Here is a 288358-nt window from a genome sequence, read left to right on the forward strand (position 1 = left end):
CTCATTAGGACCTTTCTTCATCTACTGTTTCCTCTTTCTGCAACTTTTGTTCCCACTTGCTTCACCAGCTGTTTTAGTCCGTTTTTTGTTGCTGTAACAGAAATACCTGAGACTGGGTTATTTATAAGGAAAAGAGGTTTATTTGGCTTACAATTCTGGTACAGCTGCATCTGGCACGGGCCTCAGGCTGCTTCTACTCATGGCAGAAAGTGGCAGGCAGCCGGTGGGTACAAGCAGATCACATGGCGAGAGGAAGCAAGAGAGAGAAGGTGCCAGGGTCTTTTTAAGCAACGAGCTCTCATGGGAACTAAAGAGCGAGAACTCACTCACCACCCCTCCTCCCCCAGGGAGAGCATTAATCCATTCATGAGGGATCCGCCCCCATGACTCAGTTTCCAACACTGCCACATTGGAGATCAAATTTCCACATGAGTTTTGGAGGGGACAACACATCCAAACTCCATCACCAGCTGAGTCACACCCATCTTTTATGCCCTGTTTATCCATCCCATCCCCCAGAGGCCTCTCCTAACCCGCAGCCCCCACAGTCTGATCAGCTCATCCTCGTGGTATATCCCGACAGCTCCCTGTGCTTCTCCCTCACTACATGTAGTTGCTTATGTAATCAATTTTGTAATGTTTGGTTTAATATCAACCTTCCCCCATACACCTGTGGTTGTCAGCAGATGGTAACTTTTCTCCCAAGGGACATTTGGCAACATCTGGAAACATTTCTGGTTGTCACAACTGGGAGGTGCTATCTCTAGGTAGAGACCAGGTATGTTGTTAAATGTCATACAATGCACAATACAGTCTCCCCAACAAAGAATTATCTGGCCCAAAATGTTAGTCGTCCCAAGGTTGAAAAACCCTGCCATAGACTGTGAGCTTTATAAGGGTGGAGACCTCAGCTGTCTTATTCATAACCTTATATCTTGCATTGGGCCACATTGTGAGACTGTGCATTGGGCTGCATTGTACATACATTGACAGACTTATAGGTAATGCTCAATCAATATCTGTGGACTCATACAAACACACCCTTGGACCAGTTTTGTGCACAAACCCATGCTCTTACATGCCTTCCTCCTATTCCTCCATATGCAAGACCTCAAACCCTTGGGTTGCGATTCCCACATAAAGACACACCCTATGTGTACACACCTGCTACTACCTAATATACTTGTGTAATTCACCTCTTCCTCCTCAAATAAGTCCAGTTAGCAGTTTACACCTATGTCCATAGTCATCCGACACCCCCACATATGATTACGTGTGTGTGCACCTACACAGAGACCTGGCACACTCACCCACACCTGCACCTCTTCTCATCAAACACCTCAACTTGGCCACAGAGGCTTTCTGTTTTATCTCACATAAAACAGGCTCGAACCAACAGGCATGCACACACACATGAACACACACTAGTATAGGAGATGGGGGCAGGGCCGTGCACTTAACAAAGCCTCACTGTGGCTGGATCATCCAAGCCATGGGACTGTGAAATATATGCCATTAAAACCAGATCTGAAACCAGACATCAAGCAGAGGTATCAAATCCACCTATTGAAATTTCTCTCATTCTCTCTCTCGTCTCTCTTTCTTTCTCTCATACACATGCAAACACACACACACACACACACACACACACACATCTCTACAGATTTTCTTTGAGAAAAAAAGTCAAACTGCAGAAAATAATTTTAATCAACGTCACGCTAGTGTGGGCTGAGGGTGAAATAGGATATTAATGCTTTTATCTCTGCTGGGGACATGGCTGACTTCACCATTGATTCCATTCGAAGTTGCACCCCAGGTGTGTTCCCATAGCATTTCTGCATTAAGCAGCTGCGAGACCAGGTCTAACATCTTTTATTATCTCGGCAAAGCTGCACACACTGAGTGGTGGGGCCGTAATAGGAAGATCCAATACCCCATTAGCACAGCTAAATATTTGACTTCTAGACTCAAGTGGAAAATGAAACTCAGAGCCTGGAGAGGAGCTGGTAAGGGTTGCAATGTCTGAGAACAGAACCACAATTCTTTCTTGTTTTGTAACACATCACCGTTTATGAAGCCTTGCAGATGCATCTTTTCATTTAATTTTCACAACTGCCAGCTGATATAAGCATTATCATCCCTATTCATAGGAGAAGGAACTGAAGCCCAGAGAAGTCAAGTGACTTATCCAGGGCCCTTAAACCTCGGTCTGACTCCCAGGCAGTTGTGGTCTGTAAAGAACAAGGCACAGTAGTCTTCAATCCATGTTGGTTCCCTTTTCTTCCCCATCCTCTGGCTCAAATTTTCAGTGATTTATTGAAATTTTTCTAAACAGAAAATATGATTTTAATTTTACATTAGGGGAAAACTACCTTCCTTCCACCCTTCTTGCCTTCCTTCCTTCCTTCTTTTCTCTTTCCTTTCCAACAAAAATGTATTGAAACCCCACTACCTACTATGTGCTAGTCCTGTGCTGGATACTTGAGAGGAAGCAGTGACATATCATGTCCATATAGTCATGGAGCTTCCCATCTAGCAGGAAGGATGGACTGGAATTTCTAAATCATAACAGAAAATGGAGGAACAGAGAAATGCAAGGGGCTAGAAAAGTTGAGGGGGTGTGAGCAAGGATGGGTTATAGAAATGACTAAGAAAATGAAATCAAAGCTGTAATACAAGTAAGACTCAGTCATGAGAATGGAGAGCAGAGGGTAAATTGGTGATAAATTGGCCAGGAAAGTAGGGGATGACCACATCTCTCCGAGTCGTTAAGGGATTGAGTTAAGAGGCTGTTATGCTAGTACAGATGAGAGTTGGCTGTAGCTAAGGGAAAGGATAGGACTTTCTCAAGCTTTAATGTGTAAACAGATCACCTGAGGATCTTGTTAAAATGCAGATTCTGATTCAATAGGTTTAGGATGGAGCCTGAGATTCTGCCTTTCTAAGAAGCTCTCAGGTGATACACAAGGTGAGGTCCACACACGACTCTTGGGTAATAAGGCCTAGACCTGTGCTGTTCAACTTAGTACCCATGAGCCACAAGTGGCTTTGAGCAATTGAAATGTGGCTGGTTGAAATTGAAACGTAATGTGAATGTAAAGTACATGTGTCTGACTCTGAAAACATAGAAAAAAAAAAGAAGAATGTAAAAATGTCTCAGTAATTTTTAAAATTGTTTACATGGTGAAATTATAATATTTATATTGGGTTAAATAAAATATATTATTAAAACAAAGTTAACCTGATTTTACTTTTTGAATGTGGCTACAAATATTTAAATCAAGATAGGCTTATCTATGTGTTGGTTTAAGTAAAATAAATTGTTATAATTAATTCTCCCTGTTTCCCACTTTTTAAAATGCAGGTGGTAGGAAATTTAAAGTTACATATGTGGTTCTCTTTATCTGTCTGCCTGACTTCACCGTCCTGGACTGTCTCTCTGCCAAGGCTAATTTGCTCACTGTTCTTTCAATATAATGCACCTTCCTGTCTCGAGACCTAGGTCCACTGCTTCCCCTTCTTAGAATGATCTCCCAGCTATTCATATCAGTAACTAGTTTATCTGAAAGTGTTGGTTCACGTAGAGCAGAGGTCCCTAACATTGAAATTCCCAGAGGAACCAGTGACCTCACCCTAATTAGTTCTGATTTAAATACTTCATCTCAGGTTGTTCAATTCTGTATTCTAGACTGAATACACTAAAAGGGAATTTAGATATAATTTAACCCTTATTTTGCAAATAGTTAAGCCAAGGCTCAGAGACAGAGATTTAGTTAAGGTCACAAAATGACCTGGGTTTCTAGATTCTTATCACTACTCAATCTCTCCTTTGTAGCCTAGTGTGAATGTCATTTACAGGCAGCTCACCTTGGTGTTCCTCCTTCAATGGCATTTACATTTGAATGCCTTCATCACACCTGGAAGCACACTCTAGACTGTAGGCAGCCTAGAGAGGTGGGAAAAGACCTCTTCTAGGACCAGCACCTGTGAGAGGTAGTGAGGGGCCAAGACCATATATACCAAAGAGATAAATGCCCAGTGTTCAATCAAAATGGTGACCTGACTAACAAGTGTAAACACTGCTGGCAAAGTCAATGCTTTACACACACACACACACACACACACACACGCATGCATGCACTCAGATGACCTTACATATAACTTCATCTGTAGATAACGTAAAAATCCTGAGGCCTTCCATGAACGTGAAGCTGCTTGCTGAAGAGCCTGTTGGGCCTCAGGGACAGACCCTGCCTGCGCCTCCTTATACTGTGCCTTGCAGGCTGCCACCTGGTTTGCCAAAGCCCTGCTTTGGTTACCGCTCATACCCAAAGCTTGTCTCTTGTGGGCTAAACGAGAATTCCCCTCAGCTCCCTTCTGTGATCTCTGAGGGATGATCCTAATTATAATCTCCTAAGGAATTTCAGTAGGAGATCACGAGGCAGCTTTGGTGGCAGTTCAGCCAACTTGCACCTGAAGGATGTTTCCTTCCCCCTTCCTTGTGGGTTCATATTTTAAAGTTTGACATTATGTATTTAGGGGATTCTCCATTATTCTAATTTTTCCTAAACGCCCTCCGGGAAGGAGTAGGGATTTATAAAAATGCTGCCTAATGACTTCTAATAAATCAGAAAATAGTTCAAGGCTGACGCTTGATGGGACAGTTGGGCCTGAGCTTCATCATTCCAGCTTCACAGAATTCCAGACCTAGAATGGGCCTTAAAAGTCCTTGTATTTAATCTCCTTACTGTATGGTTGGGGGATGTTGGCCCAGAGGTAGGGTGAATTAGTCAAGCCTACAAAGGCAGTTAGTGGCTCAGAGAGAACAAAAACCAAGCTCAGATGCAATTGTGTTGACATGAGGCCCGGCCAGAGATGACTTCTTTGGTTCTCGACTGACCAGACACACCAAAGTGAGCAAAAGCACTTCTCTTGCCCTCAAAGGGCTTCAGTTCAGTGTGAATTTATAAGCGTAATTGAGGCTGTGGTTGCCAGTGCTTTTTTCTCATCTGGTTATATGGGCTTCCATCCTTAAAGGATTTTTATCTTTTTTCTTTGTTCACTGCTATGTCTCTATACCACCTCTGTCCAATAGAAATATAATGTGAGCCATATATATGTAATTTTAAGGGCCGGCTGGCTAACTCAGTTGGTTAGAGCACAGAGTTATTAACACCGAAGTCAAGGGTTTGGATCCCTGGACTGGCCAGCCACCACCAACAAAACATATATATAATTTTCAATTTTCTAGTACCCACATGAAAAAAGTAAAAAGACACACATGGACACAATTTTAATAATATATTCTATTTGTATAAATGTATCCAAAATTGTAATATTTTGACATGCTATCAATAGAAATCAGTATCAATTAAATATTTTGCATTCCTTCTTTCAGACTAAGTGTTTGAAGTCAGGTCTGTGTTTTACACTCAAAGCACTTCAGTTTATGATAGGTGTATTTCAGTGTGCCGAAGCAACACGTAACTAGAGCCTACCATATTGGACAGTTTAGCTCTGGAACTTCTAAAAAAAAAAATATAAATGAATGAATGATCCGAAAGAGCTCACTTCGTAGAACACCTAATAAAGCCCACTAGTATGGGGGGTGGGGGGAAGAAAGGCCAGAGAATGACAGTGACCCACTCTGTAGTAGCTCATTTAATTACTTTCCTTCCAGGCTAAAATGTCAACACAGTGCCCAGACAGGCAGCAGGCAGAGCCTACCCTTGACCACGGTTTCTCCAGGGCTCAGCACAACCCCTGACACATAACAGGTGTCCAGTGAATGTGTGTTGAGGGAAAGGTCACCTAGCTAATTGGTAAGAGAGCAGGGTAGAGGACCTGGGCCTCCTGCCTTCTGCACAGGGCTCTTTTCACTATACCCTGCTGTCATGAAAACCGATTTATGTTCAGGACCTGGAAGAGTACATAACAATCACATCAAGGACATGCGGGTGGGGTGCAGATGCTGAGGCACTGATTACTGTTTAAATTTCTTTGTGAATAGGTATCCAGTGGGCACAGTTGGAACTCATTGTGTTGGGATCTGAATTTGCCTACAGTAGGGATGCTGGATGCCGTTTACATAGCAGAAGACAGGTACCTGCTTTCCTGTTTCCTTTTAAGCAAACACAGGCTTTACTATGTGCCTGGGGTTCACTGGTCTCCCAACCTTTATTATTAAATCACGGAGTATCAGAGCTAGAAAAGTATATCTCTGAAGTTCTCTCCCCTTTTGCTATTATGTGTCTACATTCTTCCTATTCCCTAGGGCCCAGCAAAGAGTAACATCTAGGATGCCTTCCCTCATCTTCCCTGTGCATCCAGGATCAACCTCTTCTTCCTCTGGCTAAGACAGGGCAAGAGTACCATCCCTCTACCTGTGGTTACAGCTTTCTGTGTTGTCTCACAGACAGACTGCATTCCAAGGGAGAAGCTGTCTTTCAGAATCAAATAACTATGAAATATCTGAGCCCCAAAGGACCTTGCAGGTCTTCTAAAGCAGTTTCCCAAACTTCAGGTATTCGCATACCACCTCATGATCTCTGTTGTAGCTATTGCTGCATTCATCGTGATTTATTTTCTTTAAATCTTCTGCTTTCTCTCTCTGCATATTCTTTTCCATTTGCAGCAGCCAATGGTGTGGTCCACGCATCGGTCTGATATTTCAGGAAAACAGGAGATTTCAAGTCATAGGTTTGAATCCCAACTGCACATTTGTGGCTGCACGAATTCATGCCAAGTTCATGCTTAATCCTCCAGTCTATATTCTTCCAGGAAATGGATATGACGTATTTTCTGGAGTTGTGGAACTTTAGTTCACTAATGGCCCTATTCCATAGACTAGCCAGGAGCTGTCTGATAGGAATATAATGCAAGCCACATGGGTCATTTTAAATTTTATAGTAGCCACATAAAGGAGTAAAAGTTGAAATTAATTTTAATAATATATTTCAATGTATTATTAAACATATTATTTATTAAATATAATATTAAATATATTACTATTAATAATATATAACTCACTATATCCAAAATACTCATTTCAACACATATCAATATAAAAATTATTAAGGAAATAGTTTTTTATACTAAATTTTCAAAATCCAGTGTGTATTTTCTACTTAATGATAACTCATTTCAAACTCTGAATTTTTATCAAATAATTTGATCTTAAGATTTCATAAAATTTAAACAATTTAAAAAGTAGATTCACATACCCACGTTTTCCAAACATACTTAAAATTGTTCTATTAACTGAATTATTGGCTTTTAAATTTAAATTTAAATTAGTTAAAATTAAATAAAATTGAATACTTAATTTCTCATCACACTGGCTGTATTTCCAACTCTCAGTAACCAAAAATAATGTGGCTAGGGGCTACCATATTGGACAGCATAAGTGTAGCATCTAATCTTGTTTTTATGTTTCTTTCCTTGTAAAACAGTCATTGTGTGTCAGTTGAACTTAGACATCTTTAAAATATTTGCACCTGTGATGGTTTATTTGATCATCACAACGATCCACGAGACAAGCTGGACAGATGTTAATAACCCCATCATAGAAATGGCAAAATCAGTGTTCAGTGAGGTTAAATGGCTAATGCAGCAAATGACAGCGTTGGGTCTGGAACTCAGGGTTGCCAGTTTCCTGAACTGGGCTTTAGAATCCTTAATGAAAATTTCAAGTTTACCTACTATCTAAAGAGCAGTTAGATTTGAAGATCAATCCACCAAATGTACTACTTTAAAATACTAATGTTGTTACCTGCTTGGTGTTATAGGTTAATAGTTTGAGCCCATCTCTCTTTGTTTTAATTTTTTTTTTTTTAAGCTGAAGGGTCGGGAGATGAGGTTATTGGCAAAATGCTGAACTAATTAGCTCCACTGTAGATTTACTTAGAAGGCTCATTTTAGCAGCTGTATTATTTAAGCATCAGATAACTGATTTGTTAATAACTCTTTTTCTTCCTCTAGTGAGTATAATTTTCTTCTCTGGGGTTCAAAAAGGTAAAACTTTCCCCACATAGAGGCCTGATTGTAGTGTTCAGTCTTTGATAAGGTTTATTCTTATGCCAGGTTTTCTAGTTTCCATTCTCTTTTCTTCTTTCCCCTTCCAGGTTGCAGGGTGTGTGGGAGTGATAATCTATAGAGGATCTTTCTTTTTTTTTTTTCTTTTCTTCTCCTCTGTTTGTCTTCCTTTGACTGTTTTCTCATGTGAAGGCAAATACAATAATAACATCTTATTTTCTAAAGCTCTTTTCATCTTGATTGAGTTCCGAGCGCCACAGAACACGCTGCATTTCAAAACTTATGGAAATGCAGTCTTACAGGTTACAAATCTAGACAACATGAAAAGTCACACACACACAGGGCCCTCGAAGCACATTAATTCACTCACAACATGCCCTGTCCTCTGAGAAGCTACAATTAATTGTCTCTGAGCTAAGCCAAGCCTTTTGCTAAAGGTAGCACAGACCTTATTAAGAGAAGGGGAATGATGTTTATTTATGTGTCTACATTTCCATGTGATTATTGGGAGCCCACACAGATCTGTTGGGTTTAAACCAGCAATGTTGGAAGAGGAGTTTGTATGCTTGCTGCAGTTTTGCTGACAAACCAAGCGTTTTCATCTTTTGCAAAGCTCACATCTCCAGTCCCTTCTTTCTGGGGCTGAGGAGTCCATGTTCCTTTAACAACTGTGCAAAGGCTACCTATAACGATTTAGAAGAATAAAACCCAGATTCCTACCATCTTGTGTGAGGCCCTACTCAAGTAATAGCCTGCCTCATCTCAAACTCTGGGTTTTTCTCCTAACCTAACTCCCTTAGCTGTTGTGTGCTCTACTCTCATTCACACTGGGATTTTTGTCTGGACCAAGCTACTTCGACCTCTGGGTTCTATCAGAATGTTTCCTGCTGGCTGCTGCAAATAAATCTTCTCAAATGGACCTGCTCTGTCCACCTGCCAATTTTTACCATGTTTTCCTGTATTAGTGTTTCTCTCGCAACTCTTCACTATGTGCCTTTGGTTTTGTTTTGCTAATTCATTTGTGTAGTGTTAAGTCCTGCCCATCGGAGTGCAATTTTAGCCATAAAATTGAATGTATAGGGGTAACCCCAGGAGATTGTTCTCTTCAAATGCAACACCCTTGCAAAAAAGAGAGGTTGGGGATACTTCCAGTGGTCTTTAGTAAGTGCAAATATCAGTGTTTAGAGTCTAAGAGTGATTTTTAAATCCATTATCTGTGCTGGAAGGAAGTAACTTAAAGAGCAGCAACTCTATCCATGTCTCTTCCAGCTCATGGCTGGATGAAATCACTGCTCTGCTGGTCAGATTGATAAGGAAAGATAGCCAGGAGGATTCTGAACCACTGATTTTTCTATCCAACTACCTGACATTATTTTTTCCATTATTATTTTCTCTGGGAGCATCTAATTCATCTCTAATATTTATAGCTAATTTCTTTTAACTGTATGTAATGGAAAGAAAACCCTAAAGAAAAAAGGAATCAAAATAAATTCCTTGCAGCACACATTAGTCCTACATCCAGACTCAAGCTGATTTTTGGCAGAAGAAATGAGTTAGTACTACACTATAGCCATGTAAACTTTGGGGGATAGAGGGAAATGAAGAACAGACAAAGAGAAGAAAATTTGCCATTGTTTAATGTCAGAACTTCTAAAGTCCTTTTACATATATCGTTTCATTTAGTCTTTAAATAAAGCTAGAATAGGAGTTATTTGCATTTTCCACATGGAGAGAGTGGGACGCAGACGGGAATGGAAAGGCTTGTTTGGACAGACGGATGGGTTGCTGTATGTACCATAAGGAGTGTGTTTGTTTGCTTGTGTGTATTTCTGTGTTTCACTTGGGTTTCAGCTCAAGTGTTTGATCTGTTGGTTGTAATTGGGGGGAGAACTGCTAGGAAGGATTCTGAAGCTGTGTCAGGTTTTAACCAGAAAGTGTGCTGATTGATTAGATACATGGCTGTGGTGGTGGTAAAAGGCAGCACACATGCGATATCATTTAAAACCTTGGTAAATCCAAAGTTCCAAACTACTAGCCATCTGTGCAATCTGAATTTTGAGTCATTGAGACACCTGGATTCTATTTCTGACTTCTCCAATAATGACTAGTATGGTCTTCAAAAGGTCCCTTACTTCTCAAAGGTTATTAGGAGTTTGGAAAATCAGAATATTGTGATAGATGATTGATTAAGTCTTCATCCAGCTGAAATAGTCTGTGATTTTACAGGAAGTTTATAATGACTGTATTATTAGAACTAGCATACTCTTATATAATGGTACATTCCATCCTGATATACCAGCACATTTTTTTTCTCCTATTTTTCACTCAAATAGATAACCTAAATGGGGTATTTACTTCTATAAATAATGTAACTGTTTAAAATACCAATATTGACTCATCTAGTGTAAAATTTGAAGTACGTCATGTGTTTGTTCTAGAACATATTGGGAAGCAGTCGGTTTCACATTTCTTCTTATTTTTCATCGTGACAGCACTTGACCTACAAAAGGCAGTCTGTAGACAGAACATATGCTGATGATCACGAAAGTAGTGGAGTAGGGAATCAGAGAAGCAAACTTAGAAGAAAGGATTGAAATACCCTATAATTCACAAATTTATGAGGATTTTCTTCTTTGTATGACAAAATGAAACATGGCCATTATGGAAAGATTAGTAAATGCAGAGAAGAAAACAGTCAGCTTGTGTATATAGCCTATGATAGCAGGAATTATGTCTATCCTGCCAACCGTTGTGTTGCCAGTGATTTTTAGAGTGTTGGGAATTAATTAACAAATAGATCCTGAATATATGAATAAATAAGTGAATGCCAGCAAGAAGTCAAAAAAAAAAAAAAAAAAATCCCACCTAATCCTGAAACACAGAGATAACCAGTGTTAACTAATAGTATACCTCCACCTCGACTTTTTTATTGGCAAACATATACATATTCATTTTTTAAAACCAGCTTTATTGAGATATAATTTATATCAGTGATTGTCATCAATTTTAAGTATACAGTTCAGTGAGTTTTGGCACGTGTATACAGATATGTAACCACCACCACTATGAAGATTAGGACATTTTCCAATATTCCTTGTGACCCTTTGTAGTGCATCACCTCTTCCCACCCCTGTCACCATGAAATCACTGAGCTGACTTACTCTGGTTTTGCATTTTCTAGAATTTCATGTTAATAGAATTAAACAGCATGTAGTCATTTGTGTCTGGCTTCCTTCATATAACAGAAAGCTTTTGAGATTCATCTGTGTCATTATGTACCAGTAGTTTATTTCTTATCCTTTTTTATGATTATACAACAATTTATTTATCCACCCATTGATGGATATTTAGTTTGTTTTCCAATTTTGTCTACTGTTATGAAGCTGTTATTAACATTCCTGTACAAATCTTTGTGTGGATATGTTTTCGTTTCAGTTGAGTGACTCTCTAGGACTGGAAATGCACAGTTATGTTTTAACTTTATAAGAAATTACCAACTGTTATGCAAAGTGTTTGTATCATTTTACAGTCCTACTAGCAATGTGTGAGAGTCCCATTTGCTCCATATTCTTGACAAAACTTGCTGTAGTAATTCCTTTTAATTTTAGTCATTCTCGATGTGTGAATAGAAGTATCTCATTGTGGTTTTAATTTGTATTTGTCTAATGACTAATGATGCTGAGTATCTTTTTCTGTGGTTATTTGCCATCTGGATATCCTTCTTTGGTGAAGTGTCTGTTCATGTTTCCTGGCCATGCCTGAGTTCATGCTAATGAGACGATTCACAGTGGGTTTCTAGATAGTTTTAGAATGGTGGCTGGCCATGATTGAAAAACCCACCCAGGTGATTAGAGACTTAGGGTTTTGAGTTAGGTGGTATCAGCTTGACCTCCAGGTAGGAGATGAGGACTGAAGATTGAGTTAAATCATGTGGGCAGTGATTCATAATACATAATAAAACCTCAATAAAAACTCTGGACACCAAAGTTCAGTTGAGCTTCCTGGTTGATTAACACGTTGATGTACCAGGATGGTGACACATCCTGATTTTACAGAGAGAGCTTGTTGGAAGTTATGAGGGCCAGAAGACAAGGGGACCATGTTTTATTTTTTAATTATTATTTTTTAATTGAAACATAATTGATTGTACATATCTGTGGGGTATAGCATTGAAAAAATGACCAGCAGTTTTCAAATTCAGAGGTTTTCACTGCCCCCTTGGGTTTCCTAATTCACTAGTATGACTCACAGAACTCAGGAAAGTTATATACTTATGATTACAATAAAGGATACAAATCAGGACCAGTCAAAAGAAGAGATCCATTGGACAAGGTCTGGAAAAGTGCTGCACCTGGAGATTCTGTTATTTATTTTATTTAATTTTTATTTTAACATTTACTTGTACGTGCAATGGGATGCAGTGTGTTGTTGCAATACATGCATATACTGCACAGCGATTTACTTTAGGTAGACAGCATAATTTTGTACCCGATGGTTCACCACTTCCCACCACCCCCCTCTCTCCCCTGCCAGCCTCTGATAACCATTATTATATTCTCTACTTTTATGAGAACAACTTCTTTTTTTACTTATTTTTTATTTAAAAAAAATTTTAAGATTCTACATATGAATGGGATCATGCATTATTTGTTAAAAGGCCCTTTTAAAACAGTGGTCTTGGTGGTACATTTGATCATGCATCCCTAGAAGTAAAAATATTTTAAATATATACTTTCTGTGTAAGTAATGTATTTATTCATAAATGTTATACATTAGTACATATGCAGTATATTTATCATTGCCTACATACATTAGAAAAATAAATTATGAAGGATGGGAAGGATGAGGTTATTATTAACATTTTATACATAAGGAAACTGAGGCTTAGATAGGTAAGAGACACCTAAGATCACATATAAGGTAAGTAGAAGAGTCCGTTATAAATGCATGCCTCCTCATTCTGAGTCTAATTAACTTCCGCTTGCATCATTGTGTCTCACCATTTGAAAAATGATACTTCATGCCTAATATATATGGACAACATGTTCCAGTAGCCTACCACCACTACCTCAGAAATCCTTCATGATATGATTAAAACCTTAGTGTCCAAAACGAGTCACATAATATTTTTATTAAATTAATAATGCAATTTAATGATGATAATAGTAATCATATTAGAATATGTAGGAGATGACATTTAATCCCATGTTTCTATGTTATTTGCTCTTCATTCTTTCTCTCATTTCAGGTATGGGAGGAAGTGAGGTCAGTGGGAATTAACTTTTCATTTCCAATTAATGAGGGGAGGTTTTTGGAGAAAAGTAGGCCTAAAAGAATGTCATGGAAATGGGCTAGAAGAAGGGAGGGAGAGCACTTGGAGAATAGAGGAATCTTTGGGGGAAATCCCAAATCCCGGCTGCTATCCCCCAAGAAATCATATGGAGCAGACAGTGAAAGACCGGACCAGATTCAGTCACTGACCTGGAGATGAAATTCTCCATTTTCCATTATCAACTCAGCCAGAAATCTACTCCCCCTGGAGCCATATTTAGCCAACTTGCTATCTCCCTCTACCCTGCCTGGTTCATAAACACAGACACAGGCATGGAGGTGCACAGACCCAGCATTCTCTTCCCAAAGGGCAAACTATTTTTGTGCTGCATCAAGCAGAGTGTAGGGGCCAGAAATGATTGTAGTAAATAAAATAACAATATTAAATCCTGTTTGCAGTCCTGCAAGTGATAGGTAAAAAGAGATAAGAAGGGAAGACGAAGAATCAGACTGAAAATCTTCAGCCCACTGGCTATAGTAAAGTAAATACATTTTAGAGAGGTGCAGTTTGGTATCAGAGAAAGAGCATGGGTTTGACAGTTGAAAGACCTGTGTTTATGCTCCTTATTCTACCATTTCCTGTGGCTAGATTTTTAGTACACCACTTCAACCTTACTGACTTCATTTAGATGACATTTAAAATGGGAATGCAATTATTGATGTCACCATAGAATTGTTATGGATATTAATGTGAGAGTAAACATGAGAGTGTTCAGTTAGAATTTTTCATTTACCTTCTACTCATTCTCTAGGGTCGTGACTAAGTCATTCTTCCTTCCTACTCTCCACTACCTGCATCTGACGTGACCATTACCTTTTCTGAAGTCCTTTGGAACAGCTAGTAGCCACATGACAGAGAGTAAAATAAAGTGGATAAAATTAGTTATAATAGCATTTTATTAAGTCCCATATATCAAAATTACCATCATTTCAATACTTAACCAATATAGAAATTATTATAGACACTTTGCATTCCTTTTCCACACTCAGTCTTCAATATTTAGTGTGTATTTCATACTTACAGCATAGCCATATTTCACATTAGCCAAATTTCAGTTGTTCCATAGCCACATGTAGCTTATTGCTGTCGCATCCAAGAGCTAGTTCAGGTAGAGAAAGGCTTTTCTCTTTCCATGGACTGGATGCCTTCTTAAGGTTGCTCTTGGGTGGCAACAACCATTCCATGGCCTGGGAAACACTTCATAATGCCAGCTCAGTTTTGGAGTTTTAGCCAGTTTAACCATTTTTTCAGATATTTGAGATTCAAATGTCAAGTTGAAAATGGGATGAAGTAGAATGCAGGGTTTGACTTTTAAGGAGTATTTTAGCACTGATTCAGTTCCCCATGGATACTTTTAAATGCATCTCCTGTGGTTCAGATAAATAAAGCTGAGAAGAGAGTGGACCAGACAAGACTAGAGTCCCAATGCCCTTCTTTACCCATCCAACAATGTTCAGAAGTAAGAATGCCGTTGGGGTCCATTTGTGCAGCATGAATGCAGATGTACTCAAATGTGTAAGACCCTTGCTCGGTCTACCATGTCCTAAAATTGGCAGGCTCACTAAGGCATAGAGGATTATGCAGTTTAAATTGGATGAGAATGGTGATGGTTGTTAAAAAACAACATCAACAACAAAAAGTAAAAAACAAAATCAAAACAGAGACTCTCTTATCCACTTATAAAATAACATTTTATCCTAAGTCTCTAGACTAGACCAAAGATCTAGAACCGGACAGTCTCAATTAAATCTATTAATCCTGAGATTTTGTAGCTATTAGTGTGTGGAAAGGTGCCCTTGTATTTCTAAAGGCATAGAAGCCTTGGGAGGGATCTGGATTCCCTTAAGTTTCTGCAGAGGCCTGTGGGAGGTGTCAGTCCTATGATTATTTAGTAGGCAGTTAAGTCACACTGATCTTATCTAAGGTAGATGGCAACTTCCCAGGAGACAGATGTTTGTGCAATGAATTCTGGGCACAGTCAGATAGGATCACCACTTGAGGGGTATTTGTTTGCACAGGAGAAATGCAGTTCATATTCCACTAGAGAACTAGAGAGCAATGGAATATCAACAAAGCTCTCCAGGAGCACATTCAACCCTGTTTGAGCTTGTAAAAAACAGGTATAACGATTCCAACTTGGAAACAATGCATGCTGCAAGTGCTTGAAAATGGGTTGGGAAAAAAACAAACAAACAAAAACAAACAACAAGCAAAAAACACCTCCCTCTCTTCCCTGCTCATAAGCTGCGTTTTGTGAGACCAGCGAGAGGAGCACAGAACTGGGTCTGATTCCAGCTCATTGACAAGAGAATTTGCAGCAAGTCTTGTCTATAGAATATCAATGGGAAATAAAGAGTCCCTTGCTCAGGGAACCCCATGGCTGTCTTCAAAGCTTCTTTGAAGAGCAGGCAGGACATAACTTAGGCCACCCTGCATGGCTTCTCTGGGACTTGGGGAACCAGCCAGAGCTGAAGCACTTGCTGGACATTTTTTCAGCTCCCAGGTGCATTTCAGCTTACAAGTAATTTTTTTTTTTTTTTAGAGTAAATGTAAAAAAATAATAATAATAAAGTGTCTCCTTTCTCTCATATACTTGATCTTCCTCACTGTATATGGTAAAATGGTAAAATTGTATATAATAGGGAAACATTTTCCATTGTTTAACTAGCTGTCATAATCCAAGTTAATGCACCAAGCAAGAAAATATGTTCTGGTTGCTTGCTATCTTCTAGAATTTTTTGGTATCTTTGTGTGCGGAAAGAAAGAAATAAAAGATTGGATTAGGTGTTGGTGAAATTAAGTGTGTGTCTTTTTTTTTTTTTTCCACTCAGCAGACATTTACTGGATGCATGCTCTGTGCCAGATAATTGATTATGTTCTGGATTTTAATCCTGAATGTACTGCTTACAAACCTTGAGGTCTGAAGTACTTTCTGAATCTTAATTTCCTTGGCAATGATATAATACACAATCTGATTCAGTCATACACTAAAATGAGAATTAAGTGTGTCAGGCACTATGCCAAGCAGTAATATTTTAAATTCTTTCTCAGTTCTCTAAGCTAAATATTATTGGGCCAATTTTACATATGAGGAAAGCGGGACTCAGAGAAGCAAAGTATCCTGGACTAATTGAACTAATGGCAGAGGTGGGATTTAAACACAAGTTCATCTGGGTCCAAAGATTATGCTCTTAACCACTATGTGAAAGTCTTTATAACCAGACAGAACTGTTCTCCTGTAATGTTTTATTATAATATAGCTAATTTCATGTATTAACCCTAAATGTCTCTACGGGATCTTAGGAGCTTTGTGACCACTTTTACCAGCCAGCTTTTAGACGGTTGGAGATGACCTTGGAAGGTAGAAAGTGGATCACTGTCCTCCTTAGGCTCAGTGCATCACAGCAATGTTTCAGCCAGCTTGTTATTGCTATAGAGCTGAGACCTGGGCAGCAGAGTTTGTACTGCACCTGGCTCTGGATCTATAGATCTTGGATGCAATACAGCAGGCTGCTGGGCTACAATTAGGTCCTGAATACACACTAAGGCTCACGGACTCAGCAGCTGGCACAGACAGAAGGTACTTTCGAGATGTTTCATTTAATCTTCTCAAAACTGAGGCCCAAAGAAATTAAGCAATATTTTTAGAGTCTGTATTATTCAGAGTTCCCCAGAGAAACAGAACTAATAGGGTGGATAGATAGATAGATAGATAGATATTATTAAAAATGGCTCATGTGATCATGAAGTCTGACAAGTCCCAGGATTCCGCAGGGTGATTTAACAAAACTAGAGACCCAGGAAGGGAGCTGAAAATGTAGTTCCAGTCTGAGTCCAAAGGCTGAGAAATAGAAGAGCTGATATTTCAATTCATGAATGAAAGCAGGGAAAAGCCAATAGTTGGAAGGCTCTCAGGTAGAAAGAATTCTTTCTTACTAGAGGAGTGGGGTGGAGGGGTTTGAGGAGGAAGGGTTGGCCTTTTTGTTCTGTTCAGGCCTTCAGTTGATTGAATGAGGCTACTCACATTAGGGGGGTGAAATGCTTTATTCAGTCTAATGATATGAATATTAATCTCATCTAAAAACATCCTCATCGAAATGTTTGACCAAATATCTGGGCATTCTGTAGCCCAGTCAAGTTGACACATTAAAAATTAACCATCACAGGGTTACACTGTTGGATAAAAAAGTCACGAAGAGAGTGTGGACCTTTGTATTTAATTCTTGGGTTCTTTTATGCACTGATTTTATAGATCTCTCAACATATTGATTAGAAATAGCTACCTGTGTGTGTTAAAGAAACCAATACATTAAAGCTGCTGGTATAGATCAAGGAGTGGAAAAATGCCATATACAGGTTATTGCCAAGTATTTTATTGATATTTTCAATACACAGATAACTGAAGTATGCTCTGTAGTCTACTTGAGCCAGGCAAAAGAGGCAATTACAAAAACATGTTTTTTTAGCTTTTACTTCCTAATCCCATTCTCTTTCTGCTGTTCATTGTGATGCTTGTGAATTTGGGCATGTAAAGTTTTTTAAAAAAAATCAATTATTTACTGTCTTTGGTAATGTTTAAAACATCATTAAAATATTTCAAGATTAACTGTGATCATTGAATTGTAAAATGTGTAAGGTTCAGCAGTATTTAAGAATCTTTCTGAAAATGTGTTCTGGGATTCTTAATCAACCCCAGAGAAAGATGTAAGAAAAAATATTATCTCCATATTGATGATGATACCAATTCTAATAGGTTGCTGAGAGTCCCTGAACTAGTGGTGGAGGTGACTATCCCAAGCTTCACCCAGTGCTTTTCAGGTGAAAGTTTAAAAATCATATTTTTAAAAATTAAAATGATTTGTTTGTAAGTTTGCCTAGGAGTGACTAATGGGAAGATTTGATAGGGTCAAAGGGTCTGGTGATGTAGACATTTGTTGTCTTGTAGGCCTTATCTCTTCTCCATATTTCTGCTAATAGCACTCTAATTTTTTGCAGAGGAGCCACCTTTTCCCTTTAATCCGTCTGTTTGAGATGATGTTGAGTCATTCCCTGGATTTGGAGCATCAGAAGACCATTATGGAGATTCAGTTCAGTTATGGAAACAAAACCCTAACACAGTCAGGTGGACACAATCTTTGGACTTTGATTTGGAATGTATGGAGCAGTTAATATTGGCATTCAAGCTATGGGTGGATAATGTCCACCTGGGGTCAAGGCAACCCAGAAGGAGAAAGAACTGAGGGAGCCAGGATGGGTCCTGGAGACATGGAGCCAAACTTGAAGCATGTTCTACCTCTGGATTTCTCAGTTAGAGGAAACACCACATTTCTTTTTGCTTCAGCCAGTTTCATATGAGTTTCCTGTCATTTGCAAGCAAGAGAGTGCTAATTGATACAGTAAGTTTGATTCACTACTCCCTCTCCAAGTCTGTCTGATGTTATTGAAGCCCCCTGGAGTGTGTAGCGATCTTTCAAGGTGATTAGAGCAGAAAAGTATAAGGCTTGGTTGTATCATGGTCTGATTATTTAATAGTGTTGTTATCAGCAAGATGTAGTATGGGCAAATGTTCTAGCACAGGAAAACAATGAATGACTAAATTTATTAACCATGGCTTAGCTTACCTTCTCATTGTCAAATCAAACAAACATTAATTTGTTTCTTGGGATACCTAGCCCTAGTAAAGCAAGTGATTACATATTAATGAAAGAGGGTTTGATATCTACAAATATGTCTGAATTTTATAAATGTTATACTCGCATTTCACACAGGCAGCAAGAGGGACTCAGGCTCTGTAAACAATTTTCTGTGCTGACATCTGTAATAAAACACAGAGAATAGCATAATCTACTTAGCTCTTGACTTTCAGGGTAGAAAGGTAAAGATAAACTTCGCTTACGATTTAGACTATTCTTTCTATTTGATATTGCCATCAGATGGACATGCTTTTATCCCCAAAATCTACCGAAGGCCTTCATATGTTTCAAGGGGAGAACATGCAGGGATGACACATCTCTTGTGCCAGATCTAACTGGTTAGTAGTTGTTGCTCGGGGGCTGTGCTAAGAAGTGTTTAGGGTTTTGCAGGAGAGAGTTCCATGATCGGTTAGTAATGGTTACCCCTGGCAAGAGATAGACACCAAGAGATATTGAAAGTCTAAGAATATGAGTATGTGATGGTTTTAAACAAAATAATTATTAACCAGCTGAACTCAAGCTTTACAATAGAGCTCAATTATGAACAGTGACAAAAAAGGTACATTAATGTCATAAAATAAAAAGCCAACTATATCTCCTCAAAATAGTGAGCCTGAAACCGTAAAGAAAATGTGTTTATATGCCAGCTTGATGTCGCTTTGGACTTAAGTAGATGAGGCTTGCACTCTTTGTGTTACATCGTGTAGTTTAGAAAAGTACAACCCAGCCAAATGCAGAAGAGCACAGCAATTAACACACATTACAGGGTTGCATCATGCCTAGCTTCAGCTCTTGCTAGCTGTGTGTTCGTAAGCAAATCATTTTACCTTTTGGATCCTCAGTTTCCTTATTTATGGTAATAGGGATAATCTGTGACAGTTTTTTTGAAGTATATTTTAATTTACTTAATGTATTAAATTAAACAGTATTTCTGAAGCACTTAGCAAACTTTCTGCAGCATTATAAGCATGAAACAAATGGCAAATAAAAACAAGGAACAAGATCAGTACTAGTAATATCACTTTGTGTAGCCCTTCACCAGTGGTGGTAACTTGGCCAGAATTTGTTGTATGTGGTGTACCCACGGTACGGAGATGGCATGTGTGATTGGGTTGTAGGGCAACTTTCACCATTAAAAACAACCAACCAACCAAACAAGAAAAACTCTCTACACTGTGTCATCCCTTTTGCTTTAAAGGCATCTAGTGAGAGTTGGTAGAAAATCGTTGTTAAATACACTGACTTGTGAGCCCAACTACCTGAATTTAAATCTTAGTTTGCTACTTAACATCCTTTTCTCAATGGGGATGATAATCATAACATCTGTGTCTTGAGATTTTTGTGACGATTACATGAATGAATACATGAAAAGCACTTAAAGAAATGCCTGAACCTGTGTAAGTGCTCAATAAATGCTGTTATTAATAACTATATAATTCCTACTGGGAGGCATTATAACTCTAAGCACGGCTTCCATTGAGACTGACAATGTATCTGGTTCCATGTTGAATGTTTATTTCATTAATCATCACAACCTTATGGGGATAAATATTACTTCCTAATGAGACTACGTGTTTCAAAAGAGAGTGGTCTGTTCACTGCTATAGATGAGATATTTGTCTCAGAGAAAGTGCTCAAAACATAAGTTCTGGATAAATGATTGAATCCCCATTTGCCAGATGAAGACACTGAGTCTTGACAGAGTTAGCATTTTGTGTGTAGGGTTTGTGGTAAGGCTTACTGAGTATCTTCCTGGCACGTGGTGATGCCAGGTTGGGGCTCAAATCTACTTGATTCCAAAGTCTGTTTCTCATATCCACTATTCTCACTGACTTGAAAATAATTGGTGTTTATTCATATCTCAGAAGAAAAATGATGTCACTGGGTTAGAAGATCATTTTACTGGGAGCGAGCTGTGGGAGCAAAGGGAACTCATTTTCACATCCCCCGCCCCCGATAATCCTATTTATCCAAATGGAATTAACTTCAAAATTATAAAACAGTAGGATAAGGCTTCATGTAGAAAAGAAGTCACTGGATGGCATAACTTTGCAAGCTAAGTGGGAGGGTTTATTTCACTCTCTAGCCTAGGAGGTATTTATGAATGGGCATGGGGTAGGTTATCAGGGATTAGGATGTATGATAGGGATCTGTACATAATTTAGCACCGGTAAGTATTGCCACCTAATCAGGCAATGTCAGAGCTAAAAGGGAAGACTACAGAAATAATTAGACCCAACTACCTTATTTAGAGAATATATTAATTTCCTATTGTTGTACAACAAATGTCCACAAATGTAGTGTCTTAAAACAAATATATCTGTCATCTCACAGTTTCTGTAAATTAGAAGTTCAGACGTGGAGCAACTGAATTCTTCACTTAGGGTCTCGTCAGAGTGAAATTAAGGGATCACATAGGACTGTGGTTATCATCTGGGATTGGGTGTCCTCTTCCAAGCTTACTGATTGTTGGCAGAACTTATTTCCTTTTGGCTGTATGACTGAGGTTTCTGTTTTCTTGCTAGTAGTCTGTGAGGGACACCTGCTAGCATCCAGAGGCCATCTGCTCTTCCTTGCCATATAACCCCCATAGGCAGTTCACAACCTGGGTGTCTGCTTTCTTTCAGACTAGCTGGAGCATCTCTCAGACTTCTTCTGCTACCAGCCAGAGAAAACTCTCTGCTTTTAAAAGCTAACAAAATTTAGCTGGTCCACCCAGGATAACCTCCCTTTTACCATATGATATAAAGTAATCACATTGTGATATCTCATATACACAGGTTTCACCCACACTCAAAGGAGAAGGAATTATACAAGGCCAGGGGTCATCTTAGAATTCTGCTTACTGCATAAGTTAAAAACACATGACCAAGAAGGACAAATACACTTGGCTTGTCTGGGATACAGGGCTTTCTACAAGTAGAACTGGGTTAATGGCTGTTCACTTGGCTCTACATTTATTTCTTTGCTCTACTTCTGGTCTCTCTAAATCAGATGCTTCACAAAAGTTCTGTATCTAAAACCCACTCACCCTGATTTATAATACTCTATTAGGATACATTTGGTAGCAAGTGACAAAAACCCAAATCAAATTAGTTCACGTACAATGGACAGTTGTTAGCTCATAAGTTCAAGGGTCTATCTACGACTTCAGAAATCTCTGGATCCATTTTATGGTTATGTATTCTTCCTTGTGGCTATCATTTGGTGGCAAAGGTAATCACCAGAATTCCAGGCTTGAATCCAGCTCAGTATGTCCATTATTATTGTTTTGTTTTCAGGAGTACTTTGTAATAATAATACTTCTAGAAAACTTTCTGGGGCTGCCTCTGATTGGATCAATCTGTGCCAATATCCATCTGTATTCCAATCACAGTGATGATTAGGATAGAACTCCCTGACTGGTCAGCCTTGTCCGTATGTCCTAGAGCCAGGGCATGGGTTCAGCACTCTAGAACCAAATTGAGTGAGAAACTTAGAAGGATGGTTTCCCAAAGGAAAATAAAGATGCTGTTGGTAGAAAAGAAAAATGGATGTGAGGAAGCCAAAAATTAAAAATAGCCTACATAGGGATCCCCCTAGTTGAATGGGGCCGAGAGTGAGAGCTTGGGTAGGTCAGACCTCTTAGAAAGAAGGTGCTAGGAAAGAATAGAGTGGAATACATCAATCATAAAACAACCTAAAATAGTGTTTAAGAGAGAAATAAACAGAGAACCAGTACACCAGCCTCGATGAGCTTGAATATCTGATTCAAAGTGTGGGTCCATCATTACAAAGTGTTCTTATGCAAGTCATTCTGTTTCTGAGCCTTTGTTTCTGTTTCTGTAATGTGTAGCTACCTGCTATGCCTACCTCATCTTTCAGTCATTGCAAAAAAGTAAGGTTGCAGAAAACAGAGCAAAACAAGGGAGACACTGGGATTGCAAAAGGGCTTCCATATGCTGAATTATTAATCCAAGTAGGATATTGAAGGATTTTGCAATAGGGATATCCCTTGAGCCTCAGCCAATAAGATGATATTTTTCTGGATACCTTTTCTGAAACCCTTTTTAGAAATCATATGCCACTGGGGAAAAGGCCTGAGCAGGCTGAGATTTAAAGAAGCTAGAACTTTAGCAAGATGGAAGAGAGCAAGAGAAAGCTGGGCATGTTTAGTGAAATCAGTCTGCATGTGCTGGTATTCAAACACATCCATTCTCATGGCCGGAGGAGCCTGATGGGAAACCAAGAAGGGAATGGCTGCTGGTTAAAGAGTTAGTAGGTGGTAGTATGGCTCTGGAATATCAGTATGTTTGCTGAAATATCACAGCCAATAGCTGGGAATACCAAGAGCAAGGTTTATATATGCAAATAACCATCATGAAAGGCAGAAAGTGAGAAGTGTCACAGAGTAAGAGGGAAAAGAATATATTTAAAGATTGAAAAGTCTGGAAAGAACTTCTGTTTATTGAATAAATATGTACTGGGATCTCCCCATGTGAAAGGCTATGTATCACAGTGACCATATGTTTAGCTGCTGTTGCAGGATGGCCTGGGTTTGAATTCTGATTCTGATATGTGATAGAGGGCAATTTGCTTAACTTCCCCATGCCTCAGTTTTCCTCATTTGAAAATTGGAATGATAATCACAATAACATTAGTGACATCACAGGGATGTTTAAAGGATAAATAAATCCATATTTGTGAAGCACATAGAGTAGTTCCCTGGACATAAGGCACAGTTAATATGTGTTCATTGTGCACCAAGCTCTTATCATGAAGATGTCTTTTTTGTTTAATTATGCTGATGATCCTTGTTAGGTAGGAGATGTTAAGGGTTGTGAGAAAGCTGATAGCCTTGGTCTGGGGTTTAGGAAATTGACATTTACACTGATACTTGAGTAAGCAGGACTTGGCTAGGAGTGGAAAGCTAGAACAAAGTCCTAAAGGCAGAAAGGAACTTGGTAAATTCTATACATTGGAAAGGAGCCCGCATGGTTGGAGTGGAGAGGGGGATGTGATATTAGAGGGGAAATTAGGGGCAGATCATGCATATCCTTGTGCACTTCATATTAAAATGTGTTTTATCCTAGTTGGAATGGTAGAGGAGTTGGCATGTGAACTAAATATTTAAGGAGAGGTCACTCATTTGGTCATGAAGAAATGAGGGGTGGAGTAGAGGAACCAGCATGGGTAAGGGCACAGAGAGAGGGAAGATGAGAACCAAGAATGAGTGAGCAGTTAAGTTTTGCTGACAGAGAAGGTACAGGTGATAACTAGGTATAAATAAGATTGTAAAGGACACAGGGGCCAGATGATGGAAGGCGATGAATTCTGGGCATAATGTTTCTGACTTTGGTATGCAGTTAAAAGTCTGTCATGTTTTGGGTAAGGCGAATGATGGATTAGAATTACATTTTAAGTGTACTGCCCTAGCAGTATGGGGTGGGATGAGAGTGGGAAAGGGAAGAAAGAGAGAGAGAGAAAATAGCATTTTTATTCAATGAAGAAATGCTCATAAGAACCTAGATGAGAGACATGGGAAGCTTGAATGCTGCTCACACATAGTAATCACTCAATAAATATTAGTTTTTATCAATTCAACTGCTTTTAAAACTAAATAAAATAGCTCTTGATAGGTGAAAAATGTTATACCTTGTATGAAGGAAAACTTTTCCTACTCTTAGCTTTTGCAATGTTTCCTATAGACCCTGAACATGACTGCTGCATTCTATGATGCATTGTTATTGTTTAGGCATGAGTATGGCTCTGCAGTGGACTTCAGACAACTGGGAGATGAACACCTAGCAAGACATTCATCTCTGAATCTTTCACACCTCCTCACAGTCAGTAGGTACTTAAGAAAGGTAGGCATCTTTCTGTGGTTATTTAGCCTGTTCTGAACCCAAAGCACCCTGGATTAAGGCATTTTAACTCCTTTGAGATTTGAAGAGAGTAGTAAACTTAAGCTTTCAAGGCAGCAGCAGGTGGCTCAGAGTCCTGCACAAACAGGGCAAATCTTATCTTTATTTAAGGAGGGGGAAGTGGAACCTTCATTTCATCACTAAACACTTATCTATATTTCTTGTCTGTTTCTAAAAAAAAGGCTACTTACCTGCTTATTAATTTCCCTGTTGGCTTCCCCTTTCCAATTTCTTAAGCTCAAATCTAAATGAAGAAACGTATAAAATCTAAGGTCAGGCTGGAAACCAGAAAGGTCAACTACTCCAGAGGTTTTGAAGCTGGAGTCAGGGGGTAGACATTCATGACTGTGAAATTCCGTGCAAAATTCTGTGGGTATTTTTTGTAAATACATTTTGCACAATGGAGAGGGTCCATAGCAATTGTATGGTTCTTAAAATGGTCTGTGATCCTAAAAATATTGTCCATTGTTTGTCAAAATTATCATACTATGAATGGGATGCTATGAAACACCACATTTTCTTATTAAATGAACTTGGGGAAATATCCTATTCTAGTATCACCCCAAGAACTATAGACTGGAAGTTCTTTCTTAAGTCTACCCTAATCTGTTGGCAGCTCCTCCCATGCAAGCCCTTGGTAAATTCAGTGGAAATAGCAAACAGCTGCTCACCAACACCCACCCCAAAGAAAGAACAAGACATTTCTCACATATCTCAAGCTGCCTTAAATGTTCTTTCTTTGGCAAAGAAGAAAAAAAAAAGAAAGAAATATATTTTTGGCCTCTAAACCTTTTCCCACCCGTGTATATTTCTACAGAAATGTTATCCATATGGTTCTGATTGCTTTCTCCATAAGTCATTAGGAATGCTTTGCACTGAGAACTTTTCTGATGACCGAGGAGCCTTTGGAGACATTTTAAAATGGCCCCCTTAGCCTTTACTTATAGAAACAGGAAAGCTAAACAGAGCCAAATGCAAATGAACCAAGACCTGGAAAGGTTGGAGTTTTATTCAAAACTCAGAAACCATAAGACTCGGATGAGCTTTAAATCTGTCCATGCAAAGTCTTCACCTTCTTGTACAGGGACAAAAGCTACTAAATCCTTCCTTGGCACAGATAATTCAATGGTCCCAGCCATTTAATCTGATATTTAGGGTTGGGTGTGGTGACCCCATTAAATTCCATGATCTTCTAATTACCCCAAGGCTTCCCCATTATTCCCTGAGGACACAATAAAGAGTTCGAACCTGGACTTGAGTGTGGAATTCCTGACTCCATCACCTACTAGCTGTAACTGGGCATGCTACTCAAGTTTTGCAAGGCTCAATCTTCTATTACCTAAAAATGGGGTAGTCTTATCTAACTCATACCTCACAGCATTTGAGAATTATAAGTAATAATATAGAAAATTTTCTAAATGAAATGCTTGGTGCATGGTAAAAGTTCAACAATTCTCTCTCCTTTTCACTCTCTCTGTCTAACAGTAGCTGAAGCTAGGAAGCGTTCTATGTTTTCTGAAGGAAATATTGACTGTGTGTGGCGGGGGAGAGGAAGATAGGAAATGTTCTAAAGCATTGAGTCCCTTCTTTCTAAGGCATCTGGTCTGCAACTCATATTCAAAGATTGACTATGAGGAAAGAGCTAAGAGGAACCAGTCTGTACCTCGTTCCTCCTCTGACGCTGCCTGACTAGGTTGTCTCAGACTGATTTCAGAACTGCATTACCAGCAAGATTGCTGTTGCCTACTATCGCTTAAGGAGACATAGCTGAGCTGGGAGATGATGGAGAAACACTGAGGAAGGGAGGGAGGACTAAAGGAAGGGTTGAAGTATGGACAGACAGAGAGAAAGAGGAGAGAAAAGTAAGGCGGGAGGAAGGGATAGGAGACAGCAACCTGGGGCTTCACACTGAAATGAGTGGGAGAAGCAGTGTGTGCGCACAGTGATATTCTCCGTGGTCGGATTCAAAGTCAGGACTGCCCTGAGAACCACTGGCCAGGATCTGAAGCTGGGACAGAATCCACTAGGCAGAGAGAGGAATAGCCGCGCCGGTCAGTGGCTGGAGAGCTGTCCGTGGTGCTGACCCCCTCATTTGTATTAGAGAGTAGAAGCACTGGGGCTCCGAACTGGCTGCTGCTCCCTTCTCTTCTTCCCCCTCTCCTCGGTCCTGCACTCCTGAGACCTAGACTCATCCTGGCTAGCTCTCTCTCTCTCCCCCTCTTTTTCTCCTTCCCTCTTTGTCAATTAAATAATTTTTCTCAGATTCCCTGTTCATCACTCAAGCATTTCTTTTCCATTTTGTTTCATGTCTCCTCTTCCTCCAGTAGTTCACTGGCTCCTATATCCTTATAGGCCTCCCTCGTGGCCACATCTCTCTCTTCCACCACTTTTTGGATAATAAAAAAAAAAACATTAATGACAGTAGCAATCATAATAGCAGGTAACGTGTATTGAGTGCTCACTAGGTGCCAGGGAGCATTCTAAGTGCTTCCCCATACTTTAACTCGTTTAAATTCCAATCAACCCTGTTAGATAGATAGTTATATTGTTCTATTAAGCAGATCAGAAACGGAGGCTTAAGGGGTAAGTAATTTGGCTAAGACCACATAGCTACAGGATTCCAACCCCATCTAGAGCCTGCACTTTTACTGAATTTGGGTCCCTTTAAATTTCCTGTTACTTATTTTTCTTACGGCTTCCTGCCCTTCATCCGCTAGCTTCGCCAATACTTCCCCCCTTGCCTAATCTTCAAGGGACTAAGAATCTGCATTGCTGATTTAGTTTAAGTCACCAGGGAAGCCAAGTAAGCAAATATACAGAATATGCACCGTGCGGGAATTTAGATCATGCAAGGGCCTTCTTTTCCGCTTCGGGGAGAGGCCCCGTGTCAGCACCCCCAGCCTGCATCTCAGGCTGAATGCGGAGTCTTCGGCTGTCTATATTCGTGTCTTAGTCCCGTCCTCCGTCCCTTCCCTGCCTCTGGTGGCCTCAAGAGAACTTTGCGTCCGCTCAGCCTCTCACTCCTACATCCTAGAGAAGCACTTGCTTAATTCTGGGAGGTTACTTGGGCTCTCGCCTACGCCCACAGAGAAACAAACAGCCTCACATACAGAGAGACACGCAGACACGAGCGGACCCGCACGGGCACCTCCCTCCCCAGACAAAACCCACACGACAGATACACACCGCCACACAAGCAGCCGCACGCCCAGCGACACTCAGATGCTCACGACGCACACAGCTACAGACAACGCTTAAGAACACCACGATTTGGGGGTTGCGCACACACACAGGTCCCTTTCGATGCTCATACACGAGAGACGCGCCATCCCATCCCCAGACCCACGAGACTCCCCGGTGGCTCAATCTCAGCCCACCCAGGTCGCGCCTCCCTCGGAGGCGACCTCCGTTCTCTCCTCCTCCTCCGCCGCCGAAAGACGTGCAAAACACTTCTCAGAATAAACCCGGCGCTCGGCTCCGCCCTCCCCGCCCCCCGGCAGCCGCTCCCCCATTCATTGTCGCCCGTCGCCGGCGGAGTCCCGCCCCCCGCGTAGCCCGGCCCCCTCGCCTCCCCGCCCGGAGACGTGGACTTCCCTGTCCATTCGCCAGCCGCCTCGCTCCCGGTCCCCACGGCTGCAAACTGATCCGGCGCGGGGAGGGGAGGAGGAGAGCGCAGGCGGACGAACCAGCGAGAGAGGGAGCGAGCGAGCGAGCGAGCCAGCCGGGAGGCAGAGGGAGTAGTGACCGCCTTCCGGAGCCGGGATTCATGCCTGTCCTCGGGACCAGCCAAGGGGACTTGACGGCTGAGTATGAGCCAGGCTGCTAGGAGCCAGGTACCCCCACGCCTGCAGTCCCCGCGCCGTCCCCGGTATGCGAGCTGGACGCAGGGCTCTCCCAAGTTCCCACCGAGCCGAATAAAAAGCGCCCGCCCGCAGCTCTCCGCCAGAGACGGACATTGACTCCAGGTAAGGCGGCGCCGGGTGCAGAGCCCGGCAGCCCCGCCGCCCTTGGAGCGGGCCCCGGACCCACCGCATTCGGGGCGCCCCCGCCCGCCCCCGCCCCTCCCCCTCCCAGCACCCTCGTCCTCTCTTCCCTCAGCCACCAGGCTCCGGGGACGGGGGGGGGGGGTCCCTGTACTTGGGGCTCAAAGGTTTAAATGCGGGATTTAGGAAGTGGCGTGTGTCCCCGCGCGCTCCCGACGTGTGTACCATGGTGGGAACTTGATGTGTTGCTAGTGTGTGTTTGCGTGTGCGGCGTCGCTGGCGTTGGATGCGTGTGTTTCTGGGGTGTGTGTGTGTGTGTGTGTGTGTGTGTGTAGGGGAGGGGTGAAGAGAGAGGTCCTATAACCTACTTACGGCGCGATGTGTGTGTGCATGTTTGTGCGTATGTGTTTGTGTGTGTGTGTGCCTTTTTAATTAGGTCTCTCCAGCTTACACGGAATGGGATCCTTACTATAGGATCACGTAGCCATCGGGAAACCCGCTGTGGACTTCCTCTTGGGGGCTCTGGGCTTGGGGTTTGGGGAGGATTATGGGGATATGGATAGCATCTTATTTAACCCAATGTTGGTACCCTTGAAGGAAAATTCCTCCAAATGATGGAGTCGTGTTATGCTTGGACCTACCTTTAACATGAGAGAAATGACCAAACCCTGAGGGAAATGAGACGCTGTCACTTTAAATTCCACACTGGGCAGACTCCAGGATTCTGATGGGAATTTGGAGACATTGGGTAGTGGAACGGAGTGGGTAGAGGAACGGAGAAGTCAGCGGTGGGCTCCTTATCCGGGGCTTGGCAAGTCTGGGGTAGAGATCGGCCCTGCTTCTCCGTGTGTAATCCTAACAAATCACAGCACCTCCTGCTTCTGGTGCTCTGGGGGAGGATCTGGGCAAGTTTGCATGGATCCCCCTTCGGGGAAAGGAGAAAGCGTCCTCGGGGACTTGCTCATCCATCACAGTTACACAGGGTCTGAGAGGAAATTTCATCTGGGTGATATGGAAGGAGATGGATGGGGGCACTTCCCTAAGACAGATTTCCTCTTTCCTTCCCCATTTCAGGAAGGCTTGGGAGCCCCTAGAGAATCTTTTCCTAAATGTGCCTTCCGATGGCTCCACTGGAGTTAGGAGAATATTGGGAGAAGGCAGAGGTGGTGCATATACGTATGTGTGTGCTTCAGTACTGAGGGGGACCTACAGTTTGGGAAGGGGCTGTGGGTGGGGAACCTACGATAGAATGTGGCGGAACTGACTTAAACTGCTGTTGGTTTGCACCTCACATACATCTCTTGCTTGGCTCCAAAATACTGCCAAGGGCAGGGGAGCCGTGGAAAGAATCTCAGGAAGGAAGACAGTTTGGGTCAAGGCCATCTTTCCTTTTTACCTCCTAGAAGGCTCTATAGGTAAGTCCCTTGGCCACCCTGGCTAGGTACTGTTGGTTTTGGGCTCTGGGGCCAGCCATTGATTTGATTCCCGGCTGCCTGTTAAAGGCTTGCCCTACTCAGCAAAAATGCTGAGTTTTACTGCTGTTAGCATGGCTTCCAGACTCGGCAGCTGTTACTTTCTCAAGGTAAGCGGCAGCCGTTCTGCTCTCAGGCAGTGAGGTTAGGAGAAGACAAGGGCTGAGATGCTGGGACACAGCCTCTTGTATACCCTGGCTCGAAGGGGCCACCAAAAAGGCCTCTTGGGAGAAAAAAGCAGAGATATACTTGGCTTCATATATCGACATATACAAGTATATATATATATATATATTCATACATATACATTTTCTAGTGAGAGATAAAAGCAAACATATGTTTGCAGGAACCTGCCCTGGCGGGTGGGTGACTGTTCTACCTGCAGGCACTTGCAGATGTGCCATTCTCTGGCCAGAAGCTGATACCTCAGGCTGAAGACTTCCCACAGCCACAGAGACTCTTGTTCAGGAAGCTCACGTCAGAGCAGAGCTCCCTAGTTCAATCTGGGTAGGGGCTGAGAAGGCAGAGGAGGAGAGCCCATGTTGGCAATTGATGTCATTTTGTCTTTTCCAATTCATAGACAACCAAAGCTGAAAGGCATATTAAAAAGCAGGCAGGTAGGACTCTGTGGCCCAGAGAAGGGATGAGAATTCCCCAACATTCTCTACCAAGTTGGTAGCATTCCCAGGACTAGAACCTAGGTTGCCTGTCACCCAGATCAATGTTCTTTCCACTCCATCACATTACCCAGGGTATCTATATATTGCTCCCCACCCCTCCCCCACCATCATGTTCCACCCAAGGCAAATACTTGTCTTCCCTCATCAAACTTATTTCAGAGGTGCATTTCAAAGCTTCTCCATCTGGAAACATGACCCTGGAGAGAAAGGGATCAATGCCTCAATCACTCTCCTCACTAGACACAAACACACACACACACACACACACAGAACATAGGTCTTTTCCCCAGTGTCTTCAAAAATTACACACAAGCAGGGACCCAATACTGACGGTGACTGGTAGACAGAATCCAACGAAGCATCTGTACTGTACTGAGCTCTTTACTAAAGAATACTTTACTTTCCAGAGAGCAAAGTGTACACCAATGCAAATACTTCAGGCAAATTAACTTCCTTATATTAATTAGAATCTTATCCCTATACATTTATATATATTGTAGGCACAGGAACATATGCAAGCACACATATATACTTGCATTCATACATACATTTGCACACACAGATCCAGAAACCTTTCTTACTTGTTACATTGTCCAGAAAGAGAATTGTAGCCTCTGCACAAAATTGTGTCCCACATATAAGGGCATCTCCCACATAAAGATGGGCCTCCTAAAGCACCAGGGAATGGGAAATATAAAGCCCTGTGAAAGAGTTCCCTTGAGAAGTCAGACTTGAGCTCACTCAAAAGGATACTCCCAGACTTCTAGATGCTTGTTCCAGGTTGCAAGCAGGTACTGAGAAATATCAGGGTTTTAGGCCCATGTACAATGGAGCTTTTTCCATGTAGGCTTTTCCAGGGCTGGATGGTACTTTAGCTCCCAGAAGGGGGAGCTGTGACTCCATTTCAACCAAGGAGAAACAGCTCAGAGATTCCAAATCAGCTGTTGGGCCCCTGTTGAGTTTAGACAGCCCAGCTCAGGCTGCAATGAATATATTTGCAGAGGTACAGGCAGGGACCATAAACATACTCTTTGCTGTTCAGTCCAAATATGGCATCTTTTTATTAGTGCTTGCAAAAGTTTATGTTATTGACCACAAAGCCCTCTATTTCTCTGAAAAGGTCTTTGCCCAAAGGTCCTTTAGTTGTGTGAGGAGATATTTTCTGATTTGTATCTTCTCTCTTTTCCCCTCCCAGTTCCTTAGACAACGTCACCAGTACATGTCACCTGAACAGGCCAGTAAAGTTAGACATACCCGACACTTCTTCTCTTTTTACTTTCCTTGCTAAAATCCACATCTTAACAAATTAGCTATGGAACTACTGGTAACCATATCAAAGACAAGATGGGGGACATGTGGAGAAGACAGATTTTCAAATGTCATACTTCAAGTCATTCTCCCCAGTGTTCTCCATTCTAACCCTCTGAGGAAGATCTTATCATTATTTTCTCCATCTCCCGTATTCCACCTCCACTTTTTAAACCCCACCCATATTTCAACATCCAGCTCAAATGACCCTTCTCTTTCTACCCTGTTTTTCTATATTATGTTATCTGAAACTCTATTTCAGCTTGTGTCACTGTTTTCCCTGTTTTACAGCACCAGGGGTATAGATCTATCTTGCCCTGTTCAGTATGGTCTTCTCAGGAGCACCTTTGTATCCTCAGTGACCGACACATAGTAGTCGCTTTGTAAATGTTTGCTGTTGCATTTCATGTCCAGTCCCAATAGCAGCTGTCATCTCTCTTTCTCTTTCTCTGTCTCTTGCTCTTTCTCTCTGACAATTGCTTCACATTCACTAAAAGCAAAGCAATTATGCTTTCAAAATTACACCACCTATACCAACAATGTAGGGATACTGATGATGACGCAGACAGATAAAATTGCATCTTACTTGGAATTGAAGATTGCCCTACCGTGTTCTGGGGTCTTTCATTTTAGTTCTCTTATTTAATCTTCCTTCTCACTCAGTGAGGCAGATACAACCCCTCTATAAAAGAGGAAAGTGCTGGGTAGGAGCTGGTTAGAAGCTCATCATGGTTAGGTCCCTTGCCCAAGGTCACATAATTTGAACCTAAGTCCTCCTTATCTCAGCATCTCTACTCTTTCTACTCTGCCATGGAGTTAATGGTAACTGTTATGGATGGTTGGTGGGATTGGGTTGTTCAATAGTTGCTAGAAATACCTGGCATATTATTATTCACTTTTTAAAATTGATGGTATGTAGGTGGCATGAAGTCATTGGATCAAAGAATCTCAGTGTTTTCTCTGAAGAAACTTCTGAGGATTTCTCAATGACGAAACCTTTCTCCTTATTCAGGAACCAAGAATTACTTTTGTAATATCCATAATACATGGCCACTCAGTCTCAGTTAGAGTACTGTTAGTGACAGCAAGTGCATTACCACACAAACCAGCCTATATGGCATTTAAAGAGTTTTGTTGGAATATTTTCTTACTTTGACCTTAAATCTGCCTTCTATCCATAATTCTCTGATACCACCTAAGTGTAATTCTCTTCCAGTCATTAGATCGTCACGTATTATGGATGCATAATAATATCACTACAGGTATTATCTTCTAGAGGAGAAAGGCCCATCCCATAGCCCTGTCTTCTGTAGCACTCGTTTGGAGGCTCTTCAACATGGTGGATATCGTTCTAGGGGCATGCCACAATTTATATCATGTTTAGGGTTTAGAGGCCACAAAAGAGGAGAGAATGACTTGAAATTGAGTGGGGATTAAACGGGATATTCATTCATTCATTTAACAGATATCTACTGGGTGTCTGCTACTTGCCAAACATTGCTCTAGACAAGTGCTGTCAAATTGAACTTTCTGTGATGATGGGAGTGTTCTCTGTGCTGTCCAGTATGGTAGCCACTAACTACATATTACCACTGAGCATTTGAAATATGGCTAGTGTTACTGATAAACTGACTTTTTAATTTTATTTAATTGGTATTAACTTTTTAATTTACATAGCTACATGTGGCTAGTGGCTACTCTATTAAACAGCACAGGTCTAGATATTAGAAATGTAGCATGACCATGGTCCTGTTTTCATGGAGCTCATACTGTAGTGGGGAGAGATGATGATTAATAACTAAACCAATAGATAAGATCACAATATATCACCACCAACAGGTAATAGATCACATGGTATTAAATGTCACACACATAATTGAGGTAATATGCTGGAAAGGAATGTGGGTGGTATAACTTTAGGTAGAGTGGTCAGAAAAAGCCTTCTTCTCGGAGTATGTGATATAGGAGCTGAGATTTAAATAAGAAGGAACTAACCATGTGATTATGTGGGCTAAGTGCATTAGAGGCAGAGAGAAGAATAAAATGGAGTCACTACATAGGGACAAGCTTAGGAAATCTAAGGGGTGGTGTGGCTGAAGCTTTTGAATGAGATGGTGAATGAGATGAGACAGAATAAGAAAGGCAGGCAGGATCCGGATCACAAAGGCCCTGTGCAAAAGAGTGGAAGGTCTTGACATCTCAGTCTGAGGACTGAGGAGAGTTTGGGAATTGACAGAAGGTCATTGTCAAGTGCTCTCGATGGGCCTTTATCATGCACATTTTTAATCAGTCTTTTCAATGAGTTCTTGTAATCTTAATTTCTAGTCCTGGTCTGAGTGCCATACCCTAGAAATACCCAAGCTTAAAAGGAAGGGGAGAAACAGGAGTAGGGAAAAGGAGAAAGAGAATGAATACCTGGGGAGAAGGTAATTGAAAAAGTCTAAAAAAAAGTTGAAGTCTGAAAAGGGATGAAAGCTGGAATCGGTTTTGGATCAGCAAATATTTATTGCGTATTTTGCCTGGGAAAGGCTTTAAAAAAAAGTGACATAGAGGGTATGGTGATGAATCCTGCTAGATGCTGGCAATCTAATAGAAGAAATATGTAAATCTGTAAATAATTATTATTCACGAAAGACTGATAATCGTCATTTTAGAACCTCTATAAGTGTTTGGGGAAGGAGGAGACTGAAAGAACGCATCACTAGTGAGAGTGGTGAGCAAGAGGATGACAGTGCTGTAAGGTCTTGGAGATCATAGACTGTATCTTTTCATTTTGCAGCTCCATTAATTCCAAATTTTGCATGCTAACAACACAGGGTTTCAGGGCACCTGATTCTAGTCCTGGCTCCTACCACTGTATAGCTGGACCTCCTTAAGAACATATCTTTCCCTCTCTGGGCTTGTCTTCTGTAAATTGAGGACAAAACTGTGGCTTGCCTCACTGAAGGGATATTGCCCAGCTGTATGGAAATGCTGCATGGCAAAGTTCTTGTAAAAGCAAAGAGAGAGAGAGACACACGCACAGTGGTCATGCTTCATCATAAGGTTTAGATGTCTTCTTAAAAACAAGCCAATCTAAAAGAAGTCATACTTCAGAACACTGATTGTGACTCAAGACAGGGTTGCTGAGTGGGATAGATGGTGATCTTGTGCAGCTGTTGCAACTCTTAATATTAAAGTGATAAAGTGTTAACATGAAAACCACTGCCCTCCTGGAACACAGCTGCCTAGAAATCCATAGACAGTCCTTGCTACTGAGGGGGCAAAAAAGACAATTAAGGAGATAATGAGGCTGAGGAAAAGTGAAATTAATTTTTTTATATGAAGGTGAAGGGGGATCTTTGTCTCCCAAGGGAACAGCCTTTTGGAGATTGCAGGTGGCCTTAATGAAAATAGACTGAATAAGACTGGGTGTGAGAAATTTAAGAGTGGTAAATTACTGAGCCTGCTTGCTATCCACACACTAGAATAGAGAGCCTGGCTTGGACACAAAATATATCATTCTGAACAAATTCTGTTCTCAGTTTGCAGGGGGTTTCTCACAGGGTGTGGAGCAGTATACGAGGATGTTGAGGCCATCTTGGGAATAGCTAAGAGACTGTATACCCCCAAGGGTGGGAGGAAGATTCATAAGGCAATTAACAAAAGCAAGATGCAATCGTTTTTGTGTAAACTGCAAAGGTCAGAGCAGTGGGGCTCCAAGCAAATGGCCCATCTGAACAGTTAGAACCCTTTGTAAGGGTTAACCCAATACTGGCCCTGAGAGTTTTCTGAGATATAATTTCTCTATCCTTTGAAAGGTCCTGCAAATGAGCCAGTGGGAACCTCGATGAGAAATAACGGATCCTGGGGGTAACATGGAACAGGCTGAGTTAGATTACAAGCTGCTTCCGATGGAGGAAAGGCAGACATCCAGGATATGATTACTTTTTAGAGGACCCACCCTATAAGTGGTCAGTTCTCAAGTCTCCTTTCTAAGACTTAAAAGTCTGCAAAAGTGGATGAAACTCCAGTGGGCTGTGGGATTCCTAGAGTCTCCAGAAGCCCCAAGATAAACCTGGAAGAGCGTTCTGAAAACAGTGACTGAGAAAACTGCCTTAAGTAAGTACATTTCTGTGTACACGGTAGTAGATAAGCTAAATTTCTCATGGACTTTGATGGGTTCTAAGTTTATAGGCACATCATAGGGGAAAGATCTATAAGGAGCCTTGGCTGGCACTATAAAAACATCTGCACAAGCACAGGGGCCGTTAAAAAAAGAAAATCAGCACTTTGGTATGTTTAGGAGTGTAGAGGAAAGATTGAAAAATAGATTACCTGGCAAAGGTTAGTAATATGGGTTTGCTGCTGGGACAAATTTTAGAGACATGACTCTTTTAGATGAAGTGGTCCTCGTCAAATGACATTACCAGTGGTGGCCAAGGCTGGGGAGGGCTGAGAGGGGTCATAAAGAATTTTATTCTGAATTCATATCAATAGGACAGCAACATTCAAAGTCCAGTGAAGCCTTACAAATGATTCCTGAAAATACTACCAGGTTAGCCACAATTTGCATGCCCTCTTTTCTCTTTCCTGATGGTGAGAATTATACATTTAGGCAGAGCATAGGGTGTAATTTGAAAGGGTTCTGGTAAGAAAGATCTTCACCCACAACATTTAGAGTTGGCTGAAATGTCACTGTTATAAAACCATTCTTGGGGTGAGAATGTGTATGTGCCAAGCACATCACATATTCTTCTTGCTGTAGTGAGTATTTGATATAGATATTCTGTTGAATATTCTCAACAAGCTCATGCATAGGTAGTATTATCCCCATTCTAGGAATGAGGAAACTGAGGATCTGAGTAGTGATGGCACTTGTCCAAGACCATATATTGATTCAATGGTGTGTTGTTGAGTATTTGAATTTATTTCCATCTGACTTGAAAGTATAGTGGTTGAAAGCTCAGGTGCTCGAGTTTGAATGCCTTTTCTGCTGCTTACTAGCTATCTGACCTTGGCCAGATTATCTAATGTTCTTGTGCTAATTTCCTTATCTGTAAAATAAGAATATCTATAATAACTCCACGTGGAGCTAATGTGGGAGTATAATAAGTTTATAAGATAGGTGCTCTAAACAACGTCTGGCAGATCAACACTATATAAACATGAACTATCATTACTTTTTATAATTGCCACACCCTGTTGTATTAGATTAAGCATTGTCCACACTTCCAGGCATATTTTCATACTGGAGATATGTAGGAAAAAGATTATTATTAGGTTTGAGGCACTAACTTGCATATGAGCTCACTCAATCATTTTTACCAGTCCCCCCCCACAACCCTCCCATGTGGCAATGTAATAGCAGCGATTAAGGGCGAGATTGTGAAAGTAAGAAAGGACATGAAAAGATGCAAAATGACCCAGGCAGATTTTTTAATTCTCCGTATTACTATGGTCTAGAAGCCAGATATGGATATAGAAACCAGATAGTGACCCTATGGTCATCTGCCATCAAGCTGAAAGTCATCTTCAACATAGTCCAGTTCAACTTTATCTCTCTCTCTCTCTCGCTCTCTTTTTTTAACATACGGACTCTTGCCTCTTTAAGGTCAAACTGTATCTGTGTTGGTTCTAGAACTCTAGCTTTCTGCAGTCCATCTCCTTTTACCTTTTGATTTGGTTTTCTAATCTATATGGCCAGGGTATTCACCAGGTGCGTATGAGGGAGTGGCTGATTGACAGCATGCTGGGTGTTCTTGTGTGAACCATGTGTGTCATCCTCCTGCCCATGATTACCCTCTTCATCATTATTACCCTTTATTTTATCAAGTGCTTGCATGTCTTGACATGTTATATCTCATTTAACCTTTACAGTGACACTCTGAAGTTGGAATTATTCTCTCCGTTTTCCTGATGAGGACATTGTGCCTCAGAGGTGAAAGGATTTGCCCCAAGATATACAATAGGTGACAGCATCAGGTCTCAAGCACATGTGTGCCATCAGACACTAATGTTCTTTTATTGAACTGCCCTCTCTCCTTCTACCAGTCTAAGGTATTGTTCAGCCTTAGCAGCTTGGTGGCCTCCCAAGGTTGAGGTTGATTATTGCCATTTGGTCTCTATTGTCTTGAGGCAGGTCAGTCATTGCAAAGCTTCACCCATTCCGTCACACAGGCCCTGCCCTCAGTTCTGGTCTTGTACATGCCTAAATGAGAAAGGCATCTATCTTCAGTGTTTCAGGAGATTTTGTAAATGGTGCCACAGGAGGGAGGCTTTTTAAATCTCCTTAACAATCTACATTTTGCTTTCTCTCCTTTTTTATCTATCAGTATCATGAGTATCTTACAGTCTTCCTGTGCTTTCTGGCTGCCGACTTCATAGCCTCTTAAAATAGTAATTTAACTTCGCAATGCTTAGGCAGGAAACCTTAGCTTGGCATGTTTATTTTCACCCTGCAGTTGTGGAAGTTCAAATGTTGCTGAGACCATGACCAGCAGTCATAGAATAAGCTACTGCCCAACTCTGGGCCAGAACCAAAAGCCAAGATCCAAGATCTTACTTTTCTTGGAATAGAACCACCAATGCCACCCCTGGTAATAGTAGCACTCTTAAAAGCAGCTCAGGAAATAGGGTGGAGCCAGATGTTGCAAGAGAAATATGCATATATATGTTTCCTTCTTTCTGTGTCTCTCTCTGTCTCTGTCTCTCTCTTGCCCTCTCTCTTCACTTACATACACACATGTGTATGTATAAAGAAAGGAATACTGAACATGGTTGAGAACAGATAGGAAAGAGGAGAGAAGTAGATATACCGAAAAATGTCCAAGGCAAATTTCTCTTTCCCTAGCAATGGAGCATGAGCCCAGATATAGCCTTGAGATCACCTCTTATCAGAAGATGATCTGGGGGTGGAACTCCCAACTAAAAAAGGAATGTGGAACAAATGTGGCCAATAAATACATAAAAAGCTAAATATTCAGGTTCCTTAGTAATCAAATAAATGAAAACAGTAATGTGATGCCATATAGCATCATCTTTTTTTTTTTTTTTTTTTTTTTTCCTTTTTTACTTAATGGAAGCATCTAGTTTGGGAAACAATGCAGGAAAAAGGATGCTGTCATGTAGTGTTGGTGGAAATCTATACTGAACACAGCTTTTTATGAAATGTGACTCTCAACTTTCATTTAAAGAACAAACAAAAGAAACCCAGGCATTGTTTATTGAGCACTTATTCTATGCCAGACACCAGGCCAGAAGCTGTGAATATAGCAGAGAACAAAACTGACTAAGCCCTGCTGTCTTGGAGATGTCATTCTAATTGAGGAAAAAGATGATGTATAAATAAACAGGTAAACATACAGTGTATCAGATGGTGATAAGTGTAATAGACAGAAATCAAACAAGGTTAGGGACGTAAATCATGTGGAATGGATGGCACGGCGAGAAAGGGCTTGCTGTTTCATATAGGGGGGTAGGGGAAGCCCTTGCTGAGATGCTGACATTGGAGCAGAGATCTGTAGGAAGTCAGGGAGAGAGCCAGGTGGGTATCTGGGGAAGAGCATTCTAGTTGGAGGTAGCAAGAATGAGGTTTCTGAGTTAGAACTGTTCTGGGTGTGAGGAGACCAGTGTGACCAGAGTGGAGTGAACAGCAGGAAGTAGGGGGAGATGGAGGAGATGCATTGATGAGAGAGCAGAGGTTAGATCTCTATCATTTCTATCTATCTCTATCTCTACCCTTATCCATATCTCTATCTCCATCTCCATATCTCTATCTCCATCCCTACTTTTAAAAAGAAGCACAAATGTTTCCATTTTAATAAATTCCTCATTCTAAGCACTTAGTTAATGCAATGTGCCTGTTTTTGAAAAAAGAAATTATCAGAGGATTTGGGTAAAAAAGAAAAATAAAACAAAACAAAGCATATGATGGAATTCTCTACAGTCCTCGAGAATGATATTAGAGAAGCACATTTATATGTTAGAAAGTGGAATGAAGATATGGAGTATCATGTGTAAAATGGGGCTAACAGTGGTACTTTCCTTACAATTTTGCTGTGAGAATGTACATCACATATATCACTTAGCAAGATGCCTCACATATAGTAAGTGCTCAATAAATGGTGCTTATGACATTGATTGGCATCAACATATTTTGCTAAACTATTAGGTTAAAAAAGCATGAGGTGCAAAATGTCATGTATAGCACGACTGTTTTATAAGATGTACCCTAATATTTAAGATGATGTGTTATGAGTAAATTTTATTCTCTTTTATGCTTACCTGTATTTCCTAGTATTTCTTTAGTGAATGTACATTACCTGGGCAATCAGCATTTTAATTAGTATCATGTGGGGTATCGGTGAACAATCTACAGTAGAAAAAGAAACTGAAGCAGAGAAGCAAGGTTTAATTTAGTTTTCTAAATGTCTAGGTCACTCATCCATCCTAAATCAAATGGACTCTGTTTTCTTTTCTTTTTTACCCGACCTTAGCCTGAGCAATAATACTCATAAACACTGAAGATTTGCTAAGTGATTTATACTTTCTAATGCACATTAAAATAGCTATTACTATTACACCCTTAAAAGAAAAGTTATACCATCTTTGTATCACCTGGAATCATTTCAGGTACTGGTAGTTCTACTTTGTGTATCACAAATTGGAAAGCACGAACTAAGTGGTTCCTGCCTTCGCATCAGAAGACTTTCATTCTTATGCTATCTTTGTTTTTAATTTTGGGTAAATCACATGCGTTCTCTGAACCTGAGTTTGCTCATTTGTAAAACGAAGGCTTGAGATTCTGTAGAGATGCTAAGGAATCCTCTGAAATCCACCATAGGAGAAAGGGGAGGTTAGTAAGTGGGAATGGATCTGAGACCATCCCCAGTTGCTACTTGTTTCAGGGCAACTTTGCTTGATCTGCTTTGCTTTGGTACACTTTTGTAAAAGATTTGAATAAGGGAAGGGGTTCCAAGGATTTAAAAAATGATTTGGAATCATTGAGTTTGCCCTTGAAATGGTCTCTAAAGTGAATTTAAGAGTGACAGATTTTGTCCTAGATTAAGCCATTGTACTGAGCTCTTTGGGAGACCAAATGTGACTATGACACATCCTGAGGGACTAATGGGAAGAGAAGGCATATGTAAGACTATGCCTTAGTCACCTTCATCATCACAATGCATGGAATTTAATTGCCATCAGCAGATGAAATGAATTGAAGAAAGTTTGTGCTATATTCAAGGCAGCCTCTTATAGAAATGAAGTGTTTGCATAGGAAACCTTAGGAATGAAAGCGTGTTGGTTCAGGTTGCTCAGGAGAGGCTGGAAATAACTGGGTTCATGGAAGTGGAGAAAGGGGGCATTTCAGGTACAGGAAATAATGGATACAAAGACATGACCTCAAGCTTGTGTCTGCCTTTCCTCACAGACCCATAGAACATTAGAGCTGAGTTAGAAAGGGTCATAGGATTCATCACATTGAAGCCCACTCTTTTTAAAGATATAGAAATAAAGACTCTGACAAGGGGACTGTCTTGGCCAAAGCCATAATCTTTATTAGTAGGGACACTAAATCTAGAAGCCCAGCCTTCTGACTTCTAAACAGCAATCATTCTCATGGCAGGGCATCTGTATGTTATTTTCCATGGAACACTAGTTCTTCAAAATCTCTGAGAAAAATGTGTTGCACAGTCAAATAAATTTGGGAGATTCTTCATGATCTTCTATTTTCTTGGAAGTCATCATGTATGTAAGCACATACATAATGTATATAAACCTCAACAAGTCCTGTAATACAAAGAGCTTTAAAAATCTTTAGTTTTTAATTCAAGCTTTCTCAAAATGATTTGACCTCAGAATTTCAACTTTCTCTCTATATATTTTAATTCTTATCAATATCCTATATAGGATGCTTCAGGAAATTCTACACTAGGTAAATCTGTCTTCCACAGAAAAATCAGGATGTTATATACATGGAAAATTTTACATGAGCAATTCTGATCATGTTATTTCAGAAATGATGGTCATACTAAGGAAAATTTCAACAACTAGTAAGAGGGAAAGTTTCCAAGGTTTAATGTAAGTTTACCCTCTCTCTTTCCCTTCCTTCTTCCCTCACTCCCTTCCTTCCTTCCTTCTGCCCTTCTACCTTTATATCCTATTTTCCTCTTTTTCCCTTTCCCTCTTTCTTCCCCTCCTCTTATCCTTCTTTTAGTTTATTCCTGCTCTTTTCCTATCCTTTTCCCCCCAAATACTTTTTTTTTTTGGAGGAGCTATTATGTTCCAGATTCTGGAAATCTTTGGAGAGTAGGACATTTTCCTGATCTGAAGCTACTGCCAGTCAGATAAGTCTGAGATAATACAGAGTAGCTGGTGCTGAAGTTGAAGTTGACGTTGGGGAGCAGAGAGGAGGCCTGTCGGTGTGAGCCATGAAGGTTGAGTAGCCAGTTACATGGGTGTAGGAAGGTCATTACAAATGGAGAGTGGGAGAGGAAGTGGTTCAGTGTGACTGGGGAGCATGCTGTGGGTGAGGCGAGAGAAATAATCTAGCGGGGGAGCATGTAAGACTTCAGAACTCATATTAAGTAATCTGTGTTTAGAAAATCACTGATGATTCTTAAGATGAGAATTGACTTGATCAGATCTGGGATTAAGAAAGACAAGGAGGTAGGTAGGAAGAAGGGAGAGAAGAAGACTTGTGGTCCTGTAATAGGTTATGGTAATGGTTCAGATGACAGGTAGAAGATGTCCTTCTAGACTAGACAGATGGATTGGAGAAACACTGTGATGGTGGGACAAGAGAAAGGCAAGGGTTAAGGATGACTTCCTCCAAGGTTGTGCCAGAGCTAGGCCTGCTCTCTAAATAGTGCTTCCAGAAACAGCAGGGTCTCAATTATCTCACCGTGGGCTGTGAAATTCTAAAAAAAGTTCTCAAAACAAAATTAAGTTTAATTTACTTTAATTGAAAAATAAACACATGCCATGTACAGCCCTCTCAAGAGGAGGAGAAAGGGCTAGAAAATGAAATGAACAGTTGGGTGTAGAAGGCCCTCCATCATTAGATATTTGGGAATGAGAATTGGTATTGATTGGGAAAATGAATTCAGAGTTAAATTCAGGAACAGAAAGTATAGGCCTCCTCTCTAAGCACCGGTTTACTGAATCTCTCACGATGTTGTTATTTTTTATTATTAAGGACATTATAAGAAAGTTGAGGAATAAAGGAAGGAGCTCTAGACTTGGAGTGAGACAATTTGAGTTTGACTCTTTTTCAATCACTTTAATTATGTGATCTTTGGTAAGTTGTTTCGTTTTTTAGCCTCAGGCTCCTTATCTGTAAATTGGAGATAATAATCCATGTATCACTGGATTCCAATGAGGATCAAATAATTAACGTACATGGAGTTCTGAAGTACTTTTAGAAGATAATGGAGAAAAGTAGAGGAGATGGAGGGAAAGAAGGAGGAAGGTTAGAAGGAGGCAATGGAAGAGGAGGAAGTGGGGGAGGGCTACGATGAGTCCAATTGACCCATGCAATCATATGCTATTTATTGAGTGCCTTCTATGTTCAAGCCTTGTTCTAGATGTCGGGGATAAAATGGCAAAGAACAGCTGAGGCTTCCTCAATGACACCTATATTCTAGCAATAAATATTCTCAATCTTTAAGCCATAGAATGGAATCAAGGAGGACAATTGGGCTAAGGGAAGTGTGGGAAAGCCTGGAGGTGTGCTGTAAGAGCTCTTCTCTCTTGAGCATTCTTTCTTTTCACAACCACTCTGTATGTTCTCCCATTTCATTATAGACACCTTGACCTTGACTTAAGCACCTTCCATCTCATAGAGAATAGTCTGACAACCTCATTGTATCAAGGTGATGGTGACTTAGAATTGTAAGCTCTAGTGTCAGAGTCTTATAATATTGACATCTTAGAAGCATAGTTGCAGAATTTTAGAATCTATCAAACCCTGCAATCAGAGAATCTTAGAATAAAAAAAACCAAGAGTCATAACCTTATAGACTCATAGAATGTAATGTTCATGGGTGTAAAAATCAAATCTTGTACCACCAAATCTTAAAAATCATAAAATCATGAAATTAGAGTCTTTTGAAAGAGAATGGCATTTTGTGGTTATCTGGTCCACCCTCTTTCTCCATTCAGGGAAAATACTAATATAGCAATAAAAATGTAGATATTCTTGAGCATATATATTCAGGAAAGAAGGAAATATAATGCTTATTAACCCTAATGGTAAGCATATTGGCTGAGGCACACTGGTGGTGGAGACAGTTGGGGCTTCTGAACATCATAAAAGTTCTTGGAATGCAGGTGATTGACACCTAAGACAAACACTTATCTTGAGTCATAGAAAGCCTGAAGCAAAACAGAATTAATGACTTTGTTTATTGACCATCCCTGCTATAATTCTTCATGTTGGCTAAACTTATCCATGCTGTCATTTTAGAAAAAGGTCCCCTGAATATTGGTCTTCTTTCTTAGGACTGTAAGCTCCAGGATGGTGGGAGAGATGCATGGTTCTATATGATTTCTACAGGGTTTCCAGAAAATTGCTTTGCATAGCTGGTTGCTTCAGGCAGCTGGTCTTATCTTTTCCCTCAGAGCTTCTTCTTGTTGCACATGATAAACTATTGTTGATCTGTATCCTTGCTTATGTTTCCTCTGAACCATTGGCTTGTATGGCCAACATTTTTTTTTTTTTTTAAGAACCTGGCATCCATTTCATGTGTGGTAGTTGTTTCCTCCACATTCCACATTCTCTCACAGGACCTCAGATCCGATGGCATGTTTTGACAGGTACAAGGAAGACCTGGCTTAAAGCAGTGTGTAGAGTGAGTAGTGCTCTTTGTTTGATACCATGGAAACTGTGTATGTGTGTATGCATTTGTGTGTGTGTGCTGCTCACAATAAATGTGCTTAGATGTTTTTCACTTGAGTATGCAACTGAGCTTGAATGTATTCATGGATTTCTAAATGCATTCATATGTGATAAACTTGTGTGGAAATAAATGTCCTCATGAAGAGGTCAGATATGTAAATATATATTTGGTTCTTGACACACGTTTATTGAGCATTCACTATGTTTCTGACAATAAGGTAGGTGCTTTCATGGATGCTAATATATTTTATTTCACAACTATCAAGTAGGTATTATAGGTTTTACTTTGAAGATGTGTCAGCTAAGGTTCTTAGAACTGAAATGATCAGGGCTGGTATTTGAAATGGAGTTTATGTGTTTGACTATGTCTGTGTGTATGTGCAGGCATATACTTGTGTACATGTAGATACACATGCAATTATTTACTTCATATGCATTTCTTAATACATGTGGATATATACTAACATGCATACTCTAAATATGTATGCACCAGCTGAAACCCTAATCATCCAGAAAAGCAAAACTGTGTGGTTGTTCTGGGGGCCAAGTGAATGTACTGTGTAAGCTGTAGGGAGAAGGCATCCTAGAGAGAGAGGATGGCAGCTTAGTATAAATTTGTCTACGTTACTGACAGGACTATGTGCTTTTCAGGGATTCTATACCACAAGTTATTAACCTCCAAGAGCTTTTTTTCGACATCAGTATATCCAGGTGCCTCCCAGACCCACTGAATTCTGTTGTACTTTGTAGGGTTCTGATGCGAGTGTGTATAGTTTCCCCTGCAGTTTCGAAGAGCATCTCTAACTAAGAAGCCCTGCTCTAGCAGCCTTCATCCACAGCAGTAGTTCCCAAATGCTGGTGTGTGTCCTCAGCCCTGGGAACATTAATTGGCAGGCAGTACTCCTTAAGGCTCTAAGGTCCTCAGAGCCTTACTCAGTACTTCTCTGTCAGGACCCTAAATCCTTTGAAAAGCATCTGGGTGTGTCCATTGCAGGTGATCCTGAAACCAGTTTGTGAACCATTCATCTACCTGTTAAAGTAGACTTGAAAGATGGAAGAGGGAGCAAAAAAAAAAAAAAATGCAAATTCCAGAGGGTGTTCATGATATGGAAGCTGGAGGAAGAGCAAGAGATACAGAATTGGGAGGAGGGGAATGAGGAGGAAGAGGCAGGCAACAGGACACTCTTGTGATCACTTTGAGAGGTGCAGGATGAGTGAAAACCTGCGCGGATTATTTTGCCAGTGTTCCATTAACATTATGTCACTTAGAACCTGCAGGAATCTCTGAGGCAGTCCTTGTTTTTTTGTTTCACAGGTGACGTAATCGAGGCTCAGGGTTAAGTGATTTTTTCGAAGTCACACAGGGACAGGGCTGGGATCTGAATGCAGATTTTCCTGCTTATGTGCTTTCCCCTCCCCTGCATTTCTCCTTTGCAATCTCCTGTGCTGAGGTTTTTCTCTGGCTACGACCTGAACCCACATAAATCTCAAGCAGTCTGAGACCCAGCCAAGTCACATAAACATTCTGTATTCACTGTGTCGATGCTTGGAGGGGCTGAAATAGAACTTTGAAATTCTCCTTCACTTTTAATTAAAAAAAGATTTAGGCCAACCCTGGGTTCCCAGTTCTATTTAACTGAGACTGCTTTTAACCGTCGCTGTATTTTTATTGTTGCAAATGTGACGCACTGATCCATCTTCCTCGTAACGCTTCTCAGTTGCTGCTCCATCTGTTAAAGAGAAAACATTTGCAGAAATTTCTTGGCTTCTCTCCAAGGGCTGAAACTTCAGTTGTAGCAAGGAATGTAGTGCAGGAAGTAGGTCTGGTCATCTTTGAAATTAGGAAATTGGTAAAATCTGTTTCCAGTGTCTTTTCGATTATGGGCTTACCAAACTTATAGCTGTCCTGTGCATCCAGCCAGTGACATCATGTTCTCCTGTGTGTATCTGGGAGTACGCTGGACACCTTACATTTAGGGTTTTCCACTCCCTCTTACAAAAGAAGCATCAATTTTATTCTCATTTTGGCCTGCCCTCTATTTTTAGCATGATCCTACTTTGGGGCTTTTCTAATAAACTGTCATTAGTTCTTAACAACATAGCCTTTGTGTTGATATGGAAAGGGCATTGGAAGACTTGGGTTCAAGTCCTTGCTTTGCTGTGCTTTAACTTGGCAAATCACTTAAACTTCTGAGCCTGGATTGCTGCAAAAGCTCCAGGGGGTTGTGAGGATCAAATGGCTTGATTGAAGTACAAATGCTTTGCAAATTGTGAAATGCTGCACTCACACTGCACACACCCAGTGGTTAATTCATTTGTTACTTCATTTTGTTTGTTTGTTTAGTTATTTATTAATGGGTCATTTGCTGGATGAATACTATGCAGCAAGCCCTGCCTCACTGTGTGTGCTATTGTGATGAATAAGGCAAAATCCATATCCTCCAAAAGCCCATGAGTATGACGTCATTAGTAAGTGTTGACATACCGTCATGAACAGGCTGTGAAATCAGGGGGACTCTTCAAAGAAGGTAAGGCCTTGATCTGAATATCAGAGAATAATGGGTTCCCAAATCGAGTTCGCTGACAACACCAAGTGCTGTTAAGGATATGGAGCAACCGGAACTCTCATTCATTGCTGGTGGGAATGCAAAGTGGTACAGCTACTTTGGAACATGGTTTGACACTTTCTTACAAAACTAAACATACTCTTACCATAGAATCCAGCAATTGCTGCCCTTGGTATTTATCCAAAGGCATTGAAAACTTATGTCTACACAAAAATTTGCACAAAGATGTTTACAGCAACTTTATTCATAATTACCAAACTTGGAAGCAACCAAGATGCCCTTCTGTAGGTGAACAGATAAATAAACTGTGGTGCATCCAGACAGTGGAATATTGTTCAGAGCTGAAAGGAAATGAGCTATCAAACCATGAAAAGACACAGGAGAAACTTAAATATGTATCACTGAATGAAAGAAGCCAATCTGAAAAGTCTACATACTCTATTATTTTTAACTATATGACATTCTGGAAAAAGTTGAAACTGTGGAGACAGTAAGAAAATCAGTGGTTACCGGGGGTAAGAGGCATGGGGAGATGAATAGGTAAAACACAGAGGATCTTTAGGGCAGCAAAGCTATTCCGCATAATACTAAACGGGTGGATATATGCCATTATGCATTTGTCCAAACCCATTGAGTATACAACACCGTGAGTGAATCTAACGTAAACTACAGACTTTGGGTGATTATGATGTGTCAGTGTAAGTTCATCAATTATAGCAAATGCACCACTCTGGTTGGGGTTGTTGATAATGGAGGAGGCTATGCATGTGTGGGGGCAGGAGTATATGGGAAATCTCTGTAGCTTCCTTTCAGTATTGCTGTGAACCTAGAACTGTTCAAAGAAAAAAAAAAAAAGAAAGAAAAGAAAAAAGAATAAGGGGTTCATTAGGTTTGGGATAGTGATAGGGAAGTGAGAGCATATAGCAGAAGGAGCAGCTTGGGAAAAAGTGTCAGAGGGGTGAGACAGATTGAGGCTCGCAGAAAATATCTGAAGGGAATCTAGAAAGCAAAGGCAGAGATGCTGGGAGGAAGGTGGAGCGGGAGAGGTGGAGGGCAATGGGGTGAAGTGACAACAGATAACAATTTACATCTAGAGGTGGGGGCCATTGATCAAGGAGTTATCAAGGAAGTAGCTCAATAGTAATGATAGCTGCCTTTTACCAGACATTTCCTATGTGCCAGACACTGGGTTAGTAGCTTACATTCGTCACTTCCTCGAAAGCACAAAAATGTAAGACCCTGTGAAAGTGGTACGATCAGACTGAATTTGGAACAGAGGTTAAAAGAGTTGATGTGATTTGACCTCATAGTGGGCCCCATGGCTGGAGCCAAAGCCACGTCTGTCTGCTGGTAGTCTCTGCTCTTAATCTGCTCACTATCCACATTGGCATTCTAGGAATATCTGGATAGCTTTGGGAAAAAAGCTGGTAAAGAGGGAGAGACTCTGGAAGTAACAGATAATAGTTACTCTTGAGGGTAAGAAAATTCCTTAGAACTGTGAAAAAGAATTCACTGTGATGGTGAAATTCCAGCCATAATTCTGAGCCTTTACAGGGCGATATTTTGGGTAAAGAGGGGGAATTTCCAAGAAGTAAAACTTCATGGGCAACTTCCTGCTGCACTCGAGGAGGAGATGGAAATCTGTGAGGGAGTTGGGTGCTCTGACTTCTGTTAATTAACATCGTGTACGTCAAGTCTAGTGGGTTCTGCAGAGATCCCTAACGTTTCTGGATAATATCAGGGTAGCTGCCTTCCTTGGCAATCCATCAGAGACAGAACCCCAAAGTGGAAAGGCCATACAACAACCTATAACCTTCATTTTTTTCCATCTATAATTATATTTTTATAGCATTTTAAGTTCCTTGAAGGAAGAGTCATAGAATCACAAACTCTGTGGTCTGAAATGTCTTTGAGATTTTTAGTCTCTTTTTCAGTCTGTGAATGCCAGTGCTGATTCCCCTTAATTCTACCTCTTTTATTGCTGCAACCTCTGTCTTTGGGGCTTTTCTTCCCTGTGTGAGCCTCTCTGTGCTATCTTCTTTTGGCTAACTCTTAAGTTTGATAGCTCTTAAATGCTGGTCTAAAATTTGGTGTCAAAATTTGAAGACCAATCTTTTATTTTGAGATTATGTCCTCCCTATTTTATGTTGGTAGTTCAATGGACTTTCTCTTACAAAATACTGGTAATGGTAATTATAATTTCTGTTAAGTTAAATGCCCTTTCTTATAATAAGAAAATGTTTATAATTTCATGTTGGTCCAAAAGATCTGTTTTACAAATTTAGCTTAGCTATAGGATCTAAAAGGCTAATATTGAGGCTATAGGTCACACAAAATAAGTCTGTTTCTTATTCTATATTTGACTCTAGAATACTATTATTATATCATGGTATATTTTCATTATCTCCTGTATCAATGCCTTGGTAATGTCTTGCCCATAATAGGCTATCACTAAATGTGTGATGAGTAAGTGAATCTCCAGACAATCAAAACCATATTAAGTACCTTTTCTATGTTCAGGCCTATTTGACGTGGTAAAGAATGAACTTATAGAATAAATAAATTTCAGCCTGATATGAATCTTACAATCAAGCCTTCAAAGTTGAGTAAGCTTAATGGGTAAGAGCTCAGGTTCTGGAACCAGCCTGCCTGGGTCTGAGCTCAGGCTTCCCCACTAATTAGCTGCATAACCTCAGGCAGGTTACTTAACAATGTAGTGCCTCACTTACCCTGTCTGTGAAGGGGATGTAATAAAAACCTCCTAGAGTTGTCGTGAGGACTGTACACATTTCAAGATCTTAAAGCAGTGCCTGATACCTAGTAAGTGCTCAGTCGATGTTAATTAACACTTATCATGAGGCTGACATGTCAGAAATGATGGGGTAGGGAGTCCAGGTTGACCTGGATCAGGAGACCCAGGTGCAAGTCTCTGCTCTGTCATTTATTAGCTGAGTAAACTTGGAAGAATCACTTAACCTCCTTGGATAAAACCAAATTCAGAAATGACTGTCAGTAAGACTTTAGAGAAATCTAATGTGCGTAGGATGGAGAAGTTCAAAAAGCCTTCATGAAGAAGGACTTTAAAGGATGAAAGATGAAGTGGGATATTGCTATGAACAAGGCAGCGAAGTGGGTGGCCAAAGAGGTAAAATTGCTTACAGAAAAGGTCTGAAATCACCTTGTTTCTTCCTTCTGGAAAGTTTTTTGAGGAATTAACAAGGTCATTCTTTTCTTTTGGGATGGAGAATATTGAAACTATTACAGCTGAGAGGACATTCTTTTCCACAGAGACACCAAGAAATAGTATTTCCATTCTTGAGGAATTCACAATCTTGATGAAGACCTTATCATAAAGGGGTTGATGAAAAGATGAAAGTAAAGTTGAAAATGGAATTAAGGGAACTTAAGTTGTTAGAATGATGCTGTTCAGTGTCTGGAATTGTTACCAAGTATACTCAAGACAGAATCAGTCTAGAAAGTTCTTCTGCATGACGTGAGTGAAATCTGATGTGTGTGTGTGAATATTCAATGAGACAGGAGTTGTGGGTGCTTTTGCCTCTCTGGATTTCGCTGTTGCTGGAGATTAGGCTGCCATCTGGATACTACCTTCATTCAAGATGTTTCATGAGCTCTTGCTGATTTTCAGAAGTTTTTCAACAGCACCTTTTATTTATTTTCATGCAGAGAAGAAATAAATGCAGGAACATTAAGTTTATAAGAAGAAGCTGATCATGTTGGGGAGAGGCAAGATGTCTAAGGCTCCATTTTTTTTTTTTTTTTTAATATATGTTTGGGAAATCTTGGTAAGCCTCAGCAAGAGCTGAATTAAAAAATATATCAGGCACGAGCAGAAGATGCTGAATGGATAATGTGATTGAATATGGCTCTTAGCAAAATAAAGATATTTGCACGATTGGATGGCGGCTGTGGCATTTGAGGTTGAATGTTTGGTCTCAGAAACAGGGAGGCGGAAGTAGGTTCATAACCTGAGCACTGGGTGTCAGATAAGCATTTTAACTTATCTGGATCAGTCTTATCTCCAGCGTTTTGGAAATCCATCTGTCCGCACACATCCATCTATTCATGCAGTTAGCAGGTATGGAAAGGTTCCTCTTTGTGCTACAGGCTGTGGTTAAAATGAGAAAGTAGGCATGCTCTGCAGTGGAGGGGTTTAATCAGTTAATAAAAATAAGCGGTGTGCCTACTGTGTGCTAGGTTCCGGTGATATAAAAGCAAACAAGATAGTGTAGTGTAGCCTTTACTTTCTAGGATTTTACAATCCAAGAGAAGTATTAATATGAAGCAAATAGACTATAATATGAGAGTGCTAGAATACGTGTGTATATGTATATGTCAATATATGTTTTTCCCAAATAATAATAACATGTATTTACTGAGCATTTACTATGTGAAAGGCACTGTACTAGATCATTTTATATGCATTGTCTCAAATGATTCTCCCTGCCGCCCTCGGAAGTTGGCAACATACAGTTATTGTCTAAATTTTATAGTACATGGATTAAGGTATGTTAAGTAAATTACTCAAGGAAACAAAAAGAATCGCAGCAGAGTGGGAAACAGTCTGATATCTTCTGACTCTGGCAGCCTTCTGCTTAGCTTTGCTTCTCTTGTACCATCTCCCCAACATGATGTAGGAGCTCCGGAGGAAAGAGTAACTAACATAATTGTGATTGGGGATGGGATGGAGGCAGGAAAAATGCTTAAGGAAAGGCAGGAAGATTAAGCTGGGCAGCATAGGTCTAGTACGTGTTCATCAGAAGTCCACATCGGGAAGAGCCTTTTAGGCTGTGGAAACAACACACGCAAACACGTGGAGGTCGAAACAATCACAGACTGTTGAGGAAGAATAATTAGCTCTGTGTAGGTGGTTGGGGACAGCCAGAGAGTTGAGGTGGGAGAGGGACATTCTGTACAGCACAGCCTCAGGCACATACCAGCATCTCGGATTTCAGTATCAAGGATCACCTAATTCTCAGGGAATAAGTGAGGGAGAATTATTCACTGGTCTGATTAGGAAACACCCTCTAAAGATGGAGATAAAGAATGAAGAAGCAGACATTAAATATAGGAAGATGGACTTCCAGGTTTAAGAACTCCTTTAGGGGCAGGGATGGCTTTCAGACAGGGTGCTGGTGCTGTGCAGGAGAAGTTAATGTGTTGAAGAAGCCAGAGCCACAAAATTAAATGTAAATGGAGTGAATGTGGTGAATTCGAGTGGATGCGTCAGGGAGAAAGGCTGCATGGTGCCAGGCAGTGAATGGAGAGTTGTTCAGTTCAGGGTTTATGACTTGAAGAACGTGACCCATATAGCCAGCTTTCTCTTCCTAATGTGTTTTTAATTTGATGTTCTTCTAAAATTCACCCTTCATTGACTCCATATCTCATTCCCTGGAAGCAGTGTGGAGCAAACTGTTTGCATCTGTACTTTATACAGCTGTGGGTCCTTCTCCCGTCACACCTGGTAGGTCACATCTTGGACACAGCCAAAGTACCATTGTGCTGAATGACCTGGAGGAAGCTTGGCTTGACACTGTCGTGATCATAATGGAAGCATTTAGTGCATGCTTCCTGTGTTTCTGGGACTCTTCTAACCACTTTATGTGTGTTCATTGATTTGATCCAGGCAATAGCCCAATGTAATATATTAATCTCTATTTTGTAAACTGAGGTAAAGAGAAATAAACCGACTAGTCAAGGTCTAATAGTTAAATAATGGAAAACTTAGGATTTGAGATGGGGGATGTCTCAGTTCCAGAGACTTGTGCTTAGCCTCTCTAGTATATTGCTTGCGTGACGCTGTGCATGGACTCTCCAGCACAAGTGTAGGTAGGGGTAATTTCGTGCAGTGTTATAATAGTAGTTATGTCTTAGGAACAGGAATGAAAGTACTATCTGGCCATCACAAACTATTGAGTTAATTTTGCTCACAAGTCCCCTGTTACCCACAAGGGGCATCTTCCTGTTCTCATATCCAGAGGTCTTGCAGGTGCTGTATGTATGAACTATGGATCTAGCTCCAGGCCAAGGTGCAAACACTAGTAAGGTTCCCATTTCATGGAGACATAAATGGAGGCTTAGACAGATGATGTAATAGTCCCAAGGTAATTATAGTTGGCAGATTTGGGCTTCAAACTGAGGCTGATTGAGCTTCAAAGTCCTTGTTCTTATATGAGATTTCACGCAGGCTATTTCTTTTCTCTTTTTTTTCTGTTTCTTTGTCCATAAAAGAAAGGAATTGAATTAGATCAATGTTTCTGAAATGTCAGTCTTTCAAATACTACCTTAACAATTTCTGTTGTCTTTTTATTCCATCTATACTACTTAATATTTTTATTTGAACCAGTTTGCTTCTTATTTAAAGGCACACATTTCCATAGGAAACTCCACATCATTACCACAAACTGGAAGAAAACAAGTATTATCACACTATATAGATAGCAACTGTATGAATAGTAGATAGTAACTGTACTAAATACAGTAACAGATAGTAACTGTTACTAAATAGATAGTAACTGTATGAATAAATGCAACAAAAACAAAAATAGTGCAGTGATATTCTAGTTTGCATTCTAGTTTACATGTTCAGTTGTATCCTTGTCTACTCAAATCTCTGATCTTTAGGCCTGCCCTCTTTGTATTAAAAGTAATATCTATAAATGTTAGAGAGAATCTAAAGATGTAATAGTACCAAAATTAGTCTCTCTCCTTGATACAATCAGGATTGACAGAGAATTATAAAGATTTTTTTTTTTTTTTCACTATGTGATTTAAAGTGACTTTGTGAAAAATCGGTCTCCATTTAAAGCCATGTCTCCTGTTCAGCATAGACAGCCCTCATTTTGCGGAATGCTGGATGTGGAGATCTGTTGCATCTTTCCAGGTTTTGCATTCTCTAACTAAGAATCCTTTAAGGACCTTGATTGGATGATGAAGTGTAAAGTAAGAGTCTAGACTGAGATATGAAAGAAGGAAGTAAAAAGAGAGCTGTTGCTATAACTTAGATTTTGAAACATCTACCAAGAAAGCAGGGATGGGAGCCTATAAAATACTCAGTGATGGAAATTTGTTTCCAGAGCCACAGCCTCCTATTTGAGCCTTTCCACCATTTGTCATTTTGTCATTGGGTGCCCATTAGCTCCCTATTCTGTGGACCTTCACAAGATTCTTGCCTACTTGCCTCTCCCTGGTTTGCCAAAACCTTATATCAATTTACAAAGCCATGTCTAGCAAGGATTTGCTTTTTAACAATTCAGTAGGAGGAATCTCGAGTTTACTCTGTCCCCATCACTGATTGGGCATTTAGCATATATTATTCTACTTCTCCAAACAACTCAATGAAGTAAGCAAGGGTTAGTGTTTCATTGTACATATCAGAAAATAAGGTTTGGAGAAAAACAGTAACTCAATTAAGTCCTACATCTTCTGCGGCCTATAGTGTGCATCTGTCTCCAAATCTCACACTCTCTGTTGTTGTGATATGCTGAAGACTTGGCTGGGATGGAGAAGAGGTAGATCTTGGAGTAGGGGCAGTTCCTGGATCTGTTCCTGCACCCTAGGGGTGGGACACACTGTCACACCTCTCAGTTCAGCTTTTCTTTGTTCAGTAGTAGAATATGATGCTAATGAGACCCTACTCATGGATTTTAGCCCCTTGGGGGCCAATTAACTTCACTTTATTTCAGCTGCCAGGAACCTCAGAACTAAATCCAGATCAATTAGCTCATCCTAGGTGCCTGGTAACATCTATTCCTTCACTCGTTTTAACTATTCTTTGTTCCATTTTTATTTTTAATTATCCTGATTTATGTCTTATTTAACTTTGTAATATCACTTTAACTGTGTGTCTTGGGGGTACGTGAAGTATGAATTCTAAATAAATAAGTAAAATAACTTTAGATGTCATCTCTGGAGAGAAGAACAGCTCCTCTTCTGGATGAAAGCCGAGCTTGTACCTGAGACTATGGCTTGGGAAGGTGCATCCTTTCTGGAACACAGGAGCCCTTGGGGAGGAGCAGGCTGGAGGAAAGAGTGTGGGAGTAGCTGGGCAGAGAAACCATGTCCAACGTGGAGTAGTAAGTATAGCTTAATAGTGGAGCAGGATTGTTTGTGAAAACTTGTTGGGGAACCAGAACCCAACCAGGATTGTGGGGCCATGTAGGATGTAACCCTGAAGGACGTAAATGAAGCAAGTTACATTTGCTGTGATGTGATGGGACAGCCTTAGAGTTGAGTTCTTTCTCTTTGACTAATGAGTGAGTTGTACAACTATGGGTGAGGTGCTTAACCTCTCTGAGCTTGTATCCTCATCTGTAAAATGAAAAAAGTAATTCCTGTAGAAAATTTAAAAGGTAACAAAGTCCAGTGCCTGCCACTTGCTTGGCGATACCTGATGGTGCTCATTCATGTATTCATTTACTCATTTTTATTCCAAAGAATAAATGTATGTATTGAGCTCATATTACGTACTGGACACTGTACTAGGAACTGACGATACAGGGTTGACCCAGACAAAGTTTTTGCTCTCTTGGTGCTTATATTCTAGTGGAGAAGACTAATAATTGCTAATCAAATAGATTTAAAACATAACATAAGGTACTTGTAAATTCTATGGGGAAAAAGAAAAAAAAAAAAAAAAAGCAAAGGAATGTTTCATTTAGGAGTTAACAAACTATGGCCTGCAGGCCAAATCTGGGCCTTTACGTGTTTTTGCAAATAAAGTTTTATTGGGACACAGCCATGCTCATTTTTTTACTGATTGTCTATGGCTAGTTTCTTGCTACAATGTTAGAGTTGAGTAACTGAGGTAGAGACAATGTGGCCCATAAAGCCTAAAGAATTTACTACCTGGACCTTTACAGAAAATATCTATTACTCCTGGTCTAGAACAAACAAGATTATTAGGAGTTGCTGTCCAAGTAAAAAGGGAAGTGATCATTTTCTTTATCTTCCCTCCTCATTTAGGACCTCTGTTTTTCCCTCCCTTATTTATTCTTTCTGCTACTCCCTTCCTTCCGCTCTTCTTTTATTCCTTTTTTCCTTCTTTCTTCCTCTCCCTCCCCCCATTTTTGAGCTGAATAATTCTTTCTTAGCCCAGTCTTTTTCACTTATGAAGACGACACTGAACCACAGAAACTGGAAGTGACCGTCAAGATAAGATGGCCAGGGAATGGCCAAGAAGGTCAACCACTTCCCAAGTGGTATTCTCTCTGCGTCTTTCACTATGTGCTCAGCACATTATTTGGGGATAAGAGATATAAAAGCTGCAGGGGAAGGATTTAGTACAGTGCTTGGCACATAATAAATGGTCAGTGAAACTTAGCTGTGTTCAAGAAAAGTCCAGTCAGTCTGGTTGCAGAGGCAAAACACAAAAAGTAGGTGAGCTATAGAGATGGGTGTTTTTCAAGGCAGCAGCAGGACTGGGCTGGAGAGCCTCCCCCGCACCTCAACACCCCTCCCCGCAGCAGGGCCACCTCTGAGCCCACATTAAAAACTGCTGATTTAAGCCAATATCCTTATTCTAAAAGTGGTGAAAACTGAGTATCAGAGAGAGAGCAGATAACTTGCCCAAGGCTACACAGCAAGGTGGGGGGAGAGCAAGGATAGAACCCAGATTCTCACCCAGTCAAACACTCCTTCCACTGTAGGACTCTGTAAACTAACCATAGAGTGTTGGCATATGTTTCAAAAGGCAAAGGACAAGTACTTCTTCTTAAAGCTGTAGGATTTGAGAAGGGGCTGATGCAGTCAGGAAGGGCTTCCTGGAAGAAGCAAGGCTTAGGTGCGACTGGACCTATGAGTTCGAGATGGGGAAATGGGCAGAGAAAATGCTCTGCATCTATAAAGACAGCAGTAAGTCTCCTAATATGTCAAAATTTGACTGACAGAGGTCACAGGATCAATTTTGGGTAGAAAACAAAAGCAAGACTAGGGAATTAGACTGGATCTAGTTAAGGGAGAAGCTTGGGTTTTTAATGAAGATGTTTGGACTTTGTCCTACAAGCCTGGGGTCACAAACAGATGCATCTGTTGGCACATGGATGTGTTGTATTTGACCCTCACAGGGCAGGGTGTGGGAGAGATTATTTGTCAATGCTTAAAAATGGAGAGATTTCATATAGAAATCTGGATTTCCTCCTGGCTTCTCCTGAGAAACCATGTGACCTGGCAGCGTAGAGATCTCATTCCTACATGGTAGCAGTCTGCTGTGCTTTCAGACTGGGATGTGTGCCTACCACTTGGTTGACATGCTTCCTTTTAAATCTGTACACCTGGCCACTTCGTTCCTGCATGTTTACTGCCTGGACACCGCAGTCTTTTGAGTTTGCATCCCCTGCAGAAGTGGTGATGCACCAAGACTCCATCATCATTAATACAATGAAATCAATGTTAGAGACTCTTTATTTGCTCATCAGACATTTATTGAGCATATACTTCCTACAAGGGAAAGGGAAGGATTGAGTTCAGGAGCTGAATTGGGAGGATGGCCCAGTCAGATGAGAAAGAATGAAATCTGCTTAGGAATGGAGCCATCGTGATGAAGAAGAGGTTGGTTCCTTGTCCTTCGACCTCTGAAGTCATCCCTTTAAAGAGAAGGTTGCCCCATCCCATTTTCATAAAATCAGACATCTGTCCCTTCAGACCCTTTCACCTTGTTTCTTTTATGTTCTATTCATCTCTTTCACTCTCCTATTCTCTTTCTCTCTCACTTTCTCTCTTCTCCGTCTCTTCCTGTCGAGTGAACACATTCCATCTGGTTCCTGTTCCCCACGATTCACCCCCTGCATACAGAGTAGATGGTTCTGAGCCTCCAAGGGTGGGTGTGCGGCTTCACAGACCTGCCGAGAGCAGACTGGGAAGAGCCAGGCTGGCAGCAGCAACTCAGTGAGCTGCCTTTTCAAATCAATACAACTGCTTTGTTTCCATCTCTGCATCTGACTGCAGCATTCTTGTTCGCTCTGCTCCCAGCACATGTTCTCTCTCCAGCCTTTCCCTTCCACCCTCACAGCCCACCCTCTCTACAACCTCTGCAGTGTGTTCCCCAAAGGCCCCAATGTCTCTCCATCCTTCCACACATTGCAGTGTGATTGCTCTCAGCCTAATGAGAAGCTGAATGTGGGAAGCTGACTTCACTGGAGATGGTCCTTATGCTAAACAAAGCAAAACAAAACCTTACCACCCCCCCCCCCAAAAAAAAAAAAGAAAAAAAGCGATGTCTGTAGGAACAGGAAAGGATGCTTGGAGTAGTAAAAGTAGTATGCGGGGGAAGGGGATCGGGTATGAAAACATCGTCTATACTCTTGGTTTTCTACCATTAACTAGCTGTGGGACCTTGGGCAAGCCTTGGTTTCTTTTGTTTCCTTTCTTTTATTTATTTTTGTATAAAATGAAGCAGCTTTATTTGATTCTCTTTAAGAACCACTAAACCTAAAATATTTCAGAGCACTAGGAGGAAATATCACCCTTACATTTCTGATTTTTTTTCAGTCTATACCTGATATTATGTATATATGTGTGTTTGTGTGTGTGTGTGTGTGTGTGTTTGTGTGTGTGTGTATACTCACACCAATAAGGCATAATAAATGTGCAAGCCAAGAGACTTTTACCCATATGTGTCCGCCTTAGGAAGAACTGCCTCCCTGGAGAGCAAGCAAAGCTCAGGTGAGACCCAGAAGAAGAACTTCCTGACTGCATGAGATCTTAGTGGTTCTTAAGGAAATCCCTTTCCCTTCCCTATGGATTGTCATGAATGAGATGACATCAAACCATGGAATGCTAAGTTTCTGTACTTCCTGAAGATAGAAGGCTAGATTGGATGGTGCCTGTGGGCCATTGCCCACATTAGGAGAATGTTGATAATCTCACAGAAAGCTGATTTTAGGTTTGCAGAAGTCAGTTACCTCTTCTAGCACATTGCCTGGCACACGAAAGGTGTCCATAAGTTCCTGTCGAACGAAAGTCACTGACACTTGATCACAGTATGTCACAGAATGCCTGAGTTAGAAACGTTCTTACAGATCATTTAAAATTTCCAACTGTTTCCTACACAGGCAAGCTGAAGTCTGTGGGTGAGTGAGGCTTGACCTAAATCACACGGTGAATTAGAAATCAAGTGGGATCTTGAGCCCAGACCCTCTGACCCCCAGACCCGTGCCTTTTGCACTGACCCCCTCTCTTTGCACCTAACAACACAACATGGCTCAAGCAGCCTTAGGTTAACCGTTTTCAGAGGCCCTTCTGAGTATTATGAAAATTATCTCTTTTTTGAGGGGGGAGGCTCAGCTGGTCCCCTCTCTCCTCCCCGTGGTCTGGCTCTTTCTGTTGGTCTCAGTCGGGAGAACATTGTAATCTTTCTCCCTGCTCTCAGCAGCTCATGGCCACCCCATCACTCACTCTAACAGACCCTGCAGAGCTCCCACAGTATATCTGGAAGCCATTTCTGTTTGGAAGTCAGTGGCGGTCAGCCAACATTTCAGTAATATTTGCTTTCTTAAGGCTTAGACAGATCAAATCCATTCACTTGCTCAGGCGCGATCTCTAGTTTCTGGCACGATGTCCCCTCATCCACAGTGAGTGAAGATTAAGCATGGTTTTCTCTCTCTTTCTCCTTCATAAAGTGCAAGTTTCTTCTTTATTTCACCAGTGCAGAATCATAGCCTGAGACAAGATTACATTTGGACGAAACCTAAGAAAACACCTTAGTCACCCTTCCTGGTTATAAACGTGCAGAGACCAAGTTCCAGAGATGTGGGGATATCAGTTGGCCCCAAGTATTGTCCCTACCAAAGTAGTAAGAATGGAACTAGAATTTTGGGCATCCTAACTCAGTTTACTCCAGTGTCAGCTAAATCTCATGGCATGTTCCAGTTTATCCTCCACAAATAACCCCGCTTCAGACTTTATCTCTACCTTGATGATTTCCCTATGGTCAGATCTAGGAAGTCGCGTTAGAGTATGTGTGGGTAATCTTAGGCACACTTCCTCTACTCTGGAACTCGGTTTCCTTGCCTATGAGGTGAGGACTCAGTTTCCCTATAATGCTAGCAACACAGTGTTGTTGTGGGAGTCAGATAAGGTGATATGCCCCCTCAGTACTAAGGAGCTAGATAATATGTGCACTCCTGCTGCTTGTCATTATCAGCCTTCTTTCTTAAGCCAGAAGATTCAATATTTCAAAGCCGTGTTTATTCTGTAATGAGCATTTGGGGCATTCTGGCAAGGAAGCAGCTATGATATTTTGGGGCAAAAGATCTCTTTTAAGAACTCTTGCATTCATCTAACTGCCTACTGTGTGCTAGGCCCCACTCCCAGCAGGGAAGCACCCATCTTCTCTGACTGCATTTAGAGCTGCCTCTGTCACGGAGTGTATGGGCTTGAAATAGTCCAGGCATTTCCTTTGGAATTGCATCAGAATGGATCCTTTGGGTCAAAGGTCCCTTAATCTGCAAAACACAAGCTGTTTGCCTGACTTGAGACCTCAGCAGACTTCCTAGGCTTGAAGGGGCTTTGGTATGGAAAACGATTTGTGTTTTGAAGATTAAGGGTCCTTTCATCCAAAAAATGCAGTTTTTTTTTTCTTTCCTCAGGCTCCTGTGAAACACCTTGCTCTTTTCTGGCTTAAAACGTGTGAGCTTCCTTTCTTATGCATAGATGGATTAGGTTGGACTGTATGTCCACAGCCTACAAGATAGAGAGAACCTCAGTGAATATTCAGGGCTCCCCTCCTTTAGGAAAAGTCCTTTTTTATATCTCCAAATATGGGCCAATCATCCCCACTAATGCATTAAAATAATTTGTAAGTGTTTTAAGACCGCAGATTCTGGGACCTCACCTCCAGAATTTCTGATGAAATGTGGAGGGAGAAATAAATTTAAAGTTAGAGACTGCTTGGGATTCATAAGCCACACTAACTTAAAGACACCTGGCTTGGGGACCAGAGTCTTCAGCCCAGTAGCTGACAGTATAGTATGAATTCAGAGCCTAGGTGTTGGATAGACCTAGCATCAAATCTTAACTTTGATTCTTACTATTCATGATGTGATTTTGAACAAGTTACTTATCTTTACTGACCCTCAGTTTCCTTATCTACAGTATGGGAATAATAAAATGAGTGTGTCTGTTAGCTATTAAGCTATTACCACAAACTTGCTGCATAATGACTTCTACTCCCACCGCATCTCAATTCAGTGGCTTTAAACAACTGGCACTTATTATAGCTCATGCATCCATGGGTCAATCTTACTGATGGAGTCTGGGCTTCTCTTGCTTCTGCAGTTCTAAGCTTGGTTTGGCTGAGGTGTATTAATGGGACAGTCTGCTCCATATGCCTTTCACCCTCCTTCTGAAACATCAGACACATAGGTTAAGCAGAAACCCACAAAGTCTCTTGAGGTATAGTCTCAGAAATGGTATATCATCACTTCTGCAGCATTCTACTGACTATAGGGAGTTATGAAGCTGAGCTTGAATTCAAGGAAAGGGGAAATAGACTCTACTTTTTCAGTGTAAGGGCTGTAAAGTGCCTGATTATAGGGAGGGCTGATGATTTGGGGCCGTCAGAGTAATCCACCACAATTATCCCATAAGTTGTTGTGGAGATCAATTGAAATGATGTTTATAAAGTTCTTGACACAGCTCCTGTCATACACTGTTTATAATATTTTTGTCTCTATTATTAGTATAATAAGGACTCAAAAATGGTGGCTAGAATTATTAAATCCAAAGTTCCCAAATCTAGCAAAACAGATGCTCAGTCAGAGAGATGATGTCACTTTCTCAAAATCACACAGATGGGACTGGTTGGGCCCTTTTAAATTAGACAGTGCAATACTTTTTTATTCAGGATTTGAAGAGGAACAGGAAGAGCCCTGGTTACAGCTCATCATGTTGCTTGACATTCCAACAACAATGAGGCATTTCTTAGAGTTCAGCAATGGCCTCAGTTGACCCTATCCAACTGTCTCTCTCCAGCTACAACAGTGGGTCCTTAGAGTACAGAACATTTACCTGTAGCATTTACTAAAAATGCAGATTCCTATCCTCTTCTGCCTAGAGATAGTGTACCTCAGTAGCTCTGCTGAGGAGTATAAGAGGTTGAACATTTATTAAAAATCTCTAGTGATTTTGACCTAGGTGGTCTGTGTACTACTCTTGGTGAAACCTGAGATAGTGCCAAGGTGAGGGAAATATTGAATTCCTTGTATCTCTGTATCTTTGGTTGATTCTTGCATTAATAGGATTGGAGATCTGGGACAGAGTAATAGCTCTGACATCTGTGGGGCATTAGAGGAGGCTAGAAAGAGACAATGGTGATGGAAGAAGACTGACATAGTCATGTATCATGCTTATCAAGGATCACTCATGGTAGCAGGAACACCCCAACTCCAGAACTATAGGGAAGGTCAATCAAATAATACTAGACTCTAGCAAATTTTATATATGTATGCAGATATGTGCTGAGAAATTGCTGCTGTTTGGGCTTTGCATGTTGCCAGCAACAGAGAACCAAACTCACTGATATAAGATAAGAAAAAACAAACAAAAAACTCAAACAACAAAACCATTTGATTGACATTATGCAACTAAAGCACATGACCTGAACTAGGCAGATTTCTCCAAGGTTCTTGTGGTCTTGTCATCTTACAACAGGTCTTAGTCCTACCTTTCCCAGGCTCCTCCTCCTATGATCAAGTGGCTGCCAACACTGCAGTCTCTTATTCTTTTAGGTTCAGGTCTGGCAGCAAAGTCTGGCTTTCTTGGTTCCAGGGGCCCCATCAGAGACTTTTACATCTTATTTCTGCAAGTCCAGTTATAAACGGATTACTGGAACTATTCATAACCCTGCAAGAACTGAAAATGGGGAAAGAAATAGATCTCCAATTAAAAATTGATGATTGTTAAGAATGGGGAATGGGCTCCTGAGAGGCAAATAGAATAGGTCCATCACAGTTATTGTTCACCAGTTTCCATGTTAAACCTAAGGATACAGAGATGTCTTAAAACCTGGGGCTTATCCTTAGGATGCCCTTCATCCAATGACAGAAATACAAAATGCCAACCATAGAATGAGATCAAAACACAGAGGTATGGACAAGTCTCACCAAGTTCCCAACAGAAGAGAGCTCACTCCTTACTAATGTTCATTCCCATTAAAAAAAAAAAAAAAAGTCCTCCAGAGGAGAAGACACTGGAGATGAATTTTCAAGGGGGCGTAAGAATCTGTTCTTTACCTGGAGATGTGGAGGCATTTCAGAGAATTAACAAAAACATCAGGATAACTGTAAGATACAGGAAAGAGCACAGGATGAGTAGAGGGATGGCAAAAGGAGTATGGAAAGTAAGCAGAGCAGAAGGAGAATACCTTGTTAAAGAGTTTGGACTCTATCTTGTAGGCAAAGGGAAGATAAGGACCAGTTTGAACAGTAAAATGAGATAGCTCTGGTATAGCTAAAGGCAGAGAAGGAAAATGGTGATCACTCCTAGTGCCTTTCCAGATCCCGAGACCTGTAGAAAAAGTTGGCAAAACTGGCATCCTCTTTAATATGCTCACTCCCCTCACTGGTAGACCCTGGCTGTATTTCCGTGTCAGAAATAAATCATTCTTTGTCAATGTGCAGAATAGATGGGAAAGTGTAAGACTAGAAGAACAGATGGGGACCTACTGCAGGAGTTTAGATCCAAGTCTACTCTTTGTCTCAGTAGAACGTGGTGGAGGATTCTGCTGCTGCCTCCCACTAGCTCTAAATTTCTGAACTTTTCTATGGGTAAATTTCTGAACCATTCTGGCTTCCTTTTCTTACCTATTAAATAGGAATAATAATCATACTTTCTTCAGAGGCTTGTTTTGATGACTAAGTGAATTATGTGTGTTTTATTGAAATGATTTACTGGTGTTATCTCTCTGACTGTTGGCTTTCTCATCTATGGAATGAGTGGTATAAATCCCTGCTCTGCATATGTTAAAAGTGGCTCTGAGATCAAATGGGAGCCCTACAAAGGGTTGCAGCATTAAGTTTTGCTGGAATGCAAGGATAGTGTGAGGAGTGGCTTGAGAGAGTGGGAAGAGGCTAAACACTCAGTCTCCAAACTGATCACACTTTTGGAATCTGTGATTGCTAACCCTGGCACACCCAGCCCCTGCTTAAACACTTAGATCTGTCCCCTGCATTCTTCCTTGGACTCAGTGATTGTCATGGATAAGCAGCAGCTGTAGCTATTGTTTTAGTCCATCATTTAAAAAGTGCTCTATAAAAGGATGAGGCCATTGCACAAGAATGAGCCGAGCCTGGGGGTTTCTATCCAAATGGGTCCACCAGGAACCTTTCAGCTGATTTCATTAGTGACCTGCTGGAAATATCAGGCCAAGGGTCAGAGCTTTTGATGAGTAAATGCAGGAATTTAGATACATATAAGATTTTAAGTGTTTTATTTATTTGCTCCACTGAATATTAGGAATAGAATAACCATGGGGAAGAATTTATAGCCATTAACTCACCAGAACACTCTGTTTCTTTTTTGTGCAATTGTATTTTGAGCACCTGAGTAGTGCTATTTCCCATCTTTGGCCTCCCTTACTCAGTCACAGCTCTTTGCTATGCCTCTGTGGAGAGAGCAGCCTTTTCATACTCATCACTGAATTCCCTGAAGCATCTAGTTTGGTAGTTTGCACAATTTAGGTGGGCTTTTGTGATTCCATGCAGTTTGCTCACACAGATCCCACAACTTGGAATGCTTTCTCTGAAGCCCCCTTTTTACTCCCTTCAGCTGGCAAATCCCTGCTGGTTTAGAGCCCAAGTCAAATCTCAGCTGCCCTGAGAAGCCTTCTTAAACTGGCTTTGTTTGAGTTACTTTTTTCTTCTTCTGTTCCAACAACACTTTGTTCAAGTCTCTGATAAAGCTCAATCCATTGTTTTGCAATTTGAGTTTTACAGATTTATCTTCCTTATCAACCTATGACTCCATGAAGCAATGGACAATATCTTGTTTCTTTTAGATTACCCAGTGGCTGGTGTAAAGTTTGACATTCCACCCTAGTCCCAGATCTCATCCTGCTCTTTCAATAAGTACTGAATTCCTTTCTCTCCCATATATTTATCTTCCTCTTTCATTCTGGGTCTGTCCCAGAATTAAATACACTGAAGTCTTTCCATAAAGAAGAAAAAAAAAAAAAATTCTCCACTGACAGTTGGCTTCCCTCTCCTTAGGAGAAAGGAGAGGTATTGTCTCCTACTCTTTTATTCTTTCTTTCCTAGCCAAGTACTCTACACTTTCTGTCTCCATGTACTCATGTCCCATTCGTGCCTTAATCTCTTTCAATGAATCTTCAGTTCCCATCAAGCTGTTGAAAACTGTCAACCACCTCTGTATTCTTAAGTCCAGTCAGCATTTTGAGTCTTTATTTTCTTGTACCACTCTACAGCTTTTGAAACTCAAGACTCTTCTCTTCTTAAACATCCCTACTCCCCTGACACTGTTAACATTATTCTCTCATAGTCCTTCTCTTCTCCCACTTACAATCTCTTCTCAATCTACATCACAAGATTCTCTTTCTCTTCATGCTGCCTAAATATGAACACTACTTATTATCTGTTTGCATTATTCTTGACTCACATGTGTTCACTGGGTGGTCTCACCCACCCCCAGAGCTCTGACCACCACTGGTACATAGTGATTTGGAAACCTCCCTTTTCATTTGGACTCAAGGATTATATATAATCTACTGGAAATCCTGACTTGTGTGTTCAACAGACACCTCAGACTCAACATATTCAAGAGGTATTCATCATTCAGTATAAATCCATTCATTTTCCATTATTGTTTATCATCATGAGTGGGACTGTCATTAATCTGGTCACCAAACCAGACTTAGCAGTCATCATAGGCACCTTCCTTTCCTCACCTCACCCACCCAATCACCACATCTTGCTAATTTTTCCTCTCAAGTTTTTTCTCTCCATGTGTCAAATATTAGATATCTTGTTCATAGCCTAGAGTGTCGTAATAACTTCCTCGAGTTTATCCTTAGCCCTCCTTAGTCTATCCACTGGCCCCTGCAGTCGGAGCAATCCATCTGAAGCGAAGCTCTCACACACAACTCCTCTGTTTAAAAGCCTTCAGTGGCTCCCTGTGATCCCATGGGGCTCATCGTAGCTCTTGATTTGTACAGTTCATTCATTCAATAAATACTGATTTAGGACCCATCATATGATTTGTTCCAGATGCTGGACATAGATAGAAGGGGAAAAAAGAATCTCTGTCTTCAAGAAACTACCAGTTATGTGTAAAGATATGATTATAAAAATAAGTGACCATGTTCAGTTCTTGCTTCATCTCCTGCTGTTCCCTGCCTCAAAATTCCCATTGCAGTGACTGTGAAATGTTTGTAGATCCTATACCCACACCACACCCCTTTTTCATTCCTTTTCACATGCTTCTCTTCTGCACTGAAAAGAAGGGCCCGCTTTTCATGACCTCAAAAATGCCTCCTTGTCTCCTAAGGCCTTGCCTGAATGTCACCTCCAGAAAGCATTGCCAGAGACCCTACTTTGGGGCGCTGTACTCCACAGAACCCGGGACATACTGTGTCTTTGCCCTGTTATTACCTTATATCAACATTACCTGTTTCTCTGTCCGTCTTGTACCCCGGACTGTGGAAGCCAATTTAAATAGCAAGGGCTCAATAAGTATTTCTGGAATTTTACTAAATTGGCCCAGATTAAACACTCTAAAAGGTTTATTCCACTTTCCCTTTTGAAAGATCTTCTGCAGAGACTGCTGATAATTGGGGTAGAAAGCAGTTTTGGGGAAAAGGCAGTTTCCCTGAATTTAGATCTTCACATCACTAAATGTGGCTCCAAATGAAATATTTATGAGGAAAGAATTCTATACATAACTTACGCTTATTTTATTAATGAAAAAATTACTGAAGATCTCTAAAAGTCACAAAATAAGTATTCTAAATATTTTAAATTTTATTCAGGTTTCTATGACCTTCTACAGACTTAACGTTTCCAGGAGTTTCGTGCCTCAGGTTGATGTACCAGCTGTTCCTTTCTTTAATATCTTTATAGTTGATTTGTGGTAGTTCATGATTGTCAAAACAAGAAAACTGCAGTGAGGGATAAGGTGGTTTCTTAGCTTAGTGTATTAAAGCCCTGAGTCATACAACTTAGAATTGGCTCAGGTTGAAGTTCAGTTCTGCCATTTTTAGATAATGTGACATTGGAGAAATAGTCAGATTTTTTAAAAGAGCCTCAGTTTTATTACAGCAAAATGAAAATAATGCTATTTATCTCATAGAATTGTTGTGTGGATTTAATGTCATAAGGCATGAGAAAGAGTCTGGCATAGTATGTATCAAGTAGTAGATGCTCAATAGTCTTTCACCCACTCTTACTAAAACTTTTAAAATATATTGTGAAGCATGAATAGACTATTATAAAGTTGGCAAATGGGGACGGATATTGCAAGGAGAGGGAATGGCATAAACAAAGGCACTGAGGCATGAAGACTGATAGTGTGCATAGTCAGTGCAATTGGGGAAGGGTTCTGGAAAACACTGTGAGTTGAGAGTGGGATATCGAGATGTGGGAGTAGGAAAAGGATTCAGCTCATTGCAGAATGCGAGACGAAGGGGTACGTCAATCAATAGGGTCTGTTTAATTAAGGGAGTGCCATGGTCTGTCTGTATTTAGAATGAACACTCTGGCCACAAGTGCTCAGGATGGAGATGGTTGAGTTGCATAAAGCTCGAAGACCCGTAGGAAAATGATTGTTATAGCCCAAGTGATAGTCATGTTCCAAACAGAATGACAGACGCCAAGAGAGGATATGCTTAGAAAAGAGACATTTCTAAAGTAAAGTGTATAAGGCAAAGGGAGGAGAAGTTTGGGATCACTCTGAGAAGAGGTATGAGAAGGCTAAGAGAAGACAGGAGAAGGCTAAGATGGGCAAAGGAAGAGGATAAATATGTTGACAAAGTAAATTGACAGAACGTGGAGATGGTGGTGGTGGCGGCGGCAAAGTCTGCAGAGGGTGAAGGAGGAAGTTAGGAAAAATCCCAAGCTTTTTGCAGGCATGAATCAGGAGATCGCGTGGTTCAATGGAAGTTGAATAGTAGGACAAAGGGAAGCTTCAGAGGGGGATGATATGCTTACTCTGGGATAGTTTGGATTTGAAAAGCCTGTGGGATTCCCTAAAGATGTTGACTATGTGGCTAAAAATAATAATATAAGATATACAAAGTATAATGAACACTGATTCCAGTGGTTGCCAGACTCTTTTTCTGCAATAAATACACATACCAATCAGTAAAAGTCTTTGACTACATTCCTTCCTATGAATATACGTATGTAAATTATTTACATGTATTACCTTCACTAGCTGATATCTTACTTCTCCAGTTAGAGCAAGTGTCAATATTCACTTAGAGCAAGGGTCAGCATTAATAATAGTCGATGTAAATTTAAATTTAATTAGTCTTCCTGATCATCCTAGATCAGATTCTTGACAAATCTGATTAGATCTCAATGTTTTGATTTAGCATTTTAGTGTGGCTGGTCCTCTGACATTTTTATTCATGTTGCCTTGAATTATTAGCATTATTGTCAATCCACAGTTTCTTTGCAGGAATCTTTTTTAAGCCACTTGCTCATTTTGTGAGAGTTGGTTTAATTAAAATCAGATAATATAATCTTAATCCACATATCACTCAGCCCAGATAAACACCAAGGCATCACAATACCCTGGAAGCGAAGGGAAGATGGAACCCAGCCTCTGCATGCTGTAGGGACCCCCCTCTTCACTCGAGCACCATTGGTGATTTGTGACTGGCATTTGGGCTGACACTTGTAAATAACGCATAAGCAAGTTCCCTAGAAATTCTAATATTTTCTCTTGCCTTGTATGCCCTGATTAGTAAATTCCAGCTGGACTTAATTGAACTTTTACACTGAGTTGGGCACTGAGTTAAGTGTTTTAATACATAAAATTTTCACTTTGTCTAAACAAGATTTGTGGAGTATGATCAGAAAACAAAACAAAACAAAACAATGGATTTTTGTTTCCCACTGTTTAAACTTACTCCCGGATCAGGTTTCCCCCAACATTTGGATAAACGTTAAGGTGAGGTTACTTTCAAAAATGTTTCTGTCTCCTCTATTCTCCAAACATAGTCTCTGTTCAGCAATTAATACGTTCAGTTTAGTATGTTACAACAAAAAAATTATATTTTACTTAAAGTAGAAACATTACTCTTTCTCCAGATTCTCCCCTTTTCCCAAGTTTAGCAGCCATTTAGTGCTAACCTTTTCTTACTCACAGCATCTTTTGTGGTATTTTCGAAACTTTCTTTCTTCTCTGGGATCTCTTGTGATTCCCTAAATGCATCTCTTTTTAGCTGCCTGTCTGCTATCATTTCGTGGTAAATGGCAGGACAATTTTATTTATTTATTTATTTATCTATCTATCTATTTATTTACTTATTTAATTGAAGCATAATTGATTATACATATTTTTGGAGTACATTGACTGTCATCACCTGTGTACAGCATGTGTTGACCAAGTCAATATTATTACCATGTTCATTATTACAAATCATAATATGCCCCTTACCCCATATCTCCCCACCCGCCTCTCCCCCGCTCCAACCTCTAGTAACCATAGATTTGTTCTTTCCTTCTGAAAAATCAATGCATTATTGTGGTCGTTCCTTTTCTTTTTTCCTTCTTTTCTTCCCTTCTTTCTTGACAACCACTTATGAATGAGGGCATGCAGTTTTTTATTTCTGTGTCTGCCTTATTTCACTTAACACAATTTTCTCCAAGCTCATCCATCTTGCTGCAAATGGCATGCTGCAAATGACAGAATTTCATTCTTTTTTATGGGTGAATAGCATTCCATTTTGTTTATACACCACAATTTCCTTATCCAGTCATCTGTTGATGGCCATTTAGGTTGGTTCTTTTTTGTTTTTTGTTTTCATTCAACAGGTGCTGTATTTATTAAACAACTCATCTGTCTGTCAGGCATTGTTTTAATGCTGGGTATATATTCCAGTGGAAAAAATAGACAAAGCATCAATGAATGAACAAGTAAATAAACTACTTATTTAGTAAAATATAATTTATTAGGAAAACACATAAGTCTGGTGGTATGTGCTATGAAGAAAGATAATTGACAGAATGAGAAGGGGCAACAGAAATGGAGTGTTGATATTTTAAAGTTTAGTGGGAAGAACTTACTGACAGTTAACATTGGATCTAAGCCATGCAGTTGAGTAAAGAGTGATCCAGACAAAAGAACAAGTACAAAAGTTCTGAGATGGGAGAGCTAGATCCATAAAGAGGAGGCTAGAGTGTGTGGTGCAGGGCTATATTTTGGCTATTTAAATAGAGCTGCAATGATCATTGGAGTGCAGGTATCCCTTCAACGTGATGATTTCCATTCCTCTGGGTATACACCCAGAAGTGGGATTGGTAGATCATGCGGTAGTTCTGTCTGTAGTGGTTTAAGGAATCTCCATACTGTCTTCCATAATGGCTGTGCTAGTTTACAGTGCCACCAGCACTGCAGTAGGGTTCCCCTTTTTCCACATCCTTGCCAGCACTTGTTATTCTCAGTCTTTTTAATACTGGCCAGTCTAATTAGGGAGAGAGGGTATCTCAATCTGGTTTTGCATTTGCAATTCCCTAATGATTACTGATAGTGAGCATTTTTTTCATGTACCTGTTGGCCATTTGTATGTCTTCCTTTGAAAAATGTCTATTCAGCTCCTTTGCTCATTTTTTAATTGGATTATTTGTTTTTTTACAGTGAAATTGCTTGAGATCTTTGTATATTCTGGATATCAATCCTTTGTCAGATGTACAGTTTGCAAATATTTTCTCCCACTCTCTACGTTGTCCTTTCATTCTGTTGATTGTTTCCTTTGCTGTGTAGAAGCTTTTTAGTTTGATATAATCCCATTTATTTATTTTTTCTTTTGTTGCTGGTGCTTTTGGGCTCTTACTCATAAAGTCTTTGCCCTGTCCTACTTCCCAAAGTGTTTCCACTATGTTTTCTCTTAGTAACTTTATGGTTTCAGGTCTTATACTTAAATCTTTAATCCATTTGGAGTTGATTTTGGTATATGGCGAGAGGTACAGGTCTAGTTTCATTCTTCTGTGTATAGATATCCTTTTACTGGGATCCCCCCTCCCTCCCATTCAGGATTTAGGGCAACCTCACCTGGCTTTCTTTTGCATGTGGCCCACCTCTGATCCATGGGGGCAGGGGGCATGTTTCTTTTACCCATGAGCTAGGCAGGTGCTTTCCAAATTGCAGCCCTTGCTCTGCTGCCGGGTTTCAGCCTGCCTCTAGATTTCTCTCTTTAGAATTCTTTTTTAGATTTCTCTGGTGTGAATTAGGCACCAGTCCAGCATGTTCTCACAAGCTTCAGAGAACATTTGTCATGCTCTTTGAGTGGTCTTGTTGAAGCTTGAGCTGAGGGACTTCTACCCCCCACATTCCCCCAGAGGAGTTTAGGGGGTGTGTAGGAAGGCTCAGCACTATCTGTTTCCACTCAAACTTCATTCCTAGTCCCTAAGTCTTGAGGTGGGCAAGAAGTTAAGAATCCCCAAAAGTGCCTTTTGACTGCCTTTTTTGTAAGCCCTGTATGGTGATTGTGTACCTCACTTTGGAATATGGTATTGATAGCTTCAGGCTGCAGCTGAAACCAAAACTAAAATTGTTACTTTTTAAAATCCTGTTTAACCCTTATCTGAACTCTAGGAGATGCTCATTCTTCTGTTATTGCTCGCATTTTACAGACGTGGAAACTGAGGCATAGAAAGGTTAATTACTGTTCCCCAAATCACTCAAATTTGTAGATCTGCATCTCTGATGAGAAGATTATTTGGAAATCCAAGTTTGGAAGTTGAGGCCTCTGTGAGACCATTCATTTGGCCCAGGTCCAGGAGGCAGGTCCTGTGGGTTACTCGCTCAGATCTGATCATCAGCCCAGTTCCGCAGGGAGCCCGGAGGTGAGCGAGGGAAGAGGCGGTCCCTTCTACCTGGTGGCCCAGGATGTGGGCAGTGGCTCAGCCTTCCATGTAGAAAGCTCCAGAGGATGAGCTTGGTATCAGTGCTCTGGAAGGTTGTTCTCTCTCATCTCTTTCTCCTGAGTGTGTGCCTGGGACGTAAATAATTTACAATGCAACAATTAGAGAATGCACTCTGTGTGGGATGAACCCGATTCCCTTAATAACACTGCAGGCTTATATATAGCACAGTTCAGCCAAAGGCCCCTCATGTTCTCCATGCTACAGCTGGTGTCAGTGGCTCTGGTCAGCCAGAGCACGGCTCAGCAGTGGGCCTGTGACTCACTGAAGGTCACAGGAGGTCAAGGACAGCGCTTGGAATAGAACCAGCCTCTCTTTCACAGGCTCTAAATCTCAGTGGCAGGAAATTCCCTTTGTGAATCTTTTGGATGAACAACAGTTCTGAAATGCATAGTGGTGGACATCCAGAGCTATCTCCAGGATATGGGGTTTGGGAGCTGTGGCCCTTAGTCACGAGAGTTTTTATTTGTAGTGTTTTTATTGTTTGTTTGTTTATACATTTTGGAGGCAGGAGGCAAGTGCACAGTGTCTCAACCAAAGAGCTGCAAGGGAGAGCAAGTTGGGCTCCGCAACATTAATAAAAATGTGGAGATGGATGAATGACCTTCCTGAGTGATGTCGTAGAGCATGAGGGTTCGTCCCAGTCTCCCACTGCCCAGTAGAGACAGAATACCAGCCACATATGTAATTTTAAAGTTTCCAAAAACCATATTAAAATAATTTAAAAGGAACAGGTGAAATTCCTTTTAATAATGACGTTGATTTAACCCAATACATCCAAAATAGTAGTATTTGAACATGTGGTCAGTATAAAATATTTTAGATTCTATTCTTCCTGATAAGTCTTTGAAATCCCGTGGGTGTGTATTTTATGCTTGTAGCACATCACCATTTGGACTAACCACATTTAAATCACTCGATAGCCACATGTGTCCAGGGGATCTGGAACTGGATGGCACAGCCTTCAGTTCTGACTCTGCTATTGTAGCTTTGCGTTGGGACAGTACTTAACTTTTCTGAATCTCAGTCACCCCTCCTTGCCGTATGTAAAATGGGGCATTTCCTCCCCCTCACAGTACTGCCACAAGGTCACATGTGTAAAGCAACCAGTGCAGTTCCTGGTAGGTAGTAAATGCTCATTTAATGCATTTTTGCTCCCTCAAAATGACTTTCATGGCAACTAAATTGTAATCTCCCTGTGGGAGATTGAAATGCAAACTGGTCTCTGACTATGTCCACACATAAATCGACCCTGACCCTTTCTCTTTTCCTTCCTTCCACTGGCATTTCTTCTCTCCTGAGATCTGCACCACCCATGTCCTCTCTCCCTCAGGTCTCTGCTCAGAAGCCCCTTTATCAAAGATGCTTTTCCTGGACAGCCCGTGTAACAGGCAGCAGCCCCAGTCTCAATCTCTGCTCACCTGCTTTGCTTTTTTTTTTTTTAATTCAATTTTATTTATATTTAGTTTTGTGGGATACAGTGTGTTGTTTTGATACATGCATATCTGCACAATGATTCACTTACAGTAGACAGTATTGTTTTGCCCTCATTAGTTCACCCCTAATCTTTCCCCTTCCACCCCCACCCTTCCCAGCCTCTGGTAACCATTATTGTACTACCTACTTTTTTTTTTCAAACACACAAAGATTAAATCCTTATTGCAAAAATGAACTCTTAAAAATGAATTAGAAAAATCTAAGCAGAGACTTGGTTAAGGACATGAGCAGATAAATCACACACCCCGAAGAAATACACGTGGTTAATAAGTACATTCCAGGATCCGGTTGCAGGCAGGGGCAGGGCTGGCCTGGCCCCGTCTGAGGATACCGGGCTCTGGCTGGCTCCATTGCCAGCCTGGATGTGCGGTAGGGGCAGGGTTGAGGCCCAAGGCCCCTGCCTCAGGACCCCTCAGGGCTGGCTCTGTTGCTGGTGTTGCTTTTCTTTTGGGCATTCCTCACGTCCTCTCATGGAGTTATGGCTCATTCACTCACTCCTTCCCCCACCACAGTAGAAATAAGCTCCCTGAGAGCCTGGGCTCTCTGTCCACTAGTGAATATCATCTTCTAGAACAATATCTGACTCATAATAGATGTTCAGTATGATACTGGCTGAATGGATCAACGTATTCAACACCCATAATGCTTTCACCCTTATGTACAGCACAGAAATGAAACACACAGTTCTTGCTTGGTGAGGGGCAGAGGGAGAGAGATGGGCGATCAACTGCCTCAGGACATGTGTTCTCATGAAACACTGCCACCTTGAATGACACCCTCAACACATATCCATTCCACTCTCCGCCCCCTCGCACCACAAGGCTTTTTGTATGCTGCACACTCTGCTGAAATTTCCTTTTTCCCAATCTCTGCTTAATGAAACCTTACATGCTATTTAAGGCCCTGCTCAAACACCACCTTTTCTAAAGGGCCCTTCCAGAGTTCTTGGTTGAAAACACTTTCTCTGGCCTCTATTCCTCCACTGGACTTTATTTCTTCGTTATAGTACTTATGGTGGCATGCTTTATATTAGAATGGCTCAAGCATGTGCATAACTCCCCTTCTATATTTCAAATCTCTGGAGGGCAGGATCTAATTTCAGCTGGGCTGAGAGGGTGGGGAATGTTCTGGAAATTGTGCAGACTTTGTAATGAGATATGTACAGGTTGGAATCCTGAATTTAACACTTAGGAACTATGAGTTTGGGAGAGTTATTTAAATGTCTCTGAGTCTCAAGGTGCTCATCTGTTAAATGGGATAGCTATGCCCACTTTGTGGAATACACCTTTATTAATACCTACTTTGGACTGGATTCTTTGACTAATACAAAGAAAACAGAAAATTTTAAAGCCAAGCACATAGTAGATGCTCAATAAATACCAGTCATGTGACCTTTATATTATTCCAAGTGTCCAGCACTGTTATTGCTAATATGGTCTTGTGAGTACAATGGGAGTCACAGTGCCTGTCATCATATCTCATGTAACAACATTTGGGTGACATATGTGCTATCCTTGTTTTAGCCCAACAAAATATCCATTTCTATTAAAATGCACTTTACAGAAACTTTCATTTTCATTTTTAGTGCTCTGTGGATTACTGTAATTTTCTAAGTCAACAGAGACATATTCCCACTTCTTCCATAAAGCACTCATCTCTACTTGCTGAAATATAGGTTGTATCACAGACCCCAACCACAAAGCAGATTCAAATACAGCACCCACACACATCCACTGCCCTGCCAAGACAATGTGGCAGAATGAGAGCTCTTAACCAGGAGCCAGAAGATGGGAGTCTAGCTCGATCTACCACTCAGGTCATGATCTGTAGAAAGGAGTTGGATTAGGGCAGGGTTTCTCAACTTTTGGGCCATTGACATAGTGGGTCCGATATTTTTGTTGTGGGGGCTGCCCTGTGTGTTGCAGGATTGTTAGCAGCATCCCCAGTAGCACCCCCTCAGTCATGACAATCATAGATATCCCCACTTGTGAAGCATTGGATTAGATGTTTCAAATTTCAGCTAATTCTAGGACTGTAGGCTGTGGTCTCACTCTCCTACACTTGTGCGTTCACACACAGACATACACACACATCCACATCCATGCTACTGTTCCACGTGTAGTCTTGTTCTACTTTTGAAAGCTGCAATGTTCTGAATCCTGCTTCCTGGCAAACAGTCTAACAGCTAAGCATTCTCTCACAAGCTCACAATAGAAGCCATGTAGAAGGGCTGTTTGGATGACATGCTGTGGTGTCACTGTGCTGTAGCTCACTCCTGGGATCTCTGAACAATTGCCTCCATCCCCTGCTTGCCATTCAGGTGGGCTCTGGCAGACAGTTTTGGCTGCTGCAGCTGTTACAGTTTTGCACTCCACATGTAGGGTTTTGTTTTAGGATCTGAATAAAACTTCAGGCCACAGCTTTCACCAGCCCTCTCCTCTGCTCGTGTGCCTTTCTCCTTTGCCCCTGACAGCTGGGGCTTGCAGCAACAAGTGGATTTTGTAGCATCTCAAGATAAAATGCTGCAACTGGATAACAGAGGGCAATATCCTACTGGCCAGGAAACCGACATCTTTCTTTGATTTTTTTCTTTCTTAGCTTTACTTTACCTTCCGAATTCAGGTGAAAAGAGTAGACAAATAAGATATTGTACTTAATCATGAATATGTATGGTCTTACAGTTGACACAATGTTTGTGTCCTCACCACATTTTTAAGTGGACATAAAAATCTGAGATCTAGAGAGGGGACATGACTGTCTAGAGTCACGCAGCTAGCCAAGTGGAGAAACAGTTTTCTAAAGGTTCTTGCCAGATGAAGGCTCACAGCCTAATGAACAAGACAGACATAGAAACAAGTATAATACAAAATAATAAGTGGTAACACACAGCTACAGAAAATGAGCAGTTGGAGCTGAGTGGAAGGAACAACTAACACGTTTTTAAAGGAATAGAAAAGGGAAGTGACTCTTGAGGACATGACCTCCATTGGCTACTGAAGGATGGACAACAGTTTTCTGTGAACAGACACCTCCCTAGCAGGGAGTTAGTTGACAATATCCAAGTCAACATGTATCACCATCATTATCCACATCACCATTCATGCTGTTTATTGAGCACTTAGTATATGCCAAGCACTGCAGGGAGCACTTTATTTAAACTATGTCATTTACTTGTCACTCTAGTTCTGGGTGTAGGTGCTATTATTAATCACATTTTACAGATGAGCAAACTAAGACTCAGGGGAGCTGAACAACTTGCCTGAAATAATATTGTTTATAACCGATGCAACCTGGATTCAAAGATCCTGTTCAGTATAGAGTAAGATAGCTTTTCCAGAATAAGTGGGGTTGGGGACATAAGTACAGTGTTAAGCTAGTAAGTAAACTGACGAGGAGATGATAAGAGCAAAACTTGTAAATTTTGCTTACAAAATTGGCATGGCCTTGGGATTTCTCTTCTGTCCTCCGCTCCAGGAACTTTTACGTAAGCCATCCCTTAGTCTCAAGCATTTCTCCAACAGTAAAAGAAGTGTGTAAGACCCCGCTCAGCCCCTGGGCCTTTAGTTCCCTTCTGCACATCAGGGAACCTTGAGGCTCAGAGGCACCAACAGGTGGATTCTCCGGTCACGTTTCCTTGGGTTTGGGAGACATTCCAATGGTCATTGTAAAAGTGGAATCTAACAAGCTTTGTGAACTCTTCATGTCTTAAGGGATCCAGCCCAGATAGTCATGATAATAATCCATCATAAGACTTTGTGCATTCACCTGATCATGAAAAAGCAAAGCCTGTGCTCATGCCTGTGTGAGAGGAGAAGAGAAAGAAATTTTTGGTTATCGAGTCCCCGTCATGAGAGGCAGATGGTTTGTGAAGAAAATAGGAGGGACGGACACTTGAGTTTTATTTCCATATCGCTTACTGGCTGTATGAGACTGTGTATCTGCAATAATTAATTTCATTTATTTTTCAACACATATGCCTTGAACATCTATGATGTACCAGGTGCCAAGATATAGGCACTTAAGCCATCCTCAGTTTTACAGTTGAGGAAACTGTACCCCTAAAAGACTAAGCAGTTTGTACCTGTTCACACGACATATGAGAGAAAAGCAGGAAGGTGGGCCCAGCTCTCCATAGATACTATACTTTTAACCAGAAAATGTACCAATTTTTGTAAACCTTAACGTACCCTACTGATACAAGGTATTATTATGAAGATATGTTAATGCCATTTTTTTTTCTTTTCCTTTGTCTCTTTTCTTCCTTTTACTCTCCTTCCTTCCCTGTCTTCCTCCTTTCTTTCTTTTTTATTCTTTTCTCTATAAGACTCCACAGAATGGAGCAAGAATGAGAGGAAAGAGGCCGGCAGAAAAGCATGAACTGGAGGTTTGTTGAGCTCCTCTACTTCCTATTTATATGGGGCCGTATCTCAGTGCAGCCCTCCCACCAGGAACCAGCTGGGACAGACCAACATGTCTCCAAGGAATTTGATTGGCTTATTTCAGACAGGGGGCCTTTCCACCACTCCAGGAGCTACCTATCCTTTGTGGAAAGACACCGTCAAGGATTTACAACCAGATATAAGATATACAGGTAAGATCTGGGCCAAGATAGCCCTTGCCTTTCATCCCTATTGTGTTTTGTGGGACCAGGCACTGGCATGGCACTTGCTCTATGGAGAGGTGTCTGGCTCAAAAAATTACACCCCCTTCACAGGCTGCTTTTCACTTTTCTTTTTTTCATTTTGCACAAGAGATTAACAGTGATGAGCAGATCAACTAGCTAATATTTATTGAGTACTTATTGTGTGCTGGGCATGGGGTTTAATATTTATTCTGTATATTATCTCATTTAAATCTTCTAATAACCATCAGATGTTGGTTTTGTTTTCTCCACTTCACAAATTAGACCTAGGTTAAATAACATGTCTGAAGTCACAGGGAAGGACTAAGATTCAGACCCTGCTTTATCTGCATCTATAGTCATGGTAATTCTACTCAACCACATCAGGAGTAAGTTGTGTTGTTTTGCAAAGGCTGTTAATGTAAACAATATCCTACCCAAACCTATTCACACGTTTGGAAAAAGTGGGGACACTCATTAAACTACCTTTTCCTGAGCAGGTCTAAACCAGTTCTTGGCCTATTGAAATCCTATTCACGGAAAGAGGATTTAGCCCAAAGTCCTTTTCTCCTTGAAACTACTATCTTAGATTCTCCACATTCCACTTAGTTACCATCTTTTTGACATATCCACAGCTCTACACACCTATTCTTTTTAAATTTTAAACATTTGGAATTAGAGTGCCTTCCTGTATTTCTTTCTCACCTAACTGGAAACTCTTTGAGAGAAGGATTTATTTATAATTCATTTCTGGATTCCCAGAGTGATTTTTGCCCTGCCTTGTTATTATAAGCACATAATAAATGTTGTGGAATTAAATGAATTGCAGAATTCAGAAAACTCTCTGGAGGTGTAGTCTTTGTCTTCAGATCAAGGAAGAAAGAGCAAACCCTAACAGTTTGAGGCCAGTTAGAATAAGAGGGCCAGAAAACATGGTATAGGACAGAACCTTGGCCTGCAGCTGAGAAGGCAGGAACTCAGGTCTTAAATCTTCCAGATAGTTGATATGAAAAATGGGCATGTCTTCTTTGCACGATTGTGGTCTGGGAATGAGTGATTTGTAAAATCTCTACCAGCTGCAAATGCCTGTGATTCTATACTAAATATTGAAATAAAAGTTGGAACAACTTTCAAACTAGTTGACCGAGGTCTTGCAATGGTTCCACTTGTGCATCCAAGAGTTCATGGATGAACTTTCTGTGAGGCTTGAAGAGTGGTAAATAGGCAGAGAGTTATTGGGGAAAAAAAAAGTTGCTTCTGAGCACGATGAAATGTAGGAACACAAAGGAAAATGAACATAGGGTGTGTAAGAAATGGAAAAAAAGCAAAAGGATGAGAAATATGGGGCAGTTCTTCCCTCAAAATAAAAGAATATTGGAAATTCAAAAATAAGATTATTGATTAAAAGGGCTACTCCTTGGGAGAATTATTCCTAAATCACACGTGAACAGCAGCTATCTGGCTTCTTAAAATAGTTTCTGGAAGAATACACCATCTTTGTTTGTTAGCATGCATAAACTAAATATGGATGGTCATTGACTATTTAACAGAACATTCCAATATCTCAATCTTCTGGTACCGGGGAAGATCCGAGCTTGAAATGTTGGGTTTAGGGGAACAGAAGTAGTGGAGATTCAGATATTCTGCTCTGTGTGTGATTTGTCAAATAATAACAACCTCTTGGTTTTATGTATAATTTTCTCTTCCATCTGAGCCTTCCAAGGATGCTTTAAGGTTGAGATGACTGGGATTCCTATTTCCATTTTAAAGTCAGATAAGGAAATAAGTGACTTGAATAAAGTCATCTAGCCAAGGAGAAGTGAATCCTAAACTGGAAACACAGTATAAAACCACACTAATGAATGTGCTAGAACTATAGGTGTTCGTTTCTTGTTCAATAATGTTTCTTAGCAAATGCTGTATGCCTGACCCTATGCTAGACACTGAGGGTAAGTGGGCCTGAGGAAAAGGAATCATGATATCACATGGCGGTGGCTGTTTTTATGAGGAGCTACCGCTCATGTTAGACGATCAATACATGTTTGTTATTGCTGTTGAAATAACTTACATTTAAATAGAACCACAGATAACAGAGTGCTCAGTAATAGCACGTTTCTACTGAGCACTTCTAATGTGCCAGGGAGGACATTCAGTGCTCACAACATCCTCTGTGAGGTGGGTAGGGCCTTACCACATAACAGATGAGAAAACCAGGACTTGGGGAAGATGTTGGTATTGTCATCTATCATCCATCTGATATGAGGTGGAGCTAAGGTCCAGACACTGATCTACCTGACCCCAAAGCCCTTCTTTCAAATGCTATGCTAGGTGCCTCCCGTATTCCTCCCGCATTATGGCTTGCAAATGTAGAGTGTTTCAGAGCTCTGAAAGGATTCTTCCAAACATTCTTTCTTACAACCACTTTGCAAACATTTTCGGGATCTTTTTAGAGATGCTGAGAAGTGAAAAGTTGCTAATGAGTTTGGAGATGAGGATATCTGAATACTAGTTCCAGTTGTCCATGCACTGGCCTTGCTGCATTAGGTAAGCCCCCTCCTGGACTGGATCCTATTTCCCTCATTTATCAAATGATTAGGGTTGATGTAAATCAGTGGTTTTCGACCTTTGTTAATTGAAATCTTGAGGATTAACTAAAATATCTGTAGAAATCACTGTTATGTGGGGAGAGAGGCAAAGGGGGTGATCAGGCAGGATTCCCACCCCTAAAGCTCCCTTATACAAGGAAAGACTTGCATCTGCAAAGTTCGGATTTCACGTATGCTTTACTTTGGACTCCGCTGCTAACACAAAGTTTGTCATCATCCAACGAGCTGATCTCTGAGATTGTTTCTAGCTACAAAATTAAGTGTAAGATTTAGCCAAGGTCACATGGTTAATTAAATAATGGAGTTCAACCCAGAAGTCAGGCCCCTGGCCATCTAGTTTTCCCTTCCTTCCTTCATTTAATCCTCAAATAATTATTAAGCACCAGCTACAGGCCGCACTGTGTTTAGGGCAGATGATACAATGATGAGTAAAACAAACATTGTCCTTGCTCTCATAGGAAAGACTGACCTTAATTAAACATGCTCCCACGAGCACATGCACAAAGAAAAAAGTGCAGGATAGGCATTACTGGGAGGTCATAAATACCACAAATATTGATTTGGCACCTAGGATGTGCAAAGATTAGGTGAGGCCCTTGTCATAATCTGCACATGTGCATACATGAAAATAGGTACCCAGAGACATGTACTTATCTAGGTTCAGACCAGAGCAAAAGCCAACTAAGACTTGCTCACTGGGGCAATTGTCAATTGTCAATTGCTGCTTTGTTGAAACTCTACAGCATGTCCGTAGGCAATTTCCAGCGCGTCCCTTGCTGCATGCCAACATGGGCACAACACATGAGAAACTTGACATTTACATCATGAAAGAAAGGCCTTCCTACCATACTGTCATATTGTCTGATACTAGAGAGCCAGCTTTACTGAGATGTCCCAGACCTCAAGCCTTGGCTAGTTCCCTTCTCCCTAGAATCCAGGCTGGAACCTGGGTTAATCTGGAAGCTTCAGAAAGAAACTGGGAGAAAGTCTTCCTTTCTCACTTAAGTAGGTTAAGACAATCTTTTTCCTCTCGCATATGCACACAGAGGCTGGCTTCAGCTCATAAAGTTATGGTGGGGAGTGATTGCCACGGGCAACGATGAGAACCTTTTATACTAAATCCCAGCAGAAGCTCCCTCTCATGTTAATTCACAAGCCATGCAGCAACATGTGCATACACAGTGGTTTGGGTGCATGAGGTACGCACTCTCACGCACACGCTTGAGTTGCCACATGGAGGCTGGGGAAGTTTTCTGCTGTTGAATCTGTCAGGGTGTGGTGGCAGCACCATTAACCTCAGTCTGGGAACCTAGGCCCTGGCCCAGCTCACCTACCTCCTTGCTGTGAGGTTTTGACCAAATTATGGAACTTCTCTGAGCCTCTGTTTCCTCATCTGTAAAATGAGAGTGCTAGCTGAGGTAGCCTCCAAGGTCCTTCTCATCTCCAAAATTACATGTTTCTGCGAAACATTGTCATTGGAAAATACAGCGTGGGGTAGTGCAGAGGACTCTGGGTTTGGAGTTCAGAGACTCAGGTTTTGTTCATTTTAGATCCTCTTTCTAGCTTTTTCATCCCAGGCAAATCCATTTATGCAGCATTCACTCACTCATGCATTCATTGTTTTAGAATTTAACACCAAGCATATGCCATAAGCTGTGCTTTGATTTGGTGATACAAAGATGACCAAAATAGAACAATAAAGCATACACCTCCCTCTCCGCCACAACCCACACCCCCTCCTCCACCAGGCTCAGAGTCAGGGGCAAAAATATATATAAAATAAAAATTGAATAAGCAGATAATTATCATTCCATGGATAGGAATGCCCCTTCAGATACTCAATTTTGTCCCTGTCAAAAGGGATAATAATGTCTGTCCTACCTAGTAGGTCAAATGAGATAGTTTGTGTAAATTTAAATGATACTTTGTAAAATTTAAATGATCTTATTTCTGCAAAATTTTTTTTCATTGGAATCCTGAATCATCAATATAATAGAATAATTTATTTTTACTTTCCGTTAAGTGCATACATACATGAGTCATCAACTACTCATAGCCATTCTGTGAAGGAAATGCTATCATTGTTCCATATTATGGAAGAGAAAACTGAGGCACTGAGAGACTAAGCATATTCTTTACATTACATAGCTGGGAGGTGGCAGGGCGGATTTCAAAGCAGGCTTCTGAGACTCCACATGTAAGCTCTTAACTCTATGCTGTCACGACTCACCCTGATTCTCAGTTCCCTGGTTTATTTCCAAATACCAAGAGATTTCCTTTGACCAGGGGCAAGTTGCAACCTCTCTGAAACTCAGTTTTCTCATCTGTAAAATGGAGATGGTATTAAATACCTGTGTAGTCGTGGTGTGAAATAATTTATATATCAAGTATATAGAGCTTGTGATTTTGCAGGAGTTTCATAAAAACAAGTTCCGTTCTTCACCCCAGGGGCTGATTAGATTATGGAAATTATTTCTTTTCTTCTTATAATAATTTAAAAGTCAGTTTGGCCCAGAGGTTTTTCTGGTGTTGTGTACTGCCTTTCTGTGTTTTATTTTCTGTTAATTTTTATCCTGACTTGAGATCATCAGTAGTTGCTGTAAACTGCTGGAAATTTAGCAATTATTTCAAAGGTGGATTTAATATGAGAATTATGATACTATTTGTAGGCTTTAGTTCTAGAGTCAGAGCAGAGGGAAGATACTGGTAACACTCACAAGAGGTGGCTTCCTACTGTGTGGTTTTCCCTGCAGGTTTCAGAGCAAGTGGTTTGTGGCTTATGTTGCACCTCCCGATGAATTCTAAATTTATATCTGAAAGTCAAGGGTAAATCAAATCTTGGTAAACCAAGTCTAATTGCCTAGTTGTCTTGCGTATTTATTTCTGAGTTGTTTGAATCAGAGTTATAATCTGTCCTGATGGTTCTTTCATGTGTTTCACAAAAATATCTGTAGGAAGTTTTGTGGAAAGCTACTTGGCTCAATGAATGGAGCTGGGGGTAGGTGGACAATTCTACAAAGGTGGACGAGATGTGGTCCTTCCCCGGCAATCATTCAAGCGTATGCATTGGGCACCAAGATATGCCAGATGCTGTGTATTGGAGAGTCAATGATGTATAAGATAGGTAAGTTCCTTGCCCTCAAGGAGCTTACAGATAAGTGGGGATAAGAGAGAAGCCCAATACCACCACCTCATTCAGGAGACTTGTGGTTGATCTCAAAAGAAGTCTCCAGCCTCTTGATTGCAGATGGAATCTTGACGTCATGCAGTGCAAGGATTATATTTTTCTTTGTGTGGCTAGAATTAGTCTAAATCAGCATTTCTTAGTGTATACTACTTGAACCTCTAGTTCAATGTGATGTTAAAAGGTGTTTTCTAAGAAAAAACAAACAAACAAAAAGGATCCCACAGTCAGATAAGTAATAGTAACAACAATGATAAGTTAATTGCTAACATGGAAATCTTTTCTTTTCAATTTTTAAGGAAATTTTAATGATATGAAAAATGCTCACTACTTATTAATTTTAAGATTTAGGATGCAAAAATATGTATCCAACATAACATTGAAATCTTAGATGACTAGCATTGTGCTGTACACGTGTAGAAATTATTCCATCTGCTTCTTATATTAATCCGGTGTAGTATATATTGCTATTATCTTCATTTGCATAACTTGTGTAAAGTATTAATTCATGGTAGAGTAGGATCTGTCATAAGAAAGCTTGATTCCAGAGTCTGCATCCTTGACTATGTTACATTGCCTCAAGTGATAAAAATATACCTATGGGAAACTCAGATAACGTTACACAAGCCTCCATACCATAGGGCTTTTATTAATATTAGACTATTTAATCATATTTGACCAAACCTCTTTGACCATATAACCTCTTTTTCACAGAGGGATTGAAATTCTGGCGAGCAGGTTTAGGGAACTGTTTGCTGGCTCTACCTGGCTTTGAAGGTTGAGTGTTGCTTCTTTGGATTCTAGCTTATGTCAAAACACTCTAAAAGGGACACTTCTGCAGTTTGGGTAACTGGCACCTGGCTGAGAAAGCCAGTCTTCCTGTTGAACTTTTGCTTTGAGTACTTTTGTCTAAATCCACCTCCTGGTTTATGATTGAAAGGAATAGAATCAGCAGCTTCAGTTTTCCTGTCACATGACTTTGCTTTTTTCTTTTTCTCTTTCTCTTTTTTATTTCATATTTCTAAATTTCACATTCCAACCCATGGGATAGATATTGGAACTTCAACAGAGGGTAGAGCAACAATTGAGGAGTTAGGTAAGACCTTGATTCTATATGTAAGGACGTCGTTGAGCATTAGAATTACACGCAGAGCTTTTAAAAAATACCAATGCCTGGATCCTTCCTCAGATATCTAGAATTAATTGTCCTAGGACAGACATGAGCTAGAGCAATGATTGTCAGTCAGGAGTGATTTTACTACCTAAGGGAACATTTGGCAATGTCTGGGGACATTTTTAGTGTCTATCTGGTGGTGGTAGTGCTGGTGGGGTGATCTCCTGTCATTAGCTAGTAGAAGCCAGGAATCGGGGATGCTGTTAAATATCTTACAATGTACAGGGCAGCCCTCTGCAGCAAAGAATTATCTGGTACACAGTGTCAGCTGTGCAGAGGTTGAGAAACTCTGCTTTAGTATTTCTGGAAAAAAGAAGAAAAAAGCGATGAGAAGGATATTAGAACAAATAATCTTAGATTTTGGTCCTTGTGAGTTTGAACTGGGGTGGCTTAAATATAGGTACCACTGGGATGGCTGGAATCTCAAAGAGTTTGGCTGTAGGATCAAATGGGAAGGGATTTTCCATGCTCTTAGTTATAGCCTCAGAGCAGGGTGGCAATTGATACATCCAGGGAAGTGAATCAGTCTTTGCTTTCTGCTGCACAGAGGGAGCATTTGAAGGAAACTAGTTCTCCACTCTGGAAAAAAAACGGTCTCCATTCTTCTGGGAATTCCGGTAGGTTTCTACTCTGACCACAGTACTCCCTAGGAAGTAAAATATTTAGGGTCTGTTGTTAGCTCCAGCTTAGATCAGGTGTTTTAGCAGGTGCTTTTTCTTTTTTTTTTCAGAGCATGCCTCATAGACCCAAAATAAGATGAGACTAGGATGATATCCCAATTGTATTTGTCAATTTCAGCCACTTAGAAGTTGGCAGCACTGGGGAAAGCTGTGAACCTGCCCTCTTCCCCTCACTTTATCCCTCACTTACTCCAAATTTCTGATCAAGGTCTCCCTGAATAGAAGGGAGTGGAGACGCACATCCGGCAAACATCCCCCGGGCCACTTGGTGTCAACTCAGAGATAATCTTCAGTGCTCTTTATTTAAAATTGATCTTCCAGTTCCAGGAATGATAGCTTTATTGCCACCCAATTGGTGCCTTTGCAGTAGTTTACTTCCTTGCTCCCATGCCATTACCAAACTGACTTTTGTGAGTGGAAAACCATAGTGTGCTACAGTCTCCGCAGAGCCATCGTTTCTCTTTAGTTAGGAGCAGTGTCTGAAAATGGACCTACTTGCCCACCCACTCATATGGACAGACTGACACCATGTCTTTATACTATTATGATGTGGGAAATCGAGAGAAGAAATGAAGACAAGCCCTAAGGGATTCAGACTCTGTGCTCTAAATCTTGGCTCAGGAAGAAAGGCAGGGACTGGATCCATGATCTGGAGCACCTACAGCTTCCTTCTTCATTTGAAAAACGTTTACTGATTTCCAAAGTCCTACTGGTCAGGCCCTGCACTATTTTCTAGGGATGGGGGGAGACAAGTCTGGATCTCTGCTCTCCAGGAACTCATGGTGTCTTAAGGAAAAACTGACTGAAAGACAAATAACCACAGTGCCTTGTGCGAAATTCCCTGACTGAGCAATCCCATGGGCGCTATGTTTGTGCAGGGGAAGAGAACTTCTATAGCACTGGGGTGGGGAAGGTGGGGAAGAATGAGGGGAAGACAATTCTGGGAAGGCGTGCTAGAGGAAGGAGCATGAGCACAGTCTTCAAGGAGGGTTATAAGTTCATGAGAAGGCAGAGAGGAGAAAAGCGTCTCAGGCAGGGAGGCAGGAAAAAGCCTAGAACTAAATGTCTTGGTGTATTGTATGTGTATTTTGAATAGTACTGATGGTAGGACATAAGTCTGGATAGAGGTTGGGAGCCAACAGTGAAAGGAATTTGATGAGGCAAATTGATTTCACCCAACCTTCAAACTCCAGTTAATTGGCAGAATACTACTAGATAGCTATTTAGAGCAGTATTTCTGCTGTTGATGTATTTTACATTTTTTGACTTTAACTGACGTGAAGAAATACATTTTGCATTGACACTCAGTAAACCTAGCAAGAGACATAGATAAAAATATGTAATTGAAATGAAAATTCATGAGGAAAAACTTAACCTTACTACATGTGATGCATCTTGATATTTTCTATTCTATTCTATTCAAATTTAATCTATTCCTTTCTGACTCATTTATTCTTTTAAAATGCTGGTGCCTGCCAGCTACATTGATATCAGCCTCCACTAATGGGGTGGGCCTTAACAGTTTGAAAAACACTGACTTTGAGTCTATATTGTGGTCATGTTTTGGCTCAGGGGAAAATTGTGCCACGTTTGATTAGCAGAGTTTGCACTGGGTTCAGGTTAAGTAGGTTAGAACCTGTGCCTTGCTTGATGTGGACAACAGGAAAACAATGAAGCGTTTAAAACATGAGACTGACCAAGACATTTAGAATTCCTCTGACTGCAGTGTGAGAAGTGGGTGGAAGGAAGAAAGAGAAGGGTTAGAAATCCGTGGCAGTAATTTAAAGGATAGAAGGGAGTGATAGAGCTAAGACAAAGGCAATGAGGGTGAAATTCAGTAACTCCCAAGTACCATTCAGTGCCACCAACCACAGGTCAGGCAGCCCTTTTCCTGTGCTTTTCAGGCTTACCTGCCCCAATTCCATTCTTGGCACCCTGTGGCAGGATGCATTCTTTTATGCAGAGTTTTGCAGCTTCTGAATTCCTTTGTATCGCTAATGAAAGAAACCAGAATGCCCAGGCTTCTGCCTCTGGGCAATTTCTTTATCTCTCAAGGCCTTCCTCCTGGGCACAGGAATCACAGTGTCTCATTAACAGTGTCTTCCCAGTCTGGCTTTGAATTTCACCCTTGATCTGTGTCTGACTTTTTCCTGCTCAAGTTGATGGAAACTTCTAGCTGCCAAGTCAGTATTTAAGCTCATGTGAACCCTAAAACAGTTGCTATAGCTACGCAAGTCTTTAGACTCAAGCAGACCTTGGTTTGAATCCTGGCTCTGCCACTTCCCACCCATGAAGTTGCAGGCACATTGCTTAAACTATTTGAGCCTCAATTTCTCCATCTGAAAAATGGAGATAAATTTCCAGATTGTTGAGAAGGTTTAAGAAGACAATATATGATAGCATTTAGCACAGAGCAAGTGCCCGAGGACTGGTTGCTAAAACAAATATCTGAAGCACCAGCCCCCAGAAATTCGGCAACAGGTACTCTGAGAAGTCTTGCTAGAACCTCCAAGATGACAGGGGCAGTGACTGGCTGGTGTGCTCTGTAGCATAATTACCCTATGAAGATAGCACTTGCTCCACCGTTAGACTAAGAAGACACTTTTTAGGAGGAAGATAAGAAGGAGGACTAGAGAGAGGAACATTTCTTATGCCCTGAGGGAGGCACGTGTAACAGGAATCCAGAGGCCAGCATACTTACAAGCTATCAGCATGCATTGATTCATGTATACAGTACATACCCCATGATTTGCAGATGTCTAATTTATTAAACAGACCAAGTGATGGGAGAAGTCTGCCACATCTTATCTTCTAGTGCCTGCTGCATGGTGCTTACCAGGCTGTCTTTGATGTGTAGTGCTTGGGTACATCAGTCCCTCAGGGATGACTTCTCATCCAAGCACCTTCACAGCAATCGGCAGCATTTCAGGACAAAGTGTGTGGGGTGGGGTAGGAGGGAAACTACTGTTTTTCAAAATGCATATTTGTTGTTCAGAAAAGGCCAGCAGGGTGCAGCCTCCATCTCTGAGCACTTGTGGCAGCTTCTCTGCGACTCTAGCGTGACACCCATTTTACATCACATGGATGCGGGAGTATGATCATATGGGAAAGAAGGTAAATACAAATGATATGAAAGTCTCTGTGTTGTTGACTCATTTGGGAGTGTCTGACTTTATGGAAGGAAGAGCTCACCCGTGCAGTAATTCAACAAATATTTGAGTCCCTGCTGTGTGCAGGCACTGTGTTAGTCTCTAATGACTCCAAAGCATTACTGATCTTTGCTCTTCAGGAGCACTGTAGGGTAGCTGGGGAAAGACAACAAGCAGCCAGATCTACACCTAGTATGAAGAGTGCTGGGAAAGAAGCTTGAAATGGAGTGGAAATGTAAGGAAGGAACATGAAAGTAGGTCTTGCAAGATTAAAGAAGAATATCGAGAAGACTTTTTTAAGTAGGGGTATATGATTGTGTGTATGTGTTTTGAGGGGGTGTCCAGAGAGTGACAGACTTGTTCTGGGTCCTGCAAGTAACTCAATATGGGTGATGGGCAGGGCAATTGTTTCCATGCAAGCCAGAGAAACCAGTAGTAGAATCAGGTCATGAAGCCCTATGAGATAGAGCTTTGGTAAGTTTGCTGACCATCAATTTAGAATGGCTATAATGTGTGAAGCTGGGATATTATTCACCCAAATAACTGAAATTTGGGGGTAACAGCAAGGATGGTGGAAGTGTTGGGTTCAACAGGGCAAGGGTTTGGCAAGTGGATGAAATGGAAAAACAATTGGGCAAGACAGTTGGCCCCGAATTGAAAATAGATCTCGCATAGAGTCCAACAATCCTGCTACTGGGTATATATCCAAAGGATATGAAATCAGTATGTCAAAGAGATATTTGCATTATTGTGTTCATTGCAGCATTATTCAAAATAACCAATGTGTCGAATCAACCTGTGTCCATCAACGGATGAATGCGGTATACATACACAATAGAATGCTATTCAGCCATAAAAAAGAAAGACATCCTGTCATTTGCAACAATGCGGATGAACCTTGAGGACATTATATTAAGTGAAATTAGCCAGGCATAGAAAAACAAAAATCCACATGTTCTCACTTATATGTGAAATCTAAAAAACTTGAATTCACAGAAGCAGAGAATAGAATGGTGATTACCAGGGGCTGGGAATGAGTGGGTGTGGTAAAGATGTTGGTCAAAGGATAAAAAACATGTCAGTTAAATAGGAAAAGTAAATGCAAGAGATCTGTTCTTCACCATGATGACTATAGTTAATATATTCTTGAAAAATCACTGAGAGTAGATTTTAAGTGTTCTCACGCCCCAAAATGATATGTGAGATAATGCATATGTGAATTAGTTTGATTTAGCCATTCCACAATGTATACATATGAGAATATTTCAAAATGTTTGTGGAAAACAGAATCAAAAGATAATATGAATCTTTCGGTGAGCTTTTTGAAGACCCTCAATATATCAAAACATCAAGTTATGCAATAAAAAATGTATACAATTTTAACTTGTCAGTTAAAATAAATTAATTAATTTAAAAAATGAGTAGTGGTCAAAAGTAAATGTCTGCATGGATCATTTGGAACTAAGTTGGATATGAAAGGAAGCAAAGACAGTAGGTAATAGATAAAGGGAAAGGAGAGGGTCATGGGCCTAGAAGTCTTAAAGAGGTGGAAGAGTAGATAGACAAGTTAGAGACTGGGATGTTTTAATATAATATGTTAGTTAGAAGAGCTTTCAGAGATGACAGGTTCTAGAGTATCCATGGGAGAAAATAGAGGGGTGGAAGAGGGCGGGAATGAAGGAGATGGAAATGGTCAAGGGGCTGAGAGGTTGGAGGTATTTGATGCTGGCACATGGAATAAAGACAGGACTGGGGAGTGAAGACACAGTCTGAAAGTCATGTACTGAAATGTTCAGTTCACATAAGCCAGGACTCTGGAAGTTGGTTACTGAAAACAGCAAGGAAGAAGTGGAGGAAGAGGATGGGGTGAAAGAAAACTCAGTCTGTAAAAGATTTGCACTCGAGTCTTGTTCCTTTCTCCATTAGGTCTTTGAGTGTGATCTGTTCTCTCTGACCCTCCATTTCTTCCTCCTTAAAGAGGAACTAATAGTCCTTACCTCCTGCACAGAACTGCACAATGTGATGCTCAAAAGAGAAAGTGAAAGTAAATGTGCTTGGTAAATCCTGCACCATCATGTAAATAGGGACCTTCTTGTTCCTGTTTACTGGTACCCGGGGACGGACTTTGGATTCCTTCCATTGCTCTGACGGGAGATAGTGCTTTGGTACCTAATGATTGCATTCAAATGGCTTGATTTCAGAATGTCATTTTAGGATAACAAAATGAATGGCTGCTGTATTATTGGAGAAGGGCCGTTAGATGTCCTGTCTTTTACATGTCCAGAATAAATGTGCAAGAGCAGTTGACCCAGGCAAATTGACCGATGAAAGGATAATTTGTGCTTCAACATAATGAGTTCAATATTCTTTTGATTTACAAAAAGGCACTGGGGCACCCAGGCCTGGGATGCTTGTCAGCAAAAGAAAAATGGAGGTTGTATTGCACTTCCTGAAGACAGAACAGAGTCCTCACTCCAGCAGCTTCAGCTCAACCTGCTTTTTAGTTGTTGTTGTTATTATTATTGTTATTATTATTATTAACAAGGGCAAGGGAAGAGGCTACTAGAGACTAGGAATTTTTAAAGAGAGAGGATTCAGGAAGTAGAACCTCCTTACCGTGTAACTCTCCCTCCCTTGTTGTATGTTGAACCAAATGATCAGAATAAATAGGGGTGGAGTCGGGGATCCAAAACAGAATTCAGCTGGAATTCATTCTGGAACCAAGAAGGAAGTTGAAACATAAAATAAAGCATAAAAGAATGGTACTAATCAACTAGTTTGATATGATACTAAATATGACATTAAGATATAAAGCTTATATAGCTCAATTAGGTCATTTGATCCCACAACAACCCTTTGTAACAGTAGTATCTTTAACCCCATTTTACAGATGAGGAAATGGAGGCTCAGAGGAGTAATTTGCCCAAGGTCACCGAGCTGGGAGGTCATATAACTGTGAATTAAATTTATGCAATGTGGTTCCAGTGTCTGTGCTTGTACCTACTAGTTATAGAGTGCTTGGAAGGTGTAGGGGGGGTACCCCTGGGGATCAAGGAGCCCGAGTCCTACCCCACTCTCAACACTGCATCCCCTTGTGACTTGAGCCTTGATTCCACTCATCTATAACACTAGAGTTTTGGACAGAGTGATTACTAAAATACTTTCCATTTCTTTTTTTCATTTTTTCAACTTTATTGAGGTATAATTGACAAATAGGAATTATATACATTTAAGGTGTGCAACTTGATGTTTTGATATATGTATGCACTGTAAAATGATCATCACAGTCAAGCTTATTAACATATCCATTGCTTCACATAGTAACCATTCTCTGTCTCTGTCTCTCTCTTTTTTTGTGATGAGAACCCTTAAGATCTATTCTCTTAGCAATTTCAAGTACACAATGCAGTATTGTTAACTATAGTCACCATACTGTACCTCATACATCTCCAGAACTTATTTATCTCGCATAATTGAAAGTTTGTACACTTTCACCAGCATCTTTCCATTTCTTCATCTTCCTTATGCTTGGTGACCATCATTCTAGTCTCTGCTTTTATGAGTTTGACTCTTTTAAATTCTACGTATGTGAGATCAGGCAGTGTTTCTCTGTGACTGGCTTATTTCATTTAGCACAATGTCCTCCAGGTTCATCCATGTTGTTGCAAATGGAAAGATTTCCTTTCCTTTAAAGGCTGAGTAATAGATTGTTTTCATATTTTGGGTAATGTGAATAATGCTGCAATGAACCTGGGAGTGCAGATATCTCTTCAACATAGTGATTTTATTTTATTTTTCTGATACATACCCAGAAGTGGAATTGCTGAATCACATACTAGTTCTAGTTGTAATTTTTTGAGGAACCCTCATACTATTTTCGAAAAGGGCTTTATAAATTTGCATTCCCACCAACAGTATAAAAAGTCTCCCTTTTCTTCAACTCCTTGCTAACAGTTATCCTTCATCATCATTATTATTATTATTTTGCACTAGCTATTCTCACAGGCATAAGGTGATATCTCATTGTGGCTTTGATAATTATTGATGTTGAACACTTTTTCACACACCTGTTGGCCATTTATATGTCTTGGGAAAAATTCAGTTTCTTAACCCAATTTTTAATTGATTATTTGTTTTTGTCTTTTTCTGTTTTTCTCTTCAGTTGTCCAAATTTCTTATATGTTACGGACTGCAAATATTTCCTCTCATTTTACAGGTTGTCTTTTCACTCTTTTGATTGTTTCCTTGAATGTGCCGAAGCTTTAAAGTCTGATGCAATTTCACTTGTCTGTTTTTGCTTTTGTTGCCTGTGCTTTTAGTGTTATATCCAAAAAATCATTGCCTGAACCAACTTCAAGAAGCTTTTTTCCTGTTTTCTTGTTTTCTTCTAATAGTTGTATGGTTTCGGGTCTTACATTTAAGTCTTTAGTCCATTTTGAGTTGACTTTGTATATGGTGTGGGATAAGGGTGTAATTTCATTCTTCTGAATGTGGATTTCCACTTTTCCCAACATCATTTATTGAAGAGATCATTCTTTCTCTATTGTGTGTTCTTGGCATCCTTGTTGAAGACCAGTTGAATGTGTATGCATAGGTTTATTTCTGCTCTCCCTATTCTGTTCTATTAGTTTATATGTTGGTTTTTATGCTGATACAGTAGTCCCCTTTTATCAGTGGTTTTGCTTTCTTTGGTTTCAGTTACCTGCGATCAACTGTGGTTTGAAAATATTAAATGGAAAATTCCAGAAATAAACAATTTACAAATTTTAAATTGTGTGCTGTTCTGAATAGTATGATGAAATCTCAGCCATCCCACTTTGTTCCAGCTGCATATGAATCATTCCTTTGTCCTGCATTCCCATGCTGTATACACTACCTGCCCATTAGTTACTTAGTGGCTGTCTCAGTTATCAGATCAACTGTTGCAGTATTGCAATGCAGGTAATCAAGCAACCCTTATTTTACTTACTAATGGCCCCAAAGTTCAAGAGCAGTGATGCTGGCATAGTTATGATTGTTTTATTATATTATTGTTGTTAATCTCTTACGGTTCCTAATTTATAAATTAAACCTTACCATAGTTATATATGTATAGGAAGAAAACATAGTATATAGAGAGTTGGGTGCTATCAGTAATTTCAGGCATACACTGGGGGTCTTGGAACTTTGCCCTGCATACAAGAGATGACTACTTTACCATACTGTTTTCACTACTGTAGCTTTGTAATATATTTTAAAGCCAGGAAGTGTGATGCCTCCAGGTTTGTTTTTCTTGCTCAAGATTGCTTTGGCTTTGAGGGGTCTTTTGTAGTTGCATATGAATTTAGGGTGTTTTATTTTTTTTCTATTTCTGTAAGAATGCCATTGGAATTTTGATAAGATTTGCATTGACTCTGTAGATCACTTCAGATAGTGTGAATATTTTAACAGTATTAACTCTCACAACCCATTTATTTGTGTCATTTTTAATTTTTTAATTCCCTTCACCAATGTTTTATAATTTTCAGTGTGCAAGTTTTTCACCTTTTTGGTTGTTTATTCCTAAGTATTTTATTCTCTTTCCGGCTAGTGTAAATGGGGTTGACTTTTTTATTTTTGAATAGTTCATTGCTAATGTATTAAAACACCACTGATTTTTGCATATTTATTTATTTTTTTAGTTTTATTTTATTTTGTCAATATACAATGTGGTTGATTATTGTGGCCAATTACCAAAACCTCCCTGCCTCCTACCTTTCCCCTCTCCCTCACAACAATGTCCTTTCTGTATGATTGTCATATCAACTTCAAGGAATTGTAATTGTTATGTCTTCTTCCCTGCCCTCCTGTTTTTTTGTGTATTTATTTACTTATTTTAGTTCCCACAAATAAGTGGGCACATGTGATATTTCTCTTTCTGTGCCTGACTTGTTTCACTTAATATAATTATCTCTAGGTACATCCATGTCATTGCAAATGGCAGTATTTCATTCTTTTTTATAGCAGAGTAGTATTCCATTTTGTAGATATACCACATTTTCCATATCCACTCATCTGATGATGGACATTTGGGCTGGTTCCAACTCTAAGCTATTGTAAAAAGTGCTGCAATGAACATTGGGGAACAGGTATACCTTCAACTTGATGATTTCCATTCCTCTGGGTATATTCCCAGCAGTGGGATAGCTGGGTCATATGGTAGATCTATCTGCAATTGTTTGAGGAACCTCCATACCATTTTCCATAGAGGCTGCACCATTTTGCAGTCCCATCAACAATGTATGAGAGTTCCTTTTTCTCTGCAACCTCACCAGTATTTATTGTTTACAGTCTTTTGGATAGTAGCGATCCTAACTGGGGTGAGATGGTATCTCAGTGTGGTTTTGATTTGCATTTCCTGAATGCTGACTAATGTTGAGCATTTTTTCATATGTCTGTTGGCCATTCCTATGCCTTCCTTAGAGAAATGCCTATTTAGCTCTTTTGCCCATTTTTTAATTGGGTTGCTTGCTTTTTTCTTGTAAAGTTGTTTGAGTTCCTTGTATATTCTGGATATTAATCCTTTGTCAGATGTATATTTTGCAAATATTTTCTCCCACTCTGTTGGTTGTCTTTTAACTCTGTTAATTGTTTCTTTTGCTGTGCAGAAGCTTTTTAGTTTGATATAATCCCATTTGTTTATTTTTCCTTTAGTTCCCTGTGCTTTTGGGGTTGTATTCATGAAGTCTGTGTCCAGTCCTACTTCGTGAAGTGTTTCTCCTATGTTTTCTTTGAGAAGTTTTATTGTTTCAGGGTGTATATTTAATTCTTCAATATATTTTGAGTTGATTTTAGTATATGGTGAGAGTTATGGGTCTAGTTTCATTCTCCTGCATATGGATATCCAGTTATCCCGGCACCATTTGCTGAAGAGGCAGTCTCTTCCCCAGTGTATAGGCTTGGTGCCTTTGTCAAAGATTAGATGGCTGTAGGTGTGTGGGTTGATTTCTGGATTCTCTATTCTATTCCATTGATCAGTGAGTCTGTTTTTATGCCAGGACTATGCCGTTTTGGTTATTATAGCTTTGTAGTAGAGTCAGGTAGTGTTATGCCTCCAGCTTTATTTTTTTGCTCAACATTGCTTTGGCTATGCATGGTCTTTTTTTATTCCACATAAATATCTGGATAGATTTTTCCATTTCTGAGAAAAATGTCATTGGAATTTTGATAGGAGTTGCATTGAATTTGTATATATTACCTTGGGTAGTATGGACATTTTCACAATGTTGATTCTTCCAATCCAAGAACATGGGATATCTTTCCATCTTCTTGTATCTTCTTTAATTTCTCTCAGCAGATTTTTCAAATTCTTGGTTAATTCAGTTCCTAAGTATTTTAATTTTTTGGTGGCTATTGTAAATGGGCAAGGTTTCTTGATTTCTTTCTGCATGTTCACTATTGGAGAATAGAAATGCTACTGATTTTTGTGTGTTGATTTTGTATCCAACTACTTTTCTAAAATCACTTATCAACTCCAAGAGTTTTTTGTAGAGGCTTTAGGCTGATCGATATATAGGATCATGTCTTCTGCAAAGAGGGACAGCATGGCTTCATCTTTTCCATCTGGATGCCCTTTATTTCCTTCTCTTCTCTGATTGCTCTGGCTAGTATTTCCAACACTATGTTGAATAAGAGTGGTGAGAGTGGGCATCCTTGTCTACTTCCTGTTCTTAAAGGAAAAGCTTTCAGCTTTTCCCCATTCAGGATGATATTGGCTGTGGGTTTGGCATATATGGCTTTAATTATGTTGAGATACTTTCCCTCTATACCTAACTTATAGAGGGTCTTTGTCATGAATGAGTGCTGAACTTTATCAAATGCTTTTTCAGCATCTATAGAGATGATCATATGGTCCTTGTGTTTGAGTTTATTAATATGGTGTGTCACATTTATTGATTTGCATATGTTGAACCAACTTTGCATCCCTGGGATGAATCCCACTTGATTGTGGTGTATAACTTTATGTATGTGTTGCTGTATTCTGTTAGCTAGTATTTTATTGAGGATTTTTACATCTATGTTCATCCAGGATATTGGCCTGTAGTTTTCTTTTTTAGTTGTATCTTTACCTGGTTTTGGTATCAGGGTGATGTTTGCTTCATAAAATGAGTTTGGGAGATTTGCCTCTGTTTCAATCTTTTGTAATAGTTTGTAAAGAATTGGTGTCAATTCCTCTTTGAATGTTTGGTAAGATTCTGCTGTGAATCCATCTGGTCCTGGGCTTTTCTTTGTTGGGAGCCTTCTGATAACAGCTTCAATCTCCTTTATTGTTATTGGTCTGTTCAGATTTTCTACATCTTCTTGGCTCAGTTTTGGTAGCTTGTGTGTGTCCAGAAATTTATCCATTTCCTCCAGATTTTCAAATTTGTTGGTATATAGTTGTTTATAGTAGTCTCAAATGATTCCTTGCATTTCAGATGTCAGTTGTAATATCACCTTTTTCATTTCTAATTTTTGTTATTTGGATCTTCTCTCTTCTTTTTTTAGTTAGTCATGCTAATGGTTTGTCAATTTTATTTATCTTTTCAAAAAACCAGCTTTTTGATTCATTGATCTTTTGTATTTTTGGGGGGGTTTCAATTTCAATAAGTTCTGCTTTGATCTTAATAATTTAATTCCGTCCGCTAACTTTTGGTTTAGATTGTTCTTGTTTTTCTAGTTCTTTAAGGTGAAGTGTTAGGTTGTTGACTTGCCATCTTTCCATTCTTCTGAAGTAAGCATTTAATGTGATAAATTTCTCCCTTAGTACTGCTTTTACAGTATCCCACAGGTTTTGGTATGATGTATCATTATTTTCATTAGTTTCAATAAATTTTTTGGTTTCCTGTTTGACTTTTTCCTGAACCCATATGTCATTAAATAGAATGCTTTTTCATTTCTATATGTTTGTATAGTTTCCAGAATTTCATTTGTGATTGATTTCTAATTTTAATCCATTGTGGTCTGAAAAAATACATGGGATAATTCCAATTTTTTTGAATTTTTTGAGACTTGATTTGTGACCTAACATGTGATCTATCCTGGAGAATGATCCATGTGCTGACGAGAAGAGTGAATAATTTGAGGTTTTTAGACGGAATGTTCTTTAGATATCTGCCAAGTCCAATTGGACCAGTGTGTTGTTTAGATCTTGTGTTTCTCTGCTGATTCTTTGCCTAGATGATCTGTCCAATATTGACAGTGGGGTGTTCTGGTCCCCTGCTATTATAGTATTAGTGTCTATTTCCTTCTTTAGGTCTAATAGAGTTTGTTTTATAAATCTGGCTGCTCTAACATTGGGTGCATATATATTTTAGATTGTTATGTCTTCTTGATGGATCAATCCTTTTATCTTTATGTAGTGACCCTCATTATCTCTTTTTATGACTTTTAGTTCTATTTTATCAGATATAAGAATATCTACTCCAGCTTGTTTTTCATTTCTGTTTGTGTAGTAAATCTTTTTCTACACAAACCCTGCAAGGCTCTTAGTCTATGTGAGTCTCTAAGGGTGAGGGGGGTCTCTTGAAGGCAGCATATAGTTGGGTCCTCCTTTTTAATCCAGTCAGCCAGTCTATGTCTTTTGATAGGGGAATTTAAGCCTTTTACATTAAGAGTTGTTATTGAAAAGCGTTGATTTAATCCTAGCATTTTATTGGTTGTTTGGTTGTCTTAGGTGTCTTTTGTTCCTTGCTTTCTGATTTACTGTTTGGTTTCTGTGTTTGTTGGTTCCTTAGGTTGTAGATAGCATTTTTGTTTGTTTGTTTTCTCTTCATGAATGCCATTTTTATTATACTAGTGGGTTTTGTTTTTTCTTGGGTTTTTATGGCAGTGGTAGTTGTTTTTCATGTACCAAACCCAGTACTCCCTTGAGGATTTCTTGTAAGGGTGGTCGTGTGGTAGTGAACTCCCACAGTTTTTGTTTTTCTGAGAAATATACTATTTGCCCTTCGTTTCAGAAGGATAGCCTTGCAGGGTAGAGTATTCTTAGCTAGCAATCTCTGTCTTTTAGTATTTTGAATATATCATCCTATTCCTTTCTGGCTTTTAGGGTTTGTGAAGAAAAGTCTGATGTTAACCTGATTGGGGCTCCCTTATAGGTGATTTGATGCTTCTCTCTTGCAGCTTTTAACATTCTCTCTTTGTCTTTGAGTTTTGCCAGTTTGACTATAACATATCTTTGAGAAGACCTTTTTGGGTTGAATACGTTTGTGTATCTTTGAGCTTCCTGAACCTGAAGATCTGTGTCTTTTCCAATAACTGGGAAGTTTTCTGACGCTATGTTGTTGAATATGTTTTCAATGCAATCTCCTTTTTCCTCCCCTTCTGGAATACCTATGACTCAGATATTTGAACACTTAAGGTTGTCTGATATCTTTCTTAGATTTTCTTCAATGTTTTTAATTCTTTTTTTCTGTCTACCTTTGTTATTTCAAACAGCCCATCTTCTAGTTCTGAAGTTTTCTCTTCTACTTCTGCAAGCCTGCCAGTTAAACTCTCTGTTGTGTTTTTTATTTTGTTGAATGAATTCTTCAGCTCAGTAAGCTCTGCTACATTCTTTTTCTGGGCATTGATTTCCTTGTACATTTCTTCTTTCAGGTCCTCTATACTTTTCCTCATTTCATCATGTTGTCTAGCTGAGTTTTCTTGTATCTCATTCAGTTTCCTATAATTATTACTCAAAATTCCTTGTCAGACATTTCAAGGGCTTCTTGTTCTATAGGATCTAGAGCTTGAGAGTTATTACCCTTTGGTGGTGTGCTCTCTTGATTTTTCATATTTCTGGTGTCTTTCCTTTGATGTTTAGTCATTGTAGCAGGGGGTGTCACAGTCAACTGGTTTGACACGATTGTCTAGCTAGGATGTTGCTGGGGTTGCCAATTTGATATGGCTACCTCAGTGTCTGCTCAGCTGGCCACTAGTGCCTTGTGTTCATGGTTGCCTTGGGTCTTGAGCCTCTCCAGTGAGCTGCCTCTCTGGTCAGCATGCACTCGGCCCGGCTGCGGGGTCACACACCGGCACCACAGGGCATGTGGTTTCTGCGGAGCTTGCCCCTTCCCTGCTGGATGTCTCCCTGCTCTTCATGCACTCAGCTGCTGTGTCATGTGGCAGCACTGCAGGGAGTGTGGTCTCTGCGGATCTTCTGCCTCCCCTGCTAGACATCTCCCTGGTCTGCACACACTCTATGAGAAGGAATTTATTAGGGTTAGCTCACATGATTTTGAAGAAAAGTCTCACAACAGGCCATCTGCAAACTGGAAGCAGGTGTGTGGCTTGGTCCAAGTCCAAAGGCCTCAAAACCAGGAAAGCTGATGGTGTCCTCGGTGTAAGTCCTGGAACCCAAAAGTTGAAGTCTTGAGCTCTGATGTCCATCAACAAGAGAGAAGAGTTTATCCTAGCTCCGGCAGATAGATGTATATTGATTTTTTGTCTTATGACTTCACTAAATTTATTTGTAACATTTTTTTGTTGTTGAGTCTTTACGATTTTCTACAAATATGATCATGTCATCACAAATGGAGATCATTTTATTTCTTCTTTTCTGATTTGGATGCCTTCTATTTCTCTTTCTTATCTAATTGCACTGTCTAGGACTTCTAGTACAATGTTGAATAGAAATGGTAAGAGCAGACATCCTTGCCTTGTACTGGATCTTAGAGGAAAAGCTTTCAGTTTCCTTTTTTAATACCCCACAATTTTCATTTCTCTTCCTTCATTTCATCTTTTTTCATTTCTCTTCCCACTCTTCTTTCTTCTATTCAAATATATCATTTATATGTAATGCTTTAAAATTCACAGGACACTTTCCTATATAAGTTATGTAATGACATCCCATTTTACAGATGAGGTAGCCAAGTCTCTGAACAACTAAGTGATTTGTCAGTATGATGCACCTGGTAAGTGACAGTGGTGCACTGACTTTTATCCAAGTCTTCTGAACTGATTTTTCATATTTAGTTTGACTGTTCTACAGCTGCCTTTTTGTTTGATGAGCCCCTTTCTATCACTGGTGCCCAGTTTAGGTAAATTCTTGGTGCTTCTTGCAGTACTTTTTAAGGGAAAATGAAGAAGAATTTTGTCAATATGCAGTACCTATCTTATCCATGCATGATGATTCTAGAGGTGATATTTGGAAGAAAGGGGAATGAGGCATATGTAGCTTTCAGAAAAAATCTAGAGGATTTTCTCTTTCCTTAATTCTTGGAGTGGAACCTAATCCCAGGATTCATATTTTAGCACCTATTTTATTCTGAGCATTCTGATAACATGTCATATTCCAGTGAGAAATTTACTCTCTCAATTTCCTGGTTGTTCATGCCATACATTAAGAGATTTTGTAAGAAGCCACATCATATTTTCAGGAATTTTGGTCCAGAATGTTCACTCCATTGGTGCATGGACTAGTGTCTATTTTGATCACTGTTATCTCCTCAGAGCAAAGAAGAGTTCCTGATAAATAGGAACCATTCAGTATGTCTTCATGGAATCAGTAACTAAATCAATAAATACATTATAATCTTCTCAGGGAAATCCAGGAAAACCTGGATTCTGAACTCCTATTTTTATGTTTCTTTACTTCAACTAAACATCTGCTTTTTTATCCAGTCACCATCATAAAACACGAACAATCATGCAAACAATAGCAGAAATAACAAAACCCTCATCAATGAGTGCACACCCATCCTACAGACTTTGGGTGTATAACTTTTGTTCATAACCTCTGACATCACTTCACACAGCAAATGATGTTCACCTGGGGGATCACTCATTGAATGAAAGACACTAATTTGCATCATTATCAAGCTGGAAGTTGGATATTTCTGCATTGGCAGAGTCTATAACAGGCTGAATTTACATAAGCTGTAGCCTAAGAACAGTGTCTTAGTCCCCTGTATTTATCCTTAGTCATTCAATCACATATTCTTTTCTCATGTAGGTATTCAATGTCTATTTTGTGCCAAACCCTTACTAGTTAAAATAGATATAAATAGTGACATAACATCTGGCTGAAAGAGCTAATGATATAGTGTTAATGATAGAGAATTAAATGGTTATAAAATGATGCTATAAAGCTATAGTAAAAGTATATATAACTTATGTATATAAGCTTTACTTTTCTTGTTTCTATCCCATGTCCATTATATTTTTCTACTCCCTGTATAAGCAGTCAGTTTTAGCAGGAGTTAGTGTTGTAGCATTGGGTGGAAAAATATTGGAATGGATCTTATGACACCTTGGTTTTAATCTTAGCTTTATATCTAATTTTTAAAAATAAACTTGCTCAAGTTCAGTAGTTCAGTGACCTTTTGGGGCTTCTGTTTCCCCATCTCTAACATAAGATGTTAGAGCTCAATATTTTCCAAGGCCTTTTCTGCCTCTTATAGGCTGTGGTTCCATGGACCCCTTATCTTCTCAAAGATTTTAGAAAATTAACTCTCATTGAATGTCATTCCCTGACTCTGGGAATAAAATGCTATTTTCTAAGATTTTATTTATTTTTTATGTTATTTTTTATTAGGAGACTGATGTTGTATCATTTAAAATAATCAAGTCACCACACTTCAGGGTAGAGATACTTTGTCTCTTGCCATGTAGGGTGGTAGAGAGAAGGTCATGGGTGTACTCATTATTCCATTCTATTTCAGCCTACTCTATAATTCTCTCCCTTTTTTTGGATCCTATTCTTTTTCTGAGTACCACCCACCTACTTCTGGGAGACAAGGCCAGGTGAAAGACATCCTCAGACATCTTAACTGCTTCCTCATCCATCTGCCACTGGGTGCTGGATTTTTAGCAGTAATTTGGGAGCTTGTTTCTCAAAGAGAACTACAGAAAGTAGCCTCTGGCAAGGGGCCAATATCTATTATTTGCAGGAAGCTTGTAAACTTATATATACAGAACATGCCCTGGAGAGCAGAGGGTTTCTCATGGGCTAGCTACAGAGAGAGAATTGGTGGTAGTAATTAGAAGACAGTCTTATAAGTGAGGAAAATGTCTTTAATGGTGAGATCTGCCAGAAGACGGGAGGGAATATCTTGATAAAACTGAGGGGGCAGTCACTGTCCTGTCACCAAAAGGATTCTAATTATCCTAGTCTGACCAAGGGAGAATGTAAGCACCAGTGGAAAATTGGACCCAGTGACCTTTGATGACCTTGACAACCCAAGGCTGATTTTCTGGGTAGCCATATACAGTTGCACAGTTTGTACCCTGCACAAAGAAATCTTGATGAAGGCCAGTGGAGGCTGCATAATTATTTCTGAAAGAGATATGTGTTTTCAGTTTGTCTTTCTAGAGAGAGCACCCTTTTCTAATTTTCCTATAGAATCTGTTGTATGAACGGAGGCCCTGATAGTCTGATAAACAATCCAGGGGACACTCCAACTATTTATAGATGTTTTACCTAAGTCGTCTTCCATCTGGTCTTCTCTTCTTCCAAATATCAATGAAATGCTGCTCCTCCCTCTACGGTCTCGGTAATCACACTCTCGCCCATATCTTCTATTATCATCTACATCCCAGTGACTACCTAATATCTATCTTCAGCTTTCATCTCTTCTGTAAACTCCAAAATACTTGCACCTAACCGCCAAGCGCACATTTCCATTAGACTGTTTCATGAAATCTCAGAATCTTAATTTTTCTTTTCCATCCTTTGGCTCCTCTTCCTACGTTCTCTGTCTTCTATGGCACCGTCATAGGTCAGCGGTCCAAGTCAGGTGTTAGCCACCAGTCCTGAGTCGTTCCTATTCCTTACGCAACAATTATACAATAATATAATTTTATTGTAATTGTTCATATTCATTGAGTGTTTCCCATGTTTCAGACCCTATGCTCATTTCTGACCTCTGTTTTCTGTTGCTGTGAACCTATGACATTGCATATTTTCACCACTTTTATTTCCTTGGGGTTGGGGAGCATACTCAGGTTGGAAAGCCATAGACCTGCAAATCTTTCCTTTTCCAGTCACAGTTTTTCAAGAGTAAACTCTCCTGTGCTTTCTGTCTGCTTTTGAGTGCTTTCCATAGTCCTTAAATTGTTGTTGTTCTTTTGAAACTTATCTAATTTTTCTACTTCTTGTCTGTAGGAGGTTTTGGTTGATGAATTCATCCTGCTGCCTTTACCAGTTCCAGATGTTCTTGTTAAAGGATCACTGTGGGTGAATTGATCAGTAGGGGGAAACTAGAGTGTAAACTGGAACCAATAAAAAGACTATCAAAATTGCCCAGGCAAGAGGTAAGAACGGCTTGGATGAGGTTGTAATGGAGCTTGTGAGAAATTATCAAATTCAGGAGATTTAGATGACAAGATTGTACCAATCCATGTGGTCAGTTAAGAAGGGAAAATGCCGTAGTGTTTTGACTTATGCCAATGGGTAAGAATTTAGAATGAGTAACTGTTGGGACATCCAGCACGCTTAAAACATTATCTGTGGTTGTTGGGGTTTTGTGTGAGGTCATATGTTTAAGGCGATTCCTCAGACAGATGAGTATTAGATCCTAGACATGAGTGTTCACACTTTCTGCTTATCAAATGAGTCACCAAGCCTTACAGCTTCTGACTAACCCTTTCTACCCTCTTCTTTTCATTTCCTAGCCCTAATCCACGGGTCAGCTTCTCTCAGTCCCTTAATTGCTGTAGTCTCTTAATTAGGCCTCCTCTTTACATGGAACAGCCAGAGTTATCTGATTTCCTAAAATAAACATCAGACCATATGTTGCCTCTTCTCTATCTTCAATGGTTTCTAGTGCTTGCAGGAATAGAATTCAAATTCTCTAGTGTAGTATTCCAGTCGTTCTCTTGCTATTGCATTTCTTTATGTGGGTAAGGCCACACCCGATTACTTTTTAATCTCAGAATTTCATTCACAAAGCCCCGCCTCTGTTTTTTCTCATCCTGCTCTTTTGCTTTAGAGTGCTGTTTCTTTTTGCTTTCCATTCTCTGCCTTTTGAAACCATGTTCAGACTTCGAGAATTAGCTTACATGATACCTCTTCTTTGGTGCATTTATAGATTTCCATTCAATGCCAATATTTTTATTGAGTACCTACTATGTGCTTTTCCCACCCCTCACTAAAGATATCATCCCCAAATGGTGTGGCCCTATTAAGATTTACCACTTTTCTCCTCCAAAGCCCATTGTTCCTGCCTTCATTGCACCTTTGATGCATAACACATAGTAGACACTTAATTGATATTTATTAATTAAATGACTGTTGAAAGCCATCATTTTGCTTTCTGTATTGTATTTTTGCTACTCTTTCCCACTCCTTATTACCACAAAGAGTCTATGGGCCATGGTCTAATCATCCATTCTTTTTCCAAAGCATTCAGCAGTGTATTTTGCACACATCATAAATTTATGTTAAAAGTATGGGAAACATTTTTTTAAAAAAGGTAAAAAAACGTACAGCATGGCGACTCAAGGGTCACACACCGACATCATTCACAGTGAATTATTTACAGAAAGCTACTGTGAGGTTGAAGTTATTTGTCCTTCTTAAATGAATCTCTTCAGTGTGGTGAGAAGAAAGGACAACAGGAAGGATTCTTTGCATGCAGATAATAAACCAGACATTTAACAACCTCCCACCCATCTGTTCTCATCTTGCAATATAATATTTAAACCTTGACCCAAAGACATGTTTTTGCTTGACCCACAATAAGTTTTTCAAAGTAACTATGAGTCTGTTTTTTTTTAAACAATATTGCAGAGAAAAATCCACATATATAGTTTTTCTTGAAAAATTGATAAGACTGATGAATCTTTGCCATCATTTAGGCAGATCAATAATGGACTGGGGGCCATCCCCATGGCTCACTCGGGAGGGTGTGGTGCTGGTAATGCTGAGGCCATGGGTTTGGATCCTATATAGGGATGGCCGGTGCACGCACTGGCTGAGCATGGTGTAGACCACACCGTGCCAAGTGTTGCGATCCCCTTACTGGTCAAAAAAAATAAATAAATAAAAATAAAATAATAATAATGGGCTGGAGCTATGCCACAGCTGCCAGCTTCATATGTGAATACTGCTCAGGCTTGACCACTAAGATAGTGTCATAGCTATGTTTACACTTGAGCATTAGTTTCATGGCCCCAAGCCTTTGGGATCTTGATTCCCTAGGTCCTTTATATTGCCTTATTTATTTGTTTGTTTCTCTGTTCATCAGGTACAAGTCCAGTGTAGCAGGCTCTGTGTTCTGACATACTCGTATCTTACCAATTGAATTATTATTACTCTACCATGAAGATTTGGTTACATCAGTTTTACTCATAAGGTGTTTATGGTTCATAGAAGTTAATGAACTTGTCCCAGGTTACAAAGACAATGATGACAAGAGCTAAGATTCAAATCTAGAGCTGTCTACTCCCAGAAGAGTCGGTGGAATAAAAGTAAAAAATGTGAACTGTCTCTGAGCAGGGTTAATGAGGAAATTTCATCCTGCAGTGATATATTTAAGATATTACTCAAGAACCGTTCCCTGGAACCAGATCTCTCTCATGATGGACTACTCTCAAAAGGGAGAGCTTAAAGCACTATGTGAATTATTTAAGACTAAAGTACTCTGTAACCTGTAAATTGAGCATTTGGAATAATCCAAGACTGGGTTCTCAGAGATGAAATGAATTAGATAAGATTTGCAAGGTGTTTTTTTTCCTCCTTCTATCTCAAATTCTTTCTACCTTTGATTTTTCAAGGTGAAATCAGCCAGACTATTTGATGATTTGGAAAAGAAAAAAAAAAAAAATGTAGCCAACCATGTGTTTGTGCAGTTCAAGTGTTCAAGTAATCTTTCGGTCTGGAAAAACGCTTAAAATTTATTTAGCACTTATTTCTTATTTTCTATTAAATAACTTAAGCCAGAGTGGTTAGGTGACTGATCAAAGTCATGGATGAATTAATGACAAACACAAGTCTAGAACTCCCTGTCCAGTGAGTTCCCCCTGTCCTCTTGTGCATGGCTTCTTCTAGCAGGTCTGAATGTCTCTGAAATTTCAAAATACCAGATAGCACTCTTTTGGCATCTAAAATCAGAGCATTGTATTGTCAATTATCTTTTCCACCAGCAACATCAAAATTTCATATATGCAAAGGCTAGGACCATTTTATTTACATATTTTGAGTACATAGTAGGTACATATTAAGTGTGTTGCTCTTTTTTAACTCTTGCTGCTCCCAGCTATGAAGAAGACATATTATTTATGGTGGAAAGAGTTGCTGATAATATTGATGATGGTAGACAAAGATCAGTAATGACAGTTTTGATGGTGGTAATAATAATAATGTCCCCAACTGGTGCCAATGCTGATGTTCATATTAGTGGTAATGAAGGCAGTGGCAGGGATGATTTTGAAGGTGCTGATAATTGGAGGAAGATGTTAAGTTTGACTCTGTTTTCAGGTTGCTTAGCTTTTGCCCAGGCATGTTTGTGGTTCGTATTTGGTTCTTCCTTGTACAAGGATCTCTGAGGGGATCCCAGTTCTCCTTTGAATAGAATGAGTTAGAAGCACACTGCAACTGAAAATCAGAGGCTCCACTGAAGCCTCTGGTGAAATTGTTCCTTCGTAGATACCAAACACTACTGCTGAGGCACCAGAAATCCACTGAGGACACAAGAAAAACCTGATGGATAGTGAGAGGAGGAGAAAGAAGAGGGAAAGACAGTAAATAGAGTGAATGAATGGGGAAGTATAAAGATTCCTTAGAGCCAAAAAGCCTAAACTTGAATTCCTTTGATGTTATTAATCCCTAAGCACAAAACTTTAACAATTGGAAGAGTAAACAGATTAAAGTTTATGAGAATGGGCTCCAGAGTCAGAAATATCTAAATTGAAAGTGCACCTTTAAACAGTCATTAGTTATGTGGACCTTGGGTAAGTCAGTTAACTGCTCTCAGCGTCAGTGCTACCTTATTTATAAAATGGGGACATTTATGTCTCATTTTCCTGCTGGGGAGTGTTAAGTGTATGCAAATACTTGAATCAAATTCTTCAGTGCTGGTACACACATGTGATTCCCTCATTTTCTTGATTCCCCTCTGCCATCCCTCTGTTCTATTTTGAACGTGCAGATGAATTCTGCACCAGCCCCATGAGAACCGAGACGGTTTTTCTCACTGGTTTGTTCCATGTCCTCATTTCAGTGATTCTCTAGAACTTTTTTTTTTTTCATGCCTGCAAGAACTTGATTAGTATGCGAAGGAGTGGCCAGTCCACTCCACAGTGCAGCACGAGCACAGAGGGAGAAGGCGGCCTTGGGAACTGTGCAGTGTATTTCTCAATGGCAGGCAAAATGAACCCAGGACAAGTTAAGCTTTGCTTGCTTCGAAAACTCCGTCATAAATTAATGTAAAGATGCTCTTTTTCCTTACCAGCCAGAGGATGGGTGCGTTTCAGTAGGCAATTAATCTTGGCTGATCTATATTAAATATTTATCTGCTGAAATGAGCCCAGTATTGTAGTGGTATTTTTCATTACAGGACTTTATCATTTCCAAAAAGATTTCCATGTGCCAGGCTCCCTTGTATATATTAAACCCAAATTTCCTGTGGAATGACACATCTGTCTTGGTGGCGACCTTTTCTCTCTGTAACAAGCTACTGATATGTTAGAATTTACAGGGTGATAAACACATTTATTGAGAAGGAGGGAGTGGAGCAATCCAGTATTTGCTTCCCAAATAAAAACCATGGAGACAGGCTCAGAAACATGGAAATAGGTCCCCGTTTTCAGCAGCATGGGGTGGGGGTGGCAAATGATGAGGTCTGCTCTTGAAAAAGCCCTAAGGAAAGGGCGAGGGCAAGAGTTGCTTTGATAATTGTCATTATAGTTTCTTGCATTTGAATTGAGGCTTTTACATTCATTTCCATGATCTCATTTGAGCCTCACAACCGCCCCAAGAAAAAAGTAAGGGTATCTCCATTTTAGAAAAGAGGCACCGAAAGCTTCAAGTCTTTGTCAACATGGAGATGGGGCAGAACTGGGCTCTTGCCTGTCCCACACTGCCTCCCACAGGGAGAAGAGAGAAGTGCAGCTTCATCGGCTTCTGGCTGAGCATGAGATTTGATAGTCAAGTCTGTGGGTAGCGTGCAACATGATAAATCTGAGAGTCAGCCTAGGTTGAAGCCATGCTTCTAGAAAGCATGGGCATTTCCAAAGGAAACTAAAGTAAAAAGAAAGTGATGCCAAATGAGCTAAATGAAAAATCAAGAAAGGAGAGGGAAGGAGAGAAAAATAAGAGGTCTGGTGGCAGGCTTCTCTAAAGTTAATGTGCATTCGAATCAGCTCAGGAACTTATTTAAAATGCATATTCAGTCTCAGGCGGGACATGGGATTCTGAATTTCTCCAGATGATTCTGAAGCTCATCCGATGCTGCTGCTGCTGCAGTTGGTTCAAGGACAGCAATTTAAGCAGCAAGGTGGTAAGGAACTGGCCTAAAGAGGAAATAGCAGAAATGATAGCATCACCTGGGGGATCTGAGACTAGGAAAGAGTTGTTTAATGTTGTTTAATTCTACCCCACCCCCCTTTTCTTTTTTAATTTTTAGGGCAAAGTTCTGTGCTATGGCAGGTACTTTAGCGACCTTTGGTTCAGTGATTCTCAGATGTCAGATTGCATCATAACCACCTGAGAGCTTGCTAAAACACACATTGTGGGCCCCACCCACAGAGTTTCTGGGGCAGGGCCAGAGACTTTGCATTTCTAAAAAGTCCCAGGTGATGCTGATGGTCCAGGGACTTTGAGGACCACTGTTATGTTTCATCTCTTCGTTTTAAAGAAACACAAAAGGAGGCCCAGAGAGGGAAAATGATTTTATTTACAGCCACAGCATCGGTGAGGGGCAGGGGTAGGCCTGAAATTCTGTTCACGCCCAGTCTGGTCCTCTTTCTACTTCTCTGTAGCTCTGTATCCTTGGTCAAGTCCCATCATCAATTTCTGTTCTGAAAAGGTTTAAAAAGAATCTGAGACGTGGTGGTCAATGAGGGTGATGACTTCGGCAGCTGTGATTAATATAACGTGGAAGAGAAAAGAACCCTCCATACTCCCAGGGGCAGAGAGCTCTTGTGTTTGCGGTGCACACAGAAATGCGCAACCTTGAGAGGTAATCTATCACCACACTCTCTCCCCGGTGCCCAGCTATGACTCTCCCCTTGGCTTCACTCAACATGAAAAACATTATTTCTGGGCAAAATTAAATTTGGGGTTTTTGAAAATAAAAGAACAACATTCTTGCTCCCCAGTCCCCCTTCAGAATCCCTTTTTCTTTCTTCCAAAGGTTATAGCTCCTGGCATTGCCACATATTGAATTTTTAAAAGGCTTTTCTATAACAATAACCGTGGAGATGGGCTTATTTTTCATTGCTTCTCTTCTTTGATTTTTTTTTCTTTTTCTTTCATTACCCATTTTGCTTTTTCCTTCCCATTACTCTTTCTCATTCTTCCCTTCCTCCATCCTTCTCCCTGTTCCTCCTTTCATCACTGCATGTCTGAGCCACAGGACACTTTCGATTATCCAACCCAACTTCCTTGTTCCCCAGATGGGAAACCAAGATCCAGAAAGCCTTACCCCATATTGCTGGATCTTACAAAAGGGACACGGCCAGGGTCCGGCACCACTCAGCTGCAGGGCGAGGTGCAGTCCGAGTATCCTGGCTCCTTTCTACTGTGGATGTCAACCACGTTCAGCACTGTCCCCAGAACTGACGTCTCTTCTACACATAGTGATTCTCAGACAGGGGATGGGGTGATTGTGAGACTAGGGGGTGAAGAGCCCTGTCAAAACTCTTGAGTGTGGAGAGGCCAACACTCAAAAGTCCACACTGACGGAAGTATAAATCTATTTTTAAAAATTCAAGACGTCCTTGAGCTATAACTCTGTAATTCTACTTCAGGAATCATCTCCAAAAAAATACTCAGAATGTGTACAGAGGCACACTTAACAATATTTACAGCCACACTGTACTAGCCAAGAAGAACAAAAAATGGAAACAACCTGAATATCTATCAATAAGGGATTGCTCAAAGAAATGATGGTTCATTCTAATAATACCACAAAGCCACTAAAAAGAATGAAAACGATCTATGTGTACTGATCTGGAAACAAACATGATGTACTGTCCAAGTGAAAAATAAAACAAGTTGTGCGCGCACACACACACATGCACAGGCACAGCATGACCTGGTCTTTGCTTTAAAGATGTTTGTGTGTCTGTGTGCATAAAAGCGAGATTTCTATAAGCATAAGTAAAAGTATGAGGATGTATTATAAACTAGTAGGTTGGTGTGTAATTTCTAATATTTTCAAAACCAAACATCCCCTAAGTCTTCATATTCCCTTACAATGCTGATTTATTCTCACTTGTCCATAGAGAGTCCCAATCGTCTCTCTCTCTTTCTCTCTCCCCCTCCATTTGCTCTGTTTCTCTGTGTCTCTCCTGCCTTCCCTCCCTTCCTCCTCATACAACTGCCTAAGTGATTTTTGAATGCTTACATCAATGCGAAAAGACCCACGGAGGATGAGAACTAGTTTCCTGGTAGTTCTTCTGCAAAGCCAGGCTGATTGATTGCAGATTGCAACCAGGTCCAACTTTCTGTCCCAAATGACAAATGAAGAGCTCTTAAAAACAGAATAAAATATCCCATATGTGCAGAAGTATCTCTTCCAGGACAGGCATGGAAGGCAGTGAGCAATGAGGACTGTGTGCAATTCCTGACCCATCCGTAGCCTGTCTCATTTCTACACGCAGGGAGCCAGTGTCAGCAGTATTGTCTGGGCTTCTTGGCTTGGCCCTCAACGTCCCTTCACCACCCAGCCCAAACCATCTCCTCTCCATCCCCTACCTTCCCTGCACCTTCGTGCTGGTGGCACTGAGTACGTCTGTGTTTCCTGGGTACGTTGGGCACACTCAAACCACTGTGGCTTTACCCATGCTTCCTCCATCTGTTGAAACCCTAAGCAGTTTTCAGGGCCCAGCTGAATGCTTGCTCCTCTCAGAAGTCTTCCGTCATACATCCCTGCTCTTTCAGAAATAAACAAATCTCACTTGCTCTATGACTGGAGCAATTATTTAATACTTCATTTTACTGAACTGAGTTGGGGTCACTTCTCATCAGATTGTTAGTGAGGACAGGGATCATGTCTTTTTCTTTGTACACTGAGTGCCACATACATAGTGGATGTGCAATGAATGAAATAAAGGATGAATGATGGGAAAAAAATGATTTAGCGATGAGTAGTACGATTCCTGGTGCAGTTAGGCCTACTAAGTAATTACTGCTAAATCTCAATTGGGCTCAATTGAACAGCATTTCAAAAAACAAAATACGTGACTCATGCACTCATTTTCTGTAACCGCTGCATCTCTTTTTATATTGCCGTTCATCCATATCTCCAACATTCATTTACTGCATTTCTTGTGAAACGTAATTCTGTGAACATTTGCCTGTGTCCCAAAAAGTCTCTTCGAAGGGCCGACCCCGTGGCGCACTTGGGAGAGTGCGGTGCTGGGAGCACAGCAGTGCTCCTGCCGCAGGTTCGGATCCTATATAAGGATGGCCGGTGCGCTCACTGGCTGAGCACGGTGTGGCCGGTCACGAAAATGACAAAAAAAAAGAAAAAAAAAAAAAGTCTCTTCCAAGATGGTATACCCTTCTCCTTATGTGGAACTTTTATGTCATTGCCGTATTTTCAAAATTACAACCAAGGATGCTATTATCCTCTTTATGCACATAGCATTTTTCTTTTCTTTTCTTTCTTTCTTTCTTTCTTTATTTTGAATTATTTTCTTAGGATAGATTCCCAGGCGAAGGATTATTAGGTCAACGCATATGAACATTTTTACAAGCCTCATTAATTTTGACCCCACAAATTCAGAATTTGTGCTGATTTGGGCAGGTAGTGAACTTTTTTTTGCCCTCTCTTCCACAGGAAAATTACTAAATAATGAATTGATGTGAACACGATGGCATGCTATTGGTAATATTTTATGCAAACATTTGAGCATTTTTGTAGGTATCTTTTTCTTGCCTACAGAATTGATATGTTAATTATAATTTATTCTCCTTGGTTCATTAGTGAAGGCCTTTAATGATGAGCACTCGTTTAACTAATTTCCACCTTTTTCTACACAATTGATATGAATGAGACTTTGGCTATGTCTGCAGAGTTTGTCACTGGTTTCATTTGAGGCACATGCATGAGTATCAGGCACCTATACTTGCTGGGTATTATTTTAGGTGCTGGAGATACAGAGATGGATAAGGCATGGCCCCTTCTCTCAAGGAGTCCAACTCTAGTAGGGAAGATGGGAATATAAACTAATGCAGCAGGTGCATCAGGGAAGTGACAAGCGTATGGACAGCACGAGCTGGCAGCACCATGGAAAGAAGTTAACATAGACAGGGGCCAGGCAGAATTCCCATAGGGTGAATCATACAGCTGAGTTGAGTTCCAAAGGAGTGGGAGTTTACCATCCAAAGAGTTTAGATGGGGACGTGTTTTTCAGTTACTACAGGCATTAGATGGTGCTTGTTTATTTTCAAATATTAAATTACTCAGACTTTTCATTGATTCAGACAGAACTTTAGCCTATTAGCCAAATAGCCTGAGTTCATGTTGCTTTGTTCCTCTCCTCTGCAAAGGACATTGGGCAGTACCTAAGGAGATCAGGGTTCTGGGTTTGGTTCTGTGACTGATTTTCTCCAAGCCTTGGCAAATCACTGTATGGTCTCTGAACCTCAGTTTCCTCATCAATAAAATGATAGTAAAATATTATATCTGCTTTATTAGTTGGGATATTATGAGTATAAAAATATCAATGGACAGAAATATACTTTAAATTATTTTTTAAAAAGCAAGGTAAATGAATTAGGCTTATTAGTTATTACAGGTCCTCTCTTAGTTCCTCAGAGGCCGTTCCAAAGAGCTTCATCTATCTCTTTGTTTGAAGCTCCCCGTTGGAGCAGAGTTGCAAATATAATCTGTGGAATATGAGAATGGTCCCCTAATAAGATCTCTATGAGGCCAGGAAAAAAGTGCCAAATGGAATCAGCGAACAGCCAGTCAGGGAGGTGGCACTGCCTCTGACTAGATAGGAAATGGTTCATTGCTCAGAAAGATTAAGGCTCTAACTGCAGCTGCTGGTGCAGCGGAGCTGCGGGGAGATGCAGAGAGGCAGAGAGCGGGTGCATGGGAGGGCCGAAGTGGGGGCTGGTAAGCCACGTTTCAGCAAGGTCCCTGGGAGATCACCCTGTACAAAGCCTGAGTCCCAGAAAAGGGGAGAAACAAGGAACAAGATTTGTTTACTTCCCCCAAGCACCATGGAGGAGGACAGTGGGCAAAAGATGGGGACAGGGCAGGATGTAGCTTGTTCCAGTACAGATGAGGAACAATCCAGAGAAGGGAGTGAGCTGGCAGCCATTAGAAAGTTCTTTACACAGAGGTAAGCTGATCTCTTCTTCAAAAATATTAAACGAGGGGTTTGGGGAGTAAGTGAGGACTGGGAGGTGGAGTAGACTCGGTCCATATCTTCAATGCCTTTGTTATAGATGTCACATTTCCTGCCTGGAAAGATTCCTTGATATGTTTAAACCTCAGGGAATCTGTTCTCTTTTTCTGAAAAGTTATGACATTTTTGTTTTAGCTCCAGACACGAGGTGCCTAACTCTGATCACCAGGCACTCTTTCCTTCAGCGTTCACCTGTATCAATCTGTACTGCTCAGTTGGGACCTTATCAATGGCCTGGAGGATTTCATGTAGTCCTATCATGGGAGGCTCTTCTCTTGGAATCAGTGGTCTATGTTTAACAACTGTTTCCCCGGTTTAACAACCATTAACGATGTTTTCCCTTTTCATCTCCTGCCCCACCCCCAAAGCTCTGATGGTTGGTATTTGCCATTTTCCATGGTGTGAATATTGCCCCCAACAAGCTACCAGTTTGATGTCCCTAAATGTAGAGTTAGGAAGAGAGGAACACATTCAACTTTTATGAGCCAGCAGGAGTTGACTCCAGCAAACCAATGCCTGGAATTGTGCTCTGAGCTTTCTTTATGGAGGCTTCATTTCATCCAGTCTATTACAGAAGCTAATGTGTTAGAAGAAAGAGGGAAGAAGAAAAGGAGAAAAGAGTATGGACAGAAGGGAAAAATAAAGACAGGAAACAATTCAAGTGTCCTTCAAGAGGTGAGTAGATAAATACACTGTGACACATCCATACCTAGACTATTATAAGTTGAATGAACTACAATAAACACGACCTGGTTGAATCTCAAAGGCATTGTGGTAGGTGTTAGAGGACAGACTCAAAAAGCTACAAACTCTATGATTTCGTTTATATAACCTTCTGGAAAAAGCAAAACTATAGAGATGAAAAACAGAATAGAGGCTGCCAGGACCTAGGGGTGGGAGGAAGGTTTGACTACAAAGATAGACTTAGAGATGGTAGGATTGTTCTTTACTAAGGTGGTGTGGTGGTGCATTTGTTAAAATTCATAGAACTGTAAACCAAAAAAATTGTCAATTTTTATTGTGCATACATTTTAATAACAATAAAAAAACCTAATCCTACTACTACTACTACTAATAGAAGTAAAGGGGAGTAGAAAAGGAAAGACAAGAGAAAGAAAAAAAAAGAGTTTAAATATGTACAGCTGCTTCAGAGGAAAATTGGTTTATTAGTCTGTTTTTGTTGCTTATAACAAAATTGCCTGGAACTGGGTGATTTATAAGAAAATGAAATTTATTGCTTACAGTTTCAGAGGCTGGGAAGTCCAAAGTCCAGGGAACATATCTGGTGAGGGTCTTCTCTGGTGGTGGCTTTACAGCAATGCAGGGGTCTCACATGACAGAAAATGTGAGAGCAGTGAGAGAGAGAGAGAGAGAGAGAGAGAGAGACAGAGAGAGACAGAGAGAGAGACACTCTCACATGTTCTCTTTTTAAAGCCCTCAGAACCATGACCCTGAATCCCATTATTAACCCATTCATTATGTCATGGTCCTACAATCTAATCATCTCTTCAAGGCCCCACCTTTCAATTACCATAATAGGATTTCCCACCCTCTTTACACTGTCACAGTGGGGATTAAGTTTGGAGGGACATCAATCCACAGCGATTGGGTAGTGTCTATGTCTTTTAAAACTGGCAAACCCTCTAAGCTATTGCTTAAGTCTCTACCTTGTAGAAAACATGCAGCTGTGTACTGGGAGGCAGAGATGAGAATTCTCACTGCCAGATGACTTGTAAAATAATAGTGAAAATATTAGAAGTGACCTACATATCCACCAATAGGTTAATGCGTAAGTAAGTTGTGGTTTACTGATAGTGTGGAACACTCAGCACTAATTAAAAAGAATAAAACAAAACTATTTTTGTTGACATAAAGAGTACTGTAAGATTTTGTTAAAAAAAAAACATGTTACAGAATGATCCATATAGTAGCATTTCCCGTATATATCACACACACACACACACACACACACACACACACACACACACACACCATGAAACAATATTTATATTTTCTAAGAGCATGTTTATACACATGGAAATATGAAAAGAAAAACCAGGAGGGTTTCACCATGATAATGGTGATTATAATTAAAACTTTTTTTTTTTTAAACAAAGAGACTGCATTCATGTATTGCTTGGATTATTAAACATAAATGAAGTGTCATTAGGAAATATTATGACAGAAACTTATGGACCTTGTTTTGGATGTACTTAGGAAAGTTCCCGATCAAGATGACTGTTACAGATATTGCAGGAAAATTAGTCCTCAAGTAATGATGCTTTGTCTGGCTGCCATGAGGGGCAAAAGCGTGAAAGATAGGGAAGGGAGAATAGAGAAAAGAAGGAACGATAACTGATAAGGAATTAGAGGAGACAAGGAAAAAAGAAAACATGAAAAGAATCAGAGAAACTAGAGCGAGGTGGGGAAGAGGGAGGAAAGAACCAAAGGGCAGAGGAGAGTGGGGGCTACAGGAGAGAGGATACAGCTGTGTTGTGCTTTTTGGGGATTCTCTTCTAAGGAAGCCAGAGTTACCTGACAGCCTTTCCCAGTTAATAGGATCGGTTTTGAAATGCCTTGATATCATATAAAATGTGAGCCACTGGTAGAGCATCCTCCATCCAGACAGTTGGTACCCAGAATCTCACAGCTCATGCCTTGGGATTAATGTATCCAGCAAACACTAGTGAAAACAGCTCTCCAGGTGTGAGTGGGGGGCTGCTCCTTATGAGTGCCTAGGAGGTCTCATGGTATAGGTAGCTTTGGTCATTAGCTCCAATATGTTGTAGTGTGTCCATTTCAGGATTAGCCTTGGAGGGTCATCATATTGAGACTGTGCCTCAAACCTCCCTATCTCTCTTCTTAACACCTTAGAATCATTTAATCAGTCGGAGTAGAGTACACCTACATGGCCCTATTGGACCCAGTGCATACTCCATGACCTACTACTGTGTATTGGTCACTGTGCTGAGCAGTGTCAAAGGGGACAGAGATAAACAGGATCTTTATAATCATAAAGATGCAAGCTCGTAGTCGGGTGGGAGTTAGGAAAGTATGTACATAACTCAAGGTAGGACAAAATAGCAAGGAATTTTGAGATGATCTGATGTTAACAGACTGCAGTGTTTTCTCATTGATTAGAAGGGGTCTTATTCTTTGAACATGGACATTTAGAAACCTAAGGTATTTATTTGAAGGAAAAATATGAGCTTTTTTTAGAAATACATTATGAACTCTAACCATCTATTATTAGGAATCTAGTAATGTAATAGTTCGGATACCCAAGGTCTGGAGTCAGACAAAACTGAGTTTATTCAAATCTCAGCTCTGGTTTTACTTATGGGTGACCTTGGGCAAGTCACTTTCCTGTCAAAGCCTCAGTTTTCTTATTTATAAGTGAAGGTATGATTTAACCCATGGGGTTATTCTGAACATTAAATAATGTAATTATGTGAAGTATATAGCACAGTGTATGTGTGTTTGTGTATATATATACAAACACTACATATATATAGCATATATATGTAGAATATATCTATCGTATATGTGTGTATGTGCATGTATATATGTTATATATCATATAATTTAATTGTATAATACATAATATAATTAGAAGATCCTCCAAGGTAAGTGCAGCATTACTCTCTGTGACCCCTTGATGCTTTGTGATTCTGACAGAATCACTTACCTCTCTGAGCCCCAGTTTCCTAATCTGTAGTATGGATATGACATTGATTCTGTGCATATTTTCTTACTTGGTCCCTGGGGCTGACCTGAGAGGTAGTCAGGACTGGTATAATCTCTCCACCTTACAGAGAAGGGCACTACTGCACAGCCTTTTGAAGAGACTTTCCCAGGGCTGCCAGCAAAAAGCAAATGTATTTCTCCAGATCTGCTCGTGGTCTCTCCCAAACCATGGTCAGCTGGGGTTCAGTCCAGTGGAATGGATCTAAATCCACTGGCAGAAGCACACATGCTCTCAAAGGTTCTCAGTAATCTCAACCAAATCTGTCTCTTACTCATGCTGGTGGAAACATTTAACTCTGTTAACTCTTCGTTTTGTTTTTCCTACTGGAGTTTGCTTCTCCTTCATGTGCACTCACATCCCAGGGTCCTACTTTCCAGGGTTGAATTACCCAAGGCCAGCAGAGGGAAGCTTGTCTTTTCCTTCCATCCCCGTTCCCTGTGATGCATTCTCTATTTCTCTCATGTGGGAAACACATGCCACTTAGAGAGCACAGCCAGTGAGTGGGAGGAGGGTAGGAGGGCAGAGACTTCCTTGGCTGGGCAATCTGGAGAAAGATTCCGGATAAACAGAATAGGATTGACTCAGTGGGGGTAAGGTTGCCAATTGCATTCACGCCCCAATTTTAGCTTCACAGCCTGCTACAATTTGTACCTGAGCCTCGGCATCAGTATCATTGAGTTTGCATTTTTATAATTGGCCTCAGTTCTGTGCCAGATTCTGAGAATACAGAGGTAGAGGTGATTTGTTCTTGGGAAGCTTGCCATCCAGTAGGAAAATGAGCCATGGACAAACATAATGAAATAGCTGCAAAGGGATTTACAACTAGTTGGGTGACCTTGGAAGAGTAACATTACCTCTCCGAACCTGATATTTTTGCATCTTTACCTTGGCTTTAATAATATCTGTCCCTTTCCATCGAAACAGTTGAGTGAGAGAATATTTAAAACACGTGGATCAGAATAGATGCTCAACCATGGGTGTCTACTAATGAGAACTAATGAGATCATCATAAAGGACCGATTCAGACTAGAGAAGCAGTGTGAATATTGGAAATCTGGAAGGCTTCCTGGAGGAAGTAGCACTGTGCTGGGCCTTGCAGTTTGAGGTAGACTGAATGCGCTGGTCCTTGCATGCCCTTCTCACCCCTTCCCTTTTCTCCCTCCATGCTGCTTCCTGCCTTGTTCATATTGCACCTGCTCCTGGAATTCCCTTATCTTTTCAAATCCTCACCACCCCCAAAGCCCAGCAAAATTTTACCCTTTCATTTGCCCCATCTGAATGCTCTGGTCTTATTTTGGATTCAGATTGAGAATCACTCAGGGTTCACACCAGCTTGTTCTCTAACTGTTTCAAAGAATCATCGTATGTACTAAAAAGGACTATAGGGAAATACTGTGCAAACATTTTATTCTAAAGATGGGGAAACTGAGGCTCAGGGAAGTGAAATGGCTTGCCCAAGTTCATAAAACATTTTGGTGACGGAGCCAGAAATAGGATCCTGGGTTCATTTTTTCCCCAGAGTTTTCTGAGTTTATCTCCTTAGGTAGACTACAAATTTCTTGAGTCCCAAGCTATTATTTTCTTATTCCTGGGCAGTGGGTGCTGGCAGTACCCAGAACTGTGCTCAGGAGCTACAAGTCCCTGAAGCCCTTGGTGCTGGCATGATTTCAGCACCTGCTTGTTGCAGAAGACCAGGAGAGGGTATTTTAGCTCTGCAAGAATTTTGTGCACTTTTATTTCAGGCCCGTATTCTCAGTTCTAGCAACTGCCTCTAAGGACAGAATGCCTTCACAACAAGACTTAGCTCAAATTACGTTCACTTTTACTTATACAGGTGAGCAAGTGCACAAATGCAGACTGCCCCAAGTTATGGAGCGGATAAGCAGAGGGAGTTAGTGCAGGAGCAACTTTCTTCGAGAAGTGCCAGTTTCTGCGATGTGGCTGCTAGAGCCAGTTTGGCCACCAGGGAAGCTGGTCTTTTATTTTTGTTGCTAAAGCAGGAAAAGGTGTGGAAAGAAACTGCCTGGAAGTAGTAAGCTCAACACACACAGGGCTCATGTCCCCTTTCGGCTGCCCTCACTACCCACATTGTGCCCAGGTAACTGCACTTCCTTCTCCTTGGAGCCAACTTGTCAGGAGGTGCAATTGGTGTCCCTGAGGCATTCTCTACAGCTTTCTAGGAGACAGCAGGTCTGCCTGCTTTTGTGAATTCAGCCCTGGTCTTCCTCATGCTCATTTCAATATGGACACTCACGTCAGTCACCTCAACAAGATGTCACTTTGAACTGATACATATGTAGTTCTTTTTTGAAAAAATGATTTTCCTCAACTTTTTATTTTGGAAAACATTTTCAAAATATATCAAAAAAAATAAAATATTTAAAAAGAAGCAAAAGAAATGGAAATTGACAACTATGTACTCTTTATCTAGACTTGCCCATCATTCATGCTTTGCCATTTCTGCTTTCTCTCTTTAAAAAAAAAAAAAAAAATTGAAAAACAAATTGCAGACGTCATGGCACTTTTGCAACATTATTTTGCTGTGCTTCTTTTAGGAATGAAGACATGTATAAACAATTAAAACAATTATATAAATAGTTCTCCTATCAATAACAATTAAATATATTTTATAATAAATAAGTAATTATACCATTAAAACCCATAAGAAAATTGATTAACAATACTTGTATAATACAATCTAATAACCAGCATGTATTTATTCAAACGTTATCCTTGATGTTCAAGACTTTATTCACTCTTTTTCTTTTCCAGGATCCGATCAAAGGTCACTTATTGCTTTTTCTTGGGGGAGGGGGTCGTTCTAGTTTCTCCCACCTGGGGTCCATCTCTGCATCATTATCTCTCACTATTTCCACCCAGCCCTCCATCCTGCACCTGCCTTTATGGCTTCTGAACTTTCCTTATTCCCTCATGTGTATCATGTTCCCTCTCACCTCCAGGCCATTCCCTCTGCCTAAAATACTTCTCTTCCTTCCGTGCCCCTGGCTAACTATTCCGTCAGGCATTAGCTTAAATCTTACTTCCTCGAAGAAGATTTTAGTAAAACCTCTAGAGTAGGTCAGGTGCCACGGCTGTGCACTCCCATGACCCTCTCTACTTCTACCACCAAAGGCCTTATCGTATGGTAATGTAATTTATTTATTATAAACAATTATAATACTTATAATTTCTTATACTTACTCTGTCTTCTTGATAGACTGTAACACTCTGAGATAGTAACACTCTGAGACAGGACAAATGTCCTTTTCCTCCCAGCCATACCAATGGCAATCTCTGTAAAGCAGTTCCTGGATGAATAAATCTTCACTTTATTTTTGAAAGCAAATGGGAGGATATCAATGATATTTCTTGCTCAAAATTATCTCCCCAAATTCAGATTTCTAAACCCAGCTGCACACTGGACATCTCCAACCGGACATCTGGTAGATATCTCAAATACATCATATGTAAACCTGTTCTTCTGACTGCTCCTTCCATTACCAGCCAAACCTACCTTACTCTCAGCCTTCTCTATCTCAGCTAATGGAAGATCCATATTTCCAGTTGCTCAGGTCAAAAACCTTTTACTGTTCCTTGATTCCTCCTGTTCTCCCACATTTCACATCTATTCCATTCATAAATCCTATTTGCACTACCTTGAAAATACAAATCCAGAATCTGACCACCTCTTATCTCTTGTCCTCTTTTAGTCCCCAGGTGCGAGCTACTGTCCTCTTTCTCTGGCTGCTTCTAATCTTCTACACTCTATTCTCAACATGGACTGATCATTGTAAAACATGTCAGACTGTGTCATTCATTTATCTCAATGCCCTGCAGATGGGTCTCCATTTATTTTTTGGTAAAAACCAACATGCTTACAGTGGTCAACAAGGTCCTACATGGTCAGACCCTTGTTCTCTGACATTACATCCTCTACTCTCTGCTCCTCACTCACCACTCTTTAAATGCCAGGTCTCTTGGTGTCACCTCTACTTTGGAAACTCTTGCACTGGGTGTCAAGATAGCTCACTCCTCCACTTCCTATGGGTGTTTGTTCAAATGTCACCTTCTCAGTAAGACCAACCCTGACCATCCTACTTAAAAATGCATCCTCTTCTGCCAGCACTTCCAATCTCCCTTATCCTGTTCCACTTTTTTTCATAGTATTTATCACTTTCTAATTTACTTGCTTAAAATATTTATTGTTTGTTTATCTTCTGCTGCTAGAAAATAAGTTTTACAAGGAAGGATCTGTGAATGTTTTGTTTATTAATGGATTTCAAGTGCTTAGAATAGTGTCTAATGCTTAATAAATATTTTCTGAATAAATGTATGCATGAATGAATTAATGAATGATTTGAACGAACGAATGAATGAATGCTGTGGCAAGGTGTTCAGAATTTACATGTACTTGAGTCTTTTCGTGGTGCTTTGCTTTCTTGCCCTATGGCCTTGAACGAGTCACATCACCTATGGAGCTTCAGTTTCTACATTTAAAAAATGGAGTAAATAAAAATTTCTACCCCATGGGACAGACTTGAGGATTAAGCTAAGGTATTTGAGATGTGCTATGTAAACTGGAAGGCACTGTATAAATGTTAGCTTAAAAAAAGGAGGCGGGGAAGAAGGAAGAATAAAAGAAGAGAAAGAAACAGGGGAGTCAGAGTGGCCAGCCTGGGATTATGTGGGCAAACTCTCACGGTCCCAGTGCAAGCACTGGAGAGGAAGGCTAGTAAAATGAAGGGGAAGAAATTCAGGCTAAAAATGCTTCATGCCCTCGAGGCAGGGGAGGATGAATCATTCCACAAGCGTTTACAAGGAATCTAGACATTTTAAGTCACTGCACTCAGAGCTGAACAGGTGTTGATAATTTCACAATGTTTGATCGGGACAAAACCCACATATAAAAGAATTGTAATCCAGGGTCATGAGAAGCTCAGTCGCCTGCTTTGGGAACGTTGAGAAGGAAGGGATAATGATTTAAGGTAATACACACTCTCATGAGCACCTTGCTGTGGCCAACCCTTTAGGAGCATTATCTGTAACAAGAAACCTGTGAAGAAAGGAGCTTTATAATCCCCATTGTGCAGGAAACAAGCCCACAGAGAATTTATGTGACTAGTGCAAAGCCTCACAGCTGCTTAGAAGCAGAGATAAGACTTGAACCTAATTCTGGCTTGATTTCTAGACCTGTCCTCTTTCTACTACATTGTAGTGCCTCTTGTGTTTTGCTTTGAGATGGAGGTCTACGGAAGTTTCCATCAATGAAGTCAGATTTTATTTTGGTCTTGATTCATGGGAGTTAGACAGGTGATTCTTTCATGTGTCAACAAATATTTATTGAGCACCTACTAAGTGCTGGGCACTGTTAATAGGCTCACGTGGTATACCATGCATTGAATGAGACAATATACTTGTCCTTCTGGAGTTCTGTTGTGGGGAAAAGGGCTAGGACCTAGATAGCATGTGGAGAAAGACAATCAAGTGTAAACAAACAGATAAAATAATTGCAGACCACGACACAATTGCCATAAATAAATAAAAACTGGGTAATGGGTCTGGATTCATGGTTTCTCTCTTCCGGTGAGTTCCTCCAGCAGTGTTTCCATTTTTATCTAATGTCATCACAATTGACCCAGTTATTTGAAACCCCAAGCCAGGAAGCACTCATGGTCCTTCTTTTCCTTTCCCACCCCACATCAGTAGATCCTATAGACTCTGCTTAGAAAAGACATCTCTGGTGTATGCATTTACCAGCCTCATCCAGGCCACTGCCAGCTTTCATCTGGACCACTGCAGTGGCCACCTGCTGGCATCTGTGCCTGCAATTCTGTCCTCCCCCTGCCTTCATCTCTTCTCCACACAGCAGCCAGGGTGATCTTTCTGACACCTGACTTAGATCCTGTCACCCTTCTCAGACCTCTGCAGTGGCTTTTCATCTCACTTCATATAAAATTCAAAGGCCTTCTGTTCAGCCTTATAAAAGGGGAGAAATTCTGTTATTGGCAACTACATTAATGGAATTGGAGAACGTTATGCTAAGTGAAATAAGCAAACACAGAAAGACAAATACTGCATGTTCTTACCTATATGAAGGAACTAAAACAATTGAACTTATAGAAGCAGAGAGTAGAATGGTGGTTACCTGGGCATGGGGAATGTGGAGATGAGAGTCAAGGGGTACAAAGCCTCCATTTGCCAGGAGGAACAAGTTTGATTTTTCTTTGAGATCTATTGATCTATTACAAAGTGTAATGAATATAGTTAATAATTAAATACTGTACATTTTAATATCACTGAGAAGCTAAATTTCAAATGTCCTTATCACAAAAAATGTTAACTTGAGGTGGCGAATATGTTAATTAGCTTGATTTAATCATTCTTCATGGTATTAAAAAATCATAACAGCACTTGGTACCCCATAAATTCATATAACTATAATTTGCCTATATATAATTAAAAAAAAAAAAGCCAAAAAACTAAAGCCCTCATCATGGCCCACCAGGACCTACTTCTTGTAGCTTCTGCTACCTCCCCTACATCTGCAAACTGGCCTTCTTGTCATTTTCCAGACACTCTCAGTTTACTCACGATGTTGGCACTTTGCACTTGCTCTTATCTGTGCCTGGAACAGATCGTTGCCTTTAAGGCTTCCTTCTCTCACTCAGATCTCTGGTCATATTTCTCCTCCTTAGGAAGAAAATGAGCCCTTTCTACCCCTGTTATTTTTTAAAAATGAGTCCTCTCTCCCCCGTCAGTGTCTGTCCCCTTAGCTTGCTGTGTTTGTTTCCATGAGACTCACCGTGTCTGCATTTCGTTACAAATGCAGTGATGTGTTTATTGCCCATCTCCTCCCTGGAATGCACACTCCACGAAGGCGGCAGTCTGCCTCTCTCTTTCACTGACTGCTGTATCTCCTCCATTTAGAAGAGTCCTAGAACATAGCAGGTGCTCAAACAATAATGTTTGGATGAATAGATAGATGGGAAGCCATGGAGTCGACTGAAAACAGGGACGACATAGTCATTCTTTCCTCAGTTATCTGAGAACTTGTCATATGCTAGTCCCTGAGCTAGGTGCTAAACATGCCCTGAACACAATATCCCTTTCCCATTCTCACACTGAGTGCATCGTGTAGCAGGGACAGAAAGGAGTAAATGAGAAATTGGAGGACAGGGTGACACGTACTTTGAGGAAGTACAAGTTGCTACTGTTGAGTAAGAGTGAATTGGACAAAGTGGGGAAAGAGTTTTTCCAGGGGAGAGAACTACATTAGGTAGGGAAACCTGGAGGTTAGAGTGGGCTTGTACACTTGATGGAGCTTAGAAACAAAGGAAACAAAAGAAACAAAAAGATGTGTCCCTGCAGAGACATATTTGAGGGTCAAGAAAAAGCTGGAGAAGTAGGCAGGAGGGGACACAGGAGGCATCCCACTCAGTGTGAAGATGTCTGGACTACATTTTAAGTAGTGGCCAGTCTCTAAAAGTTCATATCAATGTAAGGAAAAGGTAAATGTGGGTGATATTAGTTTTGAACGGGTCCACAGAGCAGTTCAAATGGACTGCGTGAGAACAAGGTCATTGAGGAAGGAGGTAGAAGTTTGAAGTTTACCCCTGAACATGAGGAATCTTGAATGTAAATCAAGAGTTTTCTATTTGTTTTGTAGACAGTGGGACTCATTAACTGCTGTCCAATAAACTGCAGGAGGTGGCATGAGCCAACTCACACTCTGAGAAGATAATTCTGGCTGTAATCTGTGGGAAGAATTGTAAGGTTGTCAAGGTGGAAGCAGGGGGACCAGGTGGGCAGTATTTGTGCTTCTGTGTGTCTTGGCTACGAACCTTACTTTATTTAATCCCACAAGACTCCTTTCCTGCAGATCTCTGGACTTATTAGACATGCTACTGATTGGAAAAAAGAAAAATGAAAGCGCTAAGGTGTTAAGGATTAATTCCAAAATTCCTCACTTCTGAGGATTTAATTGCCACCTCTGCCTACGCACGGAACAGGGTGCAGTAATAAATAGAAACAGGAAATCACTGAAGACTTAGGTAATTTGGAAACAGAGCCCTAAGGTAACTTGCCAGACTCCAGGGGCTCTGCACTGGCAATGAAACAATCCGATTGTGGGGAGAGCCTAAGAACATGAGTTTCTTCGAGCTTGGAAAGGAGACAAGATCCATTCGTACATGCATTTGTATTGCCTTCATTTATTTAAGAATTGTTTACTGGGTATTTTATAAGTTCTAGGAGATGTGCTAAGAGCTGAGAAAAATAGAGACGAATTCTGCCCCATGGAGGTTACTACCTAATGGAGAAGGATGATAAAATCGTCACACAGTAAATAATCACTAGCTGGATTCAGTTGTCCAGGGGACCTGACCTGTCTGTGGAAGTTGAGGAAAGTGCCCCATAGAAGTAACCTCTAGGCCCAGGCCCAGTAGGTTGAGAAGGAGTTTATGAGGCAGGAAAGGGGGAGAAGATTGTCCAAAACAGAGGTGACCTCAGAAGCCCTTTAGTCCTGAATTTCTTGATTTGATTCTGTAGAAGAGTCAACTGGGAGCTTGTTAAAAAAGACAGTGACTCTGATTTGCTAAGTTCTGAGTGAGCTCTTATTTCTGTATTTATTTTATTTTATCAATATACAATGTAGTTGATTTTTGTGTCCCTTTATGATTCCTCCTTCCCCGTCGCTCTCCCCCTCCCACCCATCAACATCATATCTGTTCACTTGTCTTAACAAGTTCAAGGAATTGTGATTGTTGTGTCTTCTTCCCTGCTCCCCCCATTTGTTTGTGCATTTATTTATTTATTTTTAGCTCCCACAAATAAGTGGGAACATGTGGTATTTCTCTTTCTGTGCCTGACTTATTTCACTTAATATAATTTTCTCTAAGTCCATCCATGTTGCTGCAAATGGCAGTATTTCATCCTTTTTTATAGCAGAGTAGTATTCCATTGTGTAGATATACCACAGTTTCCTTATCCACTCATCTGATGATGGACATTTGGGCTGGTTACAACTCTTGGTTATTGTAAATAATGCGGCAATAAAACATTGGAGTACAGGTATCCCTTCAACATGATGATTTCCATTCTTCTGGGTATATTCCCAGCAGTGGAATAGCTGGGTCATATGGTAGATCTATCTGCAATTGTTTGAGGAGCCTCCATATCATTTTCCATAAAGGCTGCACCATTTTGCAGTCCCACCAACAGTGGATGAGAGTTCCATTTTCTCCACAACCTTTCCAGCATTTATCATTCTCAGTCTTTTGGATATTAGCCATCCTAACTGGAATGAAATGGTATCTCAGTGTGGTTTTGATTCGCATTTCCTAACTCTTTACCTTAAAGAACTACAAAAACAAGAACAATTCAAACCCAAAGTTAGCAGACAGAAAGAAATAATTAAGATCAGAGCAGAACTTAATGAAATAGAAACCAAAAAAATGATAGAAAAGATCAATGAATCAAAAAGTTGGTTTTTTGAAAAAGATAAATAAAATTGACAAACCATTAGCAAGGCTAACTAAAAAAAGAAGAGAGAAGACCCAAATAACAAAAATTAGAAATGAAAAAGGTGATATTACAACTGATACCTCAGAAATATAAGAAACCATTAGAGACTCCTATAAACAACTAGATGCCAACAAATTATTTCTGTATTTTAACATGGATTCCCACCAAATTCTGATGCAGATGGCCTAAGGACCTGACTTCAAAAAAGCACAGATGAAATCTGAGTCTGATAGTTTTCAAATTGTGCTCCATGGCCTGAAAGCTAGAGTGGTGAGGGAGAGACAGTGTTCTGTGACCATCCCCACACTTTGAGAAGTTCTACTGTTATCTTATTCACCTGTTTTGCAAAATATCTATTGGAATGTTATCATTTGTGTTTTCCCCAGCAAAATGCAAATTATTTGTTTTTATTGTTTACTCCTTTAGCCCTAGCACTTAAAATAGAGACAGAATTATAGGGGATATCCTCCCCTAAAAAACTAAAAGTTTATGTATATACATATAAATAAATTTAAAAAAAATATATATATGTAGGGGGGATATCCACCATGTATTTATATATATATATAATTTATATATATATAATTTATATATATATATAAATTTATATATGTGCGTTTAAAATATATTTAAAATATATATATTTATATATATTTGAATGAATAAATTAATGTAGGCTGGATGGTTGGCTTGGGTGGTTAGAGCATGGTGCTGATAACACCAACATCTGGGGTTTGATCCCTGTACTGGCCAGCAAAAAAAGAAAAAAAAGAATAAACTAATGAATCAAGTGTTTTGTGTATAAACAAAAGCTTGAAGTCTGCTAATTCAGTCATTTTACAGATGGGAAAAGTGAAACACAAAGAGAAATCATTACTTGTCTAAGGTAGCTCAGTGATTATGTTAGAATAGATGGCAGATTTACAATGCCTGTGTCTGAAATCCAGTGATGGTTCCTCTAGATCTAATTTCAGCTTTTAAGGAGGCCAAAACATTGGCAGCACCTTGCTGAAAACAGAAGTATGTAAGAACTATAAGGCAATTTAAGAACAGTTCATATACACTCATGGACTTGAGGTTTGTAATGGGCAATTAGATTGCTAGACAGAGTCTTGGGTCGAAAGTGATCGTGAATCAGATTTGCTGGGCACATAGTATAACAAAGAGAGTTAAACCTGCATTGGGTTTTTGAGCCTGAGTTCTTCATCTGTAACAAGTCAGTGGCCAGAACAATGACTAGTTTCTGACCAAGACATTTCCAATTCACCTGGGCATTCAGAAAACAATTCCTAATGTCCCATACACATTTTTTTCTTTTCTGAAACTCATAGCATCTCCTCCTAATCAGTACAAATAGCAATAGTAACACTTTCCAACCACTTTTTGCATTGGATTCTGAATCTCTCCTGTAGGTATCTCTGTCAATCAGTTCAGCAAACTCTGCTTCAGTATTTTCAAAGACAGGGACCTCCCTACTTCCCAGAGCAGGCTGTTCTATTCTGATCAGTTCTGACAATCAGAAAGAACTTGCTTTATTGAGTGGAACTTTACCTTGCTGTCAATTCTTCCTGGGCATTCTAGTTCTAGCCCAGGGAGCCGTGTTTTCATGACATTGCAACTCATCAGATACCACGACCTAGAAAAATTGATGGTATTTTTCTTCTTGTGATGTTTGCACAATCAAATGCCTCTAAGAAGGCTTTAGGCCATTCCCCCTCCCCCATGCTGTTTTTATCATCATCGTGTATTCTAAGTCAATTATCTCATTTAATATCAAATCATGAATTCTACTTGAAACATGTTTATTGTCTTTACTAAGGTATGATTTGGCCTTTTTTAAAAATTGGTTTCTTTCTTTTTGATGTGTATTAAATAATGACTTCATTATGTAGGTTTAAGGTGCTCCTAGAAGGCTAGGATGTTTCCTGTGGGAAAACATCCTTACGTTCTAATTTGCTTTAGTCCAGAAGTTTTCAAACATTCTAGGAGCAAGGGAATCTTTTTATCAAAAAGAAAGAAAGAGAAAAAAAAAAGAGAGGAGAGAAAAAAAGAAAGGAAGGAAGCAAGGAGAGAAGAAGGAAAGAAGGCAAGGAAAGAATAAAGAAAGAAAAGTTACATAGAATCTGATAATGTATCTATTTCCCTTAGTATCTCAATCTATAAATCTTTGATCCGCCATTCCTGATTATTTTCTTAAAACACGTTATTTGACTAACCAGGTCAATGGGCTACATCAGGATCAGTAAACTTTTCCTATAAAGAGTCAGATAGTAAATATTTTAGACTTTTTGGGCCTTATGGTCTCCAGTGCAACTATATAATTCTTCATTATAGTGCAAAAGCAGCTACACACAATATAGCATGTAGACAAATAAGTGTGCTGTTTTCTAATAAAAATTTCCTTACAAAACAGGCAGTGGGACAGATTTGGTCTGTGAGCCATAGTTTGCTGATTCATAATTAAATAATTTTTAAATACTTTGGTGCATTTAGGTTCGGTGAAGGATGGTTTTAGATCCCCAATTCCTGATATAGGGCCGGAAATTTAGTGAATGTGTGTTAAATGAGTTGAAGAAAAAGATATTTCTCTACTAGTTTAAAGCAAAGGTGGAGAAGGTTTCTATATAGTAAAGTAAAAGAAGGGCCTAGGTGAGAATGAATTTGGGGGAAGCTCGGAGATGGCAGCACACTCAATAATCCTAAAATATTTTAACAAGAAGGAAATTGACAATTAAATGCAGTATTAGTTGCTGGGGAAGAAGTTGTTTATTTTTCTCCTAAAAAGATGCACTGAGGCAGAGGGAAATTAGCAATACCTAAATTTTAAAACCAGCTCTGCTGCTGACAGCTGTGTCCCTGGGAAAATTATCTCCTCTCTCAGAGTCTCCATGTTTTCATCTAAAGACTGAAGGCAATGACGGAGACATCTCCATGGTCCCTTGGACCTCTCGAATTTTGTGATCTGAAAGAGAAAATTCATATAATTGCAATGTTTAATGGGATTTATGATAATTGGAAAATAATTGCTCCTCCAAACTTTTATTAATCTATATTTAGTTATGAGTCATGCTTTCACAATACATGCTTTGGAAATAAGCAGAGAGACAAATTGAGTAAACAGAATTTTAAATATTTTATTTCTATGCAGTTGGTGTAATCCCTTGAGCCCATAGGCATATTAAGATCATTTAAAATATCCATTAAAAGTTACGTGTTATACAGTAAACTCCCCTTTTAGAATGCCTTGCCAAAGGATAAATAGCTAACATTTATTGAGTAGCTACTACTGCCAGATTAATTGCATTCATTATGCTTAATCCTTCCAGCAACCCTGCAAGGTAAGTACTAAGGTTCCTATTGCACTGATAAAGAAGCTCAGAGATGCTGAGGAATCTGCAAACGATCATTCAGCTAACAAGTAGCTTCATGCTGGGATTCAGAGCCAGCCCTGTCTGACTGTAAAGCTTCTGCTCATCCCACAGCGCCACAGTGTCTGCAGGAAAGGACCTGTTTTGTGTTCTGTTTTCAAGTGCTCACTGGAAGGAGAATTAGCTTGTCCTTGATTCCTTCTATTTTGTTTTTCTGTAGAGTACTGCAGGAGCTCCTGGCAAGGCAGTCTGGGGAATCAATGCCTCTCTTCCACTTGTGTGGTGATGCCAGAATGGGCAAGGGAGGAGAGAATAGAAAGAAGCAGGGAAGAGTCCAGAAAGAGAATCATGGAATCTCAATTTTCATTCCAGCTCTGGCACAGATTTGCCAAGTGGCCTTTACTGCCCTGTGCCTTAGTTTCCTCCACTTGTGATGGGGATGGTAATCCTCCCCATCCTCCAGGAATGCTGGAAGAATAATGTATATGATGACACAGATTTATAAAGGACCAAGCGCACTACAGACCCCACAAAATCAAAATAAGGAATGGGACAGTGGATCAAAGGAGAGAACACTAAATCTGAGATCAGGAACCTGAATTCTTGTCTCTCTTGCCACCAATGGTGCTATGGCTTTGGCAAGTCCCATTCACTCTCTGGGACTCAGTTTCCTCACTTGTGAAATGACAATGATGGCTTTGGATGATCTCTTTAAGAGTCCTTCCATCCTGATATTTTGGATTCTGCATGGCAAGGTAGTGAGCAGTTCAAGTGCACAGAGGGCATCTCAGGAAATACCAGCCGCTCAGAGTAAAATAAAGGAAGTGCATTCTATGCTGTTGTCCCCAGGGTTCATTCCCATAACCTCCATTGTCGCCCCTGCCCTCAGTGACCATGCTTCATGAGCTAGCTAAATATCTAGGCTATCAGATGTTTCACCCTTACAGTATTGCTCTACTGTGTAGTGCTTTGGCATATGCATTAGAATCCAACTTGCTTTTTTGGGAAGTGTCCTTTTACATAAAAGTTGGGCCAATCCAAGTGTGTTTGTTTTTCCCTTTCAAGTTTCTACCCAATGAGACACACATAGCTCCATTCCAGCTTCCCCTGGGTTAGATGACCCATTGCTCTGAACTTCATTCCTGTAAGACCCTTCAGAATTGCTACTGGGGTTGGTATAAGAATAAAAATGTCATTACTTAAGTGAACACACTTTGGGAAATAGAGAGACTTGTATACAAATTGTAAGCAACAATTATCTTATTCTCTGCAGTTAAATCAGGGTCTTGTAATTAAAATAGTGCTAGTCATAAGCACATTTTCAGAGACAGTTCTTTTTTTCTCTCTCTCTCTTTTTGTCTACTTTTCTTCCCCTCACTCCTCCGAGGCCAAAATGCTCTAAGAGATTCGTTAAATGCGGCGGATCCTCAGCTGCACTCCTGCTTGTGTTCTGGGGCGTGAAGGTGGGCAGGGGCTGTGGTGCTGACACCCTCTGGTTAAGACTCATCATTTCTCCTTCACATATGCCCTTGGGTTCACCTTTCCTGAGCTGGCTGCAGATCATGTGGGGAGAGACTGGGAACAGCAGGCTAGAGAAAGGCCCTCTCTCCCTCTCTCAGCTCACTGCTTTCATCTCCTCGCTCTCCTCCTCTGTGATTCTCTTGTTCATCTCTGGAGATAATTTGCTGTTAGCAATAATGGAAGCAGTCCCAGAGTTCTCCATCACCCTGATACTCAGAGGCTTCTTTTTATTCTACTTCCAAGTGATTAGTTAATGCAGTCAATGGGATAAGCCACTCAGGAATACACAAATGCAAACAGCTCTTAGCTGTAATCAATCATGCTTTTAACAAACATTTATTTGGGGTGCACTGTCTATAAAATGTTTTAAAATGTATCCTTGGATTATGTCAGACCATCAGAGAGCTACATATCTAGGCTATGGGATGTTTGACCCTTACAGTATCACTTTACTGAATAGTGCTTTGGCATATGCATTAGGCTATCTTGAGCCAATCAGATTTGTTGGGGCTATTGTTGAGGACATCACCTACTACATTCTTCTCTTCAGGAGAAACTATGGGAGATGTCAGTGTCTTTTTGTAGAATTTAGGGATTCACCAACAACTTTGAACAACAACTATCTGCTATCTTCTTGACTGAATAGCTCTTTTGGCTGCTTTTTCCTTTTTTTCTTGGCTGCAAGGAAGCTCAGAGACATTTGTAATTCACTCCCATCATGTGTTTAGGACTTTACAGAATTAATTTTGTGTGTAATTTTAACACAAACTTTGTTTTCTGTTCTTCCCTTCTTTTCCCCTATTTTCTCTATATTTTAAAGCCTATAAGATATGTGTGTTTTTGAAAACCACCTCCAACTATGTGTGCTGTGAGGTCAGATTTAAGCAAACCAGCAAGCCATAAAACACACTCTGTGAAGAAGAGTGAAATGACGCTTCACTTACTCAGAGGCCATTAGTAGCTTTGATTATCTAGAAAACAGTGGAGGAAATTTCCATTGATCCAGCACTTCCTTATGGACCCAGAACTGCTAAAGGTGTCTCCATCATGACCCTGAGAAGTAGAGATTATCATCCCCCATTTCACAAATGAGAAAACCAAAACAGAAAATTTTAAACAATAGAAACATCATCATTGTAAGCATGCCCTAACAAATAATAAAAAATAATTGTTACACTTCTCACTGTGTAACCGAGATGAAAAAAGGATTATTCAAAACACCATGAATGCATTGAGAAGCCTGAAGGGTCAGTACCCCAGAGAAAACTGGGTACAGCAGCCATTCAAAGTTAGCTTCTGTTTTTTTTTTTTTTTTTTATTGTAAAGACAAAGAAGTTTCACAAGAAAATTCAGCTGATTCAATCATTACAAAGGGACACAAGGACATGGGCAGTGTTACAAAAGTTATCTATGGCTAAGTATAGCTTAAGCAATGGAAACTAGTAACATCAGTAAACTAGTAACAATGTATGATTAGTGAAAAACTAAGTTGGTCAAACTGACTCATTATCTAAAGTATAACCTTTCCTTAAGCAAAAGTTACATTCTTATGGTAAAATCTAAGTACAATTATTTTTAAAGTTTCCCCTAACAAATAGCTTGCCCCTAGCAAACATTTTTTTCACATCTTTCCCTTCAGCAATTCTTAAAATCTCTTAACAGGATTGGTATGACAACCACCTGTTAGCTCTAAAATCATTAAAGTACACAATCCCATACCTAAGCAGTGATTAGAGTTGATTAGATAGGCTCTTGCCCTTTGGCTACAGGCTGTCACCTCCTACCTGAGGGCTTTTGCCCCATGCATGCATTTACCTAAAAACTGTATTCTAAAATCTAACGAGAATCAAGATTTCTAACCCTCCACAAATAATAACACCAACAGCAGCTAACAATTGTTCATACCCTGTTACAAGTTACAAAGACGTCTTCCAACCAACCACTGTTTTATTTAATTAACTCTTAGAACAAAGTTTGTGGACATGTGTGGTTTTAGTACTCATCACATATATGAGGAAGTAGACTTGGAGGGAGTTTATAAACTATTGGTCAATTTTTTTTTAAATTCAGTCTTACTGCTTTTAATATACTTCACAAGAATCAAATTCCACCTTTTCCAAAGTTCTATCTGCTGGGCACTTTAAAAAAGCATGATTATTTCCTCTTTTTTCCCACCCCACCATCCATCTCCTATCACCCAACTTCCCATTGGAGCTGCTCATATGATCATAACAACATTAATAATATTGACAATAGCTTTACACTAATACTTTATTGCGGATTGATTATGTTTGAGGTATTGTGCCTCATGATTTAATATAAACCTTAACCCATCCCTCTAAGTTAGATAGCATTTACGTCTTACAGAGTGTAAGCAATACGTGACAGAGTCAGGTTTTAGCCCAAGATTTCTACCTCCAGAGTTTACGCTAGAGGATACAGGGCTGAAGATGATCTAATTCAATTGACTTATTTCACAGGTGGAGATGTGAATGTCCAGGAGAAGAAATACCTGGAGCACAGAGCCAGTTCTCCTGCCTGTCTCATAATGTTTTCTCCTTCTTCTGTGCAACCTCATACCGAATGTGTGATTGAGTGTGTGTATATCTGTCTCTCTGTGTGTGTTGTGTTTACAGGAAAGCAGAGGGCTAACAGAGGATGAGAGAGGATTCCTATAAATGTAGTGCTTAACTCTGAAAAGAAAGTCTTGGCCTTACAATTTTCCTTCCAGTAGCGTCTTAAATGCTGCAATGCTGGCTCCAGTCTTGATCCACTCTCTGCCCTGCTGTCACCCACCCTCCCACTTTCAGCTCCCCCAGTGGGATGGGCCTTGCTGCAGACACCCCATGTCTTCCATCCAGGATCCATTTTTAATCTCAGTCTAATTGGTTGGCCCACCCTGCTGGGATGCTTAATTGGGCATAAGCACATTCCACAGATCCTACACCATTGTGAGTTCTGCCTTCTCCTCCCAGGAGAATTTCCTTGCTCTTTGGGTTCGGAAGGAAAGATATATTTTAGGTTGTGCTTAATTCACTGAGAATTGAAAATTGTTCCTGGGCCGGCAGAGCAGTTAGACAACATGGCAAGCAAGGCTTTCTTTCTTTCCTTTCTTTTCTTTTACTTGATTGTTTTAGGGTGGCATGGTGCAATGGAAAAGATACTGCCCTGAAGTCAGCAGCCCTAGGCTCTGATTTAAGTCCTGCCAGTTATTTGCTGTATGATCTTTGGCAAATAACTTAATTTCTTTGACATTCAGTTTTTCCATCTGTGAGTTGAGTGTTTTGGATTTGATGACATCTGCAAATGGGGTCAGAGGGGAGCTTTTAGAACAGGGGTCACACTACCCATGGGTCAAATCTAGCCAGCCACTTGCTTTTGTAAATAAAGTTTTATTGTCATACAGCCACAATCACTTCTTTAAGTATTGTCTATGGCTGGTTCACACTACAAAGACAGAGTTGAGTCGTGACAGATACCTTATGGCTGAGAAGCCTGAAATATTTACTACTGGCCTTTTACAGAAAAAGTCTGCCTACTCTCCTTTTAGAACATAATTTAGATTGTGTCAGCCCAAAGCATTCTTTGGACTTTTCATTGCTTATTTTTTATTTGTAAATTCTAACAAAGCTTTTGGGGATCTATGACAATGCCACCCCGTATTTTGATTTTTTTTTTATTATCCTTTCATTCATCTCACCCCCTCTACTCATTTACTCACCTATGCCTGGCTCCTTGATGTTCCCTAAACCTGGCAAGCACATTCCTACCTTAGAACCTATGCATGTGCTGTTCCTTTCTCCAAAAACATTCTTCTCCCAGGTGGTCTCATGGTTCCTGCCTCATCTCCTTCAAGTCTCTCCTCAAATGTCATCAAATCAGGAAGGTCTTTTTCAGGCCACCTGGGTAAAACCACCCCTTCATCCACCTCTGGACATCCCAGTTTCCATCCCCTGCCTTATTGGTCTTTACAACACCAATATCCCCTTGACACATTAGACATTTGTTTCTTTGTCTGTCTACTCTCACCAGAATGTTGGCTTCTTGAAAGATTTTTATCAATTTTGTTTACTGCTGTAACCTCAGAGCTAGAAACATAGTAGGTGCTCAAATTTCAAGTACATAAATCAATGTTTTCAACTCTAATGTTGTTTAAATATATTTCAGAATAGATATAGGTGTTGTGGAGTCCATTTACCTCAGTGCATTTTGGTAAAGAGTGCAAAATCATAGAATCCTGTGACTATTACAGTTTTTGCTCCAATGCCCCTGTAACAGTTACAGAGCCATATACATCCATCCTCAGAACATATTTAGTCTAGATTTTTTCTCCAATAAGAACAGAGATTACAAGCTGAAATCTAATAATATAGGTTGACACATAGTCTTTTATCCTGTGGTTTCTGACAGCTTCTGATCATATGTGCACACACACACACACACACACACACACACACACACACACACACACACACATCGCTCTCTTTCCAACTGTCTCAGCCTCTCTCATTCCCCTCTGTTTTTTTTTTTTTTTTTTTTGTATATAGAGGTTATTCTTCCTGAAATACCCTTCTGCTATCTTTTTCTTACCAAATACTATGTTTCCTTCAAGGTTCAACTTGTACAGGAGAATTCTTTGACACCACCACTCACCCCCAGCCCCTTTTCCAGACTGTGGCAGGGGCCCTCCTCTTTGGTCCCTCTGGGACTAAAAATGACATTGCAAAGAGCACACCGTAGTTTAATAACTTCCATAAACAATTTTGGGTACCCCCCCAAAAGGGAACAATTGAGGGGGATCAGAAACTCTATCCATGGTGCTGAGCAGGCACTGCCTGGCAGAGATCTGGTGCTTTAGAGTAACATTCCCCAGTTACGGAATCCTTCCCAGGGGCCTGGCCCTCTACCCTGCAGCTCACTCACTCACATGCGTTCCTTCATGTAGGCCTTATGTCCACCCTGTGAGAGAGGAACTGGGTACCGAGCACTGGCTTCTTTCCTGGTTTTTTCAAGGAAGCAACACAGATGGCAGGCCTTGGACATATAGCTGGTGAGCTTCACGAAGACTGTGAAGGTTTTTAAAAAAAAGAAAAAAAGAAGGGAATTGAGTCATGGACTTGTAATTTGGTGGCACAGGGGGCATCATTCCTCTATATTGGTACTGGTCCTACTATGTTTTTATATTCCACCTCTCATTATTAACATTAAAAGAGCGATTGAAGAGTCTGGATGTCAGTTTTCTATACCCAGCTGTACTACTAACTAGCTTGTCAAGTTACTTAACCTTTCTGTGTGTAAATGAATATGAGCTTTTAGGAATATAAGTGTGCTCCATGAAAAATAAAGCAACCCAAGAGGGTAAGTTATAAATAAAAATTATACACACACACACACACACACACACACACACACACACACACACACAGATACATATGTACACACATAACTATATGTGTCTATATACTGAATATGTGTGCATGCTTATATGTGTGTGCATAACTTTGTAATTATATGTACATGTAATTTGATAAATTTCAGGGATAGGCTGATGAGGAAACACTCTTTTTCTCAGATGATTTGGTAACTCTCTTGTCTCATATCGATCGTCAATTTCTGAGTAACAAATCGCCCCACCACTTCATGACGTACAACAGTGATATTATCTCAAAGTTTCCGAGGCTCAGGATCTGCGTCCCTCGTCTCCGGGTCTCTCGCCAGGCTGCAGTCTTCTCAAGGCTTGGTTGGGAAGGGTCTGCTGCCTGCTCACACCCAGGGTGACTGTTAGGATGCAGTCCCTTGTGACCCCTCGGTTCCTGAGAAGCTGTTGGATGGAGGCTTCCCTCGTGTCCTGCCATGTGGATCTCTCCAGGGAGCATCTCACAACATGGAAGTGAAAGAGAGAGAGGAGAGAGACAGGCAGACAGAGACACAGAGAGAGCCAGGGAGCCAGTGAGAGATTGAGCCCACGAGAGAGAGAGAGAGAGAGAGAGACAGAGGAAAATGGAAGTCACAGTATTTTTGTAACCTCATCATGAAAGTGACATTTCTTCACTTTTGTATTCTGTTCATTAGAAGCAAGCCACTGGATCCAGGGGTCATTGGGACTCATGTCACAGGCTACCTACCACACCTACAAAATTCTTCCTACTTCTCTAAATCCCAAGCCCACTTCAAAACTGTATTTCAAACATGACCTTCTCTCTAAAGCTTTCTTTCCCTAGAGGTCTGAGAAGTCCGTGCTCCTCCTTCTGTCCTGTAGTTCTTCATTTACAACAAAGTGGAAGTGTTTCGTCCTCTCTGCCAGACTGTGAGCTTCTTAAAGACAGGGACTGTGCTGTGTCCATCCCCTTCTTGGGGACACCATGCACCACACTTAGTTGGTGCCCTGCAGGGGTTCACTGGGTGTGCTTGATTGACTTAAGGACCTCTGATGTACAAGGTACTGAGTTGACTGAGCATTTGAACTTTGTTATGAATCATGAACAGAGATTCCTCAAGTAGACACAGACCATAAGTTCTGAGGCTTGCAAATGTATCCTAGTTATTAAAGCTCTTTTGAGACCCCGTTTCCTGGGAACCCTGGGGTTAGACTTCACCACTAAATTACCAAGGAATATTCCTGCCTGATTCTCACCCTGCTGCACTTTTTCTTGCCCCACGCCCCTTTCTTTATTCATCTCTCCCATCCTGTGGCAGGAGACAGAGACTTTTTCATTAAACTGTGATTCCCATCATTTATCTAGGCTGACCTTACAGCCCTCTTGGCTACTCTGTTTGTCTCAAGGGAACGAAAACATGTCGGAGAGCAGGTTATTTCGGCGAAGCTGCATCTTTGGTAGGAATGATCGTTATCTAAGCAAAAGTAACCTGAACTAAGTCCCTTTACATTTCTACCTGTACTCAGTGTGCATGCTATATACATGTTCACCTTCTATGATCTTTTTATGACTTACATGAACTTGTCTGGGAATGTGTGAGGAAATAAAGTTATAAAACAATATTTCACATTAGATTTGTGCCTTGCAGCTTCCAAAAGTATTTTCACACCCTATGTTTCATGCAATCCCTGTACAAGCAGTGGGGAATAAATAGTAATATTAGTTGAATTTTATAGATGAAGAAATGTAGGTCCAGTGAGGGGACATAGTTCGCCCAAGATGGCATCACATAATTTGCTAGTGGTAGAGCAAGACTCGAATTCCCAAGTCCAGTGCTCTTTGGTCCTTATCTACTCTGTCATTAGTGAAAGAAAAAGTGGAAATTCCCCCACATGGTCTTCAGAGCATAACTTAATTCTTCTAAATAGTAGGTGCATAGTAGGAATAAATGCATGTTAAAACTTTGGATTAAAGGGAGCTTTGGGCTCAATATTTTTGAATTGTCTTAGAACAGGTCCCACGTTACTTTGTGCCTTAGATTCTGTCTATTGTTAATATAGCCAGCCTTCCGTTCTTCTGTCCTTCCTTCCTTCCCTTCATCTGCATATTTATTCATTCATCTAGCATTAGTATGAATCCTGACACGTAACAGGCACTGAGCTGTTTACAGGAGTGGGTCCAGGAGTATCTAAGAAGTTTCCATCTCTGTGTTATGGTTCATAGCCCGGTGAGAGAGATGGATAAACAACCAGAGAACAGTGGAGAACTAGTCCTGTGATAGGTATCAGAGGTGGATAATGCTTCCCTGTCCCAGGGCTAGTGTGATAATTAGATAAGAAATTAGGTATGATATTCTTGTGGAATATAAAATGCCATAACAACCATTATCACCATCATCATCATTATTATTATCAGATTATTATTATTCTTTCTTTTTCCTCAGTCTCTCCACCCATAACCTAGTAAAAGTGACTCCTGATGCTTGTCTTCCTGATACTCTGTAAGCAATTTGAGGGCATGACTGTGTCTATCTGGTTCAGTATCCCAGTGATGAGACTAGTACTCAATAAATATTTGTTGGCTGAAGAGGATTGAAAGCTCTAGAACAAAGCACCACTCGACGAGTATAAAAAGTAACTGTAGACACTCTCTCACCTAAGGAGAGGTGCCTGGATGGGATGGCTGGGTGGACTTTGGTTTGGGGGCAGCGGTGGTAAGTTGATGTGTGTCACTCATGTCTCCTGCCCAGGGAGTTTGCCCGTTGGAAGGTGAGGAACACAGCCATCGAGAGGAGAGATCTGGTCCGTCATCCAGTGCCCCTCATGCCGGAGTTTCAAAGGAGCATCCGCCTGCTTGGCAGGAGACCCACCACTCAGCAGTTCATCGATACCATCATCAAAAAGTACGGCACCCACCTCCTCATCTCTGCCACCTTGGGAGGTAGGTCAGCAGCCACTGGGTCACAGACCTCCTATGACTTTGGGTCTGGGATGGAAGAGAGAGTGGGATGCCCTGAGAACAAAGCCTTCTCAGCTTCTTCCATCGTACAACACTCAGAAGTATAGTTTGCCAGATAAGCCAAATTGTCTTGGTTGTTGTGGTCATATCTGAGCAGATGATTCAGTTCTATGGGACAGTCTCATCTGAGAGTTTACTAACTTTTGTGGAAATATGGCTTAACCTTGGAATTGGCTCAGTTCATTAGGAATGTCGTACCTGATTATTGTCTCAGTTCCTTTGGCCTGTGGTCTGATCTAGGGAAATAATTAAATTTCAGGTGTTGTTTAGGGAATTGACTTTTTTTGTTTAAGTCTACTTTAGGGATTGATCACTTGAGGTTATCATTTTACAAAAGGACTACTATTTATATCTGCTGGGACTAGGTGAATAGAAAAGCTGACTAATTGCTCCACCCAGCTCACCCTTACCCATCCCTTCCCGCAGGTCCAATCAATCTTTGAGGGCATAAGGGCTGGATAAAGGTGAGAAAATAAATGCAAAGAAAATGGGAAATGGTACAGACTAATGCATTTAGTTGCTTATGGGTCCTGCCTGAATGTGTCATTTGATATTATGAGTTACAACTGGTTTTCCACCCCAACAACTGGGTCTTCTGATCTTTAAGAAAGCCCCTTTGGTGGTAGAACACCATGCCACTTGCTCATAGATGTGCTAAGGTGCATTTTGATATGGCCCATGCCAGCTAAAAGAGCTTGGTGTATTGACAGAGGCAGGGTGGACTGAGGTGTAATTATAACAGGGGGGTATCTTCTTCAGAGGAGGGTTGAGCATTACAAACTGGTGTGGCCATACAAAGTTTATGGAGGAAGTGTCAGTTTGGCTTGACAGGAGCTGGTTAGATAAAGGAAGGTGGCAGAACTTTCTAGGCTTAGCATACAGTGAAGATTTTGAGGAAGAGCAGATCAATAATTTGATAATGTAGTAAATGGGGGTAGAGAGATTTGTTGGACAAATTCATTCATTCTTACAATAATATTAGCCACTGCTTAGTAAACATTTGCCACATAGGCAGTGTTGTACATTGTCTTTAGACCTCAGAATTCCAAGTTAAGTCATATTTTGTCCATTACACAGATAAAGAAGCTGAGACCCAGAAGAGGGATAGCTAGTAGGTGGCAAAGAAGGCTAAGTTGTTAACTTAGGGCGTTACATCCACAGAGTCTGAATTATTTTTTTCAATCCAACATCAGTCATCTCTTTAACCAACTCACTCATTCACCAACCCCTCCAAACGCTCCAACAACCAACCAACCAACATGTATTTGTTGTCTATTGTTAGTCACATATTAAGCAGGGCTTTAAATGTTAAATCATTAATATACATTCTATTCTATTATAAAGTGAAAATGGATTTATTTCTACATTGAGTGTGGCATTAACATGTACCTTTACCTTTTAATGTCTCCCACCTCTCATTTTACTTGGAAGAAAAAAAAAAAAAAGTCCTGAGATCAATTCAATCCCTCCATTAAAAACTGTACTCTGGTCCGAGTTCTTAGAAATTGCAAGTAACAAAGACCTTTCTTTCTTTATGAAATATGTTTTTAATTTCTCCAAGGCAAGATAGTGAATTATTCACAGAGCCTTGTTCCGCTCCTGTTTTTACAACACAACATTTAAAAATATGCAAAGCTTTGGATTGAGATTCAGTGTTGGAGAGCAGGTCCTAAATGTTCCCTCAGCCCTCAACGTGGAGGAGTGGAGAGAGGGAAAGTGGAAGAGACTTACTGTTGATTGAACACTACATGCCAGAAGCTGAGAGAAGTCCTTCTTACAACAGCATTTCATTCATTCATTCATAGAAAAGTATTTCTTAAGGGCCTCTTCATGCAATGTGACAGAAGGAAGGTGGGAGGTTGTAGTGAATGGAAGAGCAGGCTCTGTACTTTGATCCCCTGGGGTCCAGTCCTGCCTCTTGCTCTGCACCAGCTTTGTGTCACCTTGGTGAGTAACTCAATCTCCTAAGTTTCACTTTCCTCCTTTATAACTAGTCATAATAATAGCACTTCCTTCATGCATATTGTGAGGATTAATTAAAATGATGCATCAAAAGTTCTTAGCACGGAGTCTTGAACCTACCAAATTGTTATTATTAAGACTATCGTTGTTATTATTTAATGGGGCTAATGAGCTTGGGAACCCTGGATCAGAGCCCAATCCTGCCACTCACTTGTTGAGAGGGAAACATTGAAAAATCACTTTCCAATCTGGATATCAGTTTTCCGCATCCATGTGCGAGGAGGTGCAGAAAATGCTATTCACTATACTTGTTTTCTAAGAACACTGCATTAGTTGAGAAGAAACTCTTTGATAAACCCTTTCAGGTGTTGGGTAAGTTTCTAAGGGCATAATAAAACAACAAAAGATGATTCCTAAACTATTACATATGGGACTTGGAAATGCATTTGCTTGGCTCTTTAGGGAGGGGTAAGATGAAGGAAACATAGTTGGAATGAGGAAGGGAAGCCAGTGGAAGGGCTGACAGCTAAGACATTTCTATGGGATCTTCAAATTTTTGATGAATTTGTTAAACTCATAAAATACTTGGTATGAATGATCTTCTTATGGAGGGTGATAAAAGGGAAAATTCTGAGTCTGGAATGACACACAGGAAAAGAGGAGAGGCAAATATCCTTATTTCCTTTGAAGATCATATTTCAGTCCAAAGTAACCACCCTCTAGGCTGGGTGTCTGTGTGACATTTATCATTAAGCTTGTGTGTATGATTATGTGTGCATATCTGCATAGACAAATGTGCACAAATGCCTATCTATGCTTGGATGGGAGTTAATCTATACATGGGCATACATGCATATGCATTGCACACATACATATGCATTGCAAGCATACATAGGGATGCAATGTATACACATGTGCATATGTGAGCTTGCACACATATGTAGATGCATGTATATTGCTTGGATGCATTTTTATACATGAGGGTTCATGGTTTTGGTTCTTGCGTGTATGATGTGAGTGTATTCATTATCTTCCACCCTTCATTGTGGGATATCTCCCCTCGACTAAGAGGAGGAGTGAGAATTAAATCACAGGGGTTCACAAAGAAAGGACAAAGGGGTGTCCCAGAGCCCTAAAGTTTAGACACTCAGCACCGCTCCGGGAGCAACATCTCCTATTGACTCAAAAGGTAAAATGATGAGCTCCAACCTCATCCCCCCTCCCCTGTGTGGCTGAGTCCTATTTTGTCCCCCTTTGAGAGAAGGTGCTGCAGAGAGTGAGGCAAAGCCCCCTGGAGGACAGGGAGAGTGAGCAAAGGCCTTTGTGGGGTGAAGAAGCAATTTGCATGAATGCCCAAGAGGGAAAGCAACTCTAAACAGAAGATTCTCTTAATAAACAAAAAATTAAGTCTTAATAATGCAGCAAGAAGCCCATTAACCCCTCTTGATCTAAGGTTTGCTTTTACCAGTTCTCTGTCCAGAGGGAACTGGGCTTGTTTCACCTTCTCTTTCACAGACCCCTAAGGGAGCCTGAGCTGACACATGGAAAATGTATTTCCTCTGCCTCGTGGCTCTAAGTTCCAGCATATTCACTTATGTAATCATTTACCTCTCCACCCATCTATCTATTCATCTGTCCATTCAATCATCTATCCACCCATCCATCCATCCATCTATACATCCATTTATCCATCAAATGATAACTGAACATCCCCTCTTCATCAGACCCTAGGACAAGTACTGGAAACATTAGAAAGATGAATTGGGCAGAGTCCTTGTTCCCCCATCCCTCCACCTTCCACCCCTGGAACTCCAAGTCTAATTAAATATGAAGTCACTTTTAAGCCAAATCTAATCAGGTGTCTGTGGGATCCAAAGGACAGACGATCAAGCCCTACTGCATGACAATGAAAACTTCATGGGAATGTGCAAACATGGGTGTCTTACTGTGAACTCAGCTCAAGTCTAGGTATGTGGAACCCAGAGACAAGTTTTACTGATGACAAATCTTCCTGGTGGGAGATTTCAGTCTCCATGATGAGGCAGATATGTTAATCAATAAACACTGTAGAGCTGGACCACTTCCATGTATATTCATTCACCCATACACTCCCCAATCATTTGTTAAGCACGTAATACATGCCCATATTGCACTAGGCAATGACGATGAAATGATAAAAAGACTCTTAGATACTCACTGACCTCAAAATGCTTCTGCTTAGCAGAAAACACAGGACATTAAATAAGAAATCACCAGAAAATGTGATAGTTGATGCATTAGAGGAATAAAGGGGACTGTGACAGCACATGGTTAGTGTTATTAACCGAGTTCAGATAAGGAATGGAGGATAGAGGGAAGGTTTCCTAGGCAAGGTGATGTCTTAGGTGATACCTGAGAGATGAGTAGAAGTCAGCCAAGAGATAAACAGAAATGCAGAGTTCCGACAATGAAAAAGAACGGGGCACATTGGTGCCAGATAGTACATTCTCAGAGAGAAGCCAGGGATACGGGTGGAGAGGATAAATCATCAGGACCTTGTTGCCCACATTATCTACAAGGATGCAGGCACCTTTCTCTGCTCTGCATTCTACTCTATGCATCCCTCTACCTTGGCGATCCACCTGGTATATTGAAATAATCTCCTTATGGCTCTGTTTCTAGACAAGAATTGGCAATAGAAATATAATGTGGCCACAAGTGTGAGCGACATATGCCACGTTAAATTTTCTTGCAGCTACATTTTAAAAAGGAAAAGGAAAAATAGGGAAATCAATTTGACAGTACGTTTTTCTTAATATATTCAGAATATTGTCATTTCAATATGCAATCAATAGAACGAAGTATTAGTGAGAGATTTCACGTTTTTGTACTAGATCTTGGAAATGTGATGTGTATTTTACACTTACAGTACATCTCAGTGTCTTATTTATTTGTCGCCCCAGTATCTGCCAAAGCGCTCAGTACACAAGAAATGCTCAGTGTATGCACGCTGAGCCGAAGTGAACGGGCAAGCTAGAGAATGACAGAGGGAAAGTGATTACTTCTCTCTGGGGCTGAGGGTGTGATTGCGGAAAGCTCACCAGGGACGTGATGCCTGAGCAGTTCTGGAGTGTGTAGGAGTATGCCAGGGATAGATGAGGGTTAGTAAAAGGAAATGACATTAGAATTGGGCCCAGAAAGCTACTCAGGATTTCAAAAGTCAGGCATTTATGCGAGGTACAAAATGGAATTTTTTTTTTTTTTTCTCCTTAACTCAAAAAGTCATCAGCATTCTAAGGACATTTCAATTTTCTTAGCTATGAGACTTCAGTTCTCAGAAAGTTCACATAATTTTTTGTTCACTAAATATACTATTGCTTTGAATTGTAAGGATACATATCATGCAATTATCATTTCTCATAATCAAACAATGGTAGCAACACTTCCATAATGCTTACTAGATGCCAAGCCAGGTTCAAGTACTCTATGGAATTAACTGATTTAATCCTTGTGACAACCCTATGAGGTTCCTCGTTTTAACATGAAGGAACTAATGCACAGAGAGGTTAACAGTTAGCTGAAGTCAAGGCAGTCTAGGCTCCTGAGTCTGTGCTTTTAACTACTACTCCAAGGAAAGTTCGAGTGCCACAATGAACAGACACTGTTCTAAAGACTTTACATGTATTGACTAATTTATTCTTTTCAATAATCCTATGGATTAGGTGCCCCTTTTCTCCTAATTTTGCTAATGAGTAAGCAGAGGAGCAGAGAAGTTAAGAAATGTGCCCTCATCTACAATGTCACGAGAGAGTGGAGGCAGGAGTACAAAGAGTAGGTCTGTTTGGTGGGCATTTCTGGAGCTTTCTTTCGGAAGTTTTGGTGGAATATTTCATTATTCAAAGTAAAAGTCACCATAGGTTAGTACGGTTCGTAATCTATGCATGTGTTTCTAAGGAAAACTTCATGAAGGGAAATCTATAAATTTGTATATTCATATTCTATTTAACTGGATACACTATCCATTCTTTCATCCATTTGTGCATCCATCCAAATATTTATTGATTTATCTATCTAATCTCCTTCCCTTTCAATATTTAACTTTCTGATCAACTCTCCCTACCACCACCCCAAGATATGAACTGTTATTTATTATGCTCTCTGAAGCACTGTGCCTGCATACAGTAGGTACTTAAGAAATATTTACTGAATAAATGAAAACAATGATGAATTAACTATTTATTTATTGAATATTTACTCTATGCCAAGCACTGTGCTATGTGCAAGGGATAAAGCCATGGATAGTATAGTATAGACAGCATCTGACTCCACAGAGCTGACAGTTTGGTTTTTGCTCTCTACATGGGGACATCATTTTTGTGTGTGTCTATTTCTATTTACCTCTAAATTATTGTTGTCTTGCCTGTTTATCTGCTTATTTATCTATGTATGTATTCATCCATCCATCCATCTGTTTATCTAGAAAGGGGTGAGATAGGAGTAAGAGAAAAAGGAGGGGTGGAAGGAATGAGGGGACATTAGAGGAGAGGGCAGAGAAGAAAAGGAGGAAGTGGGTGATGATGAGGAAACAGGAGAAGGATAAAAGAACGGGAAGGGAATGTCTATGCCAAGTCTGTCACTGTATGGAAGAGACTGAACTTTCTCCGAAGAGGGAAAGTGGGTTGTGTTGTAAGATGCTACTGCTGAGAAGTATGAAGTAGATCAGCAGGGGTTGGACTCAGTTGCTGAGGGTTTTTCAATAATTTTTGTTCTAATGGAGCTTGGTGTTTACAGCCAACTACAGACTGTTTCTTTTTCCTTTTTTTTTTTTTTTTTTTGACCGGTAAGGGGATCGCAACCCTCGGCACGGTGTGATCTGCACCACGCTCAGCCAGTGAGCGCACCGGCCATCCCTATATAGGATCCAAACCTGCGGCCTCGGAGCTACCACAACCGCACTCTCCCGAGTGAGCCACGGGGTCGGCCCCAGACTGTTTCTTTTTTATTGTGTCCTTGATTTTTAGAAGGAAATTCGGGCAAAATTAGTTGAGATTCAAGGCTGTGTTCAGCCTCCAGTGCTTCTCCTCCCACACCCAAGCTCGACAAGCTTCCTTATCTGCTTTTCTTTCCCATGCAGGGGAGGAGGCTCTGACCATGTATATGGACAAAAGTCGCCTGGACAGGAAGTCAGGGAATGCCACTCAAAGTGTCGAAGCTCTGCACCAGCTTGCATCGTCCTACTTTGTTGACCGTGATGGTACCATGAGGAGGCTCCATGAGATCCAGATATCAACAGGAGCAATCAAGGTACAACTTGAGGGGGGATTTGGGTGGCAGGTTCTAAAGACGACAGCACTGCAGGAGGACGTCTTCAGAGTAGATGGACAGATGCGATACCTGGCTTCATACCCATGTAGCTGACGGTGGCCAGCTACTCTGACTGACGTTGTCGCATGCCCTGTAATATCATAAGCATTGTCATTAGAGTGGCCATAGGTACTGATTTACTGGAGCAGCTATGGTCATGGAATAAATTATCAACAGTCCTCATATTCGTCCTTAACGTTCTCCTTAATGGATGATTATCCGTTAATCATCCCTTTCTGGGTGAAGAAACTGATGCTGTGAAGGGGTAAATGATCTCCCCGAGATCACAGAGCTAGCAAGAGTCAGATTACCTATCTGAGCAATTTTTTAAACACCTGTGGTTTTTATCCCCCACCACCACTCCGTTTTATAGGTGGGAAACTGAGGTCCAAGGTTTAAAGCCTTTTGTGCTCAGGGTTACCCAACTAAAGAATACCTTAACAGGCACTATACTCTCTAGACTAGAGGTTAGGAAATATTTTCTATAAAGAGACAGGTGATAAATATGTTGGGCTTTGCAGGCCATATGTTTTGTGTTGCTACTACTCAGCTCTGCCATTGTGGCATAGAAGCAGCCATAGACAGTGCATAAACATGTGGGCACAGCTGTGTTCCAATAAAACTTTATTTACAAAAACAGGCACTTGTTTGCTGACTAGTCACATGGGTTATCGAACACTTGAAATGTGGGTACTGATGAACTAAATTTGTAAGTTTATTTAATTTTAATTAATTGAAAGTTAAATATTGGATAAAGCAGCTCTAGACTTTTTAATTTGGTGCCTTAGAGCATAGGAACTTTAAAATATTTCATTTTAAATACAATAAATTCAGAAACTGCCTCTGTAGAAAGGATGTGGGAGGACGTCCTTGATATAAATGATTAGTTCTTCTAAGGGTTTCCATGCAGATTTTTTCATGTCAAATTTTCTTAAACCAGACTATGCTGCATATTACTTCTCAATCTTCACTCTGTTTTTATTTCTGCATAAAATTCAGACTCAGCCTTATATTAAGACTCTCTAAGACATCTCTAGGGAAAAGAAGTAGGAGTAAGGTCAAGGAAGACTCAGGCAGGTGAGCCAGAAATTGACCAAGGGAAGAGACAAGTGTGGGAGGGAGAGAGTTACTGAGGAGGGAGGTAGCAAGAGAAGAAAAATAAATCAGATCGACAAACAAAGGGCCAGCTTATCTGAGAAGAATCGCCTGTATTGGGGAGATTATGTTGTTAGGGAACTCAGCACAGGGAGACGGATCTTTATGAAGCCATCAGACGCAGAGTGCTGCAAAGGCTTGGTTTTCATTATCACCAAATGGTTCTCTCCCCCCTGGATGGGATGCGGATTGAGATATTGAAGCTCTGTCAGAAGATAATCCTCTTTTGTGCACCCTGGAAGTGCAGTCTGCCTCCTTAGGAGGAGTTTCTCTGAAAAATTGCACAGAGGCTGCTCAAGAAACTGTTCTTACAGCAGGCACTGTCGTATGCACTCAATTTTGCCCTCGGATTTTTTTTTTTTTCCTTTTATTGTCACTACCTCAAGACCCCACCAACAAAAGCTTGTCTCACTATCGGGTTTGCCGAAGGCCAGCCACTGACCTAGTGGAGAAATTTTGCTCATTTCTCCTCCTCCCCACCGTGGGTATCTTTAGTAAAATAAAATGATAGTTTTAACTCCCACACAGTAGTCACTATTTTATTATTCTGTACAAAAAGGAATAAATTAGTTATAAAACAAACAAAACATAATCTAATTATCCTCCATTTATTTACTATCTTAAGGGCTAACCACTTCAAAAATATCTCTTTATCTATTAAGGTTACACCATTACTAACATTTTATAGATGGGGAAGTTGAGGCTTAGAAAGGGAAAGTTACTGATCCAAGGTTTCACAAGTGGAAAAGGGCAGAGGGGGTACCTGTGGCTGTTTCCCGTGTCGGCATTCCCTACAATGGATGCTTCATCTTCATAGCTGGTGCAAACCTCAAAAAGACCCTAAAATAATGTGAAGTGAAAGCTAAAGAGAGGAAGAGGCCTCCTTTCATACTAAACCGTTTTTATTTCTAAGTTATCTTTTTTCAGTAGCTGTTCCCCTATTGTCTACCACATCAAGTCTTCTAAGACAACATTTTGGAAGTACATGGTCATAGGACTGAGGTGTTTTCTCCTTCAGTGGTGTTGATTATGCTTGTTGCTGAAACTTCTTTTGAAAAATGGGGATAATTTTATTACTTGCCTAATAGTAATAATGTATATGTGTTCATCACAATTTATAGAGACATTTTATAATAAGATGCCCATTATTAAGTACAGGCCATATGCCAGGCACTAAACACCCATCATGTCTGGCCTCACAACCTTCTTGGAAGAGATTTACTAACTTTAGTTTATAGAAGCTTAGAGAAGTTAAACGAATTCCTTAGGTCACACAACGAATAAACGGCCCAGCGAGAATTTAACACTGATTTTTGTGATTCCAAAGCTCATGCTTTTGAAATATACTGTAGTGCTTCAATGTAATAGTTTATATAATACAGCAACATATGAAGTGAGAACCAGGGAGAGAAGCCAGGCAACCAGTCTGTGTGCTTGACCTCTCTGTTATTCCATCCACTCAGTGACATCCAAGCATGGTCCCAAGCCCAGGCAAGGTGATCAGGAAGTGGCCATTGACTCAGGTGTGAGGACTTTCTCTGCTGGCTTTGCTCTGCTTCGGTATGACTCTTCAGCTTCTGTCCTAGAAAAGGACACCTGTCTCACACTCGTCTCCCTTGATGTCCACTCCAGGTCACAGAGACACGCACTGGGCCTCTGGGCTGTAACAGCTATGACAATCTGGACTCTGTGAGTTCTGTCCTTCTGCAAAGCACGGAGAGCAAACTGCACCTTCAAGGTAGGAAGCCAGTGGAAAAGGTGGGGCCAGAGGAGGGAGGGGGAGAAGGGGATCAGAAGGGATGGTATGCAGGGAGAACAAAGCTGCATTTGCAAAAATGTTGCCCACTGTGCTATTCATAAGAGCAAAAACATTAATAAAGGGCTGGGGAAATAAATTATGACACAAAGATGTTCTATAATGATGTAGATCTGTATTGGTATGAAATGTCTATGACATATTCTAAAATAAAAGGTGCTTTAAAAGAAAAAAAAGAAGATAAAAGACAGAAAAACCAATGAAAACCACAAGCATGGAAATTAGTTATGACATCATGTATATATTTTTAGAATTTTGACATACACAGGACATTAAATTCATGGTTATTAATTAGTTTTCAGATAGAAAGCAAGGAAATATGAGCTTTATCTGATTATTTTGATGAAAATGTCTAAGCAGTATTATTTATAGATGCCCAGACCTAATATATATTAAAGTTTCGTATCTTATCTTCTAAATTTTCCTGCATTATTATTTTTGATTTTCAACATGTTTTGGCAGATGTTATTTGAATCCCAGGAAATATAAGACATCTCATAGAATTTTCGATTCTCCTTAATTTTTATTTCTTTTTATTTGCTAATCATGTGTATGTAACCTTAAATATACACACAACATACACACTTGTAACAGAGTTTACAAATGCTAACACTCAAGGCTGGCTGGGGTGTAGAGAGATAAATACTCCCAGACAGGGCTAGTGAGAATGCAACCATTATGGGAGATAATTTGTCGATATTTATAAGTATTTGTATTTGTTTGATGTCTGTTATATGTCAAGATTGTGTTAGGTACTCCATATGTATTCATTACCTTAAAGAGAAACATACCCTTAAAGTAGTAATTTCACTCTTATTAATCTGCATCATAAAAAGGAGAGGAGATTGCAGAGAAGAGATCTGATAAGGCTTTGGGTACAGATAGTGCTGTTTTGGAAAGCATTATTTATAATATAAAAAAATGTAAAGCTCTCGATTTTCCAATGAGAAGACTAAGTGCATCTATGCAACAATATTAGGGCATACTAAAGTGTTGTTTACAAATAATTTTCAGGAAAATGTGAAAATTATTGGATATGTTGTTAATTAACAAATAGAAAGCTTCTGACAATACATGACATGATCTTAACAATGGAAAAGGATAAGTAAAAATAATATTGCAAGGAAATATGCTGAGATGTTAAAAGAACTTACCTCCAGATGGTATTTGAGGCTTCCAGTTTCTTTTTACCTTTTCAACAATGATCATGTATTAACTTTATAGTCAGAAAAAAAATGAAATGCTTAACTTTGAGCAGACTAAAAATGTGACCTTCTAGAAAGGTATATGATAAAGGTGATTCTGAATGTCAGTGGGAGGAAGTGGGGTTGAGATTGGCAGGTAGAGCTAAGCAGAGCCGAATATGACTTTCGCATTCCGGTTCCCTGGCAACTCTTTGATTCATGCTCCTGTTATAGAAGATGGTTGGAAAGTAGTGCAGGGAGGGCTTGGTAGTGTCACTTGAGAGCAGAAAATGAAAATCCCTCAGGGAAACTCAGGCTGAGAAAGTAGTTTAGAGTTAACACAATATAAAAAAAACCTCAAATACATGGAGAAAAATCCTACCCGCTTTAGTATAGGAAAGAGTAGACAGAAGGGTTTGGTAATGCCTGTTAAGAAAGTACATGAGAAAGACAAATCTGCCTTTGGTGTGCCAGGATTTTCAACACATTAGCTCATGTGACACCTACTGTGTCTTGTGAACTGAGAGCCAGAATTTGAATCCAGGCAGTTTGGCTGCAGACTCTTTTGGTCACCCCGCTGGCATGTAGGGGATGGAGAGACCTGTAAGTTATAGTTGAAATGCATTTAAGAGGGATTTACAGCTTGTTACTATCAAGAAATTTATCAAGATTTTAGGGACATTCAGAGGCTGATGTACCCTGAAGTCAATAAAGTTTAAGTTCCAGGGATCTCTCCCCTCCCAAGTCTTCACCTTTTCTCATTCTAAATACAAATTTAGTTTCATATACACTTATGAATCCCTTCCCTCAAAAAGCAGCTATTATATAAAGTTCTGTTCTCCAAAACCCAGCTCTTCCATTGGTTACATTATTAGAAGTATGTTATCCATAAATAAGGAGGCGACAGCCCTGTCTTTCTCTAGGTTGGTCAGAGCACACCTGGAGGATCGGGTTTATGTTTGAGCATCACACTTCAAGAAGTATTGAGATACTGAAGTGTGTCTGGAGGAAGGTGTCCTGTGATAAATAGGGGAAGAAGGTTAACTTGGAGCAAAAAGGACTTTTCTACAGATGTCTGAAGGGCTGTTTTGCATAAAAGATAGTCAACTTTATTAATATGGATAAAATGGGCCAAGCCCAATCTGGTGGGGGGGTGGGGGGATTATAAAAATCCCAACTTTTAAGTTAGTATAAAATAGATCTGTCTGATGCGGATTCATGCCCGAACCTAGATGACCTGCTGCTGAAGAATGCAATGACTCCCTCTGGTCAGAGAGTTATAAGTAGGTGATATTTGGTAAGAATGTTATACAGATTATTTAAGAATCATTCAGTTGGTTTGGGTGATAGAAGTAAGTGGTTTTAGGTCCTTAGCAATACTGACTGTAAGATTTTATGAGAATGATGAATCATGAAATCTTTATTGAGACTAATTACATGCCAAATCCAATACTAGACCCGGGGCATGTAAGCACAAATCAGTTCCACCCAACAAATATTATTTTTAAGAACATATCTTGGTAATGAGCTAAGCAGAAAGATAAAGTAGTGAACAAGACAGACATACTTTCTGCCCCACGTAAATATACACTCTAACCGAGGAAATGGGCTTCAAATGAATAAGAGTAAGTAATTTTAATAGAGAAAAATTGCATGGGTTATAGGATAATATGGGGACTTAACCTACTAGAGAGTCGAAAAAGTTTCCTGCGAAAAAGATACATAGGGTGACACCCCAAGGATAAATAGGTGGGCAGTGACGTGGATATATGAGCTGACAGAGGAGTCTTTATGAAGGGTATTCAAGGAAATAAAAAAGTCTTAGATTAAAACAGAGACATCAGTGGTGAGAAGGACAAGATAATCCTTCAAATCCTGGAAGGCCTCTGCAGCACATTAATGAGTTGAACATTAATTTGAGAACAGTGGACATCATGGTAGTGTGTTTATTTTATTTATTTGTTTTTTTAAAGTAGCATTAACGGATTGATATTTTGGAAGATCACTTTGGCTCTTGTGTGGGCAATTAATTAGAGAAGGGTAGATGAGAGGTCAGTGACAACAGGCTATTACAGTGCTCAAGATGAAATGCCACACATTTAGACCATGGAAGTAGCAGGTGGGATGAGAAGAAAAAGGCCAATTCTGGAGTTATTTAGGAGCATTATGACCAGGACTTAATGAAAAGACTATGAAGAATTTAGAAAATGGGCAAATGGGATGTGGGGATGAGATAGAGAGAATGAGCAGGCAAATAGCTACGATTCAACATAATACATAATATAACAAGGAAAATAAAAGTAGTGCATTGTATTATGGGGATTCAGAAGAGGGAGTAATTCTGTTCTTTTGATAGAAGGGTAAGAGGAAAAAAAATGTCTGAAGAAGAATCATACTCTCTGGGAGGAAGGTAAAACAAAAAAATGTTTTTAAATATAAGACAGGTGAATATCTCATGACTTTGGGGCTATTTATTCAATAGGATACAAAAAGCACTAAGTATAAAGAAAACAACTGATAAATTGGACTACATTAAAAATTAAATTTCTGTTCATCAAAACATACTATTAATAGCATGAAAATGCAAACCACAGAATGGAAAAAAAAATATTTGTAATACAGGTGTCTAGCAAAGAACTCTTGTACAGAATATATATAAAGAACTCCTAAAATCAATAAGAAAAGCCAGACAGTCCTGTAAAAAAAAGAATATGAATAAAAGACATGAACAGATACTTCACAAACAAGAATGTCAAAATGGCAGATAAACAGTTGAAAAGGTGCTCAACTTTTCTAGTCTTAAGAAAAATGCAAATAAAAACCATAATGTTATGTGTGATACAGCAATCGGTGTGACTCAAATAAAAAAAAAACAACTTACAATATCAAGGAGTGACAACATGAAACACTAGGGACAAAGCTCATTGCTCATGGGGGTACCCGTTATTACAACCACTTTGGAAAACTCTTAGCAGTATCTACTAAAAACTACAAATGTCCTTGCCTTATGAACCATCAATTCCAACTCCTAGAAATATGCTCAACAAAGAATATGTCCTAAGTTCACCAAAGGACCTCAATGTTCATAGATGCTTTATTCCAAATAACTCCAAACTGGAAACCACCCAAATGTTCATCCGCAAGAAAATAGATAAATAAATTGTCATTCCTTCACACAATGAGCTACCATACAGAAATGAAAAAGAAAAAAAAACACTGTGTTGTGCAACAATATGGAAGAGTCTCATGAATGTAGTGTTGAGTGAAAGAAGCCAGACACAAAAGAGCACATGCTGTACGATTCCATTCCTACACAAGTCAAAAAGAGTAAAAACAAATATATTGTTTTAGAAGTCCAGAGAATGTTAACTTTTGGAGAGAGAAATGCAGCAGTAACGAAAGGGAGATGAGGGAGGTTTTGAGGATATTGGTGATGTTCTGTTTCTTAATCTTGATGGCAGCACACGTGTGTGTTTGGTTTGTGCACCTTCAGAGAGCTGGCACACGCATTATTTATAGGTATGCATTTCTGTATATATAATCTGCATCGATTAAAATTTTATTGAATAATGTGCTCCATCTTGACATCCTCTGCAAAGAGAAAACATGAATAAAGCAGAGAAGCATGGAAGAGTGAGAGGTGATCCAGCCCAGCCAGAGGACAGACTGTAAACACTGAGGGTGGAGGAGCCAGAAATAACAGTAGATTCTATTTACTCAGTGTTTCTGTATGTGCCATGGACTGTACTGATTTATTTTTATTTGATTTGTTTGTTTATTTATATTTATTTTTAACTAATATTTCTCTTTATTATATAATTGCAATAACTACCTATTTAAATTCTCAATCTGGTTCCTATGAAGAAGGAGTAAATAACATCCCTATTTTGCAGATGAGGAAACTAGGGCTTAGCGAGTTTACTCAGTAATTGGCAGAGCTGAAATTTTAACTCAGACATCGTGACTTCAGAGCTCCTCCTTCTTGAAATATTGTTTCTCTGTATTCCTCTGTTTCTGTCCTCATTCCTTTGAATGAGACTGGGAGGGGAGATTCTGCCCAAGTTTATTTTGGTAGATTGAGGACAATGTTCATGGCATTCTAATGACCGTCACCTTGTGGTGTTTTATGAAATGTTTATTAAAACAGGGCAAAGATAGAGAAAAAGAGAAAAATCATTTTTAAAAAAGAGGATTGGAAAGGGAGATTAGAAATGAGAAAGAAAGGACCATGGAAATGATCAGAGGCTATTAGTAGTCATAGCAGCAACAGCCGAACTAGTAGTAATAACACTAATGGCATAATGATAACTTCTTATTTTTATACTTCTCTCTCCAAGAAGCCCATTGGGTGTTTTACCAATATTGTCATGTAATTTAACCAAGTATCCATCTGGTGGAGTATACAGAGAGCAGAGCTCTGCCTCAGTAGCTCACTGATGTGGAAAGGGGTGCAGAGAGAATGTTTTTCCTAAACCTATGGATGATCCAGAAATTTATTCTTTGATAACTTCACTTATCTAATTAGCAATATTTCTTCAGCATCAACTATATGTCAGATATATAGGAGTAAATAAGCCAACTCAATAATTTTGGAGCTAATATCTAATGTGTGGGGGTTGGAGGAAAAGACCACAAACAAGTAAACAAAAAAATATATATTTTCTTCCTAGAGAGAGAGTGAGAGAGCTGGTCATATAGAAACTTGTAGACCATGGCACAGACTTTAGATTGGATTTTACTCTGGATGCAATGAGAAGCAATCGCTAATTTGGGCAGAGGAGTAACTAGACCTGACTCACAATTAAGTAGATCACTATGGCTATTGAGGAGAAAAGACTATAAAGAGCGGGAACACTCACAAGGACCCCAGTTATGAAACTATTGTGTTTATCCAGGTGAGAGAAAATGGTGGCTTGGACCATGATAGTGGGAATGAAGGTGGAGAGAAGTGATTGAATTTATGGAAGTATTTTTAAGGTAGTGCTGACATTATTTGGCAATGGGCTGGAAAATGCTTATGAGAGAAAGAGAGATGTCAAAGGTGACTGTTAGATTTTTGCCTGAGCAACTGCAATGGTAGAATTGCCACTTATTGATATAGCAAGCCTGTTGGAAGGACCAGTTTTGGTGGGATATGAGAACTTGGGTTTGAGCCTAGTTGGGTTTGAGTCTGAGTCTGAGAATCTACTGGATTTCCAAATGTCCATGTTGAGTGGGCACTTGGAAGGTCAGAGGAGAGAACTGGAGATATGAGTTAGCATAGAAATGCTATTTAGTGATGTGAGATAGGACAAGATTACCCTGGGGAAGTGTGTAGATAGAGGAAAGACGGAATCCGGTTATGGAGTGATGGAGAATTTAATATTGAAGGGCTGTGATGATGAGGAGGAACAACAACAACAAAAAGGACCCTAAGGAGTGGCCAGGCATTTAGGAAGAGAGGGTTGTATCCTGGAAGCCAAGTATGGAATGTTTTTCAAAGCAGACATAGTGGTCGGCTGTGTCAAATGCCACTGAGAGAATAATTAACATACAGACTGAGACTGAGTATTGGGTTTAACAATATGGAGGTCATTGATGACTTTGACAAGAGATGTTACAATGGAATGATGGGAGTAAAATCTGAAGTAGAATAAATTCAGTAGAGAATAGGAAGAGAGGAAGTGGAGGAGGGGATACAGCAAACTCTACAGAGGAGTACAACTGTAAATGGCACAACAGCCTACAGGTGACGTGGAGTCAAGCGGTCTTTTCTTCTCTTTTTTAATGTAGAAGCAATGAAGCTTTCATATGGTGATGGGAATTACTCTCTAAGAGGGAAACGATGATACTGCAAGCCAGGGAGGGATGATTTTAGGATCAAAGTTGAGCAGGCAAGAGTGAATAGGGTCTTGTGTATAACTGGAATCGCATGCCTTGGGTAGGAGCAGCTATCCACAGTGAAGAGAGAGAAAAGAGAGTAGATGGGACCAGAGGTGGATACGATCCATAGATGTGCAATGGGGCATTTTCTTGAACTTGACTTCTTGACTACTTTTCATAGTTTTTAATTTCTCTGAAAAGAGAATGCTTCTTCTAACTGATTGTGTGTCATAGTTTAATTGGCAGGATATTATTTTCTTAGTGTCCATACAAAAATGGTATATTTTACAATGAAAGGCATCTTAGATTCAATGGCAGGTTGTATTTTTCTCAGTGAAAAAGGAGTGAGGTCATTAGCCGATATCCAGTTTTCAAAAGGGAAAGGTGTATGGGATGGGATGTTGGGCCACTGAGGGGAGATGGGATGAAAGATGCTAACTTGAGGCATCGTCTGCCCTCTGGCTGAACCTCTAGAGAGGGCCACCTGAGACTGTGGCATTTTGAGAGTCTGCTCCTAATCTTCACATACAAATGTTCCATTTCATTTCTTGGTCTTAAATCACTTTCTCTTCTCCTCCCCTTCCTTGTCTTTTTTTTTTTTCCTTCTCCTCTCCTTCTTTCTTCTCTTCAACCCTCACACTTTTCCTTTCCTGTGTCTCTGCGTGAGACCTCGGCTCTTTGCAGATGTGTCTCTCTCTTCTATCTCTCCTGCACCCAGACTCTCTTCGTGCATTGAGTGACATCTCTGCTCTCTTTTATTGAGTTTGGTCCATCTCTCAGTGGTCAACACAAATGTCCCCTAGTGAGAATCATTTCTTCTCCGCCCTCTGCCTTGGTTCAGCCCATCGCCTCATCATTCCTCTCTTCCCTGGACCATTACCATCGCCAGACTAGCTTCCTTGATTCTGATCTCACTCCTGCTGATCTGTTCTCATCACAGCAGCCCGTGTGGTCTTCTTAAAAGCTGAAACAAATCCTGTCACTCCCCTGCTGACAGCCTTTCAAAGCCTCTGCAGAGATGTGGATATAAAGTTTAGACCAGGCTATCTGTGGTCTAACCCTTGCCTATCTTCCTGGCTTTGTCTTATCCTACCATCTGCCACATACCCGGATCTATACTCCAGGCCTATGAATTGTTTCACATGTCACTAAAGATAGCATCTTTTTTTAGTTATTATTTTTATTTTTTATTTTTCTGCATCTTTGTACAACTACTCTCCAATTTCTGAACTTTCACCTCTCCCAGGAGTGCTTCTCTAACCCCCTATTCCTGGGCTGTTAGGTTCCCTACTCACCTTCTTCCCAGCACTTGTCACACAAAAGTGTAATCATTCTATTACTAATCTGACTCCCCAGTTGGAGCATAAATTTCTGATTGTTAGGAGCCATCTCCCTCTCTACCACAACACCTAGGGCCTGGTATATAGACATTGCTCAGAAGATATTTGATGAATGAATGAATGAATGAATGAATGGAGTGAATGAACAAACCACCCAGCCCATAGGGAGCTCTGCTTTCTCTGAACTTTTACACATGTGAAAGTATAAAAAAGTGACACAGCTGACCACTTTCTCTGACATGTCCCATGTCATATTGGATCCAGTTCAATCTAATGACCATTTCCTGAGGGCCTACTGTGCCAACCACTGACTGCCTTGCATGGGTAGCATTCTTCAAAAGTTCAGGTGCCTTTTCTACTGCATAGGGTGTTACATATTCCAGGCAGGGGTCATGCCACAGAATCCTCCAAATGTCACCCCTTCTGAAAAGCCATCTAGTTTCTTTTGCTTCTCTGACCTTCTACATTATGACCTTTTTCACTTTCCTCTTTATACAAAGAGATACAATGTAGACTAGTGGTTTCACAAAAAAGTCCTTGAGTCAGAAAGAAAGTTCGGATGTCAGTTCTCCTATTTGCTAGCTGAGGGCTCTCAGACAAGTTACTGCAGCCTCTGAGCCTCTGATCCTTATCTACTTCCTATGGCCATTGTGAGTGTTATGCATGTAAGAATATACATTAATGCCTGGCTCAGATTAAACATTCCAAAAATGGTAGGCATTGTTTTTACCACCTATACTAATGTGCTGTTTTCAAAATATTTGCTTTACTTATCTTTGCACACTCCATGACATATGTGCTTGGCCAATATCAAGTGCTTGTTAAATATATGCTAAATAAGTGCAGTGTTCCTTACCTAGCTAAAACTTAGTAAATCAATCCTCAAAACCTCAGCAATTATTTATGGTGCACCAAATATTGGGAACAACCACTGTGCTAGTCACAGTGGAGGATCACAGTCTAAAATGTTAAACCAAATACATACACATAAAAAGCATACTTGGCCACTTAAAAGGTAAATCTCTTTGATCATTATTTCTTTGGGAATCAATTAAGTGATTAATATTTTCTCAATGGGTCTTTATTCAATGTACATTAATTCATCCTTTTGGATTGATATTTTAAAAGTATAGTCAGTTAGGACCAAGCCTTGCCTGAAACCTTTTAAGCCTCCTACAGGTCTCTGGACTTTAAGAATTAACTTCCTAGCTTGACATTCAAGGCCCTCCGTGATGGGGTCCCAAAGTCCTTTTCTGGCTTCAGCTCTGAAGCCATTGGAGCAGTGTAGGTGGGAGTTTCCTGTAAGTGTTCCCTATAAACACTTAACTGTCAAATAAATATCAGAGGCAATGATAATGACCGACACGCCCAGTCACGCAGGTGATCTTTCCTCCAACTCACCCTGCTTCTTCCCACTGATCTGCCTTTTCTCAGCCTTGTTCTCTAACAGGAGTGCCTCACATGCCCATCTCAACCTGCTGGCATTCTCTTTCATCTTCAAGAACCACTGTAGATAATATCTTACATGCACATAAGCACATGCATAGCAATGGCTACAACGTTCCTTCCTCTGGCTCCTGTGTAGCTCTTTGATTACACCTGTTTTACAGCACAGTGTTTTACTCACTTTGCAACATATTTATTTGCATTTGGGTTTTATCTTTTTTATTAGATTAGATGGAAGACCTCTTTAAAGGAAGGGATTTTGTCTTGCTGACTTTGTGTTTCATAGTATTCAGTGCAGTGCTGTCCACGCCGGAACTCAATATACATTTGCTGGATTGAGGTTTTTTATGTGATTGGTGCTAGAGTGACAGTGGGAGGAGGAGGGTTAGAGTGAGGGGAAAAGGGGAGGAGGGGGAGAGGGGAGGAGGAGGAAGGAAGAGGGGTAGGGGGGAGGGGAGGAGGAGGAAGGAAGAGGGGGAGAGGAGGAGGAGGAAGGGGAGGGGGGCAGAGGAGGAGAGGGAGGAAGGAGGGGGGAGGGAAGGGGGAGGAAGGGGGAGGGGGAGGGGAGGAGAAGCCGTGGGTGGACGAAGAGGAGAGAGAGGAGCAAGAGGAGCAAGAGGAGTCCAGTCTCCTAAGGAAGATCAGTGTCAATAATCCTGTTTCTCACTAGCAAAGTATCACAAATAAAATGAAAATGGCTATTTTCTAAATCATCTTGCAACAAGTAGTAGAAAGGGAAAATAAAGTGGGTTTTTTTGTTTTATTTTTGGAGCTGCTGCTCTTCTTAGGCATACATTAGCCATTTCTGCATCCCATCAACCAAGAGTTGAGGATGAAGCTCCGCATTATACAGATGAAGAAATTGAGGTTCAAAGCGGTAAAATCTCTTTCCCTAGGTCCCCCCGCTTTTGATTCTTAGTCCCCTGTGCTGCAAGATTACCTTGCTACTTTTGGGAGCTCTGAGTCAGCACAGCACACTTCAGCCATAGGTGGAAGGGAGATGAGCCTCTGCCCAACTGTGACAGTAGAGGAAGAGGAAACAAGACAGGAATAGGTCTCCTTTCCATAAAGCTCCCTCTTCTCTCACGCCCCCATCCCTCCATGTGGCTTTGTGACCCCCGTGTGGTAGGCAAAGTGATTGTTGCCAGTGCCTACTTTCGACAGCACTTTTGGGATGAGTCCTCATTAAGAATTAGCCCAGAGTCACAGGCAGTGGCTCGTGACTAAGGCCACACTTGTCCGATTAGCAGGGGCCAGGGAGGAACTAATGAGAATCCATGTTCTTGCCTTGCTGTGGCTCTGTCTGCGAGGCCTGTTCAATAAAAGAGCAGTGCCTTCATGACAAATGGGATTGCTAATTTGCACCCAGCTAGCTGCATCTAAACGGTTTTCCTTTATGAGCTGAGGAGTACCCTGTTCTCTTCCTTGTCAGAAGGAGGTTCTTTTCAAGAAAAAGTGGGTTGAAGATAGCAATCAAAGACTCAAGATCAGCAGAGATCTGAGAGTGATATGACCTTAAACCAGTTAATTAAGTCTCTAAACTTCCCTAAATCTTTTAATCTGCAAAATGGGAATAAGGACACATCTGCCTTAGAGCCATTGCTCTGCATTTAATTGGAAAATGTATAGAAATTAGCTGACCTAAAATCAAGGAGAACTGGCTGATATAAGAAAGATACTCATAGCCACGACTTATTGATAATTATGATATCCCAGGTGTAGAGCTCATATCTTTATATCAATTTTACATGTAAACCTCAACACAGACCCATTTTCTGGATTTGAAAATTGAGGCATGCAGAGTTAAGTAACTATCTTGTAGGTGGCAGAACAGGAATTTGAACTCAGGTCCACTCAGAACCAGTGCTTTTGAACTCGACAACATAATGTTTCTCAAACTGGGGCATATGAATAATAACCATGGTTTTTATTAGATCAAGTATTTATATAGCTCATTCTATACATGAGCATCAAACACCCTTATTATTCTGTTGCTATTTACTTTAGAGTCTGTGATTTTCCTGAAATTATTTGCCAACTTGTGTACGTGTGTAGTTGTGACTGATTTCCATAGCTATCCTCATATTCTCAAAAGGATCTATAACCAGGAAAGAACAAATATCCCTAGAATAGAAGATCACTAGGCCTTGCAATATTCTAGGGGTATGTGACTATAAAAAGTGCTGCCTGACTTGGAGAAACCTGGAATCTGGAGGAAACTCAAGACTCAGATATGAGCAGGAATGAGGTAGAAATTCAGAGCAAGTGAAAACGTAGGGCCTAAGCTGATGCTAAGAGAAGGTGTATCAGGGAGTTATGTCTTGGTATGTGTCACATGGGCCCATGCCTTTCAAATAAACTTGGGACCAAGTATGCAGCATGGAGATCCTGTCAGATAAATGGTCAATGTGGCAGTTTGGTCTATTTAACAACCATGACTCATTAGATTCTTTATCAATCTCATTGATTGTGCAAAAATCAGGCACCAGGATGACCAAAACCTAAATAAGTAACCCACAGTAATTAGTTTATTGACTCCATATAGATATGGTGCCTGTTTATTTTTAAGATGATTAAGTCAATTCTTATTTTTTCCCTCACAGTTCACCTTAGAATTAAGCTCTGATTTTACACTGCCAACACAGCTTTTCAATGCATCTTAATTGCATTACAGATACATTTGATCTTGACTTACGTGCACAATTGTACATATCTGCCATTAAATTGTAACTGAGATCCCTGAGAGTAGAAATCATATCCTTTTTATTTGCCCATTACTCACTTTCTCTTTCATATGGTGTTTAGCTCATAGTAGGTGCTCAATAAATGTTTACTGATTTAAATTAATTTGAGCCATCAAATTAATGTTTTGCATATTTTTTTATTGTGGTAAAATATATACAACACAAAATTTAACATTGTACCACTTTAAAGTGTGTGATTCAATGGTATTAAGTAATTTACGATGTTGTACAACTATTATCACTGTATCAGTCTGTTTCTATTGCTTATAACAAAATACTTGGAACTGGGTGATTTGTAAGAAAACAAAATTTACTGCTTACAATTTTGGAGGTTGGGAATTCCAAAGTCCAGGGAACATACCTGGTGAAGGTCTTCTCTGGTGATGGCTTTACAGTAATGCAGGGGTCTCACACGGCAGAAAATGGTGGAACAGAGAGATAGATAGCTCCTTACGCACTCTTCTTTTAAACTCCTCAGAACCACACCCACTATTCCAAAAATGTATCAATCCATTCATGAGGGTGCAGCCCTCACAATCCTATTACCTCTTCAAGCCCCATTTTTCAATTATTACAACAGGATTTCCTACCCTCAACAGTTACAGTGGGATTAAGCTTTTAACATATGAACTTTGGGGGACACAATTCAATCAATCCACAGCAATCACTATCTGTTTTCAGAACTTTTACATCACTCTAAACATAAATTCTCTACCCATTAAATGGTCATTTCCCATTCCCCTCTTTCTCCAGCCCTTGGCAACTGCTAATTTACTTTTTGTCTCTGTGGATTTGCCTGTTCTGTATATTTCAAATAAATGGAATCATATAACAGGTGGTCATTTGTGTTTGGCTTTTTTCACTTAGCATTTTCAATGTTCATTCTTGTTCTAGCATATATCAGTACTTTCTTTTTATGGTTGAGTTAATAGTTCATTGTGTGGATATCCCACATTTTGCTTGTCCATTCATCAGTTAATGAATATTTAGTTTTTTTACATTTTCTGACCATTGTGAATAGTGCTGCTATGAGTATTTATTTATGTACAAGTTTTTGTTTGAATACCTGTCTACAGTTCTTTTGGGTATATACCTAGGAGTGGAAGTGACGGGTACTATGGTAATCAATTAAAGAAAAAGGTTTGGTTTAAAAATAAGTGTATTTTTTGGTAGATTTCATGATTGTGTTCTTGCTCACTTCCTCTAAGAGGATCATATATATAAACATATTATATATGATTATGATATGTATATATTATATATACAATAGTGTGTTGCCATATGACTGGAAGTCCTGTACTGTGGGAGGGGTATATTTCTCATCCAGGTGACATTGGCCTTGGCCATATGAATTGCCTTGGCCAATGGAATGTGATAAGACATAGCACATGTCACATCTGAGTAAACACTTTAGAAGACATTGCCTATCTTGGCTTTTGCTCTTTCCCTCTGTCATAAAAGTGACATATTCCTGATAAAGCCTGTTTCTTCAGCTTAATGCTGAAATGAGGAAGACATTTGCAGTAGAACCAAAACAGAGCCAACATGAAACACGAGCAAGAAATGAACCTTTGTGGTGATAAGCCACTGGGATTTTGAGGTTATTTGTTATCATACAGTAATTTAACAAAAGCTCACTAATACTGAAACACTGGATTAAACAACATAACCACATTTATTTATGGCAGGACTTCTCAGGGCCTTAACTGTGCTAATGTGTATAATGAGTCTCAAAAGGGGGTACATGGAATTTCCTGAATATATTTGAGCCTAGACACATGTGCAGACAGGTTGGCAAATGTTGGACCATACATACCATTCAGGTACAATTCTCTATAAATGAACTTCTCTACTCTTACAGAAGTAGGGGTCTCTTCTTTCTTGCTCTTACTGAAACTTGTGTATATTTATGCATATATTTTATTGTCATTGTACCTTATGAATCTTGTTCTGCCTCTCAACTGGAGCCCCATGAGGTCAGAAACTGTGTCTCATTCATTTCCTGTATCTCCTGCATCTAGTACAGCGCCTGTCTCAATGAAGTGGCAAATGAAAGGGTTTTGTTAATAGATGCTGAATTGAGTACTTTTATTTTTGCACCCCTTCTATGATCTAGCACTGTGCTTGTTATCTTGGAAGAATGCAAAGAAATATGATAAAGTTATTGTTCTCAAGAATCATAATTTATAGCAGTGGATCCAAAACAAAATATGTGCTGAAATTAGTGGTCAAGTCCTTTAGCACCATTGTGGGCTTAGTATGTTTTTTGGATCTGTGCTTTTTTTTTTTTTTTTTTTTAACTGAGATCTTTCTGAGCACTTGTCTTTGTAACTACGGAGATGAAGTTCAAATAGCTTCAGGTATTAAGCTATGGTTTTGGGAAAGATGATACGGGTTTTGCTTATCAGGTATGGCTCTAGAGAGATGAAACGTGCTAAGCACAGAACAAAGAGCTTAGTCCTCTTTGAAACACACTCTTTCTGTTTTCACTGTACACACTCTTTTTTTTTTTTTGAATAAAATTCACTTTTATTCAAACATATTTACTGGGTACCTACTAATGGGCTAGATAACAGGAGAATGGGCAGTGGAGGAGGAACTGCCTCTTGCATTCAAAGAGCTTACAGACTAGCAGGGACATGAACACAAGCACAGCATGATACAATGTGATCAGTATTCTAGTAGAATCTGAGACTTGTACAAGGTCCTTATGGTTGCCAACAGAGGGGCTCCCTGAGACTGCAAAAGGCCTCCAGAGAAAGTAATGGAAAACAGGGTGAAGACAGGAAACGGCATCAGTTGAGCAACTATCTTGTACTGAAGGCTTTATGTGTGTGATTTATTTGAATTTATTTTCAGGTTTGTTAAGGTATAATTTACATACAGCAAAAATTTATCCTTTTAAGGTAGATCATTCTATGAATTTAACAAACATTTATTCAGGTAACCACCACCACAATCAGATATAAGACAGTTTATTTAATTTTTACACCAGCCTTACAAAGGAATCTTTGATGAGGAAACTGAGGATCAGAGAAGTTAAGGCTCTTAGCTTTTACAAGTTCATGCAGTTTGTAGGAGCTGGAGGCAGAATTTTAGCAGGAGAGAACTTGGCATGTTTGGAAGAGAGAAGCAGTGGTGTGCAGGGTGCACAAGGAAAGGGAGAAGGGTAAGAAAAGAATATGGAGATATCATTTGATCCAGGGATCAGGTAGCACAGAGTCGTAGAGGTGTCAAGTTGGTTTTTTATCATGAATTCTGTAAAGAAGAATTCATGATAAAATAATTCTTGATTCATCCCACACCCATATTTGAATTGAATCAACCTCTTCTTAAAGCTTCAAGAGTATCTTCATGTGAAAATTTATGAAATTGAGTGAAAAAGTATGCTGGCCTTCTTATCCTTGGTGATTTTACAGTTGAGACTATGTTTTTTGTTTTTTGTTTTTTTTTTTTTCATAGTTGAAATTGTAAAGTCCCTTTGTTCCCAATCGCTTTTCATCAGTATAAATCCTTCTCTACATTAATTTATTAGTTTACTGTCTATATCCCTCACTAAAAGGTAAGTGCCACGAGGACAAGAATTGTCTTTCTAGTGTCTCACCCTTTCTCCAGATCCTGGAAGAGTGCCTGGCACATAATGGATGCCTAATTGATCATTGCTTAATAAATGAATGAACAAAAGCATGGATCAGATTCCTAGAAAATTAATGTTGGAAAAAGGCTTGATGGTCATCTCATAGAAGGGTTGGAAAATGTTTTCTTTAAAGAGCCAGATGGCAAATATTTTAGGCTTTGAGTACCACATAGTCTCAGTAGCAACTTAACTCTTTCATCTCCATGGCTGTGCTCTCATGACATTTATTACAAAAATAGGCTACGGGTCAATTTGGCCCATGTACACAGTTTGCCAACTCCTATACCTATCAGTGTAGGCTAGGTTATGTTGTGCTGACAAACAATTCCTGAATCTCAGTGGTTTGCAAAAGTAAATGCTCATTTCTTACTTATGCTACATGGTGGTCACAAGTCTATTGTGATTGTACTCCTCTGGTGGCCCGTATGTGGAACATTGTTAGTTTTGTGAAAGGAGAAACTGATGAACTCATATGTGAGTTCTTAAAACTACATTTTGGAAGTGATATACATCACTTACACTCACATTTCACCGGCCAAAGCATGTCATATGGACTCATCTGAGTTCAGAGAGTGGGGGTGTGTAATTTTCTCAAAAGGAGGACATCTCAAGAAGAGGTGATGAATATGAATTAATGATAATACAATCTATCACATGTCATTTGAATCTTGAGTTTGATGGAGGATTCCGGCCATGTCAGCTTTCAGACTCTGCTTGTATGCTTCCAGTGATGAAGACTCCTCTACTTAACAAGGCAACCTGTTTCATCTTTCAAAACTTTTCATTGCTGAAAAGCTTTTAGTTTTATTGTGCCGAATTCCTTGTACCTATGTCTTTCACCTAAGGGTCCCAAGTCTACTCTTTAAGGTCTTGCAGAATAGATGATGAAATTTACAAACACAATAGATTCCTCTAACTGGCAGGTGAAGGAGGGCACATTTCCTAATTCTTAGATCAAGAAAGCCAGAACCCACCCTTCCACCCCCACCCCCAGGTAGCTGCCTTTCTTCATTTCCCAGAGTGTAAATGACCCATCACAGAGACAGGGCTGAACTTCTGAATGAGATCATAGCCTTTTTGCCCTTTCTGCACAGTTTCACCCGATGAATTATCGTCTTATTTTCATTCCACTCCAATGAGCTGTCAGCGATGGATACTGTAATTCACAGCAATAGAAGCACAAACAGATGGGTAATTGACCTGCATGCCTTCATTACACTGGAGTTCAGCATGGCTACTGGAGCTATAAAGTCCTTTATCTGCCAGTCTGAAATCCCCAGGCTTTCACAAGAAAGGGGATCAGGATGACTTTTTGCAAAAGGTACAGTCCTTGTTGTTCTCTCCACCTTGTGCATTTCAGAATGGACGGGATTTGACAAGCAGAACTTAGCAAGTACAAGACAACAGCTGGGATTCCTATAGGGCTCAGAGATATCTACAGGAAGCCATGTTGTGATGCAAGAACAGGATAAAAAAATATTTATATTCAGCCAAAATAGAACCTGCATGTTTTCCCTCTTCCCCTCGACACTGTGAGAGATTGTGCCCTTAATAGCTAATAAAATTGTTCAGAAAAGAGCAAATCGATTAAAAATACCACTGTATTAGGTACTTAGGATACAGAATAAAATAAAACAAAGTGGAGCAAAAACAGTTCATAACAATGCACGGTTCTGTCCTTGAACGAGACTAGATTGATACAAAGTGCTCACACGCTGACCCGTCTTGGCTGGAGGCGTGCGCTGTGCCATGGCACACTGAGCTGCCTTTTCTTATCCATTCAGACCATGCTCATGCTTCGATACTCAATCCACATCCCACATCCATCACAAAGTCTTCCCTGTTGACCATCTCCAGCCTTATTGTCTTTTATCTTTATAATAAATCATGGACTTATTCAGTATTTGAAATATATTTATTAAACACCTATTATGTGCCAGGCAAAATAGTACTTTTAATATTGTAATAATTGATCAAGGCCTTTCTCTCTTGTTCTTGGATTTTGTGCTTTAGTTTCGAGAGTCTCCCAATAGCCTCTCTGCTTTCTTAGAAGGCTGGAAGCATGTATGAAACGTCTTTATGTCCCACAGCAATTTCTCACATACTACTTGTTGAAAGAAGGAAGAAGCAGCTAAGAGTTCCTATCAGCAAAACAGAAGGATCAAGGTCAGAGATGAAGATTGGGCTATAATCACCTTATCTTAGGTGCACCTTCAGCTTGTGTTGGTTGGGTCTTCTTTTCCAGACTTTAAATGTTCCCCATCCTCACAGAGCATGTTCACCTGAATCAAGTGCCTGCTTTAGACAGCTATATTGACAATGTCATTGAAGTTCTCCAGGGATCCAATGTAAAGTTTCTCTGAAAGTGCTTATTAGTTGAGCATTCTCCTATGTATGGTTGAAACTCAACAACACAGACAGCCCCCATTTCTTTTTCTGAATCCGAGAATCCCTGCTTGTGATGGAAGAGAATCCTTAACCTTTTGTTGCTTTGAGAAATGCTGTTCCTCTAATGAGCTCCAGATCTCTGCTCTGCTATTCTTCCCTTCAGAGTTTTTGATCTTGTCTCAGGTACCAGAACTCCTCCTCGTCTGTAGGGAACTTGGAAGCAAACAAACAAAAGAAGATGAACCTTGCTCAGAAAGAAAGGTGACGGCCAGGTTGGTTCTCAGCTGGAAGTAGTTCTATTGCCTGAGTTCTGTTCACATGCGGTTTTCTCTTTCTAGACTGCCCTTTCTGTGGAGCTCTCATATTTAGCTGTCTATGAGGTCTCAGTTCTAATGCCACCTCCTCTAGTACAGTGCAGAGTATCTCTGACCACTCCCACTCCATTTTGGGTTAAGTATTTTTCCTCTGTTTTCCCTGAAAAACTTGTGCTTCTGGCAGGTCCCTGGTGTCACTGCGTCCAAGCCACTTGTTTACATGTCTCTCTCCTTCACTAAGCTGTGAGGTCTGCATGAGAGGAAGTTGCCCACCTGTCTTATTTATCCTGGTATCCACAGAACAGTGCCTGGCACATAGTAGGAGTTAAGGGATATGTGTGGAAAGAAGGGGAAAGGGAAGGAGGGAAAGACAGAAAGGAGGAGGGGAGAAAAGGAGGATGGGAAGAAAGATAAAGGAAGGAAGGAAGGGAAAAAATAAGGAAGAGAGTAAAGAAACATGGATGAGCCTGGAGAAACTTATGTTGAGTGAAATAAGCAAAGCACAGAGGGATAAATACCACATGCACTCACTCATAAGTTGGAGCTAAGAGAGAAAGAAGGAAGGAAAGAAAGACCACCGTGGTGCATTGGACTTGCAGAAGGAGAGAACATACCTTGGGATACAAAGTGGGGGGAGTGAGGTGGGGGATAATTGGCTGTGGAACATGGGGTACAAACGTTTGTGGTAAGGTGCATGCCGCCAGTATGGATGTGGCCTTCATATCTTGGGCACAAGGGTGACAATCAGCTTTGCATCTCATGAATATTCATAACCAATTAAAAAAAGAATATTTATAGAAGACAAAACAATGGAGTAATAAATAGTGAAGACCTGTAATAATTATTATAGTGCTACTAAGAGAAAATGCACTCTTGGAATATTTCATACTGGCCCAAATGGGTCTATTCAAGGAGGATTTTCCCCCAAAGGGCTCAAGTCTGGTCCAGATAATGGATCATGACTTGATGTGGGGTAACGGGGGAAAGCTAATGCTATTGAACACATAATTGTGCCAGTGTATTAGTATGCTCAGGCTGCTATGACAAAATACCATAGACTGGGTAGCTTACACAAGACGCATTTATTTTTCACAGTTCTGGAGTCCGCAAAGTCCAAGATCAAGATTCCAGCAGATATAGTGTCTGGTGAAAGGGAGGATTCCTGGTTTGTAGACAGCTGCCTTCTCACTATGTGCTCACGTGGCTTTTCCTTGCTGTGTTCTCCTGGAGAAAGAGGACTTCCCTGTCCCTTCTTCTTTTTATAAGGGCACTAATCCCATCATGAAGGCAGCACCCTCAAGACCTCATTTAAACCTAATTGCCTGCAAAGTCCCCACCTCCTTATACGCTGGAGGTTAGGATTTCAATATATGAATGTGGGGTGGGAGCACAAGCATTCAGTCCAAAACAGCTAGATTGTGGCTTAAGTGCTGTGTGTGCTGTTTTTCTCATTAGTATATGAGGAGACTGGGATTTCAACTTCACAGCCAAAAAAACTGAGTTTCAGAGAGGCTAAGACATTGCCAGAGGATCCTCTGTGCTGGAGCTGCCACAAAGACACCAAGCAAGGAATGTGTCCAAGTCCCTGCCCTTTCCCTGGAGAGGGGAAAGTAGCTTTGTGTTTCAAAACTCAGCTCAGATTCCTGGATTGAGTCCTGATTCTGTTACATTAGTTGTGCAGTTTTGGATAGGTCACCTAACTTTTCAACTCTAACACCCCAAAAGCCTAATGAGGCACCTTTCTTTTCAGTCAGAGTGAGGTAGAGGATCTTCCTTCTTTTGTTCAACAAATGAGTGAAGGGAGCCTACACTGGGCTCAGCCTTACTTTACACTCTGGCTTTTTGTAGTGGACAGACAGCACCCTCCATCCCTAAAGCCCACTCTCTTATGGGGGAGATGGAAAAAAAAAAACAACAATAAAAAACCAATTAAAAAGATAATTTCACCCAGTTATTAATCCTATGAAGAAGATAGAAGAGGCATTTTAAGTTGGGTCTGGAAAGGTCTGGATTACAGGATGAGGGGACCGTGCAGAGATCTGGGGAGGGCATATTCTAGGCACAGGAAAGAGCAAGTGCATAGACTATACGAGGAGCAATACTGACACTTTGGAGGGACTGAAAAAACGGCAGGGCATCTTGTGTGGTCTGAGTGAAGAAGGGAATATTAGGAAATAAGAGGAAGGAGGGAGGCAAGGAAATAGAGACATCCCGTGATGTAACAGAGAAAAGAAGATATAATACCTTGGCACCCAACCTCTACATAGCGCAAAAAATTACTGTGAGACGTATGTGTGAAAGGTGGGCAAGACTCGAAAAGAGAAAGACGGAGGCTCGATGTTCCTACCTGTGCACTGCCCACTCGCTCTGTGGACCACTGAGGCATTCCACCTTAAAGTACAGCAAGATTTTTTTTTTTTTTTTAAGGATAACGAGATTGAGAGGAAAATATTCCATATGTTTAGCGTGGGTGGGTTGGTTTTCAAATGAAACTCTCAACTATTGCCTGCCTGGCTTTTGTGAGGCAAAATTTATGTACTTGGCACTAATGGTGGCCTTTTTCTCTCTCATTTTCTCAGTTTTCCTTTCTGTGTGTATGCGTGTGTGTGTGCATCTCTGGGAACTATGGGGACAATATATTCCACCACAGCCGGCAGTTGTATATCTTTCAAACAGTGAGTCCACAGGCCAAATCCCCCTCCAAATTATTTATGACTCCTATTGAAGCCGGCAGGATTCAGGCGCCAATCTAGGAGGTCAGCAATGGGCCTCTTTGTTGGACACAGGTCATTGGGAGACGACTCTGGCTGTGACTGCTGTGTGAACCTCCGCTGCTGTAGAGATGGTTATGTAACTTTAAACAGTAATGACATTTTGCAGAAAAGTGCTTTTTAATTGCTATGTCTTCATTATTCTCTTTCGAAATTGCCCAGGAGATTCTGCCTCAGAGACAGCTCGGCATGTTCTGAGTTTCCATTTTTAAAGAGCAGCCCGTTTTGTGTTTCAGCTGCTCCCAGAAAACTCCCAACCCCAAACTTCATCTGTTTTCAGTTGCATTAAATGGGGTAGGTAATACTGCCTTTTGTATCCTTGCCAGACGGAGAAATGATTTGACGCAATTTTCTAAAAATGCTCTTCCCGAATTCCTTTTGGGCTGGGACCAAGAATAGAATATTTTATCCCCTACAAAAGGGAGAAAGAAAATGATAAGCAAGCTAGAAAAATAAGACTGAGAATATAGTCTGCAGAGTTCCTTTAAGCAACAGAAACTTAACCCCAATCCATAGACTCCATTGCCTGGAGGGAACTGGGATCAGCTAAAAATAAATTTTGCTTTGGAAGAGAAAATAGTGATACAGATAAAATGACTCAATAGTGCATACTCTGAAAGAATTGGACACTCAGTTTAAAAGGAACTTCACAGCTTGATTTGTTCTGTCCCGCCTTTGGGTATCTGTATCATACCCCTGTATAGCAGCCCTTCAGAACAATCACTCAAACTCATATGGACCCCCTGTTCATTGGTGTGAGGCTCACCCAGTCTTCCAGCAAGCCATTGTCCAGCTGTATAGCTCTACCTGCTAGAACACCTTCCATGCACATTGACATATGCACTTTCCTGAACAACCCTCCCACCAGTGCAGGTTCAACAGGCACAGAATTCTAAACCCTCCTCCTTGTGAAAGCTCACCAAATGTCTGAAGACTGCCTTCTGAGTATTTTCTTCTTCTGGTTAAATACCTGAAGCTCCTTCATTTATTCTGAAGGTTCTGTTAAACCTTTAATAACTTTAATAACCTTTAATAAACCTTTAATAACTCAGAGGATGGCATCATCATCACTATCATCATCATCATCACCATCATCATCACATTGAAAATAGAAAACATTTATTGTTTGTTTGCTATGTACCAGGAACTGTTTCAGACAATTTGCTAGAATGCTTTCATTTAGTTCCCTCAATAACCCTCTGATGTAGATACTAAAGTTATTTCCATTTTACGGAAGAGAAAGTGGAGCCTCAGTGAGAGGCCAAATAATTTGCATGAGATGCCGTAGGTGATAAGTGGAGGAGCCTGTCTGTAGCTATGCCCAGCTCTTTCTTAACTACAGTATTGTGGTTTCTTGCTGCAAGGCGTGCTGGAGGCACAGTGTTCTCTCCCACAACGCCCCTCTGAAAGCATTCTATTTTAGCTGCCACATAAAGACGGGTTGAAATGATGGGGCTTCGTTATTGGTTCTATTATTATTATTTTTATACTTCAAGGAGAGAGAGGAAAAGATAAAAAATCTAGAAACACAACTATGAAGTAGAAAGTGAAAGAAATGCTGATCTTATTCAGCAAATCCCTGGTAAGTAGGATGAGGGGATGTCCCTGAAGCATGAATGAGAAAAAAATAATCCAAATAAAAATACAGTTCTCTTTTACACAGTGGATAGCAAAACCATGACTTCGTATGTGTTAGAGACTAAAATTGTGAGCAGATCCAAATGAGATGGAGAGAAATGTCCCAGGTGAAAGCACCTTAATCAATTAAGGTGGCCCAGAGTTGTCCTTCTATCTACTCATAGGCAGTAGCCTGCTGGGCTGACGTTTCTAGGGTATCAGAAGAGTGCTCGTGCCCAGATAAATTCTTCTCCAGTGCTGGCTGTCAGGATTAACGCTTTGATGATTCAAGTACAGAGAAAAGATCACGAGATGTGGTCAGGAGTACTCACCCTATAACCATGGGCTAGTAGTCGCTTCCCCTTGGTAGGCCATGTCTTCTTTTTTAGAGCAAAGAATTAGTAATCATTAATTATCTCTGATATCCTTCATTGATATTTCATTTTTTATGATACAGTGGTTCTATGAAATTATATCATTACTTAAATTACTCTTGTCCTCAAAAATCTACCAATATATACCCATAATCCACAGGATAAAGTCCGAATTTCTTAGTGTATAATAAAGCCCGTGCACTCTGGCCTCTGCCCCTCTCTACAACCTGTTTTCCTAGAACACTACACGCCCACTCATCCAAGTTTATTTCGTTCACCAGGAACTACCAGACACATTGTCTCTCCTCTTTTTAGAATGCCCTTCCTGTTCTTTTTACATAATGATCTCTTACTTGCTTTTCAACTAGCCCAAAGTCTGTCTCCTCTATGAAGTTTTCCCTGCTGCCCAAACAGTGTTATTTGCAGTGTTCTGCTGTCCAATTGCCTCATATGGCTGTTTCCACTGTATGCCTATAAAGCTATGTTACGATGATGTGTGTACATGTCTGTCTCTGCTGATTATATTGCAAACTCCCCCAGGGCAAGGATCGTGCCTTTTTTTTATCTCTGTAGGCCTAGTGCCTAGCTCTGGACTTGTGCTTCATAAATAGAGTTCATAAATATTTTAAGAAAGGTAAAGGAAAGAAATGAAAGAAATAAGGAGAGATAAACAATAGTGCTGCGCTTTCAGGAAGGGTTTTCTCCTAAAATGAAAAAGTTATACACCGGATCCACCTCTAGCCTCTGCCCTAATATAACAGAATAGAGTATATGTTTTGGAGATGGCCAAGGTCATGACCTGAGAATTTTAGGTAGAAGTGATGCAACTGGAGGACTTGCCCATTATGCTCTGTCTGAATCTGGTAGGCCCAGAAATAGTTTGGTTCCAACACAGAGAGAGAAATCTAGCAGCTCAGATTCCTATGTATCACCTTTGGAAACTGTTAATGAAACACTTTTTTTTAACCTTTCTGTTTCCCCTTCTTGCTACTCTCAAACAGGTCTTCAGATAATATTTCCCCAGTATCTGCAAGAGAAGTTTGTCCAGTCGGCCTTGAGCTACATCATGTGTAATGGCGAGGGGGAGTACGTGTGCCAGGACAGCCAGTGTCAATGCCAGTGTGCTGAGGAATTCCCGCAGTGCAACTGCCCCGTCACAGACATCCAGATCATGGAGTACACGCTGGCCAACATGGCCAAGTCTTGGGCCGAAGCTTATAAAGACCTGGAGAATTCAGGTAGTGAGCCTAACTTAGTGCTGCTGTACCAGTGGCTTGTCTAGATTGTCTAACGCCAGAAAAGGAGACTCATCTAACTGGAATTAGGGCTGCTGTGAAGAAAAATACAGTGACCCCAACTCTTTCACTTTGGAGGGCCCAGAGACAGGTATAGTAGTAGTCACAGAGTAGACATTCAGTACATCTCCATTGAATAAAATAATGAATAGCATAACCCAGTGTGTGGCTGTATGATGTATTGTCTCCATTGTACCCAGAAGACAGAGAGTAAGTCTACAGAGAAAGCCTCTGGAGAGTGGAGAGTCAAAGGTAGTTGTATTAATTCTTAGGTGTGTGTGTGTGTGTGTGTGTGTGTGTGCTTATAAATAAATAAACACACATATGTGTATAAATTTATATGTGTTATGCATGTATATGTATGTAGATATGTCGATATAACCTAGAGATATAGATATAAATATCCAGGGAATTCACAGACTGTGAAAGCTGCAAGTCACTTCTCTGGAAACTCTGGTAGTTCTTTCTTTTTGTGGTTCAGAGAAATGAGTTTCAGGGGATGAAAGTCAGTCATCCAAGGTCATAAAGTGGGTGAAGTTGCCAAAGTTGAATCTCTGCTTTCATGGAACTTTGAGATTTGTCAGAAAGCCAGGCATTAATTATGTAACCATGCAAATGATTATGAAATTCCAAGTGTGCATGTGTAAAGATGGGCCAAATGCTGTGAGCAAATCATGTGGAATGGGGGGGGTCTGTGTGGTCAGGGAAGAGCCCCCTGAGGAAGAGCAGATGTCTAAGTATCTGACTGTGGTACAGAGATCAGTGGGTGGGTGCAGGTGGACCCATGGGAGACACAAGAAGAGAGATGACCATGGTGTGGATTAGGGGAATGGTACAGTAGTAAAAACAAGAAATAAGCAGAGATGCCAAGATTTTTAGAAAAAAAAAAAAATTGGCAGGGCTTCATGTTAGATAGGCTATGGGAGTTGAAAAGAAGAGGCGTATTGAGATGACATCCAAGAACCTCGCTTAGATATGCACGTTAGACAGCTTGATGGATGCTGAATCCCTTCAATGAGCCTAGAACACCCTGAAAGGTTTGAGAGAAGAACACACACTCAGCTTTAGACATAATAAGCTTGAGAATTCTTGAGACTTGCAAGAAGATATGCCATGTAGGTAGTTAGCATATAATATGTGCTCAAATATCTGTTAAATAAATAAACCTATGTAAAGAGCATTACTGTTTTTAAAACAGCTTTGTATTCCTTAAATCTGTTACAACAACCACATTAAAGTAAGTATTGCTATTGCTGTATTATAGAGAGAGGACACCAAGACCCTGTGTCTTCCCTAGGGTTACAAAGTTAGTAAATGACAGCGTTGGTAATGAAATCTCTGATTCCAAATCCAGTGCTCACAGCAGCTTATTAATTTCACTTTACCCCCCGGGTCTTAGTTCCCTCATCTGATAAATGAGAGGACATGTTTGTGTTTTTAATATTTGAATGTATTTAAATCTTTAGCCAAGAAACCCTTTGATCAAACAAAATCTTACCTTGGAGCCACTGTGTACCACAGATAAAAGCAGAGCTCTCTAGAGCAGCATTGGAAAATGACTGTTTTCAATGAACTCTTAGCTCCTAAACAGCTCTGGGAGCACAGGACACATCAGGGACTCTTCTCCTGCAGGGATGCCTTATGAACCTGCACCCATTAGCCCATTTGAAAATCCTGGGAATCCATAAAAGAGAGAAGTTCATGATGAAAATGTATTGTGATGATTGTCTGGCCTCAAACTAAAGAAGCACTTGATAAAGATGCTTTTGCAAAGAGATTCTACTGATTGTTAAAAATCAGAGGGGAGGACCGGCCCCATGACTCAGCTGGTAGCGCCGAGGCCACGGGTTCGGATCCTACATAGGGATGGCTGGTGTGCTCACTGGCTGAGCGTGGTGCAAACCACACCATGCCGAGGGTTGCGATCCCCATACCGTTCAAAAAAAAGAAAAAGAAAAAAGAAAAAAAATCAGAGGAGAATGCAGGCTATAGGCACAAGGAGTGGGGATCTTTAGCAAGCAATACTTATTCCCAAGGAAGAGAAACCACTTTGGGTGGGTAAGGAAACCCAGAAAGCTAAGCTGCTGCAGAATAAGGTGAACAGGCCAAGGAAATAATTTACGTAACACTTTCTCCTCATGCAACATACATTCCTTCTAGATATCCTGTACTTATCCATTTGAAATGGTTTTACGCATTAAGACATATCCATCTACCCATACATGCTTCTGTGGCTTCTGTGTGTGGGTGTCCCTTCTGCTCATTTTCAATTCTTAACCTTAACGACTCAGCCCCAGCTAATTTAGAGGGATTAAAGCCCAGCCCAAAGTAAAAGCCATTGATTCCTTGATGGCTCCAGTGTTGGTAGGCAAACAGAACCTTTTGAAATCAATTTTCTTATCAGACTTAAATCTGGATTCATTGGGAGGACTGTCATCCCCTTTGAAGTCAACAGAGTCCTCTGCAAGGTGAGCTGCCTGTCCCCACGGGGGGGGGGGGGGGGGGGGGGAGTCATGCTGGTCATTTGGGCCAGTCTCCTGTCTCCAGCCAGCTCACCGAATAAATCAATCAAGGCAGAGTCCTCCGCTATCCCTTCAATCCTACCTTACTATCCATGAACTATTTAAGAAGTACAGTTCTATGTCAGTCCCTCAACATTTGGATTAGAGACAATTATACCTGTTTGGCAGACGGGGAAACTGAGGCCTTGAGAGACTAATGGTTCACAGCTGTTCAGTGGTCAAGATGTAAATTGAACTTTTGCATGTCTGACTGTCTATAATGATGTGCCCAGGTTTTCTAGGAATCAGATACTCCTGTCTTCAGCAACTTTTATGTGTTTTTCACTCCCAACATGCTCAGCATCAGGCTTGCCCTCTGTATGTGTTGAAAGACGTATAGTATACAAAGAAACAACACAGGATTCAGAGCCAGGATAGAGTCTTAATCCTACCATTTAGTGTTCATTGGACCTTGGGAAAGTTAGCTAACTTCTCTGTGCCCTAGTTTCTTTACAATGGGGGCACTAAAAGTACCTACCTCGTAGGTTTGATATAAAAATCAGCTATGTGTTAGATGGTTAGGACTGTGCCTGGTGCCTGTTGAGTACTATGTAAGCATTTAAAAAACAAAATGAATATATAATATACCTGAAATTCCATGTAGGTTTTATAACATGAAATGAAAGTGCAGATATATATATATATATATATATTTTTTTTAACCCAACCATTGGCCTTTTGTCCCGCTAATAATCAACCCTTTCTTTAATTTTCCCGGGAGTTGGGGGAAAATGGTAGGGGGGTAGGGCAGGGGGAGTACTAGGTTAAAAGGCAACAGTTCAGGTTTTAGACCTGGCCCTTTTTCACTCGTAGGCTGTGTTACCTTCAGTAAATCATTTTTCCACTTTGGGCTTCAGTTTTTCTATATGTAGAACAAGAAAGTTAAACTAGAGAATTTCTAAGCCTGTGTCAAGTTGTAGCACATGCTGATGCTCTGAAACTCAGTTTCACAAACTGAGGCAGAAACTTTCACCTAGGAGACCGAAGTGTTTGTCACAATCTCTTAATCTGGAGTTTTCCAAAATTTGAGATACACTTACAACTTCAAATAACACTGGATCACTGAGTGGGAGGTTGATCTATTTCAGCTCTTTGTCAAACCTGCAGACTACATCAAAGAGAAAGTTTCCTTGGTGCTAATATGCCTCTAACACCTCTCTAACACTTGCTAATTTCCTATATTTCAAAGTGAGAGCAGGCATGGAGGATTGCTCATTTAGCAGGCAACAGTATTTGACTAAAATTTATTGACATTATTTTCATTATATTTATTTTTATAGCTACCATTCTACTGAGGCATGCAATAGAAATTTTCTGTGTAGAATAAGATCCAAATTTTGTTTTGAATCTTTAACTAAACAGTGATTTGATTCAAAGAAAATATTAAGTAAATACAATGATGTGTGAATATTATCATAAAGTTGGCATTCCGATGGCAGAAGTTTGGGAAGCACTGTCTGAAGGAAGGATACAGTATGCAGATTTATGTCACCTCTCCCAGGGTGATGGAGACGCAAAGGATTACTCAAAGCCCATTTCTTCTGAGCAGTGAGAGGCCCCGAAGGGGTAAATTTCCAGGAACCCTCAAGAGAGCAGCATTCCTCAGAAAATTAACCCTAAACTTGAGTTTTCTCTCAGTATTTATTCTCCAGGCCAGAAAGTTACAGAAAAGGAACATAGGTGGTTACAAAAAGAACAGTAAGATAATTGTCATGGCAACAATCATTAGGTTTAGCTACCAAGGACATCTGTCCTTAAAGCCAACAATTTTGCTGTGTTACAATTCTTTATCTACAACAGAGACTTTAGCCTGGGGAAAGTTTTCTGTCTTTCTCAAGCTTAACATTTCTATGTGTATTTCTAAAAAGTTAGGCTATACCTGAAACTACAGGGCCTCGGAAGCTAGGCCCTGTGACATATACTTGCTTTATTAATGTCAGTACCCTCCGCAGATTTACTTCATTAAAAAGAGCAGTGGCCCTTGCCTTGTCTATAGGAGCAGGGCAGGCTAATGCCATGTTCTCTTGGCCTCAGACAAGTTTATCTTATTTTATTTGTTTACTTATTTTTTATTTTCAGGCCTACTTTATTGGCAGTTGGGGCTAAGCATTAAACGCAACTTCAGGGGGCTGTCAGGCTTAGCCATTTTTTCTTTCTTTGTCTCTTGCTAGATGAGTTTAAATCGTTTATGAAGCGTCTCCCAAGCAACCACTTCCTGACCATTGGGAGCATCCATCAGCACTGGGGCAATGACTGGGACCTGCAGAACCGCTACAAGCTCTTACAGAGTGCAACTGAGGCACAGAGGCAAAAGATCCAACGCACTGCTCGCAAGCTCTTTGGCCTGAGTGTACGCTGCCGCCACAATCCCAACCACCAGCTGCCTAGAGAGAGGTAAGTGCTGCCACCTCTACCTCTCCAGGCACCAATCTAACCCAGTGTTAGCTCACATGGGCTTGCTGCAGAGAGAAATGCAGCAAAGATGGTGTATTGGAGGTGGCAAGCAAGGCCATGGTCCAGACTAAGAACTTTCTGGATCATCTCTGGCCACATTGGATTTCACACTATTTCCTGCATATACCATGAACTTTCAGCCTCTGTGTTCTGTCTGATCCATCTCGCAGAGGAAAGGAACCAACACTAGCCCTCTCAGCTATGTGGCATTATTGTAGTTGCTTAAGATGTATTATCTATTTCATTTTTAAATTACTGTGCAAGTCAGAGTTTAGCATCCCCATCTTAACGGTGAAGAAACGAATCACTCAACTTATTTATTAAGGGTCTTTGATCAGGGACTGGAATAGAGTGAAACTAGTGAGGCATGCAAAGTCTGCTCTGTAAGGTGCAAGATTTAAGGAGGCACGTGCTCTCTGGGTCATTGAGTGCAGGGTCCACACCTGAGAGTGAGTGCCTCCTTAAGTTCCTGGTTGCCTCACCTACTTCACCTAGTCCCAGCCTTGCCCTGGATGTACCAGATATTCTGACAGATGATGGAGAATACAAGGATACATAAAACAGGGCCCATGCCATCACAGAATTAGGGTTTACCTACACCTTTGTCTAGCCTGTGTTCCTAGAGACATACAGAGAAGGAGCTAGGATTCAAATCCAGGTCTTTTGGACTCCATTCTCCCAAGGGATTTCTGATCTGCAGCTGGGAGTTTTCTGTAACGATGCCTCCAGGATTTTTAGGAGGGCACCACAGGACAGCAAGAAGGCAGGTCTGGGGGCTCTCCACTCTCCCTTAGCCAGAGCAGCTCTGCTTTAACTAATTTCTTATTTGGGGGTCTACCTTCAATTTTAGTAGAAAAGAGATCCACTCTTAAAAAGAATGAAGCCAGATATATTCACTTAGCAAGCTCTGTGTCAGCCACATATTTTTTTTTTTTCCTTTTTTCACATTTTAGACATATGGTTATTTTATTTTATTTTTTACATAAGTTTTAGTTTTGATTATACCTACAGAGTTGACTACCAGTATTTGTGTACAGTATGTGATGATCAAATCAATATTAGCATGCTCATCATTACAACGCTTAATTACTCTTGTGTCATGTACCCAATTACTCCCTGACCTCCCTTTCCCCTCCTGCTTTTCCACCAACTATAGGTCTGTTCTCTCCTTCTGAAAATTCAATGTTTTATTGTGGTCTTCCTTCCTTCCTTCCTTCCTTCCTTCCTTCCTTCCTTCCTTCCTTCCTTCCTTCCTTCCTTCCTTCCTTCCTTCCTCCCTCCTTCCCTTCCCTCCTTCCCTCGTTCCCTCCCACTTATGAGTGAGGACATGTGGTATTTCTCTTTCTGTGCCTGGCTTATTTCACTGAACATAATTTTCTCCAAGCACATCCATGTTGCTCTGAGTGGCAAAATTTCATTCTTTTTCATGGCTGAGTAGTATTGCATTGTGTATATCTACCACATTTTCCTTATTCAGTCATCCATCGGTGGGCATTTAAGTTGGTTCTATATCTTGGCTATTGTAAATAGAGTTGTGATGAGCATGGAAATACAGGTATCCCTTTGACAAGAGTATTTCCATTCCTTTGGGTATATACCCAGAAGTGGGATAGCTAATTCATATGGTAGTTCTATCTGTAGCTGTCTGAGAAACCTCCATAATCTTTTCCATAATGGCTTTACTAATTTACAGTCCCACCAGCAGTGTAGAAGAGTTCCCTTCTCTCCACATTCTCACCAGCATTTGTTATTCTCAGTCTTTTTGGTAAGAGCCAGTCTAACTGGGGTGAGATGATATCTCAATGTGGTTTTGATTTGCATTTCCCTGATGATTAGTGATGTTGAATATTTTTTCACCTACCTGTTGTCCACTTGTATGTGTTCCTTTGAAAAATGTCTATTCAGCTCCTTCGCTCATTTTTTAATGGGACTTTATTTATTTATTTTTTTAAAGGTGAAATTGAGTTCCTTATATATTCTGGATATCGATCCCCTGTTGGATGTATAGTTTGCTCATATTTTCTCCCACTCTGTAGGTTGTCTTTTCACTCTGTTGATTGTCGCCTTTGCTGTGCAGAAACTTTTTAGTTTGATATAATCCCATTTGTTTATTTTTTCTTCTGTTGCTTGTGCTTTTGGGGTCTTACTCATAAAGTCTTTGCCTGGTAGTATGTCCTGAAATGTTTTCCCTATGTTTTCTTCTAGGATTTTTATAGTTTCAAGTCTTTTATTAAATCTTTAATCCATTTTGAGTTGATTTTGGTATATGGCGATAGGTGTGGGTCTAGTTTCATTCTCCTCCACATGGATCTCCAGTTTTCTCAGCACCATCTACTGACAAGATTGTCCTTTCCCCAATGGATGTTCTTGGTGCCTTTGTCAAAAATCAGGGGCTATAGGTAGCTGGATTAATTTCTGCATTCTCCATTTTGTTCCATTGGCCCATGTGTCTTTTTTTTTAATGCCAGTGCCATTCAGCCACATATTTATATAAATGATTGTTATCCTGTTGTACAGAGTAGGAAACTAAAGCTCAGAGAGGTCAAGTAATTGGTCCAAAGTACAGTGTAAATCAGTGGTTCTCAAATGGGAGTGACTTTGCCCTTAGGGGAGTTTGCAAATCTTGGAAAACATTTTTGATTGTCATAATCAAAATTGTGAAACAATTTTGGGGAAAACAGGGGAGGGGATACTATTGCTTAGGACAGCCCCCACAACAAAGAATTATCTGGTCCCAAAATTCAATGGTGCTGAGGTTCAGAAACTCTTATGTAAGAGGAAGAGGTGAGATGCCACCTAAATCTATAAATCTAAATCTTATCTTGCTAACGACCCTGTTCTACTGGCACTAAAGATTTAAAAACCGTTGTCCTCTTCTAAGCGGTCCCTCCAACCTAACCACCCCATCCATGCACCCTTTTCCTTCTCATTTTTTCTTGATTCAGGGCTAATGTCCCCTCCTCCATGAAGTTTTTTGTGGCTGTACCAGCCAATACAGAAAACTTCTTATTCTATGTTCCCATTCATCTAACACTCATTTCTTAGCATGTTTTCCCCTCTTTTCTCCATTATCAAACCTCATCCTTATATACTTGTCCACGCTCATCCCTTTCCCTCCAACTCTGAGCCCACTGCTTTGCACCTAGCTGATGATGATTATTTTGACAATCAAATAGAATTTCTTCTGCTAGCTTCTTTCTTGTTACAATGTTGTTGAACCAGGGCCTAGGAAAAGGGTCAGTCACAAAACAGCTTTTTTGTTATATGCAACAGATGCCAAACTGACATCAGGAGTTAGTGTCTGAAGTAGCTTCCATTTAGGTCCATCAGGCACTGTGGGAGATTCAGATATGAAAGCAGCAAACCATGCTATGACCAGTGACCTTTATGTAGCACAGGATTGGGGAGGGTGCTGTGAGCAATCAGGAAAAACTCCACCTATTTATTAATTTGCTAGGGCTGCCATAACTGGGCATCACGGACCAGGTGGCTTAAACAACATAAATTTATTTCCTCACATTTCTGGTGGCCGAAAGTCCAAAATCGAGACGTCAGCAGGGGTTGGTTTCTTCTGAGGCCTCTCTCTTTGGCTTGTAAATGGTTATCTTCTCACTGTGTCTTCACAAGATCTTTCCTCTCTGTGTGTATCTATGTCCTGATCTCCTCTTCTTAAAAGGACACCAGTCATATTGGATTAGGGTGCACCCCTCACTCATTTTAACTTAATTACCATGTTGAAGATCTTATCTCCAAATACAGTCACATTCTGAGGTGCTGGGAGTTAGGACTTTAACATCTGAATTGGAGGGGGTGAGGATTTTATTCAACCCGTAACACCATAAGAGGTGGCTTTTCATCAGATGTTTAGCTGAAGAAACTGCATTCCAAGGTTTAATCAAGCTGAACACAAATTCTGCTGAAGAAGGCAACATTTAACCATTACCAAACTTCAGACAGATGCATCTGTCTGTTTTGATGATTGTCACCTCAGAGAACAGAGTGTAAGGTCCAAAGGTCCAAAGACACTGCCAGACACATTTGTTAAAGGTGAGAGCAATCTACAGATCACAGAGGATCACCAGGTGTGCCAGGTCCAGGGAAGACTCAGGAGGACTCCAGAAGGAGAGTAGAGTAGCTGGACAGATATTGGAAGGGAGGAAGGAGGGACAAAACTGGGTAATTGTAAGAACACCAGACAGAGTCAGGGGGCCTGGATTTGAGATCATGCCTTACCATTATTGAGTTACATGACCTTTAACAAGTCACCTCAGTATTCTGAGTGCAGGTGGCCACATCTGGGCCATCTTCCTGTGCAAGCTGTCAGGTGTAGATAGCTAGAAATGTCCTGCCACCACTCAGATCTTCAAAGAAAGAGCTCACAGTGTTGCTCCCTGTCCTCCTGAAATGAAAAAGCTTGGTCTAATCATAATATTCTTCTCACCTAGAGAGGATGTCTGGAAGGACCCCCCCCCCGCCACTGGCAAATCACTCAGTTGTATCTACTTAAGGAGTACTGAATGCTCAGTACTTGGGGGGGGCGGGGTAGAAGAACACAGAGACTAAGCTCTGTGGCTGATCCTCTGAAGGCTTCCTAGGAGAGCTGAATTTGCCTGGCTTGGTTGTGGGCTGCTTCTTGATATCTAAATCTGAGGCTTTAATGAGCATTTTTCACACCAGCAGGGCAGCTCTCTACCATGGAGCAGTGTCAGACAGAGGTGCTAACACTGGACACATTGGGCCACCTCTAGCTGAGCAAGCTGGTATTTGCAAATGGACTGATTGCTCAGCTTCAATTTGTCTGCTTGCTGAACTCCATGGGGGATGAGTGCACAGAGCAGGTGTCATTACTGCAACAGGTGCCACAGAGATGTTTACTTGTCTCATGAAGAGGTGGTCTTGTTGAGGCAGGATGGGAGAGGGAAAGAACATGAGGCTTTGGCCGTACATGGGCTGGGTCCAAATCCTGGCTCCATCGCTTACCAGGCACAGGGCTTTATGTAAGTTGCTGCACCTCATTTGCAAAATGGATGATATAACACTTGCCTTCAGGTTAAGTATAGGGATTAAAATTTTAAAATTTAAAGAGCCTAGTGTAGTGTCTGACTCAGTTAAAAGGGAGGAAAAGAGGGAGGGAGGGAGCTGTCACTTCGTATATGTATTTTAAAGGTCAGGCACTGTTCTCAGCATCTTATATGAATTAACTCATTTTCTCTCACTACAACCTTATGAACTAGGTACTCTTACTATTCCTGCTTTACAGATAAGGGGATGGAGGTACAGAGAGGTTAACAATGTGCCCAAGATTAATAAATGTTAATTAATTTATTGTTAATTTCAAAAAGATGTTTACTGGTAAGATTTAGTGAAAGGTCAACTATAAAGGATTGGAGCTTGGCTTCAAGGCTTGCTGGAAACTTATTATTGAGCTGGAGGACAAAAGGGGTATTTTGGTTATCTATTGATGCAGAATAATATTATCATCTCTCATGATTGTGTAGATTGGGCACAGCTAGGGAGTCTCTCAAGTTGGTGGGAGCTGGTGTCGTCTGGAGCTTGACTGGGCTGGACCTCCATGACGGCTCCCTTCCAGAGCTAGCAGTGATGCTGGCTGTCAGGGAGCTCAGCCAGGGCTGTCAATCAGAGTGCCTACACATGCCCTCTCCATGTGGCCTGGGCTTCTTGCAGCATAGCAGCCAGGCTCAGAGAAGGTGCATCCTGAGACTGAAAGGAAACTATGAGACTTCTTTCCACCTAGCCTTGAAAGTCAGACTGTCACTTCCACTATATTCTTGTGGCCAAAAGCCTAGCACAGATTCAAGGGTGTGAAAACTGGAAGGTGTGGTTCACTGTGGGGACTTTTTTGGAGATGAGGTACAATAGGAGATATTGAGTATAATTGGAGCTACAAGTGACTATCCCAGATACAGGCCAAATAAGATTAATGAAAATCATAATGGATAACAATTACAGTCACAAAGCAGGGACAACTACTTATTGAACAGCTGTTATAACAGGCAATAGAGTTGGCTATCTGTAAAGATTCCAGAGTCAGACTGCCTGGGTTCATATCCCAGATTTGTTACCTGCTTACCTTGTAACACTGGGGGAAATTACTAACATCTTTGAGCCTCAGTGTCAGTAAAATGGGGCTAATAATAGTGTCTATGTCATAGGGTTGTTTTGATGACGATTAAATGATTTAACCCTCGTAAAATGCTTAGAACAGTGACTGGCAGGTAGAAAATGATATATGTTAGCTATGTTTCTTCTTGTTGAATTTTTTTCCAAACACAGATATTTTGCATATAAATTTCTTAGCACCCAATGAGACTGAGTGTTGATGATGACGACATATGTTTTTTTCATTTAATCCTCACTCTATCTCTATGAAGTAGATGCTATTGGATCCAACTTACAGATGAGGAAACTGATGAGGCAGAGATGTAATTGATTCATCCAAGGTCACATGGCAGGTTAGTGTCAGGATTAGAATGGTCTCGCTGACTCCAGTGGTGGGCTTGGTGGTCAAGAACCTTGTGCAGAGCAGCCAGGTCCCATGTTGTCTAAGCACTATGCAGTGGCAAAGAGAGGTGGCTGTACTGTGGTTGGGGGACACTAGTTTGAGTGTGATGAGATCAAAGGCAGGGTTAGCTCATGAGGGGTGGTGGACCAGGATTGGAGTTATAGGCTGTAGTCTGGTGTGCTGAGATTCAGGAAATGGCCCCTGTTGTGGGTCAACCCTGAAGCTCAAGCACAGACGCAGGCAGACACACCCCCTGTAAGTTACAAGAAGAGGCCCAGTCCAGTGCAGGTCAACTCAACAGAAAATTCCTGAGAGCTTACTATGTGCCAGTTCTGGAAGTACCAAGATAAGTGAGACTCATTCTACCCCAAGGCTCAGCGCTTTTGGGGAGGAGAGGAAACATTACTAATTCCAGACTACCCCTGCCAAATATTTATTGGGTGCCAATTATGTGTTAGTTTCTGCTCAGGTTCTGGGAAGACTGTGGTGGATTTCTGTTAGCCTGCAGGAGAGCTGGCCCTACTGTCAGACCATAGTTCTGAAGTTGGACAAGTCAAGGGAAGGTAGGGACCCACAAAGAAGATTTCTGTGGATTGTCTCACCACCAGGAGATCCTTATATTGTGAAGAGTTAAAAAGGGGAAAAGACAGGAAATGGACTTTGAATTTGGCCACTGCTATTACTGGACACTGAAACTTGTTAAGCCTTGATTTTCTTATCTGTAAGATGGGCATAATAATTTCTGCCTGCTCACCTCAGAAGGTTGCTATGGAGCTCACCTGCAATGGTGTATAAACTTGTAAATGCTGAGTTGCGTACAAACTTGTAAGCTCTGCGAAAGGGGGCTGTGCAAGCAGAGTGGACTTGAAGCCAAACTCACCAGCAAGACAACGGGGCTGTGTTTAGGTCCAAGGGAACATTTAACAGTTAAGATTTCTAAAGCATTTGCCGTGCAACAGGCTGCTCTGTGCACTTTCACCTCATTCAATCATCATAACAACCCTACCAGGTAGCACTCAATTATCCCACTTTACAAATGGGGAAACTAAGGCACAGAGACATTAAATAACTTGAAGATTATACAGCAAATAAGAGGCAGAAATCAAACCCAGGCAGAAACCATTCTTGTAACCTCTATGCTATTCTACGCACCCCTGAGGCAAGATAATCCCAGGGGTCCAGATGACCTGCCAAGGCTTAAAACTGCATCATGGTGGGAGTCACCTCTCATTGCAGAAGAGGGAGGCAGAGAGGGAAGGAGGGAGGAAGGAAGGAAGCAGAGAGGACAGGAAAAAGGAAAAGAGAGGAAAAGGAAAAAGGAAGAAGGTAGGAAGGAAGAGAGGGAAGAAGAAAGAAAAGCAGCACAGAATTATCTTGGTCTGAATTTAGTGACTTCTGTGCAATTGCATAATTGTTTACTGACCACCTGGATTCCCAGCCCTATGCCAGTCACTGGAAGGCATTTAAAGATACAAGCAGCAGTGACTTTGTCTTCAAAACGTTATTATCTAGCCTCAGGGTGTGCTGAAAAGGACAACGTTTTGTGGAGCAGGGGACCTGAATTAGAGTCTTGCACTGGCCAGGCTGAATTCACCATTGGTATGTAGCTCTACCCCAGAGTGCGCTGGGTGCAAGAACAGTGCCTTGCAGGGGTGGGTGGAGGTCGAGCAGCGAACAGTTTCACCTCACCTTTCACTTGAACAGCTCTTAACTGGGTTCTTCATGAAAATTCTGAATTAAAACTAATTTGGAAAAATAAGGAGATTTTTTTTTTTCTAAAACAATTTGAAAACAATGGGCTCAATTATCTCTGAAGTCTTTCCCAAGTCTGGGAGAAATAAAGCTCACAGAGGATGAGAGTTTAATAGGTCAATTCCAAAATACTGATAGAAGGTCAGTAATTGAATCTTTTAGCAATATTGCTTTCAGATGATGCTAATTAGTCAACTTTAATGAGAAGCCTATAGTTCAAACTAAGATCTTCTTTCACCTGATTACAATGGCCTTTTAGCTAAGTCTCCCAGAATCTACTCTGATAAAGTTCTAATCTACGTTCCACGAGGAAGTCAGAATCATTGCTTAAAAAGCAAATTCAATTTTATCACTTCCCTACTTAAAACCTTTTGGTGACTATGCACTGCCTTTAAGAGAAAGACCCAAATGTTAAGTTGACTACAGATGTGCCATGATCTGGCCCCTGCCTACCTCTTACGCTGTGTTTCACACCTTTTCTCGGTGCTCTCAGTCTCAACCCTGCTAATTTTTTTTTCAGTTCACTAAATGTACACTGCCCCCTCCCACTCCAGGATGGTTCCTTCTACCTGGAATGTCCCCTCTCCCCCCTTTTTACTTCATTGCAGGAGCCTCTACCTGTCCTTCAAATCTCAGCTCAAATGCACCTTCCTCAAAAATGTGCTCCCTGCATCCAAAGACTGTGTCAGGACTTGCTTTATATGGTTTCTTAGCATAATAACTTCTCAACTGAATCCCGAATCCCAGCCTACCATTACTCCTTCATTTATCTATTTATTAATGCCTGTCTGTCCCGTAAGACTGTACACTCCAGGTATGTACCTTTCCCCATATTCTTCACCACTTTATTCTCATAATTTCCTGGCACACAGTAGTTATTCAAAACACTTTGTTCAGTGAATGGGCAAACAGATTATTTTAGTTCAGAATGTGCCCCAAAGACATGTTGACCTAATCTTCTGAAAATTGAGTCTTATTACCATATAAATCATGTATGGATTTTTCACATACATTGAATACATTTGGATTGTCTTCCTCATTCACGGATAAAGAAACTAAGACCAAAGGGAGTTAAGTGACTTGTCCAGGGTCCCTTAGGGAATTTGTGCACAGATGGTGGCTCACATTCATGCCCTCATACTGACAGTCCAGACAGTTTGATAAAGTAGAAGCTGCAAATGGAAATTGTCTTCAACTGACCTGGATACAAATCCTGAAAGTCTCTCTCGCTAAGTCAGTTACTTTGGGAAATGTTCCCTCTCGAAAAAAGGGGAAAAAAGGACAAAAACAGACACTCACAGAGCCTTTTGAATGCAACAAAATGAAGCAAAATTCTTAAACATTGTGTAGGTGTTTAATGTGAGTGTGATTTGCTGTTTCTTCCCTAGACACTATCACCTGATTTTTTAGAGATTATTGTACTGTGAGGCAAAGCAGATCCATGGAAACTTAACTTGAGGGCAGGCAGTAGAATTATTTGCATTTTCCGATGAGTCTTGGTCTTTGGTTTATTTCTGCTTCTCAAATTCACATGGCCTTGACCCAGCAGTCCAGGCTGTAGCCAAGCACAATGTAATTACACATTGTTGAGATAAAAATCTCTTGGGGGCATCAACCTTAGGCTCCAGTCCTGGGGCTCTGCTTAGCTCCTCAACCTATGTTAGCTTGTAATATATTTCCTGCTCCACATAGTGTTTAATTGGTGTCTGTAGAAATATTCTGGCTGCTGAGATAATCATTATCTCTATTCTGATGACCCTCAATATCTACACTGGTTTTGATTCTTCTCTTTGAGCCCTATTCTTACTTGCCTCTGGATTTAATCTCCGTAGACTCCTGCAGTGGGGCAGAGGGATATAGTTGCTTATATTTTATTGAACTCAAGTCTGTTTCAGTTTATTAGATTGCTCCGCCACTTATTAGATGCGTGACCTCCAAAAGTCTCTAAACCTACCTGAGCACTGTTTCCTCACCTGTGTGGTCAGGGTAATAAGAATAGTTACCCCACAGAGTTTATGTCCTAGTCAATTTATGTGATATATGTGAAAACTCTTTATATCCTGTAAAGAAATGCACAGATATAACATTAATATAATCAAGAGCACAGCAGTCGTAGACCCTAGATATTTGATGATGACACTGCTTCTGCTTCCAAAAAGCAGATGTCTTCATTGTAGAAAATAAAGCTTGAGCCTAACAAAATGTAATCATTTATTCAAGAGGCAATAGAACTGAAGATACTTTGGATTTCAGACCCTGGCGTCTGACAGGCCAAGGTGAGTGACTATCATTTACCCTCTCAGTAACCTTGGCATAGTATTAAGTTATCCAAGCTTCAGTTTCCTAGTTGGTGTGATGGAGATAAAAATAGTAGCTAACCTTGGAAATCCAATAATAGAACATATGTGCCACCTTTAGCAGAAGGTAAAAAGTCAAAGCACAGGCTCCTTATCAGACAAAATTGGAGACCAATAATTTGTTTAATTGGAAAAGTGAAGCCTTAAAATATAAGCATGCTACACACATAAGGATATGAACCATTTTATTTCAACTTAAAACATATAAATGTACATTTCATGGCCAGTCTTTTGAGGTAGGACCAGAACCTTTTTTGAAGTTGTTGGTGTATCCTCTTTGACATTCTACTGGCTTTCTTGCATAAACACACCCATAATGGTATAATAATATTTTCAACTTAGTTTTATTCAAAGTGGAGCAACACTTTAGACCCTTAAGAAACAATCTAAATGTTTCCAGATTTTTTTGAACCCTCCCAATCTTTTTCTGTTACTTTCCCTTCATTTAAATCAATGGCCATTTTGGTCAGTAACTAGTCTTTATAGAATTTTCCCATAGAATTCAAATTAGTTTCCACAGAGAAAAGCAACTCACATTTCATTGATTTATTTTACTTTTAATTTCATGATTTAATAATGGCAAATACCACTGGTATAAACAGGTTTGGGAACAAACCAGACTGACTCTCATTAAGTGTGCTTGCTACTTGATCGAACAGAAGCATGCGGGATTTCTAGGAGCCAAGCAGCCAAGAGTATTCTATGTACCATGAGCATCACAAACCACATTTATCTGATGGAAGGGAGAGTGTCAGTTTTCTGACAGTCACTTACATGACGGTCAATTCCGAGAGCCTGTTCCACCTGAAACAGGCACTCTTGATCCTAGTACCTTACCACTATTAGTGGAGCAACTTGCCCAAGGTCATAGAGTAAGAAAAAAATAATGATAATAGTAGTTGATACATATTGGCCAATCATTCTGCACCAGACGCAGTTTTAAATGCCTTACTTATATGCATTCATTTAATCCTTACCAGAACCCTACAAAATATATTCTATTATGTTACTCATATTATAGACAGAAAGTTTGAATAACAGTAAAGATATATGCTGCAAGAGAAGACAAAAGAGAAATACATTCTTGCAGGGGAGACTGGAGAAACCCCTTCCCTATTTCCCTGGATTACTTTCTTCATCCTTTACATTTCAGATTAAATCCAGGTTTTTTAGGAATCCTTGGCCTGACATATCAGACCAGGTTGCACTGTCCTACTGTATGTCTTTCCTGCATCTTGCTTATCATATTTTTTCCTAAAAGTTTTCATAGTTTCAATTGGATATTTAATACCAGACTTCCTCTTCTTGAGCCCAAATTCTGTGAAGGCGGAGACCCTGTTTTTCTTGCTAACAAGTGTATTGCCAGTGACAGGTAAAGTGCATGGCACATAATGACACAGCACTTGCTGAACTAAAAGGAGGGAGCATTTACGATGGGAGTTGAGGGATGGTTATGCTTTGAACTTGCAGTGAAGAGCATAGTTTTCCTTTCAGAAAAGCAACCTATACTTATGAAGAATTTAGTGTGAGATTAAGTTCATCCAGAAATTGGAAACCAGAAATCAGAGTGAGCATGTAAATCAAGATTAATTAAGCACCGTTAAGTACAGACCACTCAGTCTGAAACCAGGCAGTCTGGTGTTAAATCCTGCTGAGCTGTGTGCTCAGTGTTTTCTGGCCCTTCAGTGTCCTCTTCTGTAAAATATGCATAACAACTATACCTCCTCCACAGGATTATTGGGTGGGCTACCCAAGATACTTATGCAGTGTTCTTAGCATATAGTAAATGGTCAATAAATATTAGTGCTTAGTGTAATTGTTCTTATTATTATTGAATAAAGTTAATCGTATGTTGGGATGAAATTATGGAGGGATTTGAATACCTAGCTGTGGAATTTGAGTCTTATTTAAGTGATAGGAAGCCAGTGGTGGGGAGGGGGTTGAAATACAAGAGACGCTGTGATTTAGTTAAGTGTCTCCTGGTAGCCATTTGAAAGATGAACTAGAGAATCAATGGAATCTCTCTTCTGGATATAAAGGGACTCAGTATTCTTTCCCTGTGTTGATATGAGTGTTACTACCTATCCCTGGATTAGAGCAAGTGAGTCTCAAACTGGAGTAGGCACCTGGAGGGGTCTTTGAACATTGACTGCTGGGCCCCATGCCTAGAGTTTCTGATTCAGCAGATCTGGGGTGGGTCCTCAGTTCTAGGTGATACTGATGTCGCTGGTCTGGGGACCACCCTAACCATAGATTAGAAGACCCCCTCATTGCCATAAATATGGTTTCATCTCACTGTATGCACTTGGTAGAAACCAAGGAAAAATGAGTTCCCCTAAGTAAATCCTATAGGATATTGGGAAGGGAGAAAAAGTAGTATCTGTGGTTGAAAGTTTAGAAAATGTTAAACTAAAAAAAAAAAAAAACTAAATAGAGAAGGGGCCAAGTTCAAGTTCATATATTTTTCAAACATTTTTTGACATAGAACCTTTCTTCTGGAAGTTTTTCAAGGGAGTGTGTTCCTCACAACACAGCCTCGGATAACAGTGATTTATACCAGAATAAGATGCAACAACTCAGATTACTTGGTGTGGTGCCATAGGTTGTGATTTCCCTTTTTGTCAGTGGAGATCCTCATCCTTTAGCTAGTCTTCTTTGAGTGGAGTTTCTAACACTTTCTGTTTAAGCAGATGCTAATGGCTTTGTATCCCGGCAGGTACCATCCCTGCTGAGGGGTGGCAGGGCTGCTAACCAGCAGCTGCCAAAGGAACAGCAGGAAGGTGCTCCATTTCTGGTGTAATTAGGGAATAAATTTACCCCATTTGGCTTAGAGACATTCCTAACCATAGAAAGTAAACTATTACCAAGATAAATGCCTAATGAATAGGTTATTTTAAAGATTGCAGAGGGTGTTTACACTGATGATCTTATCTGATTCTTGTATTAACCTGTGAGAGAGCCAGAGTCTGGATTAGTCCCCTTATTTACAGATGAGAAAACTGAGGGTCACAGAAACTAATGACTTGCTCAAAATTCTAAAATAACACTCCTCCTTCTGCTGCCATCCTTCATAGGCATAGACCTCTTTTCTTGACAAAGAATATTTACATTAATATTTATAGTGAACCTTCATTCATCCATTCATTCCTTAATTCAACAAATATTTAGTGAGTACCCACTAAGTGCCAGGTATCATAGGTATTACAAGGGGTAGTGGTAGGGTGGTAAATAGGACAAGGGGTGCCACTGTTCACAGAGAGCTTGAGATCTAGCAGCAGATGAAATAAAGCTGGCCCAGGACTGGTCCTGCACTCGTGCTTAACCTTAGGAATCTGAGGCTCAGGAAGGCCACAGGACCTAAAATTATGAAATCATAAAATGTTGTACCTGGACAGGAACCTACAAGATTATCTAATCTATTCCAGTCATTTTATTAAAGAGTAAAATGAAACAGAGTGGAGAAGTGTTCTGGCCATAGTAACTGTATTAGTTTTGTGTTGCTATGTAACAAAGTACCACAAACTTAGAGGCTTCAATTGACATAGATTTATTATTTCTACAGTTTCTAAAGATCAGGAGTTTGGACAGTGGTATAGCTAGAGCCTCTGCTTCTACCTCACAGGCTGAAATCAGGGTGTTGGCCAGACCCCAGGCTCTTACCTGAAGGCTTTGGGGAAGAATCCACTACAAAATCCACTCTGGTTGGCAGAGTTCAGTTTTTCACAGTTGTAGGTCTGAGGTCGCAAACCCTGATGGTTGTTGGCAGGACTCACTCTGAGCTTGTCGAGGCTTCTCCAGGCACATGGCTCCCTCCATCTTCAAAGGAATTGAGGTGCGTCAGGTCCATCTCCTGCCTCTGATGGCTCTGAGTTCTTCTGCCAACAGCCAGAGAATACGGTCTGATTTTAAAGGGACACACCTGATTAGATTCAGTCTACTCAGATGACCTCCCTATCTTTAGGTCAACTGTGTTGTATAAAAGAACACAATCACCAGGGTGATACCTTATCATAGTCACAGGTCCTGGGATCTTGGAGTGGAAGGAGGCATTTTTACAATTTTTCCTAGTACAGTAGTATAGCTAGGTAGTAAACGAATGTGAAAAAGACATTCTGAGTTCTCTTTGGGGCTCATAGTATATGATATTCTGAATGTCTATTGCTGTACAACAAATTGACCCAAATTTATGGACTTGAAACATCACAACAATTATTATATATTATGCTCATGATATTTGGGGCAAGAATTCATTCTGGGATTGGTTGGGTGAGTCATCTGTTCCACATGGAGTTGACTGGAGTCACTCACAGCTCTTCAGCTGGCTGTTGGGCAGGGCTGGAGGTTCCAAGAAAGCATCACTCACACATCTGGTGCCTTAGCAGAGATAGCAAGAACTCCTAGCTCAGCTCTTCCTCCCCAAGGTCTCTGCATGCAGTCAGGAGACAGGAGGAGGAAGCTGCTAGTCTGTCTGTTCAGGTCTGGGTCCCAAAACTGGCATGAGTCAGTTCTGCCTTATTGTATTGGTCAAAGCAGTGGTAGGATGTATCCAGATTCAAGAGTTGAGTACGTAGACTCTTGTCTCTATGGGAAGAATATCAAAGGATCTGTGGCCACGTGACACATGTAGTGGATTTTTCCCTTGTTTATTTTTCTAGTGTAATGTATTTTAGTACAGAGAGAGGATGCTCTTCAAAGACCTTGTGTGGAAACATTTTGTAATTGGAGAATTGTCCTTTAGAAGCTTAGCCAATCAAGATTGTTGTGCAGTAGATTTATCATAGGGTTTGAGACTCTTGCTGCATGCTTCTTCCTAAGTGCAGGTTTGCTGTCGGTGGTGGTGGTGATTGGTTTTCTTGACAGCTGGGAAAATGTCCCATAATGTACTGTTATTTTATTATTCGGTGCTATATATAGTGTGGGTACCAGAAGAAGGAAGGAAGAGGATACTGCCAGTTGCTGAATATTCCAATAATGGTCCAAACTGTGTATTCTGGAACTGGGGATTTACCATGGGAAGTAACCACTGGACCCACTGAGAAATGGACCTAAGCTAAAACTTTATTGATCATCTGACCTCCATAAACTCCTTTTCTGACTGCTAGACCACAGTGACATTTTATATCTCCTGGAATTAGTGTTAGTTCAGAGCCAGTGTGTAGTAATCCCCCCAAAGTGTGATTATTTCCTTTCCCCAATGCACATACTCATAGTCACCCAGGTAAAGTTGTAGGTTTCTTTGGAGAAGGCTGGAAGAAAGATTAATGGTACAAATTTTTAGCGGTGTGCAGAGTCCTTTCTCAACGGGAAGATTCTGGTGGTGGGCCTCCAGGTACTACTCAGGCAAGTCACTTAATGTCTTTGGACTCTGATTTTCCTTCTGTCACATGGACCAGGCCTTGCCTAAGCATCATTCATTTCTGGGATTCTGAAATTCTGCCACTCTAAACCCATAGGCAGCTTCCCCCAGAGTAAATTGCTACTTTGATAATCCCTGACTACTGATTCTTGTGCGCGTGTGTGTGTGTCTGTGGTGGGGGTGGGGTGGGGGGCAATTTTGGTGACAAAGACTTATTCTGACTGTGTATTCAACTGTCCTATTAAATAAGAGGTACAAGCGCACAAATAGAGTCAGGCCAGCTCCGGGCAGCTGGCTGTCAGTCACAGGAGCCTACAAGTGCTCTCCCAGCCATGTGGCAGTGAAACATTTAGCTATGAATATCTTTGGCTTTTTTTTTTTCCCCCTGCTTATGGGGCAAGAAAAAAGACAGTGAGGCCCAACACGGTGTACAGTGAGGGTGAGGGGAGGGAGATGCGTGCTGGTGGCCGGGCTTCACAGGGAGGGCTGTGCAGGGTTTGTTTAAGCCGACATGTGTAGGCATCTCTGCGTTTCCATCATGTTTGTCACTCTGCATCTGTAGCAAGTAGGGCAATTGACTCACTTTGCTGACGTAAAGCAAGAAAATACGTATCTTCAGTTCCTTTTTGTTGTTTTTAGTTCTGCTTTTTTTTTTTTTTCTTCTTTTTTTCCTGGGGCTCAGAAGGAGCTTCCTGTTTGGAATAGAACCTGGAGGCTCAGGGGCTTGAGTAAGAAATAGAACCGAGTTCTTACGATTTCTGAGGATAGCTGTTTCTTATCATCTATCAGATCCACCTCCCAATTCTCCGTCCCACCTCCACCCTCATGTCCAGCCAGCAGACTCCCACATGGGTGAGTTATAATCACAGTGGTATAAGTCACTAGTGACCGTCAGTAAGTTACTTCTCTTTATGAGCCTCAGTTTTTCATATCATTAAAATGAGATAACTTCTCAACACAGCCTAGGACATAGAACAATCGTGAGGATCAAAGCCAGAAAACAAACAGAAAAGCTTTAGAAAGCTTGAAAGTGATATACAAATGTAATGTGTTTCTGTCTTAAATTCTGGATGTTTTAAAGGATGACTTTTTTTTTTTTTTTGGTCAATGTTTTATTGAAGTATTACATACATAGAGAAAGTGAAAACATCATACGTGTACAGCAAGATGAATTTTCACAAACTGAATTCACACATGTAACCAGAACCCAGATCAAGAAATAAGACATTATCTGCACTGCAGAAGTTTCCCTGCATCTTCTGGGCACTATAAACCTTCTCCCTGAGGGAATTACTTTTCTCACTGCTTCATCCACTGTAGGTCACTTTTGCTTTAACTATAATATGAACTCTTTGTGTCTGGCTTCTTTCACGTTTTCATTCTCCTATCAGATTCCTCCAAGCTGTTTTTGTAGCTGTGGCTCATTCATCCTCAAGAATATTCCATTGTGTGTGTTGAACTGCTGATGGTCATTTGCATATTCTACAGTTTGGCATTATTACTAATACTGCTGCAATCTTATATGGGTCTTTTGGTGAACTTATATATGCTTTTTTTGTTGGGTACATACTAGGAATGGCATTGCTGGGACATAATGTATTCATATGTTCAGCTTACTGTATACTTTAGTATTTTCAAATTTGCAGATGCAAGTTTCATTCCCACCAGCAGTATAGGAGAGTTTAGATGGCTCCATATCTTTGCCAATCCTTAGTGTTTTCCACCATTTTTATTTTATATTTTAATTTTATTTTAACCATCTGATGTAGTACTGTCTCACTGCAATTTTAATTTGCATTGTTATGATGATGAATGAGGTGGAATTTCTGTGCTTATTTGCCTGTTGAATATCCATTTTTATGAAGTTCCTGTTCTTGTCACTTGCCTATTTTTCCTTTTGGTTTTCTGACTTTTTCTCACTAATTTGTAGTTCTTTATGTATTGTCTTAGTCCATTCATGCTGCTGTAACAAAATACCAGCTTATAAACAACAGAAATTTATTTTTCATAGTTCTAGAGGGTGGGAAGTCCAAGACCAAAGCACTGGCAGAATTGGTGTCAGATGAGAGACTTCTGGTTCACCTTCTAGCTGTGTCCTCATGTGATGGAAGGGACAAGGGGTCTCTCTTACTCCTCTGTAGAAGGGCACTAAGACAACTCATGAGGGCTCCACTCTCATGGCTTAATCTCCTCCCAAAGGCTCCATCTCCTAATGCCACTTGCTTGGTGATTAGAATTTTAACGTATGTATGGAAGGGCACAGATATTCAGATCCTATAGTGTATTATGAATACTATTTTTTTTTATTGGCTAAAGGTATTGAATATATATTCTCTCATTGAGAGTAGTCTCTTCACTTTCCTAATGGTATCTTTTGATGGATTTGTTTTTATCTTAATATAACCCTGTTAATCAATTTTTTCCTTTATGGTGAGTGTTTTTAAGAAATCTTTGCCTACTCCAGTGTCATGAAAATGCTCCCCTATATTTTCTTTTAAAAGCTATTTTGTTGCTATAGTTGTTGTTTTACTTTTCACATTTAGATCTCCAATCAATCTATTTTGATTTGGAGTTCAGAAGAGGTTAAGTGTCAAGACTTCTTTTGTTTAGCTACCATATTCAACTGACCCAGCAGCATTTGTTGAATTCTACCCCCACCCGATACTTAACATCTACAATTAGCACTTTTAAAGGGACTATTTACTATGTGAGCTCAAGTGGAACACAGTAGTTTTTTTTTTTTTCATGAAAGACAGTGTATACCTACTATATGTCAGAAGCTTTACATACATAGTCTCATCTGAGCCTCAGAACAACCTTTCAAGAAATGTATTATTTGATTCTGCAGTTGAGAAAACTGAAGCTTAGAAAGGACAAGCAATTAGCTCAAAGATAAATAATGAATAGCAGAGCTGTGATTCAATATCCATTTATTTCTGAGTCCAAAGGTCATGTCTAGCTTTCTCCTGCAAGCATCATGGTGACAGCATTCATTAGAACTGTGCAGAGAGAATAATCAGTGAAACTAGGTTATTAGGCTATAACGAACTGTGCTGTTCTAGTAACCAAGAGAAATATTTTTATCTGAGACATTTATAAAACATGGTTAATGGTCAATCATGACTTCCTTTCATTGGAAATCTCCCAGGAGCTTTGCATATTCAATTCTAGTTCTTAAGACAGTGTGTAAGGTAGGTATTACCTTCCCCATTTGACAGATAAGAAAAGTAAAGTCAAAGAGGTCAGGTGACTTTTTCAAGGTCAAAAGGTCAAATAGTGGTAGAGCAGGGTCCAGCATTTATTTAACTTACTCCCATACCTATGATCACTCCATCTCACTGCCCAGATCATAGATCTAGATGGCCATTGTTGTACTTCAGGGTTAAGTCCTATTAGATCTCTATTAGCCCTTTCTTACTTCATAGCCTTTTGGTCTGAGTCTCTCATTCTACAGCCTGACTGCTGGCAAGGAAGAAGAAACCACTCTCCTAGCCCTCCACCTGGGAGTGCCCTGGAGCTGTCAGTCCTTCTATCACTGCTAAGAGGCTTCTGACTCCTTCTTTACTTGTCTTCAGCATGTCCATGCCCCAAAGCAAAACACTGAATTTGAATATGCAGCTGATGTTGCCTGTCACCTCCTTCCAGACACAGCACTGTGTAATTGCAAAAATTGTTTCATAATCCTCCTCAATTAAGCTCCTGACAACCTAAATTTAAAGACCCCGTTGGATTTTTACATTGCTGCTATCCTCATTCCTCCTACCCTCCAACCTTGGCCTCCCCAAATAAGACCTATCGCCTTCACTCCACAATTCCAAACTAAGAAATATCCTCTGCATGGCAAAGGACCATAAAACGTTCTTTCGGTCTTTTTCTTCTTTGTTGTTACGAGCCACTCAATGAGGCTCTGACATCATGTGAAGAATTGAGAGAAGGGAAAACGTTATTAAGGCAATGATAGAGATTTAAAGAGGGGGATGATTAAGAGCTAAATATTTACCTGGGAAAAATGATGAACCAAGTGAGTATGATGGTCAGTTATAATTCATACCAGCACATCCATAAATCAAGGCTCCTTTCAGTTGAGCCTCAAGCATTCTGATACCATTGACATCAGCACCATTCCCTTAAAATACACACACACATACACACACACATACACACATAGTCACACACAGCATAACTAAAGAACAGTGCATCATCAAAAACTTAAAAACAACAGTTTATCTTCCCAGTTTAGTCTGTGCTCTATGGAGTATGCATTTTGCGAAGTCTCACTGTATTACTCAGACACCCATTACAATGTCAAAGAAATGCCAAGGAAGAAGCACAGGGCATAAATAAAAGAATAATTCAGAACTCCAATTTTATTTTTTCCCCTTTCCTCTTCACTTGTAAATACTCACTCCTGGTAAGCAAATGGGAGTTATGGATTATGGTTTTCTATTTTAGCCTGGATCTGTTTTTCCTCCCTCTCTCCTTGGCACTCGATTTGTATGATTTTCCCTGAAATGCCACCGGCCTGGCTCTGCAATCCCATCTTAGGCAAAACTGCCAATTAAAATCAGCAGGGAGTTTGCTTGAATTAGAACCCCAGCCTGGGCTCCCCACCTGGGGGTTCTGAAAGGGAGATGTGTACCTTTGAAAGCACTGATGGGAAGCACTGGGTGGCAGAGTCTCTGCCCTCCAAATGACGAGCGGCTCCACACTGTGTCACTGGGAGACCTGTCAGGTTGCCAGAAATTCCTTGCTGAGACAAAGACAGAGACTACAGGGGAGCAGCTGAGGTGCGTCCATGGCCTGAGCCTTGTTTCTTCTCCAGTCTGGGGTACAGAGGGTAGGGAATGTACTGCAGGGTCATTGCAGAAGAACAGAGTTTGGATCCAGAAATTCTGAACTCTGGTCTGCTATGCCCATGCTGTGTGACCTTGGTGAGTCACAGTTCCTCTCTGGCCTTCAATGCTTTCATGTGTGGAATGGAAATCACAGGGAGTCCTAGCTCATGGGGCTAATGTGAGGACAAAAGGATAAATGCCACAATGTAGAACGCACTGAAGAAACATTGATTCCACCTCAGCAACCAAGACACAGTATTCAGTTCTAAACAGGAGGGAGATGGACTGAACATTTCCAAGCCTTCTTCTTGAAGGTTCTGTGCTTCTATGGTCCAAGCTGCTTCACTTGGAGCCACAATGCGTGCCTATCAATCAGGCTACAGGGTTTCCAGTTTAGACATGAAAATGCAGCTTCCCACACTCCCCTCCTGCGCGTCCTTCCTTCCCTCCTTTTAGCCCCCATCAAAATGAATTGAAATTCCATCCAACAAAAAGATGCTGATTTGGATAGATTGGAGTTCAGCTTGGGCTGCAAATGGAAGATGCTTTGGATCCCTAGGGACTGAGTAAAGCATTTTAAAACCTGGTCCTCACTGCCTGCCTCTCACTGCCTGCCTCACAGTGGGGCTGTGTCAGCCTTTGTGAGACCCTCCCCTCTGCAGCCAGCCTATTAAGCTTCTTCTCTGTTGCCAGGGTTGAGGCAGGCTGTCACCAGCTAGCCTGGGAAATGGTATTTATAGCTCACAGTCCCTCCTACCCCTGGTCCCCAGCCTTTCCCTATGCACTTGTCGGTGAGCCCCAATTATCTGTGATTGGAGGAAAGGGACCCTGGCAGGTCCAGAGGAAGCGAGGGATGTGATAATAGGCCCTTCACACACTCAAACTTTCAGTATTTTTCCATTATTGCATTTACTTCTCTTCTCATGGCCTGCTTCCTTCTTCTTGCTCTGCTTCTAGTTACAATTTTACATTATGGTATATAGCAGGAAGTGCACCGATGCCAGAGGTAGAGTCTGGTATTTGAATGTGGTGTAGCTTTGCAGTCTCAGGTAAGTTATTTCACTTCTCAAGGACACATTATCTTCATCTGTATGACTAAGTTGGTTATCATGCTGCTCGGGAAACAGTATGAAGAACCTCCAGGACCATGCCTGGTATACAGTGAGTGCTCAATAGTTGTAAACCACAGAAACCCTCAGCTGGTTTCCGGTGCTTCCTGCAATTGAGCCTTACAGGGTTTCTGACTATCAATGATTACAACTCAGAGCACTGGCTGGAGCTGGAGAAGGTGTAGGAGATTGATCTGACTGAGGCTTATTCTTTGTTATTGGAATTTGCTTGAGTTCAATAGAAACACAAAATAAATGGATTGAGCTTGTTTTTCTGGTTTTAATCTTCTCAAAATGAATTATTGAAATGCAAAGGAAAACTCACTGACCTTGAGAATCAACATTCACTGGTAACCTTGCTCTCCCCTCTCAACCCTCCCCCTCAGCCTCTTTAGAAAGGGAGGGGGATGGACGTCTAGCCCACCCTCGTATGGCCCACCCAATGTCCATATTCCCTGCACCTGAGAGCTGGGACAAGTGAAGACTTGGCTGAATTTCTTCACTTGCATCCTACCCACTCTAAGTTCATTCCATCCTATTCTCCCCTCCAGTGTCTTTTCGACCTAGGTGCTGTCAGCTCATCTGCTCCATCTCTTTCCCCACCATCTCTAGCACCAAGGTTTTTCTCCTCTCTTATCACCCTTCCCCATTCTCCACCTTTTCCCTCTCTTTTTTCTTTCCTCTTTCCCTCGGCCTCGTGCTCCCTGCTCCCCCTGAACACCACCTCCTTTCTAAGTCCTCCTGCTGTATCATTAATGATTTCTTTGATACAGCCCACAACCTCATGATTATTCTGAGGTCAGGAGATGCAGGTGCCATGCAGCTCGCAAATGCGTCTCAGAGGGCCTCTGTCCCCAAGCCCTCCTGCTCGACAGGGCTGGAATCCTAATTTGCCACTAGCCCCGTTGCTTGTTGCAGCATCCCCAGGAACTTTCATCTTTTTATTTCCCCCACCGAGGATTCTGAGAGTCCAGCCACAATGAAGCATTGATTCGAGGAGTGGGGGCTGTGGTCCTGACAAAGGGTCCCAATGATGAGACACGAGAAAGGGGGCGCTCTACGGGGTTATAGAATGCCTTGCAGATGGGAACCTAGGAGCTCTAAATGGGGCACTGTCCTGTCATTTGGAGAGGGAGTGACAGGGGCAAGTGTGGGGCAGTTGAAAGAGGCGTTTTGAAATGACGTTGGCGTCAGATGGATCCACGCACTCAGAGCCGTGTGGAGGGCCCTGCGGCTCACAGAAATATCAGATGACTCATAGCCAATATTCAGTCAATGTTCTGGCCTGGGAGGTGGGAGTCGCACATCTCATTGTTATTCCAGCTCCGTTTCCCGAAGGCTGGGCCTGCTGCTGTTCTCCAGGCTGTAATAGGATTGGTCTCACGAAGCAGAGCTCGAGAAGCCGGGAGCTGTGTGGGTGGATGGTATCGAAAACAACTAATATTGTGGTCCCAAGGGGAGAGGGAGAAGTTTGTTTTTATTTTTTTAATAAAAAAAATAAGAAAAATGTTAACATGCTTCGTTCATTCATTCAGCAAACATTCATTTGTTCAGCAAACTTGTACAGAGCCAGACTCCGGGCTGGATGCTCCTGGGAAGGAGGGACCTGGCCCCTCAAGCCTAAGAGCCTGGAGGGGAAACTGTCATGGAAACAAGACAGTTTTGATATAATGTTTTGGATGTCGTGATGGAGGTTTTACTGCCAGGGGCAAGGATGGTACTGTGCATTTCAAAGGCAGAGGGTTTCAAAAAGTGCACTAATTATCCACCATTTTCTCTCAGCTGATAAGCAACTCCTTTAAAGCAGAGCATGTTGGGAAGCCATTTCAACAGTATCCACTTTCAAATGGATATAACAGAATGGTTTTCCTCAAACTCCAGAGAGATAGTGAAATCCCTGAAAGTGTCTCAGTACCTTCAAAGGAAGAGCTTCTTCTCTGGGATAAGAGTACTTTTTATTATTACCTTTTTTGTCATTGCTCTATGCCAGGTTCTTCTAAGCACTTCAAATATATTATCTCACTGAATCCTCTCACCAGCTGCGTAAGATAGGCTTTAGTATCCTCGTTTTAGAAATGGATACTGAGGCTTAAAGAGATAGAGTGACTGGTTCCTGGTTACAGAATGGAGCTTTGAACTCAGTTCTGCTTGGGCCAATACCCATGCTTTCCAACACTAGGTTCTATTGCCAACCCCCCTCCCCCCGCCAGCTCTTGGTGTTTGATGTTTGGTGATTGTGGCTTATCAGTGGAAATGATAGAGTAGGTGGATTGCTAACACTTCCTACCATAAGGAGTACAGTGCAAATTGGCTTCTGTTTCCAGCATCGTAAATAAGGTATCATGGACCACCATCACCATCCACGTCAGCACAACACACTGCAGCCTTAGGAAAGGCTTTCTTGGCTCTGTTTTGATAGATAATGCAAAAACCCGTAGCTATGATCCAGGAGACTTCTCTACTCACTGATTGTATGACTTTGAGTTCATCATTTCACCTCTGAGCTGCTATCACCCTGTCTATAAGATAGAGTTGACAGTCCCTTTGTAGGAATAACAAGAGCTAACTTTTATCGAGCCCTTAAAACCTACCATATGTGGAGTTAAGCCTTCACTTAAAAATTCATGTAATCCTCACAACAGCCCTGTGTGGCTGGGATGATTAGGAAGGTGAGGGAAACTACCCAGCTTTACCTTGCTCTCATGTGGAAGAGCCAGGATCTTAAACAATCTTTGACTGCCTTCAAGTCCCAAGCTATTTCCAGGGTGTTGTGAGACTCAAGTGAGAAGATGGGAGTGAGTACGCCCTGTGAAGAGTAAAAAGTGCCAGACATATGTAAGGAGAAGCCAGCCAAAAGGTAACTTGCACAAAAAAGAGGAAAGATGAGAGGGCTTAACTTGACTGCCTCACATATTTTTACCTATTCCTCTTTTGCTTCTTACCTGATTATCCATCTTCATTGGAATGTTTCAGTGGCTGGAACTGGTATAGACTTTGATATCATTTACAGCATTGAGGGGCAGTGGGAAGAGGGTTCACATGTTGCAATGGAAATGCTACTGAATCGAGAGTTTGGAGCTCTGGAAAAATGGGGGAAATAACACCTTTTTTTGCATGTTTTGAAAAACCACTGTGATGGTCATGCAAAATCACCAAAATAGAAGCACTGCATAATTTCTAGAGTATGATAAAATATAATTTGTTTTTGTTCAAGTTGTTGCATGTCATATAACCTTATGGGAGGAATCTGTGAAGGGGGTTGAGATATCTGATGTAAGTTAAAGAAAATAGCCCCTAAGGTTCTTTCTACTGCTCATTATTTACAATTTGTTGTTATCCACCAGAGGTATCTGAGTTTAGACACTTTAATTTCCTGAGTCAAACTTCTTTGGGGCCATTGTATAATGGAATTATACAGCTGGAAGGACCTCAAAGAACATTTACTCCAACCCTTTTACTTTACAGATGAGGACATGGAACATTAAAAGGGTAGAATGCAATGTCATACAGCTGGTTTGTGGCATTCCAAGGAACTACATTGTAATTCGTACAGTTTATGTTTAGTGCCCTTGCTATCATAACTTCTCTCCCCAGTTCTTTCATTCTTTGGGCAGTTCCAATTTGCACGATCATTTGGATAACCATAACTCACAGCCTCACCCACAGTGGTTAACACTCTTCATTTTCCTTCTCTCTCTCAGGACAATTCAGCAGTGGCTTGCAAGGGTCCAGTCGCTTCTCTACTGCAATGAGAATGGGTTTTGGGGAACCTTCCTGGAGAGCCAGAGGAGCTGCGTGTGTCATGGTAGCACCACGCTGTGCCAGCGCCCCATCCCCTGCATCATAGGTGGAAACAACAGCTGTGCCATGTGCAGCCTGGCCAACATCTCACTCTGCGGCTCCTGCAACAAGGGCTACAAGCTGTACCGAGGCCGGTGTGAACCACAGAACGTGGACTCGGAGCGGAGTGAGCAGTTCATCAGCTTCGAGACCGACCTGGACTTCCAGGACCTGGAGCTGAAGTACCTGTTGCAGAAGATGGACTCGCGCCTCTACGTCCACACCACCTTCATCAGCAACGAGATCCGCCTTGACACCTTCTTCGACCCTCGGTGGCGCAAGCGCATGTCCCTCACTCTCAAGAGCAACAAGAACCGCATGGACTTCATCCACATGGTGATCGGCATGTCCATGCGCATCTGCCAGATGCGCAACAGCAGCCTGGACCCCATGTTCTTCGTCTACGTCAACCCCTTCAGCGGGAGCCATTCGGAGGGCTGGAACATGCCCTTCGGGGAGTTTGGCTACCCACGTTGGGAGAAGGTCCGTCTCCAAAACAGCCAGTGCTACAACTGGACTCTCTTGCTGGGCAATCGGTGGAAAACGTTTTTTGAGACGGTTCACATCTACCTACGTAGTCGGACTCGGCTACCTACCGTGCTGCGTAATGAGACTGGCCAGGGTCCCGTGGACCTGTCCGATCCCTCCAAGAGGCAGTTCTACATCAAGATCTCGGATGTGCAGGTGTTTGGGTACAGCCTGAGGTTCAACGCCGACCTGCTCCGCAGCGCCGTGCAGCAGGTCAACCAGTCCTACACCCAGGGCGGCCAGTTCTATTCCTCTTCGTCCGTGATGCTCCTCTTGCTGGACATTCGGGACCGAATCAACCGCCTGGCCCCTCCCGTGGCCCCGGGGAAGCCCCAGCTGGACTTGTTCTCCTGTATGCTGAAACACCGCCTGAAACTGACCAGCAGCGAGATGATCAGGGTGAACCACGCCTTGGACCTCTACAACACCGAGATCCTCAAACAGTCGGACCAGATGACAGCCAAACTCTGCTAAGCGGGACTGCGTGCCCTGGACTTCCCTTCTGTTGTACAGATGCATACGACGGAACGAAACGAAGCGAAACAAAACAGAAACACAAAAATGTGCAAGCTGTAATTCATATTCAAAGAGAAGGAGGAAAAATCTTCATTTGTTGGGAACTGAACCGTTCTAGCAACCGTATAAAACGTTGGGCATGTTTGTTATTTCTGTACTGTGTCATGAAGATGGGTCTCAGCCTTTTTTGTGGAGCTTTGAGGGAGTCGGTGCTTAGGCCTCAGGTGCTGTGTTGAGGGGGGAGAAAGGGGAGAGCATATGCAATGACTTGTAAAGATCTCTGCTGTGCAGGTGCTAAGATTAAACACTGAAAAGAAAGAGAGATATATGTAATGTACAACCGACACTGCCATTTTTCCTTGTGGGAGGAAATGGACATAGATAAAGAAGATATTTCTTCGGTTAAAATTTCTTCCCTCTGTTTGCTTAATTCTTTGTGGTTCTTTTGACTTATTCTCACACAGGGGTGGGGACACAATGACAGTGCTATCTTACCCATACGACATCTTTTATTATGAAAAAAAAAAAAAAAACTAAAGCAAATGGAAGCTGGCCAATAGGTGGGATTGGGAGAAGACACATTCCCATCATCAGAGTGAAATAAGTAACCCTAGTTATCAACCCATCCGACTCCTTAGTTTGGGAAACAGGCTCAGAGAGGAATGGCAAACCCATGATTACACCCGAAGTTACTGCCTGAAGAATGATTTGAACCCACTTTCTGACTCCCTTGGCAGTACACCTTCTTCCAAATCACTGTGGCCAGTTTTGTGTTTTTCCCTCCAACAAAGCTGCCAAGGGATGATGTAATTTTCAGTCTGAGGTTGTCTGATAGACTCTGTGTGTGTGTGTGTGTGTGTGTGTGTGTGTGTGTGTGTGTGTGTGTGTGTGTATGAAGAAATTCCCCCACCTTCTTTCTCCAAAAAGAAATGCTGTCAGATTTCCAAGAGGTGTTTTTCATATTAAAGATAGTTTTAGTGTGAATAAAATCAATGACCCAAATGAAATAGTACTGGGTAAGTTTTAGCACCACATTGGTGTACTAGACAAACTTCCCCAGGTAAGAATCTAAAAACAATTAGCCTTTGATTACCTCATAATACACGTGCAAAGGCACACACACACCCCACACACAATAATATAAACACTGCCAATTCTTTGCCATCTGTGAAAGGTCAAAAGCCTTGTGAGGAACTTGGGAGTTAAATTGGAATAAGAGACTCAAGAAAGAAAACTCATCTGAAAGTACTTCTGTAGAAGACTAGGGCGGTGTATTAGTCCATTTCTGTTGCTTATAATAGACATACCTAAAACTGGGTAATTTTTAAAGAAGCAATGTTTATCACGTACATTCTCAGAGCCCGGGAAGTCCAAAGTCCAGGGAACACATCTGATGGGAACCTTGTTCTTGATGACTCTGATGCAGGGTGTCACATGGCAAAATGGCAGAAATGGGGGAGGAGAAAGAGAGAGAGAGAGAGAGACAGCTTCTCAAACACTCTCCTTCTAAAGCCATCAGAACTGCACCCATGACCACCACTAAGCCATCAATGGATTAATCCATTCACTAGGGCATGATCCTCACAAGTGATTAATTTCTTCAAGGCCCAACCTTTTGATTACCATAACAGAATTTCCCACCCTCTTAACGCTGTCACAGTAGGGATTAACTTTCTAATACATGAAACTTCGGGGGGACACAATTCAACCTATAGCAGGTAGATATCACCTCTTAGTCTCCAGGAACTCTGAGTTTATCTTTTTCTAAGGTGATACTTGCAAGAGGTGATTCCCAAACATCTGGACTCTCATTTCTACATTGGCAGCAAATTATATAATCACAGTATTTTGGGGCTGGAAGACAAAATAGAAATACCCAGTCTAAAATTTCACCCGGTGCAAATCTCCTCTTCACCACCCTTGGGAAATCACCACTGCTCAATGATTGCGCCATTGCAGAGACAGGGCACTAATTATCTCTATCTTCCACTTTCCTTAAATTCCTTTTTCACAGAAGTTGAGCAATAGCTTCCATTTTAGCTGGTTAGTTAGTTATAAACATATCTAATACTTAGAATATCCTTTCATACCTTGACCAGTTTTGCATACCTTCACCCACTGGCTGAAGTTCTGGAATGGGCATTTCTCTCTCATGGTAATGCTATTCTAGATAAAATAAAAAGACCTATCTTAGGGGTCCCCAGGGTTTGTGACAGTATGACACAAAGTGAAGACTATCTCTGATGAACTTTAAGATGAAACAAAGAGAGGTCTTCAATGTGTAAGAGGTGAAGAATTATCTAGTTTGTTTAAGTGTGTGGGGGAAAGGGTCTTCTTTTTTCCTAGAATGATAATTTACAATTTTAATATTACAGTTTTTAGTATGCATTGGCATATATTTTATATCAGCTTTAACACTTAACATGCAGTTTACGTTAACTTAGGTTTTTTAACCTCAGATTTTGAGAGGGTTCAGTTTTCATTTAGGTTGGGAATCCTTCATGCCAAAGAGCACATCACAGCTTATCCATCAAAACAAGATTTTGCAGAAGGCCAGTAAATCATCAGACATTTCTTAAATACCTAGTAGATGAATGGGGCATGTCAGAAATAAAAAAATTTATAATAAAATGTGTTCATGCTTTGGTGCCACTCACAAAGTAACAAAAAGATGTACAAACATACATACATACGTATGTGTGTGTGTGTGTATTTAAATATATATGTATTTATATATAAAAACAATATATATATATATATATATATATATAAAAGCAAAAATTACTGTACACCATGGTGAGTGCCATCATCGAGTCAGGCACATAGAGAAAAGCCCTGAAGAAGTTATTAACTCTATTTATTAGGTTTGAAAAGGCTTTATAGAAGGGACATGTTCATTTTGAATGTTGGAAAATGATCAGGAATCGGGCAAGTAAAAAAGAAGAGAATGAATAAAGGAACAGTGAATGCAAAACCACAAAGGTATAAATTGCATGATGTATTTAAGGATTAGTTATAATAACAATTTTAAAAGATGTTGTTTTAAATGGTAAAACTACCAAGGATTTTGACTTTGTAGGAGAAGTGAAAACAATCATTCGTAATCTTTATGACCTGAAAAATGAATTTAAGATTTGTTGCTAGTTGGGCCCCTCTCTTTCTTTTCTCCTTTATTCCTACCTTTCAAACATTTCCAAAGACTTCCAATGTAATAACTACTTATATTTGCAAGCACTTTACAGATTGCTAGGCAATCTTCATAGGTACTATGCTACCTAGTCCTGATCACAATTCAATTAGGACCTTCAAGTCTGAGTTCTTCCTCAGACTTCACGAACTGTATGTGTGGGAAAAGGGTCTTCCCTTCACCTTGAAATTCTTAATGCAGTCACTTCACCTTACAGAGAGAATACAGCAACATCTAAGGAATGGAAAGGTCAGGGAAATAGAGAAATTTTCAAGGAGAGAGAAAGATTTAGGCATTAAAATACTTATCTAAGATGAGAGAAAAACATTTTGCTATGAAGGACACAAAGTTCTGTGGATTTCTCAGTGTCTCCTGCTTGGATCTCATTGGCCCTTTGAGCCAAGGAGATTTTCCTCTAGGCAGAAAAAAGAGAAGCCTGAAGTCTTCAAGTGAGATTTTAATTCAATTAGTGTCTTACCAATTTGATGCAGCAACCAAAGACCTATGCTGTCTGATTAATATGCTGATGCTAAGACACAAGAGTGAACAGAATGCCCATTTGGATAAGGCCTGGCAGCAAAGCGTGACATTGCTATGGAAACCACAGACGGCCATTAATTAACTATCAAATAGAATCATTGGAAAATTCTGGACTCTGGCATATCTGCCCCCTTCAAAGAGAAGGGCAAGATGAGGGTCACATTAACATCAAGGCTTCCTTCGGTGATTAAAATCATAGGTACACAGAGACTACGTGGGAAGCCAAACAAATGAAAAAAATAGAAATGAGGCTTTGGGATTAGTCATGTCCCAGAATATAATTCGAAATGTGGAGTATCTTGTTGCGTTGTCTATATTGATCAAATTATCTCAATGCAAACATTTTATCCTATTCCCTGCTCTGTAAAAAGTGAGGATATGGATCCACTAGATGGTGATACATGATCAGGGAAGAAACCATAGAGTCAAAGGGTGAGGAGTGATTAACCCCTAATATAACAGAGGCAGATGTATAACTTCCAAGTTTATAGAGAAAAATAAATAAATATTGAAAAGAAGGCAGAAAAGGAGGAAAAAAAAGAATTATTAAAATGGCTGGACACATATAAACAGATGCAATAACAAAATTTAGTACACAGATAATCACAATAAATGTAATTGGATAAAACTTGTCAGTTAAAAAACAGAGGTCATCAGATTCCTTGCTGTAAATCAAAAAAATGAAGATAAAGGTTGAAAATAACAGGATGGCTAAAGATATACTTGACACATTTTAACTAAAAGAAAGCTGATGTATACCTGTTACTAGCAGTCAAATATCCTTTCAACAAAATAATTAACATTATTAGAGTTAAAGATAGTCAATTTACCATGAAGAATGGAGAAAACTGGGCACAAAGAATCATAGACTCTTAGGGCTAAAAGAGTCTTTAAAGATGTTAAAACTTCAATTTTCAGAGATGAGGAACTACACACAAAGTTAGTCTACAAATTTTGAACAATGACTTTGGGTTTAGTTCCCTTTTCACTACCAGAAAGTGAAAGTTTGTCTAGGCCACTATCCTAGCGAAGACAAGAATCAAAGATTAGCCCCGTGACATTTCAACTAATGGATTACCAGACTCACATACACAGCGCCTGTCCTCTCCCTATCTATCTATCCCTATCTCTTTCTCTCTCTCAGCATAGATAGATAGATAGATAGATAGATAGATAGATAGATAGATAGATAGATAGATAGATAAAGTCAGAGGTATAGATAAAGACATATATTCCTTTTTTATATGTATCACCAAAATCTTATTTCTAGGCATTTTTAAAATTGAGGATCAACCAAATCCTTGGATGGTTATAATAATCTCAGGATGAGTGCAGGTGCAGATCACTCTGTTTCTGAGAAGTGCATAATATCAATGGCTCCCACCTTGCCAACCCTAAAAACCTAGAAGAAAGAGATAGCCTGAGTGAAGTCTCTTGTTTCAATATTTCTTTTCTCTCCAAACCATTATCAGGGCCTGAGGTTACAAGTGTAAGGTTATTTCCTACTTTTCAGTACTGGGTCTAATTGTCAGCATTCTGAGTCAAGGCATATGGTACATTCTCTTCTTACTTTGGCTTGGAACCCTCCTTCCTTCTCAACAAACTCACAAATCAAGAAGGCTGCAGAGAATGGAATAGGATATGTTCAAATCAATGAGCAGGAAATAAAATGAAGTTTATTACATAAAGGTGTCACACAGTTAATTTGGGAGGAATTACAGATCTCTTTAATATCAGTACATATAGGGGAAATTACAGAGCTCTTTGAGAAATGTGAAAGCACTGAGCTCTTTCCCAATAAAAATGTACTTTCACATACACTGCTGAGTAATATATCACAGATCCATAAACAACCTTTCTTGAACATTCTGGGTAATACAAACCCTGGGTAAGTACCTCAGATCTATTAAAAAAAGCCATGAGTTTAGTTCCCTTTTTACTATCTCAAGCATATTTTGTTCTAGGATTGCATATCAAGATTAATGTAGTTCATACAGCACTATCCTTCTCTGAGGGAAGGAAGTCTTTATGGAGAGATAACCATCTTGATGGGAATTGTAGCTGTAGTCACTTTTAAAAACTCTGACATATACTAGATCCAAATGAAGCAGATATGTTCTTTGTGAATACTAACTAAATGAAAGAAACATCTACCTTGGAAGGTAATGAGCTAGGTCAAAAGATGAAAAGTAGTGCACTGATGTGTATTGCATCATCAGTAGACAGAGTCTAGTTTATTGAACCTGGTACGATGGTGGGCTTGAAGTTTGTAGGAGAGATTGTCAAATCAGTAAAAGAAGACCTTCATTAAGTAGCTTGGAATAAACAAATGGGTTTCATGAGTCAAAAGTTGAGCTGCTCCCTGAATAGAGTATTTGACCTCCACTCCCAAAATGTCTTACTTGGTAGGTGTCCCCTGAAGCTGTGTTGGTTCCATCCAAGGGCCAATTTTTTTCCAAGAGTAGACAATGATACTCTGCCATAGTCAAGGCTTCACAGTCTTGGTAAATTTCTAAATGGAGATATTTATCCCAAGAAGAAGATGGCTTTCAAACAAATTTCAAATAAAAGCTTCAGAGCTGCTGAAAAAGAGAAAGAAGAGACACCTAAGCTGCAAGTCTAAATTTTAGTGTTGATGTCACCAGAGATGACTGTGTTCTTCCTTTCTAGTGATTCCTGAAAGCCTTAACCAGGGTCCAAAGATTGGACTGACTTTGCCACAGGACTGAATGAGTAAAGGAACTGTAATACTCTTATAAATTAGGGGATGATTATAAACACTGCCAAGGATTTGTTAATAATTATATGGTGTTAGTTGTATAACACATAATTATAAATTAATAATAATGTCACCTAATATTTTGTTAGTGCATGAAAGGATTCTGAGCTTAAAGACCAGATCCAGGCTCTGGGTTTTCCTGAATTATCAGGCACCTACAGAAACAGAATTAGAAGTCAAATTTTTCAATTCCTAGGTTAGTGATTTAATAATTATGCTCAACATTATTCTGCCATGAGGAAATAATAGGCAGCAAGGCACTGTAACAAAGAGTGCAGACCTAGAGACATGAAACAGGGCTTAGAGCTTAGCTATTTACTAGCTGTGCAACTTTACTGAGATGTTTAATATCTCTGTGCTTCAAGTTCTTCTATATAAAAGACATTCTAAATAGGTCCTCCCTAATATGGTTATTATGAGAATTAAGTACTTTTAAAGAACCTGGAACAGTGCCTGGAAGGTAAAAAGCCTATTTGTTTGTTAAACAAATGACATAAATAAAAATATGATTTAGATAAACAGACATGCAAATTAATCTTCATAATCATAGCTAAAATCAACTGTGCTCATAGAACTATAGTGAGCCAAGAGCCATAGTAAGAATTTGATGCAGGTTATCTTATGCCTTAGTGTATTTGAGTTGCTCTGACTAAATATGTAGATTCGGTACTTTGGAAATAACATAATTTACTTCTCACAGTTCTGTAGAATGGGAAGTTCTAAGATCAAGTCACCAGCAGATTTAGTGTCAGGTGAAGGCCTATTTATCATAGATGGTGACTTCCTTCTGTATCCTCATACAGAGGAAGGGGCAAGGGAGCTGCCTTGGGCTTCTTTTTAAGGGCACTGATCCCACTAATCAGGGCAAAGTCCTTGTGACAATCATTTCCCAAAAGCCCCACCTCTGAATACTGTCACATTAAGTTTTAGGTTTCAACACATATATTTGAGTGGACAGCAATATTCTGACCGCAGCATCTTATTTAACTTCAGGACAACCCAGTGAGGTGGGTCTAATTACCACTTCAGTTTGAACATAGAGAAACTGAGTCTTAGAAAGGTAAAGTAACTTGACTGAGGCCGCACAGTCAGTGATGCAATCATGACTTGTGAGTCTCCAAAAACAGGTCTTTGTACTGTGCCATATACTGTTTACTCGATAAGTGCAAATAAGTGCTCTAACAATGTTATATGTAAGAATAGTTCAGACCCTAAAAGGTATCTGGCACCACTCCTTTACTACAGAACCATTAAATGCCTCCATGAGCCGGACTTAAGGGTATCCAGAAAGCATTATTTGTAGTGACACCTGGAATCACAGAGCTTCAGCAGGGACCCAGAAGAAGTGGGTTATCTAGGCAGATTTTCCATTTGGAAGAGTGTGATCTGGCTCAGAGGTCAGAAGCATTTCTTACTCCTTCTTAAAGATCTCAGGGAAGAATACTGACTCCAGGTAGGGCTACCGCCTCTTTGACAAGCACTACTGACTTGCACATTTCTCTTTTCTGGGAAAGAGCAGGACCAAGGAGGTGAAACGGACAGGTGGTGAGCAGTAGCGTGAGGTCAGGAGATAAATCTGTAGTCTGTCTTCAAAACTCCAATACAAAAAGGAGGATTTTGATCTCCAATGGGCCATTTTCCACATTGCAGCTTAGTGGGTTAAAGTGGAACCAGTCTGGTCCAAGACTCCTGTAAACCCATCCCAGGCCCATCCAGTGTAGACCTACATATCTAGAGGGGATCTTTAGAACGGATGCAGGAGGATGGACAGTGACATCTATAGACAGTAGATGGAGCTCTGTGAAGACATCCCCATTGACCTCATTCAGCTTTCTGAACTGTCACCCTATTTTCTCATGTTATTTGCATCTCCTGATCCCAGAAGTCCCAGATTGTTATGCTGGCCATAACATGCAAACCAATTTTTCTTTTTTTCTCTTACAGAAGCACTGACGCTTCACTGATAGAAAGGCAGAACGAAGATTATACTATATCATGATAGGGAATGTTAAATGTTTACAAACACACTATATCTACACGTATTGTAGAATTGTTACTTCTACAAAGGATGTCTCTGCAAAAGGGGAATATAAATGTCACCTCCTATCCTTACAGGGTCAGCCAGGTCTTAGAAAATGGGATTCAGCACCCATTGGCCCAAGATGAGAAGAAGGCACATAATGTTTACCAAGCCTCTACGACGTCCCAGATATTTAACTTGTATCTTATTTAACCCTTAAAATCCTTAAGAGAGAGTTGCTATTATTTTGATCATACAGGTGAGGAAATCAGGGCACCAAAAGGTCAGGTAACCTCAGTTCAGTTTTGCAATTAATGTATTTAGCATAAGTGTTAAACAATAAGGATAAGATGGGGTGGTTAGCAGTGCGGAGTCTAAGGCCCCAAAGTTTTTAATTCCTGGTTCTACCCTTTAAGAACGGTGTGACCTTGGAAAGCTGTTTAATACTGTCACTCAATTTCTTCATCTGTCATGTGGGGAGAATAATTACTCTTACTTCATCTGGTTGCAATAAAGGCTTTTCCTCTTGCCAGATTTCCACTCCTTACATGAGTTAGTACAGTTAAAGTCCTGCCTAGATCTTCCTGGTATATAGTAAGCATTCAATAGAAGTTAGCTTTCATTATTCCTTTGAGCCAGACATGGGTCAAGACAGGCTTGAAATCATTGTCCCATTATGCCTCTTGGCTTCCCCTGTTGTGTATGCTTCTCCTCTGAAATCCTCTGCAGCTCAGGAACTGAGTGGAAGAGTTAGAGAGACATGCCTGCCTTTCAGAAGTTCACAAGCAACTAACGGCAACAAGTAAATTAAGAACCTGAAATAGGGGGTGGGTACAATAAGCCAAGGTACAGTTTTTAAATAATAAAAAATCGAATCTGGAAACAGGAGAATGAAAGATTGAATTTGTAGAAGGAGGGCCAAATAGCTGTTCCCTGTGTCGTCTCCCCTGACAAAGCTTGGTGCAGCCTCACCCTGTTTTCTGGCAAGCTGAGATGTTGCTTAGCAACCCGGCCAGGAACAGCAGAGTGAGCTCTGTGCTGGTGCAGGAAGGGCTGCTTCTTCAGTCCTGAAAAGAGCCAAACTTTGACTTAAAACCTTGCCTCCAGCACAAGGGACACCTGCAAATTGGAAGCACCTGGGAGGAGTCCTCTGAAGGGTTGGGTTAAGCAGAGGGCAGGCAAAGGGGAATGTGCTCAATATAAATTAGTGGGAAAATATAGACTATTTTTTTTTCTTTCCTTCAAATACTGCAGAAACAATGTGTTAAGAGAGATTTGCCAAGCCAAGGGCATGGTGAGTCTGCTTTATTGAATTTTGACGTGGAAATTGAGGCCAGCAGGACATGCCTAGTTTGCAGCTCATGTAGGCCCTCTCCCAACAGCTGCACTGACTCGATTACCACCTACAAGTTCAATCTCAAAGTAAGATCTGGAGAAAATATTGTTCTTAGTAGAGATTGAAGGTGTTAGAGTTCAACTCTATAGTCATTCATCTAACAGATATTTTTTGAAGCTCACAGTTCAGAGAGGAAGTCAGGCATTAATTTGTAAGTATGATACATGTTAAGGAGGAAGAATTATGAGATGCTATTAGAGTATACAACATGGTCTCCTAATCTAGCTTGAACAGGGAGAAGAAGGTTATAGAAAGCAGTAGAGGATCTGATGTTTAACAAGGGTCTTGAATGATAAGTTAGGTTGAATGAAAAGAGGAAGGGAATCTTGTTCCATTCAAAATAAATAGTTCTGCAGCGTCCAGTTCAGCCAGAGGTGAGAGAAGAGAATTAACTGGGCATGGGGATGCAGAGCAGTAGTAGCAGAAGATAAGAGTATTGTGTAGTAACATGGTGAAGGGTCCCGCAGCTTGAAGATTCTAGATTTTGTCGTAAGAGCCATTGCAGAATTTTGAGCATGATGACATATGATAAAATGTACCCGGCATCTAGTCAGTCCTTCTGCTATCCCTCTCTATTTTTGCCTCTCAGCATTCAGGTTTAGTTTCTTGAGCTGCTGGCTTGATCTTCTGCCTAATTCACCTGTCCCTGAAGAAAGGGGAACTTGTAATTTTTTCAGCCATATCTCCACTCCTTCCCTAATGCATGGAGTCCTGCTCTTGAACCTGAGCTGATATAGCATCCATTTACCTGTGTTTCCTTCTGACTTTGCCTGTTAAAAGACTCTCAATCATAGAGCTTGTCCCTGTCACCCATTTCCATATACCATATGGCTGCCCTGATGCTGTTTGATTAGACTGTCTCTCTATCACTTGCTTTTCTTTATCCTCCCACCACCAGGTAAAGACCACTGAGAAGTCATCTTCTCACAGCGTGCATCACCTGTGTCTGAACCAACTACTTGCCCAAGAACTGACTCAGTCCAAAGGACTTGCCTCATTTTAAGTTCTAGTCAACCTAGTGATGATGTAAGAAATCCATCTGGCCCACCCACCTCTTTGGAATAGTGGCTGAGAGCACAAGCTCTGGAGTCAACTTCCCTTGAGGGTGAATCCTGTCCTATACCAATACATAGTATTCCCTTGAGGGTGAATCCTGGCCTACCCCAATACTAACTTTGGCAAGTTAGTTCATCTCCCTGAGCCATGTTTCATCACCCTTATGTGAGGATGTTAGCACCCACCTCATGGTGTTGTTAATGAAAATTAAAAGAGACTATAGAGAGAAAATATCTAGAATAGCACCATACACATGGGAGGAGCAAAATAAATATTTGTTCTCCATTCTTCCTCTGAAAGTGCATTATCTGTACACATTTCTGGTTTTGATCCTTATAATGACTTCCTAAAATTGGAGGATTAAAGGAGATTATGCATATAAAGCACTAGATACATAGTAAAAACAAGATAAATATAGCTATTATTAATTATTGTCACGAATGTAGCAGCGCATCTAGATTGAGAGATTAACTGTGTCTTATTTTCTTGCATATAGGCTCATCATAAATGCACAAGAGGTAACCATTCTTCATGATGGTTCCTTTCTCTGTACCACCCACAAAATGCAGCATTAGTCTTTTGAAAGATCTTTTCAATCTTTGAGAAGGCCTGGCAGCTTCTGAAAACTTCCTCTCAGTTTCAGAGGCCATCCTGCAAAAATCTCCCTCTGGGAGATGAGCAGAGTGGCTGCATTGCATGCTCTGTGGGTAGTGTCATTATCATCTCATTCTAGAGGAATGACATCCGTGCAGCAGTAGGTAGTGACGATGGCTGCTATCGGCTGAATTACGTCCCCTCAAAATGTGTATGTTTGAAGTGTTGGAGGTCCTAACCCTCATTACTTCAGAATAGGACTGTATTTGAAGATAGAACATTTAAAAGGGTGATTAAGATAAAATAAGTCTGTTAGGGCAGGCCCTAACTCAGTTGAACTGCTGTCCTTATAAGAAGAGGCAATTTGGACTCACAAAGAGACAGCAGTGATTTGTGCCCACTGAAGAAAGACTTTGCGAGGACAAAGATGGACATCTCTAGGCCAAGGAGAGTATCCTCAGAAGAAACTCAGCCTACTGATATCTTGATCTTGGACTTCTAGTCTCCAAAATTAAAAGAAAATGCATTTATGTTGTTTAAATCAGCCAGTCTGTTGTATTTTGCTATGGAGGCACTGAAAAACTAATACACTGACCCATTAAAGAATTAGGCTGCAGTCATTGTGGAGGTCGGTGGAGGCCAGGTTGAGAGAGAGAAGTGTTTGAATCAGAAGCACTTCTGGCTCTTTCAGAGAGGACACGTGGCTTGGATTTTGAGAATGGGCAGATGGAGACCTGCACCTTACCTCCATTTGGGGAACTGGATTGAAGCAACTGCTGGCCTAGGTGTTTTGGAAAATGGACACCATGTGTGGCCTTGAGGGAAGTATCTAGTCCCCTTGTGAAGACCTAGAGGCCAATGAGCTCAGACCTAGAAGACTCTATGAGCAGATTCAGTGTGGCCCTCTGTAGAAGCAGCACCCTCAAAGTCACACAGGATTCCTCCACAGTATCTTCAGATAATGGTTGCAAGTAGGGATCGAGGACCAGGCCTCTGTTAATTTTTCTGTGTGCAGGATTAATGCAGTATCCAAGAAAGGGTTGAAGAAAACTTCACTATTGAGTACAGTGGTCATCCTGCTAATCAGGTAGGTAACAACTTAGAACCACGTGTAATATAGTTTATAATGAAAGAAATGTAACTTTTCTAGCATCTGTAGGTTTGGGAAGAAACTAACATCTGTTAAATATAAGTAGATAGAGCAAGTATAACATCACATCATTAGTGTAAGGGGCATATTATCTTGATCTCTGCTGCATCTTTACTATTAGCACAACACCTTTGGCCAGATATATGCTCAGCAAGCATTTACTGAATGAAAAACAAAAAAAAATGGAGAATCTATGTGTTATTGCCTTCATTTCAGAGATGCACAGAAGCCCAGAGTGGTAAGGAGGTGTAGACAAAGTCACACAGTGAGTCAATGGCAGAGACAAGGCAAGATCGAAAACATGTGACTCCCATTCCAATGCTCTGCTCAAAGCCTATGTAGATATTTAACATCCTTTCTCCAGAACATCTGGCTCAGAATTCTGCCTGGGCCAAGCCAATGGATGAACAGAATGATCTAGTGTGACAAATCTTCTTTCTCTCTGTCCCTGTGTGAAGGGAATTGCCATCTTCTGTGATCATCAAGCTGGCAACATCAGTCTGGAAGTTGGTTAATGACACTGACCTAAATCTGTCATACTGCAAAGAAATCTTCACAGCAGCTAGGATTTGCTGCCATATAACAGCCTTCTTGTACGTGGAACTCTCCGATAAGCTGATTAAGAAGCAAAACATTTTGAAGACATTATATATACTTTTCAGACATCTGATATGAAGCGAAGTGAATGGAAACATCACACTTAATGTAAAAAATTAAGAATCTTGTTATATTAGAAGATGTAAAGATGCTCATACTTGGATCGTGGCATATTTCTCATGGTCACCAGAGCAAAGGTCTGGCATGATCATATCCTCATTGAAACCTTTTTTTCAGTTTGTTTTGATGCCAGTTCAGTACATGCAGGACAAAGGCATAGGTAAGCAGTGAGACTTCCTAGGGTGGATTGGCTTATGAGTGTGGCCCACGGAGCAGGGCCATTCCATTATTTATGTGCCTGACACTGAGGTGTAGGATCTTATCTTTAATTCTCCAAAAGATTCTTAAAGAAAAATAGGCAGGGCCATCCTCATTTTACAGAACAGGAAACTGTCTTATAAAATGTCTTTGGCCTTGGGACTTTGGAAGAGCAGGATTCACACAAGCTCTGTTTAACACCCAAGCTCATGTTATTAAAGCCATTCATTCCTTCTGTCATCTAGCAAATCATGAGCACCTACTATGCTCTTGGTACTGAACTTAGATGGCTTGCTGCTTCAAAGCAAAGAAAAAGGTAAAAGCAATCCTTCCCAATCAGGAAGTTTTTACAGTGTGCTTTGGTGTAGCAATATTCTGGTTGAAATACAGACCTCATTTTTTTCAGTACTTTTCCATTATATTAAGAAACCTAACCTCATAAATGAGTACAATACTTTATATGAGTACATCAAATGTTCATGGAAAAATAGAATGAAAAGTTAATACAAATATTTCCATGAACTTTTCAAAGTACCCTTGTGACCATTGTACAGGAAAGGATTAACTTAGCACATCTGGGATGCTCAAACCATGCATATTCCCAAGAAAGTCCTGTCTTCAGGAATGACCTTTATACAGCTCCTAGGAGATGAGCTCTGAGCCCATGGGATATTCTGCCTGATAAGTGTATTTTTGTATACCTGGAGCTTTGGATCATGGTGTGCTAGTTTGACAAGATAGTTTCTGCTAACAAGTGTTATTTAGGCTGAATACCTGTTTTTGCTCAGGGGATCTAGAGTCAGAGTATCTGAGGTCAGTCACACAGATGCTGCATACCCATGTAATTGACTCCTAGTAAAAACCGAGGACACCAAGGCTCAGGTGAGCTTCCCTGGCTGGGAACACTTTACATGTGCTGTTACACATTGCTGCTGGAGGAATTAGGGGTGTTCATGGAGCTTCTCAAGGAGAGAGCACCTAGGGCCGAGCCCGTGGCGCACTTGGTAGAGTGCTGCGTTGGGAGCGCGGCAACGCTCCCGCCGCGGGTTCGGATCCTATATAGGACTGACCAGTGCACTCACTGGCTGAGTGCCGGTCACGAAAAAACGACAAAAAAAAAAAAAAAAAAAAAGGAGAGAGCACCTAGAATCTTGTACCTGGTTTACTTTGCACTTCACCCTATGTCTTTTCCTTTTGCTGATTTTAATTTGTATGTTTTGCTTTAATAATCTTTAACAGTGACTATAATAACAATGTCTGAGTTTTGAGTCCTTCTATTGAATCATCCAGCCTCAGGGTGGTCAAGGGCACCCCTGACACAATCCCTCCACCATTATCTTCTTTATTCCTCTTCACACTCCAGAGAGCACCTGCACTGGCCTATCCATAGCATGAATGAGGAATCCTAGGCTCCCTGAGTTTAAATGCCTTCTTTGATTGTGTTTTAAGGGGCCCAATGTTGCCTGCATTCTAAAGCAGTGAAGATTAGAGTGGCTAAGCAGTTGGAGATCTAAATATCACCTGTCACACTGAAAAGGAGAGGTTGTAGGATGTGGTTTAGGTGTGCACCATATTGGGCTCTCTGTTACTACAGAATATCCCAGAATAATGAATATACTCACCCAATCACAGACAGCCCCGGACAACCACAGGCCTCTCTCCCTAAGGACTAAACTTTTATCCCAAGCTTATGGCATGTCAGGGAGAAGACCAGTGCACTACTTTGCAAGCAGGTAGATTCCAGAGAGGAAAAGGCACTTGCTCTCTCTAACATAACCATAAGAACACTTGCTCCACTTTCCTGTGAGAAATAAGTGAGGAGGTGGAGAGTGCATGCAACATGCTGTTAATTAATGGGTGCCCTTCTGTGTGAAACCAGTGAGCCAGAGGAAAGAAAATTGCTTGAATGTTGCAAGAAATAAGCAACTAGAATTCCCAGTGTTCCTGGAGCCCAGGGTATGTCCTCCAACACCATTCTACGTTGACTTCATGGCAAACACTTCGCTGTTTATTGTTGACTTCCAACTTCCAGGGTCTCAATGGAATAAAATACTACAGATGTTTACATGCAAAAAAAAAGCTCTAAGTAACCTTTACTGAACTTACCACATCTTTAAGGAAAACAATCTCCCTCCCTACAGACCCACAATTATTTTTCAAAGTCCATATCTGATACTTAAGACAAGCACAAAACTTTAATTTTTCTCAAATTGCTTTATATCATGTCAGAATACAGCCAGATACTTAGACTCGGATCTACCAAGCAGTTCTTAGTCCTGCCTCAATTCTCTGCTCTTTTGCAGACTAAAAAAGCTGTTCTGAGGCAGAGAGTTCATTCCCAGCTTCATTCATTCATTTGTTCATTTAATGAATGTTCATTAGCTATGTATCAGTTGTTCTATGTTCTGGGGATACAACAACTAAGTCATTGTCTCAAAGGGTTTACCCTCTTTTTTAGGAATTGAGGCATGCTGACAAAGCAGGGAAACACATATCCTAAGAACAAAGATAGACATATTTGCAGGATATAGTCAAGGCACAGACGAAGAGGTGATCCATTTCTGGGTCAAACATCTCTTATTTGCACTCCAAAAACATATACTTTAGCTCTGTCATTCACATCAACCCCCATTTTCTCTCCAACCTTCAATAGTTTTTATTTACACTATTCCCCAGTTATTTGCAATACCCACTCATGACTTGGCTAGTGTCATCAGTATCTAGATCCATCCACAACTGTCATGATTTGAACAAGATGCTCTGTGAACACCAGCCTTGTGCTCAATCCATACGAAATTCAAGTGTCACTCAGATTTGGGTTAGACCTGCCTTAGAGTCTACCTTAGCAAATTCTGCAGCAAGGCTTGCAGATAGAGCTCAAATTGTACCTCCAGAGACCTAGAGGCTGTGGGAAACTTTCTATGGCAAGCTTATGCCCTCAATTGCTTATCCAGGCTGGAACACAATCTATTCTCCTGGTTTCAGGGCAAGATTTAAAGCCTTAATGGTATCTCATTGATTTTTTAAGGTATACTTAGAGCTGGCACTTTGCTGTTGCATATTTATATTGTTACTGTTTTGTTCTTGCATCCTGAGGTGATTTTATCCAGAAGAACACATGCTTAAAGAAGCTGAATTAAATACAGGTAAATCTCATTAATTCAGACTCCACTAATTCAGGCTGGACTGGAACATAACTGTGTTATCTAGAAGTAGAAAGATTTCTAAATAAATTAATGGTGGAAATAAGGCTGCAGGAGGATTAGAATGTTTCACCTGTTTAAAAAGTGGTGTTCCCAAACACTTTTGGGGATTCCAGAAAGGCCATCAACATATAAACAATTTCCTTTATGCTTGTTCATTAAGGCTGAAGACTTGTTCTTTAAAGAATAATTTCCTATTTGGCAAACCTCTTCTTTAGTTTGTTATTCTATAGAGTTAGAAAAAAGAGGCTATACATCTTTTAAAATATTCACCAAATCCACCCTTCTCCATAATGCTAAATAGATTAGAGACATATTGTATCTACACATAAATATATATGTGTATGCATTAAAAATACAATGAAAACATCTTAAAATGAAGTGGCATATTTATGATTGGCAGGATTAAAGGTAATTTTTATTTTTTACTTTACAAGTATATTTGCAAGTATTTTCTGTAATGAATTCTTATTTTTATCATCAACATAAAAATGTAAAAAATAAATCACTAACATTTTCAAATATTTAACAGGTCTTTTCCCTCAAGTAGTATATATTAAATAAAACTGAAATATATTCAGCATCTAAAAATGAAATGAGTCGGTCAGTAGAATGAGAAGTTGGCTTACCACAAGTCCAACATTTATCTTCAGGTCATCCTTATGGGAGGCAATGTGGTCCTGAATTCAGTTTAGAGTATGAAATAAACCAAGGTAACTTATTATTTCGCATCAGCATCACCTCTTATGCTCCTGTTATGGCAGGATTGAGCTAGATGTGGGGAAGTCATGTTACTTCTGCCTTTTTATGTGTTCTCTAGGAGCTCAGCACTGTCATGGCAAACTGAGGCAGCTCGTATACAGCATAGTAGACTATGTGGTTATTCAATGCTTTTTAAGCCAAAATTAGTGCTAAATATTTCCAGTAAAACAACTTTAACTCCTATTGGTTGCCATTACAATTATTACATTACAATTATTGCAACTGAGTTGAATAAATTTTATTTGTGCCAGCTAATTTTTATGCAGTAAAATTTTCATCACAAATAATTACAGACTGATGCCCAGGGATATGACCTAAATTTCTTAGGTTCTCATAGCTGGTGCATTATTGAGAAGATATTCAAACCTACAGTCAGCCAATATGAAACCCCTACGCTTAGCACTACATAACATTGTCTGCCACAAGTCTAATAGCCAGACCCATTCTGACTCCCTCAAATATCTGTCTAGACATTGTATTGGGACTTCTAAGGAGCCTTTAGTATTTGCTGGCCATTTTTGAATTTCAGTGTTTGAGTCTTGAGATAAAAATGGGGTTGGAATGACCAGATAACTCCCCTTGAGATGGGAGCATATGTTTAGGATCGGAGAAAGCAAACCGTAAAGAAAGAGCACTAGACCAGGGGTCAGAAATGTTGAGTTTCAAGCTCTGCTTCTGGTCCTAATTAAACGTATGATCTTGAGATTTGTGCTTCACCTCTCTAAACCTTAATTTTTTCTAAAATGATCAACATATACAGTGGATGAGGAGAAAAAATGCAGTGAAGTATTTTGCGATGACTCAGAAAGTTTTCTCTTTATGAACATAATTTATAATTAATAACATCTTCATCTTCATAATCAGCTGTCTTCACAGTTCTAAGCCTGCAATTCAGAATTCTCTGAACTAGACAGTGCAGATAAGCTTTTATTTAATCTAGGCTTTAGAGGGACTTTCTGGAAGTAAAGAGTACCATTTTAAACAAGAAACAGCCCTACTTGAGTCTGGTCTGTAACCAGGCAGGTGTTAATAATTTCTCTTCTTCCTGCCCTAACCTCTGAAAACCCAAATGTGAGCTCAGATATTTTAATATTGATAGAATATGTGTCAAATGCCTTGTTGAACAACCAGTGAGGAAGGTTGTCTTAACTGCAAAAATCCCAAAATCTCAGTGTCACAATTTAATAAAATTTTATTTCTCCTTCACATCATAGTCCAGTATGGATTGGGTGGTATCTATCCAAGCAGTCAGTTGAAAATCCAGACTCCTTTCTTCTTGCAATGTTTCCATCTTAAAGACGTGGCCTCTGGAGGTTGTTGCAGAAGAAGAGAGGGCGGGTCTTGCTGAAGATTTTAGGAGGCAGACCTGGATGTGCTGTGTATCCCTTTAAGCCACATTACATTGCCCAGAATGAGTCACATGGTTCCAGCCAACTGCAACTCTTACTGTGTTCCCAGAAAGAGGAGATGGGATCTGTGAATACTGTGGCTTCTTTTCTGGAAACAGAGCTGAAATGCAGCCTCTGTGAATCAGTATGCCTGGAATCTGTTCTTATCGGCTGGCGTCTTTGCTGTTCCAGTTGTTCAGTATTATGTTGGTTGGGTTTGCTTGTTACAGTGATTAAGGGCAGTATTAAAGTAGGTTTATGTTTTGTTTCATTTAGTTTTACAACATTCCATTCCATTTTATTTTATATTCTGAACAGAGTGCAATTTTATTGTCCACAGCTACTATGCCATATGTCTTATAATTGGTGTCATACAGTATGTAGCCTTTTCAGATCAAGATTTTCACTTAGCAGTATGCATTTAAGGTTCACCCATGTTTCTGATGGCTTGATAACTTATTTCTTTCAATTGCTCCATTGAATGAGTGCACCACAGATTGTTTATTCATTCGCTTATTGAAGAACTTCTCGGTTGCTTCCAGTTTTTGGTATTTATAATACAGCTGCTGTAAATATTCGTATGCAGACTTTTTTGTAGGCATAAGCTTTCAGATCAGTTGGGCAAATACCAAAGAGCACAATTATTGGATCACATGAGAAGACTATATTTGGTTTTATAAGAAACTGCCAAACCATTTCCCAATGTACCAATGTGGTAGTACCATTTTGCATTCCTGGCAACAATGAAAGAGAGTTCCTGTTGCTCCATATTTTCACCAGCATTTGTTACTGTCATCTTCTTTATCAGTTATATTAATAGTTCTGTAGTTGTTAGGCATGCCTTTAAAGCTTCAATTGTTCTGGAGTTACTATGGGAATAGCCAGGCAGTGGCTTACCAGATTTTCCTGGAATAGGCATTATTCACTTTGGGCAGGGGTGTCGACTTGTTGAGCAACTGCACAGGGTTAGGCTGTATGAAATCCTCACTCAGTAGAAGGCTGAATGATCAGCTGGTAAAAACTCTGACTTGACCCATCTCTTGGGCACTGCAACAATGCCCTTTTCATTGGTCTTCTCTAAATCTGTCTCCTACGTACCTCCTTGAAATATAGGTTTGCTGCCAGATAAACTTTGTGGTCTATTTCACATGGCAAAATTTGTTGGAAAAGATACAGACCTAAATTATCACCTAGAAAACCCTAACTATAAAGGGCTTCCAAGGAAGCACTTCCTGGCTCCTCCCATAGTAACTCCAGAAAAATTGAAGCTTGCTCTTACAGGAGCAGAGAAATTAACCGCTAAAGAGAGGGATGTTCCCAGGGAAGAGGACATAGACAATGCAGTGAGAAAGGATTCCGGGTCAATATCCTAGACACTAAGCCTCCAATTGTCCAACTCCCTCTTTTCTTCACACAAAGCAAATAGCTAGCCTGGAAAAATAGCCTCCATTCAAAGAAGATTGATAATATAATAGAATTTATTATAATTCTATGTATAATGTATATGTAATATGTAACATAAATGTGAAAACATGCAAAAACTTGTATATGAACTTGCCTTCAACCATGCTCAGAGCAGAATACATTACTGAAGCCAAGCAGATGAATATTGAATGTACAATCAGAAGAATAAATAAAACCATAAGTTTTTACAAAATATTCAGAAAAATTTATCTCATTGTCTGAAAGAAAAAAGTAACCTCAATACAGAAAGAAGTTTCTAAAGTAGTGTAAAAGAAGAAAACAAGATGATAGGATGTAGGTGTTAAAAGTAAACTGAATTAATTAAAAAAAAAAAGAATTTGAAGAGAACAATAAAACCATTAAAGAAATTAAATGATCATGGGGCGGGGGGAAAGTTGAGTCAAGATTTCACCCCACAGCAGAAACAGGATTGGTAGAGCACAGGTTTAGAAAAGTAATATAAAATAACATGAAAGAGAAAACATAAAAGTGATCAGAAAGAAAATTATAGCTACAAAAATATAGAAGAAAACATATGTATGAATGATTAAGGGTCCTGACAAAGAGAACAAATTAGACAGGAAACAATATTTTATAACATAACAGAAAAATACTGAATTAAACAAATACATATACAAAGTGCAAGTGTGTACCAAATCTTAGAAAAGTTGATTCAACAAAGAAATAGACAAACATCCAAACAAAACATATCAAATGTGAGACATAGCTATGTAGGTTATTAAGTTTCAAAGATAAAGAATGACTCCTAACGGCGCACGTACACACACACACACACACACACACACACACACACACACACACACACACACACACTTCTACAGGGAGGAGGATAAAGAGTAGACTAGCTTCTGCTTTTTTCTGGGCAGTATTCAATGCAAGCAGACAGTGAAGCAATGTATACAAGCAATGTCTACCCTGATCCAGGGGAAAGGAAGTGTGACCCAAGGATTTTAAACCATGTCAAACTGATATTCAAGAATAAAGGCAATCAAAAGCCATTTTTATACATAGTCAAACTCAGAATAAATGTCACTCATGAGCCTTTCTTGAAAAAAGATGTGGTCATAAAATCCAGTCAACCAAGAAATGAAGCAAAATAAAATGCATAGAAATAGAGGAACTATGATAACAAAGTTTTTATGCACTGGATTTATTTTAATTTAGACTAAGGTTAAAGAATGGTTGAAATTTTGATTTCTATGCAAAATATTAAATGTTAGACCATGAAAATATATATGAAAATGAAACTAACAAAATGAAAATATGTTGTAAATGTAACAAATAGTGTTTTATTTTTATTGTTGACCAATGTTTCAACTTATCAGAAGGAAATCAGAAATACAAAATGAACCAAGAAGCACTTGCCCAAAAGCAAAACACAGAAAATCCAATGGCACAAAAATAAAAAAATAACATAAAATAAAATGGTAGAACTAAAACAAAAACCAGACAAATTATTTCATTATGATTGAATAAACTTACATAGTCTTAAAAAAAAAAAAACACATCATACTGATTTCTAAGCAGCATGGAATTAGAAGTTAAAACAAGTGCCTCTGAAAAATTATAAAATGCTGAATAATGACATTATTTAAACAAATATAAATCAGGAATTAAGTTAGAGGAGAAAAGTAAAAACAATTATATAAGACAAATAAGAGTACTTTTTAATTATACAACAACGAAGATCTCACTCATGAATTTTTATGTTCCTAATATTATAGCATTGATAAACAAAAAAATAGAAAAATGTCAAAATCAGTACATATGACAACATTGGTAAGGCTTTTTAATTAAACTCTTAGCTTAAGAAAGAAACAAACAGAAGAAAAAAACTAGGTAAAGAGATATTACCCAAAAAACATATATTTATTCTATACCAGAGAACACATTTTACAAGAGCTCATGGAACATTTGCATATCTCAACCTTGTGTCTGTTTAGTATTAACACTTAAAAATTGACAACAAAAAATAGAAACTGAAAGATCATATTTCTGATTACAATAAAATCAGAATGGGATTTTGAGGACAAGATCAGAACTCTACATATCTTACTCTTTAAATGACACCTAGAACAAAGAGAAAAGCACAACTAAAATTGTTGAATATCCAAAACATAATAAAAATGCCTTAGATCAGAACTTATGTAGAGTTATAATTAGGCTTAGATAGAATTCATAATTATAAACATATTACTATATAAAAAAACATGAAAATAAATGAATTAATCATCATCTAAAAAAATTGGAAAATAAAAAACAAAATAAATGTAAGGGAGGCAAAAGGCAAGAACTAATATGTAAAAAACAAAATTAATGATTTTGAAAACAGAAACAGTAGGATTAATAAGTATAATGAAAGTTTGCTGCTTTGGAAAAATATATAATGCATAATCCAAACAAATACATCAAAATAATGTTTCACTTTGGAACTTGAAAGTACAACTTCAAAGTTCATCTAAATACTATGCATGAAGAAATTACTCAAACCATTTTGAACATGAAGAGAAAAGAGAAATGTAATGCATTTTAACATCATCAGATGTTAAAATGCATTACAAAGTTATAGTAATTAAAACCATATGTTACATAGCAAGAATAAACTAACATATTAATGGAACGTAAAAGTTCTCCCAATAGCTACAAATGCACATTGGAAAAGATGGATTATTATAGAATTTCAATTCTGTGGGAGAAAGATGGATTATTTGATAGATTTTCTTGAAAACAGGCTAGTCATTTGGTATGGGTAGAGAAATGAAAGCTTAATTTCTATCTTATTTTTTACATCAAAATAAATTCCAGATGGATCAAAAATTTAAGATGAAATATAAAACTGTAAACATAAAAAAAAATTATTAAAAAACTTAAAGTGAGAGGCTTTTCTACCTTTGACCTAAAATCAAAAACTATCAAGATAACAGATTATTAAGTATATGAGGGTACTTCAAAAAGATCATGGAAAGATTCATATTATTTTTTAGTTCTATTTTTCCAATAACTTTTTGAAATACCCTCATATATGTATAAAATATATTTATTTTATTTTATTTACATAAATACTTCTGCACATTATTTAGAATAATAACTGAAGTCAAAAAGCAGAATACATGAGAATTTGATCTGCAACACACAGGGCAAATAGCTAATGTCCTTAATACGTAAGTAACTATTAACAATCAGTAAGAAAAAATAACTATTGCCCAGTGTAAAACTGGAAAGAGCATGAAAATGTAGTTCATAGAAAAATGTACCCATACAGAGACACACACAAATAGCCAGAGAAATATACAAGAGAAAGATTACCAAGCTTTCCCATAATTAAACAACAACAACAACAAAAAAATGAAAATAACAACTGGATACCATTTTTATTTATGCTGTTGCCAAAGATCAATAAATTTAGCTAGTTTATAGGGAAATAGGTATTCTTATGTACTGGTGATGGATGTACATATTAAAAGTCAATTTGGCTACTTCAGTTATGATTAAACCTGCACAGATGCTGCTATACAGCAATTTAACGTCTAAGAATTTCTCTCATAGATACTTTTGGTCACCTATGTGTAGGAATGTTTTGTAAATGTTCAAAAAAAGACTAATCAAATTATTTAAGGCACATCCACGCAATGGGATACCCTGCAGCTATTCCAAAGAATGATAATTTCATGATGTGCAATTATAGGAGGATCTTCAATGCACATTTAGGAAAAAATAATAAAATTGATGTACAGAATAGTGTATAGTACAACCCCATCTGTTTTTAGTAAGTTAAATAAAGGATACATACATAAGCTCATTTGTACTTCTGGCATTTCTTTTTTTTTTTTTTTTTTTTTTTTTTCCAGCTTTTTCTTTTTTTTTTTTTTTTCTTTTTTTTTTTAATTTTATTTTGTCGATATACATTGTAGCTGATTAATGCTCCCCATCACCAAAACCTCCCTCCCTTCTCCCTCCCCCCCTCCCCCCCAACCATGTCCTTTCTGTTTGTTTGTTGTATCAACTTCAAATAATTGTGGTTGTTATATCTTCTTCCCCCCCCCCCCCGGTTTGTGTGTGTATGTGTGTATGTGTGTGTGTGAATTTATATATTAATTTTTAGCTCCCACCAATAAGTGAGAACATGTGGTATTTCTCTTTCTGTGCCTGACTTGTTTCACTTAATATAATTCTCTCGAGGTCCATCCATGTTGTTGCAAATGGCAGTATTTCATTCGTTTTTATAGCTGAGTAGTATTCCATTGTGTAGATGTACCACATTTTCCGTATCCACTCATCTGATGATGGGCATTTGGGCTGGTTCCAACTCTTGGCTATTGTAAAGAGTGCTGCGATGAACATTGGGGAACAGGTATACCTTTGACTTGATGATTTCCATTCCTCTGGGTATATTCCCAACAGTGGGATGGCTGGGTTGTATGGTAGATCTAATTGCAATTGTTTAAGGAACCTCCATACCATTTTCCATAGAGGCTGCACCATTTTGCAGTCCCACCAACAATGTATGAGAGTTCCTTTTTCTCCGCAGCCTCGCCAGCATTTATCGTTCATAGTCTTTTGGATTTTAGCCATCCTAACTGGGGTTAGATGGTATCTCAGTGTGGTTTTGATTTGCATTTCCCGGATGCTGAGTGATGTTGAGCATTTTTTCATATGTCTGTTGGCCATTTGGATATCTTCCTTAGAGAAATGCCTACTTAGCTCTTTTGCCCATTTTTTAATTGGGTTGCTTGTTTTCTTTTTGTAAAGTTGTTTGAGTTCCTTATATATTCTGGATATTAATCCTTTGTCAGATGTATATTTTGCAAATATTTTCTCCCACTCTGTTGGTTGTCTTTTAACTCTTTTAATTGTTTCTTTTGCTGTGCAGAAGCTTTTTAGTTTGATATAATCCCATTTGTTTATTTTTCCTTTGGTTGCCCGTGCTTTTGGGGTCGTATTCATGAAGTCTGTGCCCAGTCCTATTTCCTGAAGTGTTTCCCCTATGTTTTCTTTAAGAAGTTTTATTGTCTCAGGGTGTATATTTAAATCCTTAATCCATTTTGAGTTGATTTTAGTATATGGTGAGAGGTATGGATCTAGTTTCATTCTCCTGCATAACAATATCCAGTTATCCCAGCACCACTTGCTGAAGAGGCAGTCCCTTCCCCAGTGAATAGGCTTGGTGCCTTTGTCAAAGATCAGATGGCAGTAAGTGTGAGGGTTGATTTCTGGATTCTCTATTCTATTCCATTGGTCAGTGTGTCTGTTTTTATGCCAGTACCATACTGTTTTGGTTATTATAGCTTTGTAGTATAGCTTAAAGTCAGGTAGTGTTATGCCTCCAGCTTTATTTTTTTTGCTGAGCATTGCTTTGGCTATTCGTGGTCTTTTATTGTTCCATATAAATGTCTGAATAGTTTTTTCCATTTCTGAGAAAAATGTCTTTGGAATTTTGATGGGGATTGCATTGAATTTGTATATCACTTTGGGTAGTATGGACATTTTCACTATGTTGATTCTTCCAATCCAAGAGCATGGGATATCTTTCCATCTTCTTGTATCCTCTCTAATTTCTCTCAGCAGTGGTTTGTAGTTCTCATTATAGAGATTTTTCACCTCCTTGGTTAACTCAATTCCTAAGTATTTTATTTTTTTGGTGGCTATTGTAAATGGGCAGGCTTTCTTGATTTCTCCTTCTGCATGTTCACTATTGGAGAAAAGAAATGCTACTGATTTTTGTGTGTTGATTTTGTATCCTGCTACTGTGCTGAAATCATTTATCAATTCCAACAGTTTTTTTGTAGAGGTTTTAGGCTGTTCGATATATAGGATCATGTCATCTGCAAACAGGGACAGTTTGACTTCATCTTTTCCAATCTGGATGCCCTTTATTTCCTTCTCTTCTCTGATTGCTCTGGCTAGTACTTCCAACACTATGTTGAATAGGAGTGGTGAGAGTGGGCATCCTTGTCTAGTGCCTGTTCTTAAAGGAAAAGCTTTCAGCTTTTCCCCATTCAGGATGATATTGGCAGTGGGTTTGGCATATATGGCTTTAATTATGTTGAGATACTTTCCCTCTATACCTAACTTATAGAGGGTCTTTGTCATGAATGAGTGCTGAACTTTATCAAATGCTTTTTCAGCATCTATAGAGATGATCATATGGTCCTTGTGTTTGAGTTTATTAATATGGTGTATCACATTTATTGATTTGCGTATGTTGAACCAACCTTGCATCCCTGGGATGAATCCCACTTGATCGTGATGAATAATTTTTCGTATGTGTTGCTGTATTCTGTTTGCTAGTATTTTAGTGAGGATTTTTGCATCTATATTCATCAAGGATATCGGCCTGTAGTTTTCTTTTTTGGTTATATCTTTACCTGGTTTTGGTATCAGGATGATGTTTGCTTCATAGAATGAGTTTGGGAGATTTGTGTCCGTTTCAATCTTTTGGAATAGTTTGTAAAGAATCGGTGTCAATTCCTCTTTGAATGTTTGGTAAAATTCTGCTGTGAATCCATCTGGTCCTGGGCTTTTCTTTGTTGGGAGCCTTCTGATAACAGCTTCAATCTCCTTTATTGTTATTGGTCTGTTCAAATTTTCTACGTCTTCACGGTTCAGTTTTGGGAGCTTGTGTGTGTCCAGAAATTTATCCATTTCCTCCAGATTTTCAAATTTGTTGGTGTATAGTTGTTTATAGTAGTCTCGAATGATTCCTTGTATTTCAGATGAATCAGTTGTAATATCGCCTTTTTCATTTCTAATTTTTGTTATTTGAGTCTTCTCTCTTCTTTTTTTTGTTAGCCATGCTAATGGTTTGTCAATTTTATTTATCTTTTCAAAAAACCAACTTTTTGATTCGTTGATCTTTTGAATTGTTTTTTGGTTTTCAATTTCATTCAGTTCTGCTCTGATCTTAATGATTTCTTTCCGTCTGCTAACTTTAGGATTGGATTGTTCTTGTTTTTCTAGTTCTTTAAGGTGAAGTGTTAGGTTGTTCACTTGCCATCTTTCCATTCTTCTGAAGTGAGCATTTAATGCAATAAATTTTCCCCTCAATACTGCTTTTGCAGTATCCCACAGGTTTTGGTATGATGTATCATTGTTTTCATTAGTTTCAATAAACTTTTTGATTTCCTGCTTGATTTCTTCTTGGACCCATATGTCATTAAGTAGAATGCTGTTTAATTTCCATGTGTTTGTATAGTTTCCAGAGTTTTGTTTGTTATTAATTTCTAGTTTTAATCCATTGTGGTCTGAGAAGATACATGGGATAATTCCAATTTTTTTGAATTTATTGAGACTTGATTTGTGACCTAATATGTGATCTATCTTGGAGAATGATCCATGTGCTGATGAGAAGAATGAATATTCTGAGGTTGTTGGGTGGAATGTTCTGTAGATATCTGCCAATTCCAATTGGTCTAGAGTCTTGTTTAGATCTTGTGTTTCTCTACTGATTCTTTGCCTAGATGATCTGTCTAATATTGACAGTGGAGTGTTCAGGTCCCCTGCTATTATGGTATTAGTGTCTATTTCCTTCTTTAGGTCTAATAGAGTTTGTTTTATAAATCTGGCTGCTCCAACATTGGGTGCGTACATATTTATGATTGTTATGTCTTCTTGATGGATCAGTCCTTTTATCATTAAGTAGTGTCCCTCCTTGTCTCTTTTTATGGTTTTTAGTTTAAAGTCTATTTTGTCAGATATAAGAATAGCCACTCCAGCTCGTTTTTCTTTTCTGTTTGCATGGTAAATCTTTTTCCATCCTTTTACTCTTAGTCTGTGTGAATCTTTATGGGTGAGGTGGGTCTCTTGTAGGCAGCATATAGTTGGGTCCTGCTTTTTGATCCAGTCAGCCAGTCTGTGTCTTTTAATTGGGGAATTTAAGCCTTTAACATTAAGAGTTGTTATTGAAAGGTGTTGATTTATTCTTAGCATTTTATTGGTTGTTTGGTTGTCTTAGGTGTCTTTTGTTCCTTGCTTTCTGATTTACTGTTTGGTTTCTTTGTTTGTTGGTTCCTTAGGTTGTAGATAGTGTTTTTGTTAGCTTGTTTTCTCTTCATGAATGCCATTTTTATTGTACTAGCGGGTTTAGATTTTTCTTAGGTTTTTATGGCAGTGGTAGTTATTTTTCAGGAACCAAACCCAGTACTCCCTTGAGGATTTCTTGTAAGGGTGGTCTTGTGGTAGTGAACTCCCGCAGTTTTTGTTTGTCTGAGAAATATACTATTTGCCCCCCATTTCGGAAGGATAGCCTTGCAGGGTAGAGTATTCTTGGCTGGCAATCTTTGTCTTTTAGTATTTTGAAAATATCATCCCATTCCTTTCTAGCTTTTAGGGTTTGTGATGAAAAGTCTGATGTTAACCTGATTGGGGCTCCCTTATAGGTGATTTGACGCTTCTCTCTTGCAGCTTTTAAGATTCTCTCTTTGTCTCTGAGTTTTGCCAATTTGACTATGACATGTCTTGGAGAAGGCCTTTTTGGGTTGAATACGTTTGGAGATCGTTGAGCTTCCTGGATCTGAAGATCTGTGATTTTTCCTATACCTGGGAAGTTTTCTGCCACTATTTTGTTGAATATGTTTTCAATGGAATCTCCATTTTCCTCCCCTTCTGGAATACCCATGACTCGGATATTTGAGCGCTTGAGGTTGTCTGATATCTCTCTCAGATTTTCTTCCATGTCCTTGATTCTTTTTTCTTTCTTTTTGTCTGCTTGTGTTATTTCAAACAGCCCATCTTCAAGTTCAGAGGTTCTCTCTTCAACTTCGACAAGCCTGCTGGTTAAACTCTCCGTTGTGTTTTTTATTTCGCTGAATAACTTCTTCAGTTCAGCAAGTTCTGCTACATTTTTTTTCAGGACATTGATTTCCTTGTATATTTCCTCTTTCAGATCCTGTATACTTTTCCTCATTTCATCATGATGTCTAGCTGAGTTTTCTTGTATCTCATTCAGTTTCCTTAGAATTATCACTCGAAATTCCTTATCAGTTATTTCAAGGGCTTCTTGTTCTATAGGATCTAGAGTATGAGATTTATTAACTTTTGGTGGTGTACTTTCTTGATTTTTTGTATTTCTGGTGTCTTTTTTTTGGTGTTTATTCATTGTGGCAGGGGGTTTCACAGTCCACCGGTTTAAGACTAATGACTAACTAGGATGTTGCTGTGGTTGCCAATTTGGTATGGCTCCCGCCGTGACTGCTCAGTTGGCCTCTAGTGTCTTGTGTGTGTGGTTGCCTCGGGTCTTGGGCTTCTCCGGGGATCCACCTTTCTGGTCAGCTTGTACTCTGCTGGGCTGGTGGATCACGTACCACAGGGTGTGTGATCTCTGTTGAGCTTTCACTTTCTGTACAGGACTTCTCCCCGTTCAGTGTTCTCTGGCCCAGGCTGTTAGATCGTGCAGTGGCGACCCCACCGGGTGTGTGGTTTCTGTCGAGTCTCCGCCTCCCTGGCCGCACGTCTCCCCCCTCTGTGCACACTGTGCTGGGTTGAGGCGTGTCTTCTGCACCCCTCGTCTATCAGCTGGGCCTTCAAGACCCTGCTCAGCACCGCCTCGCCCAGGAAGTCTACCAGGTTTCTGCTAGGCACAGACGACCAGTCTCTCTGGGTGCCTTTGTAGCACTGTGTAGATCTTTCTCGGGTCTTGTTCACCTTTGTATCCCCCCGGTATAAACCGAGTCTAGTGCCCGCCTGCAGCCTGCTCTCCGGCAGGTTCAAGCAGACCTGGGAACTCTCCTACCACACTATTCCCAACCAGAAATTCGTTAGGCTTTTTTCCAAACTGGTGGTCGCAGAGATGGTATCTGCCTCCCAGTAACAGGAAGTTTACCGGGCCGGAGTCCAGGGTGTGGTGGAGTGACAGTCCGCCCGCCCGTACTTCCTAGCCCTCCCAAAACTGGTCGGGACGCCCCACACCCCCAGCCCTGCCAGAGAACCGTGGAGGGAGTGGGAGAGGAGGTCGGCCCGCAGGGTCCGGAAAGCCCCGCGCCAGGCCAAGCAAATGGGCTCAGTGATGGCCGAGCAGGGCGGAGCTGCCCGCACCTGGGAAAATGGAGGCAGCACCGGGGCAGTGAGTGGCCTGGTGGTGCAGGCGGGCAGCTGCGTGGGCATCCACCCCCCGAACAGAGCTTTGCCAGGGATCACTCACAGTGCTGTGCCAGGTCGGGCGCTCGCTCTGTCTCTGGTTTGTTGCCTTCCGTGTTCTCGGCGCTGCCGCCTCGGGCTGTTCAGTCGTGGCGCCGCTCGGGCGCTCCCAGGAGTCTTCTTTAATGCCGGCCTGAAACCTCGAATCCTGGATAGAGCAGCTGGCCGCCTTCAGTGCGGCCCCAGCCTCCGGGATCCTGGCTGCATCCACAGCAGCCCTGGCGCCGTGTTCCCTGTTTCAAGACTCACTTTTGCAGCTAAGAATCAGTTCTTTTCCTGCTCCACACTTCAAAGCTGTTGCCTGTAAATGAGGCAGCCTCTCCTGCCGGGGGCAAAGTGGCGTTGAGCCCCCACGACCGGCCAGCAGCAGCAGTCCTCCCTTAAGAGATGGCCAGAGAAAGGTCCACAAGTTTCCCGGCTGCCTGAGGCCCAGTGGCCACCTTTTCCACCTCAGCTACTCCGCGCCAGCCTCCGCAGCCGCCGCCATCTTGAAACCCAAATTTCTACTTCTGGCATTTCTGAGAAGATTCACACACACACAAAAAAACAAACAAAAAACACAGTTTACAGTAGTGTTCTTCCGAGTGTGCACTGTGAGGCTGACTTTACAGAGAGACTTGTTTTTCATTATTTTACCATTTAAGCTATTTAAATTTTTAACATGTGCATGCATTTCTCTTACAAAAAAAGTTTTAAAAGAAGCAAAATGGTGGCTAGAAGAGTAGCTGAAATATTGTCATCACAAAGAAATGATCAATTTTTGCAATAACGAATATGCTAATAACTCTAATTTGATCATCATACATTGTATACGTGTATTGGAATTTAACTCTGTGCTACATAAATATGTACAATCAATGACTATCAATTAAAAAATACACAGCTCAATAAAATTTTAAAGTGGCTTTTTTTCATGAAAAAGTGAGAGCTATATGGTATTATTGTTTGTAAAGAATATTATGTGAATCAATTAAAATATATAAAATATATTTTATCTTGAATAAAAGGACTTAATAGATGAATAATAAAGTATTACATACTTTAAAGATTAGTATGTGGAGGCATGCCGGCATAATTAGAGTTCTCACCCTTACACTAAAACACATGTGATCTGTATTTATCCATTGAAAGCAGCTATATTCTAGGAAGTTTATTTACTTTCCATAAGGCTCAATTTTACATTAAGATGCGGATAATAATAATAGTAATAGTGCTAACTACATTAATACCTACGTCATAAAACAACTATGAGGATTAAATAAGAAAATGACCATAAAGCTTTTAGCACAGTTTCCGATACAGTAATTACTTTAAAAATATTAGCTATAATCAAAACAAGTAAAAAAAAAAAAAATAATGCCAACCATCATCCTCTTACTCCAGAATTACCTATTGAGAGAGAAAGAGAGAGAGAGAGAGAGAGAGAAGGGGGGGAGAAAAGAGAGAGACTTATGTACAGATACAGACATAACTATTTATCTTCTAAACACTATGTGAGATGATGTTGTTTGTTTGAAAACCTGCTTTTACCCCTTAGAAATACATTGCCTATGTCTTTCCACATCAATAAGTACGCATCCATTCCTGCTGCCATGCCTTGGTTCAAGCCATCACATTTTCTTTCCTTAATCTTTGCAGCACCTCCTAACCTATCTCCCTGCCTCTGTCCTCTCCCATGTTCACGTTTCTCAAAGTCCCCGAATTCTTCAATGTGTTCCGCATTGCCCACAGGGTCCGAACTCCATCATACGGCACACTAGGTTCTGGGTGCTGTAATCCTTATTTATTTGTAGGGAATCATCTTTCATCACACTCCCCCATGAACTTTATGCTCTTGTCCACATATCACCCAGAAGAGCAAAGCCCTTCCAGGAGAAGAGCACTTGCCGTTCCAGGAGGCAGGCATTATGGTAGAACATGGGCATGAAAGCCACATGGACTATGTCTCCAGACCTGTCCGTGTTCCAGCACCTACTGATGTGTGGGCCCATAGGAAATTCACTTGACCTTGTTTGTTAAACAAATTTGTTTTTGATGAGACAAAGTTTTTGCATTAGTCCAATTCCGTTGCTTATAGCAGAATACACGAAACTGAGTAATTCATAAAGAAATATAATTTATTTCTTACAGTTTTGGAGGCTGGGAAATACAAAGTCCATGGAACACATCTGGTGAGGGCCTTGTTCTTGGTGGTGGCTCTACAGCAATGCAGGGTATCATGTGGCAAATGGCTTGAACAAGAGAGAGCCAACCTGCTCACTTGCTCTCCTTATAAAGCCATCAGAACCAGGTCCATTACCACCCATTAAACCACCAACTCATCATGCCATGAATGGGTCAATCCATTCACTAGCACATGGTCACCACAATCTAATTACCTCTAAAATGCTCTATCTTTCAATTACCATGATAGGATTACCCACCTTCAACACAGTCATGGTTATTAGAAATTCTTTTTAATACATGAAACTTTGAGGGACACATTCAACCCAGGGCACTTTTCTTGTTTAAACATCAAAATAATTATTGGGTTTTGAAGCCAGAATACAGCAATAATTAACAAAAAGTACAGTGTTCCCTACATAGTAATAATTGACTAAATGTTTTTTTTCCCTTAGAACAGAGGCAGCCTTTCTCACATCTGGACTTTTCTTTTAATTTCCATTATAAGCACCTAATTCCCTTAGTTACTCTTACGTGGATTATTGCAACAGCCTTCTTACTGGTCTCCAAATCTCCATTTGGTTCCTTCTCTTATTCTTTCTTTCAGATTCATATTTTTAACCATTTCTCTGATTATGTCTCCCTGTTGTTCAGAAATATTCAGTGATTTTTCATGACCTCAGACTAAGCTTCTGTCTCCTGCCAATATGTTCTTCCAGCTTGATGGCATCCTGTTCACCTAACTTCACCTGTGCTGTAACATTCTCCAGACATTTCCCGTTTCACCAATTGTCACCTGTTTCCAGGACATTCTATCCTAACAACACTTTTTGAGATATCACTACTCCTTCATGCTCAAATTGCCACACTTCTATGAAGCTTTCTTTGATGCAAATGAGTTTCACTTCTTCATATTTACAAAGCACTGTTCTGGTGTTCCTTACATGTACATATCATATTTCTTTTTGCAAATCTTCTTTCCTCCAGTAGATTGGAAGCTGTTTGTGAATAGGGGCTATACTCATCTTTGTACTTTCATCACCTAGAACCAAAGCTGAAACACAATGGTAATTTAAAAGTATGTTCATTAAATAAATGCAGGCATGACTTTACCTCTACTCACTACCAACATTGTGTGGCTGCAATGCAGTTTGATAATGATTTCAGTGCTGTGTTATGGTATGGAGGACGAAAAAACAATATCTACCATTTTTGAAATGTTAATTCTATCCTGTGCATTGTACTAGGCATTTTATATCTATGCTCACATTTCAGCCTTACTGTTCAGCTGGCTCATTTCATTATTCCTATTTTACAGATGGAAAAATTGAGATTCAAAGGTGTTAAAATCTAGCCTACTTGCCTGTGCCACTTAAACACTTTCCTATTATATTATATAACCTATGGAAATATAGTTTATTTTTTATGGCATAGCAATGAAATGCCATCTATGGTGTCTGGTTCCTTACATATGTTTCTTCTTATAATTATGTCCATTTTAGGACACAAGATTCCTAAGGTTAAATGATTTTTTTCAAGGCCATTCATCAAGTGAAGAAACAAAAATTGAAAATCATATCTGTCTGGCTCGAAAATTCCCATGCCATAAATTATCTTGCACAGATGCTTTGAAAGCCATGCCATACGCTATTTTATTCCACCATTTGAGGTATGATGTGATCACTAATTTGTTAGGCTGGTTCATGACATTTATGCAGAGCAAGTTAAGGGACAAAGTATATAAGAATCAGATCACCAGGGGCTTAATATGTCATATGGTGCAGTTTGGACTTTCTCCAGTAGACAATGGAGAAAACACTAAATTTTAGCACCTATTATACAAGCAGGATAGATACGTTTTGGGAAGCTGTTTCAGTAGTGCCAACCAAAGGAGATAGAGGTTAAGGCAGAGGTGATAGAGAGAGGACTGAGTCAAGAGATATTTAGAAGCTGTAGGTTTAATAAGTTTGGCAATTGTGTATTGAGCAAAGTTTACAACAACATGAAGTTCATTATAGCCTCCAATGTAACCGTTCAAACCAAAGTAAAATTTGTGGTTACTATTGCCCATAGGTTTAAGGTTTATTTGTCACCATTACTGGGGATAAGAGGCCTGTCAACAAGAAAAATCATCATTTTACTTCACAACATTATTTTATCAGTTTAAGAAATGCTAAGGTGCGGCCTTCACATGTGTGTAGAAGAGTCCGCCTTTCCTTTGTAAAGGGATCAATACTGTTCTATTAGCAATGGCTACAAAACACCTTTTAAAACTAATAATTGTGGAAAGGCTGAATCCTCCATAATAAAAATCTTTAAAACCTTTATAAAATTCCTCCGTAAAGCCACTTTCCCAGGGAGACCTATAATTATTGAAAGGCAATATGAGAGCATCGGCCCATTTCACATAAACATGGTCAGTGTGAGCCTTAGCAGGAAAGCTGAAGGTAGAGAAATAAAACCCAGATGAGAAAATGAACAAGGATCAATTTTTCTTCCCAATGTATTTTATTGTATACAAACGATAAAGCATAAACAGCTGCTGATTTCCCACCAGACTCTGCGATTATTTTTCCCCTAAAGAAGCTGTGTGGCTAACACTGAATCTAAAATCCTCCCGTCCTAATATACACACCACTTGCAAGGTCCATGCATTCTGTTGCAGTTAATCCTGTGTTTATTTGGCTGCTGCTGCTGCTTTTTTTTTTTCTTTCCTTAAATTTTAATTCAGACTTTTAGATAGCAGTTAGAATCTTCTTTTTTCTTTGATCTCTTAAAAATCACCAGGGAAGAGGTAATCATACCACTCCAATCTCTGCTCAATATATGGGATTATTCATTGTTCAAATAGCAAAGAAAAGAGAATTTGGTTAAACTCAAGTTCTTTCCAACTGACTTTCCAAGCAATACTCCTGCTTTTAGCAAACTTTTCCAAGATGTTTCTTCCAATAAAGTCTCATAGAACTTGGACAAGTCTCCTTAATTTATATTGCATGGGCAGAGGAAGAAACAGGAGTTGAGAAAACCAAAACTCTGTGTGGCCTTGGCAATCCATTTCATCACCCAGGTTTCAGTTTCTGTATCTCTAAAACTATGATATTGGAACAGAGCTTGGAGAACAAATAGTTTTAATCTCTTGTGCCAATTCTGATCAATCAATAGTGGTTGCCTCAAGTGCTCCCTGGATTCTAAGGCAGACTCCAGGCTTAGGAGGAAAGAATATCATGATTGATTAGTGAAGTCTAACAAGAAAATAGCAAGTGGCAGCATGAGGGCCAATTTTTAGACATTCCTGGGATATGGCACTTTTAGTCCTTATGTGATTCCTGTTCTCAGTTAGAAAAAAGGGGAACAAACTATCTTGGACTAAGCATGCAGATCCAAGAACTGCAGGAAGGTGACCTCAATATTCCAGAACAACATGATGAGCAGGGTTTAAAAATAGAAAAAGATCCAGGGACAAATTATAGATCATGAGATAAGAGAAAAGAGAGATGAAAGTAGAGAGAAATATATGTGTGGGTGTATAAATGGGCTTCCATTGAGATAAGACCTGTTGTTTGCAATTGGTTCTCTCTGATGTGATGCTTGAGTGTCAGCTGTGTATGGAACCCCTCATCTCCACCCTGGGACATATGGAAATGTCTTGAAACAGTTTTGATTGACACGACCAGAGGGGGAGGCTACTGGAGTCTAGTGGGTAGATGACAGGGATGTTGCTGAACATCTTAAAATGCACAGGACAGCCCCACATAATAAATCATTATTCGGCCCCAAATATCAATAGTGTCATGGTTGAGAATTTCTGTATTAAAGAAATGAATGAAAAACAAATGATTGAAAGCTCTACTCTACACGCATTCTATTGTGGTAGAAACACCAGTGTTCAACAACATATTTGATCTCTTCTTTGTCTTTGACCCACATATGCACCACGTTTCCCAGCCTTCCTTTAAAGTCAGGTGTGGCCATGTGATTGAGCCATTGAAAGCTGAGAGTTGTATGTCACAGGAGTTAGCTTACTTGAATAATACATCTAAAATCTGACCAATTGGACTATCTTAGTCTATTCAAGCTGCTATAACAAAATATCTTAGACTGGGTAATTTATAAATAGCATATTTACATTCCTCACAGTTCTGGAGGTTGGAAGACCAAGATCGAAGCTCCAGTAGATTCAGCGTCTGGTGAGGGTTGCTTTCTGTTTCCAAAATGGCACCTTGTTCCTGTGTCCTCATATGGTAGAAAGGTGGCAAGGCAAAAAGGGACAAACTCCATCCATCAAATTATTTCATAAAAGCATAATCTCATCCACGAGGGAACCCTCGTGGCCTAATCACCTCCTAAGGGCCCCATCTCTTAATTCATCACCTCGGGCTAAATTTCCAACATAGGAATTTTGGAGGGACACATACAGTCAAATCATAGCACAGACGGTGTATGCTCTCTAGCATGGTCAGCAAATCAACATTTTCCAGCCTGTGTGTCTGTCTGTCTTGTTCTCTCTCTCAATTGTCTTGTATATGGATGCATGTTTCGTTAATTTTCCTCTTATGGCTTTTATTCCCAGTCTAGGTTTCTTCCCTCTTCTTAGGAACTCATTTTGCATCTGTTTTTCTGTTTAAGGCTGTTCTCTTTCCAGAGGATTTCCCAGTCGCATCGTTCCCAGCTTCTGGCCTGTATCTCCCACAGATGGGCTTGTTGCTCCCATCCACTGCCCAGCTGGCTTTTCTACATGGTCCCTGCTGTCTGCAGGATGAAGTTAAGCTCCACAGGATGAAGATCCTCTGAGGTCTTCCAGTCTCTCTGTTCTCATTGTCTTGAACTTTATGCTCCCATCTAAGGGCCCTAGCAGACATTTGCTAATCCTCAGGATGCTCACACCTCTGTGCCTCTGCCAAGAGGCTCCCCTGCCTGGAATGCCCCTCTCCCTATCATTCTGGCAAACACCTCCTCACCCCTTAAGACACAGCTCCATTCCTGCTCTGAAATTATTTTCTGAAACACCTGCCTTGTCGCAGACTTGGAAGCTACAGTGTCTCAAAAGCAGGAACAAGGGGTTAAGTATCTCTCAGTCTTATATCAGAATTTCTAGGTCCATGAAACACCTTGACTTCATAACAGATTATAGAATTCTTGAATTATTTTAAATGCAGAGGAAAAAAATACAAGGTACTATACAAGGCTGTATGGGTCATAAAAATGTGTTATATACAATTCTTGTCTTCAAAAAATTTACATTCTGGTAAAATAAATGTAAAAACACAATCAAAGCTAAGATGAACACATTATAAGAATAAATGAAATCCCCAAAGAGTTCATAGAATATCACATGTGGTTAGAGATTTCATAAAAGGATACACTGAAGCAATAGCCTTTCCAGTGGGTTTCAGGAATGGTCAGAATTTTGTCAGAGGAATGGGAGCTAAGGCATGGGGGCATTAAGGTGCCAGTCACACTACCGGGCAGCAGGAAGCCCAATTGTTTAGAGCACTACCATCCAATAAAAATCTTATGAGCCACAAATGAAAACCAGATGAGAATTTAAATTTATCAAGTAGCCACCTTAGAAAAATAAAAAAGAAACAGGTAGAATTAATGTTACCAATATATTGTATTTTCTTATTTCTTTTTTCTTTTTTCACTGAAACGTAATTGATTATACATATTTATGAGGTGTAGAGTTGACTATCAGTATTTTTGTACAATATGTGATGATCAAATCAGTATTGTTAGCATGTTCATTAGTACAAATCATAATCATTCTTTGTATTCATTACCCAATTTCTCCCTAACCTTCCTCCCCCTCCCTCTTTCCCACCTCTAGTAGCCATAGATCTGTTTTCTCCTTCTGTAAGTTCAACATATTTTTATGGTTCTTTCTTTTTTTCTTCCAACAATACATTTTAACTCCATATTTTTAATATACTAGTATTTCAACATGTAATAAATATAAAAATATTAATAAATAAATAAAATATTTTACTTTTTAAATTTTAAGTCTTGAATTTCAGAGTATATGTTACACTTTTAGCACATCTCAATTTGGACTGGCCACATCTCAACTGCTCACTAATTCCTCACATGCTTAGTGTTTATCATATTGGACAGTACAGGACTAGATACCATGCAGGTTAAACAATGTGGACTTTGTTGCTCTTTCTGAAATCATTCATTGTGCCTAGAGCACAATCATTAGCACAGTCGTGCTCAATGAAATCTGTTGGGAAGAATTGCTTTGATAAATACTTCCACAGAAGACACCAGTTTATGAAGCTTCAAAGACAGTCTTTTCTGCTGTGATGTAGAAGGAGCTATTGCAAAAGTATATCTTAACTGGTTACCCCCATCACCTTTTCCAAATGCCAATCTTTGATATTTGACTTTGACATTTTAATGTCTTTTTTTCTGCCTCAGCTACATGAAATTTGTCACAGCAAAGTCACCCACATCACTCTGGGGCAGTAGGTCTTAACATTCTCAGACTCTTATCAGCAACATCACCATATCTAGGCCATGAACCACATCTGAGTCTTCTGGGGCAAATGCAATGGCTTTTGAGGGTTGCTTTGGGTCACTCTTACAACTTTTGAAAATTCTGAACTTCCTAAAAAGATTAAAAACAATGTCTACATTTTACTTTTTTTATTTCCTGTTTTGGTTCTGTCATCATTTTTTCCTTTTGAACCTAATGCTTGTCCAATCATCTGTCTCTTCTTAAATTCTCTGCAGTTCCTCTTGCTCAGGTGCTTCCCGCTCATTTGATTTCAACAACCTTCAGATTGATCTTATGACTTAAGTCTCATCCCCTTCCATCCATTCTCCCCACTGTTGCTTGAGTGATATTTCCAAAAATAAGTTGGAGTATGTTCTTTCTCAAAAGATTACCAGTGTTTCTGCAGAGGTTTCAAATTAGAGGTCTCAAATTAGTAACTGCTTTTGACTCAGTGAGATTTTCTTCTATTTAGTCACAAACTATGTTTAATAATAACAGTAAAACATAAAACTTTCAGGTGCCCTACTGAGTTCACCTCGGGACCTCAGTTCCCTGGAATTTCCTGCCTAGAGCTCTCGGCCCTCTTTATTTATGGAACAAAGTCCAAACTTCTCACATTTACAGCTAACTGATCTCAGATTACCTTCTCCAGACTTATAGAACACCAAATTCTTGATGCTTTCTATATTTTTTGTTTCTAGATTGCAAGGAGTAGAAGCTGAAAATCGTTTCAGCCAGGTACTGAGCTTCAAATTTAAGGTTTACTTTAATTCTCAACACAACCCAGCATTATAGGTGGCATTTTATGTTGTTGGAAGTAGGAGTTATGACTTTGATGAGGGTCCAAAAGCTGGAGCACATGAGAATGGGATTCTAGCTCTGAGCTCTATCAGAGTCTACAGTCCAGCACTTATGCACTTGACTGTGTTTTGTCATCTTTGTGGAGTCACTCATCGCCTTCCATCACCCCAATTTCCAGGTAGCCACGTTTTTATTGTTCCATCAGGTGCAGACCCAGTGCTTCCTGCCTCGTCTATGAAGCTGGAGGGATTTGGCAAATGCTTCACTAATACTGTCCTTTACATTGGTAGCTTTGTATAAGTATTTTGCCTACCAGCTCTGAATGAGTCACTCTGTTTCTTTGCATCTCATAGTGTTGTCATGAGAAAGAAATGCCAATGGGATCATCCATGTAGAGTCAGAACAGGCCCTGGAACACAGAGAATGATCAGTACTGGTTAGCAAGTTAGCTAGTGTTATCTTCACCATTATTACCTCTAGACTGAGTATGAAGGAATTTAAGTGACGTTTCCAGCACCTAGCATCACACCCTTGACCCAGCGTTCCATAAATGTCTGCTGAGCTGAATCAGGGAGAATTGCTGTTTTTTTTCCATCACCGTTGGAGTTCTGCTCTGCAGAGCCTCCTATATTTCTCAGTCTTCTGCTTCTTTGACTTCACAAGAATTTCTATGTCCTTTGTTTCAGAATACCTGTCTATTCACTATGAACCTGCTAGTTTCTCAATTTCTTCTTCTTTTTTTCCCTTAATTCCCCCCTGTTTTTGTTCTAAGGGCTGAAAATGAAATAAGGAACGATAGAGGTTAGTTTCCATTTATACAAAGCTTCCTTTCTAGTGGATGAGAAAACAATATGCAGAGAAATAAGTAAATATACATATTCTGAAAAAATTGAGCAATGTAAGGTAATAGAGAATATAGATTAATTGGGAAAGGGGGCTGTTTTAGTAAGTTGGAAGGCTTCTCTGATGAGAACAAAGTGATGGAAGAAATCAATCAAAGAGCTAGGTAAGGCTATTTCCAGGTAAGGTGGACAAAGTAAAAGCTTTTGGCTTTGGAATAGGCCTGGAGTTTACCAAGAATGGCAATAAGGAGATGTTGCAGACAGCGTTAAAAAACTAAGCCCATGAGGTTGGGGAAATGTCAGTTTTTTGTGGTCGTAGACTAAAATGTGGATTTTTTTCAAAGACTTTTGGGCTGCAGACAGTGGCATGATTCAATTTACATTTTAAAGGGATCACTTTGGCTTCAGTGAAGTGAAAAGAGAGTAGAAGGACAAGAGTGGATGCTAGAAGACCAGTCAAAAGCCATTAAAAAATTCCAGGTGATGGTAATGGTTCGAATTGGGGTCAGCTATGGACATGGTAAGATGTGTTTGCATTTAAGGTATTAGAAGAAAATTATGGAACACTTCACACACTCGTAAAAGTAGAGATAATAGAGAAATAGTTTTTTAATGTAGCCATTATCCAATGTATCTTCATTCTGTGTTCTCTCTCTATTTTTTTCTATCTTCATGTTCTTTCTTTTCCTTCCTTCCTTCCTTCCTTCCTTCCTTCCTTCCTTCCTTCCTTCCTTCCCTCCCTCCGTCCCTCCTTCGTTCTTCCCTACCTGCCTCCCATCCTTCCTTCCTTCCTTTCTTTCTTTTCTCTCCTGCTCTCTCTCCACTGCAGAGGTTGGCAAACCATTTTTGTAAAGGGTCATATAGTAAATGTTTTGGCTTTGAAGGCAGAGATCAGATCACTGTCACAATGACTCAATCTGCCATTGTGATGCAAAAGCACCCACAGACAGTATGTAAGTGAATGACAGCGGGTGAGTTCTAATATAATTTTATTTATAAAAACAGGCAGTAACTGGATTTCGCCCACTGTCCATAGTTTCTTGACCCCTGCCCTAGAGTCCTATGAGTCAAATACCAGGCATCTTTTTGTGTTGCCAACAATTACTTTAGTAAATACCTGTAACAAATCAGGACTATCTCCTCCTACTCTCCCTCCTCCTTCCCGTCATTCTCATTACCGAATTACTATTATCACTCAGCAGAATTAGGAAGCTCTTATTGTCATCCAGTATTTAATCTGTGTTCAATATTTCCTCATTGTATCAAAAGTGATCACTTTTTTATGTTTTTTTTCCCCCAATCAAACAAGTTCTGCACATTCAATGTGGTTGACGTGTCTACTGTCTTCTTTAATCTATAACAGTTCTCCCTCTATCTTTATGTTAATTAGCTAATTAAAATGTTTTTGTTTGAGGTGTAGTTTATACACATCCCAAGTCTACAGATCAATAAATTGTACATACCTACGTGGACTTTAGACCATATGGATTATGAGCCAGAACACTTCTAGCAGTACGCTCTTTCCTAGTCAGTATGCCTCTTCAAGGAACTACCATTCTAGCCTTTATAGCATAGCTTAGTTTTGCCTGGTTTTGAACTACCTATGAAAGGAAACTCTTCCATCTCGTATAAAATTAACACTACTTTTATTTTTAACTGGTTATTTGTCATGTAGAATTTCCCACATTCTGTATTTATCTGGTCATCTTTATAGTTTCATCATACGTCCCTTTCTTCCGTGTATTTCCTAAAATCTGAAAGTTATATCTAGAGGCTTGATTAGACTCAGTTAGTAGATGGCATCTCAGGGACACATGGTCCAGTAGCAACTCTTTAAATGACAGTAAGATAAGACTGACCAGACGGTTGTGAATTTCGTCCCCTCTGGATTGGGATCTTCAAGGAGCAGTCAGTGCCTGATACATTCTTGAGAATTGAGCACCTAGCTTTTTGCTTGGCAGGGAAGAGGCACTTGGTAAGTAACTGTAGAAAGAAAGATGAGTGAAAAAAGGTTTGGAAATAAAGAAGAAATAATAGGGGAAGGAAGAAAGAAAGGGGAAAGCGAGGAAGGGGGAAGGGAGAAAAGAAGAGATAGGGACAATGCCTTTTACTAGACACAGTTTCCTAAGGCTACACTAATTTCCTATTTAACTTCTCTATCTCTAGCCTTTACCACAAGGTAATAATAATAACAACAATAATAACTACTACAACAGAAAACAAATTATCATAGGGTTGTTATTATTTACAAATATTTTATTTTATGTACAAGTCACAAAAACATTAAAAATTTGGTACTTTTTCTAAACCATTTTCAGATAAATAAAATAAGGACCAAAAACGTAGTCATATACTTCTGCACACTAGTTTAAGTGACAGAACCAGAATTTCTTTCCTGCAAGTCTTCATTATACTTTTTATGGGTCAAAAATCAGAAAATGTTCATTGAATTAGTGGATGAAGTGACAACTGAAGTGACTGGAACATAATATCTTCCCAATAAATGCTAGCTAATATTGTCATTAATATCCTATTCATTCCCAAGGCCTCATCGAAGATCGCCTGCTCACAAGGCCTCCCACGTTACCAGCCTATATGGATCTTGCAGTTGTCTGTACTTATGCCTTATTCTCTAAGTAGTTCATGCATTTCTATCATGTCTTTTAGATGCAGTGATAAGCATCTTGTATACAGAGACAGCAGCTAAACATGCTGTTGTGTCTTCACTGTTTGAACTCCAGTGTTGTCTAAATAGCAGGCATTTTATAAATGCCTCTGGATGAACTGGTTGATGTCTAGTCTAGAAATGAGGTTACACAGGAGGAACATTAGATTGACTGGTGAAGGTTCTAGTCCTGGTTCCATACTGACTATACAGCAGGAGGAGGAGGCCACGGGAAAGTCGATTAAATTCTCTGCGCTTTGATTTCCAAACTAAAAATTTCACACAATAGTTTCTATCCGCGTAACTCTCAGGTGTATGGTGAGGTTCAAGTAGGATAATGCAAACCATAAATTTCACTACAGATGTAAGGTTTTATTATCCCGGTTACATTATATCCTTCTCTGTCTACTTGCCACATATTACCACTTCTTCGTTTAGGTGAACACTCGATGTTCACCAAATGATTTTCCCTAAATCAAGAATATAAACAAAGAAAACAAGATGATCTAGTAAAAGAGGCTCAGGAAATTGACTTTCAGGGTGTGTGTACAGTATTGTCTTGGAAAGGTAGGCTGATATAATATGCCACTAACTCTCTAAATCAGAAAGAATTTACCAGAAAGCTTGCAAGTAAATGCATTTTCTACAATTCACTCTAGCGCAGCAATTCTCAGGAGATAACACCATTAATACTCCATTTCAAATTAAAAAACATATGCTTTTTCCTCTCTTAAAAAAAAATAGGCAAGGGAACATGTCCCATTTTCTTTCCTTTACAGAAACAAAAGCTTTTAAAATGATAAAAATTGCCTCTGCTTGATAAAACAGCCATCTGCATCTGATTTAGTTAACTGTTATTCTTGTATCTTTTTATATTATTATTATTATTGCTGGCTGGGGAAAAATGCACAGATACAAAGAGAGGTCTTTGGAAAGGTCACACAATTTCTAGTTCAATTATCCCTGAAACTTTGCTTCACCTTCACGTTGACCCTAAAATTGAATCTTAACCCTTTATAGAAGGATCTGAAATAAAGCTTGAGGAAATATTTCTAATTATTTATGTATAAAGTCTTGCTTTCCCTACCCCCACTTTTACGATGTTGGTGGAGAAGCAATATTGAGAAACTTTAGGATGAAAAATCACTATTGCATTTGGCATTTATATGGCCCTCTATTATTGTAATCATTTTTATTAGTTTTTCATGTTGGCTCTGGGAGAGTGATCGGATAAGCTTAGTATGCAGAGTGGGTGAGTTCCCATATGCTGTTAACTTCAGTATGATGGTCATAAACACCAAATGGCATGCCGTATGAAGCAAGCACAGAGTGGGTTTTCTAAATACACCATTAAGATAAGGGGAGGTGGCATCTCCTGTACAAATGCTGCTGCAGCCTCAGAATTAATCCCATGGAGATGGTTCCTTTGAGTTTAGGACAAAGGGAGCAGAAGTGAAGGTTTGTTAATAATGCCCTTAAATGGTCTGTGTTGATATTACCAGCTGAAGTCTGAAGATAAAGTAGCTGTGAGAAATGGGGGTGAGTGGGGTTTTGTGTGTACATGTTTATGCTTGGATTGTATGGTGAAAAATGGTGAATATTATATCAGATGAAAAATTAGAAAACCAGAAGACATGGATCCCAGTGCCCGCCCTTCCTTCCTTCCTTCCTTCCTTCTTTCTTTCCTTCCTTCCTTCCTTCCTTCCTTCCTTCCTTCCTTCCTTCCTTCCTTCCTTCCTTCCTTCCTTCCTTCCTTTTTTCTTTCTTTCTTTTTTTATCTGTAAAGTTGGTGTAATGACTGTTGTCTCTCAGAGTGATATTAGGGGAAGGAAAAGTGAGATTGCTGAAACAGGGCAACCTAGATACACATAGAGTTATCAGAGAGCATTCCAAGCATCAGGAGTAGCATGAGCAAAGACACATGAGGGGAAGTCCCGATGTATGTCATGCAAGAAGCTCAGTGTGGTAGAATCTGATAGGTATAAAGAAGAGCAGTGAGATCTCAGATGGGGCCAGATCATAAAGGGATGGGGATGCTGTGCCAGACATTTTACAAAATGAGCTCAGAAGCCATGTCTTGGTTGCATTTGGCTATAGTTCTTTATGGATTTGTCTGTTCAGTTTTGGTAGCAGAGAAGTGAAGTGTTAGGTGTTTCAGAAAATAAAAAAAAATAAATAAAAATAATCCAATTAAGTAAAATGGATTGCAGGAAGAAGAGAAAAGGCAGGGAGGCCTGTTAGGAGACTTTTGAAAAATGTGGTTCAAACCAGACCAATTGCAAAAGGAATGGAAGGCAGTGGAGAGCTTCAGGAAAAGGAGTTAGAATTCTGCATGCAGCCCCTGTCTGCATGAGGGATATATACAGGTGGTATGTATTATCTGTTATAATTTCCTCTGCTGGGCTGTCCTTGGCAATGTAGAGATGACCCCTCTGATGGTGATTACTGTGTTGTGTGCAGATGTGGCTGAAGAAAGTGACCGGAGGGAGTAGGATTTATCACATGAGTCAGAAGGCAGCCTTGTGGAGACAAGTCAGTGTGGCAGATTGGGCTTTCATTCCCCTGACCTTCTTTTCCTTTCGGAGTTCCCCCACCCTCCTCTTGTTCAGTGTGCCCAGCATCCCTGTGTTCATAATGACAGAATCCTAGATGGTCAGAGACCCAAGACATGTGTTCATAAAAGGAGGGTGACATAGATAGTGGCAGATGTGGGAGTAGAAAATAGTGAGTTCAGAGTCGCAGGATGTTGGGTTCAAGTTGTGTTTCTATGGCATATCCATGGTATGCCATACTATGAATGCGTGAATGCAGTAGCTTCCAATCTCAGGCAAAAATAAAACATCTCATGGCCTAAGATCCCTCACTTGTAAAATGGACATACAAATGCATATATTACATGTATTATTATGGGTAAAATAAGATAATGCACCTAAAGCATCCAACGTAGTGCCTGTTCACAGAATAAAAGCCAAGAAAGCAGTAACTACTCTAAAATATATGAAGAATATTGCTTGCTTCCAATGTCACATTTTCCCCTTCTCACCTCTCTCTCTCCCCCCCCCCCCCCCGCAACTCCTCATAATGACATTGACTACCCTGAAACAGGTTGCCCTCCTCAGAGAGCAACTTTCCAAATGGGATAACAAAAAAGCACCATACTATAGAGAGAAGCATGGTTAATATGAAGTAAAATCAGGGTGACATTTAGGTAAAATGTAGCCACTGCAGACTCTACATTCTGACACTTACAAAGCAAACATCGGAGAGACCAGTTAGACTGTGCAATAGTTTGGGCAAACCATGATAGAACTTTGTGAGCAAAACAAAAATTTTAAAATAAAACAAAACTTTACAGTTTTATTTCTCAAAACAGAAAACTACTGAAGGTAGGGATTGTTAATTGTGGCAGACATTATGGTTGATTCTCAAATATTCAAGTTTTTTGGTCTAAGCTAATGATTCTCAACTCAGGGACAAATTGACCCCCAAGAGGACAGACATATGGCAAGGTGTAGAGATATTTTTTATTTGTCGTAACTGGAGAGGAGTGCTACTGACATCTAGTGATCCAGGGATGTTGCTCCTTCAATACACAAAATAGCGTCCCCAAGACAAAAAAAAAAAAAAAAATGTCTGGACTCAAAATGTCAATAGCTCCATGACTGAGAAATCTTGGTCTAAGCCAGTAACAGTGACTCTTTCCTCTTTGCCATTGATGGGTCCAGGCACACAGTCACAAGCCAAGAAGTATATTGCATTTTGTTAGTGCCTCATATTCATCAAGGGGTAGGCACACATTCTAAACTGGCTAAAGGAAAGACCATATTTTAAGATTGGTAATCTCATTCCCTGCTCAATGTGAATAAGGAAAGAAAACGTGCCATTTGCTGCTGGCCCTCATCTTATGAGCTTTAGGGGAATGGGTCTGAGGATAAAACTTATATTCCAATGAGAGCTAAGAAGGGAGATGGAAAAGATTCAGCTTCTTGGAGACACTCAATCTATTCACCCTGTAGTTGACCTTATATTTGGAAACATCATGATGTGAAATAATAAATACATTATTTCATAGGTCAGTTTACATTAGAGCTTTTCTTTTTTACTTGCAAACAGAAATATACAACTAACACCCTGCACAGGTGATCTCACACTTTTCCAGAAGTTTTACCTCCTATGAGTATTTTTACATGAAGTGCAATTATTTTTGAGCAATTCACTCCTCCAATGTAATGCCCTGACCCACCAGGGGGTGGATAGGTCTCCTTCCTTCAGTTTCTCATAAACAGAGCTGAGACCAGTTGGGACTGAAAAAAAGAAGGAAAAGAAATATTTTAAGATACTGAGCAAGGACAAAAGGAAAATAAACTCAGGAGAGGAAGATGTGCTATTTTAAAATAAAAGTTAAGTTATAAAGTCTCTAGCTCCAAAGGTTGTCACAATTCAATTCAATTTAAAAATCAACTACATTGTATATTGATAAATTAAGATTTTTAAAAAAAGTGTCCACTGAAAGCTGGAAAAAAGAGAACATAACATCTGGATACACACACACACACGTGCGCACACACACACACACACACACACACATACACACACAACCACAAAAGGTATTAAGCATCTATACAGAAACACTGAGAACTCTGCTAGGGGCTGAGGACACAATGATCAGAAAAGGCAGATTTTTTATTTTATTTTTTCATAAAGAACCCACAGTCTCATGTAGGGGGACGGATGAGTAAGGAGTTAACAAGCACATGGTGAGATGGGCTGAATATTAATATAGGGAAGAAAAACAGGTCAGAGGAAGGAATGATTTATCAGGTCACTTTTCTGATTTCTCATCTATATTTCCTAATCTATTTCTATGTAAACAACTTCATTTTACAATTCACTGCATAGAATTATCTCTCAGCTGCATTGGTCTCTCCATGATCAAGAGCATAAAAGATAAATTCTCCACCCATTTACAGTTTATGCCTTTGGTCACTTTCTGATTCGAGAGACACAGTTGACAAAGACACCCTGAATGACCACACCGTTCAGGGAAGCACACCAATAACACACCCACTCAGGCGAGGAAGGGTAATCGGTCCCACCATGCTTTACATTCATTACAATGCAATGCAAAACAGTAAATAGTTATTTAGTGCAAGGATATGTCTTTGAAAAAACAAGAATTACACAAACAGAGGTGCAGGAGAGTCACCCCCTCATAAACTTATATTAAGGACACATGGTAGAAATGCAAAGAGAGGTAAACAGAAAATATATTTCTAAGGAAGAATCAATAGGTTTGATGACATGAGGAATGAAAAAGAGGGTGGAGTAAAAATGAATTCAGCATTTGAATACGAGATCACTTGGAGAGTGATTGTGTCCCTAAGAAGAATGAGCTGGGGAGAGAGGTTAAGAAAAGGAGCTGGTATCAGAGTAATGACAAATTGGTTCTCAGTCATACTGCCTTAAAAATCTACTAGGAATGCAGCCTGTTTTGAAAATATTGTCATATTCCAGGACTAATTGAAGGATGAACACGTGGGAGTACATATAAGGATGGAAACTCAAGAAAAAAAGAAAAAAAACAAGTTTTTCCAAACTCTATCTACCAGTGGTTGAAGATATCATGAGCTGATATGCTTCGCCTGTTCCCTGCCCCAACCATTTCTGTCAAGCATAAAAAATAGACCAATTTGTCACTGTGCCTGCATAACATCGGGTCTAAGTGTGTACCATTCTCTTCCGTTAGCAGAGGTCACAGAAAGAGCGTCTCTAAGATTGTCTGAAGGAAAACAAACGAGCAGACAGAGATTGGAGGCAAGGTGTTCCACTGCAGCAGGGTATGCTGAGATGATGACTTTTGGAAAATTGCACCGGGTTTATCTAACACAGGACTGTTTTAATCACTGCGCTGTGGGACCCGCTTCAAGGACGGATGGATAATGCATATTTCAGAGAGGCTGATAGGGAGATAGTGTGGATCCTCAAACGTCTTGAGCAGGCCATTAAGCAAGCAAACGTCCTTGGACATCTGCTTAGGGCTATGGGGCTCAGAGTTTCAGAAGAGATTTCAAGGTTTCCCTCGGGGCTCAAAGGAGCACTTGGGGAGGCAGGCAGATTGTAGTAGAACTCTGGAGAGACAGGAGGCACATTCTGCTAAGTCCAATCAGGGCATAATATCCCCCAGATCTACAGAGAATAACTGGAAGATAAATGATTGATAGGCAGATGAACAGAATCTCTGACAGATACTTGACGTTATTATCCTCTCTGCTCCAAACTTCCAAACCTTTCTTATGGAACCGATTCAGGTGCCAAGAATTTACAAAGGCAAGGCAGGGTAGTGTTGGGTACTTATATCTACTCCCAAGCTTGTGATTTTAATGGAATCGGGAGAAGCTTTGGCATAAATTATTCAAGTTCATATCCCAGCTTTGTTATGAATTACTTGTGCAACCTTGGGCAAGTCACTTAACCTCTCTGGTTCTTCTCTTGTGAAATTGAAATAAGTGTTCCTATCTGATGACAGTTGCAAAACTAAAAGGTTATACAAATATTTGTTGCTGTTACAGTTATTCTTGCTTTATTTTTGGTGTTATTTTTTAGTAAAGGGGTTGTTCCCTGACCATGGAAATGTCATGTCATATCACTTCTCTGGGTCTTAGGTTTTTAATATCTTAAATGAAGTAACACCTTGATTAATGCTATGCACAATCGTAATAATACTTAAGGAGCTCTTGCTCTATGCCAAAACTACTCTAAACAGTATACATAAATTTACTCAAAAATAAGCTTGTTCTACAGGTAACTTTATTGTCTCTATTTTGAAGTTGAGAGAAATGAGACACAGGAAGGTTGTGTTTCTCACCTTGGGTCAGAACTGGGGTATGATTTCAAACATTGTGACTTCAGGGCCACTTTTCTAACTTCTCCAATGCCTTCTCTAGTAACACATGGCATCAGAATAACACGGGGCCCAGAAAAAGATTAATTTATAAATATTAATTTATATGTCTCTTTTTTGTCCCATGGATATATCATCCCCTCCAAAACAGCATTATAATTAACTAAAGGAGAGAAAACCCTAATGCCACTGGCAGCTTCTCTTGCTGTTTATATCTGCAAGACTAGAAGGGAATTACTTCAATTCAAGGTCAAGAAAACAGTATTTTTAGAGAAACTTCTGAGTAGGGAGCTGTAGAGCCATAAATTGTATCAAAGGTGGAAGGGACAAGAGAATCCATTTCTCTCAATCTGCAGATGGTGAAACTGAGACAAAGAGAGGAGAAAGTTCTGGCCCAAGCCCACTCTGCGAGAAAGTAGCAGAATAGAAATTGCGATCCTGCTGATTCCTCTTTCTCTTACACTATATGCTCAACATTGTACTTAGACCTCGGTACAGCATTGAATCCCTGCTATGATCTTTTATGTACATGGGATTAAAACACAGTTATCAAAATACTAATGTATTTTCATTTACAGATTGTAAAAATTAACTTTGAATAAGGTGAGGCATCTCTCTATTGAAGCAAACACTTGCTTAATTTCTTAGTACAAGGTTGTGTACACAGTGAGTATTTAATCAATTCTTCTTGAATTAAACCAAATGTCTTGTATGGCAGACATACAACTTTTCTGTTCATCTTCTAATTGTTCCTTCTATCATAAGTCCTCAGCTGAGTCTATGCTTTAAGGACATAATTTGTTCCCATCATTTGGGAATTAGCCAATGGATCATACTCTATATGATGAGCAACTTGGATTCAAAAAGTCTGTATTGAGGTCCTACTACCCTGCCATTGAAAGAGACCTTACCACAACTCCTAGTTCATGTCAACTCTCCTTAAATATTAGCTATAGTGTTGCTGTTGTAAGATCTCATAATAGGCTACCAGCATAAATGATGACTAATGAAGAGTTGCCATTCTCTCCAGGAAGCCCCTAAATAGTGGGGAGATAGCCACATTAACAATAATTACAATACATTACAATTATTATTGGTGAGATGACAGAGATCTGTAAAAGACATGTAGTTGCTAAAAGGGAGTAACAAATTATTCGATGCTATTGAAAGCAAGCTCAAAGTATAAGTGATAAAGAGGAGATGGTGAATGAGTCTTGATCAGTGAGCAGAAGCAAGGAAATCTACTCTAGTAAAAGCAAATCAGAAAGGACAATCATGTGGCTTGGATCACAGAACCTTCATGGAACTGCCAATGGACCATCAGTGATTGAACAGAAGTGTTGTTTGTCCGTGGTAGAGCAGAAGTGAGGCTCTGTGGTAGGAAGGGGTTGATTTTTTTATGCCAGATTCAGAAACCTGAGTTATAGACTGAATGCAACTGGCAGATTTTGTTGGGTTTTAAATGGGAGAGAACATAATCAAATTTGTATTTTCGTAAGATGACTTTGACAACTGCATAGATACTGGAAAAGAAGGAAGAAGTGACTGAGGAGAGGGAAGTATTTGGGTGGCTATCAAAATGATATAGATAAGAGATAATGGAGGCCTGAATACATTTGTGGAGGTGGGAAGAAGACGACAGAAATTTCAGAAACAAATTTGATGGGACTTGGTGATGAATTGAATGCAGAAGCTGAGGAGGCATGAGTGGAACCTCCTTCCCATGGCGTGATGAAATATGTATCTTAGAGACTCCTCCCCTCTCCAGTGTGCTCGCATTCCTTCCCGCACAGGTATTCAAGTGCAGGGCACTTTGTGGGGGCGAAAATTGTGAAAGAAGATTGTTCTCTTTGCAGAGCCAGCGGTGAATGAGGATGCTGGCAAAAACCTTCCTCCTGCACCTCTCAACCCTGTTGTGTTTATCATTTGAGCTATTTGTCTTTGCCGAGTGAACACGGCCATCTGTTACAACAACCCGACTATGAAAAAGAGATGCTTTTATTTTTCCCCATGTCACTTTGTACTGCTTGGGTGACAACTCAAGGAAGAAAAAAAAAAAAGCAGAAACCAACAACAAACAGCATCAGTGATGAAAAGGGAGAGGCTAAGCTTCTATTCCTCACACCTTTTTGCAACCAGGCACATAAAAGAACCCACAAGATGTGTGGTAATATCAGTGCAGATACTCATCCAGCTTCCTGTATACATTATGTCCCTCACAGAGCCTACTTTTTATAGTGAAGTTATTTTTTTTTCTTTGTAATATCCTCACCTGGCAACAAATGTAAGTTTGTAAAAAGCATGCTCTAATGTCAATAAATTTTCTGAGTATCTCTTTAGTACATGGTGCCTAAACCCAGGTTATTTATCTTTCAACTATACCTTTCTATTATTCAACCTGTCAGCTATACCTCATTATAATATAGACACAACCTACTTTTCCAACAACTCCCAGTTCATCTCTTCGGGTATTCAAAGTTCCTACCAAATGCAATTATTTCTAATTCTCAGGACGAGTTATGCTCTTCTTCTATATCCACTCTCTTTAGCTCACAGTATCCTTTTCCGATGTCTTCTCCTGATTCTCAGCTTCAGCCTCACCGACCTCCTTTCCATTACATAGTGATACCATGATTCCTTCCTCTCTGGGACCTTTGCACATGATGTTTCCTCTACCTCATTTCCCCCATCTTCCCTTAACCAAGTTAATGTAGAAATCAGTCCAAATGTCAATTTTGCATGGAAGAAGTCTTGCCCTGAACACCCTTCCCTACCTGCACTGGATAATAGCAAGTCACATTGTATTTTTCTAACTACATTAACAGTTACAGTCATTTGTAATGATACTTATGTCATTATTGGTTTAATGTCTACCTCCTCCCGAGAGTAAAACCTTCATCATTTTCGTCACTATATCCTGAATGGCTAGCATAGTGCCTGGTATACAATAAAGTCACAGTGATTACATACCGAACAGATGAAGGACTAAAGAAATGTATGAATTAATAAATAAGTGTAAGAAATCTTATTTACTATTCCAGGACCATCTCTAATGCACCTCCACTATAGAGCTTTTTCTCACACTTCTCATTCACTTCCTTAAAACAAAATTGCTGAAAGTCATTCATTTTTATCATTATTTTTTCAGGATAATTACTATATTTATCATTACACAATGTAATCATTTTTTGTTGCCCTTTATCATTTCCTTGCTAATCCCCCTACCCCCTCACCTTTTCCCACCTCTGGTGACCTCAGTTCCATTCTCTCCTTTTGAAATCTCAATGAATTATTGTGATTGTTATATCTTTCTTTGTTTACTTTTTTTTTCTAGCTCCTACTTTTTAGTAAGGACATGCAGCATTTCTCTTTCTGTGCCTGGCTTATTTCACTTAACATAAAGTTCTCTAAGTTCAACCATGTTGCTGCAAATAGCAGAATTTCATTTTATGTCAGAGTAGTATTCCATTGTGTAAATATACCACTTTTCCTTATCCAATCATCTGCTGATGGACATTTAGGTTGGTTCCAACTCTTGACTATTATAAATAGAGCTGCAATAAACATGGGAGTGCAGGTATCCCTTCGACATGATGATTTCCATTCCTTTGGGTATACACCCAGCAGTAGGGTTGCTGGATCATATGGCAGTTCTATCTGTAGTTGTTTGAGGAAACTCCATATTGTTTTTCATAATGGTTGTGCTAATTTACAGTCTCACCAACAGTGTAGAAGAGTTCCCCTTTCTCTGCATCCTCACCAGCATTTGTTATTCTGTTTATATATATATATATATATATATATATTTGTGTGTGTGTGTGTGTGTGTGTGTGTGTAATAGCTGATATAACTGGGGTGAGCTGATACCTCTGTGTGCTTTTGATTTGCATTTCTCTGATCATTAGTGATGTTTAGCCTCTTTTCATGTACCTGTAGGTCACTTGTATGTCTTCTTTTGAGAAAGGTCTGTTCAACTCCTTTGCCCATTTTTTTTAAATGGGTTACTTTTTTTTGTTCTTGTTGTTAAGTTGTTTGAGTTCCTTATATATTCTGGATACTAATTCCTTGTCAGATGCGTGATTTGCAAATATTTTCTCCCATTCCATATGTTGTCTTTTTGCTCGGTTAACTGTTTCTTTTGCTGTGCAGAAGCTTTTTAGTTTGATATAATCCCATTTGCCTATTTTTTCTAGCATTGCCTGTGCTTTGAGGGTCTTATCCTTGAAGTGTTTCCCCTGTGTTTTCTTTCAGCATTTTTATAGTTTGGGTTGATTTTGGTATACAATGAGAGGTGCAGGCCTAGTTTTATTCTTCTACTTATGGATGTCCAGTTTTCCTAGCACCATTTATTGAAGAGGCAGTCTTTTCCAAATTGTATGTTCTTGGTGCCTTTGTTGAAGATCTGTTGGCTGTAAGTATGTGGGATGATTTCTGGGTTCTCTATTCTGTTCTATTGGTGTATCTCTTTTTTATGCAAGTAGCATGTCATTTTGGTTACTATAGCTTTGTACTATAATTTGAAGTCAAGTAGTGTCATGCCTCCTACTTTATTTTTTATTCAGGACTGCTTTGGCTATTTGGGGTCTTTTGTTGTTCTATATGAATGTTAGGATTGTTTTTTCCATTTCTGTGAAGAACATCATTGATATTTTGATGGGGATTGCACTGAATCTGTAGATAGCTTCAGTAGTATGGACATTTTCACAGTGTTAATTCTTCCAATCCAAGAACATGGAATGTCTTTCCATTTTTTTGTGTCCTCTTTAATTTCTTTCAGCAGTGATTTGTAGTTATCACTGTAGTGATCTTTCACCTCCTTGATTAAATTGATTCCTAGGTATTTTATTTTTTTGTGACTATTATAAATGGGCTTTCTTTCTTGATTTATTTTTCTGCCAGTTCATTAAAGTGTAAAAAAGCTACTGATTTTTGCATGTTGATTTTGTATGCTGAAACTTTACTAAATTTTTTTATCAGCTCTAAGAGCTTTTGGCAGTCTTTAGGTTTTTCTATATACAGTATCATGCCATCTCCAAACAGGGATGGTTTGTCTTCATCTTTTCAAATCTGGATGCCCATTTTTTCTTTCTCTTGTCTGTTTGCTCTTTTAGTACTTCTATGCTATGTTAAACAGGAGAGGTGAGAGTGGGCATCCTTATCTTGTTGCTGCTCTCAATTTTTCCCCATTGAGGATGACATTGGCAGTGGATTTATCTTATATGGATTTTATCGTGTTGAGATACTTTCCTTCTCTGCCTAAATTTTTGAGAGTCGTTATCATGAAGGGATGTGGAATTCTGCCAAATGCTTTTTCTGCATTTATTGAGATGATCATAAGGTTCTGTCCGTGATTTTGTTGATGTGGAGTATCACCTTTATTGACTTGAGTACTATGAACCAAACTTGTATGAATCCCACTTATCATGGAGGATAATTTATTTGATGTATTGTTGTATTCTATTTACTGATATTTTGTTGAGGATTTTTGCATGTATGTTCATCAGAGATACTAGTCAGTAATTTTCTCTTTTTGCTGTATCTTTGTCTAGTTTTGGTATCAAGGTGATACTGGCCTCATAGAATAAGGTTGGGAGAACAATCTGTGTTTCAATTTTTGGGAATAGTTTCAAGAAAATTGGTATTAATTCCTCTTTAAAGGTTTGGTAGAATTCACCAGTAAAGCCTTCTGGTCCTGGGCTTTTCTTTGTTGGGAGATTACTGATTACTGCTTCAATCCCATCGCTTGTTATTGGTCTGTTCAGTTTCTCTATTTCTTTTTGGTTCAATCTTGGTACTTTGTATGTATCCAAAAATTCCTCCATCTCCTCCAGGTTTTCAAATTTATTGGTTTATAGTTGTTTATAATATCCTCTACTGATTCTTTGTATTTCTGTGGAATTGGTTATAACATCTCCTTTTTCATTTCTGATTTTTGTTATTTGGGTCTCTTCTCCTCTTTTTTAGTAAGCCTAGCTATTGTTTTATCTATTTTGTGTTGTCTATTTCGTCCTTCGGAAAAACAAAACAAACAAACAGATCACTTTTTGTTTCATTGATCTTTTGTATCACTTTATGGGTCTGTATTTCATTTAGCTCTACTCTGATTTTAATTATTTCTTGCCCTCTACTAATTTTGGGGTTAGAATGTTGTTGTTTTTCTAGTTGTTTGAGGTTTAGCATTAGGTTATTTCTTTGAATTCTTCCTATTCTTTTGATGGATGCATTTATTGCAATAACCTTCTCTCTTACTACTGCTTTTGCAGTATCCCACAGGTTTTGGTGTAATGTGTATTTATTTTCATTAGTTTCAAGAAATTTTTAAATTTCCTTTTTAATTTCTTCTTGGACCAATAGGTCATTCAGGACCTTGTTCAATTTCCACGTATTTGTATAGTTTCCAGAATTTTGTTTGTTATTGATTTCTGGTTTTAATCTATTCTTGTCTGAGAAGATATTTAAAATGATTTTAATTTTTAAAATCTGTTGATACTTGATTTATGACCTAACACACATTCTACCTGGAGAATGTTCCTTGTGCTGATAAGAAAAATTGATATTCTGTGGTTGTTGGATGAAATGTTTTTAAACATCTGCCAGGTCCAATGGGTCTAAAGCATAGTTTAAATCCCATGTTTCTCTTTTGATTTGTTGCCTAGATAATCTGCCCAGCACTGAGAGAAGGGTGTTCAGGTCCCCTAATATTATTATATTGGGTTCTATCACTTTCTTTAGGCCTAATAGTGTTTCCTTTATATATCTGGGTACTCTGGTGTTGAATGCAAATTATTTTATGTTATGTCTTGTTGAGGGATATTCTTTATCATTATATATTGGCCTTTTTATTGTTTCTTTTTATGGTTTTTGGTTTAAAGTCTATTTTATCCATTATAAGAATAGCTGTTCTTGCTCATCTGGGGTTTCCATTTGCATGGCATATCTCTTTCCATCCCTTCACTATAAGTCTGTGTGTGTCTTTACAGGTGAGGTGAGTATTTTTAAGACAGTATATAGTTGGATCCAGTTTTTTAATCCAATCATTCAGCCTGTTTCTTTTGAATGAGGAGTTTAATCCATTCACCTTATGGTTGTTATTGACAGGTACTGTCATACTCCTGGCATCTTATCAATTTTTGTTTGGATATTTTAAATATCTTTTGTTTCTTTCTTCCTATTTTATTGCGAGTCTTTGAGGCTTATTGGTTTTTTGAGGTGGTGAGATTTAGATTCTTTCTCTTTGTCATTTGCATTTTTATTCTACCAGTGGGTTTTATTCTTTCCTGTGTATTCGTGGATACGATTGTCATTTTCAGATTCCAGATGCAAGTTTCCCTTGAGGATTTCTTGCATGGCTGGTTGTGAGGTGGTGAACTCCTGCAGTTTTTGTTTGTCTGGGAAATACACTATTTCTCGCTCATTTCCAAAGAATAGCATTGCTGGATATAGTATTCATGGCTGTCAGTTTTTTTTTCTTTTAGTATTTTGAATATATTATCACATTTTTTTCTGGCCTATGGCGTTTCTGTTGAGAAGGCTGCTGTTAGTCTGATGGAGGCTCCCTTATAGGTGACTTGATGCTTTTCTCTTGCTGCTTTTAGGATTCTCTCTTTGATTCTCTCTTGTTTTGCAAAAATAGTTTGACTATAATATGTCTCAGAGAGGATCTTTTTGGATTGAATTTGTTTGGGGTTCTTTGAGCTTCCTGGATCTGAAGATCTGTGTATCTCCTCATATCTGGGAAGTTTTTAGTTATATTTCATTCAATGGGTTTTCAATGCCTTTTCCTTTCTCCTCCCCTTCTGGAACACCCATGATTTGCATGTTTGTGAGCTTAAGGTTGTCTGTTAGCTCTTTTAGAATTTCTTCACTTTTTAAAATTCTTTTTTCTTTTTCTTTTTGCCCACGTGAATTATTTCAAAAAGACCATCTTTGAGATCAGAATTCATTTTTTTTCTCCTTGCTCTAACCTGCTGCTTAAGCTCTCAGTTGTGCTTTTTACTTCACTGAATGAATCCTTCAGTTCCAGAAGTTGTGCTACGTTCATTTATATGGTATTAATCTCTTTGTGAATTTCCTCCTTCATAACCTGGATTTTTTTTCTTATTTCATAATGCTGTCTACCTGAGTCTTCTTGTATCTCATTGAGTTTCCTTAAGATTGTTGCTTAGAATTTCTGTTCAGTCATTTCAAGGATTTCCTGCTCTGTGTAGTCTGGAACTTAAGAATTACTATATATTTTGTGTGTGTGTGTGTGTGGCTGTCATATTTTCATGGATTTTTGTATTTCTAATATCTCTAAATTGATGTCTGGTCATCTGTTAGAGCAGTTGCTTCTTCTGTTATTCTAGACTGGGCTTTTAGGAGAGAGACTTCCTGTTCTTTTTCCAGCCTCCACTGATGGCTCTCCTTGTATCAATAGAGTCAAGTGGGTAGCAGGCCACCTGCCTGGGGGCTGTGATGGCAAGCCATCTTTGTATCAGCAGTGGCTGTGGTGGACCACCCATGCTTAGATGGTGTTTTTGGCATGCTTCTGCCTTCTACAGGTGGGGAGTGCTGCCGTTGGTCCTGCGTAGGACTCCAGGTACACTCCTGCCTTCTGCTGGGTGGTGGGGGCTGCTCACAGCCTGAGAGTAATTTCTCAATTATTTGAGTATTTAGAACATATTTCCTGCATCTCCCTTGTAAAATTTTTGGAGGATGGCTGTTATTAGAAGTGCTGTTTTTTGAATCCCTAATTAATAACAGAGTTTGAAGGAAGAATTTCTATCAAAACCGAGCTTCTCTTTTATTTTCTGAGATAAGGAAAAGAGATGACTTCTGAAAGCTTTTCTGGTATATCCTTAAATAGAGTCCCCTAAAGCACTGCTGAGTTATGCTCAAACTCTGTGTACCTATTTCAGTGCTTCAAATGAAAGACGAGCAATCTGTAATCCCTAGAATAAAAAATAAGTTGCTAGCAAGTTAATGACCGAATTTGTTCTAACACCCAGGTTTCCTGATTTTCACTATAGTCCTTTCTTCAATGTTTTATAGGTGTTGTATAGAAACAGATAAGGCCAAGAGAAATGAGATTTTATTTATTTCTCCCAATTGGAACACACTTCTGCAATGGGATACTTATAGACATTATTTATCCTCAATAATAGGTTCCAAGTTTGATAAACCAAATCTTTTTGCCACAGACTGGCAGAGAATTCTCTACAAAGTTGTGAAGCATCTGGAAATTAGGCACATCTATCATACACTGACATGTTCCTGGGATGACACAAAGCCAGGAACAGAAGGTCGCAAATTTGGTGCCATTAATAACCAAAAATGATTTTACAAAGCAGAATATTAATGAAAAGATTTTCACAATTTTAGAGCTTGAAATTGCTTTGGAATCAGTACATATTTTACTTGAATATATATGTATGGAAGAAGTGGTAATTGAGGCTGTCTTAGATTCAATCCATTTTAGTGAGACAGCATAATTTGTTTGTATTAAGTCTCTGTTCTATCACAAACTTGCTATATAACTTTGGGCAAATCAACTCTTCTCTTGCTTCTGCCATTTGTAGAATGAAATTCTGTACTGTTCCATTTATCACTAACGTTTGACAAATTAATTGGGATTGAGTTAACAGAGACTCAGTCTTTGAAGTTCAGGTGAGTACACCATAAAGACTTAGGATGTGGAAGGCACTGTACTAGGTGTTTTAGACTCAGAGGTGAGCAAAGCATGACTCCTGACTTCAAGGTGTTCATAGCCTAAAGAACGGGGATAACATATAATCATCCATATTAAATGTAATAGAAAATAAGAGAAGGCTTAAGCATGCCATGATTATAAGAAGAATTTTTACAACTATTGATGTAGAGGAGCCATGGTGGATAAAAAAGATGGAAGAATGAAGGATGAAAGAACATAATGTGCTATAATTTGCTAATAAACTTTAAGATATCTACAAACTTATTTTCTAAATAAATGTAAATTATCAATATTGATGTAAACATTCGTAGAAAGTCTGAAATGCACAGTGACCATGTATGTAATGTGAAAACCATCCAAGAATACAGAGACAGCAGCACCCAGGATGTTTAATGGAAATGTCTTTAAGTTAAGAAACACAGTTTCTGTGTAACTTAAATAATTTTAAGCACAGAAGATAGAAGGGATGCTTTTTAATTTATTTTACTAATTTGGAATAAGCACTATACTTTTTCCAAAATGTGATAAATGTAGTGTATAATTTTGTCTACACATATAAAAGGAAAGTACTATTAAATCAGAGCCATGACTTCGAGTAATGACTGCATGATGAAGAAAGGTGATTTCTTTCACAGATAATAATGATAAAAACTGGCCAACATTAATGAAAGAAGCCATTGAAAGACATTGAAAAATACTGAAGAGCAGATCAAAACTGGAGAAGAGCTTGTGTTTCAAAAACTGTTACTGCACTGAATCAAAATTAGGACTTTGTGGCTGTCTTACCTAAGTGTCCTGCTCAACCATCACAGAGTAGATGGTGGAAAACCACAGCCTTATTGGCTTGAAGTGAAAGGTGACAACATTCACAGCAAAAGAAACACTGGAAATTCAAAAGAAAATCTTTGCAAGCAAGAAAGCCATTGAAAGATGGATATCCATTTTTTGAGTAACAATGCTGCTCTAATTCCTAGTTGGTCAATAAACTGCACACACAGGAGACCCTATTGAGATCATCAGAAGAATAGGCGGAAACTAAAGGGGTCTAATCCTTGGAATAACAGAACTGTTTCAAATGAGATTTGTTTGTAGGCTTCACCTTTGACTGAGTTTATTTCTCAACTCACCAGAGCTTCGCTAGCAAAAAGTAGAAGCCTTCCCGGCACAAGATGTTAAGAGGAAGAAGTGAGAGCTGATAAAGGAACCAGAAAATTAAGGAAGAAACCCTGGGATCATGGGAGTCACAAAGAGGTTAAGCCCAAAATCTGAGTATAAAGTTTATCTCCAGCATTGGTAACCATCAAAATATACATATATGGGAGACACCCAGAAGACATGTCTATAAAGCAATAGCTGGAAGCCAAAAAAACTGAGCAAAGATATCAGCTGTTGCACACCACAGAAAGACAGATTTTACAGTTGGAATACAGCCAAGGTGACTGCCTATTAGAACAAGACGCTGACAGTACTCAGAAGAACACAGCAGATTCCAGCAGCTCCATAACATACTATCTGCAATGTTCAATTTTCAACCAAAAATTACCAAACATGCCAAGAACCAGGAAGTGTGACTGATATGTCAGAAAACAAACAAACAAGTTAAACCCAGTCAATGGAAATTGACTCTGAATATGTCAATCTGTTGGATTTAGTAAATAAAGACATCAAAGCAACTAATATAAACGCATTCAAAGATTTGAAAGAAAATAAGTTTGAAGAATCAAAAGAATATGTGATATTAATGAGTAAGTAAGTAGGAAGTCTTAACAGAGAAATAAAAACTATGAAAAAGAACTTAAAAATTCTAGATCTGAAAAGCATAACAAGTGAAATTAAAAAGAAATCACTAGATAGGTTTATCAATAGAGTTGAGATGGCAGAAGATAGAATCGGTGAACTTAAACTTGGATCAACAAGAAATTTTCAATCAAAATAAAACATTGAGAAAAATTTTTGAAGAAACTTACAAAAAGTCTCAGAGACCTATAGTTGATACTGAGCAGTACAACAATTGGACTCCCAGAATGAGGAGATAGTATAGGGCAGAAATATATTTGAAGACATCTGTTCAAATTTTCCCAAATTTGTTGGAAAAAAAGTAATTTACAGATTCAAGAAGCACAAAAACTCCAGAAGACTATACAGATGAACACACACACACACACACACACACACACACACACACACACACACACACACACACACACACACAAGCACATCAGAGTAAAATTTCTAAAAGCCAAAAATAACAGGAAAAAATGAAAGCAGTGAGATAAAACCACACACATATTATGTGCAGGGACACGGTGACACAATTAATGGCTGAGTTATCATCAGAAACAATGAAAGCCAGCACTGGATTGAGATATTCAAAATGAATAAAATAAAATAAAAAGGTGTAATAAATATATGTTCAGATAAACAGAAACTGAGAGAATTCGTTGTTATCAAGCACAACTTAAAGAAATGTTAAAGGAAATTTTTCAGGAAGAAAAGAAATGATATCAGATAATGACTTGTGTACTTTTATATTCAAAAAGTGATGAAGAACTCTGCAAATGCAAATACATATATGTGGGTTTTGTCCTTTTCTTGTGTCAGTTTAAGTTGTCCAAGACACCTAGATAGGTTTGGATGTGATAGAAATTTGTGTAAAAAATAAAGGAGGAGAGAACTTCGGTCATAGAGAGAGTCTTCAGACTATAGTGAAGGTCGGACCATAGTGAACATCTGCGAGTAGAGAGAACAAAAGATGGATTGGGTAGGAAAGTCTGAAACCACAGTATATATCTGAGAAAAATCTTGGCCAGGCTGCCTGTTACAGTAATGCCACATTGACCAGCAGTGGGCCAGCACTAGTATCTCTAGCTTACTCACTCATTGGCTATGAGTGGCCTGGGGAAAATGTGACTTCCGTATTCATGAAAACAGTGCCTGGGGGCTGTCAATTAACTATGGTCTCCTTACAATGTTCTCCAGAAGGAGATCCAAGCAATGCACCTTCATAGGAAGGATGCAAGGGGAATAACTGGAAATTTACTGTAGCCAGAATTGCCTATTTTTGTTTTAACCAGAAGACATTCAGTATTACCTATGTACATTGTGGTAATTTAAACATGTATATAGTAATACCTAGATCAAAAATAATAATTCAAGGGAATATAGCCAAAAATTCTGTTGTGGAATTCAAATGGCATACTAAAATTAAAACACTTGTTTAAGACAACAGGATGAACAACAAAACAAAAAAAAGCGAGGCAATTAGAAAACAAATAGTAAAATTGGTAGAACAGGACACGTAGTAATTTTAAATTTGTATGCACTCAATAACTTTGTTTTTAATACATATAAAGCAATAACTGAACTGAAAGGAGAAATAAACAAAACCATGCTTGTGGTAGATTTTGACCACACTCTCAATAACTGATAAGGGAGAGTACCTAAAATATTAGCAAACATGTAGAATATCTGAATAACAATTAATAGTACTGATCTAATTTTCATGTTATCACACCACACTCTACAAAGACAACAGTTGACATAATTAGAACACTGCATTCAACATTCTCACCTGATGCATTTGAAATAGGTCATATATATTTCATAAAGCAAACCTTAAAAATTATAAAAACTTGAGATTATTAAGAGTAAAATCCTGACCATAATGATTTAATACTAGAAATCAATAACAAAACATAATTTGAGAAATGTTCAGTGCCAAGAAATTAAATAAACAGGGGTGAATGAAGAAATCATAACAAAAATTATAAAATAACTGAACTGAATCATTTTTAAAATGTGACCTAAAAATTTATGGCTTGCATCCAAAGTCATACTTATACTTAAACTTCCAAATATTTATAGTAGACAAGAAATAAAGTTAGAAATCAGTGACCTGAACTTTTACTCCTTGGTATTTAGAAAAGAAAATCAAATTCAATGAATATTAAAAAGAAGGGAAAAAGTAGTAAGAGCAGAAGTTAATTAAATAGAAAACAGCTTAATAGAGAAAACCAAAAAAATCTGAAGGTGAGACTTTCAGACACTAAGAAAATTAACATGTAAATTTCTAGTTAAGATGTACAAAGACACCATCCATTCTGCTCTGACAACATAAAAAGCCAGGTATGTTAACACCTCAGAGAGCTGTGGACCCAGGAAAATCTAGATAAGTTAATTCTGAAAAGAAGACATTGTGCCTTGGAAAGAAGAAACTTGCAAATGTTTCTCATCCCTATAGGAACAAAAAGATTCAGAAGAATCTGCCATAGATGTGGGTAAAGTGATAGTAGCCAGATTTTTAAAAGAAACTTATAATGTTTGCGTGTGGATTGTTGTGATGGATTCAGGTTTCAAGAAGCCCCAGCCACAGAGCAGCCCACCAATTCTTTCCTACTTGCCTTTACCAAATAAGTGCACAAGACAGGAGAGGAGAGCTGAGATACCTTCTTGGGTGCATTGAGTCTTCCCCAAGTCCCAAGTCAAGTCAGTGGCCTGCTGAATAATTGGGGAAAGGTAGGAGAGTTGAAAGAAATTCTTCTAAGGCAATCATTGGAAGTAGTAGATTGTGCAATAAGTTTAGTAAGATAAATAAATGGCACATTGATTAGAAAAGAAAAAGGAAAATTAAACGGTCTTTATTTGCACATTATATATATATGTGTGTGTGTATATATATATATATATGTGCGTATATATATACATATATATATAAACATTCTAATATATAATCCTAATAAATCTATTAAAAGTTTTAGAAGTAATAAGTGATTTGAGCAAAATCACATTGTATTTCTAAAAGTTTCAAAAGATGATAGGAAATTAAAATTACAAAAATATCATTTACATCATTATTATTAACACTGTAAAACATGAAGTATGTAGACATACATTTAACAAAATATATGAAGACTACACACTGAAAGTTTTAAAGCATAATTTAGAAAAACTAAATAAGAAATAAAGACATATACCCTTTTTAATGGACTGTAAGATTCAATATTGTTCGTATATTGATCTATAGGTTCATTGGAATCCCAGTCAAAACCATCAGTTCATCAATTTCCATTAGGAATTGACCCAGCAGTCAATTTCTAATGGAAATTGACAAACTGATTTTAAAATTTATGTGGAAATGCAAAAGACCTAGAACAGCTAAAACAATTTGGAACATGAAGAACAAAGTTATAAACTTTTACACTCCCTGATTTTAAGATTTACTATATAAGCTACAAGTAATCAAGGCAGTGTGCTGTTGGCAAAGAATAGACCTACAGATCAAGGAACAGAATGGGTTAAGAAATAGACTCACACTTATATGTTTAATTGGTTTTAGAGAAAGTGTTCAAGGAAGTTCAACAGAGACATTAGAATATTTTCAATAAATGATGCTTGAACCACTGTATACCTCTGGAAAAAAACAAATCTGACACATAATTTAGCAATTACAAAATTATGTGATCAAAATGAATTATATACACTAACACATAAAAGCTAATAATATAAAAGTTTTAGAAAAAATCTATTATTTTATTTATTTTATTTTATTTTATTTTATGTTTTGCAATCTTAGGGGAGGTATTTACTGTAATAGAAAAAACAAAGGGTGGTTTCAAGATGGCGGCGGCTGCGGCGGCTGGCGCGGAGTAGCTGAGGTGGAAAAGGTGGCCACTGGGCCTCAGGCAGCCGGGAAACTTGTGGACCTTCCTCTGGCCATCTCTTAAGGGAGGACTGCTGCTGCTGGCCGGTCGTGGGGGCTCAACGCCACTTTGCCCCCGGCAGGAGAGGCTGCCTCATTTACAGGCAACAGCTTTGAAGTGTGGAGCAGGAAAAGAACTGATTCTTAGCTGCAAAAGTGAGTCTTGAAACAGGGAACACGGTGCCAGGGCTGCTGTGGATGCAGCCAGGATCCCGGAGGCTGGGGCCGCACTGAAGGCGGCCAGCTGCCCTATTCAGGATTCGAGGTTTCAGGCCGGCATTAAAGAAGACTCCTGGGAGCGCCCGAGCGGCGCCGCGACTGAACAGCCCGAGGCGGCAGCGCCGAGAACACGGAAGGCAACAAACCAGAGACAGAGCGAGCGCCCGACCTGGCACAGCACTGTGAGTGATCCCTGGCACAGCTCTGTTCGGGGGGTGGTTGCCCACGCGGCTCCCCGACTGCACCACCAGGCCACTCACTGCCCCGGTGCTGCCTCCATTTTCCCAGGTGCGGGCAGCTCCGCCCTGCTCGGCCATCACTGAGCCCATTTGCTTGGCCTGGCGCGGGGCTTTCCGGACCCTGCAGGCCGGCTTCCTCTCCCACTCCCTCCACGGTTCTCTGGCAGGGCTGGGGGTGTGGGGCGTCCCGACCAGTTTTGGGAGGGCTAGGAAGTACGGGCGGGCCGACTGTCACTCCACCACACCCTGGACTCCGGCCCCGGTAAACTTCCTGTTACTGGGAGGCAGATACCATCTCTGCGACCACCAGTTTGGAAAAAAGCCTAATGAATTTCTGGTTGGGAATAGTGTGGTAGGAGAGTTCCCAGGTCCGCTTGAACCTGCCGGAGAGCAGGCTGCAGGCGGGCACTAGACTTGGTTTATACCGGGGGGATACAAAGGTGAACAAGACCCGAGAAAGATCTACACAGTGTTACAAAGGCACCCAGAGAGACCGGTCGTCTGTGCCTAGCAGAAACCTGGTAGACTTCCTGGGCGAGGCGGTGCTGAGCAGGGTCTTGAAGGCCCAGCTGATAGACGAGGGGTGCAGAAGACACGCCCCAACCCAGCACAGTGTGCACAGAGGGGGGAGACGTGCGGCCAGGGAGGCGGAGACTCGACAGAAACCACACACCCGGTGGGGTCGCCACTGCACGATCTAACAGCCTGGGCCAGAGCACACGGAACGGGGAGAAGTCCTGTACAGAAAGTGAAAGCTCAACAGAGATCACACACCCTGTGGTACGTGATCCACCAGCCCAGCAGAGTACAAGCTGACCAGAAAGGTGGATCCCCGGAGAAGCCCAAGACCCAAGGCAACCACGCACACAAGGCACTAGAGGCCAACTGAGCAGTCAGGGAGGGAGCCATACGAAATTGGCAACCACAGCAACATCCTAGTTAGTCATTAGTCTTAAACCGGTGGACTGTGAAACCCCCTGCCACAATGAATAAACACCAAAAAAAGACACCAGAAATACAAAAAATCAAGAAAGTACACCACCAAAAGTTAATAAATCTCATACTCTAGATCCTATAGAACAAGAAGCCCTTGAAATAACTGACAAGGAATTTCGAGTGATAATTCTAAAGAAACTGAATGAGATACAAGAAAACTCAGCTAGACATCATGATGAAATGAGGAAAAGTATACAGGATCTGAAAGAGGAAATATACAAGGAAATCAATGTCCTGAAAAAAAATGTAGCAGAACTTGCTGAACTGAAGAAGTTATTCAGCGAAATAAAAAACACAACGGAGAGTTTAACCAGCAGGCTTGTCGAAGTTGAAGAGAGAACCTCTGAACTTGAAGATGGGCTGTTTGAAATAACACAAGCAGACAAAAAGAAAGAAAAAAGAATCAAGAACATGGATGAAAATCTGAGAGAGATATCAGACAACCTCAAGCGCTCAAATATCCGAGTCATGGGTATTCCAGAAGGGGAGGAAAATGGAGATTCCATTGAAAACATATTCAACAAAATAGTGGCAGAAAACTTCCCAGGTATAGGAAAAATCACAGATCTTCAGATCCAGGAAGCTCAACGATCTCCAAACGTATTCAACCCAAAAAGGCCTTCTCCAAGACATGTCATAGTCAAATTGGCAAAACTCAGAGACAAAGAGAGAATCTTAAAAGCTGCAAGAGAGAAGCGTCAAATCACCTATAAGGGAGCCCCAATCAGGTTAACATCAGACTTTTCATCACAAACCCTAAAAGCTAGAAAGGAATGGGATGATATTTTCAAAATACTAAAAGACAAAGATTGCCAACCAAGAATACTCTACCCTGCAAGGCTATCCTTCCGAAATGAGGGGCAAATAGTATATTTCTCAGACAAACAAAAACTGCGGGAGTTCACTACCACAAGACCACGCTTACAAGAAATCCTCAAGGGAGTACTGGGTTTGGTTCCTGAAAAATAACTACCACTGCCATAAAAACCTAAGAAAAATCTAAACCCGCTAGTACAATAAAAATGGCATTCATGAAGAGAAAACAAGCTAACAAAAACACTATCTACAACCTAAGGAACCAACAAACAAAGAAACCAAACAGTAAATCAGAAAGCAAGGAACAAAAGACACCTAAGACAACCAAACAACCAATAAAATGCTAAGAATAAATCAACACCTTTCAATAACAACTCTTAATGTTAAAGGCTTAAATTCCCCAATTAAAAGACACAGACTGGCTGACTGGATCAAAAAGCAGGACCCAACTATATGCTGCCTACAAGAGACCCACCTCACCCATAAAGATTCACACAGACTAAGAGTGAAAGGATGGAAAAAGATTTACCATGCAAACAGAAAAGAAAAACGAGCTGGAGTGGCTATTCTTATATCTGACAAAATAGACTTTAAACTAAAAACCATAAAAAGAGACAATGAGGGACACTACTTAATGATAAAAGGACTGATCCATCAAGAAGACATAACAATCATAAATATGTACGCACCCAATGTTGGAGCAGCCAGATTTATAAAACAAACTCTATTAGACCTAAAGAAGGAAATAGACACTAATACCATAATAGCAGGGGACCTGAACACTCCACTGTCAATATTAGACAGATCATCTAGGCAAAGAATCAGTAGAGAAACACAAGATCTAAACAAGACTCTAGACCAATTGGAATTGGCAGATATCTACAGAACATTCCACCCAACAACCTCAGAATATTCATTCTTCTCATCAGCACATGGATCATTCTCCAAGATAGATCACATATTAGGTCACAAATCAAGTCTCAATAAATTCAAAAAAATTGGAATTATCCCATGTATCTTCTCAGACCACAATGGATTAAAACTAGAAATTAATAACAAGCAAAACTCTGGAAACTATACAAACACATGGAAATTAAACAGCATTCTACTTAATGACATATGGGTCCAAGAAGAAATCAAGCAGGAAATCAAAAAGTTTATTGAAACTAATGAAAACAATGATACATCATACCAAAACCTGTGGGATACTGCAAAAGCAGTATTGAGGGGAAAATTTATTGCATTAAATGCTCACTTCAGAAGAATGGAAAGATGGCAAGTGAACAACCTAACACTTCACCTTAAAGAACTAGAAAAACAAGAACAATCCAATCCTAAAGTTAGCAGACGGAGAGAAATCATTAAGATCAGAGCAGAACTAAATGAAATTGAAAACCAAAAAACAATTCAAAAGATCAACGAATCAAAAAGTTGGTTTTTTGAAAAGATAAATAAAATTGACAAACCATTAGCATGGCTAACAAAAAAACGAAGAGAGAAGACTCAAATAACAAAAATTAGAAATGAAAAAGGCGATATTACAACTGATTCATCTGAAATACAAGGAATCATTCGAGACTACTATAAACAACTATACGCCAACAAATTTGAAAATCTGGAGGAAATGGATACATTTCTGGACACACACAAGCTCCCAAAACTGAACCGTGAAGACGTAGAAAATTTGAACAGACCAATAACAATAAAGGAGATTGAAGCTGTTATCAGAAGGCTCCCAACAAAGAAAAGCCCAGGACCAGATGGATTCACAGCAGAATTTTACCAAACATTCAAAGAGGAATTGACACCGATTCTTTACAAACTATTCCAAAAGATTGAAACGGACGCAAATCTCCCAAACTCATTCTATGAAGCAAACATCATCCTGATACCAAAACCAGGTAAAGATATAACCAAAAAAGAAAACTACAGGCCGATATCCTTGATGAATATAGATGCAAAAATCCTCACTAAAATACTAGCAAACAGAATACAGCAACACATACGAAAAATTATTCATCACGATCAAGTGGGATTCATCCCAGGGATGCAAGGTTGGTTCAACATACGCAAATCAATAAATGTGATACACCATATTAATAAACTCAAACACAAGGACCATATGATCATCTCTATAGATGCTGAAAAAGCATTTGATAAAGTTCAGCACTCATTCATGACAAAGACCCTCTATAAGTTAGGTATAGAGGGAAAGTATCTCAACATAATTAAAGCCATATATGCCAAACCCACTGCCAATATCATCCTGAATGGGGAAAAGCTGAAAGCTTTTCCTTTAAGAACAGGAACTAGACAAGGATGCCCACTCTCACCACTCCTATTCAACATAGTGTTGGAAGTACTAGCCAGAGCAATCAGAGAAGAGAAGGAAATAAAGGGCATCCAGATTGGAAAAGATGAAGTCAAACTGTCCCTGTTTGCAGATGACATGATCCTATATATCGAACAGCCTAAAACCTCTACAAAAAAACTGTTGGAATTGATAAATGATTTCAGCACAGTAGCAGGATACAAAATCAACACACAAAAATCAGTAGCATTTCTTTTCTCCAATAGTGAACATGCAGAAGGAGAAATCAAGAAAGCCTGCCCATTTACAATAGCCACCAAAAAAATAAAATACTTAGGAATTGAGTTAACCAAGGAGGTGAAAAATCTCTATAATGAGAACTACAAACCACTGCTGAGAGAAATTAGAGAGGATACAAGAAGATGGAAAGATATTCCATGCTCTTGGATTGGAAGAATCAACATAGTGAAAATGTCCATACTACCCAAAGTGATATACAAATTCAATGCAATCCCCATCAAAATTCCAAAGACATTTTTCTCAGAAATGGAAAAAACTATTCAGACATTTATATGGAACAATAAAAGACCACGAATAGCCAAAGCAATGCTCAGCAAAAAAAATAAAGCTGGAGGCATAACACTACCTGACTTTAAGCTATACTACAAAGCTATAATAACCAAAACAGTATGGTACTGGCATAAAAACAGACACACTGACCAATGGAATAGAATAGAGAATCCAGAAATCAACCCACACACTTACTGCCATCTGATCTTTGACAAAGGCACCAAGCCTATTCACTGGGGAAGGGACTGCCTCTTCAGCAAGTGGTGCTGGGATAACTGGATATCGATATGCAGGATCTAGATATGAAACTAGATCCATACCTCTCACCGTATACTAAAATCAACTCAAAATGGATTAAGGATTTAAATATACACCCTGAGACAATAAAACTTCTTAAAGAAAACATAGGGGAAACACTTCAGGAAATAGGACTGGGCACAGACTTCATGAATACGACCCCAAAAGCACGGGCAACCAAAGGAAAAATAAACAAATGGGATTATATCAAACTAAAAAGCTTCTGCACAGCAAAAGAAACAATTAAAAGAGTTAAAAGACAACCAACAGAGTGGGAGAAAATATTTGCAAAATATACATCTGACAAAGGATTAATATCCAGAATATATAAGGAACTCAAACAACTTTACAAGAAGAAAACAAGCAACCCAATTAAAAAATGGGCAAAAGAGCTAAGTAGGCATTTCTCTAAGGAAGATATCCAAATGGCCAGCAGACATATGAAAAAATGCTCAACATCACTCAGCATCCGGGAAATGCAAATCAAAACCACATTGCGATACCATCTAACCCCAGTTAGGATGGCTAAAATCCAAAAGACTATGAACGATAAATGCTGGCGAGGCTGCGGAGAAAAAGGAACTCTCATACATTGTTGGTGGGACTGCAAAATGGTGCAGCCTCTATGGAAAATGGTATGGAGGTTCCTTAAACAATTGCAGATAGATCTACCATACGACCCAGCCATCCCACTGTTGGGAATATACCCAGAGGAATGGAAATCATCAAGTCGAAGGTATACCTGTTCCCCAATGTTTATCGCAGCACTCTTTACAATAGCCAAGAGTTGGAACCAGCCCAAATGCCCATCATCAGATGAGTGGATACGGAAAATGTGGTACATCTACACAATGGAATACTACTCAGCTATAAAAACGAATGAAATACTGCCATTTGCAACAACATGGATGGACCTCGAGAGAATTATATTAAGTGAAACAAGTCAGGCACAGAAAGAGAAATACCACATGTTCTCACTTATTGGTGGGAGCTAAAAATTAATATATAAATTCACACACACACATACACACATACACACACAAACCGGGGGGTGGGGGGAAGAAGATATAACAACCACAATTATTTGAAGTTGATACAACAAACAAACAGAAAGGACATGGTTGGGGGGGAGGGGGGGAGGGAGAAGGGAGGGAGGTTTTGGTGATGGGGAGCATTAATCAGCTACAATGTATATCGACAACATAAAATTAAAATAAAAAAAAAAAAAAAAAAAAAAAAGAAAAAACAAAGATTAATTAGACTTTACCAAAATTAGAAACTTTCCATTTCATAAAACAGTTTTAAAAAATAGCAAACAGAGTGAAAATATTTTACACATACACACACATTTATATATGATCTGATGAGGAACTAGTAGTAAGAATTTATTAAAAACTCTTTAACTCAACGAGAAGTAACCAAATAAAAATTTGAAAAATTTTTTAAAAAAGAGATCTGGAGGGCCGGCCCGTGGCTCACTCGGGAGAGTGCGGTGCTGAGAACACCAAGGCCCCGGGTTCGGATCCCATATACGGATGGCCGGTTCGCTCACTGGCTGAGTGTGGTGCTGACAACACCAAGTCAAGGGTTAAGATCCCCTTACCGGTCATCTTTTAAAAAAAAAAAAAAAAGAGAGATCTGGACAGATATTTCAAAATAAAAGATATATAAATGTCCAAAAAGCACATGAAAATACATTCAATAATATAAACATAAATCTGTATGTTTCTTTAAAATTAAAAGCTAAGTAAATTATGGTGTAGAAGTCAGGACAGGATTTACCTGTGGGGAGTTGTAATGAGCAGAAGGCGGCACAATGGGGCCTCTGGCATTCTGGTAAATTTCTTGGTCTGGGTGCAGGTTATACATGTATTCACTTATGATTTATGCATATAAGTATGATACAACTCAATAAAAAGCTTACCAAAAAAGATCAAAAGTTAGTAAAGTCATTTTAAAGTTATCATACAGTTAATAAAGTCACTTTAAAGTTTATTGCTAACAGTAAAACCTCTGAAAATAGGCATAAAATACTTCTGAAGCTGAGTAAAGAAGAAATAGTTATGTGGATTTGAGAGATTGCAGTTTTGGTGTCAGGTTGCCTTGAGTTTTAATCTCAGTTGTACTAGGTAACAAATAATATCTGTCTCAGTCTCCTTAGCTGAAGCATTTATATAATAATTGCAACTATTTCACAGAACTGTTTGGAAAACATTAATGAGATACATTTTGTGAGCATTGCGTATTGAAACATATATTTTGGCCATAATCAACAATAATTTTAAGATAATAATGCTGTAAGAATAAAAATAAGAATAATACCGATATTAACCAAAATAATTGTAAAAGAAGGTAATGATAGAGGAAGAGGCTGATGGTTTCTTCTGAAGTGTTCATAAGCTGATCTGAATATACATAGGAATTAATACATAATAATGGTAGCATTTTAGATCAATGAAGATTGGATGAATTACATCATAAATCATTTTCAGATTCAAAGGCAGACAGCAAAAGGAAATAAAACTTTTGTGCAGTGCACATGACAGGCAAAGGATGATATAAAAAACTCATATGAACCAATGAGAAAAAAAATAAACAACTCTGGAAAATGAGTCAGAGTAAAATTAGGAAAATCACAAAAGAAAAAAATATATACAATATATAAAATACACGTTTGATATGCAAAGGAAAACATTTTATACCTGACAGAGAGATTACGTTAAATCAACAAGATCAACTTTTTGCTTATCCAGTGGCCTATGAAATATCATATATTCATATTAACTTTGCAAGGAAGTGGACATACTTTGCTTGTGGGAGTGCAAATTAGTAGGATCTTTCTGGAAGACAGTTTGAAATTACGTACCAAGAGCTTAAACCCGTGCCTTCTCATTGACCCAGAAATTATTCCTGTTGGAATTTATCAAAGGAAAGTGATCATGATTACATTCAAGGGTGTAGCTGAAAAGAGAGTAACTGCCTTCTTGTTTGTAATGTGAAATTTTGGATATACCTGTAGTTCAAATAACAAGAAATTTTTCTTTTCATCTAAGAAAATAATTTTCAGCTGTATACATGAGGCCATTTTTGTCTCATTTTGCCTATATGCTCTTTATTTACTATATACACAATTAATTAAAAACATTAAGACATGTTTTTAAATGTAACCAAACCAAATCAAAACAAATAACAAAAAGACTTAAGGTAAATAGAAGGTGAAAAGTGACAACTAAGAAACTGAAAAAGAAAATTAATAATAAGCCAAGCTTGTTTAGGTACCAAGTAAGACATTTTGGCCATGAGAACACTATGAGTGAATCTTTGAATGAGGCCATTATAAAGGGACAGACAAAAAAAAAGGGGGTAGAGGATGTTGTGTGCTATAGATTCCAGTTTTAATATGGAAGCACAGTTTTTTCCTAAAATAATTATAATGTAATATTTTTTATATCAGAGAATGTGACTGATTTCTTCCATTCTTTGTTCCATTTGTATTTAAAGTTGTTTTTGTGGTTGTTGCTGCTTGCTAGGAGCATAACTGTAGCATTACATAAGTGTTCACTGTAGTCGTGACTTTTTTGTGTCTGTGTGGAAGTCAGTGTGGGCTGGAAGGCACCTTGGGCAGACCATAATATACAATTTTGCTAGTCATGAGAGCTTTTCTTGGTGCTCACAGAACCTACTCTTATTATGGCTTTTATGAAGCATATAGTAAGTAGTTGCCTACATCATTTTCTCCCCCATTTGAGGGTGCATTATGCAAAATGAGGCAGTGGCATTGCAAGGTAGGTAGGTAGATAAATAGATAGATGTATGGATGGATAGATAGATAGATGAATAGATAGGTTGGTGAATTCATTCATTATTCAAATGTTTAGTGAGTGGCCACTCTGTGCCAGAGATAAACATGGCCAAATACCTAAAATAATGGAGCACATGCTTGCCAGTCTTGCACATCAGTGCCTAACACAGGCCGTCAGCAGAAGCCCAATAATCATCAGTCACCTATGTGTAACCTGGATTTTGGCCTTGATCTTTTGCTTCCTAACTATGTGACCTGAACATGTGGCTTCACCCACTGAGTCTTCTGTTTTTTTTTTTTTTTTTCTTTTAACGGCTGAGTGAAGCTTTATTCCAATATGACTTTTCAGAAATTTAAAAAAAAAAAAGTCTATTAGGAGATTCTTACTTACATACAGAAACATGTACAGTTTGCATACAGCTGTAAGATGTATATAAGAAAATAAACACAAAAATCATTTGTAGAGCCAAAACAATAAGAAATATATAGTAATGTTTAAAAAAAGTTAAAGCTTTCCAGAATGCTCAGAAGTAGCATGTCCTGGTTAATTTATTTTTATGGTTAATGGATTCAGAGTAGACAAATACCTTTTACAAAGGCTTTCAATAACAAACGGTAGAGCAAAAAAAAAAAAAAAAAATACAATAAGATTAATGAGTCTTCTGTTTTCATATGCAAAAGTTGTATGTATTGAAAGAAGATGAAGGAAGTGGGGTGGTATCAATGCAGATTTCATTACAAGGTAGGAGGCAGCTTGTCCTGTCTCTAGTCTGATAGTTGCCTGAACTGCAGAAGCTGTCAAGTGTGTGCATCAGATAATAACAGTGGGGAAGGACTTGGAAGTGGAAGCATTTCTTATTTATGTGTTTAGCCAAAACCTGGTGTTTAAGAGTACAAACTGTGGAGTCACCTGACTCAAAATTCTTCCCTTCCCCTAGCTTTATCAAGGTATAATTGACAAATGAAAATTGCATATATTTGAAGTATACAATGTGATGTTTTGATATATGCATACATTATGAATTACCACAGTCAAGCTAGTTAATATATCCCATACCTCACATAGTTACCTTTTGTGTGTGTGTGTGTGTGTGTTTGTGTTTGCAGTAAGAGCACACAGATCTACTTTCTTAACAAATTTAAAGTATACAATACATTATTATTAAGTATAGTCACCATACTATACATTAGATTTTCAGAACTTATTCATCTCATAACTGAAAGTTTGTACTTTTTGACCCAAACCCTCCCATTTCCCTCACTCCCAACCCCTGGCAACAACTGTTCTACTCTCTGTTTTTATGAGTTCAGTTTCTTTGGATTCCATGTATAAGTGAGATCATGTAGTATTTGTCTTTCTGCATCTGGATTATTTTACTTAGCATAATATCCTCTAGGCTCATCCATGTTGTTACAAATGGCAGAATTTCCTTTTTGTAAAAGGCTTAATAATATTCCATTATGTGTATGGGTGTATGTGTGTGTGTATATATACACACACATATCACATTTTCTTTATCCATTGATGGATATTTAGTTTTTTTTTCCATATTATGCCTATTGTGAATAATGTTGCAATGAACATAGGAGTACAAATATCTCTTCAAGATACTGTTTTCAATTTCTTTGGATATATACCATTTTTCATAAAAATAGAAAAAAAAGTAAAATTTGTGTGGGATTATAAAAGATCACAAATAGAAAAAAATCTTGAGAAAGAAGAACACAGCTGAAGGCATATCACTATCTGATTTCAAAGTATATGATAAAGCTATACTAATCAGAACAGAATGGTACTGGCACAAAACAGGCATATATACCAGTGGAACAGAATAGAGGTAATCTATGCAAGTATGGTCAACTCATTTTTGACAAAGTCACTAAGAATACACAGTAAGGGAAGGATAGTCTTTTTAATAAATGGTATTGGGAAAACTGGATATCCCCACACAAAAGAGTAAAATTGGATGTTATCTTACATCATAAACAAAAATAAACTCAAAATGGGTTAAAGATTTAAACATGAGGCCTGAAACCATAAAAATCCTAGAAGAAAACATAATAGAAAACTCCCTGACATTGGTCTTGGCAGTGATTTTATGGATATGACATCAAAAGCACAAGAAACAAAAGCAAAAATTAACAAGTAGAACTGTAGAAAGTTTCTGCATGGCAAAGGACACAATCCAAAGGACACAGTAAAATGAAAAGACAACTTATGAAGTGGGAGAAAATTCCTGCAAACTATAAATCTGATAGGGGACTAATATCCAAAATATATAAGGAACTCATGCAAGTCAGAATTCTGATGCTATAAATTCTTGTCCCACTAGTTGTTTGACTTTGATCAAATTATATAACTTGTTTCTACCTCTATAAAATGGAGATAATGATAACTACCATTTATTGTCTCCACACACTATGATGCAAACTCATTCAGTGTTCAAAACTGTGTCTATGAGAAAGACAACATTCTATCTCATTTTAAACATAAGAAAACTGAAACACAGAGAGGACACATAACTTGCCTAACATCACACAGTAAGTGGTAGAGTTAATAAATGGTAAGCCGGCTGATTTCAGGACTGAGCTCCTAACCACCACATTGCATTGCCTCTCTCTATAAGTAATATGATGTGGTGATATAATGCTACACTGTAAATATGAAAAAGTGCTATGGGAATTGTGTAGGCTAAGAAGCAGTAGAAGTGAGTTGCTGGCACAAGAAAAGCATCATTATTATAATGATAACTATCATTTCCTGAGTCTTTATAATAGAGTAGGCAATAAGTTGGTTGCTTTACATATTTCATTTCATTAAATCTTCACAATCCCTTGCCAGGTGCTGGTTACTATTCTTATTTTATGGGTGAAGAAAATGAGAGTTTAAATAATGTGTCAAATGTCCCACTGGTTAGTAAGTGGCAGAACCATAATCAAACCAGCCTGAGTCTTAGACCCCTGCTCTTTCCTCTGTGTCATAGTTCCTGTCCACCGGTGAAAGACCAGGGGTAGGAACTGATGGGCACATAGCTCAGAGTTGCACAATAGGGAAATGGTGGGAATAAAGATGAAGCATAAGCTAGTTCAAATGCAAAATGCAATCTAAGAATCTTAGACTTTACCTTGCAGACAATGGTGAGCCATTCATACTTGAGCAAGAATGAGACCAGAAATTGTCCCCCAAACACACCCTGTGAACCTCTGTTTCTGTTGCTGCTGTCATTCTAAACACTTCATCCCCCAAATGCATTCCTCGAACCCTGGTAAGAAGTCTTCTCTGAATAAGCCGTCTATGGTGGTCATACCTTCCTCTGAGTTTGTACACTATTTACTGAAAATCACTTCTCATTGAACATCAACTGGAATTATTATGCCCTGCTCATTGCTTGCCTGTTCATCCAGGCTTCAATTTCCTAGAAAACTGGCATCGTATCTTAAGTTTCTGCATGCTATGTACCTGTCCTCATGTTTGCACATAGTTTGTGCTTAATAAGGGCTATTGATGATGCAATGGATATGGCATCATTTTAAAAAGGCTGCCTCATCTCCCAAAGAGCAAAATAGAAGAGACATTTCTTCCTAGTAAAGCATCAGATAATCTGAATCCATTCCGAGTTGATCAACAGAGACCAACTTGGGAACCTCCATTTTCCCAGCTATCCAAAGGAGTCAACATTGCCTTTGAGGACTATATGTTAAAAGGGAGGGATAAACCAGAAACTATTCCTAGCATATAGCAGGGCTCTACTAGTAGCTTGAAAGTAGAAGGATCATGTGAGTTTACAATCAGAATATCATATATTCAAATCCCAGCTTCAGCTGGGTGCAGGGTATCTGGTACAGACTGAGTTATGCGCCACCCCACTGCCCTCCAAATTCATGTGTTGAAATCCTAACCCCCAGTACCTCAGAATGTGACTGTATTTGGAGATATGGCATTTCAAGAGGTAATGAAGTTAAAATTAGGTTGTATGGGTGGGCTCTAATTGAGTAAGACTGGCATCCTTATAAGAAGAGGAGATGTGGACACGCACAGATACAGAAGGAAGACCTTGTGAAGATAGGGAGAAAGTGACCACCTAAAAGCCAAGGAGAGAGGTGTCCAAACCTGCCAATACCTTGATCTCTGACTTTTACCCTCTAGAATTGTGAGAAAATACATTTCTGTTGTTTAAGCTACCCAGTCTGTGGTACTTTGTGTGCCATTCCTAGCAAACTAATTCACTG

At 39.8% G+C, this 288358-nt stretch overlaps 1 protein-coding gene across 1 annotated transcript; it reads left to right on the forward strand.

Annotated features, from left to right (window-relative positions):
- The first annotated feature begins 78837 nt into the window (after positions 1-78837).
- Positions 78838-208976, forward strand: BRINP1 (BMP/retinoic acid inducible neural specific 1). Its single transcript, XM_063082621.1, has 7 exons — positions 78838-79055; positions 141671-141861; positions 149015-149184; positions 152032-152137; positions 176894-177130; positions 181920-182142; positions 207836-208976. The coding sequence occupies exons 1-7, from the start codon at positions 78838-78840 to the stop codon at positions 208974-208976; spliced, it is 2286 nt and encodes a 761-aa protein (XP_062938691.1).
- Positions 208977-288358: the final 79382 nt, after the last annotated feature.

Source organism: Cynocephalus volans, chromosome 17 (genome assembly GCF_027409185.1).
Source record: "Cynocephalus volans isolate mCynVol1 chromosome 17, mCynVol1.pri, whole genome shotgun sequence".
NCBI lineage: Eukaryota > Metazoa > Chordata > Mammalia > Dermoptera > Cynocephalidae > Cynocephalus > Cynocephalus volans.

Coding starts and splice junctions, on each gene's coding strand:
- BRINP1 (XM_063082621.1), top strand. CDS start 78,838: ATGAACTGGAGGTTTGTTGAGCTCCTCTACTTCCTATTTATATGGGGC. Junction 79,056..141,670: donor ACCAGATATAAGATATACAG/GTAAGATCTGGG, acceptor TCTCCTGCCCAG/GGAGTTTGCCCGTTGGAAGG. Junction 141,862..149,014: donor CATCTCTGCCACCTTGGGAG/GTAGGTCAGCAG, acceptor TTTCCCATGCAG/GGGAGGAGGCTCTGACCATG.